At 37.5% G+C, this 253,087-nt stretch overlaps 1 protein-coding gene and 1 long non-coding RNA gene across 2 annotated transcripts; both read right to left on the reverse strand.

Annotated features, from left to right (window-relative positions):
- Nucleotides 1-37,404: 37,404 nt before the first annotated feature.
- Nucleotides 37,405-39,035, reverse strand: LOC137238521 (proteasome subunit beta type-4-like). The gene is made up of 3 exons (XM_067763617.1): nucleotides 38,861-39,035; nucleotides 38,301-38,799; nucleotides 37,405-37,621 (listed from the first exon to the last, which is right to left on the reverse strand). Exons 1-3 carry the CDS (start codon nucleotides 38,992-38,994, stop codon nucleotides 37,469-37,471), a joined length of 786 nt encoding a protein of 261 aa, XP_067619718.1. The 5' UTR covers nucleotides 38,995-39,035; the 3' UTR covers nucleotides 37,405-37,468.
- A 42,647-nt stretch (nucleotides 39,036-81,682) lies between these two features.
- LOC137238532 (uncharacterized) lies at nucleotides 81,683-225,191 on the reverse strand. Its single transcript, XR_010949210.1, has 4 exons — nucleotides 225,057-225,191; nucleotides 88,560-88,764; nucleotides 88,256-88,487; nucleotides 81,683-82,190 (listed from the first exon to the last, which is right to left on the reverse strand). It is a non-coding gene; the product is annotated as an uncharacterized lncRNA (long non-coding RNA).
- Between the last annotated feature and the right edge of the window lie 27,896 nt (nucleotides 225,192-253,087).

Genomic DNA, 253,087 nt, shown 5'->3' on the forward strand with positions numbered 1-253,087 from the left:
AGGCGCTGGGTAACAATATGTACCTACTAGAGTCACTGGCAGGGAAAAGTCTAGGGGCCTGGCACGACAAGGACAGAACCTAATTCTACAGAACCTAACGCTTAATAATTAGCTTAATGTTAGTTAACCTAGAACCAAATAACTAACGGTTAAATCACTTAAAACTACGTAATTGTATACTATATAACTTAATACTAAAATGCCGCGTTGTAACTTGAAAAGAATACAAAATGTTATTAAATATACATAAAAATATTTCATTACTTGCGTGAATACCATCCCGTCGATGAGGGTCAAGTCGGCGGGGATGGACGTTTCCATAAAACGCTCGCTCCAAAGTATCTAAAAAGAAAACAAAAAGTAATAGTTCATATATATACATTATAATTTTTATACTTCCCGTAACATATGCCCGGCTGAGCTCTCGAGGCAGGAGACGTTGTCAGGGTGTGGGTGTTCCCCGCGTTGGTCGCACTTTGGCCCGCTCGAGTGGTACGGCCGAACTCCCAAGTCATAGGCAAAATTACCTAGAAAGACAGAATAAAAGTAGGCAAAAGTAATAACTCTTAGACACATGTGTACAAGTCATATATACTTCCCGTAAACTCGGCATTCCAGGATTCCAACACCGCGCCCGCTACGACTCAAAGCCGGAGCCTTCTATTTCCGCACTGAAAAAGAAAGAAGAAAACATAAATAAATGAAATTACTTTGGCCAGAAAAGCATGAACCACTTATATAAGTGCACAATTTTTTTTGTGTTGGGTAACCAAATCATCAAGACTACAACAACCACCTGAAAATTGCCAACTTTCACTGAAAGTATTTATTCTTAATTATTACCTTTTCTGAGGCTTTTGGTTGTCGTTGGACACCTTTCCCGATGCTTGTGGACGCTTTCAGCAGTCGACTACTGCTTCAAAACTCCAAGATTTGGGGTACATCGTAGATCCCTGTGCCTTGGGACCATCGGGGCGAAGTGGCTTCTTTCAAGCCACCCCAGATGCACAACGTAGTGCCTATGAACCGCACGGAAGAGCCGCGCTGCCCTTTTCACAAATATCACTCGCGCACTGAATTTTTCTAATTAAATAACTCGAAAACTATAATTATTTAGCACGAGTTAAATAGCGCACAGATAAAAAGGTAAACAAATAAGAGAAATGTCAAACGGGGTATGTTCACAATATAGGGATTCGCAAAAGCTTTATTCCAAGAGTTGCCAGAAGGCCATTTAGGGTGGTGAGAATGGGGAGCGAGATGAATATAGAGTGGAAATGGCTGCGGTTTATTCGGAAGGATGACAATACAAAACGGTATAGGAAAACGGTGCCGGAGACCGATTTCAACGATATAAAAGGGGTTACTGTAGGACATGCAAAGCTATTGTATTATTGAAAAGCAGTCAAAGCGGTAGTGTGGGGTTGTTCAGAGTGGTGGCGGGAAAGTTCAATAAGCGAAATCGGTGAAAAAAGTTAGCTAAGTAAATTTCCAGTGCATGCAAGGTCCAAAAGGACAAAGGCGTAATTTTTTTGTTAACGAAGTGTTGGCCAAAAGGCCCTTAATTTCGAAAACTGCTCCGGAATCTGGGCAATAATACTAATGCTAAAAGCCTCTAGTTTCTACGGCAAGTATCTGTGGTAATAATGGTAATGCAGCGGTAAGTCACGAGAAGATCCTGTGTGAGGTTGGAACGAGGAAGTGGAGACACACCTAAGGAAAGCCTGATCCTTCTTTTTGTATATGCAGCATAGCCAACCACTTACCGTTGTAATCTTCGAGAGACGATCGAACCGAAGGAGACCGCCCGGAGTGCACTACAAACGTTTTGGTAAGTTCCAAAATAACAAAAAAATATGTTAAAATTTTTTTTGCGTCAAAATGGCGTTCACATTCGGTGACCATAATCACCACGAAATCTCTATGCGAAATCCCAGTTTTGGTTTCTACAAATTTTCTTTTATATAATTCTGTTAAAATAATTTTTTTGTTGGGGATAATTTTTATTCTCGTTCACAGCTACCCTAGCATGGGTAAAGCCAATTTATATTTCGCATACGGATGTTCCAAAACGCGTGAACGCCAAATTTGCGTGATAAAAAAAAATAAATGTAAGGCGCGATAACCTCCGAAGAGATCTAAGGCCGAGCTTCTCTTCCAATTTGCGTCGTGCTCCTCTTGATTTTTCCCTACAAATTGGCCGGACGGGACCTACATGTTTTATGCCGGCTCCGAACGGCATCTGCAAAGCAGATGAGTTTTCACTGAGAGCTTTTCATGGCAGAAATACACCCGGAGTGCTTGCCAAACACTGCCGAGGGGCGACCCCGCTTAGAAACATTTTCTTCTAATTGAAAAATCTTATTTCTAAAATTTTGATGTTGCTTTGCCCGGGAGTTGAACCCAGGGCATACGGTGTGATAGGCGGAGCACGCTACCCATCACACCACGGTGGGAAGAACATTCCTAGTTACCTGATACATGCTAGCGCCAGGAAATTATTTTCAACAGATCTTCCTAATTACTTTAAACTGATCTCAAATCATATTGGCCAGCTATGGCCAGCTATGGCTGGTTGTCTGAACAATTTTCTACTTACTATTCCAAAAAAAAAATACAATTTTTCAAATTTAGAAACATTAAAAAATAACAATAATTATCATTAGAAAAAAATTATTGTTCTGGCCTTGAGCTCGAATCGAACCTTGAATGATTTATCAATAGGCCGATAAAAAGAAAAACAATTGATAAAGATTTTACCCTAATATTTAAAACACAATCTGATCTTGAGGAAGAGTAACGAAAATAAACCTTTGAACAACAACCTTAAAATATCTCTATCAGCTTCATTAGCACTGTCTAACCTCAATGACAAATCAAGAATTTGCATAATTTCTTTGAATGCTCTTGATATCAATGAGGACAATGATAAGCAGGAAGCTTCACAGTAGTAGTCCTATGGAAGTTATCAAAATAACAATTATGAAGGCCCCATTACTGATACTTAGCATAGACTTGACTTGACTTGGCGTTAACTTGGCAACTTAGCCAAGATTATACTCCACTAGCGCATACAATCTGGCATCGTTATCAATAAATGTCAATTTGTATGACAAAATGTCAAAATGAAATGGAAACAAACAAATGGCATCTCAAAATGTAAACGTCACTTAGAACTTACATAGAAAATCAAAATTCAACAGACTTCTAAGTAGAATTAAGTGTTGCTAAGTTTTGAGTACTCAGTAACATGCAATGATCATTTAACAGAACTGTAAGTGACAGTTCTCAAGCCAAGTCAAGTCTATGCTAAGTATCAGTAATGGGGCCTTGAATCAAACTAAGTGTGATATCTTATCTGTCAACTGCCTAACAGGATGTTCAATATGGCTAATTTTTAGCGTTTTGACAGGGTGTTCAATATGGCGGAGCGTAGGGCCGGCTATATTCAGCGGGTGATAGAAAGAGATACAGAATTAGACAGCGATAGTCAATTACAAATCAGGTGATCCAATCACTTTGGAATTTTGACGTCTATGCAGAAGATATTACACTTAGTTTGATTCACAATGATGAAGGCTGTCAAAATAGAAGATTTACACCATAGCCCCGATAAAACAACAATTTTCTCAAAAAAAAAAAAAAGCGTGATTAAAATGTTCATGTAGGTGGAAATAGGCAAATACTTAAAAGTTACCACAAAATACTAAAATCCTAAAAAAAAACAGCCAATGATAACAAGAATGAAGAAAAAGTCACAAGAGAACCTGGGAAAATTTTAGAATAGCAAATGAAGAAATGAAGGGGCTTCATATAAAAAAAAAGTTGTTTTAGAGTGAAAGAGGGGGCTTTCCTGATCACAGATATATATAACTTAAAGTGCGCAGACTTATAGTTTAAAAGTTATATATGCTATTAATTCGAAAAGTTATGTTTGGTTGGTATATTTCCGGTAGTTATATTATCGCAAGCGCTATGGGCAGATTCGTACGTGGTGGTTATTGTCCTCGCTTATCGGTTCCATATTGGTGTGAAATCGGTTGGTGGTAAAAATCTTATGACGTGAAATCGGGTGGGAATAAATATTGTATGGTGCTAAATCGGTTGAAATATGATGTGAGATCAGTTTGAAGTAATTTTGAAGATCTGTTGAAAATAATTTCCTGGCGCTAGCATGTATCAGGTAACTAGGAATGTTCTTCCCACTGGAGGAACGAAAAATTGATTAGCGCGAATTTATGATGGAGTATCACGCCAATTTGGCGTACACGCGTTTTGGAACGTCCGTATGCGAAAATTAAATTGGCTTCAACCATGCTGGGGTGGCTGTGAACGAAAATAAAAATTATCCCCAACAAAAAAATTATTTTAACAAAATTATAAAAAAGAAAATTTGTAGAAACCAAAACTGGGATTTCGCTTAGAGATTTCTTGGTGATTATGGTCACTGAATGTGAACGCCATTTTGACGCAAAAAATTTTTTATTAAATTGGAACTTACCAAAACGTTCGTAGTGCACTCCGGGCAGTCTCCTTCGGCTCGATCGTCTCTCGAAGATTACAACGGTAAGTGGTTGGCTATGCTGCATATACAAAAAGAAGGATCAGGCTTTCCTTAGGTGTGTCTCCACTTCTTCGTTCCAACCTCACAAAGGATCTTCTAGTGACCTACCGCTGCATTACCATTATTACACAGATACTTGTCGTAGAAACTTGAGGCTTTTAGCATTACCTTTTGGACCTTGCATGCACTGGAAATTCACTTAACTAACTTTTTTCACCGATTTCGCTTATTGAACTTTCCCGCCACCACTCTGAACAACCCCACACTACCGCTTTGACTGCTTTTCAATAATACAATAGCTTTGCACGTCCTACAGTAACCCCTTTTATATCGTTGAAATCGGTCTCCGGCACCGTTTTCCTATACCGTTTTGTATTGTCATCCTTCCGAATAAACCGCAGCCATTTCCACTCTATATTCATTTCGCTCCCGATTCTCACCACCCTAAATGGCCTTCTGGCAACTCTTGGAATAAAGCTTTTGCGAATCCCTATATTGTGAACATACCCCGTTTGACAGTTCTCTTATTTGTTTACCTTTTTAGCTGTGCGCTATTTAACTCGTGCTAAATAATTATAGTTTTCGAGTTATTTAATTAGAAAAATTCAGTGTGCGAGTGATATTTGTGAAAAGGGCAGCGCGGCTCTTCCGTGCGGTTCATAGACACTACGTTGTGCATCATGGGGGACGGCTGGAAAAAAGCCACTTCGCCCCGATGGTCCAAAGGCACAGGGATCTACGATGTACCCCAAATCTTGGAGTTTTGGAGCAGTAGTCGACTGGTGAAAGCGCCAACAAGCATCGGGAAAGGTGTCCAACGACAACCAAAAGCCTCAGAAAAGGTAATAATTGAGAATAAATACTTTCAGTGGAAGTGGTCAATTTTCAGGTGGTTGTTGTAGTCTTGATGATTTGGTTACCCAACACAAAAAAATTGTGCACTTATATAAGTGGTTCCTGCTTTTCTGGCCAAAATAATTTAATTTATTTTTCTTCTTTCTTTTTCAGTGCGGAAATAGGAGGCTCCGGCTTTGAGTCGTAGCGGGCGCGGTGTTGGAATCCTGGAATGCCGAGTTTACGGGAAGTATATATGACTTGTACACATGTGTCTAAGAATTATTACTTTTGCCTACTTTTATTCTGTCTTTCTAAGTAATTTTGCCCATAACTTGGGAGTTCGACCGTACTACTCGAGCGGGCCAAAGTGCGACCAACGCGGGGAACACCCACACCCTGACAACGTCTCCTGCCTCAAGAGCTCAGCCGGGCATATGTTACGGGAAGTATAAAAATTATAATGTATATATAAGAACTAATACTTTTTGTTTTCTTTTTAGATACTTTGGAACGAGCGTTTTATGGAAACGTTCATCCCCGCCGACTTGACCCTCATCGACGGGATGGTATTCACGCAAGTAATGAAATATTTTTATGTACATTTAATAACATTTTGTATTCTTTTCAGGCTACAACGCGGCATTTTAATATTAAGTTATATAGTATACAATTACGTAGTTTTAAGTTATTTAACCGTAAGTTATTTGGTTCTAGGTTAACTAACATTAAGTTAATTATTAAGCGTTAGGTTCTGTCCTTGGGGTGCCAGGCCCCTAGACTTTTCCCTGCCAGTGACTCTAGTAGGTACATATTGTTACCCAGCGCCTTGTTTAAAGTCGCTAAGTACAAAGTTGCATTTGTATATTTCTTGGCAACGTTTAAACTGTAATTCGCGGTTTCTTTTGCTGTAACGCGCCGCGTTACTTTCGTAGGCTTCATGTAAGTTCTCTTGTACTTTCTCCCGCATTAATCTAAGCTTGTCACTATGATCAAGTACAAATATCTCGTTGTCATTAAGACAACTCAGTTTCCTTGAGAGGGCATAATCCGCGCCGTTCGTGAACATATTGAATCCGAAAAATGCAAAGTATGGCGACACTCCGGTCGCGGAATGCACTGCACTCCGAATAGAGCATTCGATCTCAGTTAGGTATAAGTCCCAATCTCGATGGTCGTTTTCTAAATACGATCTGATAGTGGCTAACACCGATTGATTTGCCTTCTCAGCGGCATTCGATGGCGGTGAATAAAAAGCTGTTTTAAGTGTCTAACCCCGTACGTTTCTAATAGTTCCGAGAACTTTTTGGATACAAATTGTTTGCCGTTATCGGAATGTACTATTTCCGGAACACCAAACTTATGAAATATTTCTTCGGTTAAAAACTTAACCACATTACTCGCGGTAGCTCCGCGCATTGCCTTCAAAAAAAACAACCTTGAAAAATGATCTATAACGATGAAAATAAAACAGTTTCCGCGTTTCGATCTCGGATATTTGCTTAAGAAATCAATGTATAATTTCTGGAATGGGCGGGCTGTGACCACCTCTTTTGAATCCCTGGCTTTAAGATTGTATTACAGAATTTTGTTTCCTTATTTAGAAAAATTAAAAAATAACAATAATTATCATTAGAAAAAAATTATTGTTCTGGCCTTGAGAATCGTAAAATCTTTATATAATAGAGTACTAAAAATGCCATTTATGTTGTGTTTAAATGGGATTCTTATATACGATCTTAAATGGTTTTTAATTGTCTGTATTTGTGCTTCATGTAATTTTTGAGCATCATAGCTATTGTGATGATCAATAGCATCAATGCGAAAATTAGGACTGCTAACAAAACATCTGGAATGTTTGGAATATTTTTTGTATCTATCTCGGCTGGTGGTTCATATCTAACTCTCCTTTTCTCAGTTGTTTCCGAGTTTTCTGTTCCTAATTCATATCCGGCTATCGCTATCATAATACCGTGTGCAATTTTTGTCCACCAAGACATTTTGGAATTTTTTTTACTTATTATTATTTTTTGTTTTTTTTGTGAAAAACCGTACTACTCGAGCGGGCCAAAGTGCGACCAACGCGGGGAACACCCACACCCTGACAACGTCTCCTGCCTCAAGAGCTCAGCCGGGCATATGTTACGGGAAGTATAAAAATTATAATGTATATATAAGAACTAATACTTTTTGTTTTCTTTTTAGATACTTTGGAACGAGCGTTTTATGGAAACGTTCATCCCCGCCGACTTGACCCTCATCGACGGGATGGTATTCACGCAAGTAATGAAATATTTTTATGTACATTTAATAACATTTTGTATTCTTTTCAGGCTACAACGCGGCATTTTAATATTAAGTTATATAGTATACAATTACGTAGTTTTAAGTTATTTAACCGTAAGTTATTTGGTTCTAGGTTAACTAACATTAAGTTAATTATTAAGCGTTAGGTTCTGTCCTTGGGGTGCCAGGCCCCTAGACTTTTCCCTGCCAGTGACTCTAGTAGGTACATATTGTTACCCAGCGCCTTGTTTAAAGTCGCTAAGTACAAAGTTGCATTTGTATATTTCTTGGCAACGTTTAAACTGTAATTCGCGGTTTCTTTTGCTGTAACGCGCCGCGTTACTTTCGTAGGCTTCATGTAAGTTCTCTTGTACTTTCTCCCGCATTAATCTAAGCTTGTCACTATGATCAAGTACAAATATCTCGTTGTCATTAAGACAACTCAGTTTCCTTGAGAGGGCATAATCCGCGCCGTTCGTGAACATATTGAATCCGAAAAATGCAAAGTATGGCGACACTCCGGTCGCGGAATGCACTGCACTCCGAATAGAGCATTCGATCTCAGTTAGGTATAAGTCCCAATCTCGATGGTCGTTTTCTAAATACGATCTGATAGCGGCTAACACAGATTGATTTGCCTTCTCAGCGGCATTCGATGGCGGTGAATAAAAAGCTGTTTTAAGTGTCTAACCCCGTACGTTTCTAATAGTTCCGAGAACTTTTTGGATACAAATTGTTTGCCGTTATCGGAATGTACTATTTCCGGAACACCAAACTTATGAAATATTTCTTCGGTTAAAAACTTAACCACATTACTCGCGGTAGCTTCGCGCATTGCCTTCAAAAAAAACAACCTTGAAAAATGATCTATAACGATGAAAATAAAACAGTTTTCGCGTTTCGATCTCGGATATTTGCTTAAGAAATCAATGTATAATTTCTGGAATGGGCGGGCTGTGACCACCTCTTTTGAATCCCTGGCTTTAAGATTGTATTACAGAATTTTGTTTCCTTATTTAGAAAAATTAAAAAATAACAATAATTATCATTAGAAAAAAATTATTGTTCTGGCCTTGAGAATCGTAAAATCTTTATATAATAGAGTACTAAAAATGCCATTTATGTTGTGTTTAAATGGGATTCTTATATACGATCTTAAATGGTTTTTAATTGTCTGTATTTGTGCTTCATGTAATTTTTGAGCATCATAGCTATTGTGATGATCAATAGCATCAATGCGAAAATTAGGACTGCTAACAACACATCTGGAATGTTTGGAATATTTTTTGTATCTATCTCGGCTGGTGGTTCATATCTAACTCTCCTTTTCTCAGTTGTTTCCGAGTTTTCTGTTCCTAATTCATATCCGGCTATCGCTATCATAATACCGTGTGCAATTTTTGTCCACCAAGACATTTTGGAATTTTTTTTACTTATTATTATTTTTTGTTTTTTTTGTGAAAAAGGGTTTAAGTTTTAATAAAATTTGTTTGATTTTATTCTTTATTCAAACATTCCATTTTACTTAAAATTTCTTTTGTTAATTTGTTTTTCCCTTATTTAAACAACATTATGAAAAATTCTATGGTAAAAGTTTTGTTTTATGTTAATATTTTTTTATTTCTCATTAACTTATTTTAGGTACATAAAAAAAAATTTATTTTTATTTACTATTCCTTAGTTTCTTTATTTTTGCTTTTAGTTCTATTCTTATTTTACCATCAACTGTTAAAAGTTTCAGCTATTTCTCGTTTTCTCTTATATTGCTTTCCTCCCCGTTTTTGTCTCGGTCTCTTCACCGGGGCAAGAATTTTAGGACTCTCTTCCTTATTAAGGTTATTCTGACGCCGATATTCTTCTATTGTTATAGGTATTGGACCTTGCTTTGCTGTTGTAGGGGTTTTAGGGACCTCTTCAGTAGTTTTTATAGCTGCAACTTTGAACAAATTTAATTAAAAAATTTTGTTTTAATTATTCTTTACTATTTAGCACAAAAACTTTATTTCCAAGGTTCTTAAGAAACATTAAAAAAAATTTTTTTTTAAATTTATTTTTCGAATTATTTAATTAAAATTAAGAATTAATTAAAAGTAATTCTCTATACCATTGTGGCTTTCATCTGTTGCCAGTTTTCTAGAAAAATATTTAATAAAATTTGTGTTTTTTTTTAATTGTCCAGAGCAGAAATCAAAGGTTCCTGCTTCTGGATAAGCAGCTGAGCTCCCAAATTTTTTCTAAATTAATATTAGTTTAGATACTTAGTTGCTGCCAATAACAAATGTCCGTATTCCAGCTCTTATGCTATACGCTGTCAGTCGTAGTGTAGGTTGATTGTCATCAATATGGCATTTATTCCAACCTTTTTATGCATAATATAAGTAAAAGGAGTTTGTTGATTGCAAGTATGCCGCCAGTCACAGTGTCGATATTATATGTATTCCACTTTATCTATGCGTTTGCTGCCAGTCATTTGTTCATATTCCTTGTTATTGCCATTGCAATTTTCGCTGAGTCTACCAAATAAATGTCTTAATCCTGATGATATGAAGTTGCTTTCATCCCTGTCAGAATGTTGCAGTCTCAAAAAAATTTGTTTGATGATCAAAGGAAAATCCCATTCTAAAGGACCGGTTGCACACAAGTAGCAAAATTGGAATTTTGATTTTAAACTGACATGATCTTCCTCTAGAATAATTGTTTTAGCAATTTTGCTTATTTAGCAAATTTTCTGCTATCTAGTGATCAAAATGGCAGGATCGCCATGTAATAAGATCATTCAAATAAACTAAAATAATGTTGGTTCGTTGGATCAACCAAAGTGATTCTTCTTTATTTTGGAAATGCTTCTGCTTTTATACAAAGCGTTCTTATTCTACTTATACCTATTTACACTAATACTTACGAACTAGAATGTACATATTTCCTGTATGTGTACTAAGGTATATGAGTACATATGTGTGTATATGGTCAAAGTGTATCAGCCAGCGTGACCAATTGACCGATATAAACAAATATGTGCATTCAATGCATAAGTGCATACTTAGCAATTTGATATTAACATTTCGTGAAGTGTGAGGTCTGCATGTGTGTAAATATGTATTGAACAATTGAATATAGTGAAAGCGGACTAATACTAAGAGCACATTACAGTTGTTGTTTTGCGAGTCTTGTGTTGCTCTTGCTGTATTGTTTGATGATATAGGTGGTGTCGTCATCATATTTGTACCTCATGTGTTGAAAAAAATGTTTTATTTGGTTTGTTTTGTTTTAAGGGTGCTTCGGTTAGCTCTCCGATCAATTAGTATATTAATTTGGGCCAATTTTTATTTAAATTTGTGATTATTGGAGCTTTTCGGCCGATGATTTAAAGACAAAAGTTTTTCTTTTTCTCCTACGCGTTTCGATGCGTATTTTCCTTCTTCCTCAGGGAGGCCGTATATTTTCACATACAAATTCTTTATAATTCATAGCATGGTTGATTTTTGGTTGTATTCTCAAAGCTTCCAGCATCATTCGTGTTCTTTCTTTCCCCTTAATATCTAATATTTTCGTGTTTTCGAAGTCCGCTGTGTGTCCTGTGTTGTTTAAATCTTCGCATAGTCCTGTTGTTGTTTTCTTATTTTTCGCGTCAAGTCTGTGTTCATTTATTCGGACGCCTAGCGATCGCTTTGTTGTTCCAATGTATATTTGTTTGCAATTTTTTCTTGCGCTCCCATTACATTGGATTTAGTATACTACATTGTGTTGCTGTTCTTTGTTGATTTTGTATTTTGTGTGCAAGGAAACTTGCAGTTTCAACAGGGGTGGACCATAGTGAGAGGGGTATTAGAGGCGTTGGTTCCACATAACAATTGAACAGATGGTTGGTGTACCCCCAGCGGGTTAGGGGGCTTAGAATATACCCGCGGTAGGTATGTGTGTCGTAAGAGGCAACTAAACTACCAAATTGATTCAACGGGTTGCCATCGCAATATATAGCTTCTCCAACCCAATTATTAACATCACTTATCCGTGGCGAATCCCGTTTCATTAACAGCCGATGCTATCTATCTATCTAAGTCCCTCTTGGAACTAGGGGTGGGGAAGCGGGATGGCCTAGAAGGTTTAATGTGGTCATATAAATCGTTCCCGAGATGGTCGGGCTAGCACCTTAATGGTGCCTTGTTACCGGAACGTATCGGATCTATATCGCCTTCGGAGAGTGTCTTTATCGTTAAAGTAACAACAACAACAGATGGTTGGTGTCTTGAGGGGCACATTGCAAGCAGGACATACGTTTTGTATGTCGGGGTTGATTCTGGATAGGTAAGAGTTTAACCTGTTACAGTACCCAGATCTAAGTTAAGCTAGAGTGACGCGCGTTTCCCTAGGAAGAAAGCGCTCCTCTTCTGAGAGTTCTGGGTATTTTTCGCCAGGCAATTTCTAGCATAAAGGTCCGACGCCTTTTTGTGGATATCACAGCACCTGTTTCTGTTTTTTTCTTCATACGGCTGTGTACTCAGGTGCCGTATTTTCTCATAATGCTTGCGAATGTGACTTCTTACGCCCCTGGGGTGTGTAGCCTCATCAATCATATGTCTGTTGGGATGCCCAGGTTTCTGGGTATTCAAAATAAATTGTTTGTTCAGCATTTCAGCGATAAGGTTGCTCCCGAAGGTTTTTGGGAGTGTTATCGATGTGATGGTCCTTTGCCGGATACAGATCCGGTACGCTCCGGTACCACAGCACCATTAAGGTGCTAGCCCGACCATTTCGGGAACGATTTATGTGGCCACATTAAACCTTCAGGCCATTCCCTCCCTCCCCACTCCCAAGTTCCATGAGGAGCTTGGGGTCGCCAGAGCCTCGTCTGTTAGTGAAACAGGATTCGCGGCGGATAGGTGAGGTTGACAATTGGGTTTGGAGAAGCTATATATTGCGCTGGCAACCTGAAAGGTTGCGCTACACAGCCCCTTGAATCTGGTATTTTAGTCGCCTCTTACGACAGGCATACCTACCGCGGGTATATTCTGATACCCTAAGCCGCTGGGGGGTTTCTTTGTCTTTACCACAAGTGCTGCCGATAAGAGATTTGAGGATTTTATTACGGCTCTGTATCATAGGAACAATTGCGGTTGCATGCTCTACAAAATGTAGATCCTAATCGAACGTCACACCCAAGATTTTTGGGTGTAGACAGTCGGTAGCGTAATGCCATCGACGTAGATGTTCAATTTAGTCGACATTTTTCGCGTCCATGTTGTAAATAAGGTCGCCGATGATTTGGTCGGTGACAATGTCAGGTTTCGCTGGGCGAAAAAGCTGGAGAGATCAGGGAGATAACCGTTTTTTTTATTACAAAGCTCATCGATGTGTGGCCTGGGCCTGTGGCCACTATTGTGCAGTCATCGGGGTAAGACACGATAGTGACTCCTTTTGGGGGTGAAGGTAGCTTCGATATGTAGAAGTTAAACATAAGTGAGGATAGGACAACACCCTGTGGTACCCCTTGTTTAATTCTTCTGAGTTTAGATGTTATGTTCCTGACCGATGCTTGCCGACCAGACTTGGAGGAAGGGAGGACCCTTCCAGGTCTTACAGTAACGTGTCGTGGTTGACCTATCAAAAGCTTTTGACAGTTCTAGCGCAACGAGTATTGTCGTATGATGGGGTTTTTGATTTAATCCGCAATTTATTTGCGTGTTAATGGCGTTTAACGCGGTGGTAGTGCTATGTAGTTTTCGAAAGCCATGCTGATGATTCGCAAGACGCAAATTTGCACTGAAATAGGGACGCAGAATGGCTTCGAGTGTCTTGGCTACTGGCAATGTCTTATGTTTGGAGACCATGAAGATGATTTAAGACTTTTTAGTTTTATAATAAACTACTTGAATAACTAGAAGGGGCTATTATTTCTATTTACTAGTTTTACGCCTTTTTTGGGCCCAACTCCTAAATTGATTTAAAATGTCTGAGGGCAATGAAAGTATACAAAAAATAACCTTGAGAAAAAGCATTTAATTGTTTTTGTTTTATATGCCTATTGATAAATGATTCAAGGTTCGATTCGTGCTCAAGGCCAGAACAATAATTTTAAGGCCACAACAATAATTAATAATTATTGTTTTTTTTTTAATTTTTCAGTAAGAAAAATTGTATTTTGTTTTTGGAATAGTAAGTAGAAAATTTTTCGGACAACCTACCATAGCTGCGCAGATAGATCCATTTCGAAGGGTGTTATCCCTTCATCATCAGTACGCTTTAGGCACGCTGCGCTAACCATTTAGCTATACACCGGTGGTTTGTTTGACTGATATTTTGCTACTTCTATTCCTCCTTACCAACTATATTTAATCAGTGTTGCGCCATCTGTTGGAAATCACTGATAATGCTGGATTTGTTTATTGTCAATTACTTTGTTTGACATTCCCAAGTGCTCTTGGTTTATCAACAATTGTTTTTGTTTCATCGGCATACTGATAAATGATTCAAGAAAGCGTACCGCCGACTTCACCGGCACCGAAAACCGCACTTTCACAAACTTTAAAAAAGGAAAGTGGGATGAGTACAAATCCTTTACAGACAGTCGCTTTGTGCCCTCCCTATCTCGACCGATGCTCGTCAAGGGGAGCGTGCTTTCCACAAGGTCATTTTGATTTGATTTGATTTGATTTATTCATTCATTCTTTTCTTACAATGTAACATTTCAATTTAATTTCTATTCCATTTCATTCATTTTCAATTTCATTGAATCCGCCTGTTGTTGTTGTTGTTGCAGCAATGCTCGCCCCACCTAATAGCCGCGACCGATCACAAATTGTCATCAATATCCTCTAACGGGAGTCCAAGGAAACTTGCCGTTTCATCAGGGGTGGACCATAAGGAAAGGGGTGTTAGAGGCGTTGGTTCCACATTACAATTAAAGAGATGGTTGGTGTCATGTGGGACACATTGCAAGCGGGGCATACATTTTGTATGTCGGGGTTGATTCTGGATAGGTAAGAGTTTAACCTGTTTCAGTATTCAGAACGAAGTTGAGAAAGAGTGGCACGCGTTTCCCTGGGGAGTATGCGTTCCTCTTCCACGAGTTTTGGATAATTTTCTTTAAGTACTGGATTCACCGGGCAATTCCCGGCATAAAGGTCCGACGCCTGTTTATGGAGTTCACCAAGGACCTGCTTGTGTTTTTTCACTTCATACGGATGCCCAGGTTTCTGGGTAGTCAACAGGAACTGTTTGGTCAGCATCTCATTTCTCTCCCTGATTGGGAGTATTCTCGCCTCATTATGCAGATGGTGATCTGGGGACATAAGAAGACAGCCCGTGGCGATTCTAAGAGCAGTATTTTGGCAGGCCTGTAGTTTCTTCCAGTGGGCAATTTTTAGGCTAGGCGACCATATGGGTGACGCGTAGCACGTAATCGGCTGGCTAATTGCTTTGTATGTAGTCATGAGCGTTTCTTTATCTTTTCCCCAGGTACTGACGGCGAGGGATTTGAGGATTTTGTTACGGCTCCGAATTCTCGGAACAATTGCGGATGCGTGCTCACCAAAATGTAGATCCTGATTAAACGTCACACCCAAGATTTTGGGGTGTAGGACAGTCGGTAGCGTAGTGCCATCGACGTGGATGTTCAAAATGGTCGACATTTGGGACGTCCATGTTGTAAATAAGGTCGCGGAAGATTTAGTCGGTGATAATGCCAGGTTTCGCGAGGCGAAAAAACTGGGGAGATCAGGGAGGTAGCCGTTTATTTTATTGCATAGCGCATCGATCTTTGGGCCTGGGCCTGTGGACATTATTGTGCAGTCATCGGCGTAGGAAACGATTGTGACTCCTTCCGGTGGTGAAGGTAGCTTAGATATGTAGAAATTAAACAAAAGTGGGGATAGGACACCACCCTGTGGCACCCCTTGTTTAATTCTCCTTGGTTTTGATGTTTCGTTTCTAAATTGCACCGATGCCTGCCGACCACCCAGATAATTTGCGGTCCACCTTTTAAGACATGGGGGAAGGGTAGACCCTTCCAGGTCTTGCAGTAACGAGCCATGGTTGACCGTATAAAAAGCTTTTGATAGGTCTAGCGCTACGAGTACTGTTCTATGGTGGGGGCATTGATTTAAACCGCAATTTATCTGGGTGCTAATGGCATTTAGCGCGGTGTTAGCGCTATGGAGTTTTCTGAAGCCATGCTGATGAGGGGCTAGCTGCAAATTTGCTTGGAAATAAGGGAGCAAAATGGCTTCAAGCGTCTTTGTCACTGGCGATAGGAGAGATATCGGACGATACGACTCACCTATGTTAGCTGGTTTCCCAGGATTTAGTAGCGGGACCATCTTGGCCATTTTCCATTTCTCGGGTATGACAAAGGTGGAAAGAGACAGGTTGACGACATGCGCTAAATATTTGAAACCCTCCTTCCCTAGGCTTTAAGCCCCGGCAAGGCTATGCCGTCTGGGCCCACTACTTTGGATGGTTTAGCACGACCAATGGCGCCCTCAACCTCTTTAGCGGTGACGGTGATTGGTGACGCGCTGAATTTGTGTTTATGTCTATCTTTGTCGACCGTAGGATGCATTATATATTGTCGGCAGAAAGCGCTCGCGCATTTTTTCGCATCCGACAGCACTTTGTCGCCAAAGGCGATGGAAACTTTGTCTTTGTGCTTAGTCGGATTGGATAGGGACTTTACGGTGGACCAAAGTTTACCTACACCGGTAGAGAGGTTTCAACCTCTTAGGTGCTCTTCCCATTTCGCCCGCTTGTGTTCGTCCACAAGCAATCTGATGCGTTGGTTTATATCCCTTATTTGGGGGTCGCCTGGATCAAGCTGTCTTATAAGGTCGCGTTCCCTCGCTAAGCTCGCGGCCTCCGCCGGGAAGTGGGCCGGATTTCGGGAATTCTCCCGGCGGGAATGAAATGTGCCGAGACGGATTCAATGACCTTACGGAAGGCACGCTCCCCTTGGCGGGCATCAGTCGGAGTAGGGAGGGCAGCAAAGCTACTGTCTGTTGCAGATTTATATTCTTCCCACTTTCCTTTTTTGAAGTTTATGAAAGTGCGTTTTTCGGTGACGATGAAGTCGGCGGTACGCTCGAACGAAATAAGTATGGGCAGGTGGTCGGATGCCAATGTTACCATCGGCTGCCAGTTGACGCAGTTTACGAGTTCTGCGCTCACGATTGAGATATCTGGCGAGCTATGACAGCTTCCTACCATACGTGTGGGGGCGTCTCCGTTTATTGTGCAGAACGTCGTTTCGTCTATTTGATCCGCCAACATCTCACCCCTACTGTCCGCCCGCAAGTTTGAATGCCATAGGTCGTGATGGGCATTGAAATTGCCTAAGATAATGCGATTGTTGCCAGTGAGTAAGGCCTCGATATTAGGGCGGTATCCACTGGGGCAACAGGTGACAGGAGGGATGTAGATGTTGATGATTTCTAGATTTGCATCGCCTGACCGGACAGATAGGTCTTGACGTTCTAAGACATTGTCACTGCGGTCGATGCCAGGATCAAATATATAATATTGCACAGAGTGGTGTGTGATAAACGCGAGGCCGCCTCCATTTCCGCTCTCGCGGTCTTTCCTGTGGACATTATACCCAGAGCAGGTCTGCAATGCAGATCTTGCTGTGAGTTTAGTCTCTTGAATCGCAGCAATGCGGATGTTGTGCCGCTTCATGAAATCGACTATCTCCGTAATCTTCCCAGTTAGTCCATTACAGTTTAACTGCAGAATTCTGAAGTGCATAAGGGGAGACGCCGCCACTCTGGGGGTAATTGATGAGTGACTACGCCTGGGTTGTGGAAGGCCAGGACGCAATTGCTGTTGTGGCCCTGGGACTGGGCGTCCTTGGGCAAGCATTGGGGTACCCGGATGATTTGGGTTTGCGACCTGGCAACATGGCGCGATGAAACCCGTCGGGGGGTTGCCGTCGCGGAGACCAGAACATCTAGGAAAAATGACACCACCCAAGGCAGGAGCTGCATTGGGCGGATGTCGCAAACCTATATATTCTGTGCTGGCAGACGGTGCAAACGGAGGTAGGGACTAAGAGTCTGTTTCCCTGACCTGCACGATTGCTGCCGGAAAAGAGGGGGGGGGGGGGGGGGGGGGGAGAAGACGGGGGCAGGGGCTGATGCTCAGCATTGCTACCAACTCTACTGCGAAGGTAGTAGTTATGAGTGGTATCAGCTGTTTGAGTTGTTGGCGCCGTGGGGCGCGAGCAGCAGCGGGTACTTGTTGTGGCTTGTTGAGCAGCGGGGCTGCTGGAAGGTGGGGGCGCTTAGACGTAGACTACGGGACGCCCTTGGGCGTGGACAGCAAGGAGCCACAAAAGATTTATAAAAGTTACGTGGACGTCGGGTTTTGGGATCAAGCCCAGAACAACCTGTCCGATGCAACCATCCCTTACACGAGACCCACTGAACAGAGTATGACCTTCCTAAAAAGATTATTTTCCGGCAGATGCAGCAAACCCATTTCTCAGGACCGGGGTCAGGAGACATACCCGGATTGGGTTCGATACCTTCCCTGAGCAACAGAATATGGAGCAGTCCCGCTGCAAGCAGCTGCTGGGAGGATGACAATTTATGGGAGGGACGAAACAAATTAAATGGGGTTACAGTGAAATGACAGTCCTTGGTCGGGAAAAGTCCCGAGTCGCTCCGGTACATAGAACCGACTGCCTTGGGAAGCGATTGAATCCGCCTCGGCTTGTTTTATTCCTGCCGGAAGAATTCCCGAAATCTGGCCTCATTTTCCGGCGGAGGCCGTAAATTTAGCGAGAGAACGTGACCTTATAAGACAGCTCGATCCCGGTGACTCCCAAATAAGGGATATAAACCAACGCGGTCGAAATGGGAGGAGCATTTAAGGAATTATAACGGTTACAATGTAACCTCTCTGCCGGTGTGGGTAAGCTTTGGTCCACCGTAAAGTCCCTATCGAATCCGTCTAAGCACAATGACAAAACTTCCATCGCCTTTGGCGATAAAGTGCCGTCGGATGCGAAAAAACGCACGAGCGCTTTTTGCCGACAATATATAATGCATTCTACAGTTTACAAAGTTAGACGGCGGGCCAACAGACGCGCACATAAACATAAATTCCGCGCGTCACCAATTACCATCACCGCCAAAGAGGTTGAGGATGCCATCGGTCATGCTAAACCATCCAAGGCAGTGGGCCCAGACGGCATAGCCATGTCCATGCTTAAAAGTCTAGGGAAAGACTGTTTCAAATATTTAGCACATGTCTTCAACCTGTCTCTTTCCACCTTTGTCATACCCGAAAAATAGAAAATGGCCAAGGTGGTCCCGCTCCTAAAGCCTGGGAAACCAGCTAATATAGGAGAGTCGTATCGCCCGATATCTATCCTATCGCCAGTAGCCAAGACGCTTGAAGCCATTTTGCTCCCCTACTTCAAAGCAAATGTGCAGCTAGCCTGTCATCAGCATGGCTTCAGAAAACTCCATAGCACCACCACCGCGCTAAATGCCATCAAATTTGTGTTTTAAATCAAAACCCCAACCATAGAACAGTACTCGTTGCGCTAGACCTATCAAAATCTTTTGATACGGTCAACCATGGCACGTTACTGCAAGACTTGGAAGGTTCTACCTTTCCACCATGTCTTAAAAGGTGGACCGCAAATTATCTGGGTGGTCGGCAGGCATCGGTGCAATTTAGAAATGAAACACCAAAAGCAAGAAGAATTAAAGAAGGGGTGCCACAGAGTGGTGTCCTATCCCCACTTTTGTTTAATTTCTACATATTTACATATCTAAGATACCTCCACCACCAGAAGGAGTTACTATCGTTTCCTACGCCGATGACTGCACAATAATGGCCTCAGGCCCGGGCCCACAGATTGATGAGCTTTGCAACAGAATAAAAGGCTACTTCCCTGATCTCTCCAGTTTTTTCGCCTCGCGAAGCCTGGCATTATCACCGACCAAATCCTCCGCGACCTTATTTACAACATGAACGTCCCAAATGTCGACCATTTTGAACATCCACGTCGATGGCACTACGCTACCGACTGTCCTACACCCCAAAATCTTGGGTGTAACGTTTGATCAGGATCTACATTTTGGTGAGCACGCAGCCGCAATTGTTCCGAAAATCCAGAGCCATAATAAAATCCTCAAATCCTTGGGGAAAAGACAAAGAAACGCTCATTACCACATACAAAGCAATTGGCCAACCGATTGCGTGCTACGCGTCCTCTATATTGTCGCCAAGCCTAAAACCTACCCACTGGAAGAAGCTACAGGCCTGCCAAAATACTGCTCTCAGTATTATGTCCCCAGAACACCATCTACATAATGAGGCGAGAATACTCCCCATCAAGGAGAGAAATGAGATGCTAACCAAACAATTCTTGTTGAATACCCAGAAAACTGGGCATCCCAACAGACATATGCCTGATGAGCCAACACCGCCTAGGGACTTAAGGAGTCATCACCTTTATGCCAGGAATTGCCCGGTGAATCCAGTACTCAAAGAACAGTACCCAAAACTTGCGGAAGAGGAACGCATACTCCCCAGGGAAACGCGAGTCACTCTAGCTAAACTTCGTTCTGGATACTGTAACAGGATAAACTCTTACCTATCCAGAATCAACCCCGACATACAAAATGCATGCCCCGCTTGCAATGTGTCTCCACATGACACCAACCATCTCTTTAACTGTAATGTGGAACCAACGCCTCTAACACCCCTTTCATTATGGTCCACCCCTGTTGAAACAGCAAGTTTCCTTGGACTTCCGTTAGAGGCTATTGATGACAATTTGTGATCGATCGCAGCTGTTAGGTGGGGCGAAGCACTCCTACAACAACAACATAACACTCCCCAAAGCCTTCGGGGAGTGCCTTCACGCTTCCCAAGACAGTCGGTTCTATGTACCGGAGCGACTCGGGATGTTTCCCGACCAAGGACTGTCATTTCAGTGTAAGCCCATTTAATTTGTTGCGTCCCTCCCATAAATTGTCATCCTCCCAGCAGCTGCTTGCAGCGGGACTGCTCCATATTCTGTTGCTCAGGGAAGGTATCGAACCCAATCCGGGTATGTCTCCTGACCCCGGTCCTGAGAAATGGGTTTGCTGCATCTGCCGGAAAATAATCTTTTTAGGAAGGTCATACTCTGTTCAGTGGGTCTCGTGTAAGGGATGGTTACATCGGACAGGTTGTTCTGGGCTTGATCCCAAAACCCGACGTCCACGTAACTTTTATAAATCTTTTGTGGCTCCTTGCTGTTCACGCACATGGGCGTCCCGTAGTCTACGCCTTAGTTCCCCCCCCCCCCCCCCCCCCACTACCTTCCAGCAGCTCCGCTGCTCAGCAAGCCACAACAAGTACCCGCTGCTGCTCGCGCCCCACGTCGCCAACAACTCAAACGGCTGCTACCACTCATAACTACTATCTCCGTAGTAGAATCGGTAGCAATGCCGAGCATCAGCCCCTGCCCCCGTCTTCTTCCCCCTCTTTTCCGGCAGCAATCGTGTAGCTCAGGGAAACAGACTCTTAGTCCCTACCTCCGTTTGCCAGCACAGAATATATATGTTTGCGACATCCGCCCAATGCAGCTCCTGCCGTGGACGGTGCCACTTTCCTAGATGTTCTGGTCTCCGCGACGGCAACCCCCGACGGATTTCATTGCGCCATGTTGCCAGGTCGCTAACCCAATTACACCGGGTACCCCACTGTTTACGCAAGGATGTCCAGCCCCAGGGCCACAACAGCAGTTGCGTCCAAGCCTTTCACAACCCAGGCGTAGTCACCCATCTCTTACTCCTAGAGTGACGATGTCTCCCCCGTTGCACGTAACTTCAGAATTCTGAGTTAAACTGTAATGGATTAACTGGGAAGATCACGGAGATAACTAGTCGATTTCATGAAGCGGCACAACATCCGCATCGCTGCGATTCAAGAGACTAAACTCACAGCAAGATCCGCTCGGCAGACCTGTTCTGGGTATAATGTCCTCAGAAAAGATCGCGAGAGCGGAAATGGAGGCGGCTTCGCGTTTATCTTACACTACTCAGTGCAATATCATTTATTTATTATTATTATCTACCGGAAATAGTCCTCACAGATATGTAACAACTTAGATAAAAATTATCGAAATAGAAAAATATATGGTAACAATTTATAATTACAATGACATTATAACAAAATTTTTTGTAAAAAATTCGCTACGGCTTAAATAAATACACATGTACAAACATTTATATATTAATAGGAATACTGGAACATATTAATTGAAAAGAAAGTAATCAATAACATCAGCTTTAAAATGTTCTTTACATGAGTTAAAATCGGCATGATTGCAAACAGAGTTTCATAAGGAGATCATTCTGTGAATAGGTTCATTATTTGCAAAATTCGTTCTACGCGTTGGAACGTAGAAAATGTATTTGCCCCTTAGACACCTTTCAAGTGCATAGAAGGGGAGAAGAAAAAGTAGTTCCGGAGAATCGATTTTGTTGTCGTAAATGTCTTTGATAAAGAAAATACCACACATTTTCCTTCGAATATTAAGGCTCTGAATATTTAAGATTTTACATCTTAGTTCATAAGATGGCATTGATTCAAAAGTGAACATTCGTCGAAGGGCGAATTTAGTGAATCTGCTTTGAACTGTTTCTAACCGGCTGGAATGTGTGACACAGTCTGAGTCTCAAATGATGCAGGCATATTCCAAAATGGATCTTACAAGGCTAATGTAAAGACTTTTCAGCGTTAGCGGATCAAAAAAGTCTTTGGAATTACGTTTGAGAAAGCCGAGTTTTGAATTAGCAGCACTGATTATGTACTCCCTATGAAAGTCGAATCTAAGCTTCGAGTCTAAGTACACTCCTAAATCCTTAACAGTAATTGTACGATTGAATGAGTCGCTATCGTTAAAGTAATACCTGTTCATTATGCATGCGTTACTCCGAGTGAATGTGATAATATTACACTTGGAGAAGTTCAAGAAAAGACCGTTACTATTACACCATTTTATCAATTCCAAGATGTCTTGCTATAGCTCTATGCAGTCGCTAATGTGTGCTCTGTAGTAAAGATTTAGATCATCGGCGTGCATCAAGCAACTACAAAATTTAAAACATTGGCAGATGTCATTTATAAATAAAGAAAAAAGTAAAGAGCACAGATGACTTGTGGTACTCCTGATGTAACGATTATAGGCTTGGAGAGATTGCTGCCAAACTTTACTATTAATTTCCTGTATTGGAGATACGACTCAAGCCAACTTAGAGCGTTGGAGTGGATTCCGAGTTTCTCGAGTTTATTAAGTAAAAGATTATGATTGAGACTGTCGAAAGCTTTTACGAAATCAGCAAATAGCTGGTCATTTACAATTTTGTCCAGCAGCTTTGGGATGATGGATAGCTTAGCAATGGGTCGATAGTTGTCTACCTTGTTTCGAGGGCCAGACTTATAAATTGGCGATACGAATGCCACTTTCCATTCGTCAAGGAAATTACCACATTGAAGGGACTTGTTAAAGATTTTAGTAAGAGGCGAATAAAGTGAAACCGCACAATTCTTTCAGAACAAGGGTGGCAGAAGATCGTATCCAGCTCCCTTAGATACAGCAAGGTTCATAAGGGACTCCAGGACTTCTTCCTCTGTAACCGTGAACTGGCCAATATTTACAGACTCCACTATAGCAGATGTATCACGTGACGTACTAACTGTCCGGAACCTGTTAAATACCGACCCGAAGAAGTCGGCAAAGAGCTCACATGCTTCCTGAGTTGAGGAAGCAACTTTGCCTCCAAACTCCATTGATTTCGGCATACTGTTATATTTTCGTTTTGAGTTAACAAAAACCCAAAAAGACTTCTGGTTGGCTTTTATGTTAGTCTCAAACGAATTAATATATTTATCATGAAGGAACTTGGATAGGCATTCAAATATCTTCCTGCACTCAGCAAATTTTTTTTCGTCGTCAGCAGAGCCAGTTTTCTTAAATTTTTTATGCGCTTTGTTTCGTTGGTTTTTTAACCTCAAAAGTCCTTTTGTGTACCATGGGAGATTGAAAGATCTCTTTTTTCTGTGGGCTGGGACGTATAAGTTAGGGCTTTCTTCTACTACGCTCTTGAACTTCATATACATATTTGATAAGTCTAATTGCTCAAAGATTAAATTCCAATCAATGGAGTCGAAAAACGCACTCAGAGCCGTAAAATTTGCCTTATAAAAATTGAAGTAGTACTCGAGTTCAGTGGAGTTATTATCGTATTTATAGAATGAGAACTGGATAAAGATTGCTTTGTGATGAACCGATTCACAGGTGAGTGGCATATCACACTTATAAATATCACAGAATATTATATCATTGTTTATAAAAATTAGATCTAACACTCTGTTTGAATCATTTCCAATGTCGTTAATTTGAGATTGGTTAAAGGAGTACAATGTATCACAAAGTAAGTCCTCGACATCCTTTTTAGATGTAAAGGGGGTTAAAAAGTCGTCATCAGGATCTCTCACCCATTGAATAGAACCTAGATTAAAGTCACCAAAAATACAGGGCGTTTGGTGAGGTAATAGAGAATCAATACTAAAGCTGATATTATCAATATGTGACTTGTACATTCCATAATTGTTATTTGGTGGGTTGTAACTAGCAATAAAGAAAATTTAATTTATACTATCAAGGAACGTTTCTCCTATATTTACAGATATACAAAATTTGCCCAAAGTTGGCATCATTAACGTGTAGTTGCACTTCACGACTTGCCAGAGAAGATGCTACAGCCACCAAAATACCGCCCCTCTTGTTACTCCTGGTTGCAGTATTCTGTCTTTTCGATAGACATTATCAAAAAGCTCTGATGATAAAAAATCTGCAATTAGCCAAGTTTCCACGAGTATGATGACATCAAAGTCGTGGGTCGCTGCCGATTCAAATAGCTCATTTGTTTTTGTTTTGCAGACCACCGGCATTGTGATAATATATTGTGAGCTTTGGATTTGTGATAGGTGCATCACTCACTGTCCTCCCTCTGTCGAGACAAACTTGTGATAAAACTCAAACGGTCGGATTTTGACATTTGACGGCCACAGCGCCGAGTCCATAATTTTTGCTCTATCTGAGGATGGAACTCCAATTTTGAAGTTTACTTTACTTACTCTCTCTATAGCTACATCTTTTTTTATTAATTTATAGCATGATATAGAATTTTCTTTAATGCAAGTATGTTTTGCTATATACGTAGTGATGTCAGTAGTTTCAACGGACGGTTCGAACGATCCTACATGAAACCATTCCAGACGAGCAGCGACATCAAGCTCACAACTTGTGCTTGTACCAACAACAACTTTACGTGCATTATTGGTGTTAGCGGCAGCAGAATTATTTTCAAAAGCATTGGCATTGGTATTAGCAGCAGCAGATTTACCACGAGTACACTCGCTGGTGGTCGCAGACGGTGACGAAGCGACAGACAAAAATGAAGGAGTGATAGGTGCAGCGGGAGCTGTTGTTGTTAACGACGATGTATTATTAGCTGTCTGTACCACTGGCTCAGGCTGAGGACTGTTGAGGGGAAGAACAGCAGATTGCGAACGTCGGGGAATAGGTGAAGGCGAGAAAGCAACTAAATCTAATGCAGCATTGCAATTGTTATTATACCTTTCATGAAAATGAAATGGTATATTAATTTCGTCACGAAACCGAAAATTGTAAGTCCTTAAAGGAAAATAGATAGACCCACCATTAAGTATACCGAAATAATCAGGTTGAAGAGCTGAGTTGATTTAGCCATGTCCGTCTGTCCGTCTGTCTGTTTGTATGCAAACTAGTCCCTCAATTTTTGAGATATCTTGATAAAATTTGGTGAGCGGGTGTATTTGGGTGTCCGATTAGACATTTGTCGGAACCGACCGGATCGGACCACTATAGCATATATCCTCCATACAACCGATCTTTCAGAAAAAGAGGATTTCTGTAATATCTTACCCAATTTAACAGATTGAAGCTTCAAACTTCACCATATACTTTCGTATATTGCACATATTGTTGCCTGAAAAAATTTATGAGATCGGTCGTATATATAGTATATATCCCCCACAACCGATTGTTCAGATAAGGAACTTTTCGTAATTACTGCCCTATTTTAAGAGCTAGAGGCTTCAAATTTCAACGAATGCTTACGTATATAGCATATATTGTTGTCTGAAAAAATCATAAAGATCTCTATGATTTATATATATAGTATATATATGGTGGTATATATAGTATATATATATTTTAGCCCCATTTTAACAGCTAGAAGCTTCAACTTTCACGGAATATTTACGTATATAGCATATATTGTTGTCTGAAAAAATCATAGAGATCGGTTGTATATATAGTATATATCTCATACAACCGATTGTTCAGATAAGAAACTTTTCGCAATTTCTACCCCATTTTAACAGCTATAAGCTTCAAATTTCACCGATTGCTTACGTATATAGCATATATTGTTGTCTGAAAAAATCAGAGAGATCGGTTGTATATATAGTATATATCTCATACAACCGATTGTTCAGATAAGAAACTTTTCGCAATTTCTACCCCATTTTAACAGCTATAAGCTTCAAATTTCACTGATTGCTTACGTATATAGCATATATTGTTGTCTGAAAAAATCATAGAGATCGGTTGTATATATAGTATATATCTCATACAACCGATTGTTCAGATAAGAAACTTTTCGCAATTTCTACCCCATTTTAACAGTTATAAGCTTCAAATTTCACCGATATGTATTGTTGTGTCAAAAAATCATAGAGATCGGTGATATATATAATATATATATGATGGTATATATAGTATATATATATAGTATATATATATTTTTTTTACGATTTCGGCCCCATTTTAACAGCTAGAAGCTTCAAATTTCACCAAATGCTTACGTGTATAGCATATATTGATGTCTGAAAAAATCATTGAGATCGGTGGTATACATAGTATATATCTCATATAACCGATTGTTCAGATAAGAAACTTTGCGCAATTTCTGCCCCGTTTTAACAGCTAGAAGCTTCAAATTTCACAAAATGCTTACGTATATAGCATATATTGTTGTCTGAAAAAATCATAGAGATCGGTGGTATATATATTATATACTTCATATAAACTGTCATTTTGACCCCTTTTTTACGGCTAGAAGCTTCAAAATTCATCAAATTTCATCAAATAGTTACGTTTACGTCATATATTTTTGAAATACGTGATTCGTAGTCATAGTTTTTAATTGCAGACCACAAAAAACGTGAAGCTTTGCATCCTCACACAGATTACCTACCTATTTTTATACCTTTCATGAAAATGAAATGGTATATTAATTTCGTCACGAAACCGAAAATTGTAAGTCCTTAGAGGAAAATAGATAGACCCACCATTAAGTATACCGAAATAATAAGGTTGAAGAGCTGAGTTGATTTAGCCATGTCCGTCTGTCCGTCTGTCTGTTTGTATGCAAACTAGTCCCTCAATTTTTGAGATATCTTGATAAAATTTGGTGAGCGGGTGTATTTGGGTGTCCGATTAGACATTTGTCGGAACCGACCGGATCGGACCACTATAGCATATATCCTCCATACAACCGATTTTTCAGAAAAAGAGGATTTTTGTAATATCTTACCCAATTTAACAGATTGAAGCTTCAAACTTCACCATATACTTTCGTATATTGCACATATTGTTGCCTGAAAAAATTTATGAGATCGGTCGTATATAAAGTATATATCCCCCACAACCGATTGTTCAGATAAGGAACTTTTCGTAATTACTGCCCTATTTTAAGAGCTAGAGGCTTCAAATTTCAACGAATGCTAACGTATATAGCATATATTGTTGTCTGAAAAAATCATAGAGATCGGTGGTATATATATTATATACTTCATATAAACTTTCATTTTGACCCCTTTTTTACGGCTAGAAGCTTCAAAATTCATCAAATTTCATCAAATAGTTACGTTTACGTCATATATTTTTGAAATACGTGATTCGTAGTCATAGTTTTTACATGCAGACCACAAAAAACGTGAAGCTTTGCATCCTCACACAGATTACCTACCTATTTTTATACTTTTCATGAAAATGAAATGGTATATTATGCCCCTATTACAGTATACAACTCAACTTAGTTGGGTTGTAATTAAAACAACTCAACCTTCAGACAACTCAACCCCTGTTTGGTATTACGAATTACAACTTATTTCAGTTGAAATTGAATTGAGTTGCCAACTTCAGAAAGTGATGATTTGACAGATAAATAAACAGCTGATCAATTTGTGGCAGAAATTTATGCATTTTCAAATGTGATTTTTTTTATTAATATTATATGAAATCTATTTTATAATGTCAAAAATGTTGGTGATTGACATTTCGCGAATACGGAAAACATTCGCGTGATCATTCCAATCCCTTGGAACTACCAAGCACCAAGTAAGAAAATGTTTAAGTGACAAACAAATAATGAGTTTCATATGAAGTTATTTTGCAGATTTGAAAGGAAGCATTTTACTCAGTTCTAAACAAAATTAAGGACCATTTCCGCATACGCGTTCGTATTTTAAAATTATGCGCCATACTCCGATTCCTTGCTGACGGCAGCTATCAAATATGATGTGGAAATGATTTTGGTGTTGGACTGGTTTTAGATATTATTGAGGAGAATATTTGTGCGAAGTAGATTAAAATCCAAACAGAAAAAACTGTATTTTACTCAAATAGGATTCCCAGGAATAGTGATAAGTATCAATGGGACTCGCATAATTATTTCACCTATTTTGACTGCATCCGAACTGCGGCCAGCCTCGTCCAACTAAAGTCAAAAAGTTATTCAATGTAATTCGTTTAAACGTTTTTTCTAGAAATGTGTACAAAATTGTTGATTATTGTTTGATTAAAAAAGGTTTAACTACCGGCTTTAAATGTTTTGCTTTTTTTTTGGTAACGTTTTATAAGCCCGTGCACCATCTAACTCTTATCAAAGGTGGTATCAAAAGACGGGTTTCCATCTCCGTTTTTAGGATTCGAGAGCGGAAATTAAAAATTTTATTTCTTTTGAAAGATATTTACAAAGACCCACAAAATGGCCCGAGAGGGTACGAAATATGAGGCCCGTTCCACAGTTTTTTTTGCACAGAACATCTTTCTGCATTGGCGGCCTTTGGCCGCGATTGGTAAAAATAACTCTGGTTGGGTCCAACACCTTTCTGCATAGCTGTGTACAAAAAATCTGGCAAAATACAACAACCACATGAAATTAGATTTTATTAGAAATAAAATTTTTAATTTTTGTGGTAATTCGTTACGACAGCATGACACTGCTAATACGTGTCCAAAAATATCGAGAGAGGTATTAAACGATGCGTCTTGGCATCAGTATTAATAATCCGAAGGCGGAAAATAAAAATTTTAACTCCTTCAAAAGATATTAAACAAAAACCGAAAAAAGACAACATTACAACAACCACATGAAAATCGCCAACTTCAACTACAAATATCTCCGGACAAGAGATAAAATGTTTCTTTTCCGCCTTCGGATTATTATTCTCGAGATTAATATGCATCTTGATATTTTTGGACGCGTATTAGCAGTACCATGCTGTCGCAAAGAATTACAATTTTTGTTTTCGGATTCTTAAATCGGAGGTCGAAACGTGTCTTTTGATATCAACTTTGAACATCTTTGTTAAAAATTATGTGGTGAACCGTCTTCTAAAACGTAACATTTTTTCAAAACAACTGCAAAATTGCATGAGACAACTGCTAGTAAGCAGTTGTAAGATTTTGACGTCTTTGACAACTACACCAACACAAGGTTGTAAACGGCAATGCCACAAAAAGTTGTAAGACTAGACAACTCAACCGAAATTTTTTTTGACAGGTTGAGTTGTAATCTGTAATACCAAATTGCGAAATTTCAACTCAACCAGAGTTGAGTTGTAAACGGTAATAGGGGCATTAATTTCGTCACGAAACCGAAAATTGTAAGTCCTTAAAGGAAAATAGATAGACCCACCATTAAGTATACCGAAATAATCAGGTTGAAGAGCTGAGTTGATTTAGCCATGTCCGTCTGTCCGTCTGTCTGTTTGTATGCAAACTAGTCCCTCAATTTTTGAGATATCTTGATAAAATTTGGTGAGCGGGTGTATTTGGGTGTCCGATTAGACATTTGTCGGAACCGACCGGATCGGACCACTATAGCATATATCCTCCATACAACCGATTTTTCAGAAAAAGAGGATTTTTATAATATCTTACCCAATTTAACAGATTGAAGCTTCAAACTTCACCATATACTTTCGTATATTGCACATATTGTTGCCTGAAAAAATTTATGCGATCGGTCGTATATATAGTATATATCCCCCACAACCGATTGTTCAGATAAGGAACTTTTCGTAATTACTGCCCTATTTTAAGAGCTAGAGGCTTCAAATTTCAACGAATGCTTACGTATATAGCATATATTGTTGTCTGAAAAAATCATAGAGATCGGTGGTATATATATTATATACTTCATATAAACTGTCATTTTGACCCCTTTTTTACGGCTAGAAGCTTCAAAATTCATCAAATTTCATCAAATAGTTACGTTTACGTCATATATTTTTGAAATACGTGATTCGTAGTCATAGTTTTTACATGCAGACCACAAAAAACGTGAAGCTTTGCATCCTCACACAGATTACCTACCTATTTTTATACTTTTCATGAAAATGAAATGGTATATTAATTTCGTCACGAAACCGAAAATTGTAAGTCCTTAAAGGAAAATAGATAGACCCACCATTAAGTATACCGAAATAATCAGGTTGAAGAGCTGAGTTGATTTAGCCATGTCCGTCTGTCCGTCTGTCTGTTTGTATGCAAACTAGTCCCTCAATTTTTGAGATATCTTGATAAAATTTGGTGAGCGGGTGTATTTGGGTGTCCGATTAGACATTTGTCGGAACCGACCGGATCGGACCACTATAGCATATATCCTCCATACAACCGATTTCTCAGAAAAAGAGGATTTTTGTAATATCTTACCCAATTTTACAGATTGAAGCTTCAAACTTCACCATATACTTTCGTATATTGCACATATTGTTGCCTGAAAAAATTTATGAGATCGGTCGTATATATAGTATATATCCCCCACAACCGATTGTTCAGATAAGGAACTTTTCGTAATTACTGCCCTATTTTAAGAGCTAGAGGCTTCAAATTTCAACGAATGCTTACGTATATAGCATATATTGTTGTCTGAAAAAATCATAAAGATCGGTGGTATATATAGTATATATATGGTGGTATATATATGTAGTATATATATATAGTATATATATATATATATTTTCGCAAATTTTAGCCCCATTTTAACAGCTAGAAGCTTCAAATTTCACCGAATATTTACGTATATAGCATATATTGTTGTCTGAAAAAATCATAGAGATCGGTTGTATATATAGTATATATCTCATACAACCGATTGTTCAGATAAGAAACTTTTCGCAATTTCTACCCCATTTTAACAGCTATAAGCTTCAAATTTCACTGATTGCTTACGTATATAGCATATATTGTTGTCTGAAAAAATCATAGAGATCGGTTGTATATATAGTATATATCTCATACAACCGATTGTTCAGATAAGAAACTTTTCGCAATTTCTACCCCATTTTAACAGTTATAAGCTTCAAATTTCACCGATTGCTTGCGTGTATAGTATGTATTGTTGTGTCAAAAAATCATAGAGATCGGTGATATATATAATATATATATGATGGTATATATAGTATATATATATAGTATATATATATTTTTTTACGATTTCGGCCCCATTTTAACAGCTAGAAGCTTCAAATTTCACCAAATGCTTACGTGTATAGCATATATTGATGTCTGAAAAAATAATTGAGATCGGTGGTATACATAGTATATATCTCATACAACCGATTGTTCAGATAAGAAACTTTGCCCAATTTCTGCTCCGTTTTAACAGCTAGAAGCTTCAAATTTCACAAAATGCTTACGTATATAGCATATATTGTTGTCTGAAAAAATCATAGAGATCGGTGGTATATATATTATATACTTCATATAAACTGTCATTTTGACCCCTTTTTTACGGCTAGAAGCTTCAAAATTCATCAAATTGCATCAAATAGTTACGTTTACGTCATATATTTTTGAAATGCGTGATTCGTAGTCATAGTTTTTACATGCAGACCACAAAAAACGTGAAGCTTTGCATCCTCACACAGATTACCTACCTATTTTTATACCTTTCATGAAAATGAAATGGTATATTAATTTCGTCACGAAACCGAAAATTGTAAGTCCTTAAAGGAAAATAGATAGACCCACCATTAAGTATACCGAAATAATCAGGTTGAAGAGCTGAGTTGATTTAGCCATGTCCGTCTGTCTTTTTGTATGCAAACTAGTCCCTCAATTTTTGAGATATCTTGATAAAATTTGGTGAGCGGGTGTATTTGGGTGTCCGATTAGACATTTGTCGGAACCGACCGGATCGGACCACTATAGCATATATCCTCCATACAAACGATTTTTCAGAAAAAGAGGATTTTTGTAATATCTTACCCAATTTAACAGATTGAAGCTTCAAACTTCACCATATACTTTCGTATATTGCACATATTTTTGCCTGAAAAAATGTATGAGATCGGTTGTATATATAGTATATATCCCCCACAACCGATTGTTCAGATAAGGAACTTTTCGTAATTACTGCCCTATTTTAAGAGCTAGAGGCTTCAAATTTCAACGAATGCTTACGTATATAGCATATATTGTTGTCTGAAAAAATCATAAAGATCGGTGGTATATATAGTATATATATGGTGGTATATATAGTATATATATATAGTATATATATATATATATTTTCGCAAATTTTAGCCCCATTTTAACAGATAGAAGCTTCAAATTTCACCGAATATTTACGTATATAGCATATATTGTTGTCTGAAAAAATCATAGAGAGCGGTTGTATATATAGTATATATCTCATACAGCCGATTGTTCAGATAAGAAACTTCGCAATTTCTACCCCATTTTAACACCTATAAGCTTCAAATTTCACCGATTGCTTACGTATATAGCATATATTGTTGTCTGAAAAAATCATAGATATCGGCGGCCACCGTGGTGTGATGGTAGCGTGCTCCGCCTATCACACCGTATGCCCTGGGTTCAACTCCCGGGCAAAGCAACATCAAAATTTTAGAAATAAGATTTTTCAATTAGAAGAAATTTTTCTAAGCGGGGTCGCCCCTCGGCAGTGTCTGGCAAGCGCTCCGATTGTATTTCTGCCATGAAAAGCTCTCAGTGAAAACTCATCTGCCTTGCAGATGCCGTTCGGAGTCGGCATAAAACATGTAGGTCCCGTCCGGCCAATTTGTAGGGAAAAATCAAGAGGAGCACGACGCAAATTGGAAGAGAAGCTCGGCCTTAGATCTCTTCGGAGGTTATCGCGCCTTACAATTATTTTTTTTTTTTTTTTTTTTATCGGTTGTATATACAGTATATATCTCATACAACCGATTGTTCAGATAAGAAACTTTTCGCAATTTCTACCCCATTTTAACAGCTATAAGCTTCAAATTTCACTGATTGCTTACGTATATAGCATATATTGTTGTCTGAAAAAATCATTGAGATCGGTGGTATACATAGTATATATCTCATACAACCGATTGTTCAGATAAGAAACTTTGCGCAATTTCTGCCCCATTTTAACAGCTAGAAGCTTCAAATTTTACCAAATGCTTACGTGTATAGCATATATTGATATCTGAAAAAATCATTGAGATCGGTGGTATACATAGTATATATCTCATACAACCGATTGTTCAGATAAGAAACTTTGCGCAATTTCTGCCCCGTTTTAACAGCTAGAAGCTTCAAATTTCAAAAAATGCTTACGTATATAGCATATATTGTTGTCTGAAAAAATCGTAGAGATCGGTGGTATATATATTATATACTTCACAAAAACTGTCATTTTGACCCCTTTTTTACGGCTAGAAGCCTCAAAATTCATCAAATTTCATCAAATAGTTACGTTTACGTCATATATTTTTGAAATACGTGATTCGTAGTCATAGTTTTTACATGCAGACCACAAAAAAACGTGAAGCTTTCCATCCTAACACAGATTACCTACCTATTTTTTATTTTATATTTATCTTAAAAATCGGTTAGATATGTTCAAATTTCACCAAATGCTTACGTGTATAGCATATATTGTCTGAGAAAATCATAGATACCGGTGGTATATATAGTATATATCCCATACAACCGATTGTTCAGATAAGAAACTTTGCGCAATTTCTTCCCCATTTTAACAGCTAGAAGCTTCAAATTTCACCAAATACTTACGTGTATAGCATATATTGTTGTTTGAAAAAATCATTGAGATCGGTGGTATATGTATATAGTATATATCTCATACAACCGATTGTTCAGTTAAGAAACTTTGCGCAATTTCTGCCCCTTTTTAACAGCTAGACGATTCAAATTTCACTATATGCTTACGTATATAGCATATATTGTTGTCTAAAAAAATCATAGAGATCGGTGGTATATATATTATATACCCCATATAAACTCTAATTTTTGCCCTCTTTACGGCTAGAAGCTTCAAAATTCATCAAATTTCATCAAATAGTTACGTTTACGTCATATATTGTTGAAATACGTGATTCGTAGTCATAGTTTTTACACGCAGACCACAAAAAACCTGAAACTTTGCATCCTCACACAAAGTACCTACCTGTTTTTTATTTTATATTTATCTTAAAAATCGTTAAGGTATGTAGATCTGTTCACTATATATTTCTTATCTTATACATCCGATTATTCGGAGATTACGAACGGGATAAGATTATTGTTCAGCCCCATTCATGACAGGTATGAAGTCTTCGGCACAGCCGAAGACAGTCCCGTTCTTACTTGTTATTGTTGCTGTTGTTCGAAATGAATGCACAAGAATTAACAGCTGTTTTGAGCGCGCTTATTTCGGCAGCGAGTACATCAATATTATTATTGTTTTCAGTATTGGCTCTGTTAGATTTTGCTTTTGCCTTTTCTTTAGCGTTGTTTTTGTTTCGACTCTTTACTTTTTGTCTACTCGTTGATTTGTTATTTGCAATTATATTCTTCAAATCATCCACCTGCATGCACAAATCCTTGAATTTTCCCTCAATCATCTTCACGCGTATTCGGTGATTTGGCCCTCACAACAGGCGCGGTGAAAACGCTTCTTACAGAAGCCATTGCACGGCACAACAGTAGTGTCATTCCGGCCAAAACTTTTATCGCATTTACCACAAGAGTCATCCATATTAAACAAGTTGTTCTTGCACTAGTTGTTGTTGCAATGCAATTAAATTTTTAAATGCACTAGTTATAGTTGTTGCAACGCAATTTAATTTTAGATTCACGATTATCTATTTTACAAGAAATACGCCAGAGAGGAAAATACGTCCATTAACTTCCGATCAATAGGAAAGATATAATTCTCACTATTATTTGACTCTTTAAATCAATTAATTAAATTTTCAAATAGACGAGCGAGGAAACTTTCAACTTGCTTAGCCAGAGTTGCCACTTTGATCCCGACATCGGCCTCAGGGACAGTGTCTTAGAACGTCAAGGCTTATCTGTCCGATCAGGCTATGCAAACCTAGAAATCATCAACATCTACATCCCTCCTGCCACCTGTTGCCCCAGTGGATACCGCCCTAACATCAGCGCCTTACTCACTGGCAATAATCGCATTATTCAATGCCCATGTTGTTGTTGTTGTAGCGATAAGGTGTGTTATCGATATGATGGTCCTTTGCCGGATACAGATCCGGTACGCTCTGGTACCACAGCACCATTAAGGTGCTAGCCCGACCATCTCGGAAACGATTTATGTGGCCAAATTAAACCTTCAGGCCATTCCCTCCCTCCCCACCTCCAAGTTCCATGAGGAGCTTGGGGTCGCCAGAGCCTCGTCTGTTAGTGAAATAGGATTTGCCGCGGATAGGTGAGGTTGACAATTCAAAGCAAATTTTCAGCTAGCCTGTCATCAGCATGGCTTTAGAAAACTGCATAGCAACACCACCGCGATAAAGGCCATTAGCACCCAGATAAATAGTGGTTGAAATCAGAAGCCCCACCATAGAACAGTACTAGTTGCGCTAGACCTATCGAAAGCTTTTGCCAGGTGCCACAGGGTGGTGTCCTATCCCCACTTTTGTTTAATTTCTACATATCACAACTACGTTCGCCACAGGAAGGAGTTACTACCGTTTCTTACGCCGATGACTGCACAATAATGGCCTCAGGCCCGGGCCCACAGATCGATGAGCTACCTCCCTGATCTTTCCATTTTTTTCGCCTCGCGAAACCTGGCATTATCACCGACTAAATCATTCGCGACCTTATTTACAACTTGAACGTCCCAAATGTCGACCTTTTTGAACATCCACGTCGATGGCACTACGCTACCGACTGTCCTACACCCCAAAATCTTGGGTGTTACGTTTGATCAGGATCTACATTTTGGTGAGCATGCAGCCGCAATTGTACCGAAAATTCAGAGCCGTAATGAAATCCTCAAATCTCTTGTTGGCAGTACTTGGGGAAAAGATAAAGAAACGCTCATTACTACTTACAAAGCAATTGGCTAGCCGATTGCATGCCACGCGTCCCCTATATGGTCGCCAAGCCTTAATACTGCTCTCAGAATCGCAACGGGATGTCTTCTTATGTCCCCAGAGCACCATCTACATAATGCGGCGCGAATACTCCCCATCAGGGAGAGAAATGAGATGTTAACCAAACAGTTCCTGTTGAATACCCAGTAACCTGCGCATCCCAACAGGTATCTGATTGATGAGCCAGCACCGCCCAGGGGCTTAAGGAGTCATCTCCGCAAGCATTATGAGGAAATATGGCACCTGAGAACTCAGTCCTATGAAGCCAAAAAACACAAGCAGATCCTCAGTGAACTCCCAAAACAGGCGTCGAACCTTTATGCCGGGAATTGCCCGGTGAATTCAGTACTCAAAGAACAGTACCCAAAACTTGCGGAAGAGGAACGCACACTCCCCTAGCGGGTTAGGGGATCAGAATATACCCGTGGTAGGTATGTCTGTCGTAAGAGGCGACTAAATACCAGATTCAAGGGGCTGTGTAGCGCAACCTTTCAGGTTGCCAGCTCAATATATAGCTTCTCCAAACCCAATTGTCAACCTCTCCTAACCGCGGCGAATCCTGTTTCACTAACAGACGAGGCTCTGGCGACCGCAAGCTCCTCATGGAACTTGGGGTGGGGAGGGAGGGAATTGCCTGAAGGTTTAACATAAATCGTTCCCGAGATGGTCGGGCTAGCATCTTAATGGTGCTGTGGTACCGGAGCATACCGGATCTGTATCCGGCAAGGGACCATCACATCGATTACACTCCCCAAAGCCTTCGGGGAGCAACCTTATCGCTACAACAACAACAACGATCGTGATCGGTCGTACCTATTGGATAGGGCGAATCACTGCTACAAGAAGAACATGCAACCAAAAATCACAATTTTTAAAACAGTGCTGAGAGAATGTATACTAAATTGATTCAATCTTTTTACAGCTCTGCTGTATGTATGGATAATATGGGCTCCAAAAGAACGTAGACTACTATTTTATACCAACTCAAATTCTCTGTTTAAGAAAATTTTTAAATATATTTATTCAAATGTATAATTTGTATATTCTGTTATATTAATATCCTTTTACCATAGTGGCCAATTGCCAGTTTTGGTTAACTTCGAATGGACCTTGCACAACGGTCTCTTGATTAGTGGAAACTGCTACAGAGTATTTAGATATAGCACGACAATCGCGGTAGTACAAAACTTCCATGCATTTGCGCAGCTAATAAAGAAATAAAAAAAATTAGCAAAATAATGTGATGCGACACATACTAACAATACTTTCGGTAACGTTTTACAAAATAACGCTTGGTGAGTCCAACACCGGGGATAAGAATTTTATGTGATAAGAACACTTTCCTGCATTTTGTGTGTCTACAAAAAATGTGGCAAAATACAAAGATCCCATGAATATTTGCTGTAATTCTATGGGAAAGCATGACACACTTAATACATATCCAGATGTGTCAGAAGTCGCGTTTTGAATACAGGATGGTGAATCCGAACTGGGGTGTGATCCATTGTATTTTGCGCACAACACCTTTTCCCATTGGCGGCTTTCGGCCGCGCTTATAATAAATTACCCTGGTTGGGTCCTGCAACGGTTTGGAAACCAAAACTATATCCGCGCACAACACTTGAGTTAGCGCTTTTTTTTTGAGGGTACAACAAACTCATCAAAATTACAAGAACCAAATGAAAATTTTCAATTCTGTTGACAGACCCAAAATGTTTACCTTTGTTTTCGGATTCGGATTCCTGGATCCAAAACGCCTTGATAACACTTTTGATAAAAAGAATTTTGATTTTTCGTTTCGTATTCCAAATCGAGTGCCGAAACGCGGCTTTTGATAAAAATTACGTGATACTAGGTTTTGTAAAACATTACCAACTTTTCTTACCACTTGTGATGCTTCACTTTGTGAAAGTAGTTCTCCATTTGATATTTGCTCTCGTACCAATGGAAGAGCAAAATGTTTACCAAAGCCAGTAGCTACTACGTTATCTTCATAAGCCCGTCCGCGTAAATCTACGTGACCCAAGAATGGCTCACCATTCTGCATTCCACCAACTACCATCTCCAGCCATAAAGGGTTATTGCGACTGCGGCGATTATATAGGACGCGAGTTAACCAATTGTACAACGACTTTGGGTTCATGTCGATGTCATCTTGATAACACAAGTCTTCAACCATCTTTTGATCTATGCTCCTTTTCAGACTTTGAAAATCAGCAAACTCACCACTCGCACCAATAATAGTTTTTTCATTGACTTTAAATACTCTTTGTACGTCTTGGAAACGTGCTAAAGATCCGTAAGAAATCAAGTCATCAGCGGCAATCATTACGCCACAATCGAACTTAACTCCTAATACCGATGTGCCGGTAGTAATTGGAGATCTGTTCATATTTAAATTAAAAGCTTGCTTTACCGTATATTAGAATAAAAACGCTCACTTACGATGAATACTGTTTGTCAGATAGTATTCCAGTCAAGCACCTAGTTGCTTTTGCTTCTGGGAAATTGTAAAATTGTCCATGTATAGGGCCATTCTTCCAGAGATCTGATTGAATAAAGAAATCGTTAGAGCACATTCTTAGAATCTTGGCAGCAAATAATATTATCAAACACGATGAAATGCAAATTCTGGAAAATGACGTTAACTGTCATGTCACCTAATATTTGTGATTTCAATAATAGTTGCCAAGTTCATGAAATACAACGTTCGTATTTTCATACATTTCAAAACGCTAAGGTCCATTTACATTAGCCGATTTTCTGGTCAATTATGCTTAGCTTTTTTTGGGTGCAAATTAACTATAAGGTCGAAGGCTAAGCATATGCTAAAGAAATATTTTGAATTATTTCTTAAAGACCGTCCCATAAGCAGTTTTTCATATGGATGCGTGAAACTCAATCTTAAAACCCTGGCAAAGTAGACGCATCCATATTCATATAAAACAGCTGATCTTAGCAACCTTATGGTCAATGGTGCCATACCATAACGCCCTATCCATAACCATACCACAGCCAACCAATTGGTTTTTTGCCGTATCCATAACCTAAAAATAATTGAGTTGGTGAATTTATTCAGCCCAATTCTAAATATTCCCTTTAATTCTTTTCTCCTAGGGAGAACAATAATTGTGGAATACGAATTTCGAATTTCGAAGTTAGCTGTTTTGTCAATTGAAATTCGTTACGCATTTATTATTTTGTTTAAAAAATTGAAAAGTTTAATTATTGTTGCGAATTTTTTTGAAATTAATAAATAAAATATAAACAATGCACAGTATTGTATTTCATGTGGTATTCACTGAAATGAGTAATGAATTGGTGCCACAGCAACATCCACAGAGGAGCATAATAAGAAAAAGGCGGCGAGATAACACAAATCAGCCGGAATTACCTGTTTCCATTTAGCAAAGCAGTTTTCTGGCGGCCAAGTCTAGTTGAATTGGTCATATGCCAAAATCTGTTTAAGCCTTCTTAAAATATCCTTGTATAAGGACAAAATAAGCCCTCATACCAACTAATATAAGGTAGTCTATTTGCGTGGAGCTTAAGTTGCATTTGACAGGCGTGGGCAATTGGCAACGCGCATGTCAAATGCAACTGTGATCCACGTCAACCAAATGAAAACAAGATAGACAGAATAAATTTGGGCCATTGTTTACTATATAGTTTGGCAGCTTAATTCGAGGTTATGTTGCGAATAGAGTGGAAGGCACTCGCAGGCCGTGAAAATAGGCACTCGAATGGAAGTGGAATGAAGAACAGTAGGAAGACCAGAGTTGCAATGGATCAATCATTGCATCAATACTAAAGATAAATTTAGAAAAAATAATTAAATACTTGAGTATAAGCAAACATTTCCTTTCACTTACTGCAATTAAGGTGTCCTAGATGCTATTTATTCCAAAATTATAACATTTTAAGTCTGTTTAAAAATTTAACTTCAATTTCCCTAAGATTTCCGTAATATGGCCATTAGTGATGTTTGTGTGTGTATGTGTGCAAATTTTGAGCGATCAGCTGTTAGTTGCGCTACTTGGTAAAGTTTACAATGATTTGAGCTTTACCTAAACGGACACGTCTTTTGTAAAAGTGCTTTTCCCTTAATTTAAATTGGTGGCCAACATTTCTAAGGTGTGGCGGAGACGACCACCACGAGAGGGAAGTTTTGCTATAAACTATTCAACATTGGCGACAGTTTGGAGGCGGCGTCCTCCACGACGAGGGATCCTGTGACCAGGAGATATAGAAGGGTAAGTGCAGTTCGACTATAGAAGCCGCGTATTTGACATGGTGACCGTGACGGTGGTACAGCGGCGGTGCAGGGGGTCAATTCCATAACTGTGAAAAACTGAAAAATGTACACTCATTGAAAACTCATTTGCACACACAATTTACACTTTAAAATTTCGTGCGATTCTGTAAATTATTATGCACATGTTTTGCTGAATGAGCGCGGATTGTAAAAGTTTATGTCAGTGAGAAAATATTCATCAAATGCCATGAAAACAAAAAAGTCCTTCTGCAACAGTGCGTATGAGTTTTGAATGTCACAATAGTGTACACTGGCTGCCAAGAAAACTCACGAAATTTTTATCAGTGAGTTTTTTTTCACACTTTGCTTTATAGAATCAGAATTTCAAAGTTTAAACAATTTCTGGTCCACACTTTAAAACCCACAGTTAAGGTTTGGTTTCCTCGGAAAGCGGTGCCGCTATGTTGCGACCGCAACATTTTCAACGCCATGCTAACCGTCATAAGCGATACCGCTTTCTTGTAAAGTCAGGTTAACGTAATTATTCTTTGTCAGATTATATCCGTCATTATTTTTGACTGTCCAATATTGTTTATGTTTATAAAATTAAATTTTCTTCATGAATTAAAAAAATGGATGAAATGGACATTGCGTTGTCCGTTTTATTGGAGGAAGAACTCTCGAAAGATGACAATGAACGGGAGTCAGAAGCTGTATTATTTAAACAGCGTACAACGGAGATTCGAGATTTTAATACTGCGACATCTTAACTCAAACGAGTGCAAAATTCCGGGAATATTTTCGGCTGACTCCAATACTAATTTGTTTATATTATTTAAGCATGCCTAATCGGCAGATCGTAATGTACGCATTTATATTATGTGCGGGCAAATATACAGTGAGATAACGCGAGTCTGAATGATTGGCCGTGTTTATCATTCGTGCGGTGAATAACGACTGTCTATAGGTATCCATTTAAAGCGTGGTAAGCTCCTGTGAATGTTCTTCTGGCGTTTCTGTTCGACCTACTTATTGCCTTTTATGGTACGGGAAGGACCGCTTGGTCTTTTCCTGAATAATTCTATAAAGTGTCCGTAGAAGGTAAAAAAACTAAAGGAAAATACATATTATTTATGGGGTGACAACGCGCCTTCGGCGTAAAAGCTTAAAGCGCTTCCTAAATACTCTAAGACATATCTTAATGCACTTCACCTTGTTATATTTATGAAAATCTCGTGTCACAATGTATGCCAGGGTGATCGCGGAAATTACTTGAGTCCCTTTTACTTGGTCCAAAATAGACTACTATATAATTTGTATCTCAATCCGAAAATCTACTAGGGCCAAGCTATACGAAATAATCAATTTATTTGGCGATTTGCTTGCAATTTGGTACATTTTACAGGAATATGCGGACGAAGGAAAAAAGCTGCTGTTATATTTCAATTCACCTAGGTATAGAAATTGGGTTGAGTTGATAAGGAGCAACAATAACACGACCCTTAGATAACCAAAGTAGATGTTGCGTAGATAGGGAAAGGCTGATGTTCGTAGCTTAACACGATATTAAAGGCCTTATATTTTGAAGCTCCCACCGGGTAAAGGGGCTCATAACATTTCTATGGTAGGAGTAATTGTTGCAGGAGTCGACAAAAAATTCACTTCCAAGGCAGTGAAAATAGTACCAGTAAGTGCTATTTAGTACCCGAGCGTACCGGACTCGATCCCCTGTGCAGTGTCGAAGGACGCGTTGAAACTGTCGTTGAGTCACAACCCGAGTATACCAACAGTGGATTTGTGAGGATAAAATCCCCCAAATTAACTTTTTAATAATCATCTGGCAACATCTCAACATTGTTACTCACAATGATATTTAATTGTGAATATTAAAACAGAATGAATAAAACATAAACATAATACGTCATGAGATATTGTAATGTAGTATGTAAGAATGAACCAGATATATGTGGGGTGAAACATGAAAAACGATTGGCAAGAGTGACACCGACATTTTCATGTTTCACCGCCATCATTATATTTTCGGCAATTTTATGAGCAAGACGTTGCTCAAGTTCTTTGTGATTTTGTCTTGCGAATTTTTTAAAGAATAAAAAAAGTTATTCTAATTAAAAGTGTAGTTCTTTTTTACTTTTAATGAGGCACCATATCTGGCGTAGAGACCGCCCCGTAATTGACGCTATCAAACTTACCATGGCCACAATCTGGAGGCGGCGCCCGCCAAGAACAATATGCAGGCGATCGAGGGTGAGTTTATAGTGCGGCTAGCGAAGCCGTACATTATATGGCGACCGTGAGGCTGGAGCCTCGTTCATTTTCATCTTGGCATCGTGGCGAACCGGTAATTTTTTCGTTTTGGACAGCAGCGGTGAGTAGATATAAATAAAAAAAAGTTGGTGAGTAGAGTGGAGTGAAAATTTGCAAAGTGGTGGTGCAGTGAAAAAAAACAAATTTAAATACAATTTTTCTAAAAAAAATATCTAAACATTTTTAATGAAAACGGGAATAATACAATTTTTCTAACAAATATATAAACATTTTTAATAAAAATTGAAATAATAAAATTTTTCTAACAAATATCTAAACACTTTTAATGAAAACGGAAATAATACAATTTTTCTAACAAATATCTAAACATTTTTAGTTAAAACGGAAGTAATAAAATTTTTCTAACAAATATCTAAACACTTTTAATAAAAACGGAAATAATTTAATTTTTCTAACAAATATACGCAAATCTATAACGAAAAACAGAAGTAATACAATTTTCTAATAAAACACATGCAAATCTACAACGAAAAACAGAGTTAATACAAATTCCTAACTAAAGTCCATAAATTCATAATTAATTTAACTAAATTTCACAATTAAAATTTATAAAAAGCAGCAGAAATAAATTTTTTTTTGCCTCAATTAAATCTACGACTACAAGAAATATAAAAAGAAGCAGAGATAATACAACAAAAAAAAAAAGAATTATAAATTCGAAAAACTAATTCGCCTACGTAAGGGCAAACTGTACCACCAACCATCGGAATTTCTAACGGCATTCCTCCACCTACTCACATAACGGAACGCGAAAAACCACTCCACCAATACAACGCCATTTTTACCGCAATCAGCAGCAGCAACAACACCAGCAGCGATTCAGGTCTGCCAGCGCAGCAGCAGCAGTGACGGAAACTAGCAGCAGCGAAATTAAGTATATATATGTATGTATTTAAAATTTTTTCTTTTGCTTACGGTTTTTTCTTCAAGCATATATACGTATATAAGACATTTTAATTACCATTAAATGCAATGCATTGGCTTATCATATAATTAACTTGGATTGTTTCAATAGCATATAAATTTTGGATTTTGATATTAGGGTGGTTTTCGATAAAACCAATTAATTTTTTTTTGATACATACGGTGGTTTTCGAAAAAACCAATTAATTTTTTTGATACATACGGTGGGTTCCGTTAGAAACCAAGTAACTTTTTTGACAATATGCGGTGGTTCCGTTAAAAACCAATTAAGATTTTTTTTATTACATGCGGTGGTTCTGTGAAAAACCAATTCAATTTTTAATACATGCGGTGGTTCCGTGAAAAACCAAATTGAGATTTTTTTGAATAAAGCGGTGCGTCCGTGAGTACATTTTAAGACTTTTACCAATTAATACTTACATACTTTTGAGCCATTTTGAATTCAATTACTTTTTACAGATTTTTCATAAAAATCTACTGCAGTTCCAATTAATTCTTCTAATAAATTGTTAAATATTTCTTTAATTTTTTTCCTTCGCTCTTTTTCCTCAACAATTTGACTCCAAATATAAATTCAACATTCAAACAAGTGCTTTAGTAATTTCATATGTACAACCTTAGAAGTGGTAGACAAGTGCAAAAAACTTCATAAATTGTTAAATATTTCTTTAATTTTTTTCCTTCGCTCTTTTTCCTCAACAATTTGACTCCAAATATAAATTCAACATTCAAACAAGTGCTTTAGTAATTTCATATGTACAACCTTAGAAGTGGTAGACAAGTGCAAAAACTTCAGATTCAGAATCCGATTCAGATAAATCAGGCTCAAGCTACGAAAGTTTAGCTTCATCTTCGACCGAAAAAGTCACAAACCACGAAAATAGATTTTCTTTATCAACAGATTTTCCAGGCTTCGAAAATTCTTCCATTAAAAATTCAACTTCTAATTTAGTTTCAAATTTTAACGATTCAAATAGTGAAATATTAACTTCAACTTCTCCTACTTTAAAATCAGATCTTAACGATCCAATTAGTACAAACGTGGCCTCATCTTCTGCTAATTCAGCTCCAGATCTTAACGATCAAATCATGGCAACACCTGAGGAAAAGAGAATTGTTATTAACACATGTGCTAATTCTATTAGAGAAAACTACAGTGGTGATCCACTAGCACTTGATTCTTTCATAGACAAAATTGCATTACTCGAACAATTCGCTACTGCAGATTTAACCGATACTTTTATAGCGTTCTTAAAATCAAAATTAGAGGGTAAAGCTCGTGAAGCAATACCAACACAAGTAACTTCAGTCAACGAAATTGAAACAGCTCTACGTAATAGAATAAAACCGGACAACTCGAAAGTTGTAGCAGGGAGAATTGCAGCGTTGCATGTTAACGGTAACAATTATACAGATTTTGCCAAAAAAGTTGAAGATTTAGCTGACTCACTTGAGTGGTCTCTTATTATTGAAGGGATCACTCAAACGAAAGCTCATGAAATGGCAGTCGAACAAACTGTTAACGTGTGTCGTCTAAATGCAAAATCAAATTTAGTAAAAACCATTTTAGCCTCAACGGCATTTACAGATCCGAATGACGTAGCAAAATTAATTGTAGAACAAAACAATGAAGTAACTGAACGTCAGGTTTTAGCTTTTCGATCACGTGGTAACAACACATTTAGAAATTCACGTGGTAGTTATCGAGGTTTTTACCCAAACCGTGGCTATACTGGTTATAGAATCAATAATTCATTTTCATACAATAGTAACTATAACGGTAACAATAATCAAAGATATAGAAATTATAACGGAAATAGATACCAGAATAACAACAGTAATAATACGCGTCCAATTACGAATCCCAATTCAAATACAAATAATGGTAACAATAGAGGTAACAATTCGAGATCAGCCAATGGTAGAGGTCGAAACGCAAACGTTCGCGCTTTAAACGCCAGTGCCCCTCAGGAGCGAACCCTGAGGGAGGACGAACTAAGCCAGTAAGCGAACTTCCCTCACCAATAGGCATCTATTGTTTAAATTTAAATTACTCTGATTTCATAGAATTACAACTAAACGAGTCACAAAAATTTTTTTCTTTCCTAGTAGACACTCAAGCCGACATTTCCTTAATAAAAATATCATGTCTAGACAGTAACATTTCCTTAAATACGAACGACATTATTAACATTACCGGTGTCACTTCCAATTCAGTTTCCACTTTAGGTAAAATTACAGCAAATTTAAATTTTTCAAACTTTTCTATTAAACATACTTTACATGTAGTGAATGAAGACTTTAATATTCCATCCGATGGCATACTGGGTAAAGATTTTCTGAAAATTAACAAATGCATTATTAATTATGAAAGAAATAGTATTTCCTTTTGGGTAGGTAATGAAAAAGTCGCGATACCAATCCTACACGGAACACAAAGCGACAGTTGTATCATTCCACCAAGATGCGAAATATTCAGACTTTTTGATTTAGGAAATTCGCCCGAACCACTTTTCGTGGACTCGCAGGAAATCGAAAAAGGTGTTTTCACAGTTAGGTGCATTGTTAATTCCAGTAACCCAATTATTAAAGTTATAAATACCACGGATGATATAAAGTATGTCAAAAGAAAAAGTATTCGGACAGAAGAACTTTCAAACTACAATGTTTATACAATTAACAAGACAGAAACAGAAGACAAAAGTACGAAAAAACTAAATTCGATTTTAAAAAATCAAATACCTCAACATGCTCATAGTAAATTAATTGACCTTTGCATAGATTATGCCGACATTTTCGCTCTTGACACGGACAAAATGACTTTAAATAACTTTTACGAGCAAAAACTAAGATTGACAGACAACGATCCGGTATATGTTAAAAACTATAGATTGCCATACTCTCAACGCGAAGAAATAAATCGCCAAGTAAATAAATTATTAGACAATGATTTGATTGAACCCAGTTATTCGAATTACAATAGTCCTTTGATTGTAGTCCCAAAGAAAGATACTAAGGGTCAAAAAGCATATCGTATGTGCGTAGATTTTCGCGCAGTAAACAAAAAACTCATTGCTGATAAATTTCCACTAGCTAGAGTTGACGATATTTTAGACAACCTCGGTAGAGCAAAATATTTTTCCACATTAGATCTTTTTTCAGGATTTCATCAAATCCCCTTGCATCCTGACTCTCGTGACATTACGTCTTTCAGCACTGACCGTGGCGCATTTAGATGGAAAGTGCTTCCATTCGGTTTAAATATAGCACCTAATTCATTCTCGCGAATGATGACCATAGCTTTTTCTGGTATACCACCCAATGTCGCATTTTTGTACGTCGACGATATTGTCGTCATAGGGTGTAGCGAAGCACACCACATTAAAAATCTTTCAAAAGTCTTCGATACTTGTAGATCTTTCAATCTCAAACTTAAACCAAATAAATGCAACTTTTTACGACCAGAAGTTACATTTTTAGGCCATAAATGTTCAGCCAAACGTTTGTTGCCAGACGACTCTAAGATAAACACAATTAAAAAGTATACGAAACCGACTGACAACGACGCAGTACGACGATTTGTCGCGTTTGCAAATTATTACAGGCGGTTTATACCTAATTTTGCATCTCTGGCAGCGCCTCTAAATCGATTAAGCAGGAAAAGAGTTGAATTTGTATGGGATGTGCGAAAGTGCGAAAGAGCATTTTTATCTTTGAAAGCAGCGTTACTTTCACCAAAATTACTTCAATATCCAGATTTTACTAAACAATTCATTATAACCGTTGATGCTTCAACAACTGGATGTGGCGCTATTTTGACCACCACCCATTATAGAATTAGAGCTTTTAGCTATTTACTTTGCAATCAAGCAATTTCGACCATACGTTTATGGCACCCATTTCATTGTAAAGTCAGATCATAGACCTCTAGTATACTTATTCAACATGAAAGACCCATCTTCAAAACTTTCCAGAATAAGACTGGAACTATCTGAATATAACTTTACTATTGTATATATAAAAGGTAAATCAAACGTTTGCGCTGATGCACTATCGCGTATAACAATCGATGAGATTAAAGAAGCTAACAAACAAATTTTGGCAGTACAGACAAGAGCCATGACAAACAAGGAAAACGACAAAAATTTACATAGGAAAACAGACAAAAACGACGAAAAACAAATTACTTTACATGTCTACGACAAATTTTCATTTAATTTTTCGAAAAAAGTCCCACGAATAAGATCCGCAATTACGTACGATAAAAATAATAAAACAACAAATTTAAGAATTTTTGCGCATATTAAACATAAGAAACTCGAGTTACTTAGTTTTGAGCTTGTTAACGAAATAATGACTTTAGAGAAATTACTTTCGAGGCTTGAATCAGAAGCCGGCAAACACAAAATTAAGAAGATTGAATGGCCTAAAAACTATATTATGATCGAACATTATACTATTACAAATTTCAAAAATATTGGAAATAAAATTTTAAAATCTTTAGAAATTATACTAACAGATCCAGTGGAGACAGTTACAGATGAGGATACAAAATTAAAACTTATGAAAATTTACCATAATAATCCCATTTCTGGTGGACATTGCGGAATGAAAAGGCTTTACGCAAAATTGCGAACAAAATTTTATTGGAAGAACATGACTCGTGATATATCGAAATATATCAAAAATTGTAAGGATTGTCTTTTAAACAAGGTTAAACCTAAAACAAAAGAAAAACTTGTTTTAACACCAACTCCTTGTAAACCATTCGATATACTAGTAATTGACACAATAGGACCCCTACCTGAGTCCAAATATGGTAACAAGTTCGCACTTACCATGATTTGCGACATAACTAAATATCTGGTAACAGTCGCTGTACCAGACAAATCGGCAAAAATAATCGCTTCAGCTATTTTTGAAGGATTCATTTTAACATACGGCACAATGAATGCCATAAAATCAGATTTAGGTACTGAATTTAAAAATGAATTATTCGAAGAATTAACAAAGCTTTTAAATATTCAACGTAATTTTTCAACTGCATACCATCACGAAACTGTTGGCACGATTGAACGTAATCATAGAGTTTTTAATGAATACTTACGTGCATATTTAAAAGACAATTTTTCTGATTGGGATGTTTATTTAAAATATTTTACCTTCCTACACAACACTACGAGTAGCACAGTTTTCGACAATAAATTTTCGCCTTACGAGTTAGTCTTTGGGAAAAAGGCAACTTTGCCTAATGAATTAACAAAAGAAAAAATTGACCCAATTTATAACGTCGAAAACTATGCCAAAGAAGTTAAGTTTAGGATGCAGAAAACGCAGAAAATGGCACAAAATCTAATTAATAAAAATAAGCTACAAAGTAAAAATCTATAAGATAAAACGGCACGACCTTTAATTGTAAAAAGCGGAGATAGAGTACTTTTACAAAAAGAACCACATCATAAACATGAAAATATTTATCAAGGTCCGTTTATTATAACTAAAATTAACGAACCTAATGTAACTATTTTCGATGAAGTTAAAAACAAAGAAAAAGTGGTACATTAAACCGCCTAAGTAAAGTAAACTAACATTACTTCAATATTTTTACTTTAAATTTGAAAAAAAAAAAAACAAATCCAAAACCACGAAGGCTTAAAAACTGTTAAAACAAAAAAAGCACAAATTTTGTATATTCAAATAAACTTTTTATATAATGGTCCGTAACAAAAAAAATACATATTTGATATGTAATACAAAATGTAAAACTCTAAATTGTATCTGTAAAACACAAATATTTACAAAAAAAACATTCAGCATATTTTGACGTAAATTAAAATATTAATATTTATACCTTTCGTTTAAGTTACAATGAACTATAAAAATGTAGCTAAAGTTTAACTATTCGATGTATAAAATCTTTTTTCAATTATTAATAAAAATGGTTCCGAACCAACGAATTAAAAAGGAGAGGAACACCCTAATATAAATATATTCGTTTGTTCGCAACAATTTTTATAAGTTTTTGGCCAAAGAAGAATGTGACAAAAGTGATCACTTTGTCAATTCTTCTTTTCCCCAAGAAGGGTGATGTGAGGATAAAATCCCCCAAATTAACTTTTTAATAATCATCTGGCAACATCTCAACATTGTTACTCACAATGATATTTAATTGTGAATATTAAAACAGAATGAATAAAACATAAACATAATACGTCATGAGATATTGTAATGTAGTATGTAAGAATGAAGCAGATATATGTGGGGTGAAACATGAAAAACGATTGGCAAGAGTGACATCAACATTTTCATGTTTCACCGCCATCATTATATTTTCGGCAATTTTATGAGCAAGACGTTGCTCAAGTTCTTTGTGATTTTGTCTTGCGAATTTTTTAAAGAATAAAAAAAGTTATTCTAATTAAAAGTGTAGTTCTTTTTTACTTTTAATGAGGCACCATATCTGGCGTAGGAGACCGCCCCGTAATTGACGCTATCAAACTTACCATGGCCACAATCTGGAGGCGCCGCCCTCCAAGAACAATATGCGGGCGATCGAGGGTGAGTTTATAGTGCGGCTAGCGAAGCCGTACATTATAGATTGAATAACGTATATCGACCCACAGAGGTGAGCCATCATTACATTGTGGCATTACCACAATACAAGATATTTATATTTATGTACAGGCCAGAATAGGGCTAGATTGGAATGCATAATCAAATTAATTTCACTTTCGACCACACACAAATTACTCATAGCGACACAGTCATAGCGGTATAGATAAGTTACATTGAACTCAGCGGGGAGCCATATCCATTTACAGTTGCTTAACCCATAAGCGTCATACTCACTAGCTCACGTGTTGACCAGCATGACTGATCGGCAGCGTCGGTTTGCCAGTGCAACTGGCCAAATATTATTACATAGTTAGGTAATAATCTACTGACTAGGTATATAGAAATAGAATGTAGTTATTTTTAGTGTGTAAGTATTGTAGGAAAATATTGTAATAGCATTGTAAGCAAAAATTCTTATAAAAGGGAAAGCATTTGCCAATAAAGAACGATTCGATGAATTGAATTTCTCCGCTGAACAATAGCGCTTCAAGTTATTCACGTTGTTTTCATTTCTTCTTAAATCCTTTTAACATTCTACATGGCGATCCTGCCATCATCATAAATACATTTAATCCTTTCTTTTTACATGGCGATCCTGCCAGTCTAGATCAAAATTGGCAAAACTGCTAAAGATCTAGCTGGTCAGAGGAATCTGTCGTAAAGCAGGATTAGCTGGAGGAAGATCTTTCCAGTTCAACATTTAAAGGCAAAAGTTGATCAAGCAATGCCAAACGGATTTTATTAGTATAAATCCTAACAGTCTGAAGCAAAATATATCGAAGAGATCTCAAAGATCCTGCCACAAAATTTGAGTCACCAAACAATTTTGAAAGCACAACGGAGCGATATGGAAGACCAAGGCTCCACATCAGGCAACCGATTTGAATTTTAAAAAACGAACAAAGGGAAAGGAAGACAATAAACTAGAACAAAAGCCGTACTTCATGGGAATCAGCAAACCGCAATTAAAAAAAAAAAAAAAAAGGGTGGAATAAATATAATATCTGACTGACAGCCGGAGACCAACTATAGAAAACCAGCAGGACCAGATGAGCAGTACGACTGGCAACAAGATTGGCAACGAGTTTTGTAAGTATACAAATTTTTAGAATAAATTGAGCGGCCTTAGGACGCTTACCCATTAGCAAGAATTTTTATTTTTGCTTAGGCAATTTTTTTTTAAATCAGGAATGTTAATTAAAAACTAAAAGAATATTTCAAATTTATAAGGTCAAAAGTTAATTAATTTGTTCAGTTAAAATCTAAAGAAAAAAAATGATTTGAAAAAAAAAAAGAATTTAATTAAATAACTTAAGTTCGTAAATTGGAATGCTTAGGGCGTTTTCATAAAGCTTCTTAAATACCCTGTTAACTTTCGCTACATATATCATACAAAAATTGCGTGGATATTTCATAAAAGATCCTATTAAAACTTCCTACTTTAGAAACTTTTAAAATCTACCTACCATCTCTTCACCATTTAAATAATAAATAAATATGCAAAGGGACTCCTCAGACTTCCCCCTCCGATGGTGGGACGAAAATACCCTACACACTAGCGACCTAAAAAAGGAATTAGAAAAATTAAAGAAATGGTGGAAAATAATTGGAATGGAAAGGGAACCTACAATAGAATACATAACAAACCCCACAACCAGGGTGGAGGAAATAATGCGAATGATTAGGAGAGTGTTCCCCTAAGATGCCAAATGTTAAGTTACAATAGCATCTAAACAATTTTATTTACTATAAAAAAAATATATAAAAATAATTTTAAATATTTTATAAACTATATTAAGCCAATAAATCATAAAATTTTTGGATTACCCTAATTAAAAATATTTTAAGAAATATTTTAGAATAACAATTTTTACACTAAAAAGGTATAGATAAAATAAAATATTTAACAATTTATTAAAATTAGAGAAGTTTTAAAAAAATGTCTTGGTGTGCAAAAATAGCCCAAGGCATCATGATAGCGATAGCCGGATACGAGTTAGGAAAGGAAAACTCGGAATCAACGGAAAATAGAGTCGTAAAATATGAACCACCTGCAGAGGTCCTCAGTGAACTCCACAAACAGGCGTTGGACCTCTATGCCAGGAATTACCCGGTGAATCCTGTACTCAAAGAACAATACCCTAAACTAGCAGAGGATGAACGCACTCTCCCTAGGGAAACGCGGGTCACTCTAGCTCAACTTCGATCTGGATACTGTAACAGGTTAAACTCTTACCTATCAGAATCAACCCCCGACATACGAAACATATGTCCTGCTTTTAATGTGTCCCCACATGACACCAACCTGTTATGGAATCGCATTTTCTACGGGAAGCAGTAGGGAAGGCGGTCGGCATGATGTTGTGGTGCACAGTGGCTAGTCATTGTCGGATGGGGCGTGTCCTTGCTAACCTTACTGTTCCTGCGCCATAAACAGAAAAAAGTTTCTATCATGCCTATCAAAACTGGAAGCTGTCAAAATCAAAAACCCTGACAGAAGCGCAGAGACCGACTCAAAACGCTTATAAATTCATACTAAAACAACATTCGCCGAACCGGACGTCACGGACAGACCGTTAACATTCAAATTTAAAAATTCAAAAAAAAAAACTACACGCAAAAAAAATTATCGAACCGGACACGACCGGTTGCCAACTGCTGAGAATCAACCTCAAAAAAAAAAAAAAACGGCTGAAAATTTAAATAAAAACAAAAGGGCCGAGTATATCTTGGGGGCGCCGCGGGTGTTGTTGCGACGCCCGGTGCATTTCCCACCCTCAAAATCCATGGCCACCGTCGCACCTAAAATTCCGGTGGCCCCTTACCTGCCCTACCTAGTGCCTTCTAAATAAAGATGAACGTCAACATTCCCATTACACACACTTTTTTATAATTCATTGCAATAAAACTTACTCAAAATGTATCTGGGTATATATCGAATTAATACGAGGTGAACCTCTTAAGTCTAAAACTAACTAATGGTCAATCTTACAAAATCACGATCAAGGATAAGGACTCGTTCATCACTGAAAGTTAACTAGGTTTTATATCTGATTCGCATCTCCGATTAACGCGGATAATAAAAGAACTGAGTCTGTTTTGATTTTGCTTTTGCAAGATAATATTCCTTACAAACGTTCTGGCCTAAGACCTTAATTGATTGCGACAATACGTATATACAGGGAAACGAGTGCAATACATCTAGATTTATACAGCGAGGGAGAGAAATAAAATCTCCTAAACCAATCCCCTTTCCCTATTTTGTTTTCCTTAGCGGCAATAGTCGCACTCTTTGCCGTTTTCAAATCCTTCTTACTATACCTAAAAGCTTTAGAAAAATGATCGCTCAGAAATTTTAAAAGGCCTACATTTCTTTAGATTATTCGAATTAGCCGGATTGCTCTGACTATCCGATTAGATTCGCTTCGAATAATTCAAAGTACGTATATTCGCATGTAACTTCGTTAAAACAGAGAACGGGAAAATTTAAGGTAATTATTGAATCATTAGTACTTCAGGGGTAAGTATTAGTAACTATGGTTAGGTATTAGTATTGGTGCGTTAAATGCTACTAATTCTAGTTGAGTGTACTCGATACCTGGGTCGGTGTGGTAACTACGAATGTGGTTTGTTGGGTTATTTTGTTTATGGGCGTGTTGTTTCGTGAAGAAGAATCAAACAAAAATTTTAGCACACCTTTCATATTCAATAATAAAGTCGCTACTAAATTCTAATTACCCGTCGCCTCTTCAATCTTGTATTAGTTAAAGATCGCTTAGTTGCTCTATTAACTGGGTTACCTTTTTCTACTCTCTTGGTTGTTCCTATCGCACTTCATAAAGTGTTATTTGTTATTTCAAAATTCCTACTGTTTATACGCTAAAACGTATCCCAAAGATGCTGACCTGATGATGTGCAAAATATAGGTGCCTAATACGTGTACATGACAATAGGCCTAATAGTTTATTGCTATTCCCACAATAACAATCCGCACCCTTATTTACCTAAATAACTAATCATACATATTAAGGATAGGTATGTGTGTTGTATGTTTATAAATCTATTGCGAGCTACGTAATTCTACATATGTAGTTACGATGATGCCTTCATTGGCCACTCTCTAATCTATATTATGGATAATAAATAAATATATGTATGTATATATACGTATACATCTTGCCTATATCCTAAAACAATTCAATTTACAAACTTTGTTTCATTTTCCTTCTTTTCTTTGTTTAATTAGGAACTTTGAAACTATAATTAAATAAATCAAATGACCGAACGGTTTACTGACTACCTTTGTAATTGAAATTCTTAAATAAATCGTATATGCATTATGCAAATAAAATTTGGTATTTTTTTGTTTTTGTTAATGTTGAACTTAAAGTAAAGGGAAACAAAGGACAGTAAGTAAGCAATTCGTCAAAATGTACTTCAAGGGGTTTATTTGACGAAACTATAGTCCAGATATTTGGATTATGAATTATAGTCCATTATAAATTATAGTCAATTTGATTAGGTAATCATATATTCCTACTCTAAAGTAGAAGTACTATTTGAACATCGTTCAGCAAATTTTCTTTTTTTCTTTTTCCAAGTAGTGCAGAATTACATATTTTTTTTTATTTTTATTTTTTTTTATTTTTTAAAACTGGTTAATAAAACATATCTGATTGAAAAAAGTAAACTACCAAATTTAAACATGAAAATTCCTAGCTTGGAAAATTGTAGTTGTCCGCTTTACGGAACGAACTCACCGCTTTAAATGTAGTTGTTGGTTGTCGTAGTCGGGATTTGCAACAGGCCTATGTCAGTCGGCCCTGCTGTTGTTGTTGTTGCTGGTATTGTTGTAGTAGCTGGTATTGTGGGCTGTGGTGCCGCATGTTGTTGCTGTTGACAGTAGTGGCGCAGGCCTATGTTCGATGCAACTGGTGGTGGTTGTAACGACGATGGTGATTGCGCGTTGTAATGATAGGCGCTGTCGGTGGTGCTTGGTGCGTTGTAAGGGTTATGGTTGCACCGGCGATGGTGGTTGGCGCGTTTGGTTGTTATAAGGACGGCTGGCGGACGTGAATTAGAGCTGGCAGGTCTGCCAAATATTGCCGGGCGTTACAGCGCTGCTTATGGGTCACCAATTGCTTATCAATTGCATAGAATCGTGTCGGCTAACATGCGCACTTGTCGACAAATTGTGAGGAGAACGACGACGAGGTGCTGGCTGCTGTATTTCCAACTTCTTTACCACGTTGCCGCCTGAAATGTAGGTGCAGTGCTACCTCTCGTAGTTAATTTAGTGGTGATGTGGTTAGGGGCGTCGTTGCTGCTGGTACGGATGCAACCCCTACTTTCCGCAGAATTTAAACGCTTTTTGGGGCATTAAACGCTTTGGCTAATAGGCCTTTCTCGAATTGTCGTTGTTGCCAATATGTCAAGTGGCCCCTCGCATACGAACTCCGCGTGCCAATCAGGACAAGAAAGAATTAAAAGCACATAAATCGTCCGCGTGCCAACCAGGACCAGAAAGAATTAAAAACACTCAAATCACTAAACGCCACTATAAATTGGCAATCCTCGTTCCGCGTGCCAACCAGCAAAAGGAAGCATTAAAAGTACACAAATCGCTAAGCCAACCAGTAAAAGGAAGCATTAAAAGCACACAAATTGCTTAGCCCCTATAGATATATAATCCTCAGTTGATCCGCGTGCCAACCAGGAAGAAAAAAAACATTCAAAGCACGCCAATCGCTAAGCCACTATAAATTCGTTAATTCTTGTCTGACTTACTCCGTCCGCTGCCAACCAGGAAAAGGAAAAAAAAGAAAGATTTTTCGATCTGCGGAAACTCGTGGTTTTTTCTTCTTGCTAGTGATTGCCGAATTTTTCTTTCTTTGTATCGATACTTTTGTATCGCAACTTTCGCCCCATCACCAGTCACTAGGTGTGTTCGCACGAAAACGCTCCCAAGTGGACCGTAACCGTAGACCATAACAGCAGACCGTAACAAACCTGATCTGACGATGAAGCGAATAGGAAGCCACTGCCAGGGGCCTCCGATGCCAATCAACGTGGGGCACGACTCACCCCTGAGATAAGAGTCTCAAAGTCCTACTACGAAGCTAGCCGGGCAACATAGGTCCATCAAAAAAAAGGTTAAGTCAAGTTGGGAATTAATTATGTTTCCTAGTTTAAAAGGGCTTTGCGGCAATTAGACATTTGTTATGGAGAACTCGTCAAAACTCCGAAAGATGATTTCTAGTGGTTATCGCCCCCACAGAAAGGCAAAACAAAAAAAAAAGGTGTAGACATTTTGATATGGAGAACTCGTCCAAACTCCGAAAGGCTAGTCCGACCTAAGCGTGGACTACCAGGGTGTTTACGGTCCTCGGTGAGTACGCGTGTGAACATCCTATAAGGTAAGTGCTCGGGGAGAATACTGGGCGAGATGTCCCCGACCGCCAAAACGCCCAGACAAAAAAAAGTCGGATTGGTAGCAAAAAAAGAAAAATCATTTAGTAATTTGGCAAAAAAACCGTTCTGGTTGGTTTATTGTGGACGAATATCCGAAGCGTGGAAGCGACCTATCAATTTCCCGTTTAGGTCCTCGAGATCATACAGTGCGTTGCCTATTTTTCGGAGCACGTGACACTTCAGGTATTTTGGTAGGAATTTGGCGTTAATGCCCGGTTTGGAGTTACTTAAGGCAAATTTTTTCCTGAAAACTTCTTGGCCTTCCTTGTAGTTGACTTGCCTAGAGCGCTTGTTATAGGTGTTTATCTCCCTATCCTTGGCCTGATCTAAATTTCTACGGATCTGCTAGCGAATATTAGTCAACTTGTCCGTTTAGTTCACTATCGTAACCTGGTCTTCCCTAAGGCTGCCGAGTTTCTCTAATATACTGTATGCTGAGGCATGTTGGACCATATTTTGGCCGTATAATGCAAAGTATGGAGAGCACTGAATCGCCGTATGAAAATCACTTCTCAAAACAGATACAATTTCGGGTATATGCTTATCCCAATCGGTATGGTCAGGTTTATTTTTCAGGAAAATCCTAATCTTCGAAACAATTTCTCTATTAACGCGTTCGGATGCGTTCGCTTGAGGAGAATATAACCACGTCCTCACGTACGTCACCCCGTAATTTGCTAAAAATTGGTTCATTTCCTTCGAGATAAACTGTTTACCATTATCACTATGAATAAATTCAGGGACCCCTACAGCCGGAAAAATTTCTGAAGCGAAGTAATTTATAACGTTAACAGTGGTGGCTCTCTGCATGGGCTTTAGCCAAACATATTTCGAAAGATGGTCTAGTACTATAAAAAGAAATTGATTGCGCCGCTTAGATCTCGGATATGGCCCTAGAAAGTCGCAATATAACCGCTGAAATGGCCTTTCGGATTCAAAGGTACTCCCTATAGGTGGTCTCGACTGCTGATTGGTGGGTTTTACAGCTTTGCAGGTGTCACAACGCTGAACGTAGTCCCTGACGTCCTTAGCCTGCTGCGGCCAGAAGTACTTCTGCCTAACACGTTCTAAGGTTTTCTGCCACCCGCCATGGTAACTCCGGTTAGCGTCATGTGCTAATCTTACTGCTTCCTCAGTCAACCCTTTCGGCAACCATAATCGCCACAGCGAGTCTTCTTCCCCTTCCATCCCCTTACGAAATTTAACTCGTTTGAAAATTACCCCGTCCACCTACTCGGGTGTGCACCACCAAGGGACGCCTGGCCTTGGAGAAAGCCCCCCCTATTATTACCGCCCCGGTTCTGGCTCCGCCGAAAGCTTCCCGCACTCCCGAACGGAGTATTTCGGCCCGGTTGGCCGTACGACTGCTCGCGTGACATAGTCAGGTAAAAAAAAAATAAAAAAAAAATGCAACTTGTTATGTGGTACTTCTGAAAAAAACTTTTGCCGCGTAATGCAGTTAGGGGTCCAAGAAAAAGGTCAGAATTCCCCATTCACCTTATATTTTCGACGACGGTTTGTAAAAAAAAGGCTTATATATATATATTTATATGCAAAAAAAATTTTTTTTTTTTGGTGCGAGAAAAAAAATTGGAGAATAACTACAATGATTACTTTACTTCTTCGATAATCGTATCGAATACAGAAAAAAAAAATTCCAAAAGCTGGAAAAAACGGTTAGTTATATATAGATATATTATGCAATCAATGGGAATGCTGACGGTTCGATTCCTCAAGAAGGCAAGGTAGAGGCAAAAAAAAAAACACAAATCCATTCATACTTGTCCCTAGTGCTCCCAACCGCAATGCGAGGGGGTCTTAGGGCCTCCTCCGAGACTGGTTGGGGCCACTAGGGTCACTCCAGGCACACACGGGTTGGTCTCAACACGCCCAGCCGCAACGCAGCTGCAGTCTCCAGGGGCTTGCCCCTGGGACTGATTGGGGGTGTTGAGGCCTCCCGTCCATTCACCCGGAACACCCCTCCTGCCTCCGCCGCAATGGGCGGAGCGGTTTCGGAACCGCTCCCCAGTCTGGTGGGACAGGAAGGAGTGCCACTCTGAATCCCAGCTCAACCCGTCACAATCCAGGTGGTATTCAAACTTACCACCTGGGACGTGGGATGAGCTGGGGTCCCTTAAGCACATACACACACTCACTCACGCCAACGACACAAATTCGGCAAAACTAAAAGAACTATTAAAATTTTTAACATTACAAAAAAAAATGTAATAAACCCCAATTAGCGGACATATATATACCAAAGCCGACTAACGGACCACATTCCGGGAAAATAAAAACCCCCACCGGGTGAATACAAAAGTCCGGAGGGCACGACGTTAAGTCTCGTGGCTCCTTCGGCCACTGCCCCCGATGACTAGCCCGGAAAACCTGATCCATCCAACCATCCCACCGCAACGTAGGTGGCAGCTCCTGGCTGCTCACTCGGACTGGTGGGATGGTCAACTTCACAGGTCGACCCGACTGACCCTCGCGGCCAGCGCCTCAGGCGCCACGTTGGGCGCCATCTGTTATGGAATCGCATTTTCTACGGGAAGCAGTAAGGAAGGCGGTCGGCATGATGTTGTGGTGCACAGTGGCTAGTCATTGTCGGCTGGGGCGGGTCCTTGCCAACCTTACTGTTCCTGCGCCATAAACAGAAAAAAGTTCTTATCATGCCTATCAAAACTGAAAGCTGTCAAAATCAAAAACCCTGAAAGAAGCGCAGAGACCGACTCAAAACGCTTATAAATTCAAACTAAAACAACATGCGGCCGAACCGGACGTCACGGACAGACCGTTAACATTCAAATTTAAAAATTCAAAAAAAAAAAAACTACACGCAAAAAAAATTATCGAACCGGACACGACCGGTTACTAACTGCTGAGAATCAACCTCAAAAAAAAAAAACGGCTGAAAATTAAAATAAAAACAAAAGGGCCGAATATACCTTGGGGCGCCGCGGGTGTGGTTGCGACGCCCGGTACATTTCCCACCCTCAAAATCCATGGCCACCGTCGCACCTAAAATTCCGGTGGTCCCTTACCTGTCCTACCTAGTGCCTTCTAAATAAAGATGAACGTCAACATTACCATTACACACACTTTATTTATAATTCATTGCAATAAAACTTACTCAAAATGTATCTGGGTATATATCGAATTAATACGAGGTGAACCTCTTAAGTCTAAAACTAACTAATGGTCAACCTTACAAAATCACGATCAAGGATAAGGACTCGTTCATCACTGAAAGTTAACTAGGTTTTATATCTGATTCGCATCTCCGATTAACGCGGATAATAAAAGAACTGAGTCTGTTTTGATTTTGCTTTTGCAAGATAATATTCCTTACAAACGTTCTGGCCTAAGACCTTAATTGATTGCGACAATACGTATATACAGGGAAACGAGTGCAAAGGACTCATCCAAGTATCACAAAAACATGTACAGCGAAGGAAAGAAATAAAATCTCCTAAACAAATCACTTTTCCTTATTTTGTTTTCCTTAGCGGCAATAGTCGCACTCTTTGCTGTTTTCAAATCCTTCTTACTATACCTAAAAGCTTTAGAAAAATGATCGTTCAGAAATTTTAAAGGGCCTGCATTTCTTTAGATTATTCGAATAAGCCGGACTATCCGATTAGATTCGCTTCGAATAATTCAAAGTACGTATATTCGCATGTGACTTCGTTAAAACAGAGAACGGGAAAATTTTAAGGTAATTATTGAATCATTAGTACTTCAGGGGTAAGTATTAGTAACTATGGTTAGGTATTAGTATTGGTGCGTTAAATGCTACTAATTCTAGTTAACTACGAATGTGGTTTGTTGGGTTCTTTTGTTTATGGGCGTGTTGTTTCGTGAAGAAGAATCAAACAAAAATTTTAGCAACCTTTCATATTCTATAATAAAGTCGCTACTAAATTCTAATTACCCGTCGCCTCTTCAATCTTGTATTAGTTAAAGAGCGCTTAGTTGCTTACCTTTACCTTACCGTTACCTTTTTCTACTCTCTTGGTTGTTCCTATCGCACTTCATAAAGTGTTATTTGTTATTTCAAAATTCCTACTGTTTATACGCTAAAACGTATCCCAAAGATGCTGACCTGATGATGTGCAAAATATAAGTGCCTAATACGTGTACATGACAATAGGCCTAATAGTTTATTGCTATTCCCACAATGACAATCCGCACCCTTATTTACCTAAATAACTAATCATAGATATTAAGGCTAGGTATGTGTGTTGTATGTTTATAAATCTATTGCGAGCTACGTAATTCTACATACATATGCATTTACGATGATGCCTTCATTGGCCACTCTCTAATCTATATTATGGATAATAAATAAATATGTGTATATAAATATACGTATACATCTTGCCTATATCCTAATACTATGTTCAAACAGAAAAATAAATTGAGGCTATTTCGATTTAAATTAGTGGTGTTCATACAACTCTATTTAGCTTACACAACAGTAATTTGATAGCTGGTTGACTCATCTCTACAGTAACAACATATCTTTGTTGAGACTGTCAAAATGTGCGTGTTGGTATTAGGTGAATGGAATGGAATGAAAACATAAAACTTTGAAATGTTTGTGTGTTGTAAGAAAATGTGTTCAATGTTTTGTTTTCATTTTGATTTTGCCATCTTCTTTTGACAGTCCCTACTCCAGTGAAATGAAAGACATAAAACCAGCTGATGAAATGAGCCAACCATATAGTTCAGCCATGCGTAAGTGACTTTTAAATATACTCAATAAACAGACTTTACAATGTTGCATTTGCAGGTTGAAACAATTTATTACGCTTTTTTTTTTAAATTGGCAATTTATTATTACAATTTATTATATGACAAATTGCGTAATAAATTGCCCAAACAGTATAAATTGCCAATTTGGTGTGTGTTTGAACCTAGTATAAGACAATTCAATTTACAAACTTTGTTTCATTTTCCTTCTTTTCTTTGTTTAATTAGGAACTTTGAAAGTATAATTAAATTTATTAAATGACCGAACGGTTTACTGACTACCTTTGTAATTGAAATTCTTAAATAAATTGTATATGCATTATGCAACTAAAATTTTGTGTTTTTTGTTTTTGTTAATGTTGAACTTAAAGTAAAGGGAAACAAAGGACAGTAAGTAAGCAGTTCGTCAAAATGTACTTCATGGGTTATATTTGACGAAACTATAGTCCAGATATTTGTATTATGAATTATAGTCCATTATAAATTATAGTCAATTTGATTATGTAATCATATATTCCTACTTTAAAGTAGAAGTACTATTTGAACATCGTTTAGCAAATTTTCTTTTTTTTCTTTTTCCAAGTAGTGCTGAATTACATATATTAGTTTATATTCTTACTTATATAGCTGATAGTCGCTATTAATTTGATGGTGATAACCACCCTTGATATTATTAAGGCTTGAGTAAAACTGGTTAATAAAACATATCTGATTGAAAAAAGTAAACTACCAAATTTAAATATGAAAATTCCTAGCTTAGAAAATTGTAGTTGTCCGCTTTACGGAACGAACTCACCGCTTTAAATGTAGTTGTTGGTTGCCGTAGTCGGGATTTGCAGCAGGCCTATGTCAGTCGGCCCTGCTGTTGTTGTTGTTGCTGGTATCGTGGGCTGTGGTGCCGCCTGTTGTTGCTGTTGACAGTAGTGGCGCAGGCCTATGTTCGTTGCAACTGGTGGTGGTTGTACCGACGATGGTGATTGCGCGTTGTAATGATAGGCGCTGTCGGTGGTGCTTGGTGCGTTGTAAGGGTTATGGTTGCACCGGCGATGGTGGTTGGCGCGTTTGGTTGTTATAAGGACGGCTGGCGGACGTGAATTAGAGCTGGCGGGTCTGCCAAATATTGCCGGGCGTTACAGCGCTGCTTATGGGTCACCAATTGCTTATCAATTGCATAGAATCGTGTCGGCTTTGTCGACAAATTGTGAGGAGACCGACGACGAGGTGCTGGCTGCTGTATTCCCAACTTCTTTACCACGTTGCCGCCTGAAATGTGGGTGCGGTGCTACCTCTCGTTGTTAATTTAGTGGTGATGTGGTTAGGGGCGTCGTTGCTGCTGGTACGGATGCAACCCATACTTTCTGCAGAAAACGCTTTGGCTAATACGCCTTGCTCGACTTGTCGTTGTTGCCAGTATGTCAAGTGGCCCCTCGCATACGAACTCCGCATGCCAATCAGGACAAGAAAGAATTAAAAGCACATAAATCGTCCGCGTGCCAACCCGGACCAGAAAGAATTAAAAACGCTCAAATCACTAAACGCCACTATAAATTGGTAATCCTCGTTCCGCGTGCCAACCAGCAAAAGGAAGCATTAAAAGCACACAAATTGCTAAGCCAATCAGTAAAAGGAAGCATTAAAACCACACAAATCGCTAAGCCAACCAGTAAAAGGAAGCATTAAAAGCACACAAATTGCTAAGCCACTATAGATATATAATCCTCAGGTGATCCGCGTGCCAACCAGGAAGAAAAAAACATTCAAAGCACACCAATCGCTAACCCACTATAAATTCGTTAATTCTTGTCTGACTTACTCCGTCCGTTGCCAACCAGGAATAGGAAAAAAAGAAAGATTTTTCGATCTGCGGAAACTGGTGGTTTTTTTCTTCTTGCTAGTGATCGCCGAGGGTGGGGCCGTGTGTAGAAGTCCACGAAAGTGGGGAAAGCTTCTGACCGCCATTCACCTGGGAATGGCCAGAGCGATTCTTTTGCATGAGGTTCAAGCAGCTCACTACTGCCGGTCGCTTGCGGCCAAGAATCCTCTGGGTAGCCGCTAAACACCCGTTTAGCGGTGAGCTAATGTGAGAAGGCGACAACCTGGCTAGGCCACTTTGACATAATCGGTTTAAGGGCTAGCCGGGGGGAGATTTCATCGGCAGCGTCTGTACACCTCTACGTGCGGCTGCAAGCGGGCGTCTGTCTTGGAGCAAGCGGCTCGCTATATAAACGTGCCAAGTAATATTTTCACCCCCGCTGAGCGGGTTGTGCGCTGGGCTTGGGACCCGCCACGTAAAACCATACTCCAATGAAATATAACAACAAGCCTCGGATAAATACACTCTCTATTGATGACGACCATGGCAAACGTTTGAAGGACAATGAATTGAGGGCATGCACCTGGAACGTCCGCTCCCTGAATGGGATTGGTGCAGATGCCCGGCTGGTTGATGTCCTCGTCAAAGCAAAATCTGACATCACCGCCATCCAAGAAATGCGTTGGACGAAGCAAGGAAGAAAGAAGATCAAAAATTGTGACATATATTGGAGTGGCCATGCGAATAAGCGCAGTTTCGGCGTCGGATTCGTGGTGGGAGAGAGACTTTGTCGCCAAGTGCTGGCGTTCACGCCTGTGGACGAGCGTCTCGCCGTTATTCGAATAAAAGCAAAATTTTTTAATATATCATTCATCTGCGCCCATGCGCCGACAGAGGAGAAAGACGATGAGGTGAAAGACACTTTTTATGAACAATTAGAACGCACATACGAGCGCTGCCCCCGTCATGATATAAAAGTCGTGCTTGGCGACTTTAACGCCAGGGTGGGCAAAGAAGGTGTTTTTGGCCCTACAGTCGGAAAGTTCAGCCTACACAATGAAACTTCTCCTAACGGACTGAGGCTGATTGACTTTGCCGGTGCTAGAAACATGGTCATATCAAGCACGAGGTTCATGCATAAAAAGATACATCAAGCTACATGGCTGTCTCCTGATCGAAATACTCGCAATCAGATCGATCACGTTGTGATAGACGGACGGCATGCCTCCAGTGTTTTAGATGTGCGAACGATCCGAGGACCTAACATCGATTCGGACCATTATCTCGTTGCAGCCAAAATACGCACCCGCCTCAACGCGGCTAAAACAAGGAACAAAAAACACAAGGAAAGCTAGACGTCGAAAAGCTTCAATCACAACAGACTGCCAATGATTTCGCAACTCGACTCTCACACCTGCTCTCTGAGGGCACAACTCATCCTGAAGGAATACAGGAGCAGTGGGACCATATCTCCAAAGCACTTCATACTGCCGCCGAGGAAAAAATTGGTTACCGGCGGCCACGAAAAAACAACTGGTATGATGAAGAATGCCGCGTTGCAACCGAAAGAAAAGACGCTGCCTACAGGGCTACGTTAAAAGCGAGCGCGACAAGAGGAGTGTGTGAACGCTATCGTGAGTTGAAAAGGGAAGCGAGACGCCTTTTCAGGAAGAAAAAAGCAGAAGCAGAAAGGCGTGAGTGCGAGGAGCTTGAGCTGCTAGCCACCAGGAATAACGCCCGAAAATTCTACCAAAAAATACGGCGACAGACGGAAGGTTTTAAGACCGGGGCAAACTCCTGTAGGAATGAAAACGGCGACCTTGTAACTGATGTCCAGAGAGTGCTTAGATTATGGAGGGAACACTTCTCTGCTCTCCTAAATGGAGGCAGCAATTCACCGCGCAGAGATGAAGAACCCGATCCCGCAATCGATGATGATGGAATATATGTCCCCCCGCCCGATTATGACGATGTTAGAATAGCAATAACCAGATTGAAAAACAACAAGGCCGTGGGCGCTGATGGATTGCCTGCGGAGCTATTCAAGTTCGGCGGCTAGGAGTTGGTAAAGCGCATGCAGCAGCTTCTTAGCAAAATATGGGCGGACGAAAGCATGCCCGACGGTTGGAATCTAAGTGTTCTTTGTCCAGTTCACAAGAAGGGGGATACTGCAAAATGCACCAACTATCGTGGAATCAGCCTTCTTAATATCGCATATAAGGTCCTTTCAAGTGTATTGTGCGAAAGATTGAAGCCCATCGTGAACCGGCTGATTGGACCTTATCAGTGCGGCTTTAGACCTGGTAAATCTACCATCGACCAGATTTTCACAATGCGCCAAATCTTGGAAAAAACCCGTGAAAAGAGAATCGACACACATCACCTCTTCGTCGACTTTAAAGCCGCCTTCGACAGCACGAAAAGGAGCTGCCTATATGCCGCTATGTCTGAATTTGGTTTCCCCGCAAAACTTATACGGCTGTGAAAAATGACGTTGAGCAACACCATCAGCTCAGAATTGGGAAGGACCTCTCCGAGCCGTTCGAAACTAAACGAGGTTTCAGACAGGGTGACCCCCTATCGTGCGATTTCTTTAATTTGATGCTGGAGAAAATTATACTATCTGCAGAACTTAACCGCATTGGAACAATATACTATAAAAGCGTGCAATTACTGGCATATGCTGATGACATTGATATCATCGGCTTAAACACCCGCGCTGTTAGTTCTGCTTACTCCAAGCTGGAAAAAGAAGCGGTAAAGATGGGTTTGATGGTGAATGAGGGCAAAACGAAGTACCTGCTGTCATCGAGCAAAGAGTCAGCGCATATACGCCTTGGCAACCACGCTACTGTTGGCAGCCATAATTTCGAAATAGTAAAAGACTTCGTTTATTTGGGAACCAGCATCAACACTAGCAACAACATCAGCACTGAAATCCAGCGAAGAATCAATCTTGCCAATAAATGCTACTTTGGACTAGGTAGGCAATTGAAAAGTAAAGTCCTCTCTCGGCGAGCGAAAATCATACTCTACAAGTCACTTATCGTACCCGTCCTGCTATATGGGGCAGAAGCATGGACCATGACAACAGCAGATGAAGGGCTTTGGGAGTGTTCGAGAGAAAAGTTCTTCGAAAGATTTATGGACCTCTACGCGTTGGCGATGGCGAGTACCGAAGAAGATTTAATGATGAGCTGTACGAGCTATACGCAGACATCAACATAGTCCAGCGAATTAAAACGCAGCGGCTGCGCTGGCTAGGCCATGTTATGCGAATGAAAGATGATGCTCCGGCCAAGAAAGTGTTTCTATCGGAACCCGCCTATGGAAGCAGAGGTAGAGGGCGGCCCCCACTCCGTTGGAAGGACCAGGTGGAAAACGATTTAAACTCCCTTGGTGTGACCAATTGGCGCCGGTTGGCGGAGCGAAGGAGCGACTGGCGCGCCTTGTTGGACGGCCATAACCGTTTAGACGGTTAAGCGCCAATTAAGTAAGTAAGTAAGTGATCGCCGAATTTTTCTTTCTTTGTATCGATACTTTTGTATCGCAACTTTCGCCACATCACCAGTCACTAGGTGTGTTCGCACGAAAACGCTCCCAAGTGGACCGTAACCGTAGACCATAACAGCAAACCGTAACAAACCTGTTTCGCTTCGAAGACCTGACGATGAAGCGAGCAGGAAACCGGATCCTCTGTGGGAAGCCACTGCCAGGGGCCTCCGATGCCAATCAACGTGGGGCACGACTCACCCCTGAGATAAGAGTCTCAAAGTCCTACTACGAAGCTAGCCGGGAAAAAGGTTAAGTCAAGTTGGGAATTAATTCTGTTTCCTAGTTTAAAAGGGCTTTGCGGCAATTAGACATTTGTTATGGAGAACTCGTCAAAACTCCGAAAGATGATTTCTAGTGGTTATCGCCCCCACAGAAAGGCAAAACAAAAAAAAAGGTGTAGACATTTTGATATGGAGAACTCGTCCAAACTTCGAAAGGCTAGTCCGACCTAAGCGTGGACTACCAGGGTGTTCGCGGTCCTCGGTGAGTACGCGTGTGAACATCCTATGAGGTCAGTGCTCGGGGAGAATACTGGGCGAGATGTCCCCGACCGCCAAAACGCCCAGACAAAAAAAGGTCCGATTGGTAGGAAAAAAAAGAAAAATCATTTGGTAATTTGGCAAAAAAACCGTTCTGGTTGGTTTATTGTGGACGAATATCCGAAGCGTGGAAGCGACCTATCAATTTCCCGTTTAGGTCCTCGAGATCATACAGTGCGTTGCCTATTTTTCGGAGCACGCGACACTTCAGGTATTTTGGTAGGAATTTGGCGTTAATGCCTTGTTTGAAGTTACTTAAAGCAAAGTTTTTCCTGAAAACTTCTTGGCCTTCCTTGTAGTTGACTTGCCTAGAGCGCTTGTTATAGGTGTTTATCCCCCTATCCTTGGCCTGATCTAAATTTCTACGGATTGCGAATATTAGTCAACTTGTCCGTTCTGCTCACTATCGTAACCTGGTCTTCCCTAAGGCTGCCGAGTTTCTCTAATATACTTTATGCTGAGGCATGTTGGACCATATTTTGGCCGTATAATGCAAAGTATGGAGAGCACTGAATCGCCGTATGAAAATCACTTCTCAAAACAGATACAATCTCGGGTATATGCTTATCCCAATCGGTATGGTCAGGTTTATCTTTCAGGAAAATCCTAATCTTCGAAACAATTTCTCTATTAACGTGTTCGGATGCGTTCGCTTGAGGAGAATATAACCCCGTCATCACGTGCGTCACCCGGCAATTTGCTAAAAATTGGTTCATTTCCTTCGAGATAAACTGTTTACCATTGTCACTATGAATAAATTCAGGGACCCCTACAGCCCGAAAAATTTCTGAAGCGAAGTAATTTATAACGTTAACAGTGGTGGCTCTCTGCATGGGCTTTAGCCAAACGTATTTCGAAAGATGGTCTAGTACTATAAAAAGAAATAGATTGCGCTCCTTAGATCTCGGATACGGCCCTATAAAGTCGCAATATAACCGCTGAAATGGCCTTTCGGATTCAAAGGTACTCCCTATAGGTGGTCTCGACTGCTGATTGGTGGGTTTTATAGTTTGCAGGTGTCACAACGCTGAACGTAGTCCCTGACGTCCTTAGCCTGCTGCGGCCAGAAGTACTTCTGCCTAACACGTTCTAAGGTTTTCTGCCACCCGCCATGGTAACTCCGGTTAGCGTCATGTGCTAATCTCACTGCTTCCTCAGTCAACCCTTTCGGCAACCATAATCGCCACAGCGAGGCTTCTTCCCCTTCCATCCCCTTACGAAATTTAACTCGTTTGAAAATTACCCCGTCCACCTACTCGGGTGTGCACCACCAAGGGACGCCTGGCCTTGGAGAAAGCCCCCCTATTATTACCGCCCCGATTCTGGCTCCGCCGAAAGCTTCCTGCACTCCCGAACGGAGTATTTCGGCCCGGTTGGCCGTACGACTGCTCGCGTGACATAGTCAGGTAAAAAAAAATTTAAAAAAATGCGACTTGTTATGTGGTAGTTCTGAAAAAAACTTTTGCCGCGTAATGCAGTTAGGGGTCAGAAAAAACGGTCAGAATCCCCCCTTCACCTTATATTTTCGACGGCGGTTTGTAAAAAAAAGGTTTATATATATATATTTATATGCAAAAAAAAATTTTTTTTTTTGGTGCGAGATTTTTATGTGAGTTGACGCTCTTAGAGACCGGCTGTGCAAAATACATTTAAAACTCTGATGTCAATAACACTTGATGCAAAACATTATTCATAATCACAAGCACATAACCATAAAATGTACATATATATATATTACACTTGAAAACATATAAAAAAAAAAATTTACAAACAAAAGAACTATAGAAAAATGTGTCAGCACAAAAAATCACACATGGCAAGCAAATGTAAACGGATATAAAAATAAGTAAACAAACTCTTCACGCTCAATATCAAATTACCGCAAGACAATAAATTACAATAGCAAACTGAAAAACCATTAAAATTTTGTAAACTCTAAATGGGTCATTAAGTCATTTTAAGAATCACAATCACAAATGGTTCTCAAGTGTATGCGATTCTTCTTAAAGGTGGATGGTGTGGCATTACCACAATACAAGATATTTATATTTATGTACAGGCCAGAATAGGGTTAGCTTGGAATGCATAAGCAAATGAATTTCACTTTCGACCACACACAAATTACTCATAGCGACACAGTCATAGCGGTATAGATAAGTTACATTGAACTCAGCGGGGAGCCATATCCATTTACAGTTGCTTAACCCTTAAGCGTCACACTCACTAGCTCACGTGTTGACCAGCATGACTGATCGACAGCGTCGGTTTGTCAGTGCAACTGACCAAATATTATTACGTAGTTAGGTAATAATCTACTGACTAGGTATATAGAAATAGAATGTAGTTATTTTTAGTGTGTAAGTATTGTATGAAAATATTGTAAATGCATTGTAAGCAAAAATTCCTATAAAAAAGAAAGCATTTGTCAATAAAGAATGATTCGATGAATTGAATTTCTGCGCTGAACATTAGCGCTTCAAGTTATTCACGTTGTTTTCATTTCTTCTTAAATCCTTTTAACATTCTACATGGCGATCCTGCCATCATCATAAATACATTTAATCATTTCTTTTTGCAACATCTTCCAATTAAACAACGAAGCAGACGATATGTTGTATCCAGAGTTTTAGAAAATGTGCTAAGGTATGGGCAGTATTATTGTGTTCTTCGGAATCAGAAGCCCTAAGGTCAACATTCATAATAAGCTAGGAGTAGGGGAAGCAGACGGACTTCGATAACCTGATAAATGTCGAAAAAAGAGAATGTTTAGTAAAGAGAACCCAACAGAGCACCATTATTTGCAGAAATGAAATGTTTGTAGATATAATGGTTACCTTTTTCATTTAGATACAAAGAACATGCAACATTAGTGTTTACAATTTTAATTAATTTTTCAATAAAGTGCAACACAAAAACATAACAGAAACAGAAAGCGATTAATTTCATTTCAAAACTTACAAGTCTATTAATAAAAAAAAATTAATTTAGTATTAAGAAATAAATAGAGATATTTATGAAATGAAGGGATGAGATGAAGTAGTAACAAACAATAAATTTTATTTATTTTGTTTATTTAAATTACTTATAGTTGTATATTAACCTGATTCATACTTGAAGCTTCTATATCGACGATGGAAATTTGGCTTAACTCATTTTTTGTTCAGAGTTTAGTGAAGTACATGAATGATGTATTTATTTTATCAAAAAAAGTTCCTCATACTTTGCAGGACGAAATAATGTTAAAAACAATAGTTCCTGTATTATTTATATGGTAAAACTTCAAGTGTCGTGGGGGACCTCTTAAAATTAAATTTTTTGGGATTGATTCGCATAGTTTCGGTTACAAATTGAATTAAAATTAATAGACATTTTTTCTAAAACTATCTTAAAAAAGAATTAAATTTGTAAATTTTATAAAAAGGCCCCTGCTATTTCTCTGTTCGCTGCTGTAATTAATAAGCAATAACATATTATTATTTAATTGTGATTTTGGCGACCTCTTAATTAATTACTTATTTTGTTTAAAGCTGGCTTCAGGTCAAATTGAGTAAAACACAATATGCTTAAGTTTTACTACCAATATATTTCGGCTACTCTTCCGGTAACCGTCTTCAGGACGTAACTATTGACAAAATGTTTTATTTTATTTTGTTTTGATTTTTTCAATAGTTACGCCCTGAAGACGGTTACCGGAAGAGTAGCCGAAATATATTGGTAGTAAAACTTAAGCATATTGTGTTTTACTCAATTTGACCTGAAGCCAAACAAAATAAATAATATTATTATTTAGTTTTGCTCCACAGTCTCTGACAAAAAATCTACTTCAGCCTGCCCAACTAAATTGCCAATTTCTAATCGTAAAGCGATTGCTTTTGTGGGGGTAATTTTTTTTATAATTTTGGCCATTGTTTTGAAAAACAAATCGTTTTCATCGGCTTTTTCATCCGGCCGTTTACTGTTCTCCGCCAATTCTCTTAAAATTTTTAGTCGTTGCTACGAGTTTTTTTTCTTCTGAGATTTCTTTTTCTTTTGGATAGCAGGAAGTTGGGGAACTTTGTCAGTTGCTACACTGGATGTTAAGTCAATGGTTACGTTGGGGTAGTCGCCTATTATTTCGTCACCTATTATATTATTAGTGCCTTCTGACTGCCATTCTTCTAAAAGAAATTCTGCGAAACAATCCTTTGCATAATTTTCCTCCATGCTACCACCGATCTGCTCCTCGTGTTGAATGTTTGTTACGGTACTAAACACATAAAATAAATTCATATTGTTTTATCATTAAAATTATATTGGGACATGCAACAAGTATTACCGCCTTTTCGGCGAAGGGCACGAATCTAGGAAAGGCAAGCTTTCACTCCGTCGCTTTGCGGCATTGCCTGCAGAGCCGGTACAGGGTTTGCCTCTTATTCGAACGTAATAGTCCCGAACATACCCCCATCTCTTGCTGCAAGCTAAACCTGCATATATTAAATCGTTAGCTTAATGTGAAAATGTGCTAAGTCACTTTTTTTTTGAAAAATTGTATTTTAATGCAGTTTTAAAACTGCATTCAAAGTACATCGATGACAAAAAAAAAATATTTTCATTTTTACGTGCTGTTGACAATGATGTGTAAATGTGCTAAGTCTTCAGCTGTTAAAAAGGATGTGCTAAGTCAACCTGTCGCCAATATCAATCTGAATTAATAGTTGTTTTTGTTGTATTAACGATAAAGACACTCCCCGAAGGTTTTGGAGAGTGTTACCGATGTTGATGGTCCTTTGCCGGATATAGATCCGGTACGTTCCGGCAACAAAGCACCGTTAAGGTACTAGCCCGACCATCTCGGGAACGATTTGGCATGACCACATGAAATCTTCTAGTCCATACCGCCCTCCAACCCCCTACATCCATAATAAACTTGGGATGGTCATAGCCTCGGCCGTCAATCAAACAGGATTGGGTTGGAGAAGCTACATATTGCGTTGGCAACCCCTTGAGAGGGTTGCGCTATACAACGCCTTGAAATTGGATTCACCCAATTGAGACATGTCTTGGTTTGATAAATGCTTTGCGCTGACCATAATCTACTTTAATTCTTACATGTCGATAACTATATGCTTTCTTACAGGCTAGTTAAAAATACAAAACAATTCAACCTTAAACTGTTATTAAAATTAATAACACTAGTGAATCGATTTGCTAGATGTGTAGTCCTAGTTATAGGTTCATTCATAGCATAATTCGTTTTATGAGTTATTTCGATAAATAGTCTATTATTTATTTATTTATTTATTACAGCTTATAAGCCTAGATTAATAAATCCATATCACATATTACATATTACATGAGATCTCTTCTATCTATCTTATTGCAGTTGCACGACAATATGATATTAATTTCTTTTTAAATACATTCAGCTCTTCACAGTTTCTTACATCTATAGGAAATTCATTAAATCTTTTTAATCCTTTGTAAAATAAATTGAGCTGTCCGCTTTCCGTGGAAAAGAGCGGAAGCCTAAAATTATTCTTATTTCTAGTATTAATATTGTGAATATCTTTTTGGTATACAATATTATTGCTCAAATACTCCGCTAAATCCCCTGTTTTAATATCAAAAACAAAAATCATTACAAAATAAAGTATACGCTGTTTAACACTAAGCCATTGTAATTTGTTCAGCATATCACTTGTCGGAGTATCATGTTCTTTATTTAATATAAACCTCATCGCCTTATTTTGCATTTTTTGTAAGCTATCTATTATGTTCTCTGCCACCAGAAACAGTATGGTAGGGCAGTAATTAAAATGGGGCTCCACTATAGTTCTATATACTAAGATCTTGTGCTTCTTCGATACATATTTACATGGCCTGTACAGGAAACCTATTTTTTAGCAATCCTTTGCTTAAGACCATTTATGTGGACTTCAAATTTCAATCTATTATCAATAACTATACCTAAATAGTTTAGTTTTGACACTTCCATAAGTACACTGTTGTCTATTTTTAGTTCATAACTGTTACTAACGGGTGTTCTACTCAGAATCATATACTTGGTCTTATCGGCATTTATCTTTAATTTTTTTTGGCACATCCATAGGTATATATTATCTAGGTCTGATTGCATCTTTTGCATAGCTATATTACAATTTTTATCGCTTATCAAAATGAGAGTATCATCTGCAAACAACTTTAAGTTATAATGCTTTACTGATTTAATTATATCATTTATATATATTTTAAACAATATTGGTGCAAGTACTGATCCTTGTGGAAGGTCAATATCGACTGGTGTTTCATTTGATAGAAATGTTCCATTTACTAGTGTTCTTTGGCGACGATTTGAAAAGTAACTTTTGAACCATGCAAGCGTTTTATCTCTCACTCCAATGCTGTAAAGTTTTTCTATCATAATTTGTTGAGATATTGCTTCGAACGCTCGTTTTAGGTCTAGGAATACCGCAATTACAAAATTTGTTTCATTAAGTTGGTTTTTCCATTCAAAAACAATTGAGTTTAAAACAGACTCGCAAGAATGTTTTTTTCGAAAACCAGATTGCTTTGGTATTACAATTTTTTTTTAACTCCAGGTACCTTTCCAGCTGTTCTTTTACAATTGATTCAATGATTTTTTCATCGGCAGGCAAGGTATTTATGGGTCTCATTTCATTAGATTTTATAGTATTTTTAACTTTTTGAATAGGTATAACTGTTGTTAGCTTCCAAAAGTCTGGCATTGTACCAGTTCTGAAGCTTTCATTAATAATATTCGCATAAAAGTATCCCGTGTACATAACAGAGTCTTTAATTACACCTTCCGTAATAAGATTATTTCCGCCTACCTTATGTTTAAACTTTTTAACAATTTGTGTCACTGTATCGACAGTCACTTGATCAAATACAAAGTAGCTGGTCACGTTGTATTCGTGGTTAAAGTTATTTGTGACTATTTCAATGTCATTGTTTATATCTTTTATACTCTTAACAAAAAATATATTAAGATTATTAGCTATATCTTTTCCATCTTCATATACTTTATTATCGATTTCGATCTTTTTAATTAGAGATTTTTCTTTTTTCAAATTTACAGTGTCTTTTAGACATTTCCACATTTGTTTACTATTTTTGCTATTTATCGAAATTTTGTTTTCTAGGTATTTAGTCTTCTTAATTTTAATTAATTTTTTGTATTGCTTGTTTATAGTTTTATACTGCACCCAGTCACCGTTTATTTGACAAATTTTATACAAGCTATTTTTACACTTATTTAAGTCGTTAGCTCTCGATCATACTATTTGTTCATGAGTTTTACTTCAACTTGTTTTTCAAAAGTTAAACATTTCATGGCTTGAGCCATAACATCATTTATTATTCGAACTTTTTCTTCGACTGATACCATATTCATTAAACTCAGGTTATAGTTTCGGAATATATTCCAAAGATTCTTAGCACTGTAGTATTCCCATGATGTTATACACTTTTTTAAACGCATTTGATATTCTTTCTCTGACATCAGATTAAACCTAATTGTTTCGTAGTCAGATATTTTATTATCTTCAAGTCTCTCACAATTAATGTTGTCACTATTAGAGTATAATAACTCAATCCTTGTTTGGGAGGTTTCTGTGATTCGGGTATTGAAATCTATTTTTTGGCTCATGCATACATTTGCTAGAGTGTCATTTAAGCTATTTCGATTTGTAGTATTTCTGTTCATGTCTATATTGAAATCTCCTATACCAATATTACTCTCAGTTGGTACAAATTTCACTAAAATACTTTCATTTAAGTAATATATAAAATCAATGTCATTACTATTAGGTGAATGACATAATACTCCGACACACCATTTTGTACCACTGTTCCTAATTTTAATAATTATACACCAAAAATTTTGGCTTATACTGCTGTTGTATATAACCTTATATTTTATTGTTTCATGCACGTATATAAGTACACCGCCAGTATGTCTGCTGTGCGAGTCACATCTAACGATATTGTAATTAGTTATTTTTAATTCGCTTTCTTCTATATTACATGTAGTTCCAGATTCGGAACATAACACAATAAACGGATTTTTTTCATATATTAGCATTTCAAGTTCATATTTGTTAGCTAAGATGCTATTTATATTAAGATATATGCCTAATAATTGCTATTTACGGTTCGGCTCTTTTGTTGGCAGTATTTTGTATATGCCGGGAATTTAACACTAAATGCAGAATGATTCACGTCAACGTCTAATCACTTTTTTTGCACTAGTTCGTAGCAATTAACACATTTTACTACTTCAGACTTACAGTCTTCTTCTTCATGTGCACCACCGCACTTTACACAGGCAATTTTGTTCGGACATTCACTGGCTTTGTGTTGAAAGCCTAAACATATAAACATCTTAGTACGTTGTAATATTCGACCACTCTGCAATTATCGTATTCTATTTTGATTCTTCTTTTCACAATTAGCAACTCGCATGTATCAAAATCACTCTCTACAACTACCTTATACCTTTCTTCGCGTTTGTTTTTATCCTCATATACTTTTATTATTTTGATAACATTGATGTCATCCATTTCATTTTGTTTTATTAAACATTCAACAATTCTTTCTTCGCTTAGTTTACTTGTTGGGCCCAACACTTTAACCATTTTCTTTTTTGTTTGGTTTCTTTTCTTTTCAACTTCGTATTTTTCACCGATCTGTTCACTGATTTTCTTTTGCACTGTTTCTAATGCATTTCCACCAGCGCATTCCGCAATTATGCCGCCACTGCTTATTGCTCTCACATCTTTAATCAGGCATTCTGTCGGCTCAATGACCGGTTTAAGAGCATTTTTTGTTTCTTTGTTATTTTTCTTTGCATTCCCTTTTGGTTTAATAACTACTTTGTAGACATTCTTCTTTGCTGCTTGTGCATATGTCGGTTTGTTATTAACATTGCTATCCACATTTATTGCATTCAAATTAGTTGTGCTTTGTTCGTTCGGTAATTTACTCTTTGCAATGTTATTGTTTTGCTCTTGGGTAACTTCTTGAACTATTTGTTTTTTCATTCCATCATATTTCGCTTGTAGATGTTGGTCTAATATAACACTAAGTTCATTTACTATGTCGCTCTCAAATTTTTGACACTTCCTATTAAAAATATCATCAACAATTTCCGTCACATCGTTTTTCTTTAATTTATTTTGTTCGGATTTTTCAATTACATGTTTTATTTCCAAAAATTTCATGTTAGTGCTAGATAAGCTACATTTATTGCAAAACCATTTAATGTTAAGGTTTTCATTTAAAACTTTTAATTCTGCTCTCTTAACATTACTGCATTTAAGGCAATAGCTTTTACCGCAGCCCCCATGACACTCCACGATTTCATCTATGAGCGACAATTTCGCTGTGTAATCACAACACTCGGAAGGCATTTTAAACGGCACTTCAGATATTATTTATATAAAATAATGTCCGCTGACTTTCAATAAAATTTATTATTATAAAATAGAGTCACTGTCTCTTACTTCTTTAAAGCTATCACTTTAGATAATTTATATCATATAAGGTATATTTTTCACTGACATCCATTATGATCAGGACAAACACGTCCGTTTCGTTCGCGCGCCAGCACGATATGCCAAAGATCACGCAGTGGAATGTATGAAATGAACAAGTTAGATAAATTAGAGCAATTTATGCTAAAGTTTATTACATTATAGGCAACCATGAGTGAGATAAAAGTTCTTCTGTCATGCAAAGCCTGAAGACCAAGCAATTTGTGCTTGCTGATATATGATGGGTGGCCGTCTGGCCACTGAAGCATACGTAAAGCAATTTTTGTAAACATTTTTGTAACTCTCTCAATTTTATAGGAGTTAGATTCATAGAAAGGATTCCATAAAATTGAGCAATATTCAAGACGACTTCTTTCCAAGGATATATAAAGTGCCTTCAACGTCATAGGGTCCTTAAAGTCACTGGTGTTACGTCTACTGAACCCAACCATTGCAACAAAGTTTGAAACAACGAAGTCAATGTCACTGGAAAGAGAGAGTTTGGAGTCAAAAATCACACCCAAGTCTTTAATATTTTGACAACGATTAATAGATTTAGCATTTAGTTTGTAGATAAAGTATGTGGCAGTTGTCTATTTGGAATAGGACACAACACAGCATTTGTTTGAATTTAAAAATAAATTATTGTATGCGCACCATCCGGCAGAAGTCCAGATCAGAACCGTTAGAAATAGTTTGACAAATAAATAGTATTTTTTGTGAAATATATAGCTTTAATGTTATATTTTGTTTTGAGGGCGGAAATTGTGATAAGTCATAAAATAGCTGCTAGGTTAGCATACATGATTTTTATTTATCTTTTTCAAAGCTTCTACACTCAAAAGTATTGCAATTAAGGTATCTTCATTCACAGTTTTGCCAAAAAAAGGTTATTTCAAAAAATATTCTTTTTTTTCACCTCCTGTATAATTCTTAAAAGTTTACTTAGCACATTTTCACCTTAAGCTAACGAAATATATAAATAAAAAGCAGATCCGATATACTGTATGAACTGTTACTCTTTCTTTTCTTATCCTCTTCTATTTATATGTAAGAAATTTATGAAGTAAGGGGAAGATTACACGTGATTTGGGGAACATTTAAAAAATTCAAAATCGTGGCTAATCCTAAAAGCAGTACTTCTCTCCCACACACGTTCAACTTTACTATATTTAAATCATTTATATTTTCATTTTAAGATTGCTTTCATTACAGGTTTCTTGCTAATGGGGAGTCCTTTCGATTTCTATCATTTCAATATAGGATATCCCATACATGGATATCTCACATTATAAAGCAAGTTTCAAATAGTATTGTCAAAAGAATGATCTACATTTTACCACAGCCAACAGAGGAATTTCTTAAAATAACATCGCAAAAATGTATGTCAATGTGGAATTTTCCCAATTGTGTGGGAGCTATTGATGGGAAGCATATTCGCATAAAAGCACCTAGCAATAGTGGTTCATTATTTTTCAACTATAAATAATATTATTCCATTGTTTTGTTGGCAATAGTTGATGCTGACTGCAAATTTATATCAGTCGATGTGGGCTCTTATGGCAGAGAGGGGGACGCAGGTATATTAAGATAGATTGATATGGATAGTTATACTTAGCACATTAATTATTCCAGGCATTTTTCTGAAAGCAAAATTGGTAGACAAATTCAAAATGATGAACTAAAATTCCCAACACCCCGTCCTTTTCCTGGGTCAACTGAAAATATTCCCTTATGTTTTCGTCGGCGATGAAGCGTTTGCACTGCATGAGCATTTAATGAAACCGTATCCGAAAAAATAAACTTTACAGTACAAATCCAAAGCTATTTACAATTGTCGAATTTCGCGAGCGAGAAGAACTACCGAAAATGCTTTTGGTATATTTTGTGCATATTTTAGATAATTTTTTCAACCAATTGCAACATAACCAGATGTTACAGATAATGTCGTTATGAGTGCTTGCATACTACATAACATTTTACGAGATGCCAATATTTCAGTTCCGTTTCCAGTTGGAAACAATGATAAGTTACCACTACCTGAACATAATTTATTGCCACTTGACCAAAGCAACAGACGTGGAGCAAATTCGCTCACTCAAATTCGTGAAAATTGAAGGAGTATTTTAATGGTATCGGCGCAGTTGAATGGCAGGAGCAACATTATGTAAATAATTTACATTTTATAAGAAACCTTTCTACATATAGTATGGTCAAGTAACTTGTAAAGACGGCACAGATAGGTTGCATTTGTTATGTGCTGTGTGAGTGTTTTGCGTGGTAATAAAAACATACTGATTCATCATTATCGTTCCTACTTCACAGTTGTGGGTTGTAGAGTTGTGCTTTTTCGTTTATTTGAGAGATTCGAATCTTTCGTTCTTTTTCTGAGGAACGAACAAGTTGTTCTTTTTGTTCATTTGTTCTTTTTTTCAAGCAGATTTGTTCACTGCTGCTCGCCCCGCGGAAAAAGCCGACAAGTATAGATTGGGGTGTGTATGCAGCAATGCTTTGTGTAGGTATATTTAAATGTGTTATGAATAAATAAGTTAATATATATATATATATGTATAATTAACTTCAAAAAAAAAAAAGTTACAAATTTGGGAAGATCCAGGAAATTGAAAGAGTACAGACACAAATTGTAAATATGAACTTTTCAAGCTTAATAAATGTAATATTTAGTTTCTTACAAAACATGTTTTTCATAAATAGTTCATACATATATTGTTGTAGCAGTGCCACACACAAAGATGACCACACATATCTTTAGTGCAAGTGGCATCATCGACATTCGTGCTCACTGTGAATTTCTGCGTATGTATGTATGAATTTACGTATGTATGTTCGCGAACGAGATGAGAGAAAGAATAACTTTAGATAAAACGATGTTCGCGAACGAGATGAGAGAAAGAATAACTTTAAATAAAACGAACTAAAAGAACAAATGAACTAAAACAACAAATAGAACCGAAGTCGAAGATCTAGTTCACTTGTTCAGTTGAGAGACCCGGTCAATTGAACAAGTTCAGAATGAAACGACCCAACTCTAGTGGGTTGTCAGTAGCGGCGGTAAGTAATAGGAAAGGTGCTGTAAAATGAAAGGAGGGGAAAGGGAAGAGAAGATATATAGGCGTCTGTAGTGTTTAAATTTCATGACTGGGGGCTATAGTGATTAAAACCCCTCACGGAAACCACAACGACTTAGTGTGGATTATTATTAAAACAATATACTTACAAGATTACTGCTCACAATTTTGGGGAAATATTTGATATAGAAAATAGAAGAAACGACGTTCTGCACGATAAACGTAGATGCCCCCATACGTATGGTAGAAGGTCACAGTTCGCCAGACATTTCTATTGTGAGCGCATGACTCTTAAACAGCGTCAACTGGTATCCGATGGTAACATTGACATCCTACCACCTACCCATAGTAATTTCGCTGGGGCGATCTGCCGATTTCATTACTACTGAAAAACGCACTTTCATCAACTTCAAAAAAGGAAAAAGGGGAGATTACAAAACTTATACTGACAATCGTTTTGTGCAGGGAGGGCACTGCTGTCTGCCAAGGGGAGCTTGCTTTCCGCAAAGTAATTGAAGCCGCTTTGGTTCGTTTTATTTCCGCGGGAAGAATCCGGCCACATTTTCCAGCGGAGGCCGCAACTCTTGCGAGAGAACGTGACCTTATAAGACAGCACGATCCCAAATAAGGGACATAAACCACACCTATTGGATGGGGCGAAGCACTTGTACAACAACAACAGCGCCGGGAGGCACCCGGATAACTCCAAATAATCCAGAAGCAGCCCCAAATTGACCAAGAACTGGCCTCAAACAATCCCAAAGTGATCCCTAAATGACCTCTGGATAACCCCGAAAGCCCCCAAAAACTTCCCGAAGTGACCCTTAATTACCCCTACAGGAAGCCGAAAGCGTCCCCATTACCGTTCCCAAGCTACCCCAAAATGAGCACAGTGTGATCCCTAAATGACCTTGAGACACCCGAAAGAGTCCCAAAAATAATTCCTAAGGGACGCCCAGATGACTCCGTAGTGATCACCAAATGACCCCGGGAGGACCGAAGTGTTATTTAAATCCTCTCGAGATGTATCCAAATAAGCGAAAAGTGATTAAAAAACTATGTTGTTACAACCTGTACTGTGTACGCTTGCCAAACACTGCCGAGGGGCGACCCCGCTTAGAAAAATTTTCTTCTAATTGAAAAACCTTATTTCTAAAATTTTGAAGAAGATTATCTCAATAAAAATTTAACATGCAATTGCAATAATAAAATGATCCATATGGATCACATTGTTGTTGTATTTGCATGTTAAATTTCTAACGGGATCTGAATCACTGTTCATTAGAACGCGAGGATTACTTTATGAAGTCTCACCTTTTATGGCAATAGTTCCAAAGTCCAATAAATAAAAAAACTAAATGTTTTGCAAATATAAAATTGAATGTTTATTTTTCTAAAAGAAATTTTTATTTTTGAAAAGAAAAATGAGAAAAGAATTTGAAGGAAACTTCAAAACTCACCGCTACAATACAGTCCGTTTTTAAAAAACGTTGACGAATGAATTTGTGCCGTCATGACGGCCGTAATATTTTTTGAACTGCCGCTATATTACGTTACGTGAACTTCGCCGTCTTCTTAGTTTCCACCCTACAAGACAGGTACTCGGTACCTAAGCGATTACTTAATCGTCACCGATAACTTGGTCTCCAATTATCGTCTTAATCACTTTTACATTGATGTCGTGAAAAAAGTAAAGCACGCGCTCTCTCAAAATAGTGTGTGACTCGCTTTCTCGCTCTTACCTAATGTGTTTTCGACATTCCTTCTCGCTCGATGTTATTTACATTTTGAAGTTACTTCTTTCGGTATGTTTTGCTTATCTCTAACCAAAACATATGCAACAACAACAATACGGGTAACTGGCCTGCCTGCCACATTACCTAGAATGAAAAAGAAACGTATATCATTAAGGATATATAAAAAGTTTTTAATATAACAGGAAAAGTGCTTAATAAATACAAGATACTCAAGGAGATTTCAGATAACCAGAATCAGGACCTGAAAAGTAAATTCAAGTGAACCATGCCAAGGCATCTTCCGGTGGCGGGGGTACCCGAGGATTATAACAAGAGATAATTGATAGATGTTGGGATAATAGATATTAAATTAGGCGTGCTACAAAAACAAAAACGAATAAATGCAAATGACTGTTTAATCCATTATGCGAAGTTCTTTGAATGGATGTGAAAATTGAAACGGGAAAAGTACGCTAAAACTGCTTTCCCCGAGTAACCCGGGAACGAATTGATATGACTTCGTCTATTTTTCTTTAGCAGCGGTGCCGAGAACCAGTTCCCTTTTGGACAGGAAAGTAAATGTTTGGTTGTCTGCAAGTTTATCATATGCCAGTACAGAACATACTCGTTTGCTGGATCTGAACAGTACATCTAATTTTCCCAGATTTTCTGGGCTTAGCAAGGGTATCCTCCTGAATGGTGCATGTGTACCCTGCTGCCTGGCCGCTCACCCAACAACACCAGGCACGACGGAACTTTCCTTGCGATACCTAAAATGCACTCACGCTTCTCATGGCTCCAGCGGGTTAGTGGGTTTAGATTATACCCGCGGTAGCTATGCCTGTCGTAAGAGGCGATTAAAATACCAAATTGATTCAAGGGGTTTTGTAGCGCAACCCTTTCAATGGGTTGCCAGCGCAATATATAGCTTCTCCAGCCTAATTGTCAACGTCACCTACCCGTGGCGAAACCTGTTTCTTTAACAGCCGAGGCTCTGGCGACCTCATGTTCCTTATGGATCTACATTTTAAGGCGCTTAGTTAGCTGACATCGCTTACTTAACCGGTAGATTCTAAAGTAAAAACCAAAACAAAATATAGGTTAGGTTGAACTGGCCGGTTCATGAGGACCTCACATAGACTGAATGAGTCCGTAGTGTTACTAGAAGTTTGTTTTAACGACCAAGTTGAAAACCCTATCAACAACCAGGACCTATGTTATAAAATAACTCTTGACAAATACTAGAAACTTCCTAGGACTTAAGCCACTTGCTCCTTCTATATCTGAGGGCTTTATCACTCCTAATAGCTGGAGCCTTAGCCTGGCAAGCGCAGGGCACGAGCACAGAATGTGCTCGATCGTTTCCTCCTCCAATCCGCACTTCTTACATCTGCTATCACGGACCAAGCCTAATTTAAAGGCATGTAACGCCAGAAGGCAGTGTCCAGTCAGAATAACCGTCATGAGTCTACAGTCCTCTATTTTTAATGATAATGAAAATATAAGAATCAGTGTTTATGAATAACATATTTAAAGTAATATCTTACAACAACCTGAGCGATGGCTACATCGCCATGTAGGTAGTGTGGCGTTTCACCTTGTGTGTAGGTACTGTATGTGCTCAACCGTGCAAATTGACATTAGCAGTCACATTATTTACATGAGCATTGCCTGGTGTTTGTGCAAGCATCAATATAGCATACATTGGTCCTGTTCGGTGTGCACCAGCCACTGGTACAAACACTTTTGAATGCATAGCTTTAATATATATTACATGTCCAACAGTGCTCCGGTTGTGCCAATATGTAATGGGCTGCTCTGTATCTTGGTACGGCTGTATAAGTATGGGCGGGTGCAATGTATTACTTGTCTGCTCAAGATCGTATGGTACATAGATGGCTCGAAGACGCTAGAGGGGATTGGAGGCAGAGTCTTCGGACCCATAGCCAAAATATCAGTACCTCTAAAAGCACATATGAGCATTTTTCAAGCGGAAGTATTCGCCATAAGTTGGTGCGCTAAGCTGAACCTTCAGCGCTGAGACTCCAATGAAACAATTGCCATACTCAGTCAGACACTAAAGGCAATTGTGGCGTTTGAAATAAAGTCAGCACTGGTCCTTGAGTGCGTAGAAAATCTGAATCAATTAGGAGCACACAACGTAGTACTGTTGCCCTGGGTCCCAGGCCATAGGGGAGTAGAGGGTAATGAGCAGGCGGACTCTAGAGTTTAATTCGTTGCGTCCCTCCCACAAATAATCATCCTCCAATCAGATCCAAGCAGCGGGTCTGCGCCATACTCCTCCTGCGGGAAGGTATCGAACCCAATGCGTTTGCCGGAAAAGAATCTTTTTAGGGCGGTCATACTCTTGTCAGTGTGTTATGTGCAAGGGATGGTTGCATCGGACAGGTTGCCCTGGGCTAGATCCCAAACCCCGACGTCCTCGTAACTTTTATAAATATTTTGTGACTTCTTGTTGTTCACGCCCTCATTACATTATTAGAAAATACGGCACCTGAGAACACAGCTGTATGAAGCTGAAAAACACAAGCAGGCCCTCAGTGAACTCCACAAACAAGTGTCGGACCTCTATGCCAGGATTTGCCTGGTGAATCTTGTACTCAAAGAAGAAAACTAGCAGAGTAGGAACGCACTCTCCCTAAGGAAACGCGAGTCACTCTAGCTCAACTTCGATCTGGATACTATAACAGGTTAAACTCTTGCCTATCTAGAATCAACCCCGACATATAAAACATATGTCCTGCTTGTAATGTGTCCCCACATGACACCAACCATCTCTTTAGCTGTATTGTGGAATCAACGCCTCTAACACTCCTCTCATTATGATCCACCCCTGTTTATGGGGCGAAGCACTGCTACAACAACAACAGCAAGCGGACAACCCGGAAAGAGAGGCAGGAACTGCATAACCCATCGATCCCGAGCCGTTCCCGCCAGTTGGCTCACAGGGCATTTATTAGTAGAAGGGAGGGAAAAGAGAGAAGAACACTGGAGCAATACGCCAGGTTTGGGACAATCTAAGTTACTGTTAGGAGGTTATAGCACAAGCCGCTACAGGGCAATAGTAGACCTCTCGAAAGATAACCTAAGAATCCCAAGAGCTATTCTTACAGGGCATTATAGACTGAACAGCCGTATGCATCAACTGGGCATACTATCGAATAACACATGCCGATTTTGTGATCGATCAGCAGACGGCGGACCATATCCTCCTAGAATACGACGCAATCTCAAAACGTTGGGCTAAGTTGATGGGCTCACCATGGCCAGTGCATTCCCAAATTTAATCCCTCAAACCAAGAACTCTGCTAGGGTTCATCAAAGAAGTCGGCTAGGATGAGGTGCTGTGAAGGAGATGTGCAAGTCACTGTGCAATCCTCAATAAATTATCTATCTATCTACGTTCCGGTAACAAGCACCATTGAGGTACTAACCCGACCATCTCGGGAGCTATTGATATGACTATATTGAACCTTCTAGGGATTGAATATTAATAATGACCGCAATGCGCAAGTCTGCTAAAATTTACCATTCTCCATGGAATGCTAGATATATAACTTTCCACGTTTTGAATCAGTAATGAAAAGAGCAAAATTTATTAAAATGTTAACTGGCTGTGGGGGAGTAAATGTAGGGTTATCTACTTAAATTAAATATACTGTATTTTTGTAAATTATTTTTATTTTACTTTACTATTAATGTTCTTTCAAAATGAAAATTTTCAAGTTAGTTATTTTCAGAATTTTTAAAAAGATATAAAAATAAACGCTTTTTGTGAAATTGATTTTCAACAAATAAAATAATAATATTTTAAAGAAATAGTTTTTGTAAACTATAGCACCTGTATCAATTAAAAAATTTAATTTATTGAATTTATCAAATATGAATAGACGGTGGGACGATTGATTATTAACTCCATTATTACCCACAGTCATAACGGATTTGTTTAGTTTAAAGAATTTGATTTTGAATTTAGATTATTTTTATTTACATTGAAATTGCAGGAGTTAATACATTTGTAAGCATTATGTTTAAATTTTCGATGATACCAACATATATTATTATCATTATTAAAACTTCTAGATCTAGAAAAATTTCTGGAGTTAGATTGATTTCTTTCTCTAGATCTAGATCGAATTTTTAATTCATTGATATCGGTAGTAATTTGATTTAAATTTTGAAAAATTGTAGTAGTTAAATCAGTTAAATTTTTTACACATTGTGTAAGAACATTGTTTTCAATACTAGCTATTGAAGAAATTTTAGAAGAATGTGGTTTATTAATTAAATCAAAAAGTTTATCTGCAAGTGAAATTATATCAGTAATATTTTTAATATTACTTGAAGTTAAATGTATTTGAATATCTTGTGGTAATTTTCTGATCCATAATTTGAAAAGTAATTCCTGACTAACAATAGATGATGAATTTGTTAGTGATTTCATATATCTAAAAAATTCAGATGGAGATCGATCTCCCAATACAGTATTTGAAAATAATTTTTCAAGTCTTTTTTCTTCACTTAGAGAAAATCTTTCGCAAAGAATTTTTTTAATTGTATAATATTTATTAATAGAGGGAGGAGAATTGATAACATCAACAATTTTGGATATTGTTTCTTGTTGAAGTGAAATAAGAACATTTTGAAATTTTATATTATCATCAATAATGTTATTTATTTCAAATTGTCCTTCAATAAGTAAAAACCATGTTTCAGGACAATCTGACCAAAATTGAGGTAATTTAAGGGATTTATTTGAATTGAATCTAAAGTTATCTCCTTGTGTAGAATTGTCTGAATGTGTGTCTGGAGTAGTATTAATGTTTGTATTTTGTGTTTGATTTAAAGACATTGTGTTATTCGAGTTATTATTTAAATTCTCTGAAAATGTAAAAAACTAGTTTTAATTGGTGAAAGTAAAACCATTAAAATCTAAAAATGTAATTGTTCTCTGGAAAGGAAGTTCACAAGAGAAAAACTAATACTTAAACGTGAAGTAAAGTTAAAAACAAATTTGAAAATATTTAATTGAATGAATAAAAATCCCATTCAATTAAAAGGTAATCAAGAAAAAAAAATTTTTTTTTTTTAAATAAAAGTTAAATATTAATAAAATATTAAAATAAATAAAAAATATGATTAAATAACTTGCTGTGAATTTCAATTAAAATTTTTATAATTGATTGTTGTGTTCAAGGAATCTTCAAAGATGTTGCAATGGCTTTAAGTCTGATTATTGATTGTTGTTGTTGTCGATAAATTTTCAAAGTTGTTGCAATGGCTTTAAATTGGTTATTATTATTGCATATGAAAATCGTTTGGCATAAACTGTTCCAATATGATTTGGTGCTGCACTTAAGTTAATTGTTATTGCTTGTATTTTGAAAGTATTTTGGAAAGTTGTAAAGTTTGATGAAAAAAAATTTAATTCCGTGAAAGTGATATTAAATTATTTTGCTGTTGCATATAATGGTAGTTGTAGTAGCTGAAGTTGCATTAAAAATTGATTGATATGTCCCTCTATGAGTTATTTTTTATATTTTCTGCGTTATTTTGTCATCCAGATAAGATACATGTATAGATTTAATTGTCTATGAAAAAATAATGTATTTCACAGATAAATATTATAAATTCGCGTGAAATTATTCAGCATCTTTAGAAAAATAATTTAAGCACGATCGCCAATATAGTTCATACAAAAACTATTTCTTTAAAATATTATTATTTTATTTGTTGAAAATCAATTTCACAAAAAGCGTTTATTTTTATATCTTTTAAAAATTCTGAAAATAACTAACTTGAAAATTTTCATTTTGAAAGAACATTAATAGTAAAGTAAAATAAAAATAATTTACAAAAATACAGTATATTTAATTTAAATAGATAACCCTACAATGTCCTCTCTTAACGCAATGTAATGGCAACGGCGACGCAGGGAAAATAATAAAAATCCTATAAATCTACTGATCATAATTAATTAATTCCTCCCTTTCTATGCAGTTATGCATACATATAAATGTATTTTGTTCTCCAAACGCTATTTAAAGAAATCAATTGGTATTTACATGAAGTTCGCACTCTTTGGTATTTGTATTCTTCAGTTGATTATCAACAAAAGCATGACACATTATCACTACCAAATTCTTACATGTTGTTTATATATTTAATATGGTAGGCAATTTACTCACCCTTTCTGGTGCGATCCAGGATCAGACAATCGGGCCTGACTACATGCGATTTATTTTGCTTTAAGAGAGCGTGCTTACCGCGAACCATATCATGTTAGGGCACAATTTCGGTGATGCAACCAATCAAAGAAATGTCTGCTTCTAATGCCTCTAGGATAGCAGCAGCAGCTCCCGGTGGCGGCACATAAATAACAGTTGCATGCGGATCAGTTGCCTTTTTTGCTTCGGCTACCTATTCAATTTTAATTCACATTACATTATCTACTATTGCAATTTTTAATCAATACAAATCAAATTAAATTACCGAAGCAAATACTGGCAAACCAAGATGCGTAGTTCCACCCTTTTTTGGGGAAATATATCCAAACAGTTTGGTACCGTATTCCAAAGCATGTTGGTTGTGGAAAGTACCTTGTTTACCGGTAAATCCTTGGCAAATGACACGTGAATCTGCATTTAATTGTAGGTTTCTTGTTGTTTTGGCATATTCTGAGCTGAATCGTACCCGGCTGATGAGATTATATATATTAGAATAATATAACATAGAAAGTAAATAATGTTGTTTTTGTTGTACCCATAAGGGCACTCCCGGGAGCGATTTAGTATGACCACCTAAAGCCTTCTAGGCCATCCCGTCGATTCTATACAACTTAATATTATTTTGGGCGAAGGCCGCAGAAAGGTATTCTGTGCAACAAAATTTTTAATTTCCGCTTTCAGATTCTAAAATCGGAGCTCGCCACGCGTTTATTTATTTATTTATTTTATTATTTATTTATTTATTTATTTCTTCATCTACGGATAATTTTACAGATTACTTGATTAATTAAATATTTTAAATAAATTTAATTTGAAGGTATTTATACTCAAATTAAAATCAATAGCCTCCGAATATGTGTGCATAATCGAATGCATCTCGATATTGGCTCATTATATGCGTAGGTAGATCTATGCGCAGGAACAGTAAAAGGCCTCACCTGTCTAAGTTCACGCGCTGTATGGTTAACACTAGCAACAACATCAGCACTGAAATCCAGCGAAGAATCAATCTTGCCAATAAATGCTACTTTGGACTAGGTAGGCAATTGAAAAGTAAAGTCCTCTCTCGGCGAACGAAAATCATACTCTACAAGTCACTTATCGTACCCGTCCTGCTATATGGGGCAGAAGCATGGACCATGACAACATCAGATGAAGCGGCTTTGGGTGTGTTCGAGAGAAAAGTTTTTCGAAAGATTTATGGAACTCTACGCGTTGGCGATGGCGAGTACCGAAGAAGATTTAATGATGAGCTGTACGAGCTATACGCAGACATCAACATAGTCCAGCGAATTAAAACGCAGCGGCTGCGCTGGCTAGGCCATGTTATGCGAATGAAAGATGATGCTCCGGCCAAGAAAGTGTTTCTATCGGAACCCGCCTATGGAAGCAGAGGTAGAGGGCGGCCCCCACTCCGTTGGAAGGACCAGGTGGAAAACGATTTAAAATCCCTTGGTGTGACCAATTGGCGCCGGTTGGCGGAGTGAAGGAGCGACTGGCGCGCCTTGTTGGACGGCCATAACCGTTTAGACGGTTAAGCGCCAATTAAGTAAGTAAGTAAGTATGGTTAAAATTTATTGACTCATAGATTTGAGTACAATTTACTTTACCATTGATGATGTTATATATGAACATTATTGAAAAGTAGCTCCTTCTGTCTTATAAGCTTGTCAATCCTAACAGTTTACGCCTTCCCAGATAATTAGGCACCGACAGGGCAATTAAGTTTACATAAAGCAAACTTGGTAAACATTTTTTGCACCCTTTCTATTTTGTGAGAGTGAATTTGGAAGTATGGACTCCAAATAATGCAGCAATAGTCTAGAAGACTACGCACCAACGAGATATACAGTGATTTTAAGGTCATTGGGTCAGAGAATTCGGTGGAGTAACGACGTATGAAGCCTACCATTGAGAAAGCTTTAGACACAATATGGTCGATATGCTTTATAAAAGTTAGTTTCGAATCAAAAGTAAGACCTAAGTCCTTAAACAGCGTATTCCTTTCTAATATTTTCCCATCAATTGAATAGGCGAAATTATAAGGATTACTTTTTCTTGCATATGAAACAACACAACACTTTTGGATATTAAGATCTAAATTGTTGACTGAGCACCAACTATGCAAATTATCTAGATCTGACTGAAGATCGAGGCAATCAGTCAAATTACGTACTTTGATAAAGAGCTTCACATCATCAGCGAACATTAAACACTCTGCTTTTGCACAAAAAATGTGGTGGCTTTGGGTATCTAATAACTAAACAACCAAAACTAGGTTCATAGTTCTTTATTTAAATGATCCGAACATTACAAAGTATTATAAATTACTAACTTAACTTCATGTGCAGAAATTGCGCGAAGACTTTTATAGCGGCCGAAAAACCTGTTGTTGAAAACTGTTAGGTGATTATGTATTCCTTTTGTGCTTTTGTTCTTAAAATTGTTTCTCATGATTGGGCATGCTGGATCGCCTGATTTATGTATTAGAACGGTACTACTGCAATGTATTAGATCACCTGGTGTATGTATTAACATAAATATTGTGGGGCATTCCACAAGTACTCCCCTTCTTCGAAAAAAGTATTAATAGTATTAGATGTTGGGAACAATTGATTCAGCTTATTGAAATCTGACGCGTTTTGGAGTTGCCGGCGTAGTTGAGCTGGAATCGGATTCAGATGGACGATAAGATGAAGAAAGGCCAGATCTTCCGAATTGAGGTGACTCAGGTGAAGATGGTTCGGTAAGTGTTCTATCGCTGTCGTCCGAATTATTGGTGTTTTCACTAGCAGGCTGATCATGTTCTGCTAGCAAAAATACTGGTTTTAGGCGGTCGATAGAAATTACAGTGTTTTCGCCTCGGATCTCTACTACGAAATATTTATCATGCCTTGAAATAACTCGGTGAGGCCCCTCATATGGGGAAGTAAACGCATGGTGCGGGGCGTCCCGACGAACGAAATCATGTGAACAGTTCGCTAATTCCTTAAAAATGAATGTTTTTCTCTGACCATGTCGGGTGACGGGTTGAGGAGCGAGGTTAGCGAAGTGATCTCTCAAACGTTCTGCGATATTTGAAGGTGGCAGCCCAGGACGAGGCGAAGGGGCAAGAAATTCTCCGGGTAGACGAAGCGGCTCACCGTAAACGAGATCGGCTGGAGTTGCTCGAAGGTCTTCCTTCCAAGAAGCGCGTATTCCGAGTAGCACGATAGGTAGCATGTCTACCCATGAATTATTTTCATGACATCGTATCGCATCCTTCAAATGGCGGTGTAGGCGTTCCACCATTCCATTGGACTGTGGATGGAAAGTGGTGGTGTGTATGTGTTTGCTGCCCAGGAGAAGAGCGAGTGAGTTAAAAAGTTGACTTTCAAATTGTGTTCCTTGGTCGGTAGTAATTCGCAGAGGTACTCCATAGCGGCATATCCACCCCGCAAAAAGCGTGCGAGCAACACATTCAGCTCCAATGTTATCGATAGGGAATGCCTCTGGGAACCTCGTGAATCGATCGATGATCGTCAGGCAATTACGGTAGCCTCTAGATGGGGCATATGGTCCGATAATGTCTACGTGAATATGTTCGAAGCGGCGTGTGCGTCCTGGAAAATTTTGAATAGGTGATAAGACATGACGCGTTACCTTATTTCGCTGGCAGGATATACATGTGCGAGCCCACAGTCTACAGTCTCGGTTAATGTTGGACCATACATAGCGTTGTGTTACCAGTTTCGTAGAAGCTCGTACCCCAGGATGACTGACACTATGAAGGGCGTCAAAAATTCTCTTCCTCAGAGGTTCAGGAACAAATGGGCGAATTAAGTCACCGGAAACATCGCAGTATATAGGCTTATCACATCCTGGAATAATGACAGGGCGCAGGGCAAGTGCATCGTCTTGTTGGCCCTGTATACGTCGTTGAAGTTCGTCATCGTCTGCTTGTGCATCGGCGAGCTCATTGACAGACACTGCTGCTGAGATTTCTTCAATGCGAGAAAGGGCATCAGCAACGATGTTATCTTTGCCAGCTATGTGTTGGATGTCGGTGGTGAATTGACCAATAAAGTCTAAGCGATGAAACTGCCATGGCGTCGCTCGGTCGGGATCCTGGGCAAAAGCGTGAAGCAATGGTTTATGATCCGTAAAGATCGTGATGTGCCGAGCCTCACAAATATAACGAAATTTTCGTAATGCAGCGTAGATAGCATGGAGCTCACGATCGTATGGACAGTGTTTCCGAAGTGCGGGTTGTAGTTTTTGGCTAAAAAACGCGAGTGGCTCCCAGTTTTGTCCTCGCCGTTGCTGGAGGACAGCTCCGATAGCGTACTCCGATGCATCAGTAAAAATAGCCCACGGAAGCGTTGTATCCGGGTATACCAGTAGCGTGGCTTTTCGTAATTCCTCCTTGCATGCCACAAAAGCAGCTTCGCCCTCCGGTGTCCATTCTACCGGATTAGAACCTTTAATAGATGCCCCTTGAGTGTACTCGTGAAGGGGACTCTGAAACTTGGCGGCATTTTTAAGAAATTTACGATAAAAATTAATCATACCAAGGAACTCACGCAGTTTACGTATCGTTGCAGGGCGAGGAAAGTTGACGATCGCCTCCACTTTCGCAGGGAGCGGTAAAATTCCTTGTGCAGAAATGCGATGCCCAAGGAAGTCTACTTCTGCCTGCCCAAAACGGCATTTAGCAGTGTTGATTACGACACCGAATTTCGCAAGTTGCTCAAATAGAATTCGAAGATGTTTACGGTGTTCTTCCCCATCTTTAGATGCGATGAGAATGTCATCAATATAAGGGAAAGTGAAGTCGTCTAGGCCGCGTGTAACCTCGTCGATAAACCGCTGGAATGTTTGTGCGGCATTCCCTAGTCCGAACGTCATGAACGGGAACTCGAAAAGCCCAAATGGCGTAATTATAGCTGTTTTGTTGATGTCGTCCGTGGCCACTGGTATTTGATTAAAGGCGCGTACCAGGTCGATGGTCGAGAATATCGTTTTGCCAGAGAGATTGGCAGTGAAGTCCTCCAGAACGCGAACAGGATATCGATCTGGTATTGTTCGTGCGTTCAGTTGTCGATAGTCCCCGCATGGACGCCATTCACCTGACTTTTTCGGAACAAGATGGAGCGGGGATGACCAGGGGCTCTTCGAACGTTGAGTTATTCCCAGTTGCATCATTTTATCGAACTCCGCCTTGGCAATTTTTAGTTTGTCAGGAGGGAGACGCCGCGCTTTGCTTGATATGGGAGGTCCAGGTGTAGTGGCTATGTGATGTACTGTAGCGTGCTTCGCTGGTAAACTTATACCTTCAGGTTTCGTCAAATTTGGGAAATCTTTGAGAAGATCCGACCATGAAGAATCGAATAGTGCGACTTTGATTTCTGATACAATTTCAGCTATCGACATTTTGCATGAGGTCGTTAAGCCAGTTGTTGAGTCGATGAGGCAGCTGTTCTGCAGGTCAGGTAAAATGCCGAAATGCGCTAAAAAATCTGCGCCAATAATAGGTTTGGTCGTGTCAGCTACAACGAAGCGCCATTTGAAATCGCGTATCAGGCCCAAGTTCAGCGATAGGGTTATACAGCCATATGTGTTGATGGTTGAGCCGTTGGCCGCAATAAGGGAGTAGTTTACTCGTTTTAATGCACCAGGAGCAAGAGATTTCGGGAATGTGCAGAGGTCAGCGCCAGTGTCTACCAGATATTGGACTTTGGTGACACGATCAGTTACGAAAAGGCGGTTTGATTTAAATGAGGGGCCGCTAACCGCCGCTAACGGTCCGTTGTAGCGTTTCCCTGGAACGAGCAAGGAGTTCTACAATGTTTGGCTTTGCTACCATAGCGTTGATGATACCAACACATATTATTTTCGGGTGCTGGTGAGGCTGCTCGAGAATTCGAACGAGGTCTGGAGCGAGAGCGAGACCGTGCACCGAGCATGTGGCCCTTGAACGCAGAGGCTAATTCATTAATTGAAACTTCCAGACGGGAAAATCGTGCCTCTAATGCTGTTGTCGTTGGCTCCTGTACGGTGTTTATGTGTGCAGTCGGCAAAGCGATTTCGTGGATTTTGTCAGCAAGGCTTGCCAGCTTTTCTAGATTAATGTCTGCTTGTGATGCGAGTATAGACTCCGTTGTCATCGGTAATCTGCTGAGCCACTTGGTACGTCAAATATGTTCAGGCACGGAGTCATCTAGGTTCTTGAGATGCCGGAGAAACTGTGATGGTTTTCTGTCGCCCAATGTCTCTTTATCGAGCAGCATCTGCAGGCGTGCCTCTCGAGAAAGTGTAAGGCGTTCAACTAACGTTTCCTTGAGGCGACTGTAAGGCATATCTGCTGGCACGCTTAAGAGGATATCTTCAACCTCAGCGGCGGCTTTGGCGTCTAGCTGCGAAGAAGCGTAGTGATACCTTGTTAGTTCGTCAGTGATTCCGGCAAGATGAAACTGCCCTTCAAGTTGGGCGAACCATAAAGCTGGGCGTTCCGCATTGAAAGCGGGGCACCGTATCGAAACACGTTGAAGTGGCGCCGTACTATCAGGCGGTGTATCCGTGTTGTTTGGCATGACGATATCAGTGAATCACACCACCATAAAAAGATATTAATTCTCAAAAATTCCAAAGGAAGTTCGAACTTTGTACGTGGACGATAGAACTACGTTTACGTGCGTTTTACAAAACCAGACCACAAAGTGCACGAAAAAATGCACTTCCAATTTCGCGGAATAGTTAACGCAATATAATTTACTTCCAAAACTGCTAAAAACTGATCACGCGATCACGTCGGGGTCACCAGTTGTGGTGGCTTTGGGTATCCAATAACTAAACAACCAAAACTAGGTTCATAGTTCTTTATTTAAATGATCCGAACATTACAAAGTATTATAAATTACTAACTTAACTTCATGTGCAGAAATTGCGCGAAGACTTTTATAGCGGCCGAAAAACCTGTTGTTGAAAACTGTTAGGTGATTATGTATTCCTTTTGTGCTTTTGTTCTTAAAATTGTTTCTCATGATTGGGCATGCTGGATCGCCTGATTTATGTATTAGAATGGTACTACCGCAATGTATACTAGATCACCTGGTGTATGTATTAACATAAATATTGTGGGGCATTCCACAAAAAATTTGGCAAATCATTGATAAATATAAGGAATAGGAGTGGACCGCAATGCGTTCCCTGCGGTATACCTGACCATGCGTTTACTGATATAGAAGAGCTGGTGGTGCCCATTTTAACAAATAGTTTCCTTCCTGTTAAGAAACTATGAAAGAAATTTAAAATTTTATCTGTTAAAACCGAAAGCCCAGAGCTTGTTGATCCAAATTGCATGATCAACCTTATCAAAGGCTTTCGAAAAGTCAGTATAAATTACGTCAAGCTGGGCTTGATCGAGAGCATTTACAATTTTTTTCGTAATTAGCATAAGATTTGTGCAAGTCGAATTTTGTGGCATAAAGCCGTGTTGGAATTTCGATATTACACAATTTAACTGATTCATTAGTCTTTTTTGAAGTACGAAATCGAATAGCTTTGAAATGGTGCTTTGCTTTATAATAGGTCTGTAATTGCAAACGTTATTGCGATTACCAGTCTTGTATATAGGGACGATTGACCCTACTTTCCAACAATCTAGAAAGGTTGAATTATCTATACACATATTGAAAATATTTGCTATTTGAGGTGATACAAACGCTGAATGCAGCTTAAAAAAATATTGGTGCAAAACCTTCATGGTCAACGCAGGTGCTTTTATCTAGACTAGAAATCGCAAGCTCGACTTCATCCGAGGAAATCGTTAAACTATCGATATTGCCTAAGGGCAAATGGGCAATTGTATGATTGCTAACAGCGTCACATTTATGATGCACTCTCTGAAAGTAATTTGCAAACAGATTGCAAGCATCGGCATGACTTTCAGACACTGTACTTTCAAAGAAGAAAGTAGTTGGATAGCCATTGGTTTTCCGTTTTGAATTAATGTATTGTCAAAATTTGCTAGCCTTAGATTTTAACATAGATTCGACTTTTGACAAATGTTGTTTGTATAAAAATAAAAAGTTTATCAAACTCCTTTCTTAAATGAGCGAAATTTTGATAATCAGAAATTTGCTTCGATTTACGATATTTCTTGTACGCTGTTGTTTTTGCGTTTTTTAATTTGCATAATATCGCGTTAAACAAAGGTGGTTTGTTACGAACAGCCATTTTCCTGAGCGGAATTCAATTAGAAATTATATCTAACATTTTATTACTCAACGTGTTATAAGAAGTGGTGGGATCACTGTGTGTGTTCAAGAAAGACCTATCTATTTGTTGAATACATGTACTAACCTCCTCAATATTGTAATTGTAATAGTCATGAAAATTTGCGACTTTTTTTTGACTGTGTCTGATATATATAAAATTTAAAATCAATTTCAAAAGTGCAATTATGTACTGTTTTAATCGAAATAGGAAATAAACATTCCTCACAACATGCATTCAATTCTGCAGAAGTAAATACTAAATCTAATATTTTGTTTGAATTATTCAACTACGTCGAGTTATCCCATCATGCCAGGTCGCATGTCGTATGCTAACAGGTGCGTAGTAGACCAACAGGTAGCCGAATAGTTAAGGGCCGGAATTATTCAGCCTAGCTCGTCAGAATACGCTTCCCCAATAGTACTCGTAGGAAAGAAAGATGGAAGCAAGCGACTGTGCTGCGATTATAGGCGCATAAATGAAAAAATTATGAAAGAACACTTCCCCATGCCTCTAATAGATGACGTGCTAGAGAAGCTACAGAGTGCACGTGCGTTTACTACTCTAGACCTAATGAACGGATTTTTCCATGTGCCTCTCGAGGTAACGTCAAGGAAATTTACTCCGTTCGTTACCCACCAAGGACAGTACGAGTTCCCTTATGCCCTTTCGGCATATGTAATTCTCCTGCGGTATTCTCAAGATACATATTCTCAGTGTTTAGAGATTTAATATAAGATGGCACAGTAGTAGCGTATATGGATGGCCTCATCATTCCCTCTAAGGATAAAGATGAAGGCATCCGTAAGTTGAAAAACGTTTTAGAGCGAGCAATGGACTACAACATGCGTATCAAGTGGAGTAAATGCCAGTTTCTCATGAAGAAGGTTGACTTTCTAGGCTATATCGTTGAGGGTGGAACAATTAGACCATCAAAAACGAAAACAATCGCGGTCGAGTGTTTCCCAGCGCCTGCTGATCGGAAGAGCTTGCAAAGGTTTTTAGGACTGACTTCCTATTTCCGCCGTTTCATTGAGGGTTATGCTGTGGTCGCTAAACCACTGTCCTATTTGTTGCGACAGGGCGAAAAGTTTGTTTTTGGTGAGGCTCAGGAAGCAGCGTTTAGGCAGTTAAAAGCTGCATTAGTAAGCGCGCCCGTGTTGCGTTTGTACAACCCAAAAGCGTTGACAGAGGTGCATACAGATGCGTCCATGTATGGATATGGTGGAGTGCTCCTGCAAACAGATAGCGAGGGCAGGCAACTCCACCCAATACAATAAATGAGTAGGAAAACCACTCCATTGGAAGAGCGTTACCACTCATACGAACTTTAAATTCTCGCAATCGTCTCAGCGTTGAAGAAGTGGCGCGTGTATTTACTGGGCATCTCGTTTAAGATAATAACGGATTGCAACACATTCACTATGACAATGAGGAAGAAGGTGTGAGGGCGAATTAACATGCCACAAGTGCAAATAACATAGATACAGGCTAACAGCGAAACTAATGCCGATAACATACGCTGCCCCAACAGCCAGCAGCATTGTATATGTTGCTAAACATATTGTCACCAGCTGCAAATACCAGAATGAGACAAAAAAATAAGATTATTGAAATTGTATACGTTTGGTTATGTGTATATTCAAACTATTAGACTGTAATCGCATGATTTTCTGTACCGAAAGAAGCAATGACCAGTCCGGTTCGATCCAAAAACAAGTATAGAGGAAATTGGATAGTTCGAAAATAATAACTGATCACCTGATGTTACAAAAATAGTTCGAAAACAAGGTAAAGACCGCTCACTGGAATTTTGCTGGAAAAATGTTAGCTTCAACTGAAGAAGGAAAAAATCTGTAGAGGTAGTTAAGTGGAAATCCGTGACCGACACGGTCGATAACTATTGCCCGCCGCGACATTGTGCACACCTTGTTAAAAATAAAAGTATAAAGGACTGAATTTTAAATCCTCGACCGACACAATCGATGAGTTTTGTCCGTCGGGATAATGTCGCCTAAAGTACGCCAACACAACTTTTAAAACATAAAAAAGTGTTAAGTGATTTTGGTACAAGAAAAGGAGTAAAGTTTAAAGCCGCGATTTTGCCCGTTGAGACAATATCCTTAAAAGATAAAATGTGAATTATTTAGAGAAACTGGAGTTAAGTTGATAACCTGATAATCGCGACTTGGTGTACACAGTGAATTTTAAATATTATCCTGGAAAAAGGATATCAGAGAACAAAAAAAAAAAATTTACAAATAAAAAAAAAAGTTAATAATTAAATAAAGATTAAAGATGTGTAAATGAAAAGATAGTCCCAACTCTGTGGCTCAATACGATTTGAGGCAATGAAAAATAACTTACGGAATTGGTAACTCCTTGTTCAAACGAAAAATTGCAAAAGACCAAAAACGCTCGAAATTATCATTTGACATCAATTTATAATCGAGAAATCAATAGATTTGAAAAATAAAAGAAAAATTAATAATGCAAAAATTCCATGCAACCACAAACACGAAAATATATTATCTAATAACCAACCATACAATAACCAAATATATTATCAATAACCATGTATGGATATGGAGGAGTGCTCCTGCAAAGAGATAGCAAGGGCAGGCAACTCCACCCAATACAATACATGAGTAGGAAAACCACTCCAGTGGAAGAGCGTTACCACTCATACGAACTTTAAGTTCTCGCAATCGTCTCAGCGTTGAAGAAGTGGCGCGTGTATTTACTGGGCATCCCGTTTAAGATAATAACGGATTGCAACACATTCACTATGACGATGCGGAAGAAGGTGTGAGGGCGAATTAACATGCCACAAATGCAAATAACATAGATACAGGCTAACAGCGAAACTAATGCCGATAACATACGCTGCCTCAACAGCCAGCAGCATTGCATATGTTGCTAAACATATTGTCACCAGCTGCAAATACCAGAATGAGACAAAAAATAAGATTATTGAAATTGTATACGTTTGGTTATGTGTATATTCAAACTATTAGACTGTAATCGCATGATTTTCTGTACCGAAAGAAGCAATGACCAGTCCGGTTTGACCTAAAAACAAGTATAGAGGAAATTGGATAGTTCGAAAATAATAACTGATCACCTGATGTTGCAAAAATAGTTCGAAAACAAGGTAAAGACCGCTCACTGGAATTTTGCTGGAAAAATGTTAGCTTCAACTGAAGAAGGAAAAAATCTGTAGAGGTAGTTAAGTGGAAATCCGTGACCGACACGGTCGATAATTATTGCCCGCCGCGACATTGTGCACACCTTGTTAAAAATAAAAGTATAAAGGACTGAATTTTAAATCCTCGACCGACACAATCGATGAGTTTTGTCCGTCGGGATAATGTCGCCTAAAGTATTCCAACACAACTTTTAAAACATAAAAAAAGTGTTAAGTTTTTTTGGTACAAGAAAAGGAGTAAGTTTAAAGTCGCGATTTTCCCGTTGAGACAATATCCTTAAAAGATAAAATGTGAATTATTTAGAGCAACTGGAGTTAAGTTGATAACCTGATAATCGCGACTTGGTGTCCACAGTGAATTTTAAATATTATCCTGGCAAAAGGATATCAGAGAACAAAAAAATAAAAAAAAATTTACAAATAAAAAAAAGTTAATAATTAAATAAAGATTAAAGATGTGTAAATGAAAAGATAGTCCCAACTCTGTGGCTCAATACGATTTGAGGCAGAAGCTTTGTATATGAAAAATAACTTACGGAATTGGTAACTCCTTGTTCAAACGAAAAATTGCAAAAGACCAAAAACGCTCGAAATTATCATTTGACATCAATTTATAATCGAGAAATCAATAGATTTGAAAAATAAAAGAAAAATTAATAATGCAAAAATTCTATGCAACCACAAACACGAAAATATATTATCTAATAACCAATACCAAAAACCAACGGATATGATGATGATCGGGAAGACGAATATCAGGAGCAGAGGAACAAGGTGACATCAATCTGGAAGGAGTTTTAAAATTAGGTCACAATAATAATTGAAATGACGGTTTATTCCTTTTGAATGTAGGGTAATATTTTTGCTTTTTCTGTTTGTTTCTTTGAAAAAAAAAAATTGTTATTTGAAAAATTGTAAGATATAAAGTGGAAGTGGGTGAAAAGCAAAGCCAAAGTTACAACGGAAACCCAAAGTTTAATCGCCAAAAAAAAAAAAAAAAATTTAGTAAATAAAATATAATAAAAGGGAAATATATGTATATATATACATATGGGGTATTCCATGCCATTTCGACCAATTTTGAACCCGACCCCTTTAGAATTGGCTGAAAGTTTTTCTTCTTTTTCTAGATTACGAAAGACGTTTTTCAGAAGTTTTTAAAATTTTTTCATCCAACTGAAAAAAAGTTATGAATTTAAAAAAAAACACCGTTTTTGTTTTCAAAATGCTATAACTTTTTTAAAAATTGACCGTTTGGGATATTTTTTTTTTAATTTGTTTTTAAATGTACTTTTCGGAAAAAATTCAAAAAAATTTTTAAAGTTTTTTTTGTAATTTTTCAGTTTTTCGAGATTTTTTGAATTTCGCCCTTTTTTTCTCATAAAAAACTTCAATCAATTCTGCAATCATCCCCACTAATCCAAGAGTGGGCCGAGAATTTTTTTTTTTATTTAATTGAAAAAAAAACTGTAAAATTTTTTTTGTATTTTTTCCGAAAAAAATGATCCCAAACGGTAAATTTTTGAAAAAGTTACAGCATTTTGAAAAAAAACACCGTTTTTTTTTTGAGGTGGAAAACGGTGTTTTTTTCAAAATGCTATAACTTTTTCAAAAATGGACCGTTTGGGATCATTTTTTTTTTTTAAATATGTTTTTAAATGTACTTTTCGGAAAAAATACAAAAACAAATTTTAGTTTTTTTTTTTCAATTAAATAAAAAAAAAAATTCTCGGCCCACTCCGGGATTAGTGGGGATGATTGCGGAATTGATTGAAGTTTTTTATGAGAAAAAAAGGGCGAAATTCAAAAAATCTCGAAAAAGTGAAAAATTACAAAAAAAAACTTTAAACATTTTTTTGAATATTTTCCTAAAAGTACATTTAAAAACAAATTTAAAAAAAAAAGATCCCAAATGGTCAATTTTTGAAAAAGTTAAAGCATTTTGAAAACAAAAACGGTGTTTTTTTTTTAAATTCATAACTTTTTTGAGTTGGATGAAAAAATTTGAAGAACTTCTGAAAACCGTCTTTCGTAAGCTACAAAAAGAAGAAAAACTTTTAGCCAATTCTAAAGGGGTCGGGTTCAAAATTGGTCGAAATGGGATGGAATACCCCATATATATATAATATATATCTATATGCAACGTAACTTTTAAAGGGTTTTCAAAACTTTGAATTTTGAACCATGTTTTCTTTGTTTAAATTAGCGAAATTTCAAAGGTATACATATCCCCGACGGCTGGCCAGTGGACGGAGGAACCGGATCTACCATGTAATGTGAGTAATAATAAATGCTTTTCATTTAATATTTTTCTGACATTTAATTATTTATTTTGCATACAAATTTTGTTTGCATTCAAATGACTTTTTTTGTTGAATTTAAATATTTTTTTTTGTGCTATGCGTATGTAATATATATATGTGAGTGTCTAATATATATATATGTATATGTATATATACTTCGTCGAAGGTATTCCAGATTCTAGATCAAATAAAACCTGCTTGTATCAGGCCAAAAATATTGATGAGTTAAAGCAACCAATTACCATTTACGACAAAATTCATTCCGGTCGTCAAACCAGTTCGAATTCGGCTCAAAATTATCGTGGTACAAATGATAAATCTCCGGCTGTGAAGCAAAGTGAATCGCGTCGATGTTTTCAGTGTGGAGCTAGCGGCCACTTAGCTCGCAGTGGCCAGCAAAAGTTAAAATGCTTCGAATGCGGTCAATCAGGACACCGAGCCGCTGATTGCCCAAAAAAAGATACTAAATTGAAACAGGAAAAGGGGCGGGTGAATACTTTGGAGGCAAGCAAATGTGTAAAAACCACTGCATGTGCTATTTTTAAAGACTTGACTTGCAATAACTATTCGTTTTCGGCATTGCTAGATACAGGCTGCGATTTATGCCTGATTCGCTATGATGTCCTTATGATGTTAGGAGAAATCGAATTGTCGGCCGAAAAATGTGAGCTCATAGGTAGGAAATAAAGTTAGAAGTTGACGAAGTTCAGTTAGATGTCGTTTTTCATGTCATTAGGGAGCGTGATATTCTGTATGAAGCCATCATTGGTAACAGTGTTCTGAAACAAGTCAATTTAATTGTAACGGAGGACAATGTCGTTTTTAGGAAAAAAAGAGACGTCAAAAGTGACCGAGGCCGTTATGCTTCCCAAAAACAATGAGGAAACTGAGTTTCTAAAAGAGTTTAGGAATCTGTGTCTGGCTTTTGAGCCAACAGCTGAGAATAGTGTCGACGTCGAGTTATCCCATCTTGACAAGGTGCAGACTTCAGAAGTTCGGAATTTAATTCAGAACTATATACTCCGATATATCAAGCGCCAGGGCGCATGTCGTATGCTAACAGGTGCGTAGTAGACCAACAGGTAGCCGAATAGTTAAGGGACGGAATTATTCAGCCTAGCTCGTCAGAATACGCTTCCCCAATAGTACTCGTAGGAAAGAAAGATGGAAGCAAGCGACTGTGTTGCGATTATAGGCGCATAAATGAAAAAATTATGAAAGACCACTTCCCCATGCCTCTAATAGATGACGTGCTAGAGAAGCTACAGAGTGCACGTGCGTTTAATACTGTAGACCTAATGAACGGATTTTTCCATGTGCCTCTCGAGGTGACGTCAAGGAAATTTACTTCGTTCGTTACCCACCGAGGACAGTACGAGTTCCTTTATGTCCCTTTCGGCATATGTAATTCTCCTGCGGTATTCTCAAGATACATATTCTCACTGTTTAGAGATTTAATACAAGATGGCACAGTAGTAACGTATATTGATGGCCTCATCATTCCCTCTAAGGATAAAGATGAAGGCATCCGTAAGTTGAAAAACGTTTTAGAGCGAGCAATGGACTACAACATGCGTATCAAGTGGAGTAAATGCCAGTTCTCATGAAGAAGGTTGACTTTCTAGGCTATATCGTTGAGGGTGGAACAATTAGACCATCAAAAACGAAAACAATCGCGGTCGAGTGTTTACCAACGTCTGCTGATCGGAAGAGCTTGCAAAGGTTTTTAGGACTGACTTCCTATTTCCGCCGTTTCATTGAGGGTTATGCTGTGGTCCCTAAACCACTGTCCGATTTGTTGCCACAGGGCCAAAAGTTTGTTTTTGGTGAGGCTCAGGAAGCAGCGTTTAGGCAGTTAAAAGCTGCATTAGTAAGCGCGCCCGTGTTGCGTTTGTACAACCCAAAAGCGTTGACAGAGGTGCATACAGATGCGTCCATGTATGGATACGGTGGAGTGCTCCTGCAAAGAGATAGCGAGGGCAGGCAACTCCACCCAATACAATACTTGAGTAGGAAAACTACTTCAGTAGTTACATACCTAATATTTATCCATGACCCTTAAAGGGTTAATTGAAACTTAACTCGAGAGTGCACATTGAGCAAAACAAAACAAGTAATAAGCAAAGCTAAGAAATATGTAGACTGAGAACAGTTCTCCGTTCTTGGGTTATAGTCGAGACGAGATGAATGAATTGTATTCTTGATGTTGAGTTGTTTAACACGTAATTCGGATTATCTGATTAAAATAATAAATCTTACGCTACATAAAAAATTACTTTCGACAAAAGGAAATGTATTTATCTTAAAATAAGATCTAAGAAATATAGTTTTGTTAAAATAAATAAAGTTTCATTAAATGGTCATTTTTATTTATTTGGCGCAGTCGGTGAAATCGCTTAAAAGCCGCGAACTTTGTAACAAAGTGAAAAATAATACTTTCACTAAGAAAAAAACTGAATTGAACTAAATTTCGAACTATAAGTTTCACATGAGAAACAGCAATAGTTAATTATATTAATTATATAAAATTGTAATGCGAAAGGCAATTTGCCTCATATATTGTAGTAGCTTATAATGCTACCTATCTAAAAAAAAGAAAAAAAATTACTAAAAAGCACAGTTGCGAACAAATCTGTGGTCACAAGTCATAACCGCCTAAGTCTGTTTTTCAATATTTTCAGGATAGCAATTTAAAGTTTCAAATCATTACTGCAAATCAGGGTATGATATTTATTGCTAATCCTTTAATAAATACACAAGGTGTATCGGTCTTCTTTTTAACTTTGCAAGCAAACTGTTATGTTTTTGCTTAATTTGAAAGATCTAAAGGAAAAAAGCAGTTAGGCTATTATGGCTTGTTGAATGAAAAAATTTAAAATGTCTTAATTTGAGTTGGGCTGTTATTCCGAATAAAAAAATGTTTAGAAGTGCCTAAAGTTGAAATCTTATGTGTAGTTGTGCTATTATTCCTTACTTTTAATTTATTAATTTTATTCACTTAAGTCAGTTTTATATAGTAAATCTTGAAATGCGGTATGACTCACAATAAGTTTATTTATTATTTCCAAAAATACTGGAATGCAGACATATAAGGTCATATTTATAGTAATTTTAAGTTAGTTGGAGCACTTTTGACAGATAGCACGTATAAAATTGTGTCAAAAAGCTTTAACTAACTTAAAATCATATTCTTTTTCAACTGAAACTATGCCCCATAGTTTAAAGAACTACAATTAAAAATTTTTATCAATATTAAGGATCCATTTTATTCAATTCAGTTTAAAATTCACATGTACATATTTTTATTATAAATACATAAAAATATTATTTCAAAAATCTTCGTCGCTGTTACACTCCGTCAAATCGGGATGGGTATTAAGCTGCTCCATACTTGTGGGAATGCTGTCATAAAATGAGTGAAATTCTGGTTTTATAAACTGCTTCAAGTCCATAAGATCTTTCTTTTTTTCTTTAGAAATGCATGGTAAGTTCTTTATATTTTGTATTTCTCCAAATCCTTTTATAGAACACCCTCTTTTGCCCACCTTTAAGATTTTAAATGGTTCTTCATTATCTAATGAAGTTTTGTATTGGACTTTGTTGGACATCTTGGTATAACGAAGCCATCGAATATCGTGCCATACAAATTTTTCGCCATCCTCATTGAAACGTTTCCAAGAAAGTTTTGATTTGGATAAGTCCGAAAAGTTATAAAAATCATTTGGCTGCATTTCAATAGTTTGCAATTTGGGTCCAATAGTATTTACGAATTGGTACCAATCTCTTGGGGTCTCAATTTCGACATTTGTTTTTTTTTTCTTTCGCTCAATAAGGGCGTGATCACTATCGCACTCCATATGTGTATGGCCGGGTTCGAGGAATTTGTGGTCAATGTGATCCAATGTAGACGCATTGGAAATAAATGAAATAAACATGGCAGAAACAAACGAATTTTTATTTTGCCCTGCGCACGAATCGCTATAAAATGTAACTGTTTTCGTTTCTGCTGGCAACATTTTTAACAATTTAAAAAGACACGAGGAAATTTCATTTCCACCACGTCTAGCCATAGCTTCGTGCCACATGAAGCATTTTGCTGCATTAGTTGAAAGATCGTTAACCGTTAAATTAAACGTCCATAGTTGTCTTTTGCAGAAACTGATAGAATTTCGAAGAAAGGGTGTTGGTAAACATTGCTGTAAATCGAATGCTAAACTTTTAATAGTGTTCGATTCCACCGAGCGCTTTTTATCTTGTCGTTTAGATTCATAAGCCAATTCAGCTTTAGCTATATGAATTTCTTTTTGCTCAATCAATGAAGCTTTTTCATCTTCGGTTAGAGCGATTTATATTTTTGCAACGTAAGTGTCGCAGGTGCTACAAGTATCTACCTTAGGTTCTTTAAATTTAAGACCAAGAGTTTTGAAAATTTCAGAGTATTTAGAAAGGCTTACTGGATTGCTTACTTTTTCCTTGTAAAGGCGGTGCATAGACGATAAATTGAGACTAGAAGGTAAATATTTTTGAGAAGTATCGCGCCGGTTGTAATGGCTTTCGTATGCAGGGAAACTTAAAATGTGTTCTTTAATTACATTTTCCATCGAAGCATCAATCTTAGATGTAGGAGTATGCTTGCCTCGATGATCACTGAATTGCATAGACGGACAACTAATTTTTTTTCTAACGACCGATTTAATAAAGCTATCACTTTCATCGAAACATTGCCTAAAATGCTTTTTGCATACTTTGATTGTATTACTATTAATCTGGAATGAATATTGCATTGAATTTTCTCGATTTCGTCTGTGTTCTACTGTATTGCATAGGGTGTCACATTTTTTATCCCCAACAGCTACTAATGATCCAATGTACAAAATTCTTTGGTCATAACTTCCCAGGGACCAGTAATGTTTGAATAGAGATTCTATTTGTTCAGTTGTAAATTTCTCTTTGCATTTGTTTCTACATAAATCAAACGTTGGATTGCAGACCCTGGCTTTAACTATTCTACCTGAACACGTTGTGTATGATTTTCCCCTATTTCTAAGGTCACGACGAAGCTTTTTCTTTGACTTTGATTTTGGTTTCGCAAGGCCGTTTAAATTATCAGGCTGGTGAGAAGTTTCTTCGTCGTTTGATGAGCAATCCATACTAGTAGCAGATCGTGATAAATTAAAGTCCGGATCCCTTATGGAGTTGTCTGAGTCAAATTCTCCACTATGAGGAAGGACGTCTTCATGTGCCTCATGACTAAGTTTTTTTGGATTATGCAAACCTAGTTAAAATAAAAGTTACCCTCGTTAATTTTAGTAATAAATACTTTTAAACTCTGGCATAATCTGCATAAAATGCTTACTTTCAATAACAGCTAAATTAAACTCTATTCCGTGGATTGATGACATTGTTTCATTTTGTACACATGGAACAAAATTGGAATAATAATTTTGGAATCGCCCATCGCAAGGCCTTTCAGGAATAAAGTTTTCTGGTTCGTTAGCATCTCGGTATTTTTGAATGTTGGTGCTGGCATTTTCGACATGAGATGTTCCACTTGTACCAAGAGTGACTATAGTAAAATTGAAAACAATTGTTTAGTTTTTTGTTTGGGTTATAGGTAAATACAACATTGCAATCTAAAGACGAAAATGTTTAAAATTCCGAGGGTGCTTACACGTTTTTATTTAAAATATTAAAAACGACACTAGAAATAAGGTTGGTTGTGCGATAATAAAAATGTTTGGCCTTGGGGTTATGTCACTCTTTCATATTTCAAATTACATGCAAATAATTTTGATTTGCAAAATAACAATGACAACCTTATTTCATTTAATTAATTTTATTTACTTACCTTCGTTGTTTCGACGCTCTGGCAATGACCTAGCCAATTCAACCATTTTTGCTGCTCTGTCGGACATTTTTTTATCACTTTTCACAAAAATATTACTTTTAAATAATTGCTATATAAGCTGCACAACTCTCTGAGACAACTTAACTCAACTTAATGATTCGTTTAAAAAAAATATATTATTGAATACCAAAAACCTATGTCTACTTAGGTACAGGTTTTTTTGAAATAAAATTTGAAATAAGAACGTAATTCAATATAATATTTTCAAAAAGTCATGGCTTCCTATGGAAAAATAATTTATCTTAATTTATGCTAGCCAATGGCGGTTATTGTAATTCGGAACAACAGCCTAACTCAAGATACAAAAAAAATATATTTGGCGCTATGTTTTGTAATAACGACTTAAATTTATATATGTCGTAATGGAAAAAATAAGTTACAATCTTAAGTTGAAATAGGCTGTTATGCCCCACAAAGGAAATAAATTATGAAAATGCTTAACTTGAGCTAGGATACTTTGACGGAGAGTTTATGAGTTAGGCTTTTATGCCAAAACAACCAAGCGAAAAAATAACTTAAGCTGTTAGGTTTTTTTTTTAATAACCTTTTTCCATAAAAAGATACAGACATAAAAAGTGGATGACCCATAGAATTGATTACGCTGAACATGCTGGCACTAATAACTAAATTTTGTCCTAACTCGAGTTAGGCGATTATGGTTTGTGACCACAGAAATATATCCAAGTTAAAAGTTAAAAATAATAACGCCAAAAGAAAAAAAAGGAGAGTGAAAAATTTGACTGCACGCAAAAAAAAAAAAGGTTTCTAAGACACAAAGGAAAACACGAAAACAGAAATAAAATAGCGAACATTTGCGACGAAAACAAAAAAGAAAGAGCAAGCGAAAGCTATTTTACAAAGAGAAAAACAAAAGCAAAATAAAATGAAAAGCTAAAGAAATACTTAGGTGAGACATAACTGAGATTCAAAGTTGCTTATGCGAAATAAATAACAGCAAATATACACCAAAGAAAATAAACATCATTTTTGGAGAGAGCTGAAGTCAACATGTCATCCACAGTGTTCGATATTATAAAAGAAATTCCATCTTATTCTGGACAGCCAGAAACATTGGCCTTATTTATTAAGCATGTAGATTGTTTGTTTAACTATACTCTTCAGGAAACTAGTGATGTTAATGAAAGAAATTTAGTTTTTTTACAAGTGAGATCTAAAATAATTGGAAAAGCAAATAAAATTCTTATAAATCATAATAATCCAGAAAATTGGGAGGAAATTAAAAGCGTTTTAAAAACCAATTGTAATATTGCTGATTCTATCGAAACTATTATAAATAAAATAAAACTGTTAGAGTTCAGAAGTTCTGTTGAAGTGTTATATGAAGAAGTCGTAACTAAAATGACTGAACTTAATACTAAATCAAATTTGTCTACAGATATACCGGAATGGTATAACAGCAAAAAAAACGAAGCAATGATTTTGAGGCTATTTATCAATAAGTTGCCAAATGGTCCTAAATTAATATTAAATGCCAGAAATCCAAGAACACTTTCCAAGACAAAAGAAATTTTGATTGAGACTCATAATTTTTATCAAAATTATAGTAGAAACACTAGAGAAAAGGCATCCGGGTTCAAACAAGCTGAAACAAATAACTATAGACACATTACTACAAATAATTCATTGAACTCTGGACTACAAAATAACGACAATTGGCAACAAAATGCAAATAATTTAGGAACTTTCAGAAGAAACTATGACAATTTTAATGTTTTGAATGAAAGTAGGTCTGGAAATATTCGCCATAATACCACTTTTCGACCAACTAATTTTTCACAAAACAATTCCGGTAATTTTAGACCTAGCAACGCATCCCAGTCCAGTACTTATAATCAACGTGCTCCATTTCAGTCCGACAGCCTTCGAGGAAATCCTGTGAATAGTTCCACAAATGTTAGGCAAAATATCGTAGGAAATCGAGATCAGGTATTAGAAAGTATGGACATCGGAAACTTCGATCCGGATTTTCCATTGGAAGCGTCCGTACTCTTCCCTGCATAGTCGTCAAAACGAAATCTATTCCTTTAAAATTATTAATCGACTCCGGAGCAGGAACATCGATTATTCAAAAAGGTCTATTCCATAACTCTTTTCAAACGAAGCTGAGTAAACCCCTACAATTAAATACGATAAATTCAAAGGCGGCAATAGACTCGAAAATTACCATCCCCTTATTTAAAGAGCTCAATTTACCAAATGTATATATTGAAATGCTCGAAACAGAACTAAATAGTGATTTTGATGGAATAATCGGCTGTAACTTATTAAAACCTTTGCGTAGCAGAATCGATTTTGAAAAATCTCAATTGATTTCGGAGAAAAGTACCTTATCTTTAATTTTCGATAGGTCACCAGCAAAGCTATCTGATGACGAAACCAAAAGCTTTGTTAATAATATTTTTGATATTAATTTCCAAAGCCCCGAAATTGAAAAAATCATAGATAAATTTAAATATGACCATCTTAATTCAGAAGAAACAAAATACCTAACCGAAATTATAAAAAAATTCAAAAACGTATTTTATTTGGAAGGAGATAACTTATCATCCGCTGCAAAATATAAACACAAAATTTTGACAAAACACGATATTCCCGTGTATTCCAAAATGTACCGATACCCTTAGATACATCAACAAGAAGTTGAAAGACAAATATCTGAAATGCTCAACTCTGGTATTATTAAAAAGTCTACCAGTCCTTATAGCGCACCCATATGGATCGTTGCGAAAAAATCCGATAACTCAGGCTTGCAAAAGTGGCGGCTCGTCGTGGATTATCGCAAATTAAACGAGATAACCATAGAAGACAAATTCCCCATTCCAAATCTGGAGGATATCTTCTCTAAGTTGGGTAATGCTCACTACTTTACCACCATAGATCTGGCTAAAGGTTTCCACCAAATTGTTGTTGATGAAGCAGACCAACATAAAACCGCATTCTCGACTTCTAACGGCCATTACGAATTTACTCGTATGTCGTTTGGTTTAAAAAACGCTCCTGCGTCATTTCAGAGAATGATGAGTGAGGTTTTGCATGACTACATCAACAACATTTGCGTGGTATACCTGGACGACATATTGGTATTCTCTACTTCACTTCAAGAGCATAGAGATTCCCTTAATAAAATATTTACGAGATTAGTTGAATATAATTTGAAGGTACAGATCGATAAATGCAGTTTCTTTCGGCATGAAACTGAGTACTTACGGCACATCATAACTAACAACGGAATAATGTTGAATCCAAATAAAATTGCAGTTATTAAAAGCATTCAGCTACCACATACAACGAAAGAAATTAAATCCTTTCTGGGCATTACAGGTTTTTACCGTAAGTTCATTAGGGACTACTCAAAAGTAGCCCTTCCAATGACCAAATTTCTGAAGCATAACGCAAAAGTCTATATATCGGATCAGATGTACATTGAATCATTTAACAAGCTTAAAGATCTTATATGTACCAGTCCCGTGTTAGCATACCCTGATTTTAAGAAGCAATTTACCTTAACCACTGACGCTAGTAACGCGGCTTTGGGCGCTGTGCTTTCCCAAAACGGTCATCCGATAGCATACGCTTCTCGAACTCTAAACCAACACGAGATAAACTACAGCACAATAGAAAAGGAGCTTCTATCTATTGTTTGGGCTACAAAGCAATTCAGGCCATATCTTTTTGGGAGAAAATTTAAGGTACAAACGGACCATCGGCCACTAGTTTGGTTAAATCCTCTTAAAGAATCCAACTCCAAACTCCAAAGGTGGAAGATTCATTTAAATGAATACGAGTTTGAAATTGAGTACATTAAAGGAAAAGAACAATTATGTAGCCGACTTTCTCAGTCCCGTAGGTGTAAACCATTTAAATGATGACGAAATTAGGTCTGACATAGCTACCATACATAGTGCTATAGAGAATAATGATGACCATATCTATATAACAGAAAATCCTGTTAACATTTATAAATATCAATTGGTTATAGAAAAATCAAATTCAAACTCTTTCATCAACAAATTTTTATATAAGAAAAAAAGAAGAATGACTTTGCGTCTTCAAGAATATGACGAAAATTACGTATTAAAAGTTCTAAAAGAAATATTTCCTATAAAAGGAACAAAATTCCAAGAATCTATTGTAAAATATTTTTCAAATGCAATAAATATGAAAATATTAAAATGTAACAAATGTTTAGAAGATATAACAAGTTTAGAAAAGCTACTAGAGATAATCGAAGAAAACCATATCGATAAAAATCACAGAGGTATCGAGGAGACTTATTTGGAACTAAGAGATATAATATCCTAACCTAAAGTTAGAAACACATAAGTATATCAACAACTGTATCATTTGTAATATGTGTAAATATGATAGAAATCCATGCAAAATTAAATTTTCTATAACAGAGACGCCTAGCAGACCCAATGAAATAATACATATCGATATCTGGTTCGCAAATAAGAATTCAATGTTTCTTACATGCATCGATAAATTAACTAAGCATGTTTCGATACATCCAATTACAGATAGAAATTCTACATCGATTGTTAGTTTGCTAAAACAAAGATTTGCTATCTTAGGAAAACCTTGTTTGTAAAGTTGTAGGTGACAACGAGTTTAATACAGCCTTCATAAAAAACTTCCTCTCTGAAGAAAACATTTTATTTCATTTTACTTCGCCCAACACGCATACTGGAAACTCTGACTTAGAGAGGTTTCATTCGACACTAAATGAGCATATACGTTTATTTAAGCTTAGTGAAAGGACTAAGGATATGGAAAATAAAACCTTAGCTTTCAAGGCAGTAGAAATTTATAACAACACGATACACTCTACAACGAAATATAAACCAAACGATCTCTTACATTCAAATCTAAATTCAAAAGAATGCGAAATTTTGTAAAAACGAGTAGAAAGTTATAAACGTAAAAGAATTGGTAAGCTAAATGAAAATAGAGGACATCATCAACAATACCGCGAAAGAGAACTAGTTAAGAATCTAGGATTTCATAATCTAAAACATTTACAAAAATATGTTATCAAAAATGTAAAAGAAAAGGGAAATACGTATTTCAAAGATGACAAAGGATGTAAACGCGATAGGCGAACAGTAAAGAGAATTTTTAAACACCAAAAGTCTATTGAAAATGCAACTTTCGATAAAAAACAAATAAGTAGAGATTATTCAAAGAGAAAACAAAAATAAATATGTGTAAATATCTTTGCTTTTAGCATAAAGAATTATTCATTCACGTGTTAATAACATTGACATCAAAAATAATGAAATATATATTGATTTACTTTTAAGAAAGAAAAACGCATTTCAGGAGTAATGCTTAATCATGCGCGGTTGGAGTTACAAACCTAATATTTATCCATGACCCTTAAAGGCTTAATTGAAACTTAACTCGAGAGTGCACATTGAGCAAAACAAACCAAGTAATAAGCAAAGCTAAGAAATATGTAGACTGAGAACAGTTCTCCGTTCTTGGGTCATAGTCGAGACGAGATGAATGAATTGTATTCTTGATGTTGAGTTGTTTAACACGTAATTCGGATCATCTGATTAAAATAATAAATCTCACGTTACATAAAAAATTATTTTCGACAAAACGAAATGTATTTATCTTAAAATAAGATCTAAGAAATATAGTTTTGTTAAAATAAAGAAAGTTTCATTAAATGGTCATTTTTATTTATTTCAGTGGAAGAGCGTTACCGCTCATACGAACTTTAAGTTCTCGCAATCGTCTCAGCGTTGAAGAAGTGGCGCGTGTATTTACTGGGCATCCCGTTTAAGATAATAACGGATTGCAACACATTCACTATGACGATGCGGAAGAAGGTGTGAGGGCGAATTAACATGCCACAAATGCAAATAACATAGATACAGGCTAACAGCGAAACTAATGCCGATAACATACGCTGCCCCAACAGCCAGCAGCATTGCATATGTTGCTAAACATATTGTCACCAGCTGCAAATACCAGAATGAGACAAAAAAATAAGATTATTGAAATTGTATACGTTTGGTTATGTGTATATTCAAACTATTAGACTGTAATCGCATGATTTTCTGCACCGAAAGAATAAATGACCAGTCCGGTTCGACCCAAAAACAAGTATAGAGGAAATTGGATAGTTCGAAAATAATAACTGATCACCTGATGTTACAAAAATAGTTCGAAAACAAGGTAAAGACCGCTCACTGGAATTTTGCTGGAAAAATGTCAGCTTCAAATGAAGAAGGAAAAAATCTGTAGAGGTAGTTAAGTGGAAATCCGTGACCGACACGGTCGATAATTATTGCCCGCCGCGACATTGTGCATACCTTGTTAAAAATAAAAGTATAAAGGGCTGAATTTTAAATCCTCGACCGACACAATCGATGAGTTTTGTCCGTCGGGATAATGTCGCCTAAAGTATTCCAACACAACTTTTAAAACATAAAAAAAGTGTTAAGTGATTTTGGTACAAGAAAAGGAGTAAGTTTAAAGCCGCGATTTTCCCGTTGAGACAATATCCTTAAAAGCTAAAATGTGAATTATTTAGAGCAACTGGAGTTAAGTTGATAACCTGATAATCGCGACTTGGTGTCCACAGTGAATTTTAAATATTATCCTGGCAAAAGGATATCAGAGAACAAAAAAATAAAAAAAAATTTACAAATAAAAAAAAAAGTTAATAATTAAATAAAGATTAAAGATGTGTAAATGAAAAGATAGTCCCAACTCTGTGGCTCAATACGATTTGAGGCAGAAGCTTTGTATATGAAAAATAACTTACGGAATTGGTAACTCCTTGTTCAAACGAAAAATTGCAAAAGACCAAAAACGCTCGAAATTATCATTTGACATCAATTTATAATCGAGAAATCAATAGATTTGAAAAATAAAAGAAAAATTAATAATGCAAAAATTCTATGCAACCACAAACACGAAAATATATTATCTAATAACCAATACCAAAAACCAACGGATATGATGATGATCGGGAAGACGAATATCAGGAGCAGAGGAACAAGGTGACATCAATCTGGAAGGAGTTTTAAAATTAGGTCACAATAATAATTGAAATGACGGTTTATTCCTTTTGAATGTAGGGTAATATTTTTGCTTTTTCTGTTTATTTCTTTGAAAAAAAAAAATTGTTATTTGAAAAATTGTAAGATATAAAGTGGAAGTGGGTGAAAAGCAAAGCCAAAGTTACAACGGAAACCCAAAGTTTAATCGCCAAAAAAAAAAAAAATTTAGTAAATAAAATATAATAAAAGGGAAATATATGTATATATATACATATGGGGTATTCCATCCCATTTCGACCAATTTTGAACCCGACCCCTTTAGAATTGGCTGAAAGTTTTTCTTCTTTTTCTAGCTTACGAAAGGCGTTTTTCAGAAGTTTTTAAAATTTTTTCATCCAACTGAAAAAAAGTTATGAATTTAAAAAAAAAACACCGTTTTTGTTTTCAAAATGCTATAACTTTTTTAAAAATTGACCGTTTGGGATATTTTTTTTTTAATTTGTTTTTAAATGTACTTTTCGGAAAAAATTCAAAAAAATTTTTAAAGTTTTTTTTTGTAATTTTTCAGTTTTTCGAGATTTTTTGAATTTCGCCCTTTTTTTCTCATAAAAAACTTCAATCAATTCAATCAATAATTCAAAATTGGTCGAAATGGGATGGAATACCCCATATATATATAATATATATCTATATGCAACGTAACTTTTAAAGGGTTTTCAAAACTTTGAATTTTGAACCATGTTTTCTTTGTTTAAATTAGCGAAATTTCAAAGGTATACATATCCCCGACGGCTGGCCAGTGGACGGAGGAACCGGATCTACCATGTAATGTGAGTAATAATAAATGCTTTTCATTTAATATTTTTCTGACATTTAATTATTTATTTTGCATACAAATTTTGTTTGCATTCAAATGACTTTTTTTGTTGAATTTAAATATTTTTTTTTGTGCTATGCGTATGTAATATATATATGTGAGTGTCTAATATATATATATGTATATATATATATACTTCGTCGAAGGTATTCCAGATTCTAGATCAAATAAAACCTGCTTGTATCAGGCCAAAAATATTGATGAGTTAAAGCAACCAATTACCATTTACGACAAAATTCATTCCGGTCGTCAAACCAGTTCGAATTCGGCTCAAAATTATCGTGGTACAAATGATAAATCTCCGGCTGTGAAGCAAAGTGAATCGCGTCGATGTTTTCAGTGTGGAGCTAGCGGCCACTTAGCTCGCAGTGGCCAGCAAAAGTTAAAATGCTTCGAATGCGGTCAATCAGGACACCGAGCCGCTGATTGCCCAAAAAAAGATACTAAATTGAAACAGGAAAAGGGGCGGGTGAATACTTTGGAGGCAAGCAAATGTGTAAAAACCACTGCATGTGCTATTTTTAAAGACTTGACTTGCAATAACTATTCGTTTTCGGCATTGCTAGATACAGGCTGCGATTTATGCCTGATTCGCTATGATGTCCTTATGATGTTAGGAGAAATCGAATTGTCGGCCGAAAAATGTGAGCTCATAGGTAGGAAATAAAGTTAGAAGTTGACGAAGTTCAGTTAGATGTCGTTTTTCATGTCATTAGGGAGCGTGATATTCTGTATGAAGCCATCATTGGTAACAGTGTTCTGAAACAAGTCAATTTAATTGTAACGGAGGACAATGTCGTTTTTAGGAAAAAAAGAGACGTCAAAAGTGACCGAGGCCGTTATGCTTCCCAAAAACAATGAGGAAACTGAGTTTCTAAAAGAGTTTAGGAATCTGTGTCTGGCTTTTGAGCCAACAGCTGAGAATAGTGTCGACGTCGAGTTATCCCATCTTGACAAGGTGCAGACTTCAGAAGTTCGGAATTTAATTCAGAACTATATACTCCGATATATCAAGCGCCAGGGCGCATGTCGTATGCTAACAGGTGCGTAGTAGACCAACAGGTAGCCGAATAGTTAAGGGACGGAATTATTCAGCCTAGCTCGTCAGAATACGCTTCCCCAATAGTACTCGTAGGAAAGAAAGATGGAAGCAAGCGACTGTGTTGCGATTATAGGCGCATAAATGAAAAAATTATGAAAGACCACTTCCCCATGCCTCTAATAGATGACGTGCTAGAGAAGCTACAGAGTGCACGTGCGTTTAATACTGTAGACCTAATGAACGGATTTTTCCATGTGCCTCTCGAGGTGACGTCAAGGAAATTTACTTCGTTCGTTACCCACCGAGGACAGTACGAGTTCCTTTATGTCCCTTTCGGCATATGTAATTCTCCTGCGGTATTCTCAAGATACATATTCTCACTGTTTAGAGATTTAATACAAGATGGCACAGTAGTAACGTATATTGATGGCCTCATCATTCCCTCTAAGGATAAAGATGAAGGCATCCGTAAGTTGAAAAACGTTTTAGAGCGAGCAATGGACTACAACATGCGTATCAAGTGGAGTAAATGCCAGTTTCTCATGAAGAAGGTTGACTTTCTAGGCTATATCGTTGAGGGTGGAACAATTAGACCATCAAAAACGAAAACAATCGCGGTCGAGTGTTTACCAACGTCTGCTGATCGGAAGAGCTTGCAAAGGTTTTTAGGACTGACTTCCTATTTCCGCCGTTTCATTGAGGGTTATGCTGTGGTCCCTAAACCACTGTCCGATTTGTTGCCACAGGGCCAAAAGTTTGTTTTTGGTGAGGCTCAGGAAGCAGCGTTTAGGCAGTTAAAAGCTGCATTAGTAAGCGCGCCCGTGTTGCGTTTGTACAACCCAAAAGCGTTGACAGAGGTGCATACAGATGCGTCCATGTATGGATACGGTGGAGTGCTCCTGCAAAGAGATAGCGAGGGCAGGCAACTCCACCCAATACAATACTTGAGTAGGAAAACTACTTCAGTAGTTACATACCTAATATTTATCCATGACCCTTAAAGGGTTAATTGAAACTTAACTCGAGAGTGCACATTGAGCAAAACAAAACAAGTAATAAGCAAAGCTAAGAAATATGTAGACTGAGAACAGTTCTCCGTTCTTGGGTTATAGTCGAGACGAGATGAATGAATTGTATTCTTGATGTTGAGTTGTTTAACACGTAATTCGGATTATCTGATTAAAATAATAAATCTTACGCTACATAAAAAATTACTTTCGACAAAATGAAATGTATTTATCTTAAAATAAGATCTAAGAAATATAGTTTTGTTAAAATAAATAAAGTTTCATTAAATGGTCATTTTTATTTATTTGGCGCAGTCGGTGAAATCGCTTAAAAGCCGCGAACTTTGTAACAAAGTGAAAAATAATACTTTCACTAATAAAAAAACTGAATTGAACTAAATTTCGAACTATAAGTTTCACATGAGAAACAGCAATAGTTAATTATATTAATTATATAAAATTGTAATGCGAAAGGCAATTTGCCTCATATATTGTAGTAGCTTATAATGCTACCTATCTAAAAAAAGAAAAAAAATTACTAAAAAGTACAGTTGCGAACAAATCTGTGGTCACAAGTCATAACCGCCTAAGTCTGTTTTTCAATATTTTCAGGATAGCAATTTAAAGTTTCAAATCATTACTGCAAATCAGGGTATGATATTTATTGCTAATCCTTTAATAAATACACAAGGTGTATCGGTCTTCTTTTTAACTTTGCAAGCAAACTGTTATGTTTTTGCTTAATTTGAAAGATCTAAAGGAAAAAAGCAGTTAGGCTATTATGGCTTGTTGAATGAAAAAATTTAAAATGTCTTAATTTGAGTTGGGCTGTTATTCCGAATAAAAAAATGTTTAGAAGTGCCTAAAGTTGAAATCTTATGTGTAGTTGTGCTATTATTCCTTACTTTTAATTTATTAATTTTATTCACTTAAGTCAGTTTTATATAGTAAATCTTGAAATGCGGTATGACTCACAATAAGTTTATTTATTATTTCCAAAAATACTGGAATGCAGACATATAAGGGCATATTTATAGTAATTTTAAGTTAGTTGGAGCACTTTTGACAGATAGCACGTATAAAATTGTGTCAAAAAGCTTTAACTAACTTAAAATCATATTCTTTTTCAACTGAAACTATGCCCCATAGTTTAAAGAACTACAATTAAAAATTTTTATCAATATTAAGGATCCATTTTATTCAATTCAGTTTAAAATTCACATGTACATATTTTTATTATAAATACATAAAAATATTATTTCAAAAATCTTCGTCGCTGTTACACTCCGTCAAATTGGGATGGGTATTAAGCTGCTCCATACTTGTGGGAATGCTGTCATAAAATGAGTGAAATTCTGGTTTTATAAACTGCTTCAAGTCCATAAGATCTTTCTTTTTTTCTTTAGAAATGCATGGTAAGTTCTTTATATTTTGTATTTCTCCAAATCCTTTTATAGAACACCCTCTTTTGCCCACCTTTAAGATTTTAAATGGTTCTTCATTATCTAATGAAGTTTTGTATTGGACTTTGTTGGACATCTTGGTATAACGAAGCCATCGAATATCGTGCCATACAAATTTTTCGCCATCCTCATTGAAACGTTTCCAAGAAAGTTTTGATTTGGATAAGTCCGAAAAGTTATAAAAATCATTTGGCTGCATTTCAATAGTTTGCAATTTGGGTCCAATAGTATTTACGAATTGGTACCAATCTCTTGGGGTCTCAATTTCGACATTTGTTTTTTTTTTTCTTTCGCTCAATAAGGGCGTGATCACTATCGCACTCCATATGTGTATGGCCGGGTTCGAGGAATTTGTGGTCAATGTGATCCAATGTAGACGCATTGGAAATAAATGAAATAAACATGGCAGAAACAAACGAATTTTTATTTTGCCCTGCGCACGAATCGCTATAAAATGTAACTGTTTTCGTTTCTGCTGGCAACATTTTTAACAATTTAAAAAGACACGAGGAAATTTCATTTCCACCACGTCTAGCCATAGCTTCGTGCCACATGAAGCATTTTGCTGCATTAGTTGAAAGATCGTTAACCGTTAAATTAAACGTCCATAGTTGTCTTTTGTAGAAACTGATAGAATTTCGAAGAAAGGGTGTTGGTAAACATTGCTGTAAATCGAATGCAAAACTTTTAATAGTGTTCGATTCCACCGAGCGCTTTTTATCTTGTCGTTTAGATTCATAAGCCAATTCAGCTTTAGCTATATGAATTTCTTTTTGCTCAATCAATGAAGCTTTTTCATCTTCGGTTAGAGCGATTTTTATTTTTGCAACGTAAGTGTCGCAGGTGCTACAAGTATCTACCTTAGGTTCTTTAAATTTAAGACCAAGAGTTTTGAAAATTTCAGAGTATTTAGAAAGGCTTACTGGATTGCTTACTTTTTCCTTGTAAAGGCGGTGCATAGACGATAAATTGAGACTAGAAGGTAAATATTTTGGAGAAGTATCGCGCCGGTTGTAATGGCTTTCGTATGCAGGGAAACTTAAAATGTGTTCTTTAATTACATTTTCCATCGAAGCATCAGTCTTAGATGTAGGAGTATGCTTGCCTCGATGATCACTGAATTGCATAGACGGACAACTAATTTTTTTTCTAACGACCGATTTAATAAAGCTATCACTTTCATCGAAACATTGCCTAAAATGCTTTTTGCATACTTTGATTGTATTACTATTAATCTGGAATGAATATTGCATTGAATTTTCTCGATTTCGTCTGCGTTCTACTGTATTGCATAGGGTGTCACATTTTTTATCCCCAACAGCTACTAATGATCCAATGTACAAAATTCTTTGGTCATAACTTCCCAGGGACCAGTAATGTTTGAATAGAGATTCTATTTGTTCAGTTGTAAATTTCTCTTTGCATTTGTTTCTACATAAATCAAACGTTGGATTGCAGACCCTGGCTTTAACTATTCTACCTGAACACGTTGTGTATGATTTTCCCCTATTTCTAAGGTCACGACGAAGCTTTTTCTTTGACTTTGATTTTGGTTTCGCAAGGCCGTTTAAATTATCAGGCTGGTGAGAAGTTTCTTCGTCGTTTGATGAGCAATCCATACTAGTAGCAGATCGTGATAAATTAAAGTCCGGATCCACTATGAGGAAGGACGTCTTCATGTGCCTCATGACTAAGTTGTTTTGGATTATGCAAACCTAGTTAAAATAAAAGTTACCCTCGTTAATTTTAGTAATAAATACTTTTAAACTCTGGCATAATCTGCATAAAATGCTTACTTTCAATAACAGCTAAATTAAACTCTATTCCGTGGATTGATGACATTGTTTCATTTTGTACACATGGAACAAAATTGGAATAATAATTTTGGAATCGCCCATCGCAAGGCCTTTCAGGAATAAAGTTTTCTGGTTCGTTAGCATCTCGGTATTTTTGAATGTTGGTGCTGGCATTTTCGACATGAGATGTTCCACTTGTACCAAGAGTGACTATAGTAAAATTGAAAACAATTGTTTAGTTTTTTGTTTGGGTTATAGGTAAATACAACATTGCAATCTAAAGACGAAAATGTTTAAAATTCCGAGGGTGCTTACACGTTTTTATTTAAAATATTAAAAACGACACTAGAAATAAGGTTGGTTGTGCGATAATAAAAATGTTTGGCCTTGGGGTTATGTCACTCTTTCATATTTCAAATTACATGCAAATAATTTTGATTTGCAAAATAACAATGACAACCTTATTTCATTTAATTAATTTTATTTACTTACCTTCGTTGTTTCGAAGCTCTGGCAATGACCTAGCCAATTCAACCATTTTTGCTGCTCTGTCGGACATTTTTTTATCACTTTTCACAAAAATATTACTTTTAAATAATTGCTATATAAGCTGCACAACTCTCTGACACAACTTAACTCAACTTAATGATTCGTTTAAAAAAAATATATTATTGAATACCAAAAACCTATGTCTACTTAGGTACAGGTTTTTTTGAAATAAAATTTGAAATAAGAACGTAATTCAATATAATATTTTCAAAAAGTCATGGCTTCCTATGGAAAAATAATTTATCTTAATTTATGCTAGCCAATGGCGGTTATTGTAATTCGGAACAACAGCCTAACTCAAGATACAAAAAAAATATATTTGGCGCTATGTTTTGTAATAACGACTTAAATTTATATATGTCGTAATGGAAAAAATAAGTTACAATCTTAAGTTGAAATAGGCTGTTATGCCCCACAAAGGAAATAAATTATGAAAATGCTTAACTTGAGCTAGGATACTTTGACGGAGAGTTTATGAGTTAGGCTTTTATGCCAAAACAACCAAGCGAAAAAATAACTTAAGCTGTTAGGTTTTTTTTTTAATAACCTTTTTCCATAAAAAGATACAGACATAAAAAGTGGATGACCCATAGAATTGATTACGCTGAACATGCTGGCACTAATAACTAAATTTTGTCCTAACTCGAGTTAGGCGATTATGGTTTGTGACCACAGAAATATATCCAAGTTAAAAGTTAAAAATAATAACGCCAAAAGAAAAAAAAGGAGAGTGAAAAATTTGACTGCACGCAAAAAAAAAAAAGGTTTCTAAGACACAAAGGAAAACACGAAAACAGAAATAAAAAAGCGAACATTTGCGACGAAAACAAAAAAGAAAGAGCAAGCGAAAGCTATTTTACAAAGAGAAAAACAAAAGCAAAATAAAATGAAAAGCTAAAGAAATACTTAGGTGAGACATAACTGAGATTCAAAGTTGCTTATGCGAAATAAATAACAGCAAATATACACCAAAGAAAATAAACATCATTTTTGGAGAGAGCTGAAGTCAACATGTCATCCACAGTGTTCGATATTATAAAAGAAATTCCATCTTATTCTGGACAGCCAGAAACATTGGCCTTATTTATTAAGCATGTAGATTGTTTGTTTAACTATACTCTTCAGGAAACTAGTGATGTTAATGAAAGAAATTTAGTTTTTTTACAAGTGAGATCTAAAATAATTGGAAAAGCAAATAAAATTCTTATAAATCATAATAATCCAGAAAATTGGGAGGAAATTAAAAGCGTTTTAAAAACCAATTGTAATATCGCTGATTCTATCGAAACTATTATAAATAAAATAAAACTGTTAGAGTTCAGAAGTTCTGTTGAAGTGTTATATGAAGAAGTCGTAACTAAAATGACTGAACTTAATACTAAATCAAATTTGTCTACAGATATACCGGAATGGTATAACAGCAAAAAAAACGAAGCAATGATTTTGAGGCTATTTATCAATAAGTTGCCAAATGGTCCTAAATTAATATTAAATGCCAGAAATCCAAGAACACTTTCCAAGGCAAAAGAAATTTTGATTGAGACTCATAATTTTTATCAAAATTATAGTAGAAACACTAGAGAAAAGGCATCCGGGTTCAAACAAGCTGAAACAAATAACTATAGACACATTACTACAAATAATTCATTGAACTCTGGACTACAAAATAACGACAATTGGCAACAAAATGCAAATAATTTAGGAACTTTCAGAAGAAACTATGACAATTTTAATGTTTTGAATGAAAGTAGGTCTGGAAATATTCGCCATAATACCACTTTTCGACCAACTAATTTTTCACAAAACAATTCCGGTAATTTTAGACCTAGCAACGCATCCCAGTCCAGTAGTTATAATCAACGTGCTCCATTTCAGTCCGACAGCCTTCGAGGAAATCCTGTGAATAGTTCCACAAATGTTAGGCAAAATATCGTAGGAAATCGAGATCAGGTATTAGAAAGTATGGACATCGGAAACTTCGATCCGGATTTTCCATTGGAAGCGTCCGTACTCTTCCCTGCATAGTCGTCAAAACGAAATCTATTCCTTTAAAATTATTAATCGACTCCGGAGCAGGAACATCGATTATTCAAAAAGGTCTATTCCATAACTCTTTTCAAACGAAGCTGAGTAAACCCCTACAATTAAATACGATAAATTCAAAGGCGGCAATAGACTCGAAAATTACCATCCCCTTATTTAAAGAGCTCAATTTACCAAATGTATATATTGAAATGCTCGAAACAGAACTAAATAGTGATTTTGATGGAATAATCGGCTGTAACTTATTAAAACCTTTGCGTAGCAGAATCGATTTTGAAAAATCTCAATTGATTTCGGAGAAAAGTACCTTATCTTTAATTTTCGATAGGTCACCAGCAAAGCTATCTGATGACGAAACCAAAAGCTTTGTTAATAATATTTTTGATATTAATTTCCAAAGCCCCGAAATTGAAAAAATCATAGATAAATTTAAATATGACCATCTTAATTCAGAAGAAACAAAATACCTAACCGAAATTATAAAAAAATTCAAAAACGTATTTTATTTGGAAGGAGATAACTTATCATCCGCTGCAAAATATAAACACAAAATTTTGACAAAACACGATATTCCCGTGTATTCCAAAGTGTACCGATACCCTTAGATACATCAACAAGAAGTTGAAAGACAAATATCTGAAATGCTCAACTCTGGTATTATTAAAAAGTCTACCAGTCCTTATAGCGCACCCATATGGGTCGTTGCGAAAAAATCCGATAACTCGGGCTTGCAAAAGTGGCGGCTCGTCGTGGATTATCGCAAATTAAACGAGATAACCATAGAAGACAAATTCCCCATTCCAAATCTGGAGGATATCTTCTCTAAGTTGGGTAATGCTCACTACTTTACCACCATAGATCTGGCTAAAGGTTTCCACCAAATTGTTGTTGATGAAGCAGACCAACATAAAACCGCATTCTCGACTTCTAACGGCCATTACGAATTTACTCGTATGTCGTTTGGTTTAAAAAACGCTCCTGTGTCATTTCAGAGAATGATGAGTGAGGTTTTGCATGACTACATCAACAGCATTTGCGTGGTATACCTGGACGACATATTGGTATTCTCTACTTCACTTCAAGAGCATAGAGATTCCCTTAATAAAATATTTACGAGATTAGTTGAATATACTTTGAAGGTACAGATCGATAAATGCAGTTTCTTTCGGCATGAAACTGAGTACTTAGGGCACATCATAACTAACAACGGAATAATGCTGAATCCAAATAAAATTGCAGTTATTAAAAGCATTCAGCTACCACGTACAACGAAAGAAATTAAATCCTTTCTGGGCATTACAGGTTTTTACCGTAAGTTCATTAGGGACTACTCAAAAGTAGCCCTTCCAATGACCAAATTTCTGAAGCATAACGCAAAAGTCGATATATCGGATCAGATGTACATTGAATCATTTAACAAGCTTAAAGATCTTATATGTACCAGTCCCGTGTTAGCATACCCTGATTTTAAGAAGCAATTTACCTTAACCACTGACGCTAGTAACGTGGCTTTGGGCGCTGTGCTTTCCCAAAACGGTCATCCGATAGCATACGCTTCTCGAACTCTAAACCAACACGAGATAAACTACAGCACAATAGAAAAGGAGCTTCTATCTATTGTTTGGGCTACAAAGCAATTCAGGCCATATCTTTTTGGGAGAAAATTTAAGGTACAAACGGACCATCGGCCACTAGTTTGGTTAAATTCTCTTAAAGAATCCAACTCCAAACTCCAAAGGTGGAAGATTCATTTAAATGAATACGAGTTTGAAATTGAGTACATTAAAGGAAAAAAACAATTATGTAGCCGACTTTCTCAGTCCCGTAGGTGTAAACCATTTAAATGATGACGAAATTAGGTCTGACATAGCTACCATACATAGTGCTATAGAGAATAATGATGACCATATCTATATAACAGAAAATCCTGTTAACATTTATAAATATCAATTGGTTATAGAAAAATCAAATTCAAACTCTTTCATCAACAAATTTTTATATAAGAAAAAAAGAAGAATGACTTTGCGTCTTCAAGAATATGACGAAAATTACGTATTAAAAGTTCTAAAAGAAATATTTCCTATAAAAGGAACAAAATTCCAAGAATCTATTGTAAAATATTTTTCAAATGCAATAAATATGAAAATATTAAAATGTAACAAATGTTTAGAAGATATAACAAGTTTAGAAAAGCTACTAGAGATAATCGAAGAAAACCATATCGATAAAAATCACAGAGGTATCGAGGAGACTTATTTGGAACTAAGAGATATAATATCCTAACCTAAAGTTAGAAACACATAAGTATATCAACAACTGTATCATTTGTAATATGTGTAAATATGATAGAAATCCATGCAAAATTAAATTTTCTATAACAGAGACGCCTAGCAGACCCAATGAAATAATACATATCGATATCTGGTTCGCAAATAAGAATTCAATGTTTCTTACATGCATCGATAAATTAACTAAGCATGTTTCGATACATCCAATTACAGATAGAAATTCTACATCGATTGTTAGTTTGCTAAAACAAAGATTTGCTATCTTAGGAAAACCTTGTTTGTAAAGTTGTAGGTGACAACGAGTTTAATACAGCCTTCATAAAAAACTTCCTCTCTGAAGAAAAAATTTTATTTCATTTTACTTCGCCCAACACGCATACTGGAAACTCTGACTTAGAGAGGTTTCATTCGACACTAAATGAGCATATACGTTTATTTAAGCTTAGTGAAAGGACTAAGGATATGGAAAATAAAACCTTAGCTTTCAAGGCAGTAGAAATTTATAACAACACGATACACTCTACAACGAAATATAAACCAAACGATCTCTTACATTCAAATCTAAATTCAAAAGAATGCGAAATTTTGTAAAAACGAGTAGAAAGTTATAAACGTAAAAGAATTGGTAAGCTAAATAGAGGACATCATCAACAATACCGCGAAAGAGAACTAGTTAAGAATCTAGGATTTCATAATCTAAAACATTTACAAAAATATGTTATCAAAAATGTAAAAGAAAAGGGAAATACGTATTTCAAAGATGACAAAGGATGTAAACGCGATAGGCGAACAGTAAAGAGAATTTTTAAACACCAAAAGTCTATTGAAAATGCAACTTTCGATAAAAAACAAATAAGTAGAGATTATTCAAAGAGAAAACAAAAATAAATATGTGTAAATATCTTTGCTTTTAGCATAAAGAATTATTCATTCACGTGTTAATAACATTGACATCAAAAATAATGAAATATATATTGATTTACTTTTAAGAAAGAAAAACGCATTTCAGGAGTAATGCTTAATCATGCGCGGTTGGAGTTACAAACCTAATATTTATCCATGACCCTTAAAGGCTTAATTGAAACTTAACTCGAGAGTGCACATTGAGCAAAACAAACCAAGTAATAAGCAAAGCTAAGAAATATGTAGACTGAGAACAGTTCTCCGTTCTTGGGTCATAGTCGAGACGAGATGAATGAATTGTATTCTTGATGTTGAGTTGTTTAACACGTAATTCGGATCATCTGATTAAAATAATAAACCTTACGTTACATAAAAAATTATTTTCGACAAAACGAAATGTATTTATCTTAAAATAAGATCTAAGAAATATAGTTTTGTTAAAATAAAGAAAGTTTCATTAAATGGTCATTTTTATTTATTTCAGTGGAAGAGCGTTACCGCTCATACGAACTTTAAGTTCTCGCAATCGTCTCAGCGTTGAAGAAGTGGCGCGTGTATTTACTGGGCATCCCGTTTAAGATAATAACGGATTGCAACACATTCACTATGACGATGCGGAAGAAGGTGTGAGGGCGAATTAACATGCCACAAATGCAAATAACATAGATACAGGCTAACAGCGAAACTAATGCCGATAACATACGCTGCCCCAACAGCCAGCAGCATTGCATATGTTGCTAAACATATTGTCACCAGCTGCAAATACCAGAATGAGACAAAAAAATAAGATTATTGAAATTGTATACGTTTGGTTATGTGTATATTCAAACTATTAGACTGTAATCGCATGATTTTCTGCACCGAAAGAATAAATGACCAGTCCGGTTCGACCCAAAAACAAGTATAGAGGAAATTGGATAGTTCGAAAATAATAACTGATCACCTGATGTTACAAAAATAGTTCGAAAACAAGGTAAAGACCGCTCACTGGAATTTTGCTGGAAAAATGTCAGCTTCAAATGAAGAAGGAAAAAATCTGTAGAGGTAGTTAAGTGGAAATCCGTGACCGACACTGTCGATAATTATTGCCGCCGCGACATTGTGCACACCTTGTTAAAAATAAAAGTATAAAGGACTGAATTTTAAATCCTCGACCGACACAATCGATGAGTTTTGTCCGTCGGGATAATGTCGCCTAAAGTACGCCAACACAACTTTTAAAACATAAAAAAAAAGTGTTAAGTGATTTTGGTACAAGAAAAGGAGTAAAGTTTAAAGCCGCGATTTTTCCCGTTGAGACAATATCCTTAAAAGATAAAATGTGAATTATTTAGAGAAACTGGAGTTAAGTTGATAACCTGATAATCGCGACTTGGTGTCCACAGTGAATTTTAAATATTATCCTGGCAAAAGGATATCAGAGAACAAAAAAATAAAAAAAATTTACAAATAAAAAAAAAGTTAATAATTAAATAAAGATTAAAGATGTGTAAATGAAAAGATAGTCCCAACTCTGTAGCTCAATACGATTTGCGGCAGAAGCTTTGTATATGAAAAATAACTTATGGAATTGGTAACTCCTTGTTCAAACGAAAAATTGCAAAAGACCAAAAACGCTCGAAATTATCATTTGACATCAATTTATAATCGAGAAATCAATAGATTTGAAAAATAAAAGAAAAATTAATAATGCAAAAATTCTATGCAACCATAAACACGAAAATATATTATCTAATAAACAAAACCAAAAACCAACGGATATGATGATGATCGGGAAGACGAATCAGGAGCAGAGGAACAAGATGACATCAATCTGGAAGGAGTTTTAAAATTAGGTTACAATAATAATTGAAATCACGGTTTATTCCTTTTGAATGTAGGGTAATATTTTTGCTTTTCCTGTTTGTTTCTTTGAAAAAAAAAAAATGGTTATTTGAAAAATTGTAAGATATAAAGTGGAAGTGGGTGAAAAGCAAAGCCAAAATTACAACGGAAACCCAAAGTTTAATCGCAAAAAAAAAGAAAAAAAAACAAATAAAAATAAAATAAATAAAATATAATAAAAGGGAAATATATATATATATATATATACATATGGGGTATTCCATCCCATTTCGACCAATTTTGAACCCGACCCCTTTAGAATTGGCTGAAAGTTTTTCTTCTTTTTCTAGCTTACGAAAGACGTTTTTCAGAAGTTTTTCAAATTTTTTCATCCAACTCAAAAAAAGTTATGAATTTAAAAAAAAACACCGTTTTTGTTTTCAAAATGCTATAACTTTTTCAAAAATTGACCGTTTGGGATCTTTTTTTTAATTTATTTTTAAATGTACTTTTTGGAAAAAATTCAAAAAAAATTTTAAAGTTTTTTTTTGTAATTTTTCAGTTTTTCGAGATTTTGCGAATTTTGCCCTTTTTTTCTCATAAAAAAACTTCAATCAATTCTGCAATCATCCCCACTAATCCCGGAGTGGGCCGAGAATTTTTTTTTTATTTAATTGAAAAAAAAAACTTTAAAATTTTTTTTGTATTTTTTCCGAAAAAAAATGATCCCAAACGGTCAATTTTTGAAAAAGTTACAGCATTTTGAAAAAAACAACGTTTGAAGTGCGATGATTTTTGCGGTATTTTGAACACATGCAAGCCGAATTGTTTGAAAATATCGGGAAACGCGAAAGCGGATATCCGTCGACGCGGGTATCCACCATTCAATCAGCCTCGGAGTTAAGCTACCCAACTATATTGAAAAGAAGTGTTGACACTTCAAATCATACTGACGAAAGTCATAATAGTCAACCTATAATACCTTTTCACGTGAGATGGAGACAGTACCAAAAGCGACGCGCTGAATTGTTTCCGAACTCGCAGCTACCTAAATCACGCTCAACTAAGCGTATGAGTAACTTTTGGGCTAGCCGAAAGCGACTGAGAAAATTTGTTATTTCTTCAATAATTTACAAAGCATGTGAGACTAGGCCATATATCAAGTTAGAAATAGAGGGTAGATCAGCTTTGGTCTTATTGGACAGTGGTGCCAATAAAAGCGTCATTGGAGGAGAGTTAGCTAGGGAATTATTAGCATCAAGATCTAGTTTGCAAACTTTAAAAGTCAAGAGTTTTGTGAGAACAGCTGATGGGCAACGTCAGCAGATATCTGGATACTTTAGGGGGCAAGTTTATTACGGGGAACAATCAAAAACTTTTGAGTTTCTGATTGTACCTTCAATAACTCAAGATGTTATTTGCGGCGTAGATTTTTGGAGGGATTTGGACATTAGCATAAACTTGAACTCTTGTACTGGAATATTTGAGAGTATAAAAACGGATGATCCATCCATGCCCATTCTTCTTGATTTACAGCAAAAACAACAACTAAAAACAATTATCGATTCTTTTCCTAATTTCGAGAGCGATGGGTTAGGTCTCACCACGGTTATTGAACATGTAATTGATACGGGCGATACCAAGCCAATTAAGCAAAAGCATTATCCAATATCACCAGCTATGGAAAAATTATTATGCAAAGAAATTGACCGAATGCTAGACTTAGGTGTAATAGAAGAAGCTCCAAATTCTTCTTGGTCTTCGCCGGTTGTTTTGATCGTGAAACCCGGAAAAGTTCGTTTCTGCCTAGATTCGCGAAGAGTAAATGAGGTGACTGTCAAGGATGCATATCCAATACCAAACATTGATGGATTGCTAAGTAGACTTCCCCCTGTTCATTTCATTTCTAAAATTGATCTGAAAGATGCATTCTGGCAGATCAATTTGGAAAAGCAATCACGGGAGAAGACTGCCTTCACAGTTCCTAACAGACCATTGCACCAATTCACAAGGATGCCTTTCGGATTGTGCAATGTGCCACAAACTATATGTAGGCTTATGGATAAAGTGATTCCATATTACTTAAAATCCCATGTTTTCGTCTATCTGGATGATCTCTTAATAGTATCATCTTCTTTTAACGAACACTTAATGCAATTATCCGAAGTCTCCACATTATTACGAAAGGCTGGCTTAACAATTAATATTCAGAAGAGCTCATTTTGTCTAAGCCAAGTGAAATAGTTAGGATATGTGGTAGGAAACGGAACTCTCCAGGGTGATCGAGAAAAAGTCGTCGCAATTCAAGATTTTCCAGTGCCAAAGACAGTGCGTCAACTCAGAAAGTTTTTAGCTTTGACAGGTTGGTATCGACGGTTCATCAATGACTATTCGACCACAAAGTTTCATTTAACCGAGCTACTGGCAAAGAAAAAACGTTTTGCATAGAATGAAGAAGCACAAAAGGCTTTTGATACTCTTAAAACTAAGCTGACTTCAGCTCCAGTTCTCGTTCATCCAAATTACGAAAAAACTTGTATCTTACAATGTGACGCAAGCCAGGTAGGGGTGGGCGCTTGTTTATCGCAAGAAGATAGTAGTTAAGTGGAAATCCGTGACCGACACGGTCGATAATTATTGCCCGCCGCGACATTGTGCACACCTTGGTAAAAATAAAAGTATAAAGGACTGAATTTTAAATCCTCGACCGACACAATCGATGAGTTTTGTCCGTCGGGATAATGTCGCCTAAAGTACGCCAACACAACTTTTAAAACATAAAAAAAAGTGTTATGTGATTTTGGTACAAGAAAAGGAGTAAAGTTTAAAGCCGCGATTTTACCCGTTGAGACAATATCCTTAAAAGATAAAATGTGAATTATTAGAGAAACTGGTGTTAAGTTGATAACCTGATAATCGCGACTTGGTGTCCTCAGTGAATTTTAAATATTATCCTGCAAAAGGATATCAGAGAACAAAAAAATAAAAAAAATTTACAAAAAAAAAAAACTTTATAATTAAATAAAGATTAAAGATGTGTAAATGAAAAGATAGTCCCAACTCTGTGGCTCAATACGATTTGAGGCAGAAGCTTTGTATATGAAAAATAACTTACGGAATTGGTAACTTCTTGTTCAAACGAAAAATTGCAAAAGACTAAAAACGCCCAAAATTACCATTTGACATCAATTTATAATCCAGAAATCAATAGATTTGAAAAATAAAAGAAAAATTAATAATGCAAAAATTCTATGCAACCACAAACACGAAAATATATTATCTAATAACCAATACCAAAAACCAACGGATATGATGATGATCGGGAAGACGAATCAGGAGCAGAGGAACAAGGTGACATCAATCTGGAAGGAGTTTTAAAATTAGGTTACAATAATAATTGAAATCACGGTTTATTCTTTTTGAATGTAGGGTAATATTTTTGCTATTCCTGTTTGTTTCTTTGAAAAAAAAATGGTTATTTGAAAAATTGTAAGATATAAAGTGGAAGTGGGTTAAAAGCAAAGCCAAAGTTACAACGGAAACCCAAAGTTTAATCGCAAAGAAAAAAAAAACAAATAAAAATAAAATAAATAAATTAAAAATATAATAAAAGGGAAATATATAATATGCATATACATATATATATATAATATATATCTATATGCAACATCACTTTTAAAGGGTTTTCAAAACTTTGAATTTTGAACCATGTTTTTTTGTTTAAATTAGCGAAATTTCAAAGATATACATATCCCCGACGGCTGGCTAGTGGACGGAGGAACCGGATCTACCATGTAATGTGAGTAATAATAAATACTTTTCATTTAATATTTTTCTGACATTTAATTATTTATTTTGCATAAAAATTTTTTTTGCATTCAAATGACTTTTTTTGTTGAATTTAAATATTTTTTTTTGTGCTATGCGTATGTAATATATATATGTGAGTGTCTAATATATATATATGATATTTAATCAAAATATCAAAATTTGAATTTTGAAAATTCTCCTTAATTTTTTTTTGTATTTGGCTATCAAATTCAAGAATCCAAGTACATCTTGTTTAGCATTTGCCAATACTGAAAAACATACTTGCGTATATATACATACATGTATATATATATACATACATATATAAGCATTTATTATACCTTTAATTTGAATATGTTTCGAACATATAGTTTTATTTCGAATTTGGCTGAATTGAACCCCCTCCCCCTCTATATATGAATGTAGGAAGTTTTCTTTTCTCATAATATTAACTTATTGTTAGTTAAAGTTAACATTACGATAATATATGAACCTGGAATTTGTACATAAGAATCAATAGGTTTTAATAACTTTCAATATAATATCCAAATGGATTCCACACAACTCTGTGTTAATATGTGGAACTTAAGAGCGAATTGAGAGGTAGTTATTCGAACATGTCCAAACCTATGTAAGCATTTTCTTGTAGTGATTTTGGACACGATTTAATGTTAATTGAAGAAGTTTTGTTCTCTAACAAATTTCGATATGATGAAGTGAGGTATGTTGATAGGAAAGTACGTAAATGGTTGCATGCACGTCTACATGTATAAGGGAGACAAACACTTTAGAGTTAGATTAATGAAATCATCAATAAAAAAAATGTATTTTGGAATAGATAAATTTAAATTAACCATGGTTTAATTTTATTTAATTGTGTGAGAGGCATTCCAGAAGACCACATATGAAAGTCTTAGCAGGAAGGGTGGGTAAAGACTAGGAGAGGCAAGCAACATCGAAAGCCCTCCATACCTCCGGTGAGTAAAATTTCGTTCCAGCAGATATGCAAATTCAAAGAATAGTTTGCAGTCATTTTAGCTTTCTTTTAGTTATAATAGATTAAACGAAAACGTTCATCATACGTCCTAACAACCCACTTTTTTTGTTGCAAGTTATGCAACAACAAAATCTCTGTTTAAATTTTTTTTTATTTTTCTGTGCCGACCAAAAAGTCAGTGTAGGAGCAAGAACCCCACCCCATTCGCTGAGGCTTATCTGGTGTATTTGAACAGAGTATGCTCCTTAAACTCTATACATATACCGTCGGGTAGGCAAGTCACCGTGTGGACTGAAAATCCAATGCTGTGGTTCTGTCTATTAGTGGGCATCTGGTCTCTAGTTTCCAAGAGAATCCAGGTTGTTCATTACAAAGGATGTGCCTGTAAGAGTATCACGTTGGCCTCTTTTTCTACAAGATTTTAGTTACGAAATAGAGCACAGGGCAGGTAGCAAAATGAAACACGTTGATGCCTTAAGTAGGATGTCGTGTTTATTTTTGGAGGATTCGCCAAAGTTCAGACTGCAGCAGGCACAAAGGGAAGATGATTGGGTGCGAGCAGTACTAAAAGTACTCGAAACGGAGAGTTATGATGACTTTTATATTAAGCATGGAGTTCTACACAAAGATCCCATCAAGGAACTTTTGGTAGTACCTGCTCAAATGGAGGAAGAGGTCATACGCATAGGGCATAATCAGGGACACTTTTCAGCTAAAAGAACATAAGATGCTGTCGAAAAGTCCTTTTATATTCCTAAATTAGCTTCAAAGGTAGGGAAGGTGGTAAAGAGTTGTGTGCAGTGCATCATCACTGAAGCAAAGAGCGGCAAGAAGGAGGGCTTCTTGGAGCCTATATTCAAGGAAGACCGACCATTGTGCACTTACCACATAGACCATGTTGGGCCAATGGAAAAGACTAATAAACGGTATGCCTACATCCTCGTCATAGTTGACGCATTCTCTAAATTTGTATGGCTCTATCCAACTCGTAATACTGGAGTAGACGAAGTAATTGATAAGTTGAAAAACAATCTTCTATTTTCGGGAATCCGAAACGCATAGTAACAGATAGGGGCGCGGCTTTCATGGCTAACGCATTTAAGATGTACTGCAAAAGCGAACTCATTCAACATCTGCTGATCGCTACGGGAGTGCCAAGAGGAAACGGCCAAGTAGAGCGAATCAACCGAATGATTAACTAAACTATGTCTTGAAACACCAGCAAATTGGTACAAGTACATAGGGAAAGTGCAGCAGACACTCAATAGCACACCCCCTAGAAGTACAAATATAACGCCGTTTAAGTTGTTAACTGGAGTAGAAATGCGACCAAAGCCATGCCCGAATTGAATGAATATCTTGAAAAGAAGCGATTGAAGAACTGGACAGGTCAAGAGAAGATCATCGCAGAGAAGCGCAACAAAATATTAGAAAAATCCAGCAAGAAAATCGAAAAACATTTGACAGTAAGCGAGAAGAAGCAACGAAATACAAGTTAAACGAATTATTAGCCATCAAGCGAACCCAATTCGGAAGCACCCTAAGACTTCGACCAAGATTCTTTGGACCTTACAAAATCGTTAAAATTCTATCTCACGATCGTTACGAGGTGGAAAAGATAGGCGAAGGAGAAGGACCCAAGCGTACTAGCACGGTCGCAGAGTTCATGAAAAAGTGGGAACCATCGTCTGAGGCCAAACGATAGCTCAGGATGGCCGAATGTAGGATGGCTTGATGCAAACATAGCCTTAGGCAACCAATAACTACAACTCTGTGTGGTGAAACGGAACGGACTGACAAAGGACAGGACAAAAGACTAAAGAGTGACGAAGGTGAATACGAAAGTTTAAGTAATTGCGTGACGGTTGAATTAAACGGACGGCTTTGTATATGTATCGAGAGTGCTTAAAACATTGTAATCTTTGTAAAACCGAACTACATATAATTAATAAATCGAACTTTGTGCAAATAATAAAAAGATGCGTACACTCATTGGTGTCTGATCGGCAATCCTACATATATGTAAGCTAAACTATTTGTCTACAGGCAGAAACAGGTATGCGGATTAATTTACGAGGGTGGGCCGATATATTTAGGTCTCGGACCTAAACAGTGATGTTACAGGGGGTGGATTTTGTAGCAGGTACAACCGATTCATGGACATTTGACAGCAACACAATTTTTTTGACTTTGACAATCCATTTCATTTATCAAGGTCAGTCGGAATCTCGGGTATTGTCCACTAAATAAATGAGAGAGTCTCATACATATGACAACATAGCAAATTTACTGCGACAAGTTCTTGAAGACGAATGGAAAAACTTTGTTGATAAAGTTGTATGCCTTACCACTGATACTCCCAGTTATATGAAAAAAGCAGTCAACGAACTGTTGCAGAAAAGTCATTATTCTTGTGTGGCCCATACTTTAAATTTAACGGTTTCTGATTGTATGAATGATAATAAGCCACTAACTGCTTTAACGATGAAATTTAGGGAAATCGTTACTTATTTCAAACGTAGTAATGTGGCGTCATACAAGCTTCAAGAAATTTAAGAACAGATGAATTTGGACAAACTAAAACTACAGCAAGATGTTCAAACACGGTGGAACTCTACTTTTATCATGTTTAATAGATTGGATAGAGTCAAGATACCACTGACAGCTGCATTGTCTTCCTTGTATTCGTTTCCTGATAATTTGACTAATGATGAATGGAATGTGCTTCATAAATTTGTTAATATGTTGAGACCAGTGGTGCAACTTACTACAATTTTATCTGGGCAAAAGTAGCCCACATTGTGGAGTGTCATCCCGCTTATCGGCAGTGTTCCCTCAAAAGCTTTTCGATGTCTACTAACGCGGCGATATCTGTACAGAAAAAATTTATGGAATCTATCGAAAAGCGATTAGGTGTTTATGAAACTAATAAAACTGCATCTAAATCCACATTTATTGCTGGGCTGGTTTTGGTAGTGAAATAAATAATGAGAATGCTGAGAATTGGGTGATTGAAGAATTAATTTGCCATGCACAAAATAATGTGTTTTAGGCATATTCTGCCCCGCAGCTGGCACAGTCGAGCTTTGACATCCAGTTTTCTCCGGAATCAAACCAACACATCCAACACCAAAGAACAAAAAATGAACCATCTAATGATGTATTATGGAGCTATTTGGATAAAAAAAGTGCCAGAGCAGTCGGATATGGCTGCTCCCACCTCTTCCGCTATCATCAAGGTGAAACAATATGTTCAATTTCCACAGGTAGACCAAATATTATTTTTGAATAGTCATCGTAAAAATAAATGAACAAAAAAACCTAATGAAATTTGTTCATATTATAAAGTTATCAAACCAAGTATATACTTTGCTTTGCTTTTATTTAAATAAATACCTTACGGTTAGGTTAAGTTGAACTGTCCGGTCCATGTGGACCTCATATAGACTGAATTAGTCCGTAGTGTTATTAGAAGTTTGTTTTAACGACCAAACTGAAAAACCCTATTAAAAACCAGGACCTATGTTATAAAATAACTCCGTCCTCTTGGCAAATACTAGAAGCTTCCTAGGACTTAAGCCACTTGCTGCTTCTAGATCTAACAGCTGTATCACTCCTAATAGCTGGAGTCTTAGCCTGGCAAGCGTAGGGCACGAGTACAGAACGTGCTCGATCGTTTCCTCCTCCAACTCGCACTTCCTACATCTGCTATCACTGACCAATCTTAATTTAAAGGCATGTGACGCCAGAAGGAAATGTCGAGTCAGAATACCCGTCATGAGTCTACAGTCCTCTTTTTAATCATAGAAGCAACTTTGTTAGTATAAGGTTGTAAAACCTACACATAATCTTCGACAATTTACAGCCCCGCCTTGAACCCTCGCCTTTCCCGCTTGGTCGATCATGTGCACTTCTCGCCGTTGCTTAATCTCGCCCAATCTACTTGGGATGTCTACGGAGAACACTTCAAGGGATGCGCCCTTTTTAGCTAGTTCATCTGCTTTTTCATTCCCATCTATTCCCATATGCTCTGGGACACAATATAGATATATATATGCTTCTCTCTGTCCCGATTCTCTCCAGAGACTGCTTACACTCTAACACGCATTTAGATGCTGTGCTATGCGAGATTATTGCCTTAGTTACTTCTTGACTGTCAATATAAAAGTTAAAACGGTTACAGCTTAATCTATTCTCTTCCAGTGTTTCTACTGCTTTGGTTACGGCTAATATTTTCGCTTGGAAAACGCTGCAATAATCCGGCAACTGTAGGATCTGTATATTTCCGGATCAGCACAGTATACCGTAGACTCTACTCTTTCCACTACTTTGGAACCATCTGTGTACACATCTATCGCCTCGTCCGCCATTTGAGAACCCTTGCGTCTACGGTTCACCTCTATTGTGGCCTTAAGATCTCTCTCGAAGCGCAGATAGAGAATCAGGTAGTCTGTTCGTCTTGTGATTGATGGCGCTATACTACTATGGCCGTATGGTCGGGGCTCAAGCTGCCCCGAGGCACCGAGCCTGGTTGCAGTTGTTAAAGCAATGATCTTTGCTACCAAGTCTACAGGTGGAATGTGCAGAATGGAATACAGTGCAGATGTCGGGGTTGTTTTCAGATGAATTGTAAACTTCATGTAGACCTCATGGAAATTTTTTGATTAAATTTTTTAAGAACTTTTCGATTGTACTTTTAAGAAATGAATTTTGTTTTTTCTTTGTTTTATACTTGATAATTATATTTTTTACATTTGCTTGTCAAAATAATAAGCTCTAGTCATACTGTGGTCTGGATAGTTGTTTTTTATAATAAAAAGTAATAAAAGATGATAAATGATAAATAACTATTCATTGTAAGTACATACCTACGTATATGTATCTAAGAATTCGATATCAGGGTAAGAAAATTTATCATTTCCCTTGAATTCGAGTAATTAAAGTATTCGATTCTCGAGTTCAGTACTCTAGTACCGGACTCGAGTACTGACTCGATTCTCTTTTTTAATGAGTACTGAAGTACTCGAATACCAAAAATTTGCCGACTCGGCACATCACTATGCGCAAATTACATCATCACAATCGACAGATAAAAACAATTCTGATCATTGTAAATTTTACCAAGTAGCGCAACTAACAGCTGATCGGTGAAAATTCGCACATTCACACGCACAGTTCTCGACTCAGTTTCAAACAAAAACTTTAGATTATTTAATTCAAATTTTAAAGTGAGATAATCCTTACGAATTTATGTCTATAGAATATATAAGGCGTTTTTGTTGTTATTAAAACAATAGTTTTATTTATATTAAAGCTTTATCATTTTTTTTTTTTAACTTTGAAAAAACTCCGAACACCATTCCTTCATTATATGACATTCGACTGCCTAGTCCACTGCTTTCCACTCTATTCGCAACATAACCTCTACTTAAGCTGGAGACATTGGTGCTTTATCGGTAACCGTATGGGTAAGCTTTTAACAGCTGATTCGACCAACCTTATGAGAATCAATGCAATCGATTATTGGTGCCGCTAAGGTCGTAACCGTATCGTAGCCAACCAATTGGGTTTTGGTTTACCGTCGTAACGATAAACAGCTGATTACGTTAGGGATACGGATACAGCGATACGACATACGGCACCAATGACTAAGCTGCCAAACTATATAGTAAACAATGATTCTGATTCTATCGTCAACAACGCAAGAGCGTTCAGTTTGTCCATAGATGAATGGATTTGCGACTCTTTGTTTCGAGAGAGCGCTGTCGAAATGCACATTTTTGTCAATGATGCCACTCCAAACAAAAGTAAATAAATCTGAATATGGGGATTTTTCAAATATATTTCGGCAATTTTATAGTTTCAATAATTTAATAAAATGATAGTCGAAAAATATTAATTTCTTTAAATTTATTTTACAATATACGACTAGTTAGAGTTAAATATGAACAAATCTAAGTAAAATTTACATTTGGATTAAATTAGTCAAATATTGTAACGCATTCAAATCACAGTGAAAACCAAATATTCTATTGAAATTTGAGTAAATCGGACCTAGGATATAATATTTAACATTATTTAGTGGATAGAGCTTATCTTACATGTCTGACCTTCCAAGTTCTGTGATCAAAATGGACTGATTGCATCGGACTTCATATTTACAAAATCTGTTTTTAGTGATAACTTTTGAATGGGAAATAATATTGACTCTCCGCCTTCGGACTAATAATATTTACACTGAAACAAGTATTTTTTATCCTTTTCCCATAATTTTTGAGGGCATTTCTACAGTTGTAGGTCAAACTAAAGTTTACCGAAATTTTTGGCCCGTTTTTCGTTTTAGCTGACCCGTTTTTCGTTTTAGCTGGCACATTTTTTGTTCTGGCACCTGCTTCAGCTGGCGCGAGGGATTTATCTGTGATTGTTGGTAGCACAAATTATAGATAAATCGCCCGTGAGAGCGAAAAATATGAGAGTGTTTCGCATCAAGTCATCTTTGAGTTTGTCTTCGCCCAATGAAGATCTGAGGTAGTTTTTCACGCATTTTAAAACAAAACGAGTTCTTTGCGCTACAATAGGAATTGACAGTCGCAACGCAATGTCAATATTAGGGTAAGAGATATGCAAATTATCCTGTCTCAGCATTTCAACAGTTCCAGCGGAGAATAATTGTAAATGTTCTTTTCGATGCAGTATGCCTTGAAAAAGGTCATTTCAATAGGAATTGAAACAAACAGTCGCAACGCAATGTCAACATTAGGGTAAGAGATATGCAAATTATCCTGTCTCAGCATTTTCAACAGTTCCAGCGGAGAATAATTTGAAATGTTCTTTTCGATGCAGGATGCCTCGAAAAAGGGCATTCCACTTCCCAAATTTTGCTCAAGATCTTGGGTGTAGTAGTTGCTCAATATGGTGGATTTCTTACGTAATTCTTCGTTGCTTAGTTGTCTCACATCAATGATAAGAGAAAATGTATCGCACGAGACAAACAGAAGACTATATACTGCCTATTATTTGAAGTACGACCAGACTTGACCTTCGGATTTTATGCATTATAATATACTTGTGAGAAATATAAGAGCTTGAACTCAAGATTTGCATCGAATGCACGCTCGTTTTTTGACAGTGATGTCAAGTGTGGTAACCTCTTATATGATTGTGATTCTCAGGGTTGCGGGTGGTGCGTGATTAGAAGTTGTATGACAATTTTTACGACTACTATGCGGAAAAACTATTTACAGCTTCCTTCTAATTTCGAAATGCATAAAAAAGAATAGTGAATTATTTATTATAATATACAGACAAAAATATTATTTTAAGTGCAGCAAAATTCGAATGCAATTTTTTTTTAATTAATCGACTAGAATTTTTCCGCCCTAAGCTCTAGCCTATGTTGTCTATATGGCAAATCCGCAACTGCATGCATATTCAAATAAACCACTTTTCTTTACTCAAACATTTCTTTATTTTTCGGGCTTTGTTGGAACGTTCGAGTGCAAGGTGAATGCGGTTTAGTGCAAAAAATGGTTTAAAAATTGGACATGGACAGTGAAAAAAAAAAACAAAGATTTACCAAAAACAATGCAATCCACAAACAAAAAAAATATTTCAAAAAACTAAAAGCTTAAACAAATAAAAAGCCCAAGTGAAAAATAATCAAAAGTGCATAAACAAAAAAAAAATACATATATTCAACAAATTAATAACACAAAATATCGGGCGCGTTGCAAAATTATACAAACAAAATATATCTACGGTTTAAAATCACATAAAATAAAACAAAACGGGCGTGAAAACCTCAACAATATATAAAACATACATACAGGTTGAAACCAAATTTTAAGAAAAGAAAAACATTTTAGTGCAAAATTGGTTGCACATTAGGGTGATACAAAACCAAAAAAATGTCCGCATTTCCGCAAAGCGTAAAATTATTAGCAAATTTAATTAAAACGGGTTAATGCAAATAACAAGCTAAAACAATTTCCGGCGTGCATTAAATACAACAAATAAACAAACCTACGAACTAAAACAACAATATAACCCAAAAGGCATTCAACAAGAAATGTTTGACCCTCTACGCCCTTAATGGTTCTTTCTACTAAACCCAATCTAGCCACTTAAAAGTTGTATCTAAACAATTATGGAATTGCCTTAGTGGAAAAAAGAGGAAAAAAAACAAATACGTTCAAAATAAAATATTATTCACTACATGTGCTAGCACAATAGGAAATCTAAAATACCGCTATAATTCCTTTAAAAAAAAGTACTCGAAGCAGGAGTGCTTAACAGAAAAAATATATACGTAAAAAATTAATTGCGGCAAAAAATAGAATTTGTATTTTTATACCATATACAAACATAGTACAAAATTCGAATTTACATAAATAAATATAAATTTATCCTCCCGTTGTTTGCACCCAAAAAATAGCATAATCTACATATTTGTATCAACCTTAAACATATGTATAACCATACGGTTGAGCCCATGCTGAGTCCATATATATGTTAGCACGACGCACGCCAAATAGTAAAGCAAGAAGACACTTGTTGCACAAGCTGGTAAACAAAATTCCATAACGAAACATAACACCACGAAAATAACTAAGAATGCAGCAAGCGGTGAGAAATGCATCGTCAACATTTCAACCAAGTCATAACATCACGAAAATAAGCAGAAATGCAGCAAGCGGTGGGAAGCGCATCGTCAGCGAATTCACAAAGCGGCAACAGCAGCGCAGTCGGTAGAGCGGCGACAAAATAAGTTAGTTGTAAGAAAATAATATTTGTAAAAGTTAGTTCTATTTCTGACATTGAGTAATAAAGGAGCCATAGCTCCCAATAAAAACATTTTTTTTCAACTAAATAACCTTTAGTAATTTAACTGGCGCCCGAGCAGGGACCAGCGCGAGTGTCGGAAAGTAGTAGTGCCTGAAAATCAAAAAGTAAGGCCACGCGAGTGACGTATATAAAAAAAAAACGTTAAAAGTGCCTGAAAAATAACAAGTAAGGCCACGCGTCTACAGCGGCACCGGGAAGTGGAATAAGCAGTACGACCGAGGTACCCAAGTACCAGGAGGGAAAAGGACGAACACCGAAGCGGCGAAAACCCCACATCCAGCGTTGGACATGATACTAGCGTAAGATTAAATAGTAATAAGTAAATAATTGAAAACAAAAATAATAATAACAATTGAAAAAAAGAGAAAAAGAAATTATTATGAAAAGTAGATCTAATTGCGCTTTGTGAAAGAAAAGAAAAATTAAAAGAGAAATTATCATACAAATCCATAAAATCAAATATAAAAATTTACACAGAAATCATTGCGAGAAAGTAAATTGAGTTGCGCTTGTGAAACAAAAAAAAGAAGGAAATTATTGTGATAAGTAAATTTAATTGCTTTTTGTGAAAGAAAAATTAACTAGAAATTAGGAAAGAAATCCATAAAATCTGAAGAAAATATTATACAGAAATCATTGTGAAAAGTAAACTGAGTTGTGCCTTGTGAAATACAAGAAGAACTAAAAGAAATTAGCAATCAAATAAAAAAAAAAAATCTTTAGGAAAATGCCAGAATCCGCGGAGGAATTCGTTGATCAATTGAACCAACTTAGGTTGGAATACCCGTCAGGGAAATCCTCCCGTCGGTAATACGACGGCAGTAGAATCAGCAGCTATAGAAGCGTTAGATAGAATGAATAGGACTTCCCCTAATGATTTGCCACCAGACCATAGTGTTACATTAAATGCGCAAAATATAAACGATCTAGATAGGGTACCAGATATGGTAAAATGCCTGAGAGAATTCTCAGGACGACCAGGTGAATTTAGCTCCTGGAGAAAAAGTGTCGACAGAATACTAAAAGCATATGAATCTTTGAAAGACACATCTAAATATTTCGCCATACTACATACAATCAGACACAAAATTGTGGGCGATGCCGACACGGCTCTCGAATCCTATAGTACTCCACTAGATTGGATGCATATTAGAAAGTGCCTTATGATGCACTATTCCGACAAGAGAGATATTGGTACTTTAGAATACCAAATGACCACACTGGCCCAGCGCCACGATGATATCTCTACCTTCTATCAGAAGGTCTATCAACATCTTTCACTAATCCTTGACAAAATTTCCTGTCTCGACTTGGGCGAAGAGTCCATCAGAGCCATGACAAACTCCTACAGAGAGAAAGCTCTGGATACGTTTATACGCGGGCTTAATGGAGACCTACCCCGTCTCCTCAGTATCCGTGAACCAACCACCCTGCCACAGGCATTGCACCTGTGTCAAAAACTTGATAACATGTCCTTCCGAATGAACCACGCGAACACTGTGAATAGATCAATTATCAATGGACCGCCACGACTACCACGAAATACCACAAATTATAACAATAACAGACCCTTCTATCCCGAGCTGACTTATTCCTTAGCACCAAAACCTAGTTTTGCACCGAGGTTGCAACAGTTTAATCGACAACCAAATAGGTACCCAAATAATCCATTCATTCCACAGACAAATCGTCCTAGCAACTACAATTACCCCGGATATGACCAAGGATTCCGCACGGGATACTACGGCCAAACCAATTATCCCCAGTATAACCCAAATTTCCGTTCGAACCCAACAGGATACAACAATCAAAATAATTACTCCAATAATAACAGAAATAATCTACCACCAAAACCACCAGTACCAATGGATGTAGACCAGTCCATACATTCCAGGCAGGTCAACTACCCTACAAGAATACTGACTATCATATGACTATCATCTGATTGTCAGCAATGTCAACCTAACGATCAGCGCCTCATACAAACTTTCTATCACAAACTTAAGGGGACTTGCGCAAATGTGATGTAAACAACTGTGTACGTGTGAGCTTTTGTCTCTTTCTTATACACCAACATGGCCTACTGTTTAAGTATATAGCCGTACTGCTCACTCTCAAACATTTTCCTGGATCAGTGCTGACACTCTAACTATCAAAAAGTGTCATAAATGATAGTTTACTGTATATATCAGGTTTGACTGTTATACTATCATAAATGACCATTATTATATTCCGCCAAAAATGAAACAATGCTTTTTGCTTTTTATTTACTTTAATTCATTACGTTTTTAATTTTGTACGTGATAAAAGCATACGTGTTTCTTATTTGTTTAAAATAAATAGTTTTATAAGAATTCGAGTTCAGAATGTTCAATTTAAATTCAGAAAATAACAAAACAACAGAAGAGCGCTTTCCTCATGCGGGAACACATTTAAAAATGAATCACCACTAACCACTATTATTTTTCGCGTATCAATTTTTTGAGTGTGCCCCACACATTCCGACAGCTTTTGGTATTTTTTAATATTATTTTCGATTTTTTTTTCTTTTAGCATGGAGCTTTGAAATGCTCTCTTTTTCATTTTTTAAACTTATTTTTTTTATGGTTTTCGTCGGTTGAAAATGGCGGAATTTAAAAAATAACAAAACAACAGTGATAATCATTTGATTGTCATATGACAGTCAGTAGTGACAACATGATTAAATCGGATAAACTGTTCTCGCATACATAAAATTCCGTTGAGAATTATGTATCTGTCTCACATGGATAATGGTATCTGCAGTATGTTCTTTTGTTCTGTACCAGGTGTCCGAAGCTTTCCCAGATTGAGTCCTTTTTCATGATTATAGGCTGTCGTTGGGTACATGCGGACATGCGTGAGCGAACAAAGGAACATACATAAATTTGAGTATCAATGTTTACGTCATCGCAGGATCAGCATTGTCAATTACAAGTGTGAGTGTATTAGTAGAACTATCAGCGTTTCTTGTAGGGTATCAAAACCGGCCGCAGAATAACCAAAACAACTTCGCGCAGAAGCGTCCCCTTTCTACCCAACATCCTCACGCACCAAATAAAATGCAAAGAACTTTTTACGCCAATACGGACTACACTAAACCGAATGAATACTACGATCAGGTAGATCCTCACCAAATCTACGAGGATAATCCCGTCCTAACTAATTATGGAAATGAAAATCAACCAGACCACATACCAAAAAGTAACTTTAATTTAATCACAAACAATAATCCGGCCCTGAACGGGCAGGATTGCACCGAACTAGATACTATTCATTTTTTAGACTAACTCCATCTTCACTCCCCTATTACGAGTTCATTGCTAGGAGCGGAGATGGACTAGACTTTCTAATAGATACCGGCTCGAATAAAAATTACATACAATCCTCGAGGATAAGAAATCCAATTCCTAATGAGCATACTTTTAAAGTTAACTCTGTCGCAGGAGACATAGAGATCACTCACCACACGTACGTGGACATTTTCGGACACGGCGTAGGCAAAATTAAATTTTTCATTTTACCAACATTAAACTCCTTTCACGGAATAATAGGTAACGACACGCTCAAACAACTGCAAGCAACAATCCACACTGATAAAAATATGATGACAATTTTCGAAAATATAGTTATCCCTCTAAAACAAAGGGTGTCACAAGAAGTGAATAATGTAGGAATAAAAATACCACATCTTTCTGCCGAAATTCAATCAAAACTTAATGGCATAATCGGGAAATGTCCCAATCTGTTCTCGGATCCCGACGAAAAACTAACATATACTACTTTAGTGAAGGGCGAAATCCGCACAACCAGCGACACACCCGTATATTCCAAGCCTTATCCTTATCCAATGGCGCTTAAAGAGGAAATAGAAAGGCAAATAGAGGAACTCCTAGATAACGGGATAATTAGGAGATCAAAATCCCCCTATAACTCACCAGTCTGGATAGTCGACAAAAAGTTGGACGCCTCCGGTAAAAAGAAATACCGGATGGTGATCGACTATCGAAAGCTCAATTCAGTTACAATCCCCGATAAGTACCCTATACCAGAAATAAATGAGGTTCTTGCAAACCTCGGAAATAATTCACTATTTACCGTTGTTGATCTTAAAAGCGGATTTCATCAGATTCCACTTCGTGAGTCCGATATCGAGAAAACGGCATTTTCCGTAAACAACGGAAAGTACGAATTTCTCCGATTGCCATTTGGGCTTAAGAATGCCCCTTCCACATTTCAACGGGCACTGGATGATATCCTCCGGCAACATATCGGTGTAAGATGTTACGTCTACATCGATGATGTAATAATATTTGGGAAAAACGAAGAGGAACACTTAAAAAATATTGAATTAGTGTTCAGAACCCTAGAGAGTGCAAACATGAAAATACAGCTAGACAAGTGCGAGTTTGCCAAACAGGAAGTAGAATTCCTGGGGTACGTTGTTACCCCGGAAGGAATAAAAACAAACCCAAAAAAGGTAGAAGCCATAGTTAATATGCCTCCTCCTAAAAATCTTAAGGAACTTCGTTCGTTCCTTGGCATGGCAGGCTATTATAGAAGATTTATTCAGGACTTTGCCAAGATCGCCAAGCCACTTACGGCCATTTTGCGAGGCGAATTTGGAAATATTTCCAAAAACGCATCAAGGAAGCAATTCATTACCCTAGATCAGGAAGCATTAAATGCATTCGACAAAATAAAAAACACCCTTACTTCACCGGACATCGTTCTGTCCCATCCGAATTTTGAAAGGGACTTCGAACTGACCACGGACGCATCCGACTTCGCAATAGGCGCCGTACTATCACAAAATAAAAAACCCGTAACATACATATCCAGAACCCTCAACAAAACCGAAGAATCTTATGCAACCAATGAGAAGGAGATGCTGGCCATTATATGGTCCTTAAGCTCCTTAAGGAACTACTTGTACGGGTCAAGAAAAGTAAATATATTTACCGACCACCAACCGCTTACATACGCTTTAAGTACAAGGAATACGAATAGCAAAATGAAACGATGGAAAGCAATCCTGGAGGAATATAATTACGAACTGAAGTATAAACCAGGGTACTCCAACTTGGTCGCAGACGCCTTATCAAGGATACCTCCCCAAATAAATTCCCTCACTCCCACAATCCACAGTGACGAGAGCTCAAGCCATAACCTCATACCATGTACAGAGGCCCCAATAAACGTTTTTAAAACTCAAATATTTTTCAAGCAAGACGAAACATCTTCATATCAATTTAAAATAATATTTCCAACAATCCATCGTCACATAATTACAGAACCCCAATATGACAATCAAATTCTCACTACGCACCTAAAACGATACCTTAACCCCTCCGTCAACAACGGAATCAACACAGATGAAAGGATAATGGGCATGATCCAAAACATCTATCCACTACATTTTAGTAACTATAAGATACGCTATACCCAAAAATTAGTTGACGACATCACCGACGAACAGGACCAGGAAAACACCATTTTAGACATCCATAAACGCGCACACAGAAATGCAGTTGAAAACAAAGTACAGATTCTGGAAAAAAGCTATTTCCCAGGAATGCTCAGCAAAATAAAAAGAATTGTAACTAATTGCACAACTTGCAAAGAAAACAAATACGAACGCCATCCCAACCAACCCAAAATTGGCGAGACGCCATTACCCACATATCCCGGACACACGGTCCACATAGACATTTTTTTAACAGAAGGTAAAGTAATTATGACTGCCCTGGACAAATTTACGAAATACGCACAAACAAGGAAGCTTTCAAGCAGAGCAATAGTAGACGTTAGAGGTCCTTTAAGAGACTTGATTTTCTATTTCGGAGTGCCAAAACTTATTGTAATCGACAACGAACCTTCATTGAATTCTAGTTCAATTAAATTTATGATGACGGACGAGTTGGGAATAGAAGTTTTTACAACACCACCATACAAAAGCCAGGCAAACGGGCAAGTAGAAAGGTTCCATTCTACTCTGGTGGAAATAATGCGTTGCCTCAAAGAGAATGGAGGACACAGGAACTTTGACGAGCTCCTAGAAAGAGCTGTGTCGGAATACAATCATACTATCCATTCTGTGACTAAAAAGAGGCCAGTAGATTTATATTTCGGTTGAAACGTTACGTTTACTCCAGAAGATATAGAAAGAAGTAGGCAAAGTAACTTAGAGAAACTGGCACTTAAACAGAGAAAGGACATAGAATACCACAACAGAAAGAAACATAACGTAAAATCATATTTACCAGGTCAAATCATTTACGTCAAGAAAAACAGGAGGTTAGGGACTAAATTAAGTAAGCCATATACTAAGGAAATAGTTAAGGAGGATCGAAATAGTACAGTAATTACCGAAAAGGGACAAATAGAACACAAAAGTAGGATACGCAACTAATTAAACGATGTGTAAATCAGGTTATTATTAACAAACTAACAATAAAAAAGATAAATGAAATTACAAATATTACAAACAATATTACCAAGGAATTGCAAAATGACAAAAGCAGGGAAATAGAAGCATTTTTGAAATTGAAATACAAATTAGAAATTTTAAAGGAATAATTCATAAATATAGCATATGCTATTCATTGGGCTAAAGCCAATATAGTAAACTCATATATTATGCCAAGTGAAGAAGTAGACATTGCCAAACAGATTTTCGAAAAAGATAATATTCCGTTTATAAATTTGGATGAAGCTTTAGAATTTTCACAAATTAAAATATCAACAAATGGCAAAATCATCATTTATATCATAAGTCTACCCACGGTAGAAGAACAAACTTGTAAAACAATAGACATTAGAGCAATAAAGAAAAACAATAAAATTAATAAAATAAATTTCGAATCAATACTTACCTGTGAAAGAAACCTTTATGGCATACAAAAAGAATGTAAACAATACAACTCAATTCAAATATGTTCAAAAAATAATTTGTTAGATTTAAGTAGGGACTATTGTATAAGTAATCTCCTAAACAGCCGCTTGCCGAACTGCACAGTGACCAACAGTCAACACATACCGGAAGTTGAAGCACTCTCACCAGACATCCTATTTTTGAACGACTTTAAAGGAGAAATCGTAATAAACGAAGAAACTACATCCCTTAACGGCACATTTATAATACACTACAACAACGCTACAATTATAATCAACGGGAAAAAATTTTCCAATACAGAAAAGCGCACAAGCAAGCCCCTACCCGCTATACTTCAGCCATTTTCAGAATCAAATAGAACCGAAGAAATATTGTCCCTACAAATGCTAAAGCAGATAAACATAAATAACACCAAACTAATAGAATACACAAAATCTGCAAATCATTTCAACTATGCTACTAATATCAGTATCGCACTGGTAGCTATAATCATTATTATATCCATTACAAGGTCAAGATTACCCCCCAAAAAGGTCAACCAGCAGCAGCCCTTCGAACTGACAGAGGCTGCAATAGAGGGGCTAAATCAAATATTTCCAAAACCCAGCACCTCAAACGCGGACGTTTGAATTTCAGGGGGGGAGCTGTTAGCACGACGCACGCCAAATAGTAAAGCAAGAAGACACTTGTTGCACAAGCTGGTAAACAAAATTCCATAACGAAACATAACACCACGAAAATAACTAAGAATGCAGCAAGCGGTGAGAAATGCATCGTCAACATTTCAACCAAGTCATAACATCACGAAAATAAGCAGAAATGAAGCAAGCGGTGGGAAGCGCATCGTCAGCGAATTCACAAAGCGGCAACAGCAGCGCAGTCGGTAGAGCGGCGACAAAATAAGTTAGTTGTAAGAAAATAATATTTGTAAAAGTTAGTTCTATTTCTGACATTGAGTAATAAAGGAGCCATAGCTCCCAATAAAAACATTTTTTTTCAACTAAATAACCTTTAGTAATTTAACTTATATATATAGATCCATAATAAAGGACAAAAACAAACAAAACAGATCTACTGCTTATTTTACGTGTTGCTAAGCGCAACTTAATTTCTCTAAAATAAAAACAAAAACAAACATTTAAGTATTAACTTGCAAACTCGCCAGGCAATACACCCTATGATTGCGTTCCTAACATATAAGTCAAGCAGTAGGCATAAAGAAAAAAATCCTCGCTAACGCACTTTCTGGGCTCCCAAATAAATTATGTTATAAAACCACATTTACAAGATTCACACTAACAAATAAAAGTTTGGTCAGCGACAAAACTGCAGTCCACGAAAATAAGGAAAGAAAGTAGGCCTAAGGTTTATCAGTGGTTGGTTAAGCTAAGCTTAAACTAAGCTTGCTTAAACTCTCGCCAAATTTAAACTCTAGTCAACTAACAGGGCATTTTTTCAGTCATGGTTTAATGCCGTCTTTGGGGACGATTTTCTGTACGGTAACACTGGATTTTCATTATCTAGATAATTTGTAGATACGGCAACAGCTGGCTTTTGTTTACATATTCGACGCCATTGCTGAAAAATTCTGTGATCAAATAAGTAAAGCGTATTAATAAAAATATCTGTGCCTAAATAAATTAAAGATGTCCGTAAGAAGCAACATTTTTTTTTGATGTGAACATTTACTAGAGCTATTAGATTTGAAGAAACATGTACTAGAGTGCAAAACAACCGACAGAGTGAAATCGGAAGCAAAGTGTAAAGTTTGGGATGAAATCGAAGTTGCCTTCAATGCAAAGTTTGGCCGAATATTTAGATGCGCAAAGGTGCTGAGAGCGAAATATGAAAACCTAAAGAAGGAAGCAAAGAAAAACTTCGCAGCAGAGATGTGATAAACGTATAGAACTGGCGGCGGTACTAGAACGTCTATACCCAGCACAACCCCAGACGGAAACCTGCTCAGCATTTGTCTGTCGGGGCAGGTTGGAGGCGACAGAGCTGTATATGCTGATATCTTAGAAGAAATTGGTAACTTATGAAATACATATATGTTAATCATGATTACACTGAAATGTTCTTTTGTTTTATCAGAAGAATCAGACTTTGTAGAAGTTGTACTTGAAAATGAAGATTTGACGATTCCATCCACAGATAGCGGGGAATATTTGGAATGTGAATTACAGCAGATACCAAGTTAAACGCATAATCAAAATATATTTCATAAATTTTTGTTTGTTCTTTGATAACTATTTTTTCAACAGACGAAGAATCTGAAAATATTTCGTGGCAAAAATCTACACCAGCCGATCTGAGGAAGCCTGTACACACCGCTTTGGCATCACGAAAGAGGAATTCCGCGACCGTTGCCTGGGCCGACATTGCCACAAAGAAATGTATATATGAAATGTATATCTGAAGAGCATGTACTCTCGAAAAAGAAGCTTGAATTGGAGTTGGAAAGTATTAAGGTAGAGCACGAATTAAAAAAACAAAAGATGCTTCTCGAAATCGAAAAGATCCAGTTAGAAATTAAGCTTAGGAGACGAGAGTTGGGAATGGATGACTGATTATTTTAAGTTTCTCTGGTGTTGCTATTTCGAAGAGCATAATTGTGACTGAATTTTGGAAATTGAAATGCACGAAAGTAGTAAATAATGCTGATTTGTGACAGAATGAATTTTAAGTTTATAATTTTTTAGTTTAAAACTTGACGAGGAAGCTGCAAGCTGACAAATTTACCATAGACATTTTCCATGGAAAAGTCCTGCTATTTTAAATTCATAATTTACAGCAAATTGAATATCGAATGATTTTGTATGTATGTTTGTTATGTATGTTGCAGCGACGGAAGCGATGATGAAGGTGGATGGGCAATAATTATAAGCTCAAACCGAAGAAATAATTAGAATGCAAGCGACGACAACAACAAAAGCGATGAAGATATGTTAAAATGAGTGTGCGTGAAGTTAGAGAACAATTGCAATTTCGATGATAGCGAAGACTGATTGGAAAAGCAGGTGCCGCGATGCTAATTTATTAGGTAGGGGCGCGAACATTCTCCACTTTGAAAGTGTTACTTTCAATGTCATTCAGTTGAACTTAAATTTTCAATTGGTAATTTACAAACCCTTGCAATGGCCCGTTTGTAAATGCCATCGGCTGTTTTTACTTCGACCACTCTAACTCTGCCATCTTCACCTGGCATAGTGGCTGTGATGCGACCCATAGGCCATTTTAGTGGTGGTGTAATCTTCCTTCAGAATTACTAAGTCATTCACTGCCAGATTTGGAGAGGCCATGCTCTACTTTGAGCGCTTTTGCAACTTCTTTAGGTACTCTTCGCGCCAGCGATGCCAGAATTGTTGTTGAACATATTGTATCATCTTAAATCGCCCAAGTTTACTTACGTTTGCCTGCAGGGAGGGCTCTGGAATAGTTAGGAGTGATCGGCCAATTAGAAAGTGTCCTGGTTTGGGTGGTCGAAGATCATTTGGATCGCTTGGGATTGGAGTCAGGGGCCGACTATTTACAATCGCTTCGGCTTGGCAAAGGAAAGTATGCATCTCGTCGTGTGATAAAATATTGTTACCGATGGCACGACGCAAATGGTGTTTGGCTAATTTCACTGCGCTTTCCCAAAGACTCCCAAAATGTGGCGATCTAGCTGGAATAAATTTCCATTCGATTCCCTCGTTTCTGCAAAATTCTTCGACTTGATGGATGTGTGATTGGGTAGTAAATGACTCAAGCAGTTCGCGTAGTTCTCGGTTTGCTCCAACAAAATTCGTAGCATTGTCAGACACAATTACTCGACATTTCCCACGTCTGACAATGAAAAGCTTAAATGTTGCGATGAATGCGATCGTGGACAAATCCGAAGCAATTTCAAAGTGTACTGACTTCGTGGTAAAGCGTGTGAATAGGTCCATGTATACCTTGATTGGCGATCGCCCCCTGCTGTTTTGGGTGACCAAAAGGGGGCCGCAGTAATCTATTCCCGTTATTTCAAATGGATACGATGTGGTGACCCGTGATGCCGGCAGTGATCCCATCAGCTGTTCTGTGACTACGGGACGGAGTCGATAACACATAATGCAGTTGTGAATTACTTGCCGGATAGTTGTGCGAGCTCGAAAGATCCAAAACTTGTCCCTTAGGATATTTAATAAAGCTCCAGCATGAAGATTTTTTCGATGGTAGTGTGAAATGAGCGTATAGACGAATGGGAGCGAATGCGGTCAAAGAATTGGAGGCTTGGCTTCGAAGCTGATAGTTGAATTTTGCACTCTTCTTCCAACTCGTATAATGTTGTGTGCAAAAATGGCGAAGCCATGCAAGTTTTGATTTTTGTTAATTGGTTTGTTAGCTTGTATATTATGGTACTCATCATAAAAACTAATCTGTTGAATTCTTCGATATATCATGCCCTGCTTTTCAGCAATGTCGTCAGTTGCGATTATGTTAATTGGTCTTCTCGAAATAAAGAGCTTCACGTAGGTGAAAATTCGCAGATACTTGTTACAGTTGTTAATATATTTGTTTTCCGTGAAAATGTTAGTTTGAGGTGTGGTAACAACTACCACTTGCCGTCTGCGCTGCTCTGGAATGTCTGACAATGTGCCGAATGAGTTAGGCCATTTTTCTGGTGATTCATTCAAAAATGGGGGACCTTCAAACCACAGCGAATTGCCACGATCGTGCCACGCGAAACTTGATATGCAGATGGTACATGATGCCATAAGTTTCTGAATTTTTGAAACACGATTCGCCACAAGCACAGTCCATCGTTATGGCAAAGCGATCGTCGAATCGGTCCAACAGTGAATGTTCTCCAATGGCGATGAAAATATCGTCACTGCGGAATGTAGAAGTTCAGCCAACAACAACGTATCGCACAGTTCGAGGCGAGGCAGACTAATTTGTTTTGTTGTCGCTACATGGGATTTGCCGCAAAGCAACGACGACGAAATTTCGCCCTGCTCCCAAGTAATCATGTAAATGTATACCCCATATGATTTTGTACTAGCATCTGCAAAAGCGTGTATGTTAGTTGTGTTATTCATAGGTACATACCTTGGTAGTTCAATATTGTCTATTAGGCTGAGAGGCTCTTGGAAATTGGGCAATTGTGTATGAATATATTGCGGTACGCTCTCGTCTCAATCGAGTTTTGGTTTCCATAAATCCTGCATCAAGATTGTTTCACTGGCGATAAGGGGGTTCGGTAATCCAAGGGGGTTGAATAAGGCTACGATTTGCGATAATATGGTACGCTTGGATGGTTTGCGTGATACTTCTGGTCCAGTATAGCTAAATGTGAACAGATCTTGCGTGGGTGACCATCTGAGTCCGAGAGTTTTGATGTAAGTAGGGTCGCCAAGTTTTATGATTTCCTCTCTGTTTTCCTGTGGTACATCCTCAATTATTTCATTATTGTTGGATGCAATCATCAATCCACGTAAAAATCTTTCAAAGTAATTGCAGACCCAATTGGAAACTCGTCAGACTTCGCAAGATCCAGAAGGGATTTTTTGGCGAGATACGGCACGCTGCTGGCACCATAGGCTACGGTTTTAGTTTATACAATTTGACTGGATCGTTTGCAGAATCACGCTACAAGATGCATTGCCATGATTTATCAGCACTGTCGACTAGTACTTGTCTGTCCATCTTGGCGATATCAGCCACTAAAACGAAACGAAATCGAATGAGAATTGTGAAGCTGTCATCTTGTAAGGTTGGGCCTACTCGGAGTATGTCATTTAACTAAATTCCATTTGATGTACGACACGAAGCGTCAAATACGACCCGAAGCTGGGTAGTGATGCTGTCAGCCTTTATGATACAGTGATGAGGAATGAAGTACCGTCCTTCTTTAGCATTGTCAACAAGTTCCATATGGCGCAACTCTTCGTATTCAGCGATAAACTCTCTATAACTATTCAAAACAGAGGGATGTTTAAGTAATTTGTATTCAAGGGCTACTAACCTTTTTAATGCAGTATCATATGACCTTCCTAGTGTTCCGGCTCTTCTTTGAACGGCATACGAACAACGAACTTATTGCTTACTGGACAGCGTCTTTTTGTGGATTCAAAAAATTGCTCACAGGCCTCTTCTTCCTCAGAAAGTACGTTGCACTAGTTCACTAGGGTGATAACTGGGCTCATGAGGAGGTGCCCGAAACGGTCCATACTAATTTTGTCTTTTGAAGGATTGGTGATATGCTATTGTTTTTTTTTTTCTGACCCAGCAATAGCAGATCGAAGAACAAACCTGCCGCGATGAGACAATCAATTCGACCTGGCTCAGAGAAGCTATCATCGGAAAGTTTGATGTTGTTGGGTATGTTCCATGATTTATCACAACCTCGAAGCTCGATGAGTAGTTTGTGTGAAGTGACTTCATAGTTACGTGACTAATTTCCTGCGTTTTTGTATAGGTGGAACCAATGCCGATGACTTCGATGCTGTTTAGGCCCGAAGCCTAAATTCATATCAACTCACGCCACCCTAATAGCACCACTTTATCGACCACTAGTTCGCCCACATGCATGTATATGTGTACATAGGTAGGGTTATGTTGTCCGTACACATATACATGCATGCCGGTACAACTGTGTGAGGAAGCTTCCCCTTAAAACCGGATATTTTTCCACGGTCCAACGGTTGTCCTCGACAAGGCAACCGTCTACTTTTCCAGCGATCGTTGAGCGAACATATTGTATCATCTTAAATCGACCAAGTTTACTTACGTTTGCCTGCAGGGAGGGCTCTGGAATAGTTAGGAGTGATCGGCTAACTAGAAATTGTCCTGGTTTGAGTGGTCGAAGATCATTTGGATCGCTTGAGATTGGAGTCAGGGGCCGACTATTCACAATCGCTTCAGCTTGGCAAAGGAAAGTATGCATCTCGTCGTGTGATAAAATATTGTTACCGATGGCACGACGCAAATGGTGTTTGGCTAATTTCACTGCGCTTTCCCAAAGACCCCCAAAGTGTGGCGATCTAGGTGGAATAAATTTCCATTCGATTCCCTCGTTTCTTCAAAATTCTTCGACTTGATGGATGTGTGATTGGGTAGTAAATGACTCAAGCAGCTCGCGTAGTTCTCGGTTTGCTCCAACAAAATTCGTAGCATTGTCAGACACAATTTCTCGACATTTCCCACGTCTGACAATGAAAAGCTTAAATGTAGCGATGAATGCGATCGTGGACAAATCCGAAGCAATTTCAAAGTGTACTGGCTTCGTGGTAAAGCGTGTGAATAGGTCCATGTATACCTTGATTGGCGATCGCCCCCTGCTGTTTTGGGTGACCAAAAAGGGGCCGAAGTAATCTATTCCCGTTATTTCAAATGGATACGATGTGGTGACCCGTGATGCCGGCAGTGATCCCATTAGCTGTTCTGTGACTACGGGACGGAGTCGATAACATATAATGCAGTTGTGAATTACTTGCCAGATAGTTGTGCGAGCTCGAAAGATCCTAAACTTGTCCCTTAGGATATTTAATAAAGCTCCAGCATGAAGATTTTTTCGATGGTAGTGTGAAATGAGCGTATAGACGAATGGGAGCGGATGCGGTCAAAGAATTGGAGGCTTGGCTTCGAAGCTGATAGTTGAATTTTGCACTCTTCTTCCAACTCGTATAATGTTGTGTGCAAAATGGCGAAAGTGATGCAAGTTTTGATGTTTTGTTAATTGGTTGGTTAGCTTGTATATTATGGTACTCATCGTAAAACCTAATCTGTTGAATTCTTCGATATATCAAGCTTTTCAGCAATGTCGTCAGTTGCGATTATGTTAATTGGTCTTCTCGAAATAAAGAGCTTCACGTAGGTGAAAATTCGCAGATACTTGTTACAGTTGTTAATATATTTGTTTTCCGTGAAAATGTTAGTTTGAGGTGTCGTAACAACTACCACTTGCCGTCTGCGCTGCTCTGGAATGTCTGACAATGTGCCGAATGAGTTAGGCCATTTTTCTGGTGATCCTTTCAAAAATGGGGGACCTTCAAACCACAGCTGATTGCCACGAATTCCAGCCACGATCTTGCCACGCGAAACTAGATATGCAGATGGTACATGATGCCATAAGTTTCTGTATTTTTGAAACACGATTCGCCACAAACATAGTCCATCGTTATGGAAAAGCGATCGTCGAATCGGTCCAACAGTGAATGTTCTCCAATGGCGATGAAAATATCGTCACTGCGGAATGTAGAAGTTTAGCCAACAACAACGTAGGGCACAGTTCGACTTCGAGGCAGACTAATTTATTTTTTTGGTGCTACACGGGATTTGCCGCAAAGCAACGACGACGAAATTTCGCCCTGCTCCCAAGTAATCATGTAAATGTATACCCCATATGCTTTTGTACTAGCATCTGCAAAAGCGTGTATGTTAGTTGTGTTATTCATAGGTACATACCTTGGTAGTTCAATATTGTCTACTAGGCTGAGAAGCTCTTGGAAATTGGGCCATTGTGTATAAATATCTTGCGGTACGCTCTCGTCCCAATCGAGTTTTAGTTTCCATAAATCCTGCATCAAGGTTGTTTCACTGACGATAAGGGGGTTCGGTAATCCAAGCGGGTCGAATAAGGCTGCGATTTGCGATAATATGGTACGCTTGGTTGGTTTGCGTGATACTTCTGGTCCAGTATAGCTAAATGTGAACAGATCTTGCCTGGGTGACCATCTGAGTCCGAGAGTTTTGATGTAAGTAGGGTCGCCAAGTTTTATGATTTCCTCTCTGTCTTTCTGTGGTACATCCTCAATTATTTCATTATTGTTGGATGCAATCATGCGCAGCGGAAATCCTCGTCGTCGGAGCCATGCGACTACCTGCTTTTTAATTTCATTTACCGAATTTACCGTAGGACCACCGGTCATCAAATTGTCCACGTAAAAATCTTTCAAAGTAATTGCAGACCCAATTGGAAACTCGTCCGAATTCGCAAGATCCAGAAGGGATTTTGTGGCGAGATACGGCGCGCTGCTGGTATCATAGGTTACGGTTTTAGTTTATACAATTTGACTGGATCGTTTGCAGAATCACGCTACAAGATGCATTGCAATAATTTATCAGCACTGTCGACTAGAACTTGTCTGTACATCTTGGCGATATCAGCCACTAAAACGAAATTGTGACTACGAAATCGAATGAGAATTGTGAAGCTGTCATCTTGTAAGGTTGGGCCTACTCGGAGTATGTCATTTAACTAAATTCCATTTGATGTACGACACGAAGCATCAAATACGACCCGAAGCTGGGTAGTGCTGCTGTCAGCCTTTATGATACAGTGATGAGGAATGAAGTACCGTCCTTCTTTAGCATTGTCAACAAGTTCCATATGGCGCAACTCTTGGTATTCTCTATAACTCTTCAAAACAGAGGGATGTTTAAGTAATTTGTATTCAAGAGCTACTAATCTTTTTAATGCAGTATCATATGACCTTCCTAGTGTTCCGGCTCTTCTTTGAACGGCAGACGAACAACGAACTTATTGCTTACTGGACAGCGTCTTTTTGTGGATTCAAAAAATTGCTCACAGGCCTCTTCTTCCTCAGAAAGTACGTTGCACTAGATCGTTCAAAGATGGCTGATTATTGACGTAAATAAATGTTTTGTATGTGGGCATCGATGTATAAGCGGGTGATAACTGAGCTGATGAGGAGGTGCCCGAAACGATCCATACTAATTTTGTCTTTTGAAGGATTGGTGATTTGCTATTGTTTTTTTTTTCTGCCCAGCAATAGCAGATCGAAGAACAAACCTGCCGCGATGAGACAATCAATTCGACCTGGCTCAGAGAAGCTATCATCGGCAAGTTTGATGTTGTTGGGTATGTTCCATGATTCCGTGGTGATGCGATTATTCGGTTGTTGTGATATGGTTGTGGGAATTATCACAACCTCGAAGCTCGATGAGCAGTTTGTGGGAAGTGAATCATAGTTACGTGACTAATTTCCTGCGTTTTTGCCGATGACTTCGATGCTGTTTAGGCCCGAAGCCTAAATTCATATCAACTCGCGCCACCCTAATAGCACCACTTTATCGACCACTAGTTCGCCCACATGCATGTATATGTGTACATAGGTAGGGTTATGTTGTCCGTACACATATACATGCATGTCGGTACAACTATGTGGGGAAGCTTCCCCTTAAAACCGGAGACTTTTTCCACGGTCCAACGGTTGTCCTCGACAAGGCAACCGTCTACTTTTCCAGCGATCGTTGAGCGAACCACAGCTAACACCGTCCGAGGAGCCCGCCACATTTATTATACAAGGTAAATTATTGTGCTAATTTAAATTTTCACTATAATAAATACAAATATTATAACGAGAAATATCTCTCGCCTTTCTATTTCTTTTCTTTTAAATTTAACCCTAACACAATTGTGGTGCCTCCACTCCTTTGCCGAGTTTGCGACACACCACAATTGTACATGGTCCTTCGAGCTGGATTTGAACCAGCGACCTATGGATATACAGTCCCGTCCTTTCTCCCCGTAACAAGGAACCAACACCTATATACATATACAGTCCACATTGCGCAAAATTTTGACAAAAATTTTCCTGGTGCTACAACCAAGATCAAAAAATCAATCTATACACATTGAGCGGAGTTAGACACGTCTTTGGAATTTGTCACAAATCATCTTGGTGATACAGTACGCGTGGCACTTTCAACGTCGACAGACACTGCATTTTTTATATAAATCTTCGTGGTGATACACCCTTGGTGGTATTGTTGCAGTTTCGTGGTGATACGCACATTATTCAACAAGATTTCAAAAAATCATCTTGGTGATACATTACTGGTGGTAACTTGCATCATCCACATATACAAAAAACACTCCCTCACGCAGCAGCCACGTAAGTTTATATATTTCTTGCCACTTTTTTTTTTGGTTGTTTGGTCACTTTTGAGGTTAATTTAAATTTAAAAAAGTGCCGCGAGTGCTCCGAACCTCTAAACAGTGAAAAGTGAAAATTGTCAGTGACCAGTCTGTGCGATATAGTGCCTCAATTTTTGTTTTGTGCAATTGCTTTCCCCCTATCGCGTGTGTCGATCCGGAGTATCCCACGACCACGGAAATTTGATACACAAGGGTACCATAACCCCACCAAATATTTTCTTGAAAGCAACTACACGGACTCTGCACGTATATCCACTCACGAACACAATAATTTAGTTCACAAATTTTGGCACTGGTAATTTTCACTAGTCCGAGACGGTTTATTATATCGCGCACTCTGCACTTTGCTCCTTATCTGAGCCACAACCCCTTACAAATAAATTAACACACACACCAATACATACATAAATATAAATTTACGTGCGGGTGGCGAGTAAGCCACACTGTTGTGTTTTACTCTTTTCTTGGGAAAACCAGACGAATCGGCCAAGTCTGACCCTTATAATTTAATAGCCAGAAATATCAATACATACATATACATAATTTACGTGCGGGTGGCGAGTAGGTTACTCCCTTGCTTATTCTTTCTTTTGAAAAAAAAAAACAAAAAAAAACAAACAAAAAATATCAGACGAGTCGGCCAAGTCTGAAATAAATAAATAAAAGCGATCTTTCAAAGCATATATCCGATCAGCTGAGTTAATCACAGAGTTTGAGAAACAGTACAGCCTTATTCCAGAGGAAAATCATAATAAGCACACTCTTGCGATACAGCAAGAAGAGTTGCGCTCCTTATGGAAGAAGGTTAAGTCTTTGTTTGACTCACTGATGGGATCAGAGGAGGTCGACGCAAATGATGTGTTGGCCGTCCGGAAAAGACATATGACAACCTACTCAATATATATGCGATGCTCATCCACAATATCTACTGAGGCAGAGAAATTTAAAAAAGTAGAAAATTGTGCTATCTCGGAGCAACCACCCCCAGCTGCACCTCGCGGGCATAAGATCCGCCTCCCTCCTTGCGACACGGAGATTTTCAAAGGCGATTATTTATCATGGCCAACCTTTCGTGACCTGTTCACGGCCATATACATAAATAATTCCGACCTACAGAGGGTGGAAAAACTATTCCATCTGAACAACAAGACACAGGGCGAAGCCAAAGACATAGTAAAAAAATGCCCTCTAACAAATGATGGGTTCGACATGGCCTGGAAAAATCTGTGCGAAAGATATGAAAACAAGCGTATATTAGTCAACACGCAATTACAAATTCTTTTTAATTTAAAGAAGGTAGAGAGTGCGCGTTAAAGAAATTACATAGCGATATAAACAATTGTCTATCGTCCCTCAAGTGTCACAAAATCGACACATCCAATTGGGATGCAATACTAACATATTTGTGTTCGACAAAGTTACTGGAAAGTACCTTGGCTCTATGGGAACAAAGCATAGACCATAAAATGGACATATCTAAGTGGGAATATATGGACAAGTTTCTATCAAATAGGTTTCAGACATTGGAAACAGTGTCTAGCTTCACCGGCACTAACGCCCAAAAGGGACAAAAGCCATCAAATACTCGGCATACAACCGAAACCCCCATAAAAAGACTTGGTGCCTTCCAAACGAAGGTATCAAAACCTACCTCAAAATCAACATCAAGGGTTTTTTGCAAAATGTGCAAAGCTGAACACAGGTTACGGCATTGTCTTCGATTATGTGATCTGACCCCAGTGGAGAGAATCAACTTCATCAAATCCACGGGGGGATGCCTGAACTGCTTATCCCCAGGACACACAGTGACGAGGTGCACCAACCAGTTCGTACAACTGTGCCCAATGCCACTGTCGTCACCACACGCTCCTGCATGCGGATACAGTTCAGCAAACTACGAGGCGCAATCCATTTAAAGACGCGGATAATATCCCGTCAACTTCAGCACAAGCACAAAGAAGACAGGAATCGGGGCAACCAAATTCTTCTGCGAACCAGAATGTAAATTCCTGTCATGCTAATTCCAGCACAGGCGTGCTATTAGGAACTGCTCGCGTGCACATCCACCATAACGGTACCGACTTCTCAGCGCGGGCATTAATTGATTCAGGGTCTGAATGTTCCTTCATGGCAGAAAGACTCAAACGCAGAATCAATTTGCCGGCAAGGAAAATGCATGCCCAAGTTTCAGGCATCGCCAATGAAGTATCCGCTCAAGTTAAAGGGGCATCCAACATCGAACTACGTTCACCAGTGGATCCATGCTTCAGCTTGGCTACTCCTGTTCTAATTTTAGCCAAACTAACTGGGAATCTGCCATCCTGCCATATCGAAACAATGACTATGCAGGCATTCCCAGATTTAGTTTTGGCAGACAAGAGGTTCTACGTCAATGAAGATGTAGACCTCATACTTGGTGGAGACATATATCCCCAAATTATACTAAGCGGTTTGAAAAAGAATGTACTTAATACACTTTTGGCCCAAGAGACAGTGTTCGGTTGGATACTAACCGGGCGAATCGAAGTACCGAGTCCAACAAAGAACATAGTGTCGTTTTACAACGAAGTCGCGCTGGACAACCAATTAAAAGCATTCTGGGAGTTAGAAAATTTGCCAAAAGGCAAAAGCATTAATGCAGATGACGCGTATTGCGAAAAACTGTATAAAGAAACAACAAGAAGAAACGAAGATGGGAGGTACATATTATCCCTCCCATTCAAGCAAGGCCACTCAACAGAGTTGAGTTTAGGAGGATCCCTTAAGCGCGCATTCTCACAATATTATCGAAACGAGTCCCGGTTAATAAAAAATCCGGACTTAGGGAAAGAATATATTAGGGTACTCTCAGAATACGAGACTCTTGGACATATGAAAAAAATCAGCAGTGTCGTCGCGGCAGATGAAACAAATAATTACTTTCTGCCACACCACGCCGTTGTCAAAGCAGAAAGTATAACGACGAAAGTCCGAGTCGTTTTCAATGCCTCAAGCGCGACGGCTAATGGCACCAGTCTAAACGACATTCTCCTACCTGGTCCAATACTACAAGCAGATCTCCCAATTCTTATTCGACGTTGGAGACTCTATCGATATGTCTTCAATAGCGATATAGAAAAAATGTATAGGCAAATTTGGATGAATGCCAACCATACCAAATTTCAGAGGATTGTTTTCCGAAATGACATTAGTGAACCAATAGGCCTCTACGAGTTAAAGACTGTAACGTTCGGAGTTAACTGCGCTCCATACCTGGCCATCAGAACGCTTCTACAACTAGCTGACGATGTTGAAAATTCCCATCCAACAGCATCGAGCATCCTGCGAGAATGCATGTATGTAGACGACGTATTAGCCGGAGGACACACCATTACATCGACCATTAAGGCAAGGGATGAAATCCGACAGGTACTTCAGTCAGCCGGGTTTCTACTTCGTAAATGGATATCAAACTCGGAGACAGTTATAAAAGATATCCCGAAACCTGATCGACTAAGCGAAGATTTTCTGGCGTTCGAAGACACCAGCACCGTGAAGGCATTGGGCATAAGATGGAATGCGCACTCCGATCTCTTTTATTTTAAAGCAGGACCACTGGAGGATTCAGAAAATCTAAATAAGCGAGAAATATTGTCAGCCATCGCCAAGCTTTTCGACCCATTAGGGTGGCTCGCCCCAGTGGTCATAGTGGCAAAAATATTAATGCAGAATATTTGGTTAGAAGGCACCGGATGGGACGAGCCTGTCTCACCAAATACATCTGAACGGTGGAAAACCTTCACCCAACACTATGGTGAAATAGATAACATACGGATACCGCGGGTGGTAAATTTTTCCCAGGAAGGCGAAATAGAAATCCACGGCTTCTGTGACGCTTCCGAGAAAGCATATGCTGCAGCGGTATATATGCGCGTAAAAAGAGACGATCAGGTTTTCATACACTTACTCTTAGCAAAAACCAGAGTAGCTCCAGTGAAAAACATCTCGCTACCACGTGTAGAACTCTGCGGCGCCGTGCTGCTTGCAGAAATGATGGAATCAATGTTCCAAAATATTCATTTGGGACCAGTAAAAGTTCACCTCTGGACGGATTGAACCATCGTACTCGCATGGATACGCAAGCCGCCCTGTACTTTGTCAACCTTCGTTGCACATCGAATCACCAAGATCGTCGACATGGTCGGTAACAAGGAATGCTTCACGTTGACTCGGAATCTAACCCAGCGGATTTAGGAAGCAGAGGACTACTAGCGTCAGATTTGGTCAACAATTCGTTGTGGTGGCAGGGTCCTTCTTGGCTACAAGAAGACAATTCTCACTGACCAACACAAGACGCCGATTACAACACGTCCGTTGAGGAAAAGAGGGCGCCATCACATGCCACGACAAGGGTAGATAATATAGATATTCTTGACCGATTTTCAGATTTACCACGAGCTTTGAAAGTCCTGTCTTATGTTAGGAGATTCTATAAAAAAACGCATCCTAAAACTAAAGCCGTGTTCCAAGAAAAGTCGTGCATAATCTCAGCCGATGAGATTAAGGCAACGGCTCAAGCATTAAGCTGCCAGAAACAATTTTACGGTACCGAATATTTAAAATTAAAAAATAGGGAACCTATTGACCCGAAGAGTGAAATCCTGTCACTCAACCCATACAGACAAAGATGACATTATGAGAACAGGAGGGCGTCTAGGGCCTTCAAAAGACATGTCATACAACGAGCGGCATCCGATCGTCTTGCCTTACAATTGCAGGCTGCCTCGCCTTGCAGTCATGATGGTTCATCATGATTCCCTTCATGGCGAGAACCAGCTCATGCTCCGCCTTATTCGCACCCAGTATTGGATTCCGAATGTCAAGACAATGATCAGAGCCATCATCCACAATTGCAAAGCTTGCATTATTCACAGGAAGCAGGCGCAGTCCCAACTTATGGGTACCCTACCCGCCTGTTAGATATACCAGGCCAGAACAAGTGAACATTCATACGCACAAATGTACATCTCTCTGAATTGAAGCAAACGGTAAATGGATCCTTCGATTCATGGCGCCGTTTGTTTTACTCGCGCGTTCACCAATACCGGGGTAGATTTCGCGGGGCCTTTCGACATCAAAAGCTACCACGGTAGGGGATGTCGACTGTCCAAAGGCTACATATGCCTATTTGTCTGTTTCTCCACTAAGGCCATCCACCTAGAAGCCACTAGTGACCTAACCACCCCATGCTTCCTCGCAGCCTTTTCGGGTTTTATCGCGAGAAGAGGATGTCCGAAAAACATCTACTCCGACAATGGTACGAACTTTGTCGGAGCTTCCAGATCTCTACGATCGGAATTCAAAGCCTTCCTGGCAGAAAGCCGAGACAAAACAGTCTCCAGGTATAGCCATCAAGCATTAACTTGGCATTTTATTCCCGCCGGCGCTCCACATATGGGCGGCCTGTGGGAAGCGGGGGTGAAGAGCTTCAAAATCCACTTCAAAAAGGTCGCTTCTCTCCATAAATATACCATAGAGGAGTTCCAAACCCTTTTGTGCCGGATCGAGGCATGCCTAAATTCACGGCCTCTCAGCCCGGCGTCCAATGACCCAACGGACCTGGAGGCACTAACCCCAGGACATTTCCTAACTGGCAGCCATTTTCTGGCGCCGCCAGAACCGGATGCGAATGAAAGTCCTGAGTCCATGATAAATAGATGGCAGAAGCTCAAGGCCCTCCATCAAACCCTCTGCCGGCGATGGAAAACCGAATACCTTTCCGAACTTCAAAAACGAGTGAAGTGGAAACAGTCAAAACAAAATATACAAGTAGGAGATCTAGTTGTCATCAAAGAGAACAACTTATCTCCCAACGAATGGAGGTTAGGTAGAGTCGTCAACGTACACCCCGGCGAAGATAACCGAGTACGTGTAGTCGACCTCATAACCGAGAAGGGTCAAGTCGGACGACCTTTGGTCAAACTGATCCTTCTTCCCACGGAGATAGATTGTGCGAGGACCAAGAGCTTCTCTTAACAATCCCCCCGTTCCTCCACATCCCTCCGTTCAAGAAAAAATAAAAAAAAATATCTCACAAATTCACTCGCTCACCCCAAGCGAGGACACCAGAAATCTTCCCACTCACTCGTTCTCCCATAACGAGGATACCAGAAAAGCCCTCACGCAGATCCCCCATCTGCCACAAAATACTTATTTTTAATTTTCAAAACCAACCCCATAATTCACTCGCTCACCCCGAGCGAGGACACCGGAACGCAGATGCACTCAGCCAAAGGCACGAGGCCAACAGAATTTTATTCAAGGAATAGGGACAGCCGTATTTTAAATATGTGTTCACATCCTTGTACAAAATATATAATAATAATAATACTAAATTTGTAAATGCCAACAGGTTTTGGAAGGAAATATTCATTTTTTCAGAAGTTGATTGAAGAATGCCGGACATTAGAGTTTTATTCGCAAATACACTATTTCAAAATTCGTTTCAAATACTCCCTATCAGAGCATAAGCCCCGTGAATTTGGGGAATTAATGATACGCAGTCTGAGAACATACGTTCTTGAGTGACTCTAAGACTTTCTTTGTGACAACTCCTGAAATGGGAAATTCTTGGAAAACGATTTTGAACAGGCATCCCCCTGGAGTGATACTCTACTCAGCAGCCACAATGAACCGACACAAAAAAAAAAATAAAAGAAAATTGCTTATTTTCTCAGAACTTTATAATCCGGCCTTGACGTTGACAAAGGCGGTAAGCTTTGTGCGGTCCGGCTCTACAGGGAGTGTTAATTTTTTATTCTCTAATGGCTTTCCGTTAAGTATTCATAGAAGTGTTCAAGATAAAACGTTCGTTCAGAGTATTCCGACCACGTTCATTTGAGACTACCTCGTAATAAAGCCTCATCCTCAAATAATTGCCAGCATTTAGCACAGGTATAAGCTGGCAAATCATGACATGAGTGTTTACTTTCCATATGAATTCTAAAATGTGATTTGTGATGAAAACGTAATGAACATGTATTACAAGTGTAAATAATATACACTTTGTCATTTTTACTGAAACTTGTTAAAACTTGTTTTCCCGATTTTGTTTTTTTAAACTTAACTTTGAACAATCTTAAATGTACGACACATATAGGGTTCAATACGTTTCGATGTTAACCATTCGTTAACAATTTCAGAATCTTCTTTAGTACAATTTTCCGACCAATATGTAGTTATACCATTGGGTGCAAAACCCAAAATTTCATTACGTGGCTTCAAAGCATAAATGAGTGAAGCAACTTTCTCATAAGCAGCTGGTACATGCTTATCATTAGAATATGCTGTTGATAAACGAACAATCGCCTCAAACTTTTCCTCTGCTAAATTTGGAACGATTTTACTATCACCCATGCCTGTGTAGTTGCCAGCGTTAGCGAATATAGCACAAGCATATACCAAGAAGGCCGTAAATTCATATTCAGTAATGCCATTAGCCAAGACTTTTGTTTTTAGCTCCTCTAACGGCTCAGCTACGAAAATACGATGCAGGAATGAGAATATCAGTGGCGCCTCTGGACTGCATTGTATCAAAGCAATGAGTCCACCATCCCATGAAGCTTTACTAAAATAGTGCGCGTAAAGTTTTCCCCTTTCAGTAAAAGCGCTCTTGCATTCCAAATCTGCAATTGGTTGCGTATTAGGCAAAACAAATTGAGCACCATTGGCGGATGACATGATGCGTTTAAATGGATTTGTATAACTTATTAATAAATGCTTGATATGAATAAAGCTTTTTTTTAACTTTGCAAGATTATTCGCACACCCAAAAGTAATAAAATAGTTGTTGACAAAGGACACGCGTTGATTTGGTGACTTGGAAAATTGTGTATAGCGTAGCGCACAAAAATTATATTTATATTAAAAAGAAGACATTTTTTCCTTCTTTGCCGTTTTTAAAGCCCACGAGTACGATGAATTCAATTCTCGCAGACAGCGTACTCCACCACGCGTAAAACGAAAAGAATGAAACAAACGGCGCCATGAATCGAACGATCCATTTACCGTTTGCTTCAATTCAGAGAGATGTACATTTGTACGTATGAATGTTCACTTGTTCTGGCCTGGTATATCTACCAGGCGGGTAGGGTACCCATAAGTTGGGACTGCGCCTGCTTCCTGTGAATAATGCAAGTTTTGCAATTGTGGATGATGGCTCTGATCATTGTCTTGACATTCGGAATCCAATACTGGGTGCGAATAAGGCGGAGCATGAGCTGGGTCTCGCCATGAAGGGAATCATGATGAATCATCATGACTGCAAGGCGAGACAGCCTGCAATTGTAAGGCAAGATGATCGGATGCCGCTCGTTGTATGACATGTCTTTTGAAGCCCCTAGACGCCCTCCTGTTCTGATAATGTCATCTTTGTCGATGTATGGGTTGAGTGACAGGATTTCACTCTTCCGGTCAATAGGTTCCCTATTTTTTAATTTTAAATATTCGGTACCGTAAAATTGTTTCTGGCAGACTCGTATTAATGCTTGAGTCGTTGCCTTAATCTCATCGGCTGAGATTATGCACGACTTTTCTTGGAACACGGCTTTAGTTTTAGGATGCGTTTTTTTATAGAATCTCCTAACATAAGACAGGACTTTTAAAGCTCGTGGTAAATCTGAAAATCGGTCAAGAATATCTATATTATCTACCCTTGTCGTGGCATATGATTGCACCCTCTTTTCCTCAACGGACGTGTTGTAATCGGCGTCTTGTGCTGGCCAGTGAGAATTGTAGCCAAGAACACGTGGGATATGTAGGTGCTGTGCCACACGTCCAGTGACAAAGTTGAGTTGAGAACCTGAGTCTAATAGCGCGTGGACCATGGTAAAGTTACCTGATGAGTTATATAACGAAACGCAAGCTGTAGTAAGAATTACATCTTCGTAACATCCGTTGACCTTGAGCACGGCTTTTGCGTTTCTGTCTTCTGATGAACCTTTATCTTTCATAGCATTGCCGTTTGACGAATTTGCATTTCCGGGTGTTCTGTGTAGCGGCGTATGGTGGCCGACGCGACAATGTTGACACCTACGATTAGAAGGGCATGTGTTAGACGCATTATCCTTACCCAATCAGCTCAAACATAGATTGAGCTGTTTAACACGAAGGAAACGGCCGTATGCATCCAATTTCATAAACTCCTCGCAACTAAATGGACTGTGATGAGGGCTTGGTCTTTCCATTTCGTACGGGTTATTTTATCTAACTTACTTGACACAAGATGTAGTAGAATTGCATCACCAAGCTGTTCATTGCTTGCCAAAGATTGCATTGCTCGAAGATTAACATTTATTATTCAATGTAGTTGCGAAGTGATGAGGTATTCGACGAAGAAAGGGGTGACCTATCATAAATTTGCTACATGTGGGACTGGAATATTAAGCGACTGTTGTTAAACCAACTGACGATGAGATCTAATACAGTGTAGTAATTGGTGCTGGTGACTTCAAAGGACTGTATCAATCGCGAGGCTTCTTCTGTTAGAAAAGAACGCAGATATTGAGATTTTTCTATTTCGTTTAGGTCTCGGTTGTTACGTACCAAAGTGGTGAACACATTATAAAAATCTAACCACTCCGACTGTTTCCCACTGAATTTGGCTAGCTGAAACTTTGGCAAGTTCATGCGATGAGCCGGGTGGCGTTCTACACGTGTGCTGCTAAGCTGGGCCGGTGACGGAATTCTTTGTAATTCTTCCATTTGGTCGATAATTGCTGCCTTTGCCTCGACATATGATTCTTCAAATAGCACACGATGTTCTTCGATGTTTATCGAGTGTACTAAATTGTCGCTCAACCAAACTGAGCTTTGCTGTAAGCTGGCGAAGTGAAAGTAATTCACGTCCAGCACTCCATGTTGTAATGACCGTAAGCGTGTTAATAAATTGTCACGCTGATGAATTTCGATGCGAATTTCCCGAGAGATAGGTTCATTTGTGTGGGACGGAGATGCCACAGATGCGCTATTATTTTCCGTGATAGGTTCATACTGTTTTCACACAGAAACTTAATGATCTCATTTCACCTGCTAATGAAATCGTAAATTTTTTGCTTTCACACAGAAGTAACTGCTCGATTAGTATGAAGGATGAGACAGACAATCATGGCGGAACGATACAAGGTGGGAGCATGGCGACATACCTACAAACAAAAAAAATTCCATGTACTTGTAAATTCGATGGACAAATGTCAAAATCGTACTGCGCCGGTAGTTGATGTATCAAATCAAATAAAAAAGGTTATAATCAGCTGTTCGATGCGGCCACCTTGTATAGTTCCGCCATGCAGCAATGACATTTGATTTGAGAACTAAGAAGCGGAAACGGAAGTGGAACGCTGCCAACAGAGTTGCATTGTGCTTTTGACTTCATTAGGCATTCGATTAGCTACTAATGAGATAATAATAGATTTGAATTTTGTAGGGAAGATTTAGCTCAATAAGCGTCTTAATGTAGAAAAATGCCTTTATTATTCAATAAGCCGTCTGTGTGAAAATAGCATCAGGGTCCATTTCCAAATAATGTTGATGGTGACGATAAAATAAAATGATGATTTATTGCGATGAGCTTGTGAATAGGAAATAGGAAATATCCGGCCTGAAGGACCTTTTGGTGACTTGTAGAGCGTTTTCTATAAGTTTTAAATTTCAAAAAAGTTACGAGACAATTTAATTTTTGTTTTTTATTCAATGAAGGTCACAATATGAATGATCTTAAAAACTAAAAAGAAGTTCATGGAAAAGTCCTGCTATTTTAAATTCATAATTTACAGCAAATTTAATATCGAATGATTTTATGAAATGGCTAAATAATAGCCGCATTTTTTTTACATCTGTAGACGTTTACGCTCGTTACACCTCTGAAAATGCTGCGCACAATACGCATTATACTCAGATGTAACTGAGATATGTGTGTATGTTTCACCCTCTATGCTAATTCTATGTATGACCACTATTCATCGCAACTGATTCACATATATGTTATACACAGGCATACAACAGAGGGTTGTGTCTTCGCTTTTCGGTACACCCTTGCTGTAGCTAGTTGTTTAACCACTGCCGCTAGATAGGTCTCATAAGCATTATCAAAGCGAGGATAGGCGTTTTTTTACGCCCAAACGTAAACGCGTGTAAAAAAACACGGCTGATAAGAAGAGTACGATAGCGACATTATGTAAGTAATTATATACTCCCGTGACAATGCAAATATGTAGGTACGTATGTATGTATGTTTGTTATGTATGCTGCAGCGACGAAGCCGACGATGAAGGTGGATGGGCAATAGTTATGACCTCAAAGCGAAGAAATAATTGGAATGCAAGCGACGACAACAAGAAAAGCGATAAAGATATGTTAAAATGAGTGTGCGTGAGATTAGAGGACAATTGCAATTTCCATGATAGCGAAGACGGATTGGAAAGGCAGATGTGGCGATGCTAATTTATTAGGTAGGGGCGCGAAGACGGTCTATAAGCATCTTGCCTGCTCTCTAAAAGGTCTTCGAGATATTTATGTCCGAACAAATGCATGATCATATTAAAAAGTGTGCCCTCTTGTCCCCATATCAGTCGGGCTTCAGAGCTAGACACAGTTGTTCCACGGCTATATTAAACATTTTAGATGACATTTGGGGATCCCTCGACAAAAATCAACTGACTTTACTGTGCTTACTTGACTTTTCGAAAGCGTTTGACTAGGTAAATTATGACTTTCTATGTATGAAGCTAAACAATTACTTTGGTTTTAAGGATTCCGCTACGCGTCTCATGCGGAGCTATCTGACGGGTAAATCCCAGCATGTTAAAATAGGCTCCGAAGCTTCTGGTGTAAAACCGTTACTCACCGGGCTACCGCACGGATCTATTTTGGGGCCGCTACTATTCAGTAGTTTTTATTAACGATATCTTCTATGTGTGCCAGCATGTACACATGCATGCTTATGCTGACGACATCCAGCTATATCTATCCGGGAATCATGAGGACACAGGTGATATATGCTTGAAGTTGAATAGGGACCTAGTATCAATTTCCGAATGGGCGATGGAAAATGAATTATGCCTAAATAGCAGACCTGTAAAGTACTGAGTACATACTTGTACTAGTACCAAATAAGTACAAGTACTCAAGTACTTCAAATCTAAGTACAAAGTATTAGTACTACAGTACTTGTACTTCGAATCCGAAAGTACAAGTAGATATATTTTCGAAAAACTTGCAAGTACACGAAAATACTTTTTCTGATAAAATATGTCAGTTTGATTCATAAATGGAAAATTAAAATATGAGTAAAATTTATATTAGAAAGCAACAAGTAGTAAAACAACATATCAAATAAGTATAAATTGTACAACAGCTAACAATATTAAAGCAGTTTTATGTTTGCCTTCATTAGTTCTAGTTTTTCAAACGAAAAGTCCGTGATTGATTGCCTTCTAGGACTATAAACAATGCCTGCTAAGGAAAACAAACGCTTTACTGGGTCGGAGGAAGCTGAGGGCGCATTCATTTTGAGTGATAGGTCATTCGTAAGAGGATAACTCTGAAGCATATTGAAATTCGTTGATGTATCATTAAAATACCTGTAAAACTCTTCTTCAACCATTTTGTCAAAGTTAGGTCATCGTAAGGGTGCTGGTTGATCCACTTCAAAACCGTTCAATACTTATCAAAGTACTTACAAGTACTTTATTTGTACTTCAACAATTCAAGTACAAGTACCTCGATACTTATACTTGTACTCATTTTTCGAAGTACTGAGGTACTGATACTTGTACTTGTACTGGTACTTTTTCTTTACAGGTCTGCTAAATAGTGATAAATCGTATGTGCGGCCTTAGCTAAGAAGCGAATTTATTTTCAAAATATACCACTGGTAAACATTGCCGACAAATGCCTAAAACTAGTACCCAAAGAAACCAATCTTGGTTTCGTTATAAGTACAACTTTGACTAGCAACGAGCATGTGAATTCTGTTGGTAGTAAGGTGTATGATGTTCTGACAAACCTGGGAATGTCTGCAACCTTTACACCCGCCAACGTAAGGAGACAGCTGGCCACAATTAATTATGCCGACAATTTGCTACTCTGAGCTAGTGTACAGCAAGATAAGTTCCCAGTCTGCACACAAAATTGATGTAGCATTCAACCATGTCACCCGGTATTTGTTCGGATTAAGTAAATTTAACCATATATCTGGTTGGAGATCGTGTTTGTTGGGCTGTGAAATTTCTAATTACCTGAAAGCCAGAAACTGCATTTTTCTCTATCAATTTATTAGTTATAAAGAGCCAAGCTACTTATATGATAAATTAGTTTTCGGTAGATCTGCCCGAAACAACGATTTAATAGTGCCAACTTATAACTATTTAACTTCAACCCGGCTATTCTTTGTCAATGCCGTTTAGGTAAATACATTGTATATATGTTGATGACGTACTCGCCGGTGGACATAGCATCGAAACTGCGGCAAGGCCAATGGATCAAATATCGTCGGCATTCCAATAGCCAGGTTTCCCATTGCGAATATGGACGTCCAACTGTTAGAAAATTCTGCAGGGTATACCGAAGCAACACCTATTAAATGAGGATTTTCTAGAGTTTGAAGACACCAGCACGGTAAAAGGACTCGGTATCAGCTGGAACGCCCATTCTGACTTCTTCTACTTTACAGCGAAACCCTTTGATAATAACCATGCAGTAACAAAAAGGTCGATACTTTCTGCGATCGCAAAACTTTTCGACCCTCTTGGCTGGCTAGCACCAGTCATAATTGTAGCCAAGATGACAATGCAAAACATTTGGTTAGAAGCGACGGGCTGGGATGAAAACGTGTCATAAACCACTCTACATCGGTGGCAATCGTTCATGACAGACTACGAGAATATGGACGATATACGCATTGGCATACTCAGCTACGGTTCTCCTAAGGGTATAAACAGTGGATCAAGTCTTCACCAACCTGCTGATGGCCAAGACGAGAGTAGCCCCGGCGAAAACCACATCCTTGCCTCGACTCGAACTCTGCGGTGCAGGTCTACTAGCAGAAATAATAGAATCTGTGATTGAAAATATGAAACTTTCGAACATTAAAGTAACCATCTGGAGAGATTCAACTATAGTGCTGGCATGGATCCGAAAACCACCATGTTCGTGGCACATCGAATAACCAAAATCATTGACAAAGTAGGAGATAAAGTATGGCGGCACGTAGACTACGCGTCAAATTCTGCAGATTTGGTGAGCAGAGACCTCTTCGTTTCGGATCTAATCGACATTTCTTTGTGGTGGCAGGGACCTTCTTGGTTACAAGAAGAAAACGAAAATTGGCCAAGAAAAGAAGAAGATTATAACACGAATATTGAGGAAAAGAGCATAAAGGTTCATGCAACATCAGTAAATAACAACCCTAACAACCTTGATAGGTTCTCCGACTTTTCAAGGGCTTTGCGGGTTATATCATACATTTTTCGTTTTTTTCGAAGAACATATCCAAAAACTAAAGTTTCTTTCAAAAGGCTGTCTCATTCAATAGCATCTGATGAAATAGAAACAACGACACAGCGATTGATTGCAATATGCCAAAGGCAATACTATCAAGAAGAGTACGCAAATTTGAAGTCAGGGAAATTAATTCATGGAAATTGATTTTACCCTTAAACCCATTCATCGATACTGAAGGTACAATCAGAATTGATGGGAGGGTTGACGCATCCAAAGATATGTCCTACAATGAGCGTCACCCCATTATCCTTCCATACACCTGTAGGTTAACCAGACTCCTAGTTGAATTTATGCATAAGATCTCCTCCATGGAGAAAAACAGCGGATGCCTTATTCGCACTCAGTACTGGATTCCGCTTGTTAAAAACATGAAAAAATCTGCCATCCACAATTGTAAAGTCTGCACTATTTACAAGAAGCAGGCACAGACACAACTTATGGGAATCTTTCCAAAGGAGCGAACAACTTTTACTAGAGCCTTCACAAACACAGGTGTAGATTTCGCCAGATTATTTGACATAAAGTCTTACCGAGGGAGGGGGTGTAGGAGCTCAATAGGATATATCTGTCTGTTCGTCTGCTTTTCGACCAAAGCTATTCATCTTGAAGCGAGAAACGACCTTAGTACCGGGTCCTTTCTTGCTACCTTCGCCAGATTTGTATCCAGACGAGGATGCCCAAAAAATATCTACCCCGACTGGTACTAACTTTGTCGGAGCTCCGCGATCTTTACGATCCGAATTTAGGGCATATTTGCGTTAAGCAAGGGACGACACAATGAACAAATATAGCCATCAAACTCTCGCATGGCATTTTATACCCCCAAGTGCTCCTCACATGGGAGGCTTGTGGGAAGCAGGGGTAAAAAGTTTTAAACCCATTATAAGAAGATCGCGCCCGAACACAAATATACATTTGAAGAGTTTACGACTCTCTTATGCCTAATTGAGGCATGACTCAACTCCAGACCACTCAGTCCCTCATCTAACGAACCTTCCGATATGGAGCCGCTTACAGCAGGCAACTTTATCGTGGGTGGGCATCTGTTAGCTCCACCCGAAATCACCTGTAATGAGAATCTTACCCCAATGGTTAATAGATAGCAGAAAATGAAGGTCCTGCACCATACATTTTGTAAAAGATGGAAATCAGAATACCTCACCGAGATCCAAAAACGATATAAGTGGAAACATCCGCATTCCAAATTAAAACCCGGGTACTTAGTCGTCATAAAGGAGGACAACCTCCAACCCAACGAGTGGAAAATGGGGAGAATCGTCAACATACACCCAGGTCCTGATAACCGTGTACGTGTTGAAGACGTCAATACCATCAAGGGACAAATTACCAAACCCATTGCGAAATTGGTACTAATTCCGTCCAACGACAAGGAAGATGAAATTTGATATTCGAAATTGGTCTATACCAAATAAACCCTCCCATCACACACTAAACAGAACGAACGTTTTTCTGAAAAATTATACCACAATTCACTGGTTCACCCCGAACGAGGCCAACAGAACCCTAACGCAGACTCACTATCTGCCACAGAATACAATGGAATCAATTTCTTCATTATTATAAAAATTCAATTAGTCTATTGTCTATTTGGCCCGCAACCGCTTGTGTTTAAATGTATATTTTTTTCCTCTTTTTCGAACAAACGAATTTTAATTTTTGTTTGTTATTTCAACAAACTTTGATACAACTAATACCAAATGTAGGTATCCCATACAAGCGCGGATATCCTGCACCCAGCCCATACGCCATAGGTCTAGCGAAAGATATGACCCGATGGCGAAATCATCTGACTCGGTCACGAAGAGAATAATAAACAAATACATTATTCATATATTTGCATAGAATAGTAGTAAGAATAGGGTTACTCTTGAATTCCTTTCAACGTATTCTTATTAAAGTAAAGAGTTTTTTCAAAGATGAATAATTTAATTATTTATTTTAAAACGTTTTTCTGACTGACTGACAATATTCTCCCTGATTGTCTTTTTATAGGCTTTTATAAAAATAAAAGAATATTTAATTGATTATAAAACAGTATATAACAAGATATATTTTCTTATCCAACACCCCCTCTTGATCAATCAAATTTAGTTCCTTCATTAATTTATAAAATCTTATTTTATCTAATCCCTTTGTGAATATATCAGCAAGTTGGTCCTCCGATGGAATTGATTTAATATTGATTACATTTTTCTGAACGTAATCCCTCATGAAATGGTGCTTTATATCTATATGCTACGTACGCTTGTTTTCCAAATTATTACACATATCTATACAGCCTTTGTTGTCTTCGTATATTATTATTGAATTTACTTCATATAAGTCTTCTAAAATTCCTTTTAGTCATAGTCCTTCTGATACTGCATTGATCAAAGCGACGTACTCGGCTTCACTTGATGACATTGCTACAGTGGTTTGCTTCTTGCTAGACCATGACACTGTACATCCAAAAACTTTGAATACAAATCCGCTTGTGGATTTTCTGTCGTTAGTATCACCTCCCCAATCTGCATCAGCGTACCCTACTAATGGAATATTACAGTCTCTTCCGAATTTCATCTTGACTTGCACAGATCCTTTTAAATAACGAATTATCCTTTTCAATGCTTGCCAATGTTCATTTCCAGGACTTTGTTGAAAACGACCCACAAAGCTTACTGCAAATCAAATATCCGGTCGGACTAAAGGCATAGTATACATTAGACTACCTAATAGTTCCTGATAATTTCCTTTATTAAAACTCTTGCTCTCATCGTGTTTAAATAATTTTAGATTTTTCTCTATAGGGGTTTTGCAAGGATTGCAATCATGCATTTTAAATTTTACCAACAGTTTTTGGATATAACTTTCTTGTGACAAATATAACTCATTGTTACCCTTTTCAACTTTTACTCCCAAAAAATATTTTAACTCTCCACAATCTGTCATTTTAAATTCTTTATATAGCTGCTTCTTTAAATTAAATACTTGGTTCTTAGATCCAGCTATCAACAAGTCATCAACATACAAAACAATTATTATAATGAGACTATCCTCAATCTTCCTGTACAAACAGAAGCCATGTTGGGATCTTTTAAAACCTAATTTCAATACAAAGGTATTGAATTTTTCATTCCAACACTTTGGTGCTTGTTTTAGACCATAAAGTGACTTAAGTAGCTTGCAGTATTGATTCCCTTTTGATGTTACGCCTTCTGGTACATCCATATATACATCCTCCTTCAAATCTCCATGCAGGAAAGCCGTCTTTAGATCGAGATGATGAAAATATAAATTATTTTTTATGCCAACAGCTAACACTACTCTTATTGTAGATAACTTTGTTACAGGAGCAAATGTCTCATAAAAATCAACTCCTTCTTTTTGCATATATCCCTTTACTATACGTCTCGCTTTATATAACATAACATAACATTTATTTAATTAATTTCATTGTACAACTAAGACTAGTCAGTCTTTTATATGTACATCAGCAATGGGATACATTCTATTATTTAGTATTTATATTTAAAAAAACATTACTTAAAAGATAAAATAAAATATTTGATTCAAGCTTAATACTAATGCAATGGCACTTAACAATTTAAAAGGCAGTAAGTGATATAGATAGTAAGTGAAATTTAGAAAATAGAGAGAGACAGAAAATAGAGATTAAGATACTAGTAGCTTATTTGTATTTACGAGGCCAGCGTCATATCAAGGTCACTAAAATATTTGTATATTAGCTTTCTGAAGTTGCTTCTATTTAGTTCTGATTTTAAATTTTCTGGAATCCTGTTCCACATTTTAATTGCACTAATGAAAAACAGCCGGCTAGATGTTAGTGTACTATATTTCGGGATTATTAAGCTGTTTAGTCTCTGAGATCTGGTTAATTGAATCTTGTCATACAGATATTTAGGGGTTTTCCATTCTAGCAACTTAAACATGAAAATACAGTTCCTGGCGGCCAAATATTGCATAATACTACAACCCAAAATTTTGTCGTGCCATGGTGATATGTGAGCATAACGACTTATGCCATAAACATACCGTGTAACATTGTTGAAGGCTACATTTACCTTATTTGCTGATAGCGAGTCAAGTTTACTATATACTAATTCCGCGTACGTAAAATGGGGCACAATCAATTGTATCGCGAGTTTTTTACGTGTCTCTTGTGGCGTAAACGCTGCAGACATTCTCAACCTACGCAGAATAATATAAACATTGCTTACCAATTTGTTAACATGATCACCACAGCTAAGTTTATTATTTATTAAAAACCCAAGGTTCTTTATTTTGTGAGTGATCTCAAGGGTGGATGTACCGATTACTAAAGGCGGTATATCATCAGGGTCTATTTCGGTTTTACATATGGGTACAACATATGATTTACTTGCATTTAAACACAAAACATTTTTTTGCGCCCAGCACAATATAGCAGACAGATCGTTATTTACTTTGTAACATAAATCTTCTACAAGACCGATACGATTTGAAAGATATAACTGAATATCATCAGCATACGCATGCGCACTAACATGTTTACACACTGAAAATACGTCGTTAATAAACATACTAAACAAGAGCGGGACAAGTATTGAGCCTTGCGGGACACCTGTTTTGATAGCTTTGAACTGAGATGAGGCATTACCACATATAACACGTTGAACCCTTCCCGTTAAATAACTTAACAACAGTTTCGAAGAGCTATCAGAGAACCCCAAAAAATACCTTAGCTTCCAGCATAACAGAGAATGGTTGACTGAGTCAAATGCCTTAGAGAAATCTAAGAGGCAAAGTATAGTTATATCTCCTTTATCAAAAGGCGTTCTTAGGTCATCTAAAATTTTAAGCATAGTAGTAGCACAACTGTGCCCAGGCCTAAACCCAGACTGCAATGGAGAAAGCATATTATTCTTTTGAATATGCACCGCAATTTGGTCAGCCATCAAATTTTCACACACTTTGGAAAATGATGGCAGGATACTAATTGGTCTATAGTCACTCGTGTTGGACGCAAGAGGTTTTTTAGGAGTCGGAAAAATAATTGCCTTTTTCCAAGCATCCGGAAAATAGCCACTTGTGAAGATATGGTTAATAATGTGAGTGAGAGCACCTACTATATACGGAAGTAAAATTTTAACAAATTTCAAGTATATACCATCATTTCCAACTGCGTAAGACTTGATCGCCATTACAGCTTTGTACACTTCATTTTCGCTGACGCAGATGAATTCAAAGGGGTTTTGGATTAAAAGTTGTGAGGGCAACTCTGTGTCGTCACTAATACTGACGGAGCTTACATTCTCAGTGAAATTCTCAGTGAAATAATCGTTTATAACATCAGGGTCAATTTCACATTGCACATTATTCTTTCCATGGATGTGCAGACTTTTCAGATTGCTCCACAGCTTCTTAGATGGGAGAGACGGATTCAATTTTAGTTGACAGTACCATCTTTTTGCTTGCCTAGTAACAACTGTCGCCGAGTTGCGGGCAACTTTATACTCACACCATGATGCATTCGTCTTTAGTCTTCTCCACTTTGCATGCAACTTATTTCGTTTTTGGATTGCAGCACTAACTCTCTTGTTAAACCATGGGCAAGATTTATTTATGACTTTAGCACTACGTAGGGGCACATGTCGATCAAAAAGGAAAGTCAATTGATTATTAAAAAACTCGAGCTTTGAGTCTACCGACTCGTAATTCCAACACTGATTCCAATAAATGGCGTTACAATCAGAGAACAAAGCACTGGTATCTATAGAACGGAAATCACGGTACGAGAAAGTAACACCAGCAGCAGGACGTTCTAACACTACATCAACAGTACAGAAAAGCAAATCATGGTCCGATATGAAAAATAGTTGGTCAAATTTAAGAACTAAGGCCAGATCAGTGGTAATAAAAAAATCTAGAAGGCTTGGCCTAGCGTTATTAGCGTTTCTTGTAGGTATTTTCTCATTAACAATAGTTAGTCCAGCTGCTGATATTTGATCACGCAGTTTGATACTAATCGAATCTTTGACAAGTAAGTTTACATTAAAATCACCACATATAACATAACACTCATACTCAATAACATGAACAGATAAATCAGAAAAGTAGCCATCTAATAATAAAAATTTATTCGGGTTGTATACGCATGAAACAAGTATTTTGGTGATACCATCTGTAACTTCTGAAATAATATATTCAGTACCACAACCTTCAGATTTAACCAGAGTTTTGATTTTAAGCGATTTTCTGCAATATATAGCTACCCCACCCCCTTTTTTGTGCTTTCGATCATTTCGCACAACATTATAGTTGCTAATGCAGCAATGAAGGTCAGTGACATGTTCACCGAACCAGGTCTCAGATATCTCACTGGTACACCTTCGTCATTTTTCTTAATTGTGAATATCCATTTTGACTTAAGGACTTTAGGTTCACCTGATAACTCTACTAATTTCCAAACTTTATTAATATTCATATAATTCAATTCATCCTCCACTGCTTTGACCCAAAGTTCTGTATCATCTCTGCCGAATATTTCAGAGTATTTAAATGGAATATTGCTCGAAGATGTACTTAAATTAGCATAGCCAAACATATTTAGGAAACTCTTTTGACGTAGACGTTCACTTCTTCTTGGTTGATCTCTATTGTCAGATCCCGATATTGGTTCTTCCACCACTTGTACCTCGTCCTCCAGAACTTCACTTGAATCTTGAAAAACATCATCAGTCAATTCTTCGTCATGAGATTCCACAACTTCCTCGATTGATTCAATGCATGGTTCGACATCTTCAATTGCTTCCCCTCCTTGCTCGAAACATCTTATTATATTTGTGTTTTGCTTACCTTTGATGTTGTCTATGAATGGAAAATTATTTTCATCAAAAATCACATCTCGAGCTACTATTAATTTATAATTTTCCAAGTCCCAAAGACGATAACCATTCGGTGTATACCCAACAAATACACATTTAGTACTTCTATCGTTTAACTTAATTCTTTTTTTATACGGTACACAAGCAAACGCTTTGCAACCAAATATTTTGATCTTGTTAAGATTTTGCTTATACCCATACCAAATTTCCGCAGGTGTAGTATCCTTTTAAGTGATTTTGTTGGCAATAGATTGATGATATACACTCCAGTCAAAGCTGCTTCGCACCACATTCGTCTTGGTAAAGAAGACTGTAAACGCATACTCCTTATTTTTTCTGTAAGTGTTCGATTAAACCTTTCAGCAACCCCATTTTGCTGAGGCGTATACGCTATGGTGGTTTCTACCTGAATTCCTTTCGAAACATACCAATCTTTCTGATCTCTTGAAAAATATTCTGTGCCATTGTCAACAGTTAATCTTGATATTTTCGTTGAAAACATTGCTGATGTCATTGCTTCATACTCCTTAAATTTACCAAATACTTCCGACTTCTTTTTCAAAAGATAAATAAATGCAAAATGACTAAAATCATCACTAAACGATAATATATATTTTGAACCACCCCATCCTACAGGATCAATTGGACCACAGACATCACTGTGTATCCTTTCTAAAACTCGTGTTGCTCTATGTCTTGTTGCATTAAAAGGAAGTCTAGTTTGCTTACTTTACAAGCAAATTTCAGATTTATCAATGCTATTTATATTCTTCATCGAACAACTATTCAAATTTCGGCTTATTAAATTCTTCAAATTTTCTTTTCCTGTATGACCCAATCTTTTGTGCCAATCCTCTAAATTACTTTCATAGCTAGTCATTACTAAATTTTTCTCCTTTACTAAAATTTCAAGATCATGCAAACTTCCACTTGGATACGCATTTGCAATAATCTTACCATCATTCTGAATAAGTGCTCAATTTGATTCAAATACAACATTTAATCCAGCTTTCGTCATTTTACTAACAGAAATCAGATTATCTCGCAACTCCGGTACATATAACACATTTTTCATGCTCACTGCAACTCCCAAAGACGTAAGTCCATTCAGTTCTCCAACAAAGTTTTCTTCTAAGCATTGTGAATCTTTTGCCACATGAATCACCACAGGAGTATCCAGTTTCTTAATATCATTTAAGCAATTTCTATCTCTTACCATGTGATCACTCGCACCTGAGTCCAACTTAAATAGCACACACTCCTTTTTCAAATCCGCAACGTTATCAAACTTACCAGCAAATAAACATACCCTCTGATTTGTAGCTGTTTTTGCTTCCTTCATCCAACAGTTCCTAGCTTTGTGACCAAACTTACCACATTTATTGCATTTGCCTTGAAAATTCCATGTCTTTTTCCTGAAAATGCAATCTTCAATTCAGAACCTTCCTCTACTCTGCTTCGCAGTTTGATTTCTTCCAAGAACAACCTCTCTTTTACAACGTTGAATGTTAAGCCTTCCAAGTTTTGTAATGCTGTTACAACTGGATTAAATTTATCACCCAAAGTAAGAAAAAACTGCGCCAGGATATCTTCTTCCTTCAAATCAGCTCCACTTCCTTTCAGCTGCCTCACAAAGCTCAGCAAATAAGAAGCAACAGACTAATTTTCACCCATCCTCAACGTAGCTAGCTTTTTGCGCACCATTAGTTGATTAATCACCGATTTTCTTGCAAATACTGCGCTCAAATTCTGCCACATTCCCCGTGCAGTATCTTGATCCCTTACATACGACAAGCTATCATTGTGAATAAAGGTCACAAGGCGTTCCTTAGCCCTCCTATCCTTTTTCCTGTAGTCTTCAGATTTTTCTTCATCTTCTGTTGGAATGCCCATTAAAACATCCAACAATCCAATTGAATCAAAATGGATCTTCACTCTAAATTCCCAATCGTCAAATTCACAGCCGTTAAACTGTTTTATGCCGTAAGAATTATCCTTGGTATCGCCCATAACCTCTTGAATTCCTTTCAACGTATTCTTATTAAAGTAAAGAGTTTTTTCAAAGATGAATAATTTAATTATTTATTTTAAAACGTTTTTCTGACTGACTGAAAATATTCTCCCTGATTGTCTTTTTATAGGATTTTATAAAAATAAAAGCATATTTGATTGATTACAAAACAGTATATAACAAGTTCTTATCCAACAGTTACACATTAAGTACCCTTGTGAAAAGCGACCCTTTTCCTGCGTTTTCGAAAAAATAAAACAAGCGATTTTATGATAAATAAAGTCGAAAATTAAGATATTGAAAATTTGCCATAACATCTTTTATTGTTATTGGATTTCCAATAAATAATTTAAAATTGTTTTAAATTTAATTTGAAAACAATTGAACAATATGTACTGAAATGCATAAACACAAAATAATCGAACACTTCGTAAGCAGATTCAAAAACAAAAAAATAAATTTGCTTAAAAACACATTTTGTGAGTATGTCACTTTAATTATCGTAGTGAAATCTTAGTTTCGAAATTTCTGTTTTGGAAGGGCAAAAGAATGGTTTCTGTTTTCGAAATTCGTCTAGTATAGAATTTCATTTCAATTTCGGTTAGAACTTTGAAACGAATCTGAACACATGGTAATAGAGCGCTGGCATAAATTTAAATTAAATATTAAATCCAATAAATTAACTTTCGAATCGAATGTATGCAAGGAAAATTTTAATATTGTTCGATTAATATAAATCAGGTTAACAACAAATAAACGCAATATCGAATTCTGGAGAAATCTTAATTTTAAATCTAATATTTAAGAAAAAAGAATTGTACTTCAAGAACTTTACATCTATATCTGAATTCTTTTCTACGTATACCCAAAAAAATAATTTTCGAGCCTGCGAAATTTCATTTTTTTTTTTTTACTTTTTTCGACTTTGATTTTTAAGGTTTTTTTATTCATGACCTACTAAAAAATTTTCACTTGATTGTAAAATTTTCATGTATAGGGTCAGACCCAAAAATATTTTTTTTTTTTTTTTCAAAAAACTGTTATCGACAGCGTTTTTAGCGGACATTTTTGGGTCGGGCAGGGTATACATATGGACATTTTTTTAGCAGGTCATGAAAAAAACCTTAAAAATCAGAGTCGAAAAAAAGTCAAAAAAATTTAATTTCGCAGGCTCGGAAATTATTTTTTTGCGTATGCGTAGTGGAACTTTTTTTCCTGAGCCCAAATCCTTTTATCGGTCATGAATAATTCGCTGAAATATGGACTTGCCGATGATAGAATCAAGCGATACGCAGTAATTCTGAAAATATAAAGATTGTACCATTGCATGATGATACAAAGGAAATTGGAGATTTACCTAGCCCTTGGATTTGATAACATAAAAGTTACGTCGATTAAAGCCTGCTTATCAAAGTGCTTATATATTCGGAATATAACCTCTTCTGTAAAGTATTTAATACCTTTGACGTCAGAAAAGTTTACGCGTATTGCATGCTGCTATTTTCATACCAAGATTCGTCTGACGCCTGGAAATTAATAATTTGTTGAACATAAATGGCAACGTAGACCATATTTAAATGAGGCCTACCTTTAGAATATACCGTAAAAGTGTGACTTAGTAGGTAGGTAGGTAGGTTGAACTGGCCGGTCCATGAGGACCTCACATAGACTGATTGAGTCCGTAGTGTTACCAGAAGTTTGTTTTAACGACCAAACTGAAAAACCCTATCAAAAACCAGGACCTATGTTATAAAATAACTCCGTCCTCTTGGCAAATACTAGAAGCTTCCTAGGACTTAAGCCACTTGCTGCTTCTAGATCTGACAGCTGTATCACTCCTAATAGCTGGAGTCTTAGCCTGGCAAGTGCAGGGCACGAGCACAGAACGTGCTCGATCGTTTCCTCCTCCAACCCGCACTTCCTACACCTGCTATCACTGACCAAGCCTAATTTAAAGGCATGTGACGCCAGAAGGCAGTGTCCAGTCAGAATACCCGTCATGAGCCTACAGTCCTCTCTTTTTAATGATAGAAGCAACTGTGTTAGTCTAAGGTTGTAAGACCTACACATAATCTTCGACAATTTACAGCCCCGCGCTTGAACCCACGCCTTTTCTGCTTGGTCGATCATGTGCACCTCTCGCCTTCGCTTAATCTCGCCCAATCTAATTGGGACGTCTACGGAGCAAGCTTCAAGGGATGCGCCCTTTTTAGCTAATTCGTCCGCTTTTTCATTCCCATCTATTCCCATATGCCCTGGGACCCAATATAGATGTATGCTTCTCCCTGTCCCGATTCTCTCCAGAGACTGCTTACACTCTAACACGCATTTAGATGCTGTGCTATGCGAGATTATTGCCTTAATTGCTGCTTGACTGTCAATATAAAAGTTAACACGGTTGCAGCTTAAGCTATTCTCTTCCAGGGTTTCTACTGCTTTGGTTACGGCTGATATTTCCGCTTGGAAAACGCTACAGTAATCCGGCAGCCTGTAGGATCTGCTTAATTCCGGATCAGCGCAGTATACCGCAGACCCTACTCCTTCCACTATTTTGGAACCATCGGTGTACACATGTTTCGCCTCGTCCGCCATTTGCGCACCCTTGCGCCAACCGTTCACCTCTATTGTGGCCTTAAGATCTCCCTCAAAGTGCAGGTAGGGAATCATGTAGTCTGTTCGTCTTGTGACTGAGGACGCTATACTACTATGGCCATATGGTCGGCGCTCAAGCTGCCCCGAAGCATCGAGCCTGGTTGCGGTCGTTAACGCTTTGTTCTTTGCTACCAGGTCTACAGGTGGAATGTGCAGAATGGCATACAGTGCAGCCGTCGGGGTTGTTTTCAGGGCTCCCGTAATGCAAAGCATCGATAGTCTGCATACCCCCTCTAATTTTTTGAGGTATGTTGTTTTTTGTGTGGCTTTCCACCAAACAAGAACTCCATAGTATAGAATAGGGCTTACAATCGCTGTAAAAACCCAATGAAAAAGAGAGGGCGATAGGCCCCACGTACACCCCAGCATTCTTTTACATGCATAGAGTGCCGTTGAGGCCTTCTTGACCCTCTCCTCCACGTTGAGCTTCCATGACAGCTTACTGTCTAGGATGATTCCTAGATATTTTGTGCAAGGTTTCTCCTGTAAGGTCACCGCTCCTAACTTAGGCCTGGTCCAATTTGGGACCTTGTACCTCTTTGTAAACAAGACCATATCCGTCTTCTCCGCATTGACTTTCAGCCCGACATTAGATGCCCAGGTATGAATATCCCGAAGCGCCCGATCCATCAAAGAACTAATCGTTGGAAGGCATTTTCCACTTATGACAATTGCAACGTCATCTGCGTAAGCCGTAAGTTTTACGGGTCCCTCATCGAATTGCCTGAGCAGTTGGTTGATGACCAGTGTCCACAGCAGAGGTGATAGCACCCCTCCCTGCGGCGTGCCCCTGTCCACTGATTTCGTGGCCTCGTACAATCCTCATTGTGATGTAATCTTCCTGCAATTTAACATGCAGCCGATCCATCTGATTAAGGCAGGACTGTGATGTGACTTAGTAAGATTACAGCAAGATTGTTCAAAACTTTACACATTTGCTCTTGGATAAATCTAAATGCTTAACTTTTGAAAGAGATCCTAAGAAAAGGACTGCAATAAATTCGAAAATTACAAGTATCACTTCGCTTTTATATGTAAAAGCACAACCGAAAATACTGTGGGTCGGCAATACATTCAGGGATCAATTAGTTTTATTCGTAAACCAAAGGGGTTTGACCTTTGATATTTTGCACACAGGTCCTCAGGGAGTAACTTTTAATTCTTATTAACAATTTACTAGTAATTAAATGTTTTATCTAATTAACTGCTTGCTTGGTACTACCAGATGAGTAGTATGTTTATGTATGTTCTGGACCACATTTTTTATGGAAAACTGGGAGCATGTCCCACCCTAAAAACTCATATACTTTTCATACAGTCTGTCATCAGTCTGGCCCTAAGAATGAGACCAGTTCGATATTTTCGGTCCAGTCTGGGTGAGTCTGATGGTATTAATGGGTCCAGTTCTATATTTATCTTGACCTGAAATTTTTACCACCTCTCAAGATCATTCAACAATTTCTTTGCCTACATTTAGGCACAAACGTTCTTCCGGTTTGTGTTCTGGCTGCATGAAAAAGCAAAGCTTTTTTTTTGTGTTCTGACTCCAAGAAAAAAGAGCTTAGACGATCATCAATGCAGGAGAGTATCCTGACCCCTCATGTTTCTAATGAGCTCTAGATTTCGCCCGAGCCTTTTTAAAGAGTCCCTTAGATTTTTAAAGAGCCCCTTGACTTTGTGTTGTATACATACTGACACATATGTATTTACGTGAGAATTTCATAGTTAACGAAAGTGCCTCTTTATCATGAAATTGAGGTTTCTTTATCACACAGTTCTGCAGTTTTTTGCATTTTGTCTGAAAAATTTATAGCATAACTCACCCTAACAACTCATTCTACATTCTTCCGGTTTGTGTTCTGGCTGATCTATAAGAAAAAGCTTAGAGCTTTTCGCATTTTTTATGGAAAACTCGGAGCATGTCTCACCCTAACAACTCTTTACTTTCGGTGCAGTCTGGAATGAGTATGGTCGTAGGAATGAGACCAGTTCTATATTTATCTTAACCTGAAATTTATGTCACCTCTCAAGATCGTTCAACAATTTCGTTGCCTAAATTTAGGCGCATACGTTCATCAATGCGGGAGAGTATCAAGCTCAGATTTTTAAAGGGGCTAAGATTTTTAAAGGGATTCGGATTTTTAAAAGGGCTCAGATTTTTAAAGAGCCCCTCGAATAAACATATTTACATGTATATAAGTAAATGAAACCACATGCTGTATTTCATTTAATTAAATTCGGCGGCCACCGTGGTGTGATGGTAGCGTGCTCCGCCTATTACACCATATGCGCTGGGTTCGCACCCCGGGCAAAACAACATCAAAATTTTAGAAATAAGGTTTTTCAATTAGAAGAAAATTTTTCTAAGCGGGGTCGCCCCTCGGCAGGGTTTGGCAAGCGCTCCGGGTGTATTTCTGCCATGAAAAGCTCTCAGTGAAAACTCATCTGCCTTGCAGATGCCGTTCGGAGTCGGCATAAAACATTTAGGTCCCGTCCGGCCAATTTGTAGGGAAAATCAAAAGGGAGCACGACGCAATTTGGAAGAGAAGCTCGGCCTTAGATCTCTTCGGAGGTTATCGCGCCTTACATTTATTTATTTTTTTTAAATTCGTTATCAGATTTTCCGTAAGTATAAAACATAGAAAACAGATCACTTCCCATTTAGTTGAGCCTTACAACTATTCTAAAACTAGCTACCCGTTCAGTTGAACTTTAGCCTGCGCTTCAAAAATCGGAGAAGAAAAGAAAACAAAAAACAGAATTTTATATTAAGATTTAGATCTCGAGCCGACAAAAGCATCAAAAAAAAAGGAACCGAACATAATAAAAACTCTAGAAAAAAGAAAATAAAAAAAATTTTAAGAGAAAACTAACTAATTATCAAAACACTAAGTTTAATTGCGATTAAAGAAGAAGTAGGTGTTTGATGGAATTGAAATCACATCAAACCAAAATGGTTTTACTTAACTTCTACGGAAAATTATATTGATCTGTTTTACGAGGACCAGTGTGCTATCTTCAAAAATGAGTGAATTTCAACAAAGAGATAGTAGTTGGTCGCTAATTGAGATATCACATCTAGAAGCGAATATAAATAAATATGAGCCTATTAAAGGCTCAAAATATATACCTTTACCACCATCAATTCAGAACAAACATTCGTGTGTAAATATTCAAAACACAGATGAATACTGTTTCAAGTGGGCAATTATATCAGCTCTAAATCCTATAAGTTGCCACACAAATGGATGTTCATCATATGAAGTTCATATAAAGCAGATGTGATAGAACTGCCAACAATATTACAATCAACTTCCAAATTCTAAATTTTCCACTTGCGGTTAAACAAATCAAAATATTTGAAGAGAACAATCCTGCCATTAGTGTAAGCGTTTTCGGTCTGGATAATACCACTATAGTGGGCCCATATTACTTTACAAAAGAGGAACGAGAACATCATATAAATTTATTTTTGTTAGAGGACATTAACAATACGTTTGGATAAAGAACATTTCGAGGTAAGACACTAAGAAAAACTCTTAAATCAAACAAAATTCGTTAAAACAATTTTTATTTTTATATAATTTCAGATTATTACGAATTCCATTAACAAAATGTACACGGAAAGTTTTCGCATGCAACACATGTTTAATCTACTTCCATACAAACGAATCTTTAGCATACCACAAGGATCATTGCAATAAAATAGTAACAGAGATGCCTTCGGAAAATGATAAAGTATTAAACTTTAGTAATTTTAAAAAACAATTGCATGCGCCCTTTGTTATTTATGCAGACTTTGAGTGTATTCTAGAACCAATAGATATTCAAAATTCTATCAAAGTTAAAACAGTTCAAAAACATATTCCTTACGCTTATAGTTACTACATCAAATGTTCTTATGACAACAATTTTAGAATATATAGTGGTGAGGATTGTACAAACCATTTTTCAAAAATTTAATTGAAGATGTTTTGAAAATCTATGGTATTATAAGTAAAAAACGATGATCATTTTAACTCCTTCTCAAAAACAATTTCATAAATAATATGAAAATGTCATATTTGTAATGAAAATTTAAATGAATATGACAGAGTTGCAGATCATTGTCATTTAACTGGTGAATATAGAGATGCTGCTCAAAACAAATGCAATTTAAAATATGAATTTTCACGCTTCGTGCCAATATTATTTCATAATCTTTCGTCCTACGACTATCATTTGGTTGTTAGAGAACTTTCGACAACACAAGGCGACATTAAAGTTATTCCCTTAAATAAAGAATTATATATATCGATATCTAAGAGAATATGTATAACTGAAAAAGATTCTATCGAACTTCGTTTTTTGGATTCATACAGATTTATGCCATCTAAATAAATAAATAATGATGATTTACATATTGTAAAATCAGTTTATAAAAATAATGATGAATTTATATTAATGAAGCGTAAAGGTGTATAATTACCTAAACTCGATAGACCGTTTAAAAGAAACAGAAATACTTGCTCGTTCATTTTTCTTTAACAAATTAAATAATGAATCATATAGTGCAGCTGATTACGAATGTGCTCAAAAAGTGTGGAATATATTCAAATGCAAAAACTTGAATTGATTATTGTTATATTTGAAAGTAGATGCCTTATTATTCAGGGCTGTCATGGAATGCAATTGTTGCCGGAATCGGATTTAAAAACAACAAAATAATTACTTTGGTGTCATCGGTTATCGGTTATCGGTTTAATGTTCGAATTAGAATTAGTGTCTGTTTTTGGTGTCACAGAATCCGATAATATCGATTTTGCTATCGGAAACAATCCAATCAGTTAAATGCTGTAGGATTTCATTTTTTTTCCTAGTGGTATTTCTCTTGCAGTTGAGTATTTTCTGAAAATGTAAGCAAATAAAGGTTTATTTTAAAAAATAAATGCAAATTTACATATATTTTCATTCTTAATAGGGAAAAACATAAAAATTCAATGCAAAACAGAATTTTGACTGAATTTATGGAGAAACATCCAGATATTGCGAAGGGCTTCACGAAGCACATCATCTAAAATCGTTGACACCGTGCTTCTACCTACACTCATGCTAGAATCCTTGCTAACTGATCTTTTATAGGGTCCTTCAGCTAAAAATCGTAACGTAGTTAGCTAGTTGCAGCACTGGCAGAACCTCCGAGCGAGTTAAGTGTCTTTCAATGGTGTCCAATACCATTCGGAAAGCCTCTTTGTTTATGCGATAGTATACAATGTAACTGCAAATTTACTATAAATATTTAGAAACCCACCTTAAGAAATATTTTTAATTACGCTGTATCTGGAAACTCAAATGCATTGCTGTGATCTCTCAAAATGTTCCTTTTGACCTTCTCGCAACTTTCTTCCAGTAATATAAATTCTACAACTGCTGATGCTATTTTGATGTCAATAAATTTGTTTATTTCTGTTTAAATGCACAAAACAACTATTTTATAAAATTTTTCCAAAAAAATTAACATCAAAATTGCCGGTGTACCCCAAAACCGCCGATTCGAACATTCGAAAGGAGCAAAACCAACACGGTTTTATGACACCAATTTAAATCAATATTGGTTTGTAATTCCGACAAAACGCAAAACCGACTTGGATTCCATGACAGCCCTGATTATGTGACATTTTCGAAAATTTTAGAAAAGCATGCTAAGATATCTATAACTTAGATCCATTTTAATATTATACCATATTTATCTTGGGATGCTATGTTGAAGACAACAAAAATAAATTTAGAACTAATAACCGATAATAATATGTATAATTTTATAAAGCGGGGTATTAGAGGAGGAATTGCTCAGTGCAGTAAGCGATATTCAATAGCAAATAAAAAATATATGAGTGATTATGACTGTAATAAAGAATCATATTATCTCATTTATTTAGATGTAAACAATTTGTAAGGTTTTGCTCTGTCACAATATCTTCCATTTCGAAATTTTGAATGGGTTGAAAATATTGAAGACTTTAATGTAAAGAATATTACAGATGATTCGGAAATTGGTTATATATTAGAAGTGGATTTAGAATATCCATCTAGTTTACATGATTATCATAATGATTTTCCATTCTGTTCAGAAAAAAAAAAAATAAAATAAAAATATGAAATATACTAAGCTGATAACAGACTTATCCAAAAAAGAAAAGATTTATAATACACTATAGAACTCTTAAACAATGTATACGACATGGATTAGTTTTAATTAAAATACATAAAATTCTAACATTTTTTCAATGAGATTGGTTGAAAAAATATATTGATTTGAATAACCACCATCGAACATTAGCTAAAAATTCATTTGAACAAAATTTTTTCAAGCTATTAAACAATTCAGTCTACGGAAAGACTATGAAAAATGTTGAGAAACGAAAAGATATAAATATAATAACCGAATAGGGGAGTAGATGTAGGAGATTAGGAGCTAGAGCTCTAATAGCAAAGTTTAATTTGCATAGTTCATAACAATTTACTGATAATATGATTGCAATACAATTGAATAAAGGTTTCACAATTTACAATAAACCTATTTATATAGGTTTTACCGTTTTAGAACTTTCTAAATTGAAAATGTATGAATTTAATTATGATTATATTAAACCAAATATTGTGAAAATATTAATCTTAACTATATGAATACTGACTCCTTTATTTACGTTATTAAGACAAATGACTTTTATGATGATATTCGTAGGGATATAAGCATGCAATTTGATACATCTGCATACCCAAATGCAAATGTTTTTGATTTTTCCTTGTTAAACAAGAAGGTTTTGGGTATAATGAAAGATGAATGTAATGGTAAATGAATGAAGGAATTTATTGGTTTGAAAGCAAAAATGTATTCTATTCGTATCGATCAAGAAGAAAGAGGGATTAAAAAAATTAAGGCTGTGAAACAATGTGTTACTCTCAAAATTTCTGCAAATGATTTTAAAAGATGATTTTTAATAATCGGGGATTGCCCATATTGCTTTTTTTTTTAAATGTATGAAAACATTTATTTGAAGCAATTTTTTTAATTTTATAATTTATTTAATAATTTGGGAAAAATTTAAACAACGTGACATCAGGACGGACAAGGCGACAGCTGTTTCGATTATACCTTGTAAATCTCTTCAAAGCCTTTTCTCCCGGGAGTGGGAGTCGAAGAAGGCAATTGGGAAAGACTTCACAACAGGCATGACGTAGCTGAATGCGTTTACAACCATTTCAACTATCGTAGGGGTGCGAGTTCGACTCCCACTCCCGGGAGAAAAGGCTTTGAAGAGATTTACAAGGTATAATCGAAACAGCTGTCGCCTTGTCCGTCCTGATGTCACGTTGTTTAAATTTTTCCCAAATTATTAAATAAATTATAAAATTAAAAAAATTGCTTCAAATAAATGTTTTCATACATTTAAAAAAAAGCAATATGGGCAATCCCCGATTATTAAAAATCATACAAACAGACAAAATTGGTTAATTCGTTGTAGTTCTATAAATAGAACGAAAACAGCAACAAAAACCAAAGTTTCTTTGAAAACCGCCGTACCAAGCATAGCTTTAACACATAATTGCATACGAAGTATGCAATGTGTAAAAGATTAAAATATGCATAAAGAAGGCAATTGGGAAAGACTTCACAACAGGCATGACGTAGCTGAATGCGTTTACAACCATTTCAACTATCGTAGGGGTGCGAGTTCGACTCCCACTCCCGGGAGAAAAGGCTTTGAAGAGATTTACAAGGTATAATCGAAACAGCTGTCGCCTTGTCCGTCCTGATGTCACGTTGTTTAAATTTTTCCCAAATTATTAAATAAATTATAAAATTAAAAAAATTGCTTCAAAAAAATGTTTTCATACATTTAAAAAAAAGCAATATGGGCAATCCCCGATTATTAAAAATCATACAAACAGACAAAATTGGTTAATTCGTTGTAGTTCTATAAATAGAACGAAAACAGCAACAAAAACCAAAGTTTCTTTGAAAACCGCCGTACCAAGCATAGCTTTAACACATAATTGCATACGAAGTATGCAATGTGTAAAAGATTAAAATATGCATAAAGAAGGCAATTGGGAAAGACTTCACAACAGGCATGACGTAGCTGAATGCGTTTACAACCATTTCAACTATCGTAGGGGTGCGAGTTCGACTCCCACTCCCGGGAGAAAAGGCTTTGAAGAGATTTACAAGGTATAATCGAAACAGCTGTCGCCTTGTCCGTCCTGATGTCACGTTGTTTAAATTTTTCCCAAATTATTAAATAAATTATAAAATTAAAAAAATTGCTTCAAATAAATGTTTTCATACATTTAAAAAAAAGCAATATGGGCAATCCCCGATTATTAAAAATCATACAAACAGACAAAATTGGTTAATTCGTTGTAGTTCTATAAATAGAACGAAAACAGCAACAAAAACCAAAGTTTCTTTGAAAACCGCCGTACCAAGCATAGCTTTAACACATAATTGCATACGAAGTATGCAATGTGTAAAAGATTAAAATATGCATAAAGAAGGCAATTGGGAAAGACTTCACAACAGGCATGACGTAGCTGAATGCGTTTACAACCATTTCAACTATCGTAGGGGTGCGAGTTCGACTCCCACTCCCGGGAGAAAAGGCTTTGAAGAGATTTACAAGGTATAATCGAAACAGCTGTCGCCTTGTCCGTCCTGATGTCACGTTGTTTAAATTTTTCCCAAATTATTAAATAAATTATAAAATTAAAAAAATTGCTTCAAATAAATGTTTTCATACATTTAAAAAAAAGCAATATGGGCAATCCCCGATTATTAAAAATCATACAAACAGACAAAATTGGTTAATTCGTTGTAGTTCTATAAATAGAACGAAAACAGCAACAAAAACCAAAGTTTCTTTGAAAACCGCCGTACCAAGCATAGCTTTAACACATAATTGCATACGAAGTATGCAATGTGTAAAAGATTAAAATATGCATAAAGAAGGCAATTGGGAAAGACTTCACAACAGGCATGACGTAGCTGAATGCGTTTACAACCATTTCAACTATCGTAGGGGTGCGAGTTCGACTCCCACTCCCGGGAGAAAAGGCTTTGAAGAGATTTACAAGGTATAATCGAAACAGCTGTCGCCTTGTCCGTCCTGATGTCACGTTGTTTAAATTTTTCCCAAATTATTAAATAAATTATAAAATTAAAAAAATTGCTTCAAATAAATGTTTTCATACATTTAAAAAAAAAGCAATATGGGCAATCCCCGATTATTAAAAATCATACAAACAGACAAAATTGGTTAATTCGTTGTAGTTCTATAAATAGAACGAAAACAGCAACAAAAACCAAAGTTTCTTTGAAAACCGCCGTACCAAGCATAGCTTTAACACATAATTGCATACGAAGTATGCAATGTGTAAAAGATTAAAATATGCATAAAGAAGGCAATTGGGAAAGACTTCACAACAGGCATGACGTAGCTGAATGCGTTTACAACCATTTCAACTATCGTAGGGGTGCGAGTTCGACTCCCACTCCCGGGAGAAAAGGCTTTGAAGAGATTTACAAGGTATAATCGAAACAGCTGTCGCCTTGTCCGTCCTGATGTCACGTTGTTTAAATTTTTCCCAAATTATTAAATAGATTTTAAAAGATGTTATGTTATATATTTTAAATAAGAATTTCAAACATAATTGCCCACATATTACTCTGTTGTTTTTTTGTTTTTGCTCATAATTGTAATGTATTGGTGGCTTCAGATAATTAATTAGTTCAATCGGTGGCTGTAAATAACTATCAAAATATTCTCTATAATTTTTGTTTTTATAGTATGCTACCCAATGAGTGCCAGGACCATCAGCATCGTCTAAGTTAAGAATTCCACATTCTTGAGATTTCGGTTTATTCGGTAGGGAATTTCGCATAAAAATTCCTCTGAAATGTTTAAGATGTTTGTAATATTTCATCAAATCTACGTCTGTTAACGGTCTTTTGGGTAGGTTTTTTATTAGTTTTTTGGATAGGGTCGTAAAAATAAACCATATCCCCTTCTATACGGCTTGAGGAATAAACCCTTCCCCATAGCGACTGATTCCATATATCTATTATGACGTCTAGCCTCAGCCAATTGCTCCTTTCCATTCCTGATATCATTAAAAACTTTTGCTATAATAGCTGATCCACCAGATGCTATAACACCAAGTACACCTAACGCTGTTAAAATTGGAAGTAGTGGTAAAATTCCGCCAATTTTTTGGGACTGGAATTATTCTCGGTATATTAATTTCTTCATTTTTAAAGCTAAACTCTATAGTATTCTTAGAAATGTTATAGGCCTCATTAAATGACTGACACTTCTTTTTGTTAAGTATGTTGATACCATTTTTAACTGCCATCAAAAAATTTGTATTAGATGACACTTTACGGGTTTTAATTTTTTCCGTTTCTTACATTTAGATGTATTTTTTTCTTATTTTTTAAACCGATTCCCGATTTGAGTTTTGCTTTCATTGCATTTGAAACGAACCAAGCGTTTGCTCGTTCTTTGAAATCACTGTCCTTAGATGTTACACGTTGCCAGGATTTCTCATTAGCTTGGTGTCTGTTATTTATATCTTTCGATTGGGAATATGTAATATCATGTTCTCTACAGGCTGTATCTAAAGGATTTATACCCTTATCTCCTCTTTCTAACCGTTGTCGGAGTTTCGTTCCAGAACCACAAAATTGATATCCAGTTAAATGAAGTTCAATAGGTAAAGAATTAATCAAACTATTTACAAAACCCTGTCCAATCTTTTTACCTATTCGTCCCATTAGATGTTTTTTTTTCTTAGTAATGAGAGTGAGTGTGGGTGAGTTATAATTAAATTATGATTTTATTATAAAAGCGATGATTTATATTGCTATAAATCTAGTAAACAAAATGAAAGTTGGTAAACAACGTCTCCAACTTAAGGTTAATAATGCTGACAATTGTATAAATATAGGGTTTTACTTACGCGGTGTTTTTTACTTACGCAGTATTTTACCCCAGAAGTGAATACAACTCTAAAGTTTTGTTTTATTATTAAATGGTTAAGGTTTTTAATATTTAGTTTGATTAAAAGTTGTAGAAAATTGATTATACACAAAGTTTATAAATTATGTTATACAGAAATATGTAAACTGATTTTAACACGTCGTCTCTTCGTCACGCGCGCTCGTCTTCAACTAAATTAAATTCTGCTTTTTGAAACGTTCATCTCTCTCTATTGTCTCTCTTCGTCGTTTCACTCCCGCATTCGGCCATCCTGTTATACATTCGCCCCGAATGTTGCGTCGATATCTTTAGCCCACGGCTTTATATATTCAGGAGTAGTTGTAGAATTAATAGGACCTTCAGAATTCGAAAGCCTTTGTACATCGTATGAGTTGTTGCCTTTGATTTTCGTTATTCGGTACGGACCAAGAAATTTTGGCTTCAGCTTTAATCCACTACCGAATTCAGCATGTTTGCGTTTGCGATCATATGTTTTCTTGTTCTCTCGCTGAATTTTCATGATTTGTAACTTAGCTTGTTTACGTTGTTCACACCGTTTGTTGTTAAATTGTGCATTAGTTTCTTGCTGAATGAGGTCGAGAATTTGGTGATCATCTTTAGTTCGCATCTTAATGCCGATTAAAAGTTCAAAAAGTGTCGTATTTATGCTTCTTGAAAACGTTGAATTTATTGATTGCTGGACTCTGTCCACATGTTTATACCATTTCGTAGGATCGTTAATGCTAAGCTTAGATAAGACTGACACTATGATGGCGTTCAGCTTCTCTACTTGCCCATTAACTCTTGGCAAGCCCGTCGTTATTTTGTGTAGCTTTATGTTTTCACTATCACAATACGTTTGAAATTCGTTTGAAGAAAAAGCAGCACCTCTATCGGAAATAATAGTTGCTGGATTTCCAAAAATCATACTCTGACTCCTTAGCTTCGTTATAAATTCTAAAGTCGTTGTCGACTTAGTGGGGTACAACCAGCAAAACTTAGTAAATGAGTCTACAATCGCTAAAATATGCTTATAGTTTTCGTTTGTGGACTCTAAAGGACCCAAAAAGTCGATATGCAATGGTATCTCTTCCTTTTGTAATGGATGTAACAGACCTACTTGTTTGCCCTGCTTGCGATTGCTAAGTATACAAGGCACGCAGCTCTGTGTTTTTTAATTTTTTCGTCGATGTTGGGTACAAAATAATTTTGGAAAATTAATTCTTTTGTTTTTTTAAAGGAAAAATTACCTCTATCGTGAGCTTGGCTAATAATTTGGTTTTGCATACAATCCGGAACTACTATTAATTCGTTGTCATTATAAATTTTGTACAAAACGTCGGATTTAAAAAAATAATCATTGTAGAGATCCCTATTATTATTGAGTATTTCTCGAACTGCATTTAATTTTTAATCGAGAAGTCGTGCTTGGTTTATTTTAATTGTAAGGTCGTCGTCGCGAATCATCATAACTGAGTACCGACTGAGCGCATCAACGTGCTTCATACGAGCTCCACTTCTATACTCCACAACATAATTGAACTCTTGTAAAAGTAAAATCCATCTGGCTATACGTGCGCATACATATATTCTTTTTGTCTAATGAAAGCGTTACAGTCCGTAACTAATTTGAATTTGATGCCTAATAGGTACACTCTGAATTTTGTTAATGCCTCCACCACGGCAAGTATTTCAAGTTCGTAGCTGGTGAATTTTCTTTGAGCTTCCGTTGTCTTTTTGCTCATGAAATATATTGGGTGAAGTTGACCGTCGTCGGGAAATTTTTGCAATAAGACAGCCCCAAACCCATCTATCGAAGCGTCAGTATGTAGTTCAGTTTCATATTTTTGATTATAAATGCCTAGAACAGGATTTTCGACCAATACCTTTTTTATCATATTAAACGCTTGTTCTTGTCGATACCCATTTCAAACGAACAATTCTGCTTAGTCATGTCGGTTAGAGGTTTAACAATAATGGAAAAATTGGGTATACATTTTCTAAAATACCCTGCTAACCCTAGGAAACTGAGAAGCTGTTTCGGTGTCTGCGGTATACTGTAATTGAGTACTGCTTCTATTTTTCTGGCGATGCGTGCAGCTTTTGGTTTTCAATAATGTAACCAAGAAACGTAACTTTTCTTTTCAGGAATTGACATTTTTAATATTTAAATTTAATCCATAGTCTTGGCAAGTGTTAACTACTAACTCAAGATTTTCTAATGCCTGCTTCTCGTCTTTTGCCGGAATAATTACATCGTCGATGTACGGTAATGCAATACCCTTACGTGTTAAATCCCGAAAAATTGCATTTATGCGCCTCTGAAAAACACCAGGTGAATTAGACAGTCCAAATGGCACTTTACAAAATTGGTACTGCCCGTTTTGAGTTATGAAAGAAGTATATTTACGGCTGTATTCTGCCACAGGTACGTGGAAAAATCCATTTTTTAAATCGATAGTGCTGAAAATCTTGGCGTCCTGCAATCTATCTAGTTGATCATCTATGAGGGGAAGTGGAAAATGGTCTTTAATAATTACCTTATTGATTCGGCGAAAATCAATACACAGCCTGTGTGATTCGTCCTTTTTCTTTACCAAAACAACCGACGTGGTCTAGAAAAAATTGGCGTTTCATTACTTAATACTATGCGCATCTCTACGTTTGTTGTTAGTGTTTTCAAAGGTTTATAATTCGTGATCAACTCGCGCACTTTTTGCTTTGCTACCGCACTCGCACTAACATCAATGTCAAGTTCACATTCGTTTATTACCGCGTCAATTTTCATTAAAGCTATTTCTTCATAACCCTCACTGTCCGTATTAATCTTATTAATTTGCAAGCCGTCGCGATTTATTACTATTTCTGCTTTTAAACATAACTCTTCGCCGAGAACCACTTCAATATCCATACACTTGCACGAAACTACGTAGAAAGTTAGATTGAAAGTTTGGCCGTCTATTTGTATATCATGTTCAAAACACCCTTTAGGCCGTATTTTGTTTTGTTTCGCATTTTCACCAAAACCAATTAAAGTTATACTACACGCACTTAATTTCGGCTTATTTCAGTTTTTATACACAGTTTCGGTTACGATATTAAATTTGCTTCCTGCATCGAACAACGCGACATAATTTTTGTCACCGATTCTTACGCTTTTATTAGTAAGATAACGTTTTACTACAATTTGACGGGTATTCGCATTCACTTTTTCTTTCTTCGTTTCCATGCAATTTGCTGAAATATGCCCGAAACCATTGCAGTTAAAACACTTTCTGCCTTTTTCTTTATTTTTGCAGCTGTTTGATAAATACCCTATCTCCCCGCAATTGTAACATTCAATTTCTCTCTTTTCATTCTTCTCACTCTTTTCATTCTTTTGTGTATTGTTTTTCACTATTGCTTTGCCGTCTTTATTCGTGTTGCGTTGCCGTATATATTCGTAACACTTCAATTTTTCTTTAAAGTCACTTAAATTTTTAGCACCATACAAAATTGCTTTGTTTACATTCATATCGCTTTCTTTAATTCTACGTTCGCACAGTCGCTTGTGTACAATAGCACTATTCGTTGTTGTTTTGAATTCATTTATTAATGCATCTTTTAATACGTTCCACGAATTTAGGCCTCTTTCGCTCATTACAAACAACTTTGCTACTCCCACCGCATTATTGTTGCTTGTTCTTCAAATTCTTGTGTCCACATTTCAATTGGATTCTTATTAGAACCGTCAAAAATTCTAATTGAATCCTCTACGTCGCGCAATGTCATTGCGAATTTCGGTTTTTGATATGTAGCGTTACTGCTCATACCTACGTCGTTTGTATTATTATCGCATGTTTTGTTTACATGCCTTATTTCGTCGTTTGCTGTTTGTGTAGGAAAACTGAAGTAATTTGTTTCTTCACCACGATTTATACTCCCTTCGTTATTGCTTTCAACATCGTTATCATTCTCTTTGTCGCCATCGTTGTTTACACCATTTGTATCTTCATTCTCATCATCTTCGTCGTTAACTCGCTCAGAGCACAAATGATTTCGTCGTAGGTTCTTAAATATTTGTAGCTTTACATCAGCCACATCGTACTCAATTATCATCATATTGCAAATGGTTACTAGATCGCGTTCATTTAAATTTTTCTCAACGTATTCTGCTTTCAACTGATACTCTGCCCTGCTTTCGGTGTAGTCAAAGCCACTAAACTCGCGCAAGCGACGACGGTTATTTCTGTCGCCTTCACTTTCGAAAATGTACTTATGAAGCGTCTGTATTTTAGCTTTGCTGCTACTGCGCAAGCTGTACTGAATAAAGTCATTTAAACAAGCCATTTTGTATAAGAAAAATAGGCTTACTTTCGGTAAATTTTACGCGATCTAAAACAAAAGTCGCTGACCGTGATGGCTTGCCCTTAATTGCACATGCTGCTTCTTGCATAGTTGCTGTTAATGCTATTGATTCGGCGACTGATGTCAGTGTCAGTGTTACCGATGTTGTTGCTGCATCTGTTGACAATTCTTTTAGTACTCACTATTCCATGGCGAGCAGCAATGATAATCATACCGAATTAAGTGCTCTTTCGGCTACTGATATGACTCATGCTGATTTGTCAAATGCAATTGCTGAGGGCGATTTGCGCTCATTATCTGCAGTAGAGTATGTTGATAACTCTGAACATATTGTTGTCGGCACTTCTGTCTCTCAATCATCGTCTCTAAATGCGAACAATACTACTGATTGATAAATAGAAGCAAAAGGCAAAAGAAATCACAGGTTGTTGTTGGTTCAAGTGATAACACTGAATTGTCGGTTTCTGTTCTCAACAGATGGGTTCATTTGTCGTCTTTTGGACATAAAGTTAATGCGGATGACATAAAAAACTATGTTGCGAAACACACAGATATCAATATTAATTTGATCCATTGTTATGCTCTTATCAAAAAAGATAACCCAGCAAATAAGCGCAGACGTGTCAATTTCAAACTGGGTGTACCGTCATCTTTATTCCGTATTATTATGCAGTCATCTCTTTGGCCAGCAAATGTTAACATAAAGCCGTTTATTTTTTTTTTCAAAAGGAAACGGCGCAATCAAATCGAATGTGACCCTAAACACTAGCTCTTCGTCTGATTGTAATAGTGGTCTGAAAATATATTATCAGAATGTCTCCGGGCTGAGGACTAAATCAGAAATTATACTTCATTTTAGCACCGAAGAGGCCTTTGACGTTGTTGTTTTGGTAGAAACATGGCTAAATTCTGATTTCTATGATAGTGAGTTTTTTGATCCGAGTTTATATGATGTCTTTCGAAAGGATCGTGATGCTGTCAAAACTGGCTGTATAAGAGGAGGTGGCGTTCTTATTGCTGTCAGAAGAAAGTTTCGTGCATTTTCTTACACGCTTATTAATGATGACTCGTTGCTGGACCAACTTTGTGTTTGTATCAGAGGTTCTAAGACGTTTAGCTGTTTGTATGTCATTGCTTCATATATCCCGCCAAACAGTGATACGACTTTATATAAGGCTCATGTGGATAATGTTATTTCTCTGGCTGTAGACCATTTGCGAGATAATCACTAGTGTGATTTTAACTTAAGTAATATTAAATGGAGCAGTCATTCTGCTAATTCAGGTCTTACAGCTAATAATATTGTTACTCTAAATGAATCTTATGTGGTTGGTAGCTTTCTAAGTATAAATCTTAAGAAATTAATAGCATCTTCAATCAACTTAATCGATTTTTAGATCTCATATTTATTACTGATAACATAAGTTACTCTTTATCAAAATGCATTTCTCCAATATCCGATGAAGGTGTTCATCATGCTCCATTAGATATTAAGCTAACTTTCTATGAGTTTCTACCCTTAAACCATACTGATTCGGTTGCGTTTAAGTTTGCATCTTGTGACTATCCGAGTTTGAATAACTCTTTCAGTGAATTCAATTGGGCTGAGTTACTTTCGGATCTAGATATTCAAAGCTGCTTCTCTAAATTTAAAGTAATTATGAATGACTTTTGTCTAAATAATATTACTTTAACCAAGAGGGCTGTTTATAAATCTCCTTGGTACAACTTGCGTTTAAAAAGCTTGAAAAATCCTAAAAATAAGTATCTTAAAAAGTATAAAATATCTCATAATTGCGCATATTTTGTAAAATATCAGCATTTTCAAAAAAATTTAAGTCTTTAGATAAAAGGCTTTATAAAAGGTATATTAATGACACTGAGGGTAACATTAAAACTAAATGTTTTGGAATTTTGTTAAATCGAAAAAAGCTTGCTCAAGTATACCTACATCGGTTGTATATGATAATAATTATGCTAGTACCCCAGTTGAGGCTGCAAACCTATTTGCAGACTTTTTTAAGTCAAACTATGTGACTGATGGCGGGGTGCCCCCTGATTTTTCTGCTGATATCCCGTCATTCTTGAATTTTGGGAACTTGGAGATCTCTTCAAAGGATGCAATTGATGGTTTAGCATACCTTAAGCCTTCTTCTAAGACGGATATCGAGATGGTTTCTCAGCTATTTTATTTAAAAGTTGTTCAGCATTAGTTAGTCCACTCGTCATCATTTTTAATAAATCCCTATCCGCAGGTACATTCCTAAATGATTGGAAACTGACTACCATAAGGCCGTTTTTCAAAAATGGAATTAAAAGTGATGTTCGCAACTATAGGCCGATAGCGAAGCTCTCATTTATCTCAAAACTTTTTGAATACATAGTCAAAGAAAAAATCTATTTTGCTGTTAAGACTTTGATAAATCCAAATCAACATAGGTTTGTGTCAGGTCGGTCAACAGTTTCTAATTTAGCTGTGTTCACTGAATTCTGCACTTCATCATTTTCTTCTGGACTCCAAGTTGACTGTATTTATACAGATTTTTCTAAGGCTTTCGATAAAGTCTCGCACAAAATCTTACTTAGTAAATTGGCCTGCATAGGATTTCACTCATCTTTCTTATTGTGGATCAATTCATATTTAATGAATAGGTGCTGCGTAGTTACGATTGATGGTGTGTCTTCTAATCATTTTGTTGCCTCTTCGGGGGTCCCCCAAGGTAGTATTTTAGGACCGCTCCTATTTATACTATTTATTAACGACATAAGTGATTGTTTCTTACATGCAGAGTTTTTGCTTTATGCAGACGATTTAAAAATTTTGTGTAATGTTAGAAACTTAGTTGACGAGAGGAACCTACAGAAGGATCTCGACAATCTTTATAGATGGTGTGTGAAATCGCGCCTCTCTTTAAATATTAAAAAATATTTCCATTTATCCTTTTCCAAGCGTCAGTACAATCTGAGTACATCGTATGCTATTGGTACTGGTGTACTACAATCCCTAATTTAGGAGTTGTGTTTGATGCAAAGTTTAATTTCAACAGTCATTTAAATGGTATAATTTCAAAATTCTATTCTCTTTTGGGTTTCATTCGTCACAGCTCGTCTGAATTTGCCGACCCTTACACCCATACACAACTCTTTTCGTCGCTTGTCCGGTCACACTTGGAGTATGCAGTCTTTATTTGGCGACCATATGATCAGTTTTCGATCAATAGGATCGAACGTGTGCAAAAAGTTTTTCTGAAACACGCATTACGTTCCTTTCGGTTTGAAGATCCAGCTCCCTCGTATGATGCTCGACGTATGCTAATAAATTTGGATTCTTTGGAAAAGCGACGGAAAGTTATTTTACTTGGGTTTGTGTTTAACGTTATTAATGGCGTAATTGATTGTCCAGTTTTACTTGAGCGTATTAGTATTAATGTTCTGCGAAGAAATCTGCGTACAATGTTCCCCTTTTATTTAGAAAATTTTAAAACAAAATATGCGAGTATGGCGCCTATTGCTCGGGCATTGCGTGAAATGAATGCTTTATTTTCAATCACAAACCATGTTGACTTTACTTCCTCAAAATCACACTTTGTAAAAACACTTAATGCAATTTGTTAGTAAAAAACGTGTGTTTTGTATTATTTTATATAATATTTACTTCTCTGTTTGGGATTTATCTAATTATATTGTTCTAGTCTGTAAGGTATTTTGTACGGTAGACTTAAATAAATAAATAAATGCTATTTGCAAATTTTCACAACACTTTTCACTTGTATTGCTTATTTTAATGCTTATTTCAATGCGATCGTAACTTACACTTTTCTTTCCCGGGTTGAGCCCCTAATTAATATAGGGTTTGACTTACGCGGTATTTTACCCCAGAAGTGAATACAACTCTAAAGTTTTGTTTTATTATTAAATGGTTAGGGTTTTTAATATTTAGTTTGATTAAAAGTTGTAGAAAATTGATTATACACAAAGTTTATAAATTATGTTATACAAAAATATGTAAATTGATTTTAACACGTCGTCTCGTCGTCACGCGCGCTCGTCTTCAACTAAACTAAATTCTGCTTTTTGAAACGTTCATCTCTCTTTATTGTCTATCTTCGTCGCTTCACTCCCACATAAATGTTAAAAATGTTACTAGCCATAGTCCCCTTTTACCAAATTCCATACGAGCGCTGATTCTGGGACCGTCAAATTGTGGAAAAATTAAAGTTATGCTCAGTTTAATTGAGACTCCAAACGGGCTTAATTTCCGAAATATATACATTTATTCAAAATCATTAAATCAACCAAAATATATTTATCTAAAAGGGCTTACTGATCCGATAAAAGGAATAAATCTTTATAAATTTACTGAAAATGTTGATGTCATCAAACCCGTTGAAGCTAAACCGGACTAAATTTTTATATTCGATGATGTAATATGTGGAAAACAAAGTACAATACGAGATTATTTTTGTATGGGTCGTCATAAGAACATTGGTTCTTTCTATTTATGTCAAACTCATACAAAAATCCATAAACACTTAATTCGTGATAATGCAAACATGGTTATTGTGTTCAAGCAAGATGAAATGAATCTTAAGCATATCTATAATGATCATGTTATTGGAGATATGTCATACAAAACATTTTTAAAAATTTGTGTAAAGTTTTGGAGAAATAAATACGATTTTGTTGTTATAAGTAAAGATGATTATATAAATAAAGGTCGATATCGAAAGGGTTTCGATAATTTTATACAATTATAAAACATCTATAAAAGACATATACCACACCAGATTCTTATCAGATACACAACTGATAGGTAACAGATTTACCAGATTCTCATCAGATACGCAGTTGGTAGGTATCAGATTTACCAGATTCTTATCAGATACACAGCTGATAGGTATCCGATTTTTTTCGATCACCCATTGTGATCGCTGCATCTCGGTTTGGCGTGAGTGGTTCCTCCTGGTCAGGTGATATTGGCAGATGAGTGAGAGGACGAGAGTTGACGACGTTTTCCGCTTCGATCAAGAAGCAAAGCAGTGTGTGTTCCTTCGGACATTTCTCTTTCAGAGTTTGGCGCAGTACTCGTTTTACGCACTGCACCATCCGTTCCCAGGCACCACCCTCGGATGGATTGATCGGACAGTTGAACCACCACTCCACGCCTTTACTTGACATCTCTGCCTGCAAGCGCTCGCAGTCGAATACTTCTCTAAACGGTTTAGCTTCTTGATTGGCGCCCACAACATTTTTCCCATTGTCTGACCTTACTCTGACGGGAACTCCGTGACGATTGATGAAGTTGCGGATAGTTATGATACACGCATCCGTACTTAAGTCATGAGCGAGTTCCAAGTGTATCGCCCTAATGCTGAGGCAGGTGAACAGCGCCACCCAGCGCTTCTCTTGACGCCGGCCGATCGTGACGTTGATAGGCCAAAATAATCGAGGCCGGTGTAGGAGAGCGGTCTTACGTACTGCTATAAACGATCAGTGGGCCCATAGTGGGTACAACTGGCGCCGCTCTGAACAATCGACAGACTTAACAGCTGCTAATAATGGTTCGAAGTAACTTACGCAATCGGGGTATCGAATATTTTTGACGGATTTCGCAGATTGTTGCTTCTGCGTTTTGATGTTTCATGGCGCCGTGATGGTAGTTCACTAGAAGCTTTGTGAACGGATGAATTGAGGGCAATATAATAGGACGTCGAGTGGGAACTAGTAGCCATTCAGGCGAAGGATACGGTGCTCATCTATGTAAGGCGAGAGTTTGTAAATCACACTTGACCGAGAGATGGGAGTGCCTTTTTCGAAACGGAGTGCTGCGGCGAATGCTTCAGCTTGAACCTGGCGATAAAAAACTGTCTTTGCCGCTTCCAATTCCCATGACGTTAACCCATAGACCTCATCAGGTTGCTTACCGTTGCGGCATCGCCGCACAAAACGAGTCACCCACCCAATTGTTCGGATCAGTCTGTAAAAAGATGTAAAACGGTTGTAATCGACAAATATATTACTCACAACGGCCAAGGCATATTTCGGTCGGAGTTCTTCATCGTCGGAAGCGTCAGTTTCTTGGATCTCGCGGCCTGTTGGCCAACACTTCTTTCTCATTCGCAAAAACTGTGGGCCACTTAACCAACACGATTCGGGCTCAGTGCAAGTGCGTCTAGCTCGGGTGGCTTCGTCAGCAACGTTATGACCTGTTGGTATCCATCTCCAACTGGATAATGTTGTAGCGGCTATAATTCCCGCCACTCTGTGAGTGACAAATGGTTTATATCGTCTATGTTCGCTGCGTATACACTTGAGTACGGTTGTTGAATCGGATCATAGGACACAATCGGATATAACAACCTCATGCTCCTAGCGAATCGTTTGCATCAATCTTGTTCCAAGAATTGAGGGTTGCAGCTCGAGGCGCGGCACCGTGAGTGGCTTCAGTGGAGTGCAGCGTGATTTTGAACAGACGCTTTTTCACCAGCCGAGTTTTCGATCCTCCAGTATGCCACTGCTGCGAACGTCTGTTCGCTAGCATCAACAAAAATGTGCAGCTGAATATTTTTTGGCTTTTCGCACCGAAAGTAGTATCTTGGAATTTGCAAACATGTGGTTGATGGAAGTCGTTGTTGCCATGAACGCCAAGCATCATTGATCGTCGGCTAATTGTTCATCCCCTTTAATCTTTCTTCGCCAAATTTCACACATTAATAATTTCGCTGTAATCGTGAGGTTGTTGAGAAATCCGAGGGGGTCGAATATCGACGTTACAATGCTGAGCAGTTCTCGTTTGGTGGGTTTTCGTTCGCCAGTGTTGATGGCGTCGTCTATTTTGTGGAATAGAAGTCTAACGGTGAAACTGTCGGTAGACGGCTGCCAGACCATAACAAGAATTTTTTTAACGGCTATCCCCTCCTTGCTGAGAATGGTCCCGTTGAGTGCTTCCAAAACTTCTTGCGAATTCGATGTAAAGCGGCGTAACTCGAACCCTGCAATCTTATGGATGTCACGCATTTTCTTCGCTATGTCGATTGCCTCCTTAGCATCGTTAAAACTATCAACGAAATCATCCACATAATGTCGCTCGAGGATCGATTTCACGGACCGAGGAGACTTCTCTTGGTGTTCTAGGGCGTTCTGGGATTTCACATACTGGGCGGCACACGGCGAGCAAGCCGCTCAGAACGTCATTACTACCATCTCCAAAACCTTTGGTTGTTTTGATGTGTTCCCGTCACGCCATAGGAAACGTTGTGAACATCGGTCCTCCTCACGTATGCGTACCTGATGGAACATTTCCTTTATATCGCCACATACTGCTACTGCTCCTTCCCGAAAGTGGAATAGCACGAACGGCAGAGGCTGGTATTCTTGTGGACCCTTAAGCAACTAGGAGTTTAGAGAAAGACCATGGGACTCAGCTGCAGCATCAAACACAAGGCGAGTTTTCTAGGCTTGTTAGGATTGGTCACCCCAAAGTGTGGCAAGTACCAAGTTTTTTGGGAGCTTTGTGCTGCTTCATCTGGTGTGAGTCTACGCGCGTAGCCCTTGGTTATGTAAGAGTCCATGATGTCCTTGTACGCATTGGCGAATACTGGATCTTTTTGCATGCGCCTTTCAATACAGACCAAACGTTTGTACGCAGCTGTGTAGCTTTCAGGGAGACGTTAGAAAATTCTGCAGGGTACACCTATTAAACGAGGATTTTCTAGAGTTTGAAGACACCAGCACGGTAAAAGGACTCGGTATCAGGTGGAACGCCCATTCTGACTTCTTCTACTTTACAGCGAAACCCTTTGATAATAACCATGCAGTAACAATAAATAATAGTTTAAAAAAACTAAAAAAAACACGCTTTTATAGCTAAACGAACTAAAAAATAGATAATAATTTTCAATTAAAAAAAGTTTATATAACAGTAGTAGAAGGTCAAGCAATCATTTATAGGTAATCACCTCAAAATAAAATTATAATAAAATTTAAGTTATTAACAGAATAATTTAATTCACAGTAAAAAGCGTGGGGTGCACTTGACTACATTTCGTATCTTTCCTCTCATATAGTTGCCAATAGAATGATTGTAACATTCAATATCAAGCACCCCACGCTTTTTACTGTGAATTAAATTATTCTGTTAATAACTTAAATTTTATTATAACTTTATTTTGAGGTAATTAACTATAAATGATTGTTTGACCTTCTACTACTGTTATATAAACTCTTTTTAATTGAAAATTATTTTCTATTTTTTAGTTCGGTTAGCTATAAAAGCGTGTTTTTTTAGTTTATTTAAACTATTATTTACTTTTAATTTTTTAGTTCACCGATGCAGGGTGGTTCCAGGGCAATGTCAAGCTAATTGCCTGTGACGACGCCAGGTCGGTAAACCACTATAGGGCCGCCGTCACGCTGATAGGGGTGGTATATCCGGGCATAAATATGTACAACTGAGCCCGAGTTTACAAAGCTTCTCATTCGCAACGAAGAAGAACTTTACAAAAACAAATCTACATGGCACACAAATTAATATAGAGACAAAATGTCTCAATTGTGTTGTTAGTGTAGAAATGAGAAAAACTGAATTAAGCATGAAAACAAATACCAGCAGGATGGCCTAGTGGTTAAAGGCTACTGCAGTTTCACCATGTGATTCACGGTTCGAATCCCGGTGAAACCTTTGATAACATTACAAAATTGCCTGATGATGATTACGTTGGCGGTTTTCGAAATGGGTCCATCGCAATATGCCAGTAAATGTTCCTTTCTTTTCAGTTTCTCTTAGAAAAACATAATAATTGAAATTCAATTATTATAAGCCGGTGTTAAGCTCATGAATTCTTAAATATAAGTATAATCTGAACACACCATTAAACAAACATACATAAATATGTACAACTGAGCCCGAGTTTACAAAGCTTCTCATTCGCAACGAAGAAGAACCTTACAAAAACAAATCTACATGACACAAATTAATATAGAGACAAAATGTCTCAATTGTATTGTTAGTGTAGAAATGAGAAAAACTGAATTAAGCATGAAAACAAATACCAGCAGGATGGCCTAGTGGTTAAAGGCTACTGCAGTTTCACCATGTGATTCACGGTTCGAATCCCGGTGAAACCTTTGATAACATTACAAAATTGACTGATGATGATTACGTTGGTGGTTTTCGAAATGGGTCCATCGCAATATGCCAGTAAATATTCCTTTCTTTTCAGTTTCTCTTAGAAAAACATAATAATTGAAATTCAATTATTATAAGCCGGTGTTAAGCTCATGAATTCTTAAATATAAGTATAATCTGAACACACCATTAAACAAACATACATAAAGATGAAGAATTTAATTATTTGTTTTAAAGTTTTTATGACTGACTGACAATCATGATACAAAAAAGAAGGTAGTTCCACTCAAAATTTTTTGACGTATTTGGGGATTTGTGAAGTTTCATAATGTTTGTTGTTTTGTCAGAAGCGTTGCCATACCGTTACTGTTTAAGGCGAAATTGTGGTTTTTGGAGATCGCGTTAGGATGAAAACACAATGATCATCTGAGACAATAATAATACCCTGCAAAAATTGTTGGATTACGTGTTCCATTTTCATCATGTTGCAGTACTCTAACAATACTCCTTTGCAATGCTTTTGCGGACCACCATCAGCCGATCATTGCTCGTTTTTTAACGACAGTGATCACGACACGATAACGATCGAACAGAGTTGCCAAAAGTAAAATATTGCATGCAAATAACTAATAATAAAATTTTACTTTGCTAACTCTGATAAAATGCAACAGCGCACTGGTTTTATGTATACATATTATATTAGTTTCTGTATGCGTATGCGTTTCTTTATTCACGCAAATGCTAAATAACATAAGAATATTCGTAGTATAAAATGTAAAAGTTGTATTGCCCCCCTTCATTTACTTTCATTTTAAATTAAATTCACTTCGATAATTCTTTCCGACACAATTCCTCTTTAGTACTTTGGCATATGAACCTCTGTGGGTGCTCCATGGAGTACTACAGTGAAAGTACTTTGAAAAGTACTCTCACGTATGTACTCTATGGAATACTCACAAACAAAGCGAGAGTGGGATCACCTACTCCTCTCCTAGGACATCGAAAATGTTAATTGGAGCACATTTTTTGTATGAATACAGATTAGATTTGGAGCAGTCCTATACTCCCAAAGGAGTATTCCTTAAATTATTTATAGAGTACTCGCGTTTTTTGAAGGGTATGCTTTAGCACGATTTATGTGCATATAAATTATTGTATCTTTGTTCAGGTTACTAAAAAAAATAATTTTTTTGGGTCTCAAGACCTTTATTATTATTTATTCACTAATTAAAACTAAACGTTTACAACTAACTGCTTACAACTGACTGACTTGAAATGGTAAATTAGTTCTAAATATAACTTAATTCTACCTGTGCCAGCATTATTTCGTTCGGCGCGTGGCGGATGTTGTTCCCAATTCAATTCCGGATGTCGTTCACAATATTTGTGTTTTTGCTGATCAGGCGTCTGGGCCTTTTCCTGTTTGCTTCAAAATTATTATTAAGTATTTTGAGCCATCGACTTGCGTATTGCTGACTAAGTTCTTTACATTAGCGTCAGCTCGAATGTTGACTTAGTTGGTGCTAACTCCTCCATCCCAAAAACGAACGTCCTCGTTTGTTAAGGTAGGGATTTCGGATGCTACAGGTTCCTTGTCATCGTTTACCTGGATGCTTACTTTGTAGCTTGATAGCTCTTCTGGTTCCTTTGTAAAATGTCTTCTTATTACTGGTGCGAATATGAGTCCTCCTAGGCAGATTATTATCATGATTGTTAGAGAAAAATTTGTGATTATGGCTGCTTTGTGTTTTGTGCGCAATGAATTTATACGATTTGTGTTATTTATATGGAGTTCCTTCATCATTTCCAAACTTAGGATTTCTTCTTCTTGCTGTCATTTTTGGGAAGTAATATTTTTGTATTAGTTGTTTCTTGTTTTCATCCCTATTTCTATGTGCTCGTGTGTGTTCTTTTAATATTTTCTCATTTTGAACATCCTCGTTTACTAAATCTTGAACTTTTGTTTGGGTATAGCGAATTTTGTAATTGGAAAAATGAAGGGGATAGATTTCCTGAATTTTATTATTATTATTCATTATTTCTTCAGAGGTAAGTAAGCCGTTTATCACTGAAGGATTTAGGTAACGTTTTAGTAGTGCTGTTAAATCGTCGGTTGAAAAGTGGGGTTTACAAATTAAGTGTCTATGAACGGTCGGGAATGGTATTTTAAACTGATAGCTGTCTTCATCTCCTAGCGAGATCCAAATTTGGTTTTTGAAGGCATTTATGGGTCCTTCTACTGCTGGGATTAGGTTGTGCGATGAACTCTCGTCTGAGTGCGTCGCGACTGATAAAGAATTTAGCTCAAATGGCCTTGATAATGTATCTGCAACTACATTGGCCTTTCCTGGTTTATATTGTATTTCATAGTTATATTCCTCTTGTATTGCTTTCCATCGTTTCAATTTAGAGTTAGTGTTCTTATTGCTTAAGGCATAGGTGAGTGGCTGATGGTCAGTGTGTATAATAACTTTCGCTGTGCCTTATAGGTAAGTTCTGAAGGAATTTAAAGCCCAAATTATTGCAAGCATTTCCTTTTCATTTACTGCATAATTTTCTTCAGCTTTGTTTAATGTTCTTGAAATAAATGTGATCGGTTTGCCATTCTGTTCCAAAACTGCGCCTATGGCATATTGTGAGGCATCTGTAGTTAAGTCGAAACCTTTACTGTAATCGGGGTATTGTAGGATACCATCTTTGGATGTGAGGGTGGCTTTAATTTTATTGAATGCTTCTTTTGCTTTTTCATTCAAATTTATTAGAATTTTCCTTGAACTGCTTTTAGACATTCTTCCTTCCTCTCCTCGAAGTAGGGATGTCAGTGGTTTTGCTAGTTTCCATAATCTTGGATGAATCTTCTATAATATCCGGATAAACCCAAGAATGAGCGTAAGTCTTTAATTGTTTTGGGGTAGGGGAAGCCTGTTATTGATTGTACTTTGGCTGGGTTTGTAGAGATTCCGTCAGAAGAGACGACAAATCCCAGGAATTCGACTTTCTTTTTAAAAAAGTCGCATTTATCAATCTGGACTTTCATGTTTGCCTTGTTCAGAGTTTCGAAAATTGTGTCAATATGTTCAGCGTGCGTTTTTTCGTCCTCGCTAAATATAATTATATCGTCTATGTATACATAGCAAATTCTGCCTATGTGTTCCCTAAGTATGTCATCCAGTGTCTGTTGGAAGATGGCAGGGGCGTTCTTTAAGCCAAAAGGAAGTCTCGTGAACTCGTATTTCCCGATGTTCACTGAAAAAGCTGTTTTTTCCACGTCAGATTCCTTAAGAGGAATTTGATGGAAACCGCTTTTTAAGTCAATCACTGAGAAAATTCGATTCTTTCCTAATTGGGAAAGTACCTCGTTTATCTCGGGTATTGGATACCTATCTGCGATTGTTACTTGATTAAGTTACCTGTAATCAATGACCATTCGAAATTTTTTTTCCCCTGAGGCATCGTCCTTTTTAGGCACGACCCAGACGGGTGAGTTGTATGGGGATCTTGATTTGCGTATTATTCCGTCCTCTAGCAGTTTGTTTACCTGAGTTTCAACTTCCTGCTTAAGGCTCATAGGATATGGGTATGATTTTGAGTATATCGGTGTGTCAGAATTTGTGCGAATTTCAGCAACTACTTTTGTTGTATAAGTTAATTTTTCGTTTGGCTCTGAAAATAAATTACGGTGTTTCTGTGCTAATTGTCTAATTTCGTTTTTTTCTACCGTGGTCATGTGGTGGTCCCGAATTTGTATTGTGTTAACGTTTTGTACACTGTATTGTCTTAAAAAGATTTTTTTTATGTTTGCTATAACCATAAAATTTTCTTTTGTATGTATGACCGCTGAGAGTTCCTTTAGGCTGTCATTGCCTAGTATTGCATGAAAGGTTTTGAGAGTTGGTAGCAAGAAGAATTTAAGCTTGTAGTTTTCTAAGTTGAAGAGGTTGAGATATGTGTGGTGGGTATTTTGATTTTTCCCCCGACAGAATTTGCAAAAAAGGGGTTGTCGTTTTCTATTGATTTTGTTACTAAGCTGGACTGGATATAATTTTTGTTAGATCCAGCGTCCACTAAAATGTTTAAAATTTCGCCGCTCTTCGTCCTGCATCTAAAGGAGGGTAACGAAGAGCTGTTCAATCTAAAAAATGTACATCACTCAGAACCCGCGGTTCTTCCTTTTCGTTGTTAAAGGTTGTGTTCTGATTGTGGTCGTTTAGGTCTTCGTAGTATTGGTCATGGTAGTGTTGGTTATGGTAGTGTTGGCTATCCGTCGCTCCGTCGGTGTTTATGTGAAAGTTCCTTTGATAGGGGGATGGTTTATCATTGATGTATTAGGTGGCCGTTTGCCCATTTCTTGAGCTTTAGGGCGGTTCATATAATTTACCGCTCTTGTCCTGACGCTTTCGTCTACGTCCATGGGTTTAGGTGGATTAGGTGGTCTTGGAGGAGCATGGTGTTGTTGGTTAAAAGGGTTTTGTGGTTGGTATCTATTTAATTGGTTTGGGTTTTGGTTGGCGTATAGCTGATAGTTGGGAGGATTCAAATTTTGTAGATGATAGTTTTGTGGAATGGGATTTGATATGGGTTGAGGTAGGTGTGCTAGTTCGGGATAAAACCTTGATTGTGGTTGGAGTTGTTGGTAAGATTGCGGCTGGGGGTATTTTACCGTGAAGGGCTGCTGTCGTGGATTCGGAGAATTAAAGCTTTGTTGACGGGAGTTAGACATCTGGTTGTTCGCGTGGTATGCCCTGAAGTTTTGGTTTTCGAGCTTCAGGCAAAGGTGTAAGGCTTCTGGCAAACTCTTTGGTTCCTTTATGCCAAGTAACCGGGGGAGATCACCCGAATCCCCTGACGAAGGTGTCGAAGGCCTTAGCTCGGTAATTCTCAGTTAACAGGTGAACTGCTTCTTCACCTATCTCCATACAGCCTATTTTATTTAAAAGTAGTGATAGGTGTCCGTATACCTTCTGGTAGAACTCATTAATGGACATTCGTCCTTGTATGAGACATGTCATTTGGTACTCTAAAGTGCCTATGTCTCGTTTGTCGGCGTAGTGGGTAGTAAGACAGCGGGAAATTGCTGTCCAATCTAAAGGCGTGTTGTACGATTCTAAAGCTATGTCTGCCTTTCCAATTATCTTATTCCTAATGACATTAACTATTCCGAAATATCTAGGTGTGCCCTTTGAGGGTTCATAAATTCTCAAAATTCTTTCAACACTCTTTTTCCAGGAGCTAAACTCTGAGGCATTTCCTGAGAATTCTCTTAATGAACGTACAACATCTGGAATCTTATCCATTTCACTCATATTATTTTGGAATTGGGCGTCTATAGTTTGATCAGTTATGATAGGATTTGTTGTGTTGTTAAGGACACTCTGTACTATATTAGGCATGCTTGCCTCTATGGCTAGGGATATCATGCTTTTTATCATATTGGCCAAGTATGGTGAAATTTGGTTATTAGGGCTTGGCGGTGCTGGTGGTGCAGCAGGAGGGTTAGCTCCAAGCATTGAGGGTCTAATCAAATTGTTTGGGTTTGACATTGTAATGAATTTTTGTTATTTTTTTCTTTTGGTAAGGGATTTGATTTTCTGGACTTCTTAAATCACAAAAAAAAATTACGATTGTCTTGAAAAGGATTTTCCTAAATTTTTTCTTTTTTTTCCTTTTATTTCCGCACTTTCACTTTTAAAATGAAATATCTAAGTTATTAAATTCTAAATTATTTAAATTTTTGAGTGACTCACAATAAGTATTCGAATTTCGTAATTGTAATTTTTTATGTAGTAATTTACTTCTCTTATTTTTATAATTTTTAATTACTGTAAATGTTTTTGAAAGTTACTTAGTTTTCAATATTTTTCTTTTTCCTTAAAACAAAATTTTTTCGCTCATTACTTTCTAAATTTTTCAAATATGCGTTTATAAGATGAAATTTCAAAATTTAGTAGATTTGAATTTTTTAAATATTTTTCTTAAATATATAAATATTTTCTTACATTAATTTCAGCTCCATCTCGATAAGTGTGTATTCTTCCCTTTTCCTGGCGGTACTCGTGGTACACTGGCTTATACCTTGTTGCTGGGGGTGGCTCCTTGGCTGGTATCGTTGGGGCGTCCGGGAAGTTTGTAAGTTTTCACTACCCCTTTCACGCCTCTTCTTATAGGTATCGTTTAGTAACACAGACTGGAATAGTTTTTCTTTCGTAGCACTTTATTATTTGTGGTACTTATTGAAAGTTTTTTTTTCTACCTGTTTTCTTTCTATTGTGGCACTTTTTTGTATTGTGGCACTTTTTTTTTGAAAGTTAATGCTATACTGGTGGCACTTTTGGAATTTTTTGATAACAGTTTCCTTCGCGGCACTTTATTAAGCTTAATACCGATTTTCCACCACTATAAGTTTACCAAGCCAAGCCTTTTTAGCTCGGGCGCCAATTATTGTATCCTTTGTTAAGGTTACTAAAAAAAATAATTTTTTTTGGTCTCAAGACCTTTATTATTATTTATTCACTAATTAAAACTAAACTTTTACAACTAACTGCTTACAACTGACTGAATTGAAATGGTAAATTAGTTCTAAATATAACTTAATTCTACCTGTGTCAGCATTATTTCGTTCGGCGCGTGGTGGATGTTGTTCCCAATTCAATTCCGGATGTCGTTCACAATATTTGTGTTTTTGCTGATCAGGCGTCTGTGCCTTTTCCTGTTTGCTTCAAAATTATTATTAAGTATTTTGAGCCATCGACTTGCGTATTGCTGACTAAGTTCTTTACATTAGCGTCAGTTCGAATGTTGACTTAGTTGGTGCTAACTTATATATCGATACAGTAAAACATGCAATTTTATTGAAAAATAGTGGATAATGAATCATAAGGGCTCCGGCGACTAACAACGAGATTGACTGAATTTTTGTATGTGTGCGTGTCGGGTGGTTGATGCTTGCCCCGCGACTATCAAATAAAAAGCCATCAATCAGCATTGGCATTGAGAAACCGTAGCGTTCGGACATGAATATGTCGTCATCGGGTGACGATTTTTTTTTTACTTGCAACTACAGCAGCTTTATTAAATAAAAAGAAAAGAAAAAAGAGTGATAAAAAGAAATTGTGGATGAAAAGCTTGTACGCAAAACGTTATAGGTTTACACATGTACATCTTTTAAACGAATAAAAAATGTCATGTAAAGAGGAAACGAATTAAAAAAGTAATGTAAAAATGTCATGTTCATTTTGAATGTCAACACAAATTAAATACAACACTGCTGTTTTGTCAATCACACCCCGCGACGATCAAATAAGCAAGCATCAAATGAAAAAATCAAAAATGTTTGATTTTCATCAATGCGTAGCCGACAACTAATACGTGTGTCACGAAGCCACCCGACTGCACTAAACCACACAAAATGCAGTAAATCTCGTTGTTAGTCGCCGGAAACTAATACATTGGTTAATGATATGAGTCAGTTTGACCCCTAGATGGCAGTTATGGCAGTTTGACCCCTAGACAGAAAAAAAAAACTATAGAAAAAAACCTGTTGTTCTAGCATGGCACTATTATCATGCCCCTACAGTGGATATTTCTCAGGGTATATTGAGAAAAAGTGTACCTCCAAAGTCTTCACATCTATGTCAATGCTAAAAGGGCCGAGAATGTGTAAAGGCGGCGCTAATAAAAAATGTGGACTTATAGCCAATTTATCAAGAAATTTATAAGGAGCAAGCAATTGACAAACGTGTATATTTTGTCAAAATTTTCTGAGCAAACCTACGAACACTTACGAAGGCTATATTCCCCTATTTTCGGGAGCTCGAAAAACTTAATAAAAACCCTGTTTTCTAGGCTGATATTTCGTATTAAAATATTTCCAAGACATGGGGCTCATATTTTTTCTTTTTTATTTAAAAGAACTATGAAAGTAATTTAGTCGTATTCGTTAATATGAAATCCATCAAAATTAGAAAAATTCGTAAAATGTTTCAATCTGGTAGCTTGTTTTTGGTGAAGTTGTCATTGTCCCTGCAAAAGTCAAGTGGCTAACGTCACATTAAGTGGAACTACCTCCATTTTTTGTATCATGCTGACAATATTCTTCCTGATTGTCTTTTTATAGGCTTTTATAAAATAAAAGCATATTTGATTGATTACAAAACAGTATATAACAAGTTCTTATCCAACAGTTACACATTAAGTACCCTTGTGAAAAGCGACTCTTTTCCTGCGTTTTCGAAAAAATAAAACAAGCGATTTTATGATAAATAAAGTCGAAAATTAAGATATTGAAAATTTTCCATAACATCTTTTATTTTTATTGGATTTCCAACAAATAATTTAAAATTGTTTTAAATTTAATTTGAAAATAATTGAACAATATGTACTGAAATGCATAAACACAAAATAGGCTTCCTCAACGTTGGTGATATTTCGTAAGCCGATTCAAAAACAAAAAAATAAATTTGCTTAAAAACACATTTTGTGAGTATGTCACTTTAATTATCGTAGTGAAATTTTAGTTTCGAAATTTCTGTTTTGTAAGCGCAAAAGAATGGTTTCTGTTTTCGAAATTCGCCTAGTACAGCATTTCGTTTCAATTTCGGTTAGAACTTTGAAACGAATCTGAAGATATGGTAATAGAGCGCTGGCATTAATTTAAATTAAATATTTAATCCAATAAATTAACTTTCGAATCGAATGTACGCAAGGAAAATTTGAATATTGTTCGATTAATATAAATAAGGTTAACAAAAAAAAACAAAACGCAATATCGAATTCTGGAGAAATCTAATTTTAAATCTAATATTTAAGAAAAAAGAATTGTACTTCAAGAACTTTACCTCTATACCTGAATTCTTTTCTACGTATACCCAAAAAAATAATTTTCGAGCCTGCGAAATCAAATTTTTTTTTTTACTTTTTTGCGACTTTGATTTTTAAGGTTTTTTTTTCATGACCTACTAAAAAAATTTTCATTTGATTGTAAAGTTTTCATGTATACCCTGTCTGACCCAAAAATATTATTATTTTTTTTTCAAACAAATGTTATCGACAACGGTTTTAGCGGACATTTTTGTGTCGGACAGGGTATACATATGGACATTTTTTTAGCAGGTCATGAAAAAACCTTAAAAATCAGAGTCGAAAAAAATTCTAAAAAATTAAATTTCGCAGGCTCGGAAATAATTTTTTTGCGTATGCCTAGTGGAACTTTTTTTCCTGAGCCCAAATCCTATCGAAAAATCGATGGCGCGATATCGGTTAACTTTCGTCCATCAAATCGACCCACCCTAATGTATATGTCTCATTACGAATCTTGATTTTCAATAGGAATTTTAAGCAGATTGGACTAATTATCCAATATGATTGCATAAAAAAAAATAAAAATCTAAATAAACTTTCTACGTTTTGACAAGGAACTCCCCCTTTCTTTAAAATAAAATATTTATTCAATCGATTTTGTAAATTGAATTAAAAGCAAGTTCGGTCGAGCTGGTCGGTATACATTTTTCTGAAGTGATCGGCAACAAAGACTCTTCTGAGAGATCGTTATTTACTCCACATTGCTTTTTGTATTTAAGTGTCAACTTGGAGGGCTATTCCTTGCTAAGATTTCCACTGCCAAGAACCAACATCCGGGCAATGGATGAATTTCACTCGTAATGAAGTTTGGATAAAACTGTGTCAAACTCAAGCGAGTATTAGATCTGGTAGTTGCTCTTTGCTCTCAGAAGAATCATGGGTGTACCAATTTTCCACTGCTTCAAAGACATCTTATTCTGTTTTCACGTTTAAGTTACCACTTTCAATAAGTGTTTGTAATTTATTTGCGCCAAAAGAAAAAATTTCAGCGCTTCGGCTTACCTGCAAAATCATTTAAAATAAAGAGATAGAATTAACAGCAATTTAATCATTAGTTAACGAGTATTGACTCAGGAGCATTGTTCCCATTTATGAAATTTTTGTTTCATATTCAAAGATTTTCTGTTTTAATTGGACACATTGAGTTTCATTCTCTAGAGCATACGCTCGCTTGAATGTACAATCGGTAATATTATCCATAAGGAAATCGACGCAATCGACAACAGCTCCGTCCAGTTGCAAAATAAAGCCGCTTTCAACATAATATGAACGTTATAATGAACGTTACCTATGTTGACGACTGTTCCTTCGGTATAGCAAAGGGTGATTAGACGTTCGAAAGAATCGCTGTCAATGTTGTCTATTTCAATAAGGGGACAATCCCCTTTATCGGTCATGAATAATTCGCTGAAATATGGACTTGCCGATGATAGAATCAAGCGATACGCAGTAATTCTGAAAATATAAAGATTGTACCATTGCGTGATGATACAAAGGAAATTGCAGATTTACCTAGCCCTTGGATTTGATAACATAAAAGTTACGTCGATTAAAGCCTGCTTATCAAAGTGCTCATATTTTCGGAATATAACCTCTTCTGTAAAGTATTTAATACCTTTGACGTCAGAAAAGTTTACGCGTATTGCATGCTGCTATTTTCATACCAAGATTCGTCTGACGCCTGGAAATTAATAATTTGTTGAACATAAATGGCAACGTAGACCATATTTAAATGAGGCCTACCACTAGAATATACCGTAAAAGTGTGACTCAGTAGGATTACAGAAAGATTGCTCAAAATTTTACATTTGCTCTTGGATATACTTTGGATAACTTTTGAAAGAGATCCTAAGAAAAGGACTGTAATAAATTCGAAAATTACAAGTATCACTTCACTTTTAAATGTAAAAGCACAACCGAAAATACTGTGGGTCGGCTATACTTTCAGGGATCAATTAGTTTTATTCGTAAACCAAAGGGGTTTGACCTTTGATATTTTGCACACAGGTTCTCAGGGAGTAATTTTTAATTCTTATTAACAATTTACTAGTAATTAAATGTTTTATCTAATTCACTGCTTGCTTGGTGCTACCAGATGAGTAGTGCTACCAATTTCGTTGCCTAGAATTAGGCGCAAACGTTCTTCCGGTGTGTTCTGACTGCATGAAAAAGCAAAGCTTTTTGTTTGTGTTCTGACTGCAAGAAAAAAAGAGCTTAGACGTTCATCAATGCAGGAAAGTATCCTGACCCCTCATATTTCTAATGAGCTCTAGATTTCGCCCGAGCGATTTTAAAGAGTCCCTTAGATTTTTAAAGAGCCCCTTGACTTTGTCTTGTATACATACTGACACATATGTATGTACGTGAGAATTTCATAATTGACTAAAGTGCCTCTTTATCATGAAATTGAGGTTTCGTTATCATACAGTTCTGCAGTTTTTTGCATTTTGTATGAAAAAATCCGAGCATAACTCACCCTAACAACTCATTCTACATTCTTCCGGTTTGTGTTCTGGCTGATCTATAAGAAAAAGCTTAGAGTTTTTCGCATTTTGTATGGAAAACTCGGAGCATGTCTCACCCTAACAACTCATTACTTTCGGTGCAGTCTGGCATGAGTATGGTCGTAGAAATGAGACCAGTTCTATATTAATATATATATATATATATATAAAGGGGCTCAGATTTTTAAAGGGGCTCGGATTTTTAAAAGGGCTCAGATTTTTAAAGAGCCTCTCAAATAAACATAGTTACATGTATATAAGTAAATAAAACCAAATGCTGTATTTCATTTAATTAAATTCGTTATCAGGTTTTCCGTAAGTATAAAACATAGAAAACAGATCACTTCCCATTTAGTTGAGCCTTACACTATTCTAAAACTAGCTACCCGTTCAGTTGAACTTTAGCCTTCGTTTCAAAAATCGGAGAAGAAAAAAAAACAAAAAACAGAATTTTCTATTAAGATTTAGGTCTCGAGCCGACAAAACCATAAAAAAGGAACCAAACATAATAAAAACTGTAGAAAAAAAAAAAATAAAAAATAGTATGCCTTCATTTGTGTGCGAGTATTGTAACAAAGAATTTAAATATGATCGCAATTTAAGACGACATATAAGAAACTATCATGTGAAAGAAGTGAGTTGCAATGTATGCAAACAAATGTTTAATGACATTCAAATGTTGTTAAGACATAAACATTTGCAACATATAACTAACGCGGATGAAACTATATATTGTTATGTTTGTGCAATTTATATCGAACTAATACAAACAAACAAAATGCTAGACAGGACTTCACTTGTAATGTTAAAAGCATTAAATCAGTGTTCAGTAAGCGAATCGAAACATTTGTATTTGAAAATAGTGCTAAAGGGGATTTGATTGTTCAACACTTTTTTGCAACAATAAAAAAGGAACTTTGTAAAATTTTAAGAGAAAACTAACTCATTATCAAAACACTAAGTTTAATTGCGATTAAAGAAGAAGTAGAGTATTTGATGGAATTGAAATCACATCAAACCAAAATGGTTTTACTTAACTCAACTTCTACGGAATATGATATTGATCTGTTTTAAGAGGACCAGTGTGCCAGTTTATCTTCAAAAACGAGTGAATTTCAAAGAAGAGATAGTAGTTGGTCGCTAATTGAGATATCACATCTAGAAGCGAATATAAATAAATATGAGCCTATTAAAGGCTCAAAATATATACCTTTGCCACCAACAATTCAGAACAAACATTCGTGTGTAAATATTCAAAACACAGATGAATACTGTTTCAAGTGGGCAATTATATCAGCTCTATATCCTAGAAGTTGTCACACAAATAGATGTTCATCATATGAAGTTGATATAAAAGCAGATGTGATAGAACTGCCAACAATATTACAATCAACTTTCAAATTCTAAATTTTCCACTTGTGGTTAAACAAATCAAAATATTTGAAGAGAACAATCCTGCCATTAGTGTAAGTGTTTTCGGTCTGGATAATACCACTATAGTGGGCCCATATTATTTTACAAAAGAGGAACGAGAACATCATGTAAATTTATTGTTCTTAGAGGACATTAACAATACGTTTGGATAAAGAACATTTCGAGGTAAGACACTAAGAAAAACTCTTAAATCATACAAAATTCGTTAAAACAATTTTTATTTTTATATAATTTCAGATTATTACGTAGTCCATTAACAAAATGTACACGGAAAGTTTTCGCATGCAACACATGTTTAATCCCCGTCCATACAAATGAATCTTTAGCATACCACAAGGATCATTGCAATAAAATAGTAACAGAGATGCCTTCGGAAAATGATAAAGTATTAAACATTAGTAATTTTAAAAAACAATTGCATGTGCTCTTTGTTATTTATGCAGACTTTGAGTGTATTCTAGAACCAATAGATATTCAAAATTCTATCAAAGTTAAAACAGTTCAAAAACATATTTCTTACGCTTATAGTTACTACATCAAATGTTCTTATGACAACAGTTTTAGAATATATTGTGGTGAGGATTGTACAAACCATTTTTTCAAAAATTTAATTGAAGATGTTTTGAAAATCTATGGTATTATAAGTAAAAAAACGATGATCCCTTTAACTCCTTCTTAAAAACAATTTCATAAAGAATATTCAAAATGTCATATTTGTAATGAAAATTTAAATGAAGATGACAGAGTTGCAGATCATTGCCATTTAACTGGTGAATATAGAGGTGCTGCTCAAAACAAATGCAATTTAGAATATCAATTTTCACGCTTCGTGCCAATATTATTTCATAATCTTTCGTCCTACGACTATCATTTGTTTGTTAGAGAACTTTCGACAACACAAGGCGACATTAAAGTTATTCCCTTAAATAAAGAATTATATATATCCATATCTAAGAGGATATGTATAACTGAAAAAGATTCTATCGAACTTCGTTTTTTGGATTCATACAGATTTATGCCATCTAGCTTACAAAATTTAGCAAATTACCTAACCGATGAAGATTTACATATTGCAAAACCAGTTTATAAACATAATGATGAATTTATATTAATGAAGCGTAAAGGTGTATTTCTTTATGATTACCTAAACTCGATAGACCGTTTAAAAGAAACATAATTACTTGCTCGTTCATTATTCTTTAACAAATTAAATAATGAATCGTGTAGTGCAGCTGATTACGAACGTGCTCAAAAAGTGTGGAATATATTCAAATGTAAAAACTTGATGAATTGATTATTGTTATATTTGAAAGTAGATGTCTTATTATTCAGGGCTATCATGGAATTCAATTGTTGTCGGAATCGGATTTAAAAACGACAAAATTATTACCTTGGTGTCACGAAATCCAATGTTATCGGTTGAATGTTCGAATTGGAATTAGTGTCTGTTTTAGGTGTCAAAGAATCCTAATATCGATTTTGCTATCGGAAATAATCCAATCAGTTAAATGCTGTTGGATTTCATTTTTTTCCTAGTGGTATTTCTCTTGCATTGGGTATTTTCTGAAAATGTAAGTAAATAAAGGTTTATTTTATAAAAATAAATGCAAATTTACATATATTTTCATTCTTAGTAGGGGAAAACATTAAAACTCAATAGTTATGTATATTAGGCCAAATTTTATAATTTTATAATAGTACTTTTTTGGAGCTTTCTGGCCGGCTTTCCTTTAAAATAAATCAAATGTTTACTTCTTCATCCTACGCGTTTCGACGCTGTATTGCGTCTTCCTCAGGGATTTCTATTTATTACACAAAAACGAAAAACATATAAATTGTTGGAAATTAGCTTAGTCATATTGGACTTACATCTTTTTGCTACTTAATGTACAAATTTTGTATGCAATTTAAATATAATATCATTACATCAGTAGATAATAACCACACAATATAAAAACACTGTGACATCATTCCCTCTCAAAAGCTAAACATTTAATGTGATGGCGCTTGCATACGCGCAATTTATGCTGTCTACATCTTCTCGATAATTTACAACTTTCGATATATTTTGTTGTATGCGCAGCCCTTCTAACGTCAACCTTCTTCTTATTCTGTTCTCCACGTCCAAAATCTTTACATTATCGAAATCAGCTGTGTGCTTGCAATCCGTCAGGTGCTGCGCTAAAGCTGTGGTGTTTTTGTTGTTTTTTGCGTCTAACCTGTGTTCATTTATTCTCGTGTTGACCGATCTTTTTGTTTGTCCTATGTATACCTTCCCGCAAAATTGCCCCTCCCCCACATGGTATTTCGTAGATTACGTTGTGTAGTTGGTCCTTCTTGATTTTGTCTTTGGTTTTCGTGTATATGTTTTGGATTGTGTGATTTGGTTTGTGTGCATAGCTTATGTTGTTGACTTTAATCATTTTATGTAATGTATTGTTGTCAGTTAGTTTTGGTATGTATGTGACGCCTGTGTATATTTTTCTATTATTTTCTTCATTTGGCGTTGTCGTATTGTTGCTCGTTTTTTGTTTAGTTTTGTTTCTCGCCGTGCGTATTAGACCGTGTATTATTTTATTTGGATATCCATTTTTTTCAAGTATGATCTGAATCGTTTTCTTGTTCTCCTCCATGAACTCCTGGTCACTCAAGGAGTAAACTTTGTTAATAAAGTTGATTACTGTATTTCTTTTTTGATTCCATGGGTGGTTTGATTGGTAATTGATCATTCTAGATGATGCCACGGCTTTTTTGTACCAATCCGTTTTTACTTTGTTCCCGATGTTGTGGATTTCCAAGTCCAGAAAAGCTAATTTGTGATGTTTTTCTTTTTCTAGTGTAAATTTTATTTTTTTGTGTTGCTCGTTGTAAGTTTTTAGAATTTCGTCTACGTCTTTTGCCCTAACAATAGCGAAAATATCATCTACATATTTCGTTACGTATTTTATATTTATGTCTTTAGATTTTAGCTCAATGATGCTGTCGTCAATAATTTTGTCGAGGACTATATCTGCTATTGTTGGTGATAGAGGATTTTCCATCGGCATCCCATAAACTTGCTGGTAATATTTATTGTCGTATACAAAGTAGTTGTTTTCTCTCAGGCAGAACTCTAGTATATTGAGGAATTGGGTTTTAGTAATTTTAGTATGACTTTTTAGATTCGACCATTGTTTCATAATTGTGCTGATCCCTAGATGGATGGGGATATTCGTAAATAATGATACGACGTCTAGGGATATAAGTATTTCCTCCTCGTCAATGGTTACAGGCCCAATATACATAACTATTAAACTGATCGGAGAGCTTAAACCGAAACAGCAAACTCGAAAAACATTACACAAATTAAAAAATACAAAGAAATCAAGATGAAACACTTTTACCAACACATTAGATACAAATACGATGTCAACACCTGTATTAATATCAAACAATACGGAAAATACCACAAAAATCTTGCTAAGCAACAACAAAGGCTAAAATATCTTCTGAAATGTAAGGACTTTGGAATTGTACCACCACATTTAAAGGGCAAGACCACAAAAATAATGCACGGGTTTACACTGGAAAAAACAAAAAATTAAATGCGAAAAATTGAAAACCACTTTTTGAACAAAATTCTCTGTCTGGAAATCAAAGAGACAAACATGAAAATTAATATAGAAAATCGAGCCATTAGGAAGCGTCAACAACAGTTGCACGACACTTTAGAGATAAAGGAATACAATTCTGTAGTAGAAACGCAAAAACAATTCATGCTACGCACAAAAAGCGTTATAGAAAAGAACCATGATAAAAACTGCAAAATTCGATCAAGGAAAACTTTGAGAAATTCGACCTAAAGCACAACACCGACTGGTTTCCGAATAACACCAGAATAGGCATCCCTCCTGAATGTCAATGATTACTATCCATGGGTAATAAATTCGCCCTTCCCATATCTAGAGAAACGTTCTCACCCCTGCACATTATAGCGCACGTCGAACAAAGTATACAAACCATAACCGATGAGAGAGAAAAAGATATGGTGAGATGTAAATTCTCAACAAGGGTAAACGCGTTTAAAAATAAGCTAAGAAATAGCCAAAAAGATAAATTTATTTTGCAAGTGTACGAAGAAACAAAACGGGTCATATACCAACACAAAGATGATATTGTGATTACGAATGCAGACAAAGGGAACAGAACCGTAATGATGTATAAAGCAGAGTATAAGAAGAAAATGGAAGACCTCTTGAACGACAAAGGCACATACAAAACCATAAGAAATGATCCCACCCAATATTTGTTGAGAAAAAACAATAGAATTGTCAATGACATGTACAAGACCCACAATATTGGTGCAAAACTGAAGCAGTATTTAACGTGCTCGGCTGCCACAGCCCCACGACTTTATGGCTTACCGAAAGTGCAAAAGGAGAACACACCACTTCGCCCAATTTCATCCTCGATTAATGTTCCCTGCTCGAAACTATTCAAATTCGTGGGAAAAATTTTAAAAAACATTATTTCCGAAAAATTCAATATTAAAAATTCAGTTCAATTAAAAGAAAAAATAAAAGCTGTAACCATTGACGAGGAGGAAATACTTATATCCCTAGACGTCGTATCATTATTTACGAATATCCCCATCCATCTAGGGATCAGCACAATTATGAAACAATGGTCGAATCTAAAAAGTCATACTAAAATTACTAAAACCCAATTCCTCAATATACTAGAGTTCTTCCTGAGAGAAAACAACTACTTTGTATACGACAATAAATATTACCAGCAAGTTTATGGGATGCCGATGGGAAATCCTCTATCACCAACAATAGCAGATATAGTCCTCGACAAAATTATTGACGACAGCATCATTGAGCTAAAATCTAAAGACATAAATATAAAATACATAACGAAATATGTAGATGATATTTTCGCTATTGTTAGGGCAAAAGACGTAGACGAAATTCTAAAAACTTTCAACGTGCAACACAAAAAAATAAAATTTACACTAGGAAAAGAAAAACATCACAAATTAGCTTTTCTGGACTTGGAAATCCACAACATCGGGAACAAAGTAAAAACGGATTGGTACAAAAAAGCCGTGGCATCATCTAGAATGATCAATTACCAATCAAACCACCCATGGAATCAAAAAAGAAATACAGTAATCAACTTTATTAACAAAGTTTACTCCTTGAGTGACCAGGATTTCATGGAGGAGAACAAGAAAACGATTCAGATCATACTTGAAAAAAATGGATATCCAAATAAAATAATACACGGTCTAATACGCACGGCGAGAAACAAAACTAAACAAAAAACGAGCAACAATACGACAACACCAAATGAAGAAAATAATAGAAAAATATACACAGGCGTCACATACATACCAAAACTAACTGACAACAATACATAACATAAAATGATTAAAGCCAACAACATAAGCTATGCACACAAACCAAATCACACAATCCAAAACATATACACGAAAACCAAAGACAAAATCAAAAAGGAGCAACTACACAACGTAATCTACGAAATACCATGTGGGGGAGGAAAATAGGGGGAATTTTGCGGGAAGGTATACATAGGACAAACAAAAAGATCGGTCAACACGAGAATAAATGAACACAGGTTAGACGCAAAAAATAACAAAAACACCACAGCTTTAGCGCAGCACCTGACGGATTGCAAGCACACAGCTGATTTCGATAATGTAAAGATTTTGGACGTGGAGAACAGAATAAGAAGAAGGTTGACGTTAGAAGGGATGCGCATACAACAAAATATATCGAAAGTTGTAAATTATCGAGAAGATGTAGACAGCATAAATTGCGCGTATGCAAGCGCCATCACATTAAATGTTTAGCTTTTGAGAGGGAATGATGTCACAGTGTTTTTATATTGTGCGGTTATTATCTACTGATGTATTGATATTATATTTAAATTTTATACAAAATTTGTACATTAAGTAGCAAAAAGATGTAAGTCCAATATGTTCAAAACTGTGTATCGTCTTATGATTAAGCTAATATCCAACAATTTATATGTTTTTCGTTTTTGTGTAATAAATAGAAATCCCTGAGGAAGACGCAATACAGCGTCGAAACGCGTAGGATGAAGAAGTAAACATTTGTTTTATTTTAAAGGAAAGCCGGCCAGAAAGCTCCAAAAAAGTACTATTATAAAAATTCAATGCAAAACATTATTTTGACTGAATTTATGGAGAAACATCCATATATTGTGAAGGGCTTCACGAAGCACATCATCTAAAATCGTGGACACCGGGCTTCTACCTACACTTATGCTAGAATCCTTGCTAACTGATCTTTGATAGGGTCCTTCAGCTAAAAATCGTAACGTAGTAAGCTAGTTGCAGCACTGGCAGAACCTCCGAGCGAGTTAAGTGTCTTTCAATGGTGTCCAATACCATTCGGAAAGCCTCTTTGTTTATGCGATAGTATACAATGTAACTGCAAATTTACTATAAATATTTAGAAACCCACCTTAAGAAATATTTTTAATTACGCTGTATCTGGAAACTCAAATGCATTGCTGCGATCTCTCAAAATGTTCCTTTTGACCTTCTCGCAACTTTCTTCCAGTAATATAAATTCTACAACTGCTGATGCTATTTTGATGTCAATAAATTTGTTTATTTCTGTTTAAATGCACAAAACAACTATTTTATAAAATTTTTCCAAAAAAATTAACATCAAAATTGCCGGTGTACCCCAAAACCGCCGATTCGAACATTCGAAAAGAGCAAAACCAACACGGTTTTATGACACCAATTTAAATCAATATTGGTTTGTAATTCCGACAAAACGCAAAACCGACTTGGATTCCATGACAGCCCTGATTATGTGACATTTTCGAAAATTTTAGAAAAGCATGCTAAGATATCTATAACTTAGATCCATTTTAATATTATACCATATTTATCTTGGGATGCTATGTTGAAGACAACAAAAATAAATTTAGAACTAATAACCGATAATAATATGTATAATTTTATAAAGCGGGGTATTAGAGGAGGAATTGCTCAGTGCAGTAAGCGATATTCAATAGCAAATAAAAAATATATGAGTGATTATGACTGTAATAAAGAATCATATTATCTCATTTATTTAGATGTAAACAATTTGTAAGGTTTTGCTCTGTCACAATATCTTCCATTTCGAAATTTTGAATGGGTTCAAAATATTGAAGACTTTAATGTAAAGAATATTACAGATGATTCGGAAATTGGTTATATATTAGAAGTGGATTTAGAATATCCATCTAGTTTACATGATTATCATAATGATTTTCCATTCTGTTCAGAAAAAAAAAAAAATAAAATAAAAATATGAAATATACTAAGCTGATAACAGACTTATCCAAAAAAGAAAAGATTTATAATACACTATAGAACTCTTAAACAATGTATACGACATGGATTAGTTTTAATTAAAATACATAAAATTCTAAAATTTTTTCAATGAGATTGGTTGAAAAAATATATTGATTTGAATAACCACCATCGAACATTAGCTAAAAATTCATTTGAACAAAATTTTTTCAAGCTATTAAACAATTCAGTCTACGGAAAGACTATGAAAAATGTTGAGAAACGAAAAGATATAAATATAATAACCGAATAGGGGAGTAGATGTAGGAGATTAGGAGCTAGAGCTCTAATAGCAAAGTTTAATTTGCATAGTTCATAACAATTTACTGATAATATGATTGCAATACAATTGAATAAAGGTTTCACAATTTACAATAAACCTATTTATATAGGTTTTACCGTTTTAGAACTTTCTAAATTGAAAATGTATGAATTTAATTATGATTATATTAAACCAAATATTGTGAAAATATTAATCTTAACTATATGAATACTGACTCCTTTATTTACGTTATTAAGACAAATGACTTTTATGATGATATTGGTAGGGATATAAGCATGCAATTTGATACATCTGCATACCCAAATGCAAATGTTTTTGATTTTTCCTTGTTAAACAAGAAGGTTTTGGGTATAATGAAAGATGAATGTAATGGTAAATGAATGAAGGAATTTATTGGTTTGAAAGCAAAAATGTATTCTATTCGTATCGATCAAGAAGAAAGAGGGATTAAAAAAATTAAGGCTGTGAAACAATGTGTTACTCTCAAAATTTCTGCAAATGATTTTAAAAGATGTTATGTTATATATTTTAAATAAGAATTTCAAACATAATTGCCCACATATTACTCTGTTGTTTTTTTGTTTTTGCTCATAATTGTAATGTATTGGTGGCTTCAGATAATTAATTAGTTCAATCGGTGGCTGTAAATAACTATCAAAATATTCTCTATAATTTTTGTTTTTATAGTATGCTACCCAATGAGTGCCAGGACCATCAGCATCGTCTAAGTTAAGAATTCCACATTCTTGAGATTTCGGTTTATTCGGTAGGGAATTTCGCATAAAAATTCCTCTGAAATGTTTAAGATGTTTGTAATATTTCATCAAATCTACGTCTGTTAACGGTCTTTTGGGTAGGTTTTTTATTAGTTTTTTGGATAGGGTCGTAAAAATAAACCATATCCCCTTCTATACGGCTTGAGGAATAAACCCTTCCCCATAGCGACTGATTCCATATATCTATTATGACGTCTAGCCTCAGCCAATTGCTCCTTTCCATTCCTGATATCATTAAAAACTTTTGCTATAATAGCTGATCCACCAGATGCTATAACACCAAGTACACCTAACGCTGTTAAAATTGGAAGTAGTGGTAAAATTCCGCCAATTTTTTGGGACTGGAATTATTCTCGGTATATTAATTTCTTCATTTTTAAAGCTAAACTCTATAGTATTCTTAGAAATGTTATAGGCCTCATTAAATGACTGACACTTCTTTTTGTTAAGTATGTTGATACCATTTTTAACTGCCATCAAAAAATTTGTATTAGATGACACTTTACGGGTTTAAATTTTTTCCGTTTCTTACATTTAGATGTATTTTTTTCTTATTTTTTAAACCGATTCCCGATTTGAGTTTTGCTTTCATTGCATTTGAAACGAACCAAGCGTTTGCTCGTTCTTTGAAATCACTGTCCTTAGATGTTACACGTTGCCAGGATTTCTCATTAGCTTGGTGTCTGTTATTTATATCTTTCGATTGGGAATATGTAATATCATGTTCTCTACAGGCTGTATCTAAAGGATTTATACCCTTATCTCCTCTTTCTAACCGTTGTCGGAGTTTCGTTCCAGAACCACAAAATTGATATCCAGTTAAATGAAGTTCAATAGGTAAAGAATTAATCAAACTATTTACAAAACCCTGTCCAATCTTTTTACCTATTCGTCCCATTAGATGTTTTTTTTTCTTAGTAATGAGAGTGAGTGTGGGTGAGTTATAATTAAATGATGATTTTATTATAAAAGCGATGATTTATATTGCTATAAATGTAGTAAACAAAATGAAAGTTGTTAAACAACGTCTTACTTAAGGTTAATAATGCTGAAAATTGTATAAATGTTAAAAATGTTACTAGGCATAGTCCCCTTTTACCAAATTCCATACGAGCGCTGATTTTGGGACCGCCAAATTGTGGAAAAATTAAAGTTATGCTCAGTTTAATTGAAACCCCAAACGGGCTTAATTTCCGAAATATTTACATTTATTCAAAATCATTATATCAACCAAAATATATTTATCTAAAAGGGCTTATTGATCCGATAAAAGGAATAAATCTTTATACATTTACTGAAAAAGTTGATGTCATCTAACCCGATGAAGCTAAACCGGACTCAATTTTTATATTCGATGATGTAATATGTGGAAAACAAAGTACAATACGATATTATTTTTGTATGGGTAGTCATAAGAACATTGGTTTTTCTATTTATGTCAAACTCATACAAAATAAACACTTAATTCGTGATAATGCAAACATGGTTATTGTGTTCAAGCAAGATAAAATAAATCTTAAGCATATATATAATGATCATGTTATTGGAGATATGTCATACAAAACATTTTTAAAAATTTGTGTAAAGTTTTGGAGAAATAAATACGATTTTGTTGTTATAAGTAAAGATGATTCTATAAATAAAGGTCGATATCGAAAGGATTTCGATAATTTTATACAATTATAAAACATCTATAAAAGACATATACCACACCAGATTCTTATCAGATACACAACTGATAGGTAACAGATTTACCAGATTCTTATCAGATACACAGTTGATAGGTATCAGATTTACCAGATTCTTATCAGATACACAGCTGGCTGCATCTCGGACGATGACTCGAAATTTAACATCGAGTTAATTTTAACGTTTAATTGTTTGAGAGTTTATTTCTAGAACAGGGATTAGAATACAAATGTGATAACAATCGAACAAATAATGGAATTGTGCAAATTAAACTTACCGCGGTTGCGTCTCGTCCGGCTTACTTTCAGCGAATGATATTGACAAGAGACAATCGCGGTTTACATTCCAATGCATACATAAAAACAGATGGTTCACAGTAAATACAAAGTAACAAATGATCGACAGGGTTGCGTGCGGCCGTGCTGCCACACCCCCGCCCCCGTGAAACAACAAGATTCACCAGCTTCCACGTTCAACAAGGCCAATTTGGATGCAGCTCGCCGCCACGTTCCCTTTGAAGTACGCACGTCCGCTTGCCTGACGACTCCATCCACTCCTGGGTAGACTTGTTCTATAATGCCTCGACACCACTGATTGCGTGGTATGGAACTGTCGCAAATAAACGCAACATCGCCAATCTTCAAGGATCTTTTATCCTCACACCATTTTGCACGACGGTTTAATGTTGGCAAATACTCTGCAGAGCACATAGCCTTTCGGGCTGTACATGAGTCGCTGGTGTGTGCGCAGTGTTGGCCGTGTCGAGCAAGAAATGGTTTGGCGTAAGTGGTTCCTCCTGGTCAGGTGATATTGGCAGATGAGTGAGAGGACAAAAGTTGACGACGTTTTCCGCTTCGATCAAGAAGCAAAGCAGTGTGTGTTCCGTCGGACATCTCTCTTTCAGAGTTTGACGCACCACTCGTTTTACGCACTGCACCATCCGTTCCCAGGCACCACCCTCGGATGGATTGATCGGACAGTTGAACCACCACTCCACGCCTTTACTTGACATCTCTGCCTGCAACCGCTCGCATTCGAATACTTCACTAAACGGTTTAGCTTCTTGATTGGCGCCCACAAAATTTTTCCCATTGTCTGACCTTATTCTGGCGGGAACTCCGCGACGATTGATGAAGTTGCGGGTTTTTATGATACACGCATCCGTACTTAAGTCATGAGAAAGTTCCAAGTGTATCGCCCTAATGGTGAGGCAGGTGAACAGCGCCACCCAGCGCTTCTCTTGACGCCGGCCGATCGTGACGTTGATAGGCCAAAATAATCGAGGCCGGTGTAGGAGAGCGGTCTTACGTACGGCGTTAAACGATCAATGGGCCCATAGTGGGTACAACTGGCGACGGTTCGAAGTAACTTACGCAATCGGGGTATCCAATATTTTTGACGGATTTCGCAGATTGTTGCTTCTGCGTTTTGATGTTTCATGGCGACGTGATGGTGGTTCACTAGAAGCTTTGTGAACGGATTATTTGAGGGCAATATAATAGGCCGTCGAGTGGGAACTAGTAGCCATTCCGCGGCGTCGATGCGACCTTTCAGGCGAAGGATACGGTGCTCATCTATGTAAGGCGAGAGTTTGTAAATCACACTTGACCGAGATATGGGAGTACCTTTTCCGAGCAAACGTAGTTCTACGGCGAACGCTTCAGCTTGAACCTGGCGATAAAGAACTGTCTTTGCCGCTTCCAATTCCCATGACGTTAACCCATAGACCTCATCAGGTTGCTTACCGTTGCGGCATCGCCGCACGAAACGAGTCACCCACCCAATTGTTCGGATCAGTCTTTAAAAAGATGTAAAACGGTTGTAATCAACAAATATTCGCAAAAACTGTGGGCCACTTAACCAACACGATTCGGGCTCAGTGCAAATGCGTCCAGCTCGAGTGGCTTCGTCAGCAACGTTATGACCTCTTGGTATCCATCTCCAATTGCATAATGTTGTAGCGGCTATAATTTCCGCCACTCTGTGGGCGACAAATGGTTTATATCGACTATGTTCGCTGCGTATCCACTTGAGTACGGTTGTTGAATCGCACCATAGTACAAAATCGGGATATGACAACCTCATGCTCCTCGCGAATCGTTTGCACCAATCTTGTGCCAAGAACTGCGGGTTGCAGCTCGAGGCGCGGCACCGTGAGTGGCTTCAGTGGAGCGCAGCGTGATTTTGAACAGACGAAGGATACGCTTATTTCACCAGCCGAGTTTTCGATCCTCCAGTATGCCACTGCTGCGAACGCCTGTTCGCTAGCATCAACAAAAATGTGCAGCTGAATATTGTTTGGCTTTTCGCACCGAAAGTAGTATCTTGGAATTTGCAAACATGTGGTTGAGGTACGGAGCAGAGGAAGTAAAAGAGCTCTCTCGCAGTACCGTGCAGCACTAAGAATTGTTCAACGCTTGGGAGCAGTGGTCGACCCAACAGAAGTGGAGATCGAGCGCTTGGAATGGGCCCTTGAAGCGGTAGAAGTAGGTCGAAGGCAGTTCAAAAGGTTTGCTGCGAGAAACCCTCGGTTCTGCAACCGGTACGAGGAGGAAGAAGCGTCGAATGGCAGAATGAAGAGGCAACGTTCGGCGGAAGGCGACAAGCCTGCTTTCAAGAGGCAGAAAGGACCCAGTCCTAGAGCCGCGAGGCAGGGCAGTCGCATAGATAAGACAAGTAGGCCCAAAGCTGTAAGACAGATGGGCTCCAATAGCGAGGTAGCAACTACCTCGAAAGCTGCGAGTCAGAGGGAATTTACAATTAAGGAAGTAGGAGATAAGCCAAAGGGAGATAACGCTAAGACTCCGGCTTTCTCGGAGGCGCTAAAGGGAGTTAACGCTAAGACTCCGGCTTTCTCGGAGGTGCCTAAGGGAGATAACACTAAGACTCCTGCTTTTCCCGAGAAGATGAGTGATGTGGCAAAGCAGTCACTGACTGTGGCGCTGGTTGATCGTAGCAGTCCTTTCGGACAAATGACTACTGAAAGGTGGAGATCTGTGGAAAGGGAGCTTATTAGCTTAATGCTTAAGATGATGCGGGAACAACCAAGTAAGCCCCTTCCAACCTTTGATTCGGGGGGATGGTATAACGGTGTGAAGATGATAGCGTGCGACAACATCGCGAGCTTGCAGTGGCTGGAGGAAGTGGTTCCAAACCTCCAAAGGCAAGGCACGAACGCGCGGTTTGAGGTGGTGGATAAAGCGCAAATCCCCACGGTACCAAAAGTTAAGGTATGGATACCATGCGTGGTGAAGTCGGAGGATACACTGCGACTTCTGCAGAATCAGAATCCGAACATACCGACACAGGATTGGAAGGTACTTACTGTATTTCGGCCTACCGAGGATGGTCAGTTCTACATCTTCCAAATAAACAAGCAGGCGGAGGATATTTTGTACACGCAGCTTGGTAAAATGTCCTTTGGCACTGGCAAAATTTACATGCGACTCAGGAAAAGAAGTCCCGAGGATAAAAACCCTAACACGCTAGAGGTGGGCGAAGTTGAAAAGGACCTCAAAAGCCTAAGGGAAAAAGACAGGTGGATGTCCCCGACGTCACCACGAACGTGCTAGAAGAGGACCAACCGGTAAATGGTGCTGTGACTCGCACAGAGGAACACCCTGCACAACAGTCACGAGAGGCTGAAGGGGGCCTCGAATACTCTAAACCAAAAGGGCATGTGGAGGACGACGACGTCAAGATGAAGGTGCTGGAGGGGGACAAACAGCCCAATGGTGCTGCGAGTCCTACAGATAAACCTCCAACACAGTAAAGTGGCGTCGAGCGAACTCCTCCTAACCCTTGAGGAGGGTTCGTTTGACGTGGCGCTGATCCAGGAGCCGTGGCTCTTATTGGGAGGAAAGGTTTCTGGACTTAGCGCGCGCGGGTTTGGCGTTTACTACGCGCAAACGGAAGGACGGGTGCGAGCTTTAGTAATGGTAAGGAAACAGCTGCATTCATATATGCTGCCTAATTACACCACTGAGGATCTCGTAGCGGTGGCCGTTGAGCAAAAGAATAAGCAGGCATTTATCCTGGCGTCCTGCTACATGGCCCATGCTGCGGAGGTCCCACCGATGGAGTGCAAAAGGCTAGTACAGGAGGAAGTGCGCAAAGGGCGGTTGGTCATAGGCGCAGATGCAAATGCGCACCACAATGCGTGGGGAAGAGCAGATACGAACGAGAGAGGCGAATCTCTGTTTTGTTACATCCTGCAAACCAATTTGCAAATAGCCAACAGGGGAAATGTCCCTACATACATTGGTCCAACATCCAGCAATGTTCTGGATATTACATTGAGCTCCGAGCGTGATATATCAAGGTATGATTGGATGGTTCTTGATAGACCATCCTTCTCCGACCATGCGTATATCAGCTTCAGCACCCCCTAAAGAGGGTAGAGAAGGGAGGAACCTTTAGAAACCCTGGCCAACGAACTGGACTAAATTCCAGAAACAAAACTGGGACAACCCAAAGAGGTTGCTAATGTAGAGGAACTGGAGGAGTCGAATGAATTCCTAACAAGGACGCTTATGACTGCGTATAACAAAGCTTGCCCTCTAAGAAGATTCAGAGGAAAAGCAAAGCCGCCATGGTGGAGCAATGAGCTGAGTCTTCTAAGAAGACAGGTTAAAGAAATGTTTAAGCTCGCAAAGACCGCGGAAAGCGAAGCGTGTCGGGACGAGTACAGGGATCTACTGAGGATCTACAAGCGTGAAATTACCAGGGCGAAGAGAAACTCATGGAAAAGTTTCTGTACGGACATAGAGTGCTCCAGTGAAACAGCACGGTTGAAAAAAAGTCTTAGCAAAGGGAAACATAGTCCAGGGACTAATAAAGAAAGAGAACGGGGAATGGTCACGTGATAGTGAGGAATCCCTTGAGGTGCTTCTCGATACACATTTCCCATCGGGAGACGGTTTAGAAGAACCAGCAGACATCACTCACACTTCGATCACGGAGCTAGTGGTGCCGGGCTTGGTGACCGATACCAAGATCGAGTGGGCAGTGAAGACGTTTTCTAAGTTTAAATCGCCGGGCCCAGATGGTATATTCCCGGCCATGCTACAAGTCTCAAGTAGGGCGGTCGTGGAATGGCTTAAAATAATATTCGATGGGTGCATAAGACTGAATCATGTACCGCACTCTTGGAGAACTGCTCGTGTAGCTTTTCTACCAAAGGCGGGGAAGATCGGTCACGTGTATCCCAAAGACTATAGACCCATTAGCTTAACATCATTTCTGCTCAAAACCTTTGAGAGGCTGATAGATGTGTACATAAAGTCCAACGTGGATGAAAAGCTGCTCTCCAAAACACAGCATGCGTACACCAAAGGCAAGTCGGTAGACACCGCATTGTATAGGGTGGTAATAAGCATAGAGAAATCCCTGGAATATAAGGAGTATGCTCTAGGAGTCTTCTTGGCGATTGCCGGGGCTTTCAATAATGTTGCAAAATGGGCGATTATGGATGGTCTTAATTACATTAAAGTACATCCTGCCTTAATCAGATGGATCGGCTGCATGTTAAATTGCAGAAAGATTACATCACAATGGGGATTGTACGAGGCCACGAAATCAGTGGACAGGGGCACGCCGCAGGGAGGGGTGCTATCACCTCTGCTGTGGACGCTGGTCATCAACCAACTGCTCAGGCAATTCGATGAGGGACCCGTAAAACTTACGGCTTACGGAGATGACGTTGCAATTGTCATAAGTGGAAAGTGCCTTCCAACGATTAGTTCTTTGATGGATCGGGCGCTTCGCGATATTCATACCTGGGCATCTAATGTCGGGTTGAAAGTCAATGTGGAGAAGACGGATATGATCTTGTTTACAAAGAGGTACAAAGTCCCAAATTGGACCAGGCCTAAGTTAGGAGGGGTGACCTTACAGGAGAAACCTTGCACAAAATATTTAGGAATCATCCTAGACAGTAAGCTGTCATGGAAGCTCAACGTGGAGGAGAGGGTCAAGAAGGCCTCAACGGCACTGTACGCATTTAAAAGAATGCTGGGGTGTACGTGGGGCCTATCGCCCTCTCTTTCTCATTGGGTTTCTACATTGATTGTAACCCCTATTCTATACTATGGAGTTCTTTTTTGGTGGAAAGCCATACAAAAAACAACATACCTCAAAAAATTAGAGGGGGTATGCAGACTATCGATGCTTAGCATTACGGGAGCCCTGAAAACAACCCCGACGGCTGCACTGTATGCCATTTTGCACATCCCACCTGTAGACCTGGTAGCAAAGAACAAAGCGTTAACGACCGCAACCAGGCTCGGTGCTTCGGGGCAGCTTGAGCGCCGACCATATGGCCATAGTAGTATAGCGTCATCAATCACAAGACGAACAGACTACATGATTCCCTATCTGCGCTTCTAGGGAGATCTTAAGGCCACAATAGAGGTGGACGGTTGGCGCAAGGGTGCGCAAATGGCGGACGAGGCGATACATGTGTACACCGATGGTTCCAAAGTAGTGGAAGGAGTAGGGTCTGCGGTCCGCAAATAAGCAGATCCTACAGGCTGCCATATTACTGTAGCGTTTTCCAAGCGGAAATATTAGCCGTAACCAAAGCAGTAGAAACCCTGGAAGAGAATAGCTTAAGCTGCAACCGTGTTAACTTTTATATTGACAGTCAAGCAGCAATTAAGGCAATAATCTCGCATAGCACAGCATCTAAATGCGTGTTAAAGTGTAAGCAGTCTCTGGAGAGAATCGGGACAGGGAGAAGCATACATCTATATTTGGTCCCAGGGCATATGGGAATAGATGGGAATGAAAAAGCGGATGAACTATCTAAAAAGGGCGCATCCCTTGAAGCTTGCTCCGTAGATGTCCCAATTAGATTGGGCGAGATTAAGCGAACGCGAGAGGTGCACATGATCGACCAAGCGGGAAAGGCGTGGGTTCAAGCGCGGGGCTGTAAAGTGTCGAAGATTATGTGTAGGTCTTACAACCTTAGACTAACACAGTTGCTCCTATCATTAAAAAGAGAGGACTGTAGACTCATGACGGGTATTCTGACTGGACACTGCCTTCTGGCGTCACATGCCTTTAAACTAGGCTTGGTCAGTGATAGCAGATGTAGGAAGTGCGGGTTGGAGGAGGAAACGATCGAGCACGTTCTGTGCTCGTGCCCTGCACTTGCCAGGCTAAGACTCCAGCTATTAGGAGTGATACAGCTGTCAGATCTAGAAGCAGCAAGTGGCTTAAGTCCTAGGAAGCTTCTAGTATTTGCCAAGAGGACGGAGTTATTTTATAACATAGGTCCTGGTTTTTGATAGGGTTTTTCAGTTTGGTCGTTAAAACAAACTTCTGGTAACACTACGGACTCAATCAGTCTATGTGAGGTCCTCATGGACCGGCCAGTTCCACCTTTTGCGATCGTCAAACGAAACGACTTAAACATAATTCTAAACACATTGAACAGATACCACAACAAACTGAAGTTTACGATGCAGAAAGAAGAGAATTTTCTTTACCATTTTTACACGTACAAAAAGCCGTATAGAACCACACCAACAAACAACGTGGTTTACGAAATTCCATGCAAAGGTGGAGAAAACGAGAACTGCAACAAAATCTACTTTGGAACAACGAAACGGGCACTAGGAACCCGACTGACAGAGCACGACGCCGATATAAGAAAGAAGGAGACCAGCACTGCACTTGCTCAACACGCACTAACACACGGACAAACACTTGATCTAAAAAATGCAACAATAATAGACGTGCAGAAGAGAAAAAAGACGAGATACACGTCGGAAAGCTTACACATATTACAAAGAAGGGAGAGAACGATGAACAGAAAAGAAGACACCAAGTTTATTGCTGCTAGCTATTTGGCTTGTTTATGACATTTTAGTATGACAAAAGTACCCAATGACCATGGTACTGATGGATGTTTTTAGTTTTAAGTGTTTGTTGTTTTATGTTGTGTGATGTTTACACGTTAATTTAATACTTTTTATGTAAGTTTGTCACCAATGTTTTTATAGTGATTTATGTGTTTTCAAAAATTGATTTTCTGTTTGTTTTTGTTTGGTTTTTTGTTACTTTTTGTTTAAAATAAAGATTATACCCCTGAGGGTGCCAAGGAGCTTGGCGAAACGTAACGTGATATTGGAGAAAAAGTACGAGTTTTTACTTGGACTAACTACACTAGACCAGCAAAGCCTAATAAAATTCAAATAAATACCAAACTGGTCAGCAAATTATTAATAAATTTAAAAATATTTTCCTTTGGATATGAGGATGTATCGAAAAATTTTGAATTATTATCACGAATATCAAAGTCATCAGTTTGAATATTATGTACGAATAATTCAAAGCTGTAAAATAATAAATGAGCAAGGGTAAGGGTTTGGGTTTTTAATTTATTTATTGGCAACGCGAAGCACGAAAATTATAAAGTAGAAAGGTGAAAGTTGAAATTAGAAATTAGTAACCTTAAAAATAAACAAAATTACAGAATTTCATTAATAATATACGTAGTAACGTCGTTTTTTTTTTTTTTTTTTTATAGTAATGACAGACCAGGTTTATGCTGTTCGTGTCATGTAATATAATCAAAAATATTTGTGACCAGTTTTCGCTGTTCGCCTCACATGTTATTACATTCCTATCCAACAACAAATACTAGAGACCAGCTTTTTGCTGTTCGTCTAAGTAAATACTTTACACACATATAAATGTATACGCTGGTGTATATGTAAGAGGCCAACTTTGCATTGTCCATCTTCCACATGTTACCAGGTTGCGCTATTAATTATTTCTTACCTCTTGAGTGAACGCTTGCAATCCAAAAGAACGAACACTCGGAGGAACACGCTATTTATTGAAAATTTGAAAAAGCTTTTTAAAAATGTAGAAAATGTTAAAATAGAACTTATGGATATATTTATGTTAATCTAACAGAAAGCTGTGGACAGTATACTCAGTTAACAGCAAGCTTTGGCTATTATGTATAACAATGTTGTCACACTGGAATCATCTTAGACTTAAGCCTAACTAAAACTATGAAAATATCTTACTCACAAATTATATCATATACACATGCTATAGTCTCCCCCTTTGACGGATGATGAGTGTTTGAACGATCATTCGTCACACTTTTGTTTGGATTTTCGTGGTCTTCCTCTTCTGCGCATTGGGCGAACTGGGGCTGGAGGTTCTTCATCATTGCTACCTCTGTAGACTCCCGAAAGTGGAATAGCACGGACGGCAGAGGCTGGTATACTTGTGGACCCTTAAGCAGCTGGGAGTTGAGAGAAACACCATGGGACTCAGCTGCACCATCAAACACAAGGCGAAGTTTTCCAGGCTTGTTAGGATTGGTCACCCCACAGTGTGGCGAGTACCAAGTTTTTTAGGAGCTTTGTGCTGCTTCATCTGGCGTGAGTCTACGCGCGTAGCTCTTGGTGATGCAAGAGTCCATGATTTCCTTGTACGCATTGGCGAATACTGGATCTTTTTGCATGCGCCTTTCAATACCGACCAAACGTTTGTACGCAGCTGTGTAGCTTTCAGGGAGATGGACGTCGTCTGTTTTCCAAAGCAGGCCGGTTTCGTAGTGCCCGTCTACATGGCGCGTCGTTGAGGCAAGCAATGAACGTGCTCGCACGCTTGCCTTGCCCTCAATGGGCGGTGATGACTTTACTCCAAACTTTTCAGTGCTGAAATAGTTAGCAATCATGACGTCAAGCCTTTGCTCAGACGTATGCCGTACGAAGAGACTTGTATTCGATCCTAGTGAAGGGGCTGTTGAGGGTCCAAATACTGTCCACCCCAGCTCAGTGTGGGCGGCATACGGTCCATTGGCATTGATTCTTATGGTCTCACTCGGAAGTCCTAAGTGGCAGTGATCCAAACCTATGAGTAGTTTTGGTGTAAATTAGCGTGGCTCACGTGGCTCGTGCACTTGGACTTTGCAAATTAAACTCGCTATTTCACTAAGCCACTCGCTAAAGTGAACGACAGTAGAATGCGGCTGTATTTCGGATGAGTAGCGCGCCCATTCAAGGCGCTTTGACATTGGTAACTTGTTGATTAGCTCGGAAATCAAGGTTGGATTTGCTAAATGTTGATTGCCGTGGGCGAACTGTAAAATGGCAGATAAATTTTTTACTTTAGTAGCAAGTGATATTATCTTGACAACTCCGCTTTCCGATATAGGGCTAATTTCCTTCACCACAGCTAGCTGGCCTTGAATGAGCTGCTCTGGTCGACCGAACCTAAAACGTAGTTGCTCGATAACGTCATCGACGTTGTCGGGGTGAATAAGCAGCGATTTCACAGTCTCTCTAGCATCACCTTTTAAACTTTTTTGAAGGCGTTGGTTATTTTCCAACTTCGACTATCCGTATGCAGACGTAGATTCTATGAACGCATTGATGAAGAGTGGCCAATCCTCAGCTAGTCCACTGAACCCTGGGAGATCTTGGAGTTTCCTGGGAAACGTTAAGGTAGACGGCATGCTGATGGGACAGCTGACGGGTGGCAATGTGTTGTTTACGTTGCCGTATGAAGACGATATAGTAGGATTTGAATCTAGGGACGCGCTATATCCTGATGATGACTGATAGGCGGCGACCACATTGAGCTACCAATATTTGTAGCGACGAACGAACGTGCGACTTGAGGCATTGTCCCGTAAATTGCTTCAATGGAATTAGCGCTAAAGACTCCGGTGGTTGTAGTTGGAGCTGCGTTATGATACGGCGTTGCAATATTTTTGCGGCGGCAGCGAATGGCGCGGTGGAAAACGATGATACGGCGCGGTTGGCAAAGGTAGCTGCGACGACGTTGACGCTGGCAGAATAGCACCCAGCACGTAGGAAGTTGGCATTGCGATACAAAAGGCATTAGATGAAGCAGTGGGATTAGGTGCGGCAGAATGGCCCGATTGCATTGCGTTGTGGGTAGCGCGGAGGAAGGACGCAGCGCTTGGTGCAGCAGCGTTGGCTGAGGGCGCAACGGAGCTTTGTACGGTGGCGTAGGAAATGGGAATTTAACGGGGTGCCTTGCGGAATACATTACTTGGTTGGAAGATTCGTGGATATTTCCATTTGTAACGGGAGTTGACATCGTATGATGTTGGACCGCTAATTCTGCGCCTCATTCTCCCTAACCTTGTTACACACCCTTTTCAGCTCACTCTCCAACGCTGCGATTTGTTTCTGAAGCACAGATATGACGTTATTGTGTGCCTCTACGTTGTTGTAGCGCCACCTTCTTCTTGCAGCCGCTGGCTGTTTCCTTCACCGCTTACCACTTCTGCTTGTAAATTACTTTGCTGTATTTGTTGAGCGATGTTGTGACTTTCGTCGCTACTCATTGCTACATTTATTGGATTTTCTGGTGTATTTGCTCCACTTTCTGTTGGCTGATCCTCTTGGAAACGTGGACTTTTCCTCCGTAGCGGTGTTCGCGGCAAAGTCCCCAATGGCATGTTAATTAAAAGGAACAATATATATAATAAAATTCACCAAGTGGCTTTGCAGCAACATACATATACATTTAGTATGACGAAAGAAAAACTGTACTTATTGTTTAGACAGCATACAAACGCCGGTAACGGTGCTCCCTTCCAGTGATGAATTTATTTGCCAATGCAAACTTTATAAAAATTGCATCGCGAAATAAAGATGTGATCGCTGCAGCTCGGACGATGACTCGAAATTTAACATCAAATTAATTTTAACGTTTAAGTGTTTGAGAGTTTATTTCTAGAACAGGGATTAGAATACAAATGTGATGAAAATCGAACAAATAATGGAATTGTACAAATTAAACTTACCGCGGTTGCGTCTCGTCCGGCTTACTTTCAGCGAATGATATTGACAAGAAACAACCGCGGTTTACATTCCAATGCATATATACAAACAGATGGTTCACAGTAAATACAAAGTAACAAATGATAGACAGGGTTGCGTGCGGCCGCACTGCCACACTCATTAAAAAAAGTAAAAAATTATGTCAAATAATGATATGACTGTATTAGCAAATCTTGCTAAGACCAGGAAAGTATTAAAAGAAAAACTTAAAATAATGAAATTGGGTAAAAGAAAGTACAGATGTGGAAGTTGATACATTGCCAACCGTTGAAAATTATGTGAATGCTAATGATCTTGATAGTAAAACAAACATTTATTCGAATGACGCAGATTTAGAATATTCTACAGATAGTTATCGGAAAGAAAATATTGAGGGGCAAGCGATGGAGAAACCTAATAAAAGAAGCGAAAGCCTATTAATATTATTAATGAGCAATGTTTTCATAAAAAGAAAAACCAGATCAACGATGTGGAATTTATGAAGCTTCGCAACGAGAAATTATTGCAGAACTACAAACACTATTTCATGAACGCAACCAATTGGTTCGATTATTTCAGACAGCATTAGAAAGAATCCCAGGTGATGATTATCAAGTCATCATCAGATCAGATAAAACACCAACGGATGAACATGAAAGACGTTTAACGCGTGGCAAGGACAGGACGGCTACCATTTTAACATAATGCAAACTAAACCTGTCACAGGCGATAACAAAAAAGTAAGCAACTAAATATGGAATAATTTTCTGTGAAATACTTCTGATGATGAAAATACAACAATAATGCATAAAATCATTTTTCGGGTATCTTGCATGGATTTTTATGCTCACCATATCATGATCAGAGTGGAGCAAGCAAATCACATTCTCCAATGTCGTGATCTCTTCCATCAATTCATCGTTGACATGTATGCAAAAATCGAAAGTGAAAGACTACTTTTCATCCGTCTACATCAAAAGAAACTTCGAGCAGAAGAATATATTCATGTACGTGATGCAATTGCGAATGATGGAAATGCAGCAAATGTTGGACAAATGGTTATAATTCCAGCCAAATTTACTGGAAGCCCAAGACATATGCACGAATATTGCCAAGATGCAATAGCATATGTTCGCAAATATGGGCGTCCTTATTTGTTTATAACATTTACCTGCAATCCAACATGGAGTGAAATAAGTGACTTATTCCTCACTGGTCAAACATCACTCAACCGTCATGATCTCACAGCAAGAATATTTAAACAAAAATTGATTACTTTGATGGATCTCATCGCCAAAAATCACATTTATGGTGAAAAGCGCTGCTGGATGTATTCCATCGAATGGCAAAAAAGAGGTCTTTCACATGCGCACATATTGATTTGGTTGAAAGAAAGAACTAATCCAGACCAAATCGACGCAATTATATCTGCCCAAATACCAGATCGAACACAAGATCCAATTCTGTTCGAAGTTGTCAGCAAAAATATAATCCATGGACCATGCGGCTCATTAAATCGAAATTCACCTTGCATGCAGGATGGCAAATGTACAAAAAAATATCCACGTGAAATGATTCAAGAAACGCAAACTGGTGGTGATGGCTATCCACTATACAGACGACGAAAGCCAGAAGATGGTGGGCATATAGCAATTGTCAAAATTAATAATGCTGATGTTGAGGTAGACAATCGATGGGTAATTCCATACACACCATTATTATCAAAGATGTACAAAGCTCATATCAATCTTGAGTCATGCAATTCTGTGAAATCGATCAAGTACATATGCAAATATGTGAATAAGGGCAAATAATTTGGAGTTTCAAATCGAAACACACCCGTCGATGAAATCACACAGTTTCAAATGGGTCTATACATTAGCAGTAATGAAACAGTCTGGCGGATTCTAAGTTTTCATATACACGATCGTCATCCAACCGTTGTACATCTAAGCGTTCATTTAGAGAATGGTCAACGAGTATACTTGACAGAAGAAAATGCAGCGCAAAGGGGTGCAAATCCACCAAAAACAACACTGACGGCATTTTTCCACTTATGTCAAACTGATCAATTCGCCATAACATTGCTTTACAATGAAGTACCCAAATATTATGTGTGGAGTGCATCGAAACATGAGTTTCAGCAAAGGAAACAAGGTCCGATCGAACCTGGGCATACTGGTATTCGCACTTCTGGTGCATTGGGACGAGTGTATACAATTCACCCCAACAACGCAGAACGCTATTACTTATGAAGTTGCTTCATGCAGTCAGAGAAGCAATGTCGTTTCTTTCAATCAGAACCGTTAATGGTGTATTTTGAGAGACATATAGAGAAGCATGTTCCAAACTTGGGCTACTTGAAAATGACCAACACTGGGACGCAACCCCAATAGAAGCAGCTCTCACATGTTTTCCACCGAAATTACCAAATTTGTTGGCAAATATTCTCACAAAATGCGCACCGTCCGACCCAAAAAATCTATGGGAATGCATCAAAGAAAGTCTCAGCGAAGACATACTCCGACAAGCGCGTGTAACCAATCCTGACATGGATGTACAATTTTCAGAAAACATTTTCAATCAAGTACTCATTTTGATTGAGGATAAGTGCATATCTATCAACAACAAGATACTTTGTCAGTTTGGGTTACCTTCACCAATACGTGATAGAATGTATGTGCAAGATAGAGACGTACTACGTGAAAGACAATACGATTTTGATTGCTTACGAGCTTATGTCGAAGCTCAAACAGCAGTATTGACAGATGACCAAAGAATCGCATACAATACAGTGATGCAGTATGTTCAAAATGAAGAGGATGGCATTATTTTTCTTGACGCACCAGGAGGAACTGGGAAAACGTTTATTATCACTCTTATACTTGCCACAATTCGGAAACAAAATTAAATTCCACTTGCAGTTGCATCATCAGGAATTGCAGCGACATTACTCGATGGTGGAAGAACAGCACACTCAGCTTTGAAACTTCCTTTGAACATCAATCATATCGACGAACCAACATGCAATATTGGAAAGATATCAGGTATGGCTACAGTATTAAAAACATGCAAACTCATAATTTTGGATGAATGCATCATGGCACATAAAAAGTCTCTCGAAGCTCTTGATCGTACTTTGCGAGATTTAAGAGGAATAAATGAACCAATGGGAAAGGCTCTAATTTTATTAGCAGGTGATTTACGACAAACTCTGCCAGTCATTAAAAGACCAACTTCTGCTGATGAACTGAATGCTTGCTTGAAAGCGTCACCACTTTGGAGAAACTGAAGAAAATTAGTTTGTCAACAAATATGCGTGTTCATTTACTTCAAGATGCATCTGCTCAAACATTTGCTAAGCAACTTTTGGATATAGGTGATGGAAAAATTCAAATCGATCGTACAACAAATGAGATATCATTCCCACCAAATTTTTGCGAAATGCAATAGTGCATTCAAGACATGGAAAAAACAGTGTTTCCAAAAATTTCTGTCAATTTCAAGAATCACAACTGGCTATGCGAACGAGCAATCTTAGCTCCCAAAAATGATGATGTTAACAAAATCAATTATCGCATTAAAATCCAAATTCCTGGTGAAGTGACGAAATATAAATCGATCGACACAGTTACAGATGAAGATCAAATTGTGAATTATCCAATTGCATTTTTTCTAAACTCATTAGAACCACCTGGAATGCCTGCGCATATATTAACTTTGAATATTGGCTCATCAATCATGCTTCTTCGAAATTTAGAACCCACCAAAATTGTGCAATGGAACCAGACTTTGCGTTAAGAAATTAATGCCGAATGTAATCGAAGCAACAATCATCAAAGGTAAAAGCAAAGGTGAAGATGTGCTCATACCACGGATCTCAATGATTCCTGGAGATTTGCCATTCAATTTGAAGGCTCACAGTTCCCTGTACGCTTTGCTTTTGCAATTACAATCAACAAAGCACAAGGCAATTGCTTACTGTTGCAGGATTAAATTTAGAAAGTCCGTGCTTTTCTCATGGCCAGCTATATGTTGCTTGCTCTAGATTTGGAACACCAAAATTTTTTTTTATCTTTACTTACTTACTTAATTGGCGCTTAACCGTCTAAACGGTTATGGTCGTTCAACAAGGCTCCTTCGCTCCGCCAACCGGCGCCAATTGGTCACACCAAGGGAGTTTAAATCGTTTTCCACCTGGTCCTTCCAACGGAATGGGGGCCGCCCTCTACCACTGCTTCCATAGGCGGGTTCCGATAGAAACACTTTCTTGGCCGGAGCATCATTTTTCATTCGCATAACATGGCCTAGCCAGTGCAGCCGCTGCGTTTTAATTCGCGGGACTATGTTGATGTCTGCGTATAGCTCGTACAGCTCATCATTAAATCTTCTTCGGTACTCGCCATCGCCAACGCGTAGAGGTCCATAAATCTTTCGAAGAACTTTTCTCTCGAACACTCCCAAAGCCGCTTCATCTGCTGTTGTCATGGTCCATGCTTCTGCCCCATATAGCAGGACGGGTACGATAAGTGACTTGTAGAGTATGATTTTCGTTCGCCGAGAGAGGACTTTACTTTTCAATTGCCTACCTAGTCCAAAGTAGCGTTTATTGGCAAGATTGATTCTTCGCTGGATTTCAATGCTGATGTTGTTGCTAGTGTTGATGCTGGTTCCCAAATAAACGAAGTCTTTTACTATTTCGAAATTATGGCTGCCAACAGTAGCGTGGTTGTCAAGGCGCGTATGCGCTCACTCTTTGCTGGATGACAGCAGGTACTTCGTTTTGTCCTCATTCACCACCAAACCCGTCCTTACCGCTTCTTTTTCCAGTTTGGAGTAAGCAGAACTAACAGCGCGGGTGTTTAGGCCGATGATATCAATGTCATCAGCATATGCCAGTAATTGCACGCTTTTATAGTATATTGTTCCAGTGCGGTTAAGTTCTGCAGCTAGTATAATTTTCTCCAGCATCAAATTAAAGAAATCGCACGATAGGTGGTCACCCTGTCTGAAACCTCGTTTCGTTTCGAACGGCTCGAAGAGGTCCTTCCCAATTTTGACTGAGCTGATGGTGTTGCTCAACGTCATTTTGCACAGCCGTATAAGTTTTGCGGGGAAACCAAATTCAGACATAGCGGCATATAGGCAGCTCCTTTTCGTGCTGTAGAAGGCGGCTTTAAAGTCGACGAAGAGGTGATGTGTGTCGATTCTCTTTCCACGGGTTTTTTCCAAGATTTGGCGCATTGTGAAAATCTAGTCGATGGTAGATTTACCAGAAGCCGCACTGATAAGGTCCAATCAGCCGGTTCACGGTGGGCTTCAATCTTTCGCACAATACACTTGAAAGGACCTTATATGCGATATTAAGAAGGCTGATTCCACGATAGTTGGTGCATTTTGCAGTATCCCCTTCTTGTGGACTGGGCAAAGAACACTTAGATTCCAACCGTCGGGCATGTACTCGTCCGCCCATATTTTGCTAAGAAGCTGCTGCATGCGCCTTACCAACTCCTCGCCACCGTACTTGAATAGCTCCGCAGGCAATCCATCAGCGCCCACGGCCTTGTTGTTTTTCAATCTTGTTATTGCTATTCTAACTTCGTCATAATCGGGCGGGGGGACATATATTCCATCATCATCGATTGCGGGATCGGGTTCTTCATCTCTGCGCAGTGGTTTGCTGCCTCCATTTAGGAGAGCAGAGAAGTATTCCCTCCATAATCTAAGCACTCCCTGGACATCAGTTACAAGGTCGCCGTCTTCATTCCTACAGGAATTTGCCCTTGTCTTAAAACCTTCCGTCTGTCGCCGTATTTTTTGGTAGAATTTTCGGGCGTTATTCCTGGTGGCTAGCAGCTCAAGCTCCTCACACTCACTCCTTTCTGCTTCTTTCTTCCTGAAAATGCGTCTCGCTTCCCTATTCAACTCACGATAGCGTTCACACACTCCTCTTGTCGCGCTCGCTTTTAATGTATCCCTGTAGGCAGCGTCTTTTCTTTCGGTTGCAACGCGGCATTCTTCTTCGTACCAGTTGTTCAGTTCGTTAGGAGAAGTTTCATTGCGTAGGCTGAACTTTCCGACTGTAGGGCCAAAAACACCTTCTTTGCCCACCCTGGCGTTAAAGTCGCCAAGCACGACTTTTATACTATGACGTGGGCAGCGCTCGTATATGTGTTCTAATTGTTCATAAAAAGTGTCTTTCACCTCATCGTCTTTCTTCTCTGTCGGTGCATGGGCGCAGATGAATGATATATTAAAAAATTTTGCTTTTATTCGGATAGCGGCGAGACGCTCGTCCACAAGCGTGAACGCCAGCACTTGGCGACAAAGTCTCTCTCCCACCACGAATCCGACGCCGAAACTGAGCTTATTCGTATGGCCACTCCAATAGATGTCACAATTTTTGATCTTCTTTCTTCTTTGCTTCGTCTAACGCATTTCTTGGATGGCGGTGATGTCAGATTTTGCTTTGACGAGGACATCAACCATCCTGGCATCTGCACCAATCCCATTCAGGGAGCGGGCGTTCCAGGTGCATGCCCTCAATTCATTGTCCTTCAAACGTTTGCCATGGTCGTCATCAATAGAGAGTGTATTTATCCGAGGCTTGTTGTTATATTTCATTGGAGTATGGTTTTGCGTGGCGGGTCCCAAGCCCAGCGCACAACCCGCTCAGCAGGGGGTGAAAATATTATTTGCACGTTTATATAGCGAGCCGCTTGCTCCAAGACGGACGCCCGCTTGCAGCCGCACCTAGAGGTGTACAGACGCTGCCGATGAGATCTCCCCCGGCTAGCCCTTAAACCGATTATGTCAGAGTAGCCTAGCCAGGTTGTCGCCTTCTCACATTAGCTCACTGCTAAACGGATATTTAGCGGCTACCCAGAGGATACTTGGCCGCAAGCGACCGGAAGTAGTGAGCTGCTTGAACCGCATGCAAAAGAGTCGCTCTGGCCATTCCCAGGTGAATGGCAGTCAGAAGCTTTCCCCACTTTCGTGGACTTCTACACACGGCTCCACCCACCGAACAAAAAAACCAAAAATATTGTGTACCCACTTGCATTACAATAAGATACAATAATAAAATCTTTTAAACGAAAATTTCCCCAAATTTCACAAAACTTCACTTCAATTTACAGAACAATAAACTAAATTATCAACAAACAAAACAGAAAAAATAACGCAACATTCATTCGAACTCGGGCGTTATAACGTATGCCGGGTATAGCTAGTGAATCTATAAAAAGCGGCCCCATCGATATTCGGGTTGAGCTAAAATTTCACGAGGCCGTCCCTGCTAACACCGCTGCTTATTGTATACTCATCCGTAATAAAATGTATGAATATATTCTATTTACAAATGTTATTAAAATATTATTTAAAAAAAGAGTGATAATTTTATTAAACTACACAACTAGATTACGCCTTGCTGCCTATAATAATATGACATGTTACAAATAGATTGCACAT

The sequence above is a fragment of the Eurosta solidaginis genome, chromosome 1, assembly GCF_040869045.1.
Source record: "Eurosta solidaginis isolate ZX-2024a chromosome 1, ASM4086904v1, whole genome shotgun sequence".
NCBI classification, from domain to species: Eukaryota; Metazoa; Arthropoda; class Insecta; order Diptera; family Tephritidae; genus Eurosta; species Eurosta solidaginis.

Bases quoted from the DNA above. Each gene is read 5' to 3' on its own strand.
- LOC137238521 (XM_067763617.1), bottom strand. From the start codon at position 38,994: ATGTGCTCTAACGATTTCTTTATTCAATCAGATCTCTGGAAGAATGGC. The intron at 38,800-38,860 runs GTAAGTGAGCGT...AAATATGAACAG, and splicing joins TCTGACAAACAGTATTCATC to ATCTCCAATTACTACCGGCA. The intron at 37,622-38,300 runs GTAAGAAAAGTT...TTTCTTTATTAG, and splicing joins AAAGTGAAGCATCACAAGTG to CTGCGCAAATGCATGGAAGT.